Genomic DNA, 288,358 nt, shown 5'->3' on the forward strand with positions numbered 1-288,358 from the left:
TTATGACAAGAATTCATTCAGAGATGATTTATACACTAGTAACTCATTCTTACACACATCCTGAAAATGGAGACCACATTTTACAAAGAGATAAACTAAATCATATCGAATTACTGAGGAGTTAAGAGGCCAAAAATAGGACTAGAGATGGGTGGCTTAAATCTCATTGACAAGTACTGAGATTTCCTTTCCAATATGCAGTCCTGAATTCTCAGCCCTCCACAGACTTTCAGATGGATGACGCCCCACCAAACATTTGCAGTCCTGGCCTCTTGTTTGAGCTTGAGTCCTGACCTTTCACTTTCTGTTGAGTATCTCTAATTTCTGGAAACAACCTCCATATCAGATCCCCCTTTGGACTTCCTCATTTATTTCGCTGCTTGAGTCTCTCTTGACGGCCTAAAATCTTGGACTCATACCAGACTCCTCCTTCTGGTCTATTCACTGTGCCCTTCTTAATCTAATCAGCAAATTCTTGCTAGATCATTTCTTTTCAGCCCCCCCCTTGCCTTATTTCTAATGCAGACCTTTATCTCTCTCATACCTATCCCATCACGCCAGCCTCCTAACGCCATGGCTCCAGCCAGTCTTGGGCTCTTTCGTGCCAGATTCATCTTTGAGCTTTGCACATCCTTTTCTTTGCACAAGCATGCCCTGCCCTGGTGGGCCGTTCTGGGGTCATGTCTGTGCTCATCTCTACGCCATCCCCTTTCTTTAATGATCATTTTCCTCATGTGTACTTCTTTGATGGGACCCCCCCCAGACAGCCCCCATTCTCTATAAAAACTCCCTTACTTTACTGAGAACTCAGAGAGTTCTTCCTCTGACACAAAGCAAATGTATAGGACACCGTGTTGTTCTTTACATTTTATGATTGGTCCCACCTCCCGCAAAGTTTGCAAGCATGTTTTTGCACCTTGCTTTTTTCATTTAATGTGTCCTGGACATCCTTTTTTTTTTTTTTTTTAATCAGAACACATGTGTTTATCTAATGCTCTTTATTTTTAGGTAGGCTCCATGCCCATGCGTGGGGCTTGAACTCACGACCCTTGAGACTGAGAGTCCATGCTTTACCTCCTGAGTCAGCCCTTTAAATGCCTGCTGAGTGTGGGTGTTCGATAACTCATTTAATCAGTCCCCTACTCATGGACACTGGTGGCTTCTTCAGTTTTGTTATCATCAAACATGCTGCAATGAACATCCTTGCTTATCTTGAGCTTTCAGATCTGTAGGCAAAATTGCAGCACTGGGATTGCTGGATTAAAAGCATATATATTTTAAATTCGGGTTGATATAACTAATTATCTTTTGAAATAATTTACACCCTCTATACTTCCGTTTTTGGTATCACCAATTTTCCTGCCACCCAGGATTTGGACATTGACAATGGGGGTTTTGCTTAATGCCAGTTCATCCCCCCAGACTATTAGTACCAGGGAGAATGTAGAGCCAGGAGGAAAGGGAAATGAAGTCCAGAGAACAGACCCTTCAGTGGCTAGCGTAGAGTTCCTTCGGCGGGGGAAATCAGCCATCCAGGACAGCAGACCGCGCCATCTTTCTTTGCCAATGATCAACTAGAGCTAAATGAAATCCAAATGTATCCATTTATAAAATAGGGATGATCTTTATACCTATTTTATCCTTGTGGATGTGAACATCAATAAGAGAAAATTTCATTGTCTTAACCATTAGAAATTCTCCAGAAAGGTGGTACTGAGTAAGTGCGTGAACTCAGGACAGCAGAGTTCAAACCCGATCAAGACACAAAAGCTGTAGAACAGTGACTTGCTTGTCATCTTAACTGCTTTTGTGTGACCAAATGTTTCCTGTGCCAACCAGTGGGAGAGAAGAAGTGAGCTTGTCTTTTAGTTGCTTTAGAGTTTTGTTTATCTATTTAGCATCCCTTTTTGAAGTCCCAGGATTTATGGAACAATAAATGCCATTTACCGCTATGTGCTATTTTGGAATCCCCATAGGTTTTAGGAGTTTGGGTAAAAATATTTATCTGAAAGCTTATCAAATTTGAAATTGTACCAAGAAGTATTTTGCAGTAATTCATCCCAGTGAAACAGATTAAATTGTGGCAACGGCAAAGTTACTGTTTTTTTTTTTTAATAGTAGGATACAGACATTTTCATATAATATATGTTTCCTAATAGGTGGGTGGAGAGCCTGGAAGAAAGGCTGAAAAGAGAATGGTTTGGTTGGGGTGCTGAACGATGGGTTTTTTTGTTTTGTTTTGTTTTGATTTTATTTATTTATTTATTTGAAGGAGAGAGAGTAAGTAAGAGAGAGAGAGAGAGAGCACGAAGGGGGGAAGGGGCAGAGGGAGAGGGAGAGGGACAAGCAGGGCGGGGGGACCATGGCAGGGGGACCATGACCTGAGCCCAAGGTAGCCACTTAACCAACAGAGCCACGCAGGCGCCCCTGAGTGAGGTTATTAGTTTACTCTAATACAAATTTTGGCCATGCAAGTGAGCCAATTTAGAGCATCCAAAACAAAGCACCTTCACCTTCTCACCTTAATAGTATGAGAGATTAGTTTTAGACAGGTCTCATTCTTTTCCACAGCATTCAGAAGTCCAATCTTAAAATTACCCAGCAGGACGTCACATGTCACATCTCACTGGGAACTAGAGAAGCTTGCCTGGTGTGATCACGTCTTGATGAATGGAGTGGGGCAGAACAAGGCACCAAGAGGTGGGGGCTGCTCTTTGCTAAGGGCAGGCTTAGTGTGAAAGAGGAAGACCTGGAAGGACAAAAGAAGTGAATTCATTGGGTGACTCCCTTGCCCGTCTCCTGCTCCCTCTGGTTTGTTCCTCCCGAGGACTGAACTCCCCAGAGTTTCTGGTGGTTTGAGGTTTCTGCTCCAGAGCAGACTACTCCAAGTGCAAATACGTCCAAGATTTTCCCCCAAGAAGGCAAGTCCAGTCCCTGCTGTGACGCTGTTCCAAGCCTGGCCCTCCGTCTTACTCTTCAGGACTCTCTCCTCCACCTTTGAGATTGACCGCTGATGCCCCGATGGCCTGGGGAGCCAAACCCTCCGCATCCCCCCGGGCAGCAGCGACCCAAAACCCCGCTGCGCTGGAATCCCAAGGCACTTGACTCCCTTACGGTCTGTGAATCCAGGAGGAGAGACGACTTTGTTCCACACCTTCTGAAAGCCCCTGTCCAACGCTGTGTCCCGCACAAGGTGGGGAAGTCGTCATGCATTGGCGGGCAGGATTAAGCGAATTCACACCATGAGATGAATGACTGAGCTCCGGGGCCTTCTGCGGGGCATTTTACTTTAAAAGAAGCTGTTAGTAACCCGGAAGAATATGAACGGGGGACGGTGTAGACCAGGCTGGAGAGGAGCTTTGGGACTGGGTGGCTCCCTCCCAGCCCGAGGGGCTGGGGGCACTGAAGGCCCTGTGCCCAGGCCCTGCCAGTCCTACTGCTCAGGGCACTGTCCTACCCGGAGCCCAGGGTCCGGCCCCTCCTCAGCGCCCACCAGGAAGCAGTAGGGGATGAATAAAGAAATGCTTGTGAACTAAGGGAAGATCCACATTCCATTTAAGACGCGATCCAGGGCCTAGGAAAGCCTGGCCTCCGGGCCGCAGTGGGGTCCCTCCAGCGTGGTCGCCCACACCTTCTTGGCCACAGCAGGGTTCGGGGTGGGGGACTTCCCGCGGCGGGGGCTGGGCGGAGGGGACTGGTTTCAGGATTAGTGCACGTCCAGCTGTCCTAACCCCCTACGACGGAGGCCAGCGGCAGAGGGTCCCCCGGTGGCTGGCCTGGGCCCCTCGGGTGGAGCGGCCGGACCGGTGGGAGGCTCGAGTGCCTTCTAGTCCGTGGCCCGCCCGGCGGGCGGAGTTGGGGGGGGGGCGGTGAACAGTCGCTTCCCAGGGTCAGGCCGGAGTTTCCCCCGCAGGCCACTGGGGCAGGCGGGTCTCTGCGCTCTGGGACCGCCGGACCCGCCTTCGCTTTCCGCCGCGAGTCCCGTGGCCTCTGGGCTGAGGTCACGGAGGGCCAGGCGCCCTGCAGAGGCCCCGGAGGCGACACCGCCCCGGACACGCCACGGACACTCTAAGCGCTTTCGGTGCTTTTCACACTTTCCCACCGCTCGGGACCGCCCTCGGGTTCCCAAGTAGCCCAGGGCGCGGCGTGGGGGAGCCTTTGTGCCCTCGCTGTTTGCTGGGACTTTTTCTTCCTAAGAGAGCCTCCCCCACCCCTTTCCTCTCGAAAGTCTTGTGGTTTCCCTAGAAGTCGGCAAGAAGTTGAGAAGGTTGCGGAGCGCTCTCTAGCTCCTTCCCGTCCCGAAACTCTAAAGACCCGAGCCGTTCGGCCGCTGGGAGATGTTTGGGGTCAAGGGGAGGGAGCGAACGGTGCATTCCTTCGCCCTCCTCCCTCCCACCGGGTCCCTCAGCTCCCCTCCTCCGCCCCCGCCCCGGGCTCGGCCCTGCGCCGGGGCTCTCGCAGTCGGCCCCGGGAGCTGCAGGGTTAAGCCCTGGAATGTGGCGGCGAGGAATGTGCATGCAGATGAGCCCAGCGAGGGGAGGGGCGGACGGAGGCGGGCCCGGGGCGGGGCGCATGCTAATCGCACGCAAATGAGGAGGCCCGTCGCCGCCGCGGCAGCCGCTCCGCCGAGCTTCCCGGATCCGAGCCCAGACGGCGGCGGCTCGGGCAGCCTGGGCGCCGCGACCCTCGGCGGCCACAGGGGGACGGGGAGGAGGAGGAGGAAGAGGCGGAGGCAGCGGCTGCAGCCGCGAGGCGGAGGAGGAGGAGGAGGGTTCGCTCGCCAACTCCGACGCAGACATGGTGGACTGATCCCCGGCGGGGCCGAGAGCAGGGCTTCCTGAGGCGCCCCCCGCGCGTGGCCCCGCCGCGCCCCGCGCCCCGCAGCCCCTCGCCGGCGCCCGCGTCGGGTGCGGCGGCCGAGCCGGGCAGTAACGTTCCCGCCGCGTCCCGCGCCCGGTCCCTATGGAGGCGCCGCTCGCCGGCGAGGCCGCCGACCATGCCTAGGAGGGCCGGGAGCGGGCAGCTGCCGCTACCCCGGGGCTGGGAGGAGGCCAGGGACTACGACGGCAAGGTCTTCTACATCGACCACAACACCAGGAGGACCAGCTGGATCGACCCCCGGGACAGGTGGGCGGCCGGGCCGCGGGTGGGCGCGGGGACCCGCCTCAGAAGCGCGGCGGCGGCTGTTGTCCCGGAGATCCGGCCGATCGGCGGCGCCCGCGGCGCTGGGGGCGTGGGGCGTGGGGCGTCGCCGGCCCCGGACTGCCGGGAGGGGTCTCGGGAAGGAGGTTGGGGACCATCAGCCGGTGAGGAGCCCCGGAGGGGCTCGCTTGGAGCCGCCCCTTCCAGGGCCTCTTTGCCCGCTCCCTTCCCGACTCCCCCCGGGACCTTTAGACACTCCCGGCCGGGAGGGAAGGGTGGAATTTGGCGCCCCGGGCTGGCACTTCGTGTCCTGTTAACGGACCCCGAGGAGCCACCTGAGCCCTGCCGCGAGCTCGCCTCTGCCTAAAGTGGGCCAAACTGGAGCTGGAGGGTAGCTCCGGCCTTTGGGAGGCGGGGACGGGCCGGGAGCCTCCGGGAGAAGGCCTAAGTGCAAGGTGGGGAACCAGCCGACCAAGCCACCTGTGGCATCTCTCTGGCCGTCCTTGGCGGCCAGCCTTGACTGCAAGTTCTTGACGGGCCGATGGTCAGGCGGGAGGTCCTGGGCGTGGAGGGGGGTTCCAGGCACCCTTCCTCGCCGGGCCCTGGCTGTGGGTGTTACTAGCTTTGCCCCTCAGAGTTTAGAAACGCTTTTTGGGGGGGGAGGTAGGGTTTGGTTTACTGCTTCACCTGAAAACGAACTGCGTCTTAGATCTTGAAAAGGCAAATTCTCTTTTGAAAAGTGCAGTGAACATCGAAACGGACTTGAGCTTAGCATGATGTCTTGTAGTTTTCAACACACACTTTTTAGTCCTGCTTGGAGGTAAAGTGGAGAAGCATAACCAAATCATCGTCCAAGGAGTTGAGGAGCTGAAATTTTGCCTAATGTTCACAAATGTTGGAACTCTATCCCATCTGTCTTGTTACCCTTAAAAGGAAAATTTCTGAAAGTTGGACCTATTAGAAGAATAATAGGAGATATTCCTAATTGTAAATTTGTAAATTGGCCATTAAGGAGGCGTCCCTAATTGTAAATTAGGGGTTTATAACCTTTTAGGTGTTTCTATTACCCCTTTTCTTAATTTGAAGTTGAAATAGTTTTGTACTTTATGTTCTTAGTTAACTTTTATCTTAAGGATATTGTTTTTTGAAAGCTAGTAAAGAGTAATTATAAGAAAGTCATAAATGGCATTATAAATTTATGGAACAATCCTTATTAAATTATCCATGAAGGTATCAGTTTAGGTTTCCCTTCTGAAATGAGAAAAGGCACCTGTGCTGAGGTTCTCTCTTGCCACAGCCTGGCTGCCTGTTGCTGGCCTGATGAAAGTTATGACAAGCATCACACCTTCACAGTTTCTCCAGACATACTAGTTGTTGTCATAAACTTCACGCTCCAGGTCAGTTACTTGACTTATGCCCTTGCACTTGAAACTGTTTAACAGACAGTAAATGTCGGTGATGATGGTGTGCACCCAGCAGTGACTTCTAAGGCACCTGTATAAATATTTGACTTTTACAGTTATGTGGTAATTCTGCTTTCTCATACTAGGAGTTTCAGGTTCTTGAAATTGCAGTGAATTCTTGAAATTTTTAGGCATTTCAGATTCCCTTCATTTTGCATGTTCAGTTATATCGTCTCATTTATATTTACCAACAAAGATTATAAAGAACATGTAATGCCTTCGTAAAGCAAATAGAAAGTGAGGTAAGATATGACTTGGCTTATCCATATCACTACTTCTTAAACAAGTTAAGCATGCCTTTTATTTTAAACTGTTAATGGATTAACAATTATTATGAACTCTTGTTTTCAGGAAACTGGGTAACCAATTCATTTGATGTGGATAAACAGTTTTGACTAAGATGACTTGTTATTATTCCAGTTTTCTTTGAAGCAGTTAGATCTTTAAGTATTTGGAAATAGAAATTTGGTTATAAACATTTCTGGATCTCACTATGAGTTCTAAAAAATTCTGTGAGATCAGGGTCATTGCTGACATACTTAGTTTAAGTTTGATTCTGTTTTCTTTTAGGGAATTGAAGTGACTGTAAGTCTTGCTAAACTGTGTGAGAGGATATTTGGAACAACTATGCACTCTAGTCAGTTTTGTTAGACACTTACCAAACATATGGAAAAAGAGATGTTACACAGGCCAATTGGAGTGTGCCTATTCTTCTACAGGATCAAATTACAAATCCTGGAAGAAAAGTGTCTTGATAAACTGTGGGTGTGCGGTACCTTTGAACTTTTAAAGTCAATTAATTAAAATGGTCACGAAGGCTTACCCAGTTGTATTCATGTTAAGAAAAATTCTGACAGTCTATCAGAATTGGTGAAGTATTTCTGATTGTATAGATATATATGCAGATTTAGTGGTGGGGGGAGTGGAAGGCTGGAGGCTTTTACAAGAACATAATCTTGTTCAATAAGCAGTGGTTTTAGAATACTGAAGTATTAAAATACTTGTAAGCTTTTGGAGGTAGATGACCTAATGCAAACTTTGCTGGGACATGATTAAAGCTTTTATTGCCTCACCACTTATTAACTGAGTAAGCTTAGCTGAGTTTGTGAGTCCCTCTAAACCTTCGTTTTCAACTCTGAGATGAAGATAATACCACGTATTTTATAGGGATGGTTAGGGGTCCATAATGACGGCCCAGCCAAATAGTACTAGCGGTGGTGTTGTCATTCCACTGCAGGAACGGATTGGTAGTTCAGGTTGCCCCTGGACATAGTGGATGTACTGGCACCTATTTATTCTGTGTTTACTGTATGGCGGTCACTGGGCTAAGCTTCTTAGCCGTGATCTCATTCTGTTCTCCCGTTAGTCCTATGAGGTGGTGCTATTATTATCTTCCAGTTACAGATGAGGAAATAGAGTCACAGAGACATTGCCATTGCTGTTAAAAGTGGCCAAGATTTGAAGTCAGACAGTTTGACTCTGGAGCCTGTGCCCTGTGTCATTCCTTTAGACCGCTGGAACACCTGGACATGCTCAGGGGTTTTTGGGTGGAGTAGAACCTCTTTGCCTAAGTGTTGATTTTTCAGGCTGATTAACCAGTCTTTATTGGTCTTCAAAGGTTCCTGTTAACTTTTTGTGATTCTTAGATCCCTGAGTTAGCCACATGTAGGGTCGGGTTCATGAATGCCTTGGGAGTAGGGTTGGCCGCCCACCAGGTTGACCCCATTGAACAACAGTGCAGGGCCAGGTAGAACTTGGAAATTCAGTGTGCTCTTGGGCACATTAGAAGTTCTGTTTGGGGAAGAGTTAAGGGCTCTGTCTCGTTCCTGAATAGATTACAGTTTTACTATAGTGGGCTTGACTCTGCCTTCCTCCCCTACCCCCCTCCCCACCAATCCTGAGGAAATCTCCCTGTCCATGATTCCTTGCCTCCTACTCCCACGCCCTCGCAGTGGGTCAGCTGTTATTTTGGGGGTCTACTCTTTCCCTCACCTCTTATTTTGCCCACCACGGACAGCCTTTGAGCACACCAGTTGGCGTTTATGGTGGCCCATAGATCATGGCCAAATGGTGTGGTGTGTAAAAAACACGCCCTACATTCAACATAGGAGAAAAGGGTGGGATGGATTCATTGCCTCTGAGAGGGATAGCGGGCGAAGGTGGGCAGGCCTCAGAGACTGGGTGAGTGGTTGTACAAACTCTCAGTAGAATTCTGCTCATTTTCTGCCCTTGGACTGAACGTTATCCTGAGATACAATAATTTTGTCTAGTTGAACGTAAAAGATGTACCACCACACAGAAACTTGCTGATGGACATAAGCTTTGGTTTCTGGCTAGCATCAGATACTGAGTGACCTGTGTGCTTTCTAACTGGAGGGCAGAAGTTCTGGAGGTGGGGTGGGGCGGGAAGGGGAGCGCGACAGGAGGAAGACGATGTCAGCTGGGTATCCTTGATGGCTGAGCTAACTCTGGGCTCTTTACGCCCAGTTTACGGCACGTGATTCAGATCTGAGGAACTCTGTATTGTCTTGCTTTCAAAGTCGAAGCAAGTAATTTTGCTAAAGCTACTGCTAAAGTGTAAATTCCTCAAGAGACCTAATTGCTTATTACTGCTTTTCTGTGTCCTTTGTAGATGGTAGGTGTTAAATGAATGTTGGTTAGGTCAATTAATGAAGAAAGTTGTTAAATTAATGAAAGAACGCTAGTTGAGCTACTCTCTCCCAGTTCCTTATTGTTAACGCTTTAGAAAAAATTACCCATATCCACTACCAACCAGGGACAATCGATTTTCCAGTTAGATTAGAAATAATGAGAGAATTAAGCTGCTACATTTTGACTAATAGTATAAATATGGGAATTATAAGAGCAAAGAAAACAAAATCAGCCCTTATAGTCGTAATCACAACTGCCATTGTCATAGACTGCCGGAAATCATTCCTCTCCAGCCGGCTGAGTTTGGGTGCCAAATGGTTACTGTGAATTATTTGAGTGATTATGGTTTTGAAGTGTGGAGAGGTTGTTAAAGAAAGGTTTTGTTTTGTTTTGTTTTGTTTTTAATCACTCTGGGAAGCACTAATTTAAACTCAATTGTGCTGTCTCCCAAAAATTCCCAAAGAAGTATTTCATGTTTTCAACACAGTTTGCTGTAGTGCTTGCAGGAGGGAGCAGCAGTTGCTTAGTATATGACTAAGATTTCTCCCGTGACTTTAATAGTCTGTAGTTAGCAGTGTAATTTTTTTGGAAGACTTAGGGCAGCACTTGTTTTTTTAGGAAAGACTATTATTTATAATTTTCTTTTTTTTAAGCTGCAAATCACTGAACTGCAAGTTAACCTAGTCAACCCTTAAGGCTTGTGGCCTTCCAGTGTTTAAGTCTCCTGTAGGGAAGCCCAGGTGCGCTGGGAAGTGTGGAAGCTGCCCTGCAGCCCGACAAGATCTGCCCTGCCCACTTGTGGGACTTGGAGATACTGCCTTGTGAATGGCATGTGCTTGCTTTTCTTGCGTAAATGTCAGTAGGAGAAAGACGCCGCCACGCAAGCGGGGCGTGGCCGGCTTCATTGTGCTGATGGGGGAGTTCTTGGAGTGAGCCTAATACAACGTCAGATCCTTGAGATAGGGCCTGAGTCTGTGTAGGCTCTGGCCCTATGAACTTGATTAGAATTGGTTGACCTGATTTCTTGGTAGAATTGTGGACTAATTTCTTCATTTATGAAGCTCTTTGTTACTGGAAAAACGGTCACGGAAGTATGGGGAATAGGAATGGGGTTTTTTAAAGACAACAGTGTGTATGTAAGTTATGGATTAAAAATGATTTACCAGATATATAGGCCCACTCTGTTCAGTGGCTTTTTTTCCAGTTTTTTTTTTTTTTATTGAGATTAAAAAAAAAATCACAAAGAATTCACCATTTTAAAGTACCATTCAGTGGTTTTTAGTATACTCACAATGTCGTGCAACCATAACCATTATGTAATGCCTGAACATTTTTATCACCTCAAAAAGAAACGCTCTGTCCACTAGGAGCTCACCTTCCATTCTTTCCCCACCCCTGCTGCCTTTGGCAACCACTAATCTACTTTCTGTCTTCATGGTTGTCCCTCTTCTGGACATTTCGTGTAAATGGAATCATGCAATCTGTTTCCTTTGTGTCTGGCTTCTTTCATTTAGCACAATGTTTTCAAGTATCATCCATGTTGTAGCAGGTGACAGAACTTCATTCCTTTTTATGACTTTGAATAATATTCCATTGTATGGATATACCATATGCACTTTGTTTCCCCATTCATCGGTTGATGGGCATTTGGGTTGCTTCCTCCTTTTGGCTGTTACGAATAACGCTGCTGTGAGTGTTCATGTATCATTTTTGTATGAATATATGTTTTCAGTTCTCTTGGGTAGATCCCTAGAAGTGGAACTGCTCCGTCACATGGGAATTCTATGTTTCACTTCTTGAGGCTCTGCCAAGCCATTTTCCATTCCCACCAGCAGTGTCCGAGGGTTCTAGTTTCTCCACATCCTCACCGGCACTTGTTGTTTTCGGTTTGTTTTGTTTTGTTTTAAGCATTTCTCCTGGGCACGAGGTGGTATCTGACTGCGGTTTGGATTTGCCTTTCCCTCTGCCTAGTGTTTTGCTAGCCTTACCGTGACCCAAGCTTCCCGCCTTTATTCTAGCCTTGGAGGCCTTCCCGCTCCCCGCACCTTTTTGTGTCCTCTCGCTTATTACCAGACCAGGGAAAAGTTAGCTAAGAGACGTCAGTTCTGTTCAGTCTCCCGTCGCTCTTCCCTTTCTCCCCAATCTCACCGCTTTGAATCAGTGTAACACCAAAGTTGAGGTTATAGGCTTTTCCCCAGTTTTTACTGCGCCAGCCAGCGAAATGCCCTGGGCTCTGGGAGGCGTGAGGACAAACAGGATTCCACCCCAGCTCAGCTTGCTTACATCTCAGTTTGCATAATCACCTTTAAAAAGTGAAAGAAAATGTGGGGTATCGTCCATTACCTTTTCTTTAGCTATCCCTTTAATTCAGCCTAAGGGTGAGGAGTGGTGAGAGGAATTAGAGGCAGAAGACAGTGCCAAAAAACATATTAACTTTTGTCTTCATCCCAAATACGATATACTTTAAGAGGCCTAGATGTAAATCATGGAAATAATGAATTATAATGTATGTGTATATGTATATAACCAGCTTATTAAACATGATTTGATGTTTAAAAGCTTTTAGTTTAGCGATATATGGTAAGGATCAAGTTCATTTTTATTAATTAAAAAAAAAAAAAACACCAGTTGGAGGAAAGCGGGTAAAGACTGCCTTGGCCAGGGCGCCTGGGTGGCTCAGTTGGTTAAGCGACTGCCTTCGGCTCAGGTCATGATCCTGGAGTTCCGGGATCGAGTCCCGCATCGGGCTCCCTGCTCGGCGGGGAGTCTGCTTCTCCCTCTGACCCTCTTCCCTCTCGTGCTCTCTATCTCTCATTCTCTCGCTCTCTCAAATAAATAAATAAAATCTTAAAAAAAAAAAAAAAGACTGCCTTGGCCAGGTGATAAAGGTGAATAGGGACAGTGATAACTCATGGGGACGTCCCCTTGATGTGATGTGATGACAGTGACACTTTGCGGTCTTCCTCCCCCAAAACTATCATAACCCCAGGCTAATCATGAGAAGAACACCCACCAAATCTCGGCAGAGGGACATCCTACAAAATATCTGACCTGTACTCTTTAAAAAAACTATCGTGATTCTCAGAAACAAGGGAAGTCTGAGAAACAGTCCCAGCCAAGAGGAGCCCAGGGAGACATGAGGACTAAATGGAATATGGTATCCTGGAGAGGAGCCTGGAACAGAAGAAGGACATTAGGTACAAGCTAAGGAAATCTGGAAGAAGTATGGATTCTAGTCAATCGTAATATATCGTTCCTGGTTCATTAATTTTGATCAACATAACATCCTGATAGGGGAAACTGAGTGTGGGATGTACGGAAACTCTGTACTAAGTACATTTTTTCTGTAAATCTAAAACCGTTCCCCCCCAAAATAGTTGATTTTAAAAAGATTACCAAAAAAACACACAAAACAGTTGGAAGTGTTTTTCTTTAGTCAAAACGTGACTGCGCTATATAATTATGGTTTTTTTTTTTTTTTTTTTTGGTATAGTTGAAAAGCAAGGGTGGGCAAACTAGGGCCCAGGGGCCAAATCCCAGCCTGCAGCCTTGTTTTTGTATAACCCTCCAGCTAAGAATGGCTTTTACATCATTAAAGGGTTGTAAACAAACAAAAACAAAGAAGAATATGTGACACAGATTGTATGTGGCCCACAAAAGCTTAAAATATTTACTCAGGCCCTTTACAGAAAAATTTTGCCAACCTCTGATAAAAAGTGAGATGATAGTCTTTAAAAATATTTTATATTGGGGCGCCTGGGTGGCTCAGTCCGTTAAGCGTCTGCCTTCGGCTCAGGTCATGATCCCAGGGTCCTGGGATCGAGCCCCGCATCGGGCTCCCTGCTCAGTGGGGAGTCTGCTTCTCCCTCTCCCACTGCCCCTGCTTGTGTTGCCTCTCTGTCTCTCGCTGTGTCTCTCTCTGTCAAATAAAATCTTAAAAAATATATTTTATGTAAACCTTTAGAAGAAACATTGAGCATACATGATAAAATGGTATGTTTATCAGTCATCATTGATCATTTTTTTCACAAAGAACTGGGCTCTAGGCATCATGTAGTATCATGGATCAGACACGGATGCTGAGTTTGAGGAGGTGCCTTGCTGATCTTACCACTTTTCTTTTAATGCAGCATGTCACATAAAGTTTTCCAAACCCATTCTTCTCTGAAGTAGCTGGAATTGTACGTAGGGACCTGAAAAAAACAGGCAAAACTGAAGTTCTGGAGATATCCTAGTTGTTTACAGTTTACTATTGGAGGTACAAATACAGTAATCGGTTTTGATGGTTGGAAACACTGATTTTCCTGTGACAGATCGATGGTGTTTATAAAATCACAAAGTTGGTGATGATGAGCAGGTAGAAAATGAGGCCATGTATTATCTTTATAAAGTAAGTGCCTGTCACAGTCAAGATGCTGTGAAAGGCTGAGATTGTATTACTCTGTGACTAATTTTTCCAGTATTGTTAACCCTGATGCCAGTAACGAAATCATAGTTGTGAGGGCCTGGGTGGCTCAGTTGGTTCAGGTCATGGCCTTGGGGCCCTGGGTTGGAGGCCTGTGTCAGGCTCCCCGCTCAGCAGGGAGTCTGCTTGAGGTTCTCTCTCTCCCTCTGCCCCCCCCCCCCCCCGGTGTTCGCTCTCTCTCAAAATAAATGGATAACACTTTATTTTTTATTTTTTTAAAGAATTATTTTTTATTTTTTTATTTTTTTAAAAGATTTTATTTGTTTATTTGACAGAGAGAGGCACAGCGAGAGAGGGAACACAGGCAGGGGCAGCGGGAGAGGGAGAAGCAGACTCCCCACTGAGCAGGGAGCCCGATGCGGGGCTCGATCCCAGGACCCTGGGATCATGACCTGAGACGCTTAACGCCTGAACCACCCAGGCTCCCCTGGATAAAACTTTAAAAAAACAAAAAGAAAAAGGAAAGAACTCATGGTTCCGAGAGGCCAGTGGTGAGCAGCACTGAAAATGGGGCCCCTGGAAAGTGGGGCATGGTAGGGTAACAGAGCTCAGCTTTGGGGACCGTGCTTTCACTCCTGTGACACTGGAGGAGTCGAGGTGGTCCCGACAGAGAATTGGACCAGAGGTGTACATTTAACGTACTTTGGTCTCCATGGCGGCGGCGGAAGGGAATGGAAAGAAATGTGGACATTATCTTGATTATCAAAATAGCGACTGACTTTTCGCTAAAGAGTGTCGCTGCTATTTCTGTAAAAAGGAGTGTGTCGGGATCGGGCAGGCAGAGAAGCTTTCCTTTGGTTCGACTGTTGCTGCTCCTGCCCGAGCTGCTTTTCCAGCGTGGCCGCGGCGATCGTGATCACTGGCTCTGACCGTGACCATGAGTGCCGACAGCAGTAGTAAACATTGACGGACAGCGATCTGTGCTCTGCGCTCCTGATTAAGATTCTGTCTTTGTGCTAGACTGTGGAATGTGTTGTGTACTTTACTGACATTGCTCCATTTTATGAGAAGGTAACTTTATTAAGTGGCACTGATAGTCAAGTTTAAAGCATGGGAGACACGACTTTTACTGCAAAAGACAGCAAGAGCACGCAGCGCAAAACTTTATTCTGCAATTTTCCTAAGTGGTACGGTTTTTCATAGAGATAACATTGAAATGCCAATCTTTTTTTTTTTTTCCCTTTGAAATTGTGACAGTGAATGAATGTGTGGAATCCGTATTGTACGTGATATCCCTGGGTTGCCAGTTTTGTCCACTTATAGGTCTAGGTGTGTTCATTTCTGACTGGTCCTTTCCCTTTCTGCCAATTGTCAGGGTGTTTGAACTTGTTAGAGGTTTACTTTCTCCCCTCATTGCCTCCCTTTCCCCCTTTCTGCTAAGTGGCGCAGCTCGTGGCATTTCTCTTAGGACCATATAACTATAAACTGGTATTTAACTTAGGACCGTGTAACTATAAACTGGTATTAATGCCTTGGTTTGCTGTTGCAGATCCAAAGGCTGTAGGGCTGACTTGATTGTCTAATACCCCTTTCAGCTTTCCCCCGGAAGGTCTGCCTTTAGATGTATATAGATGCATTCTTGAGAGATTTCCTAATGTCTCATATGTAGGAGCATCTGTGTGTCTGCATCGCTAATGTTCTCATAAAATTGATTTCAAGTCAGTTGAGGATGGAGACCTGCTTTGCATGTGCACCATTCCTTTGTGCGATCTGCTCTATTAGAGTGCCTGTTCCCCTGGGGCACTTAAGAACACTGCAGAGCCCCATACCCATATAAATGAAATGTCAGTATCTGAAGGACCTTTGCCTTCTTCCAGCAGCCTCCATAATCTGTCCCCAACCTACTCTTACTGACTTGACCCCCTTGTCACTCACTCATTCATCTGTTCAACCCTTCATCAAAGATTTGCTGAAAACACTGTATGCCTAACATATAACTTGGGGACATGGCATTGAATGGAATAGGCAAGGTCCCTACTTCTTTGGATTTTTATATTCCCGTTTAGGGATGACAAATTATAAAGGCAGTAGTGAATGTGTTTTGATGAAAATAAACAAGGTGATGTAATAAGTGGTGTCAGTGGGAGCTAGTTTGGGTGCAGTGGTAAGGAAAGGCCTTTCTGAGGAGCTGACTTTTAAGTGAGACATCAGGATAAGAAAGAGCTATCCAGGGCGCCTGGGTGGCTCAGTCGGTTAAGCATCTGCCTTCGGCTCGGGTCATGGTCCCAGGGTCCTGGGTTCGAGCCCCGTATCGGGCTCTTTGCTCAGCGGGGAGTCTACTTCTCCCTCTCGCTCTGCCTGTTGCTCCCCCTGCTTGTGCTCTCTCTCTCTCTCTCTCAAATAAATAAAATCTTTAAAAAAAAATTAAAGATACATATAAAAAAAAGGAAGAGCCATCCATGTGAAGATCTGGGATGGTCCAGGCAGAGGAAAAGGCTAGGCGGAAGCGCTATCCCGCTCTGTCTCGTGTGATAGCTGCTAGGAATATGTGGCTATTTAAATTAATCAAAATTAAATAAAGTTAAAAATCTCCTTTCTCGGTCTCATTAGCCACAAGTTAAGTGCTCATGAGCCACATGTGCAGTATAGAACATTTCTGTCAGTGCAGAAAGTCCTCCTGAACCCCACTGTCCTAAAGTGCTAAGGAGGTTGGTAATGTTCAAGGAGCTGAAAGGCAGCCTGTGTGACCCCAGTGTAGAGACCCAGTGGGACAAGGGTCTTCTTGTGAGGCAGAGACATGGAAAGGGTCTGACCAGGTATGCCTTGTAGTCCATCAACATTTTTAGGGCATTTGGGAGCCACTGGACGAGTTTTAAGTTGAATGGAGGAATGGAGGTGTATATGTGCATGTGCGTGTTTGTTCCTGCTGTCTTTCCATAAAGGGAACATTTCTTTGTAAGGCCTTATCCATTTTTCACAAGCCATCACTACTCTGTGGAGGAGTGGTAGAAGCCATTGCAATGAAATAATCTAGGTGAGAAACCATTAGATCCTGAACTAGAATGATGGCTTTGGCAATGGAGAGCAGTGAATGGATTGGGATGTTTTTTAGGTAAAAGGGAAAGAACTTGCCTGTGCTTTGGCTGTGTGAGGCATGAGGAAACGAGAGGAACGAAGGATTTGCTGATATACAGATGGGGAAAGACCAAGGGAGGAGTATGGTTGGTTGGTATGCAGTTGGATCAGTAATCTAGAGTTGAGGTCTGAGATGCCTATTACAACATACACATGGAGATATCCAACAGGTGGCCAGAAATAGAGTCTGGAGTTTGGAAGACAGCTCAGAGCTTGGGATAGTAAATTTGGGTATATCTAGGTAGTCTGTTTAAATGGTGGGATGGGATAAGATCCCTGGAGAGAAGGAAAAGAAGAGGTCCCAGGATGAAGTACAGGCCTGAAGCCCAATACACTTATTTTTTTGGTTTGTGAAACCTCGTTCCAGCGAAGATGGTTTACTTATTCTCGTTGGACCAGCCCTTATACTTGATGGCGACGAAGATGACAGTGATGATGGTAGAACTACCATCTGTGGAGCCCCGCTCATAGGTCACCTCAGGCCCCACGAGGGCACGCGCACTGTCTGTCTTGTCCACTGTTGTATTTCAGTGCCTAATTCTGTGGGAGCTCCTAATGAGTATTTACTGAATCAATGAAACCTTTGATAAGGTACCATGATTGCCCCCATTTTAGGAAACTGAGGCTTAACGGATTAGGTGACTTGTCTTAGGCACAAAGCTGTGAAGCAGTGGTGGCAGAACTTGACCATGTCATTCCGACTTCAGAGCTGTGCACGTAACTACCTACCGCCTCTGACAACTGCTAGCAAGAGGCCTGGGCCTCCTCTTGGGGTTGGAACCCCTAGCCAGTACATAGCGAAGCTTCCGCACGTGGAGCTTCCCCTCACAACTTAGCCACATGTAGTCTGCCATTGCCTTAATCCTTAATCCCGTACGTGTACTGTGTTTGCACTCTTCAAATTGAACTATTACTTTTTCAGAATTTATTTTTTATTTTCCCGGACAAGTTGGTAGGCTCTGTTTGGTTAAGTCATGCACACTGTTCCTTATTCATGCCCCCCAGAGGACACCCAACACAGTGTCTTGCGCGTGTTTGGTACTCAAGTAAAGCTGAGTTGATTCTATCACTTCTGCCTTATTCCAGCGCTTTAAGTTCTTTCAGAGGCTGAGAGCCGATATGCTATAAATCCGCTTTATCCTTGTCTTCTGGTTCTGAAAACCCTTTGACCTTGTACCACAGTCTTCTCCCAACTGTCACCTTCCCAAATGTGCCCTACACACCTGCACCCCTCCAGGTGAACTAATTAAGAATGGAGAATTTGCAAAGCATAACGCTGAGTCCCAGCTCTTCCAGATTCTTTCCTAGAGCTCTCTCTTTTTCATGGATTTAAACCCTGATGGGCGATCCATTGTCTGAAAATACTGTGGTTTTACCACAAGTGTGTAAATTACAGACCTTGATTGGAATTATTTTTTACTTTGACTCTTGGAGTTGAGTGTAAGTCTTGGGGGAACAATAATCTCTTTCTGTAAATTGCCATGTTATATTTTGCTTTACACTGCTTAGATTTGGATTCAAGCGCTAACCTTCGTAAATGGGAAGTGATAGAAACTAAGCGGGAGTGTGGTGTGTTTTTGTTTGATTTACTTATGCCATGAAATTTACCTGGAAGCATACAAGCTGTCACTAAAAGGGTGGTTGTAGAGGAACCACGTAACGTGAATATTCTTTGTCCCTGTCACAAGTTGTTGCACTTTTGTTTGTCTTTGTGAGAGCTAACCAATGTATTGTGTATCTGCTTCTGTCTGGAAATCTAGTATTCTTACATTTCTACTTTTGACTTGGTTTGAGATCCAAGTTTGTGAATTTTAATTAAATGCTTAGATTATGCATGTGAAAAATCTTTTGTTCCTGTGTTGCTATGAGCAACAGTGGTTAAAGTTAACCTTCCCTTTTTCAAAGAAATAGTGGACAGATAAATATATGAATTTTGTCAGGTCAAAAACAGGTCGTCATTTAGTGTTACGAATGGTCTGCTTATAAAATAAATTGTTACTATGACCATGATTATCACAGAGAAGGGAAGAATGCAGTAGAAGTGAATAATCATCTGACACATTGACAAAACATTCCTAAAATACTATTCAAATGAGGAAAGACTTTACGGGGCTGCAGCCGAGTAGCCAAGCGTTGAGTCCTTTTAGTCGGAGGCCATCTGACTGCGTTTACTGTTGTGGCTGAAAAGAGGCTGTATGTGTAGTGGTTTGCAGAGAAAAACCATGACTTATATGACTCTCCCAACTTCCTTCCTTCCTTCCTTCCTTCCTTTCTTTTTCTTTCTTTCCTTCCCTTTCTTTTTCTCTCTCCTTCCTTCCTTCCTTCCTTCCTTCCTTCCTTCCTTCCTTCCTTCCTTCCTTCCTTCCTTCTTTCCTTCCTTCCTTCCCTTTCTTTTTCTTTTTTTAATCTTGCCTCTCGTCTCCCCACACCACACTTTATCTCATTCTTAAAGACTTCTTTTGTCCTGATAGTATTTGTTTCATTGCTCGCCATCCCACTTGAGTCTAAACTTCACTGACTCCTGGTGATTGCTTAGACTTGCTATTTGGTTCTGTTGTGTGATTTTTGATTATACTCCTTTGTGCTGTTTAAACTAGCAGTGTTTACCTAAATTAGTGGTGGGAGCAAAGGACTCAGGTTGGCCCATTTGAATGAAAATCGAGAGCGTTGCCCTGGCCCCGTGGAGAGCCTGCCGGATGGATTTCCCTGAACTCTCGCTCCAGAAGGGCCGCTAGGAATTTGGGCGGACCGGGAAGCCAGCTCTCTGGTTAGAGGCAGGAGGGCTGCGAATGGCCGGCTTAGGGATTTATAGTGATAATGGAATTAATTCTCCCTCCGAGAACCTAGGACGCAGGGAAGAGACGCCCTTTGTCCTCCCCCTCCTTTCTTGCCTCTGCCCCAGTCTGCTCCTGAGAATGAACCCCGGAGCTCCAATCCTTTACACGGTTTGCAGGAGGAAAACAGAACTTTCTCCTTCAGGATTTCAGCACCTCCTGCGGAGCTCTCCACCTTTAGCAGAGGGTGTCCGGCCCCTCATGCTAGCATCTCTGTAGCTGTGCGCTTTGTAGGTTGGAAAACAGTGGTTTTTGTTTTTTTTTTTTTAAAACAAAGTCTTGTTTTTTAATTCTGAAAATTTAAAGTGGATTTTTATTTTTTATTTTTGGTTAAGCTACCAGTTTTTAAAGCACAGAGAGAGTGTTAGAATGCTAATTCTGTAGTATATTCTGGGATAAGAGTCGGAATTGAAAATGAACATGTAAGTATTTGAGAAGGATGTTCATTTAACCCATGCTTCTTGTATGCGAAATTCATTTCCTTTCCACTGTTGTCAGTTCTTGTTCCAAGGTCTGCCTTTAACTCCTGGATTCTTCATTCTGATATTCATCCACAGTGATAATTATATAGTTCTTAAACAATCTGTCCAAAGAACTTGAATTTGTTTGTTGGTGGGTTTTTGAAGAAAGTCACAGTGGAAATGAGAATCATCCAAACATCTGGCTTCATCAAGATATTGGAGGTGATGTCCTATCTGCGGAGATGAAGAGTTCCCTTTGCAAGTATAGAAAGGCTTTAAGGTTAACTCTAAGTTAATTAATAATTTCAGGACTAAAAGAAAACAGGTAAGCTGGTTTTCCCTTTCTGGCCTTAAAGAGGAAAATGAAGAATCAGTTGGAAAACCAGTTATTTTAGAATTTTCAAGGTTACAAGGTCAGCTGTCTGAAAAGATGTGTGTGTGTGTGTGTGTGTGTGTGTGTGTACATTTTACCGAAAAATACCTTATTCATGTTGAATAATCATGGTACATAGAAATGAAATACTGTGAATTGATAAAGATGTAAGGGCGCTGAGATGCAAAAATCCCTACTGCGGTCCCATTTGAGTTAAAGCATGCACACGCTCCTGTACATGTCTACATTCTGATACTCGCCAACTGGAATAGTTTTGAGCAAAGAACCTTTATTGGCAGTTACTTCTGGGGAACCAGACTGTGGTTGGGGAAAAGACTTGTATTTTCTGTAATTACTTCTGGGTCACTTATTATTATGTACATAACTTACTACTTATTGAAATAAAACTCCTCTTTACAGATAAGAAAAAGTTCAAATATTTTATATTTATAACTAAAGAGTATTTGTTTAAATGATAATATCTGTAAATTTCCATTCATATTTAATATTGTCTAATTTTTACTTTGAATTTTGGAGGAAATTCTCTTAAGTTCCTCTGGTATAAGATGGATGGAATAAATAAAACACATTTATTAATTTATTAGTGTCATTTATTAATGTCATTAAAACTAACATTGTGGAGGAAAACAATTTAATTGTTGATATGTATAATTTTTGCTGATCATTTCCCAAATATAGAGGTAGAAAAATGTCTATGATCTGTTGGTTGTCGATGGAGAGAACATTTTTAATATCTGTATATTTTAGTTTTGCCAGGTAGTTAGTTTATTATACTGTTATCTCATTTAGTTAGAAAATTAAGTTTAAAAAAGTTCCATCATTGGGGCGCCTGGGTGGCTCTGTCGGTTAAGTGTCTGCCTTTGGCTCCAGGTCATGATCCTGGAGTCCCAGGATCCAGCCCAGCGTGCTGGGCTCCCTGCTTAGCCCAGAGTCCGCTTCTCCCTTTGTGCCTCCCCCGCGGCTTGTATTCTCTCTCTCTCTCTCAAATAAATAAATAAAAATCTTTAAAAAAATTAAAAATAAAAAAAGTTCCAACATTTTATGCAGTGAACATCACCTAAACATGAGGTATCTTTCTTCTGTTTCAGTGAGGGCTATTCAAAGGCAGTTGGCAAACTATGGCTTGGAGGCCAGATTCTGCCCGCGTCTATTTTTTTTAATGGTCTGTGACCTAATTGAGGGTTTTACGTTTTTTAAATGTTTGAAAAAAAATCCAAAGAAGAATATTTTATGATGTGAAAATTATATAAAATTAAAACATTTGTGTCTGTAATTTAGTTTATTTAATTCAGCCACACTCATCCGTGGGCATACTGACTACTTTCAGACTATAAAGACCGAGTTGAGTAGGGAGACGGAGACTCTGTGCTCCCAAAGGCTACAACATTTATTATCTGTCCTTTTTTACAAAAAGTTTGCTTAGCCCTCAAATACGATAATAATAAGAGAAAGTAGGGATGCATTTCTTTGTGGAAAACTGTAGATTACATTGAGTCTTCTTGATAATTTTTTTTAAAAGATTTTATTTATTTATTTGAGAGAGAGAGAATGAGAGAGAGCACGAGAGGGAAGAGGGTCAGGGGAGAAGCAGACTCCCTGCCGAGCAGGGAGCCCGATGCGCACTCGATCCCGGGACTCCAGGATCATGACCTGAGCCGAAGGCAGTCGCTTAACCAACTGAGCCACTCAGGCGCCCCTTCTTGATGAATCTTTTAACCTAATAATTTGGCCTGACTGATGCATGTGTACTGGATCTGTGTGTGTGTGTGTGTGTGTGTGTGTGTGTGTGTGTGTGTAAACCAACTCACCTCCTTTTCTTCTCTTTTCCTTACTTGACTTAAATTTCATTTTGCTCTGTTTTATTTTTGTAAGCCACCATCAATTGAGCTCTTAGAATTAGTAATCATAATACTATCTCAATTATTTATTGAGGGCCTTTGATGTGCTAAAAGTATGGTAGGTGTGCTAAATATATTCTCATTTAATTATCATAGCTTTTAAAAAAAATTGTGGTCAGAAACACATAATATAAATTTACCATCCTAACCATTTTTTAGTGTTTAGTACACAAGAATTAACAGCATTTACATTGTTGTTGTGTCACAGATCTCGAACTTTTTCATCTTGCAAAACTGAAATTATATCCATTGAATAGCTCCCCTGTTCCCCTCCCCCACAGCTGACAACCGCCACTCTTCTGTCAGTTTCAATGACTTGGACTTGGATACCTCATCAAAGTGGAATCATGGAGTCCTTATCTTTTTTTGACTGGCAGTTCACTTAGCATAATGTCCTCAAGGTTCATTCATTCATGCTGTTGCATGTGACAGGATTTCTTTCTTTTTTAAGGCTGAATAATATTCTGTTATGTGTATATACCGTTTTTATCCATTCGTCTGTTGATGGACATTTAAGTTGCTTCCATTTCTTAGCTCTTATGAATACTGTTGCTATGAACATAGCTGTGCATATATCTCTTTGAGACCCTGTTCTTAATTTTTTTGGATATATACCCAGAAATGGGACTGCTGGATCCTATGGTAATTCTATTTTTAATTTTTCGAAGAACTTCCATAGTGTTTTGCATAGAGGCTACACCATTGTACATTCTCACCAGTAGTACAGAAGGATTGTAATTTATTTACATCCTTACCAACACTTGTTATTTTCTGTTTTTTTGTTTTAATTTTTTTATAGTGGCCATGCTCATGGGTGTGAGGGGGGTACCTTATTGTGGTTTTGGTGTGCGTGTCCCTGATGATTACTGATGGTGAACATCTTTTCATATGCTTATAGGCCAGCTGTATGTCTTCTTTGGAGAAGTGTCTGTTCAAGTCTTTTGCCCATTTTAAAATTGGGTCGTTTCTTTGTGTTGTTTTTGTGTTGCATAAGTTCTTTATATATTCCAGATATTAATCCTTTATCACATATATGGTTTGTAAATATTTTCTTCCAATTCATAGATTGTCTTTTCACTCTGTTGATTGTTTCCTTTGTTGTGCAGAGTTTTTAAGTTTGTTGTAATCATATGTGTCTATTTTTGTTGTTGTCTGTGCTTTTGGTGTCATAACCAAAAAATCATTGTCAAATCTGATAGGAATCTTTTCCCCTATCTTTTCTTATAGGAGTTTTAGTGTCAGGTCTTATATTTATGTCTTGAATCCATTTTGAGTTAATCTTTGTATATGGGATAAGGTAAGGGTCCAGCTTCATTCTTATGCATGTGGATGTCCAGTTTTCCCATCATTTATTAAAGAGACTACCGTTTTCCCATTGCGCAGCCTTGGGACCCTTATTGAAGAGCCTTTGACCATAAACACAAAGGTTTATTTCTGGACTTTCTTTTCTGTTCCTTTGGTCTAGATGTCTGTCTTTATGTCATAGCAATTTTAGCAGGATAGCTAATATTCTCCCTATAGATAAGAAAACGGGTTTTGTTTTTTTTTAAGATTTCATTTATTTGAGAGAAAGAGAGCACAGAGGAAGAGGGAGAGGGACAAGCAGACTCCCTGATGAGCATGGAGCCCTATGTGGGGCTTGCTCTCAGGACCCCGAGATCATGACCTGAGCTGAAGGCAGACACCTAACTGACTGAGCCACCCAGGTGCCCTGAGAAAACTGAGGTTTAACTAGAAGGTAGGGAGCCAGAATTTAACCACAGGCTTTCAATTTATACAGTGTGCTAACCTAGTTTGTCACTTTTCAGAAATCAGACTGTCATTAGTACTTATCCAAAACAAGAAATATCTGAAGATGGAATGTGTTTCACTTTTATGAATGACTGTGTGTATGGAAGTATATATGCATGTTTCCTGTGTCTCCTGCTAAATTATAAACTCATTGAAAGTTGGAATGAAAATTTTTTGGTATGTTTCCCAGCACTGCATATTATCACCTGATGGGTAACTGGAGGTTCGTATATACCTATAGGAGTGTGACCTAAATTATAAAATAATGATCTTACATTTGTAGTGTTTACTATGAGCCAGGGGCTCTTCTAGGCTCTCCACATGTCTTATTTTATTTAATTCTTACTAAAACACCTTGAGGTAGATATGTTCACATTCTGTAGCGTTAGCCTCCTAACTTCATTTCCTTGTTTATTCAATTATATGAAAAATTCTACCACCTGACCTATCTTTGCTCTCTTTCCTGGGCTCTGCAACTCCACTGTTACTGTGATCTTCCATCTTTAGGGGCTAAATGAAGTCCTCCCGTCCTGGTAAGACACGGAAGACGCCCCATTATTTTAGCAAGTCAGGATCAGTTAGCAATTTTTTCCCGTTATTTTTAAAATTTTCTCAGTTTTTGATTAGGTAATTATGTATTACAAAATTCAAGAACAAAACGATAGTAAAAAGTAAACCTCCTTCCCATGCCTCTTGGTGCCCCATTTCTCTCCCCAAAGGGAGAGATATCTGTCATCAGTCTCTTGTATATTGTTCCAGAGATATTCTTTACATAAGCAAGACTGTATATGCACATGTGTGGTTCTACATATATCTTAGCTTTGTATTTCACAATTGTAATACCATTTTACACCTTGATTGCTTTCCTCTTAGTATGTATTAAAGATTGTTCCATTCTGTTGCATATAACCTGCCTCTTAATACTCGATTCTGGGAGCGTACTGAATCTTTCTGAACCATTTCTTTATTGATGGTCATTTAAGTTCCTCCCCGTTTTGTTTTCCTGTTGCAGCGGTTCTTCGCTGATGCTCACTGTACAAGTTTCTTTAGTACAAGTGAATTCCTAGAAGTGGAAAGGCTGGGTCATTGATGCGCGTTTACAGTTTTGATAAGCTGCTCTAGCTTGCTGTCCATGGAGGTTGTACCTGTCTCTACTTCCGGCAACTTTCAAATTAGTGCCTTTTCCCCACACCTTTGCCAAACACTGTGTTTCAAAACATTTGACATTTTTTACTAATAAGAGAGATGCAAATTAAAACGACAGTGAAATAGCATTGTCCACCTATTATGAGTGAGATCAAACATTTTTTCACTTACTTAAAAGCCATTTATTTTTCTACTTCTGTGAACCAAGTCTTCGTATTTTTTTTTTAAAGATTTTATTTTTAAGTAACCTCTACACCCAACGTGGGGCTCGAACTTACAACCTCGAGATTAAGAGTCTCATGCTCCACCAACCGAGCCAGCCAGGTGCCCCAAGTCTTCATATACTTTCTTTTTTGTTTTTGTTTTTTTTGTCGGATCATTATTATTTTTATTACCGACTGTAAACTTTATATTAGGCAAAGTATAAAATCAGTGGGGCAGAAATGGATTATTTAAGAAATGGTACTGGCTCAGTAGGCCATCTGTATTAAAAAATACAATTTGGATTCCTGGGCTTTCCCATACACAAAGATTTGTACATTGATTAAGGTGGAAAATCAGCGTGGAAAAACAGATTTTAAGCTACTAGAAAATTATAGGTAGGTAGGTATCTGTGTGACGCAGTAGTGTGGACTGAGAAGTCCAGACTGTTTAGGAGAAGGTTCATACGTTTGACAACAGAAAAAATTTGACATGGCAAAAGGCACAAATAAAGTTAAAGACAAAAGAAGTGGGAGGCAGTGTTGCATATAACCATAAAAAGTTAGTAGCTTGATCGCATAAAGATCTGTTATTCAGTAAGTACATGAGAACCCAGAAGAAAGTAACAGCCAGTTCTCAGACAAAGGAAACAGGCTCATCAGTGAGTGTATGGACAGGTCTTGATTGCACTAGTAAGCAGAAAGGGAGACGCAGAGTAAAATTCCAATGAAATACCATCTCATTTTCATCAGATTCACTAAAATTAATAAGCCTGATAACATCAAGTGTGGAGAGGATGTGGGGTATGGGAGCTTCTATCACTGCGGAAAGAAACGTGGGCCAATAATATCCTAAGGAGAGCAGTTGGCAACGTATGTTAGTTTAAACATTTGTATTCCTGTGAGTCCAGGGTTCCATGTGTATGCCCTAGAGCAGCTCTTGCACATATGTACAAGCAAGTTCATTGTAGCATAATCTGAAAAAGCTGAAAATTGGCAACAGTCCAAATGTCCATCAATAGGGGATTGTAATAAACAACTTTTATGGTTTAGTTGTATAATCGAGTGCTATACAGCAGTTAAAATAAATGAGCTAGAATCTTCTTACATATATCAACATAGATAAATCTTGATGACAGTGTTTAGAGAAACAAAGCGAGTTTCAGGAGTGTGTATATATATAATATATCACTCATGTAAATTTTTTTAAAAACCCACAAAACTGGAGTATATAGACTTTGTGGATACATATGTAGGTGGTCAAGATTTAAAAACAGGAATGATCCACCCTGACATCAGGTTAGTAATTGCCTCTGAGGAGGGAAGGGTGTGTGTGGGGGGGGGTCTGTCCTCAAAGATACCAATATTCTTTATATTTTTAAATCTGAAGGCAAGAATGGCAGCCTACCATTCCTTAAATCTTGGTATTGTGCACAGGATCTTCATTTGTCTCTGTATTTTTTGATATACTTTAAATACACATTTTGAATTTTTCCACATGCCTTTTCACTATGTAGAGATAGTTTGTGCTTTAAGCTAATAATATAATGAATTTTATTAATAATTTAATGAATTTTATTAATTTGAATTTTGGTATGAAACCCCCTGAATCATTGAAAAAGTGTATTGCTGGATTCTGTTTTCTAATAGTTTATTTAGGATTTTTACATTAATATTCATGAGAGTTGTCTCATTTTTTTCTTCCTCTCTTTTGATGCTCCCTTTATTAGATTTTGGTTTCAGTGTTACGCTGACTTCCTAAAAAGAATTTGGAGCAGTTCGAGTATGATCAGAATTGTGTGTTCCTTGTAGTTTGGTAGAGTTCATGTTTATAACTTACTGTATGTATTTGATATCATACTTAGCCTGAAGGGTTAGTTCTTGGATAACTGTTTTGGTATCTATATGGCTGACTGGGTTTTTGTCCCTGTCTTCAGGGATCAGTTTGGTATTTCTATTTTCCTGGAAAATCACCAGTGTTTCAAATTTATTGGACAAGATAATCCTTTAATGTTCTTTTCTTTTCTACTACATCTCTGGTGGTTTTCCTGTTCTCATTCATTACTTAGTGTATTTGTGCTTTCTCTTTCTTTCTTTCTTTCTTTTTTTTCCCCTAGTTCGAGCCAGCTAATTGCTCAGTTATTTGGCTATTTCTTCTTAAAGTAACCAGCTGTTCAATTTATTCTTATTATAACTACTCTTTTTTTAATTCAGTACTTTTTGCTTTTTTCTTTATTCATTCCTTCCTTTTGCTTTTTCATTTTTTTTGTAACTTCTTGAGATTGCTTACTTTATTTTCCTTATTACTTCTTAGTATTAGCAGTGAAAGCTATGAATATTCCTTGGATTTCATGTGGCTCAGGACATACTGCCCCAAAATATGGCACACTCCTTAATCTATCATAGTCCTCAACCATTATCCACTCTTCTATCAAACCTAGCATGAAAATACACAGGTCTGATTGCTTCTTTTTTTTTAAAATTTTATTCATTTATTTGAGAGAATGAGAGAGAGAGAGAGCATGAGAGGGGGTTGGGTCAGAGGGAGATGCAGACTCCCTGCCGAGCAGGGAGCCCGATGTAGAACTCGATCCCAGGACTCCAGGATCATGACCTGAGCCGGAGGCAGTCGCTTAACCAACTGAGCCACCCAGGCGCCCGGTCTGATTGCTTCTCTGGGTCTTCCATTTCCTTATGAAGGCTTCCATGTCACGTAAAACTTATTAAATAAATTTAAATGCTTTTCTTCTGTTAATCTTTGTCAGTTTAATTTTTAGACCCAGCCAGGGATCTTAAAGAGAGTCGAGGAACACTTTTTCCTGCTTTAGTTGTATCAGAGCTTCTGATATGTTACGATTTCATCATTATTTTGTACTTCTTCTTCAATATTCAGGTTTGAATTCCTCTTTATTCAGAATTTAGAATCTCTGGTAATTCAGACTTTCTCCAGAAAAGTGTAGAAATGACTAACACACTAAATTTTTCTGACATATTGTGTAGCCAAAGAAATCATCCCCAGTGCAGGAAATGTCCCCAGTGCGGCGCCCCGGCCACGGTGTTTGGAGATGACATGGGGCTATTAGGGCTGCATTTAAGGTGTGTGGGGCACTGGGGAGGGGGCAAGGCTGGTCTAGAATTACAGTCTTTCCTTTCAATTGCCTTCATTCCCCTGATAGCTCAGGGCTGGAAGCTCTTACATAAAACAAGGTATTTTCCTTGGAACGGGATGCTTAATTTTGCCAGTTCTCTTTTCAAGTGACTCACATTTCAAGGGCACCATGGGATCTGCATCATGGGATCTGCCTTTGGATGTTGAATTGAGATTATGTGACGGATAGTTTTAGCTATATATGGGTGTGCCCTGACAACTGTTCTGTTGTGGTATTGTAGCCATCATATTATTTTCATAATTAGAAAATATTTTAAATAAATGTGTTGTTGTAAAAATGAATGCTGAAAAAAATAGAAAATGCTAATATTAGTGAAAAATGTGATGACTCCTTCCCTTCAGTCAAATACACATTTGATCAAATAAGCATTTGATTGAAGGGAGTTGTCTGTGTGTTCAGCTGTAAAAGAAAATTAAAATTAAAGGTGTTCATGTTGGTTTTGCATCATATGATATTGTCTACTTCCCCACTCCCTCCTCCCCCACATCACGTAGGGCCTTTGGACAACTCTTCATACTCAACTTACTACGCTTTTTCAGGAATTTGTTAAATATCAGAGTAGAAGATTCTGTACACTTCTTGTTTGAATTTACTCCGGTCTATAGGTGTGTTCAGTGTTCCAGCAGAATTCATGCTCATTCTCAAGTTCTTCCCTCCAAATTAGAGGAGAGGAGTAACCTCCCACGTTCCCAGCTGTACCGAATCGGAAGGCCTTTAAGATGGTGTAATGAATGCTTACCGTTGGTGAGATGAGATGTGCTGTCACTGTTCACTTCCAGGGCTGGACCAGGGTGGGGCCAGCACCTCACAAGATGAGGCCTTGGACGCAGGACTCCCTCTTGCTCTTGTGCATGTTTGGAGTTGGCAACTGCATGGTGCGACCCTGAGAGGCAGCGCCCCCTCAGATTTTGTGCACTGGGACCTTGGCTTGCCTCACCCTAGTCCCAGCCCTAACCAGTTCCTCCGCCTGTCCATGTTTCCTCCTTCTCCAGAGAACGTCTCTGTGAGCTTGTTTGTCCTCAGGGTAACTGAGAAGCCACCCACTTGTCCATCCCGTTGTCCAGATAACTTTTGCTCACTGCTGACCAGAACTGGGTGAGAACCAGTAATTGTTACTGATTGGTTGAGAGATGATGCCGGTGCTGCTCGTCAGGGTTATGTACTCTGTAGTGAAGATCTGTTCCTGGTTGCTTATTTCTAAATTTAGTCCTCCATGATCCCATTAGGACAGAGAAGGCTGGTAGATGCGGTGACCGTCGTTCTCCAGCAGGATCAAGGTGCTCCTCAACATATGACTTGGTGGTAGACATGTGATGTTCTTTCTGCCCACTCTTGTCATTTTCGAGGCAACTAAAACCAGGGGTTTCTTGGGAGTAGCAGAGGAGCTATTGTCGATGAAATGGAAGCAGTTTCGTTAGAACTTTCCAGGATTTATATACTACTGTATTTTCAGGTCAAAGGATAAATTAGCTATTACATCAGACCTGGTTGAGTGAATATGAAGAATAATTTGGAAAGTCTCTAAGGCCTGTGAATGCTCACATTAGTTTATTTTTATTTACGTGGGAGAATGGGGAAAGAATTTTAAAAAGGGAGCAGTATGCTGTGCGCAAACTCTCTTATTATTTACTACCCCCTGAGACTAGTTGCATTTTGAACTAGGTGCCGGGATGAACATATGTGGTCAGTTTATCAGTTCTGTACTGCTGTGTCACAAGCGATCTCGAAAAACTTAGTGGCTTAGTGGGTGCTTCCTTGAGTGGTACGAGTAGTTAGTGACTCCCGTGCTCGCTTCACGTTGTTGGACTTCCTTCGGAGTGTGATCCACATTTCTCCAGTCTGAGTGGAGTTTTCGCTGTCCAGTCAACACTTCCATGTTTTAGGCTCTCTACTCTCCCCACGTGGAATTCTTTTGCTCCTCTTGGTTGTGACCCATGTCCTGTGGATTCATTAGGAGGTACCTTAAGTTTTCAGTCTCTTTAAATACCTCTCTTAATTCTTCATTCTATCTCAGATACTTAGTGTATGCCAGCTGTGGAAATGACACCCCTTTCATTGAGGACCGGGTCAAGAATGGGCACGTGGCCCCTTCCGGCCGGTGAGGGGGTCAGGGGACGTCCGCTAGAAGAGCCCGGGGAAAAGCTAGAAGAGAAGACAGTTTGTCTCGTTCTTTTCAATGTTGTTTGGCCTGGAACTATGGCGTCCATCTTGCTGCCAGCGCAGGGCGGAGCAAGACAGGCAGAGGCGAAGTCCTTGACATTGTTGGCCACTGAAGCAGTCAACTCTGGAGTCTCCACTATCCTGGCGTCAGGTGGAATACAAGATTTTTGTATTTGAACCAACTTCAGACCCAAAGCTTTCAATTGCAACAGAGAACTTGTAACCGTGCCCATGGCCCTCTGCATAGTATTGCAGTTCTAGAATGTAGGATTTGGCATCTGATGGGCTCTTAACTTTGCTTTGGTGCCCACATAATTATATCATTTAGTCCTTCTAGTATAATCATTTCATCGATTAGGGAAACTGAGGTTCAGAGTTAACTACGCTTGTGAGTAGAACCTGAAATAAAATCAGATTTATTTGACCCAGCTTCTCAGAACCTCATTATTTAATGTGAAAAATGGGGCTACTCTATAATGCCGACCTCCTAGGGTTGTTGGGAGATTAAATGAGATAATTTAGAGCACTTCAACACCGGTTTCAGAGACATCATCAATAAATAGCTGCTACTGTTCTATTATTCCTGTTGCTGTTATTATTTCCTACTCTGTGCTCACCACTTTACTATGGTGTCTGGCATGTTTTAGGCCCTTTGTAAGTATTTGCTGACTCATGAATGTTTCAATGGATAATTTCTCTGATTCTGTTAATTATAGTGCTTAGGCATATAGTCCCTCATCACACATGCTATTTTACTGCTTCACTAGGGTTTCTGGTCTCCCCAGGGACATTGACATTCATGTTCCTTAACAGTAGGGAGCAAATCTCACCCTTTTCAGGTCTCTTTACTACCTGGTTCAGTGGTAGGCATTTGAAGTTTATTAAAAATTAAATATTTGCCATATTAAGAAGTGTTTTTCAAAAACTTTGGGACAGTTGGCCACTTTCATTGACTCTCAACATTTTCATAGGAAGTGAAAGTTTTGTAAAGTATCCCCTTCTTACCCCTTCTTTTTGGGCCAGATTAATAGATTGAAGATAATTTATTTTATGGATCACTTCTGAAATTCCTCTTTGCCTTATATAGCACTTTATATCCGAGGAACTAAAAAAGAAATTCTTTATAAATATTTCCTTTACTGGTCAGATTCTCGGTGAGACTGAAATGAAAATATAATGATTTTCATTTATAATATATATATATATAATTCATAATTTTCATTTATAATATATATATATATAATTCATAATATAATGAAAAGAATTATAGTGCCTCCATCTCATGAGTTTGTTAATAACTTTTTTTTTTTTTGCTTCCTGAGAGACAACTGAATCTGAATTTGAGTCTGAATTTCCGACTTCTAGCTTATTCTTATGCCCTCCATTATACCTTCTCTCAGGAACTATAAGTCTGTAGTCCTTCTTAGGACAGCACATGAAAACAATGGACATTCCATTCTGGCTGCCCTCTGCATAAGAAGGTCATGGCACAGGTACAGTGAGACCTTGTAGGGGTAGTTTACGATAAATGTGGTCGGAACAGCCCAGTAAACTCCCATTTCTCTGTTTTAATCTATTGCTTTACTATTGTAATAATCTTCTCTCCCCTCCCCAATACAGTGAGTGCTATACCATACAACTTTGCTGTATTACCCATAAAGACGGAAGGGTTGTCATTCTCTGTCTGCTTAAGTAAGTTAACGAATGCTTTTGGAGCCTGGCTTTCTCTTTTTTAGGTTTTTATGAAGAATGGATAAGCACATTTTGGTGAGAATGAAATCTGATTTGCTCATAAAGATGGAGGGTTGTCATATACAATCGCCTTTTATTTCTAAGTATATTGAAGACTTAGTGCAACACCGTCAAGGTGGTGTTCAAGGAGATCACGGGTCTTTTTGGTCTTAGGGTCCATGGCTAAAAAAGACCCTAGAGCCTTTGAAATACCTTGATATTTCTTTTCTTTCTTTTAATTGCTCATCTTCTTGAAATAATTCTTCCACAATCAACATTCAACAAATATTTATTGGGCATACGCTCAGTAAATGATGTGACTGGGGCCCGACTGCTTAAAAAAAAAAAACCCCAACAAACCCCGATTTCATTTTCCTGCCCATCGCTTTACTGTAATCTGACTTTTCAAAAGTACACAGTGGCCTTCTTAAATCCAGTGGCATACCAGTCAGGGGAGTTGATTCAGGAAGACAGAAGCTATTCTGTTTTCCAAGGTGTAGATGGCTTACTCCCCAGCGAGCTGCTCCTAGGGAGGTGCGGAGAGGCTGGTGTGGAAGGTGGAGGCCTTAGCGAGGACACGGCTCCTAAGCCACGCGGGAGTGCGCTCTTCTCCTTGCAGCACCCCCGGGGGGCCGTCCAGGCGGAGGGGCACCGAGACAGGATTTGTGGCCCCCGCCACACTGTGGAGCAGGCGAGGTGACAGCCCCAGGCCCAGCACCAGAGGCCCTCCCCAGTCTTCCTTCTCCTTGGTCCTCCTTCCGTGTGTGACCCTGTGGCTCCTTTCACCGGCTTGGAGCCTGTCTGCCTTGCCTTACATCAGAGTTTCTCTCTTGGACTTTGTCTCCTTCCCCTTCATTTGTGGCCGTTCTCCCAGCCCACCTGTGTCTTAAAGCTTTGGTCACACCTAGGAAGAGCTTTGTCCTGGTGTCTTTGTTCTTCACCGTGTTTTCTCCTTTTGGGACTCTGGCTGCCGTCATGTCAGTGGTCATTCCTTTGTGTTGGCATGCCTCCCCATTGGAAATATGTTCCCTGGACAGCCAAGTCCCCTGTTGGAAATATGTTCCATAGACAGCCAAGCCCCAGCCATTCATTCTCTGCAGCTTCCTCCCTTACTAAATATATTAGGTAGACAATGAAAGGTCTCTTGCAGTTTCAACTCAAAAGACATTATATTGTTAACCGGATGTTATGGATTTGTCCCCTTTCCTAAAAAAAATTGCACGTAGTGACATAATTGTTTTTTGTAAACCAAACGGGATAATATTAGACATAGTTTATAGTTTAAGCTTTTCACTTAATATCTTAGATACCTTTCGCTATTAGTTCATGTAGCTTTAATGCACGCTTTTAATTAATAGCATTGGATAAAAGTTTCTTAGAGTATTTACTTGTAGTATTTGTGTTTCTGTCAATAGGCACTGGGATTCTTTCTAGTTTTTTGCTCTAGTAAATGATACCCCAGTGACTGTCCTTATATGTACAACTTTGTGTGCTTTTACATTTAAATCTTTTATTTTGAAATTATTTTAATCTTACAGAAAAATGGCAAAAATGGTACAGAGAACTCTGGCTTACTCTTTATCCAGGCTCACCAAGTATTTTGAACATTTTTGCTGCATTTGCTTTATCATTTTCTCTTTTGTTCTCTTTCGAAAATTTATCTATAACTTTGTTTGCTGAACCACGTGAGAGTTGCATACCGTCTGTCCCCTCACCCCACGTCACTTCAGCGTGCATGTTCGAGAACAAAGTTGTCTTCTTCTCCAGCCACAACGCGGTTTCTAGACACGCAGAACTGACGTGGCACTTTAATCTGCTGTCCACGTGGCACTTGGTCGGTTGCCCCCGTGATGTCCTTTCCTTCCTCCCGTGGAGGGTTCCGAGCTAAGTATTGCACTTAGTTGTCACGTCTTCTTTCGTTTCCTTTAATTTGGAACATGGATCATCAGTCTTTTATGACCGTGACATTTCTGAAGAGTACAGATCAGCTGTTTTGTAACGTGTTCCTCGGTGTGGGCTTGTCGGATGCTATGCCGTGAGTGAACCCTTGGCTCTGCGTTCCGGGCAGAGGGTCCCACCTGCGCTGTGTCATGTTGTACCCTTTTCCTGTGGCAGCAGGGATACATTGGGTCCTCTTCTGCCTTGATTGTGCTGTGTTTGATCACTCAGTCAAGGTGCCGTCTTGTTTCTCCACGTGTTTCGTCACTCGTGTCTTCTGAATCTCATGTGAGTTCCTCTCGTCGCCGGCTCACCTGGAACCATCCAGACAGAGAGGTTATGAGCAACGATCTGCTCCTTTTTACCTTGCGGCTAACAAGCAGTCTGTGGGGAGACACTTGGAGAACATAAAAAAGTCCTGTTCCCTAGCAGATTTCCCTGTAGATTTCCCATCCACGATGCCCGCACTTTTGCCTGCTCTCATCTTTGCTCTGTAGATTGTAGAATATGATTTTCTGTCTTTCCCGTTCTCCTTACTTTTATTCCTCATCATGGGGTAAGGACGAGCCTGCCGCTGTCCCCTGTTTTTATATATCTGTTTATTATCATTGTGGCTGATAAGCTCTTACTGTCCTCTGGGTACTTAAGTTCTGACCCCTTCAGTGTGCAAGATTTCTTTGCAGAGTAAATTTCTAGACGTGAAATTGCCGTCTGTGTACATGTACACTTTCCATAGATATTTTCAGTTTTGCCCTCACAAAGTGCATTCATGCCCACCAACAGTGTTTGTGAATGCTTCTTTCCTCACAGCTCTGCTGATTCTGGGGTCTGCAGTCTTCCTGTCTTTCCTGATCTGACAGGGGTGGGGTGGGTGGAGAGCCACATTGTTTTAATGCACGTTTCTTAAACTGTTAGATTGGATTCTTTTAACAGCTTCCTTGGAAAATGTTTTTCCCATATTTAAATTGGGTTGTTTCTTTTCTTATGATCTGTAAAAGCTCTTATTTAAATAATGAGAGCAGTTAGTCATTTGCTAATGTACTATATATACATTTTTTTCCATATAGATTTTATGGAGTTTTATGGTGTTTAATGTTTTGAATTTTTATTTAATGAAATTTCCCAGTCTTTTCTCTTACACTTCTGGGTTTTGTCAAATGCCTAGCAAGGCCTTCTCTGTGTGAGGATTGTGAAAATATCCTTGTTTTTTTCTAGTCTTTTTAATTTTTTTAAAGATCTTATTTATTTATTAGAGAAAGTACAAGCAGGGGGGAAGAGGCAGAGGGAGAGGGAGAAGCAGGCTCCCTACTTAGCAGGGGGTCTGATGTGGGGCTCAATACCAGGACTCTGTAGGATCATGACCGGAGCCGAAGGCAGATGCTTAACCTGATAGAGCCACCCAGGCGCCCCTCTAGTCTTTTTAAAAAGAAATTATTTTATACATTTAATCTTCAAGTCATCAGGAATATATTTTCCCATTATTATTTCACATGTTCAAGGTCAAACTCCTTCCCTTTCCTTTGCAAATCAATTGTACCTTCCAGTGATGTTTGTACCATTCTAATTAACACCACGCAGGCGCAGGGTCTCCTTTGACTCTTCTCTCATCAAAAGCCTCTTTCCTTGGCTCTTGGCAAAAGACATCCCCCTTGTTCTTAACCTTAATCTTTGACTCCCCCTACTCTGTTTTTTTGATTGGTCTTCTTTTAAGTCTTTAAATATGAGTGTTTTTCAAAATTCTGTGTTAAGTAGGGGCCGTGTACCTTGCTACCAGTGTGTCATGTGAGCCAGCCACAATGCTTGGCACATAGAGAAGTTGAGTTTCTTGAATGACTAGGTATCAGTGGGTGAATGTACTTCTGTTCTTGTTCTCCAACTATTTTCACCATACTTCCACGATGACATTCAGACACTACCTCCAAAATAAAATGTCCCAAAATAGTCTCATGCAGTAAACATAGGATATTTAAACAAGATATTTTGTAACATTCTCATGAAGAGCCTGGTGAAAAATATGGACTAACTTTTTGTTGGGCATATTAGTAATTGAGTGACCATCCCCAAAAGGTGTCTGTGAGGGAGGGAGGGATCGATGGAGCCTGGAGGAGGTTTCTTTGGGCTTGTTCTAGGATTTTCTGATTAGGAGATAGGATCAAGTGGGGGAAGATCAAGTACAAGGCAGATTACAATGCGTTGTGCATTTGGATGAAGTAAGGAACTGAATGAAATCTAATGCAATAATGTAAGGCCTTGTAAAAGGTTCTAAAAACCTATCGTGTAAGTACAGTATTGCCTGGTGGAAACGTAAGGGGAAATGACTTAGAAGTTTTAATTGATAATTTGGGTTTAACATAAGTAAAGAGTGTGATCTTATTCCTGAAAATGTTAAGGTGCCCCTATCTGATCAGGGGAGTAAGGTCTGATTTTTCCTGTGAGAAATTATATTTAGAATATTATATCTGGTTTAGGAATGCCAGTTCCCTGGAGCTCATTCAGAGCTAAGGGCATAAGGGATTGTGACTGGGAATTATATCATGGGAGGAATGGTTGGTGAGAAGGCGAATGCTTAGCCCCAAGAAGAGAATACTTCAGGGAGTTTCTCATAACTGGGTGATCATATGATTTACTCTCCAAAGCAGGACTTTTTGAGAGTGAAAGAGGTCAGTATTAGTAATTATGCTGGGATGATGGGCATGGGCAAGTGGAAACATATGGTCGCCTACTTATAATCTTCAAATATTTGAAGGTCTCTTATGTGAAAGAAAGATTAGACCTCATCTGTGGGAGAGAGTGGGCCAGTGCACACAACTACCAGAAGATAGGCGTCTTTCTCCTTATAATGAGCCACAGTCTAGTTCTGATTCTTTGTTGGGGAATGGAACGGACTGCTTTACAAGGTGGTATGTTTCTCATCACTGCAGACGCCAAGAATTTGTATAGCTGCCCTTTCTAAGTCTTGATAATACACAGCTGAGATGAATCCGTTTGTACCAACCCATCAAATATTTGTGTACCTGTTCCTTCCAGGTACTTTGCAAATGTCCATTTTCTCGTTACGTTTGGCTTAACCATTTGTATACTCATGACCCTGCGCCGTTCCCTGGAGAAGGTTCAGATCCCCATCTCCGAGGGCTGTTATGGTAGACCTCACTCTGCGGTCCGGGGATCTCTTCTCCTGCAGCGGAATCTGGCCATTCCCTAGTAGGGCGTCACCCCTCCTGCCCATTCCCCAGAATGTGGGGGGGGGGCTCTCATGCCTTTTGTCTCTGGCCCTCCCCACTTTCAGCTCTTCTGTCACTTGGGTGGGGGCAGGTGTCCATAAGTCCTGCTGTCACATCTGCTGCTGCTATCTTATTCAATTTGTGCATCTCTATTCCTAAATACCTTTCTGTTACATGGCTTATCTCTGTGAGTCTTGGTTTTTATGCTAAATAAAAGATGTATCTTCTCTCCCTCGGGCCAGGGCCATCTCTTAAACTTTAAGGTGCACAAACTTTGGAACTGTTCCTTTCTTCCTGTGGGTGCCATGGTCATTCCTTGGGTTCCGGACGGCACTTAGTCTGTGCTTGATTCTTTGCTACCTTGTGTAGCCCTTCACAACAACTCCAAGGGGCAGATGCCACTGTTTCCGTTTCATTTTCTTTTCTTTTTTCTTTTTTTTCAGGTTTTATTTAAGTCATGTCTATACCCCACATGGGGCTTGAACTCACGACCCCAAGATCAAGAGTCGCATGCTCTTCTGACTGAGCCAGCCAGGTGCCCCGACTGTTTCCATTGTATATGTGAGGTTTAGAAATGTTCATCTCTGCTGGAGGTGACTGAGCCACTAGGCGTGCAAGCTGGATCCAAGCCCAGGTCTCTTCCTCTGTCCATGTATTTATTTATTTATTCGAGCAACATGTGAGTGCCCGCATCATGCCAGCCTTCTTCTTCCCCAGATTCACAGCAAGTCTCCTTCCCTTCTCCCCACAACCACACACTGGAGGGCACTCTTCTGTACCTTCAGGCTGCCAGATTTCCTCCTGCTTGGTCAGTAAGACAGACCCAGCCACTGTCCCCATGTTGGTTGGCGTTTAGTTGAGTAAACAGATACAGAATAGGAGTTTTCTTTTAAATGTCATGATATTAAGAAGAGAAGTACAGAGTGTAGTGGCAGTGTGCTGGGTGGCCCTTGACTTACTCTGGGAGTCAGGGAAGCTTCCCAGGGTACCTGAGGAAGTGACATTTACATGGAAACCTGAAGGGTAATAGGAGTTAGCATGGAAGGGGTGGGATGAGACTGTTCAGGGGGACAGAGGAAAGTGCATGTGCAGAGTCTCTGGGCAGGGAGAAACTTGATGCCTTGGAGGTTCAGAAAGAATCCGTGTGTGTGTGTGTGTGTGTGTGTACACATGTGCATGAGAGGGAGAGAGAGAAGGTGGCTTGATAGCAGACTGGGGGGTTAGGCAGGGGTTTGATCAAGGTCTTGGTAGTTTATGCTGAGAGCAAGGTATTTTTTTCTTTTAATTGCATGTGTTTTTTGAATAGGTAAAACAGTCACATAAAGGGGATTTTCAAAGGGTAGCAAAGGGTATGGCAGTGTCGCCTCCTGCCCACCTCCAGTTCTCTTCCCTGGAGACACCTGTAGTTTCACTTCCTGTGTGTCCTTCCAGAGATGTCCTGTGCATGTACAGGCAAATACACAAGTGATTTATTTTTCCTCACCCTTTTTTTATACAAACAGCAAAATATTATATAGACTGTTCTACACATGTTACGATTTTAGATCTTGTTCCCTGGCAGTAAAGAAGGAGATACTTTGTTGGATTGCAGCCCTCCTAGGAGCTTCCGGGTGTAATCTGAAACCGGCCTCCGTTCGCGGAAGGCAAGGAGAGACCCAAGAAAGTGGCAGGTTGGTAGGTGGCAATTTTCATAAGCAAAGGGAACTTCTATATAAGGCTTTACTTGGGCAGCAGCAAGATGAATGGATCCCTGCACCCGCCCGCCAAACCTTACAGGTTTATATAGAGGCCTTACTTGGGTTCAGTCATGTATATGGTGCAGGTGTTCTCAACACCGCATCACTATCGCAAGGCTCTGTCCTGGGCGCAGCCTCTGGGAGCAAGAAAGGCAAGTGGAACCTGCTTTCTAAGGACAGCAGAGGCAGTGGGGACCCTCTGATGGCCCAGGTCCAATTCATGGGTCACTTGGCAGTTATGTCTTTTTGATGACCTCTCTCCACATAGTAGCATTCTTTTGTATGTTTGCATGGTATTCCGTTGCAAATATGTACTCTGATATATCTAACCAGTCTATGAGAAGTAGAAAACAGATTGATGGGGAGGGGCGGTATTGCAGAGGTGGGAAATAACTAGTAAGCCGTTAGTATTTCAGGCAGGAGGTGATGTTGCCTTGAATTCAAAGAGTGGGGGTGGAGCTTACGTGATCAGTTGATCTACAACAAAGGAGGCAAGAATATACAATGGGAACAAAACAATCCTTCTAATAAATAGTTCTGAGAAAACTGGACAGCTCCATGCAAAAGAATGAAACTGGGCCGCTCTTTTACAGGTAGACAAAAAAGAAGTCAGAGATGAGAAGTACAGCATAAGGAATATACTCAATAATACTATAATAACATGGTATAGTAACAGATGGCAACTATACTTATTGTGGTGAGCACTGAGTAATATATAGAATTGTTGAATCACTATGTTGTACCCCTGAAACCAATTAGAATGTTGTATGTCAACTCTACAACAATAACTTTGATAAAATGTGAAGAGAAATAGTGGTGGTGGAGATAAGAGCTCAAGTGTCTGTATATTGGAGAGATTTAGTGTTAAGCAGCAAGAGGATCTGTTGATTGATGGCATATTAGGGGTGAAACACAGGGATGTCTTCCACCCTTTCAAGTTTGAGCAGTTGGGTGGACAGTGATGTTATTTTACAAGTTGCTTGACAGGAAACTTTGTAAAGACAAGGTTGAGTTTAATTGTACACTTGTTGAATTTAAGGAATTTGTGAGATGTGCAGATGGAGATGCGAAGTTATCATTTGACTATTGGAGTCTAGAGCTCAGAGGAGAGGATTAGTCCTAGGATATAAATTGGGGAGCTATTATTGTATAGTGATGCACAGCTACAATAGTGGTAATTCACATTTTGGGAATGCTTGAGATCACCCTGATCAGTGACCTGGTCAGAATGTTGATGTGGTGGAAAGGGCTTAAAAAAGGCGTGTCCTTTTAGACTTTGAGATAATGATACACAGTTGATCCTGGAACAACATGAATTTGAACTGCATGGGTCCGCTTACAGGTAGATTTTTTATAGTATGGTACTGTCAATGTGTTTCTCTTATGATTTTCTTAACATTTTTTCTCTAGCTTATTTTATTGTAAGAATACAGTATATAATCTTTATATATAATCTCTGTTTATGTATATATATGTATATATAACATACTAAATATGTGTTAATCGACTTTATGTTATCAGTAAGGCTTCTGGTCAACAGTAGGCTATTAGTAGTTAAGTTTCTGGGAGTCAAGTTATGCACAGATTTTCGATTGCATGAGGCTCAGTGCCTCTAACCCCCATGTTGTTCCAGGGTCAGCTGTACCCAATTCTGTAAGGTTGTTATTAAAGTCTCCTGAATGAGTTTGTAGAGATGATTACAGTTTGTTGTTTGATAACAATTAGCACATGAGTTAGAGTTTGTTGAGGAATTTAACTTTTCGTGTGCTGCCAAGAAGTTGGCTCTTACACAACTTCACAAAGCGTATTTATTTCAAATGCATAACAGTTGGAATTCTGCAGGTTTTTTTCTAGCCACTCATTTATTCATGTAACGTGTTGAGTTCCTACCTTGTTCTGGAAGGATGTTCATATTTAGCGTTCTCTGGAGGTAGTCATTGTTTCCATTTGCTTCTTTTGCTTTGTAATCATTAATTTCAGTTACCTGAGTGTCATTATCTTCAACTGAGTTCTCTGAGTTATTTTAACAAAGTGTAGCGATGCATGTTTCCAGCAATGGTATTTCTTTTTTTTTTTTTAAAGATTTTATTGATTTATTTGAGAGAGAGAGAATGAGAGACAGAGAGCACGAGAGGGAAGAGGGTCAGAGGGAGAAGCAGACTCCCCGCTGAGCAGGGAGCCCGATGCGGGACTTGATCCCGGGACTCCAGGATCATGACCCGAGCTGAAGGCAGTCGCTCAACCGACTGAGCCACCCAGGTGCCCCCAGCAATGGTATTTCTTACCCATATTTTCAAGTAACAAAACTTCAGACCTATATGAATTGTGGTTAAAATATAAACTGTCCCATATATGTGCTTATTGCTAGATAGGGAGGTAAATACAATAGTCCTCTCAGACTTTTCCTATATAGTCACAAGTGTCTTAGTCCTGAGTTCTTTTTCCAAGAAAGAGTAGAAATGGGAGGTGGAGGAAGTGGCTTGTGAGGAATTTAGCTCCTTTAAGGTGGCTACCTTAGTTAAAGAAATTTCAGAGCCATTGGCCTAGTATGATGGCTGTCAACTCTGACTTAAGCAGTAACTTTAAAAAAAAAAAAACAAAAATGAAATTATACATGCTTTGTCCTTACCCTAGAAAGAAGCCATACCAAACCAAAAAAAATTTAGAAATTGAAACCATTATGAAAAGCAAAAAACATTATATAACTATGTAGGAACTATGAGTATTCTGGTAGTTAAAGTATAATAGTTTTGTAAGGAAAACAGGGTGGTAGATGCAAAGCCTAACATTTGATAGATATATTCCCTCTTTTGAGCATCCTAACTTTCTAAAAAACCGTTTTAACCACTTGAAACTGAATTCTTTCTCACAACTCAGTAATAAGAAAACCAACAACCTAATAAGGGTCAGGCAAAAGATTTGGGCAGACTCTGGACGAAACAAGTTATACTGATGAAAAAAAAAATGCGTGAAAGATGCTCAGTCTCATTTGTCATTAAACTGCAAATTAAAACCAAGTGAGATACCACTGCACACCTACTGGAATGGCTAAAGCAAGCAAACAGCAAGCAGTTGCTAACCCCCCAGCGCTGGTGACGATGTGTGACTGCTGGGACTCTCCGCCATTGCTTGTGCGGATGAGCATGGACGCCCTGTGGGGAGCAATGTAACCTACCTTTACCACTCAATCCCACATTCCCACTCCTAGGTTTTTATTCAAGAGAAATGAAAGCATGTGTCCATTGATGACTGAGTGGAGAAACAAACTGGCACTTCTGTACCAAGATTCTACTCAATGGCAAAAAGTAACAAGCTATTAATACAGGAAACAGCATGGATGAATCTCAAATGCATTATGCTAAATCAGTGTCTGTCAACCTTTTAAAAATTACTACACCTCCTCTAGCCTTTTTAGATTTTTTCCCCCTAACTGCCCATTTCCTTCATGAAATTTTAATGCCACAGATACATTGTCTATTGTGCTGGGGCCCTTTGGAGAACCTAGACCAGTGTAATATCTTAAGGTTTTTGCACCTGCCGAGAACCAGTTTTTACCTCTTGGGGGACAGTATTGCCCTCACTACCCCGTTGAGAATTCATGGGCTAAGTGAAGGAAGCAAATTCATGGATTTATATGCCATTCTAGAAAAGGAAAAACTATCAAATCACAGGAAAGGTCTGTGGTTACCAGGGTAAGAGGGTCACAGGAGGAGTATGAGGGGACTTTGGGAGGTGATGGAAATGTTCTGTTCCTTGATCCTGGTGATGGTTGTACTGTAGTATGCATCTGTCAGAATTACTAGATTGTACCCCAAAAGGGTGAATGTTACGGTATTTACAACCTTAATAAGCCTGCCTTTCCCAAACATAGCATCCTGGGTTAAACCTGGAAGGGTTTTTGGGAAGTAAGAAGATTGGAAGCATCAGAGGCCAATTATTTTGGAATCTGCCATCACGAAGTGTGGCCTGTATGCTGAGAGATTCACAATCATAAATAACCCATAAAACTTTCTGGAAACACACAGAATGTGCGCGCGCGCGCACACACACACACACACACACACACACACACACACACACACACACACACACACACACACACACTGGGAAATCCAGGGGGCAGTGAAAGAATAGTGTAAGTGGAGGTTGTCTAGGGAGTCATTGAGGGATTGATGACCCAGCCTCCTGAGGACAGGGGCTAATCTAGATAAATCAAAGTCCTAGTTTTTCCTTGAGAATTGCTAAAACCAAGTTGAGATTTAATTTGCAAAGAGAGAACAGAAGAAAAGCTGCCTTCTATTTCTTAATTGGAAGCTGGCTTATTGTTTGTCAGTCTGACTTTGGGTAAAAGTTCCCCAGTTTCTGTGGCATCCAATGGGGGAAAAGCTTTTTACACTACATTTGCTTTTTTTAATATACTTTTTTTTTTTTTTTTAAGTAATCTCTCTGTCCAACGTGGGGTTTGAACTTATGACTCTGAGATTAAGAGTCACATACTCTACCGACTAAGCCAGTGAGGCGCCCCTACGTTTGCTTTTTTTATAGTTAAATCTGAGACTTTTTTCCCTTACTGCAGTCCCCAACTGAGGTATATGTTATTATCTGGTATCAAGAGGAGCCTGGAGAAGCAGGGGTGGTGGAAATACAGGTTTTGCTTTTGGAATGCCTTTAACAAAGGTATTTGAATTTGCATGTGTTACCAAGAAATGGAGTTTCCTCTTCCTTTAAAGTTCTTATGTATAATCATGGTATGCATCTGATTCTGAGCCAAAATGTCATATTTTTAAATGCTCTAGTAACAAATGAGCTTTTTTTTCTTCTTTTTCTTTTGAAAGCCCTTACTGAACTGTCACATACTTTGGGAAGTTTCCCAGATGGTGGTGTAAGGAAAATTCTGCTTCTTGTGATCTTCCTGCTGCAGTAGTAGGTATAGGGGTTGTAGTGAAGGTTGTTAATGACCGCAGATACTAAGGACATCACCTTATGGGCTGAAGAAGATATTACTGACTTCATTGATCCCAGAGAGACAGGCATCTTGTCAATACGGGTCAGTTGATATTCACAGCATGCCTTCTGGGGTTGGAATGACTTTTTCTAGGAACATGAAGAATACAAATGAAACTGAAGAAACGCAATCTTCTACTTAAATCACACTTCCACCTGGCCTCGTGGATCATTGGTCCCTAACCTGTCGTCTACCGCCATTACAGCAGGTCTTCTGTTAGATGTATCAGTGTTGATGTTGACCTTGATTTGGCTGAAGTAGTGTCTCTCAGGTCTTTTTACTATAAAGTTACCTTTTCTTTTCCCCTGGCCCTTGCTGGCCTTTTGGGAACGAAATCACTATGTGCAGCCCCCACTTAGGGAGCAGGGAGTTATGCTCTACCTCCTTGAACGTGCAGTAGGTACATAAATTAAAGCAGTACTTTTATAAGCTGGCGGTAGAAAATTTGAAACCAGAATTAAAACGGTATCATCACAAAACCTAATGTACACAAAATTATCATCTTTAAAGTGCTTAAAATGCCAGTGGAAATCAAGGGATGCCTAAGTGAATGGGGAGACATATTCTTGAATTGGAATATGAAAGAGTAAGGATGTCAGTTCTTCTCAAATTGATTAAACTCGATTCCAGTATAACTCTCTACAGGATTTTTTTTTTTCTTTCTGGATATATATAAGCTGATTCTAAAATTTATATGAAGAGGTAAAAGAGCTAGAAAAAATAATTTTGCGAAAGAGGAGTGAGTTTAGAGTAATCACACTATCCAATTATAAGACTTACTGTGAAATTTTAGTAACTTTATTAATCAGTGTTCCCCAAAGGCACAACTGATAGGAGATAAGTTTAAGGAATTGGCCCGCACAGTTGTAGAAGCTGATAAGTCCAAAATAGGGTAGGCCAGTGGGCTGGAGACCTATGGAAGAATTGATGTGGTAGCTTGAATCTGAGGGGGTGGTTTGCAGACAGAATTCCCTCTTCCTCTGGGATCAGTGTTTTGTTTTGTTTTTTCTTGTAAGGCCTTAACATTTAATGTTAATTTCTTCCAGAAAGTACCTTCATAGCGACATCTTGACTCAGGTTTGACCAAATATCTGGGAACTGTCGCCTAGTCAAGTTGATGCATAAAATTAACCACCAGTAATTAAGACAGTGTGGTATTTGTGAAGGGTAGACATGCAGATCAGACATAATAGAGAATCCAGAGATAAACTTACACAAATGTGAGCAATTGATTTTTGAAAATGGCTCAGATGCAGTTTAATGAAGAAAGGATACTTTTTTCAACAAATGGCATTAAAACAATTGAACATCAGGGTGCCTGGGTGGCTCAGTTTAGTGTCCAACTCTTGGTTTCTGCTCAGGTCATGTGATCTCAGGGTTGTGAGATGGAGCTCTGCACTGGGTGTGGAGCCTGCTTAAGATTCTCTCCCTCTCCCTCCCCCCCCCCCCGCCCCGTGCTTGCTCTCTCTCTCTCTCAGAAAAAGAAAAAAGATAAAAAGAAAACAAACAAAACCAATTGAACATCTGTGCAACAAAAGAAACCTCTGTGTAAACTTAACATTCTATACAGAAATAAATTCAAAATGGATCCTAGATGTAAATTTAAAATATAAAATTATAAAAATTTTAGAGAAGACATCAGAGGAAATTTTCATGACCTTCTATTAGGCAAAGAATTCTTAGACATGACACCAAATGCATTATTCACAGAAAAGAATGATCACTTAGACTTTATAAAATTTTTTTTTAAGATTTTATTTATTTGACAGAGAGAGAGACAGAGCATGAGTGAGAGGAGAGGGAGAGGGAGAAACAGGGTCCCCTCTGAGCAGAGAGCCTGATGTGGGACTGGATCCCACGAGCCTGAGCTCATGACCTGAGCTGAAGGCAGACACTTAACCGACTAAGCCACCCAGGCGCCCCTAGACTTCATCGAAATTAAACACTTTTGTGAAAGATGTTGTTAAGAAAATGAAAAACCAAGCTTCAGGAGCACTTGGCTGGGTCATTTGGTGGAGCATGTGACTCTTGATCTCAGGGTTGTAGGCTCATGCCCCATGTTGGGTGTTGAGATTACTTAAAAATAAAGTCTTTGAAAGAAAAAAAACCCCAACCTACAGATTGGGAGAAAATATTTGCAAATCACATATCTCACTATATTCTGTATAAATTATTCTCAAAATTCAACAGTTGGAAGCATAAAATCCAGTTAAAAAATGCACAAAAGAGGGCCATAGATGAGAACCCATTGAGGTAATAACATCCTCAATGCAGAAAACCAGAGCTTTTCCTCTATGGTCAGGAACAAGACAGGGATGTCCACTCTTAGCATTGTTATTTAACACAGCGCTGGAGTCCTAGCCACAGCGGTCAGACGAGAAGAAATAAAAGGCATGGCGCCAGGGTGGCTCAGTCAGTTAAGCGTTGATCTCAGCTCAGGTCTTGATCTCAGGGTTGTGAGTTGAAGCCCGGTGTTGGGCTCCACACTGGGCATGGAGCCTACTTAAAAAAGCAAAACAAAACGAAACGAAACAAAAGAAATAAAAGGCATCCAAACTGGCAAGGAACAAGTAGAACTTACACTGTTTGCAGATGACATGGCTATACAGAAAACCCAAAGGACTCCACCAAAAAACTGCTGGAACTGATAAACAACTTCAGTGAAGTCGCAGGATACAAAGTCAGTGTACAGAAATCCATTACATTTCTATTTGCCAATAGTGAAGCAGCAGAAAGAGAAATTAAGGACTCAATCCCATTTACAATGACACCAAAACCAGCAAGATACCTAGGAATAAACCTAACCTAAGAAGTGAAAGACCTGTACTCTGAAAACTATAAAACACTGATGAACGAAATTGAAAATGACACAGAGAAATGGAAAGACATTCCATGGTCATGAATTGGAAGAACAAATATTGTTAAAATGTCTATACTACCCAAAGCAATCTATCAAAATACCAACAGCATTTTTCACAGAACTAGAACAAGCAATCCTAAAATTTATATGGAACCACAAAAGACCCCGAATAGCCAATGCAACCTTGAAATAGAAAAATAAAGCTGGAGGTGTCACAATTCTGGACTTCAAGTTATATTACAAGGCTGTAGTAATCAAAACAGTATCCAAAAACTAATGATGTACTGTATGGTGATTAATATAACATAATAATAAAAAAATAAAAAATAATAAAATTTATTTTAAAAAAGAAAAAAAACAGTATGGTACTGGCATAAAAAATAGACACATAGATGAATGGAACAAAATAGAAAACCCAGATATGAACCTGCAACTATATGGTGAATTAATCTTCGACAAAGCAAGAAAGACTATCCAGTGGGAAAAAGACAGTCTCTTTCACAAATGGTGCTGGGAAAACTAGAGAGCAACATGCAAAAGAATGAAACTGGACCACTTTCCTACACCATACACAAAAATAAATTCACAGTGGATGAAAGCCCTAAGTGTGAGACCTGAAACCATGAAAATCCTAGAGGAGAACACAGGCAGCAATTTCTTTGTCATTGGCCATAGCAGCTTCTTTCTAGATATGTCTCTTGAGGCAAGGGAAATAAAAGCAAAAATAAACTGTTGGGACTTGATCAAAATAAAAAGCTTCTGAACAGCGAAGGAAAGAATCAACAAAACTAAAAGACAACTATGGAATGGGAGAAGATATTTGCAAATGACATATCAGATAAAGGGTTAGTATCCAAAGTATATAAAGAACTGATCAAACTTAACACCCCCCAAAATAAGTAAAACTTAACATGCAAAAAGAAATAATCCAGTTAAAAATGGGCAGAACACATGAATAGACATTTTTCCAAAGAAGACATACAGATGGCCAACGGACACATGAAAAGATACTCGACATCACTGATCACCTGGGAAATGCAAATCAAAACCACAGTGAGCTGTCACCTCACATCTGTCACAATGGCTAAGAGCAACAACAAGAAACAACAGGTGTTGGCGAGAATGTGGGGACGGGGGACCCTCTTGCACTGTTGGTGGGAATGCAAACTGGTGCAGCCACTGTGGAAAACAGTATGGAGGTGCCTCAAAAAGTTGAAAACAATCTCAGCTCAGGTCTTGATCTCAGGGTCGTGAGTTCAAGCCCCGCACTGGGCTCCTCTCTGGGTGTGGAGCCTACTTAAAAAAAAAAAAGAAAAAGTTAAAAATAGAACTACCTTACTACCTAGCAATTGCGCTACTAGGTGTTTACCCAAAGGATACAAAAATACTAATTCAAAGGGATACATGCACCTTGCTGTTTATAGCGGCATTATCCACAGTATCCAAATTATGGAAAGAGCCCAAGAGTCCATTGACTGGTGAATGGATAAAGGTGTGTGTGTGTGTGTGTGTGTGTGTGTGTGTGTCTGTGTGTGTGTGTGTCTGTGTGTTTGTGTGTGTGTATTAAATGGACTATTAACTCGGCCATAAAAAAAGAATGAAATCTTGCCATTTGTAGTGACATGGATGGAGCTAGAGAGTATAATGCTAAGCGAAATAAGGCAGAGAAAGACAAGTACCATATTTCACTCATACGTGGAATTTAGGAAACAAAACAGATGAGCAAAGGGGAAAAAAAAAGAGGCAAACCAAGTAACAGACTCTTAACTCTAGAGAACAAACTGATGGTGACCAGAGGGGTTGTCGGGGGGAAATGGGTGAAATATGTAGTGGGAATTGAGGAGTGCACTTGTGATGAGCTCCGGGTTTTGTATGCAAGTTTCGAATTACTATATTGAACTCCTGAAACTAATATTACACTGTGTGTTAACTAACTGGAATTTACATAAAAACTTTTAAAAAATGCTCAAAAGATTTGAATAGATGTACCACTAAAGAGGATATACAGATGGTAAATAAGCAAAGGAAAAGATGTGCCGCATCATTAGCTTGTAGGGAAATGCAGATCCAAACCGCAAGGAGATACCACTGCCTGCCTATTAAAAAGGCTAAAATGAAGAAATGGTGAGAACAGCAAGTGCTGATGAGGGTGTGGAGGAACCAGGGCTCTCATGGTCGCTGATGGAATGGGAAAACGGTACAGCTGTGCTGTGGCAAAAAAGTTGTCCGCTTTGTTACGAAGTTACATACAGACTTAACATCTGACCCAACACTCCCAATTCTCGGTATGTTTTCTAGAGAAGTAAAAACTTATATTCACCCCAGAACCGATACATGAGTGTGTATGGCCACTCTGGTCATAATGGCCCCACCTGGAAACATCTCAAACATCCTTCAGTGGGTGCGTGAATAAACAGATGGTGACACATACATACTGTTGAACACTGCTCAGCAGTAAAAACGAAGGCAACAGGCATCTTACTGAGTGCAAGACTTCTGTCTCACAAGGTTGTGGACTGTAGGATTCCATTTATATGATACTCTCAGAAAGATAAATTCACAGTGATGGAGAACAAAGCAGGGTTTACCAGGGTTTGCAGGGTGGGGAAGCGGACCCGTACCTACAAAGAGGTCGAACGAGGGAGGTTTTTGGTTGTGATGGAATTGTTCTGCATTCTGATCATGGTGGTGGCAACTCTAGTTAATACATTTGTTAAAATTCGCTGACTGTATGCTCTCCAAAATATCAGTTTTATTGTCTGTCAGTGAAAAGATAGCTCATAATAAAAAGAACACATTAAGATCAGCACACAGTTAAAATTGTGTATGTATCGATGTTGGTGACTGTTACTCAGGTGCAATTATTGCTCTGTAGCCTCACATTGTGTAGATGCAGCCAATGGGCATTTCGGTCTGTAATACCAGTTTTTCTCTCTTCTAGGAACAGCGCTGCTCTAGGCATTTTGTACATGAGTCTTCAGGCACACGTGCAAGGGGAGATTCCCCGGAGTACTGATGGAGGAGTGGATTTCTTGGGTCGTACAGTTGCACGTGCCAGCTTTTCAAAAGAAAAATTTCTTTGTAAAGCAGTTTACACTCTCTTAGCAGTCAGTGAGGTTTCCCAGTTGTATACATTCTTGGCCACACTTGAATTTGTCTGACATCTAAAGTTTTTTCATTTGGGTGGGTTTGAACTGAGATCTCATTGTGGTTGAACATAATTTATGTTTAGAGACCATTTGTTTCCCTTAGAAATTTCTGGGTGGGTTGTTGTTGTTGTTGTTGCTCACCTTCCTATTGGTTTGTGAGTTTTTTTATTGATTCTTAAGAGTTCCTTGTATATTTTAGAAACAAATCCTTGTGAGTTATACGTGTTGCAAGTATCTTCTAGTTTGTGGCTTATTTTAGTCTCCTTATGGCGTTTCTAATACAGTCAGATCTAGCCATCTTCTCCTTAATGATTGTGCCTTTGTTTCTTGTTCAAGAAACCTGTATCTTGTATCCTGAAGTCATAAAGTATTCTACTATATCATCTTTGCAAAGCATTAGGGGTTTGCCTTTCGCATATGGGTCTTCAAATCCCTAGGACTTGGTTTTTGAGTATGGGGTGTGGGGTGAGGCCAGTTTCACTTTTCCCCCTATGGGTCAACTTATCACCACAGCATCTGCATCCAGACATCTCACTTTTCCCACCGAGGAGTGATACCTCTTGCCTGTCAGCTTCCATACATGGTGTCGGTCTATGTGTGGGTCTAGTTTTGTGCAACTGTTCAGTTCCTTTCGGCTGTTTATTCAGTTCTTTTGCCATTACCACACTGTCTTAAATACAGTTTTATAACAAATTTCCGTATTTGGTAAGGAAGGTCTCCTCGATTATTTACATGAAGACAGTGATTACATTGCAAATAAGGACACTTTTGTTCTTCCTTGCTTTATCCTTAATCCCTTTTTCCCTTTTTCCTGCCTTACAGTACCAGCTTGGACTTGCAGTACACTGTTGAATTGAAGTAGTAATAATGGGCATCTTTGTTTTGCTCTAAATCCTACAGGAAATGCTTTCAATGTAAACAGCTATTTTGGAGACACCTTTATCAGGTTAAGGAAGTTCCCTTCTATTCCTATCCAGCTAAGAATGTTGTTTTTTTTTTTAATGATGTCGAATTTTATCAAAAGGTTTTCTGTTCTTTTTGAGATAATCAAGTGATTTTTTTTCTGTGAATGGCACAAATTTCATTAAATGCCCTAGTTGATACTTTAATGTTAAGCCAACCTTGCATTCCTGGGATAAAACCAAGGTTATGAATTATTATTCAGTTCAGTTTGCTAATACTTTTTTTTTCAAATTTAAAATGCTGTTATGTAAGATGCATTCCTATTTCAGGGATGTTACATATTTTTTTAATGGCTAGTGATGATTATAGATTGTAAAATGTATTATGGTTTCAGCGATGTATATTTGAAAAGTTATATCTTTTTTTTTAAAGATTTTATTTATTTATTTGACAGAGAGAGACAGAGCGGGAACACAAGCAGGGTGAATGGGAGAGGGAGAAGCAGGCTTCCCGCGGAGCAGGGAGCCCGATGTGGGGCTCGATCCCAGGACCCTGGGATCATGACCTGAGCCAAAGGCAGACGCTTAACGACTGAGCCACCCAGGCGCCCTTGAAAAGTTATATCTTAATGTCAATTAAATGTTCTATTGTTTTGTGTTTTATATTTGTGTTCATAAGTGAACTTGACCTACAGTTGTCCTTCCTCATTCTTTTCTTATCAAATTTAGGTATTAAGGCTGTGCACATGGTAAAATGAATTGAGTAATATGCTTACTTTTTCTATCTTGAGTAATTGATGTAATAATGTCTTTATTTTATTCCTGACTTCTTGGTTGAACAAGCCTACAAAATCATAAAGGTGTAGCATTTTAACTGCTGATATAATTTCTTTAATGCTTATGAAACGATTCAGGTTTTCTGTTTTTTTTTTTTATTATTTTGAAGTTTATTTATTGAAGTAATGTCTGCACTTAATGTGGGCTTGAACTCATGACCCTGAAATCAAGAGTCACATGCTCTTCTGACTGAGCCAGCCAGCCGCCCCTCTGTTTATTTTTGATTCAGTTCTTTTGAGTTTGCTTTTTAGGAATTTGTTCATTTCATCCATATGTCCAAATTCGTTAGCATAAATAATTCATTATAAATTCATAGTATGTGTTTGTTTCATCCATGTGGCATCCATCCATAGTTGTGTCCTCTTCATTTGTTCTTTTGTCTGTTTGTATTTCATTCCTTTTTTTCTTTATCTGCCTCTGTTAGAGGTTGGTCAATTTCATTATTCTTTTCTTTTTTTTATTTTTAAAGATTTTATTTATTTATTTGAGAGAGAGAGAACGAGAGATAGAGAGCATGAGAGGGAAGAGGGTCAGAGGGAGAAGCCGACTCCACGCTGAGCAGGGAGCCCGACGCGGGACTCGATCCCGGGACTCCAGGATCATGACCTGAGCCGAAGGCAGTTGCTTAACCAACTGAGCCACCCAGGCGCCCCTCGTTATTCTTTTCAAAGAAAAGGGTTTTGATCCCAGCATTGTTCATTCTCTTTATCGCTTGCTCCCTATGGCTTTCTACACCAGTTATTTCCATACTTCTGCTTTGGGTTGATTTTACTGACTTTTTAATATTTCTTAAAAGGGATGTTTAGCATATTAAATTTTGGTCTTTTCCCCTTAAAAATTGCACTTGCTAGATAATAAACCTAACTGTATGGTGCTTTACTTGAATCTTGTATATTTTTACATGCAGGGTTTTCTTTATTATTGCCTTACGAATTTTGTAATTTTTAACTGCTTTTTTCCTTTACCCATAACCACTTAGAAGTATCATTCTGAATTTTCAAACAACTAAGATTTGTTATTGATTTTTATTTCTGATATAATTGAATTGGGGCCAGAGGATGTGGACATACAGTGCCAGTCTTTGACTGTTGAAACTCGGTTTATGGCTTGTTAAATTATCATTTGGGTGAACATTACAGGTAAGCTTGGAAATAATGTGTATCCTACAGGCAGTTTTTGCAGTGATTCTCTCACACACAAGGTTTGAGACCACTGCTTCAGAGGGACTGTGTTCAGGTGCTGCCAACGGAGAAAGACAAAGGCTGATTTGCTTTACTGTTATTAGTGGGACGATACTGATTCACATGGGGTCATAAATACGAACTATTAACCTAGAACTTTTCGATGCTTTCAAGAATATATTGAGATGACCACTATTTTTAGTGTGCCTACAGAAACACTTTTCTTTAAAAGGCAGAATTACAGTTTTACTATTAGATAAAATGACTGAGGAGCCCTTAATAGGAAAAGCACTGGAAAGAAAAAATAAATTGCTTTCTTGATTTGTGTCCACTTTTGCTTTTTGTTTTTTGGTTTTTTTTACTAATGTTATAGTATGAGCTTAGTAATAAAAGCAACAAGTTTTATAGTTTTCATTGTAGACCAGCAACAACCTAGTGCCCAGAGTCAGACTGCCTGATTTCCGGTCTTGTCCTGCTGTACTCGGCAGCTGTGACCTTTCTGTGCCTCAGTCTCCTGAACTGAGGATGCTGGTTGTACACCCTGGAAAGTGTTCTTTTGGGAGTAAACCTTGTTAATTGTGCTCCTGATCGTAGTCGACGCTATATAACATTTTCTCTACTACACACTGCTCTCAGCCTTTACCATAAGTTAATTACATCCTCACAACAGCCCTATGAGGGTTTTTCAGTTTAGGGAGCCTTAGAGAAAGGCATCGCGATAGCAGTGAAACCTTTCCACAGCTGCTGACTTGTGTTCCTGAAGTTGGGAAATCCTAACCCCGAGAGCTCTGTGAGGATGGCAGAGGTTTGCGGGGAACCAGATGGGGACCATTTAACAGAGGAAGAGGAGTGGGTGTCTGAGGGACTTCAAGGCCGTTAAAGATCATTTGAGGCACACCTGGGTGGCTCCGTCAGTTAAGCGACTGCCTTCAGCTCAGGTCATGATCTCAGGGCCCGGGGATCGGATCCCGCATCGGGCTCCCTGCTCAGCAGGGAGTCTCCTTCTCCCTTTGCTGCTCCCCCTGCTTGTGCACTCTCTCTCTCTCAGTCTCTCTGACAAATAAATAGTATCTTAAAAGAAAAAGGATCATTTGATTTCCATCCTTTAAATATTAGCTTGGACTGCTGTAACAAAATATCATAGACTAGGTGGCTTATATAACAGACATTTATTTTCTTACAGTTCTGGAGGCTGGGAGTCCAAGATCGAGGTGACGGCCAATTCGGTTTCTGGTGAGGGCTCTCTTCCTGGCTGCAGATGGCCACTTTCTCATGGTGTCCTCCCACGGCCTTTCTCTGTGGGTGCGCACGGAGACAGATCTCTCCCTCTTTCTTGTAAGACCACAAGCCCTATCAGATTAGGGCCTCATCCTTATGACCTCAATTTAACCTTAATCAACTACTAAAGATCCCCTCTCCAAATACAGCCGCATTGAGGGGTAGGGCTTTCACATATGAGTTTTGGGGGAACACAGTTTACTCTGTAGCATCCCACCGCCACCCCAAGGAACAAATATAGCGTCTTCTAAGACTAAATATGTTTCTATTGCCTTCTAGTACGTGTCAGGTTGTTGTTGTTGTTGTTGAAGTCATCACCAGAGTGATTAGGTTCATATTTATATCACCAAGGGGCTATTCCAGAGTGTTTGGCATTTCTGTAGGCAGAGAAGTGGTGTTATTTTGCTAAAATAAGGCAGACTGGGCCCTCAGAGTTTGTCTTTCTGTGTACTGGGAGGTATGTGCAACTAGGCAGATGTACAAATCTGGTATCTCATGTCTCATATTCTACATTTTTGAATAAATAGATATAATCTAGTAGCCATTCATTTAACAAAGGTGTAATTATCCTGCTGTAGGCCAGGTACTGTAGCTAGGTTTTGATAATATAGCAAAAAGCGTAATAGAACAAGGTCCTGCCTTTACTTTACGGAGTATATAGTATAGTAGGAGGGACACATGCTTAAGAAGTAAACAAAGAGGTAACATAACAAATGTCTGTGTACTGTGAAGGAAACATACAGAAAGGTGAGGTGACTGAGATTAGCAGTCTTGGAGAAAATTTGAGAAAAGTGATAGGAAAGAAAGAATGTGAGCCAAGGAATGATCTCAGAGACAAACATTTTGGACAGAGGGGCTGAAATACAAAATACAAAGGCCCACTAGTTAGAATATTCTTGGCAAATAGTGTAAGGGTGATACCCACGGGTTCTGGGTCCCACTGCCTGGAAATGCTCAGTAAATGTTAAATATTGCTGTTTCTGTAGTCATTATGGTCCAGATATAACTGCAATAAACAAAACTTTTTTTTTTGCCCATATGTACTCTTGTTGGAAGCTAAATTGTTACAGGGGTCAGCTTCCCCCCCGTCTCTTCTCTGAAAATCAAGGTAACTTATTTTTTCCGAGTCACTCCTTAGTTTATGCACACTAATAGAGTAATCCTGTGTTTCTTTAAGCTTTCCACCGAAGTATTCTTGACTGCAAAGGAGATTGAACCCAAAGGGTGTGTGTGCATGATTGTGTACGTGTGTGTGTGTGTGTGTGTGTGTGTGTGTGTGTTCTGACCTTTCAGTAAAGGGAACATTTTTTTGTAATCTCTTGTTTTCTTCTAGAGATTTATGCCAGTTTTATGTTCGTCTAAATATATTTGTGCCTATTTTAATATTTAAATAATGTCTTAAATGTCATGTCTGTTTTGTGGCTTTGAATACCCTTGCCCCCAGGTACATTGCCTGGCCTGCACCAGTATGAAAGGCCCTGGAATAGAGCCATGTGGTGTATATTCTGGCCTAGGTTCAGCAGGAGGCTAATGTTACCCGAGGGTATTAGGGTGTGGGCTGGGTGGTTTTACTGCTCGGTATCCTGTAAAGCGAAACACAAGAATGTTCAACTTCCTTCCATAAATTATATATAAAGTAGAAACCAAAGAAAATGCAGGGGTTTTTTTTCCCCCCAGAATGAGCAATAGAAAGCAAAGCATAAGAAAGTCCAATCTACTGTCAGGAATGAACTGTGAAGGTCATCCTGTCACTATCAGAATTGAATCACCAGGTAGAAGGTGTAGCAACAGACCTTTTCCCCAAATCACTTTTATTTGATTTTGGAATTCATAATGTGATCCTCACTTTGACAGGTAAATTTTCTTTTGAAATTATGTTTTATTGAATTAATACTAAAATTAACTGGGCCGCCCTTGAATACTGATTAATAGTGGGTGTAGGTGACTCAGGCATGGGGCAGGTGCTGCTATACCCTTCCCATGAATCCTGGACCTGGCTCTCTGCTGCCCAGAATCCTTCTCAACACCACGCTTCAGGAAGTCATTACTAATTAATTAGAGTTGCCCTAGAGATGAAACTCATTTGCTAACTCTGTTAAGTGTACGTGAACTTCTTTGGACAATTGGGAACCAGCTATAAGATAGTGGACTCTGGTTATCATTTTTTTAGTTGTATATACTTTTAATAATATAAAACCATTTTTAGGCAAGAATTATGTTAGGTTCTAGTGCTAGAATACTAAATGAAATATATTGAAAGTTTTCAATAAAATTGAAAATGGTACATATTTTGAGTTGTCATGATTTTGAATGGGGTGGATGTTCTTAGCATGAACTCTCTTTTTTTTTTTAAAGATTTATTTATTTATTTTAGAGAGCGAGTGAGCAGGGGGAGGGGCAGAGAGAGAGAGAATCCTGAAGCAGATCCCCCCTGCCCCCGCTTTACTGAGCACAGAGCACAATATGGGGCTTGATCCCAAGACCCTGAGATCATGACCTGAGCCCAAACCAAGAGTTGGATGCTTAACACATTGAGCCAGCCAGGTGCCCCAGCATGACCTCTTTCTTAACATGAAGGCTGAACTACTAGTGAATATGAAATTAAGATATCTGATGCAGAGACATAAAGAAGGAAATCCTAATAAACTGTTCTCAAGCATCTTCTCCCAGGTACCTGTATTTCAGAAGCCTGAGTAAATGGGAATGGTTGATGGGCACATCATCAGAAATTCTGAATAATTTGTTTCCCTAGTTTGAGTTGTGTAATATGTGAAAGTAACAAAGTTAAGTTTCTATAGGTTTCTATTAAATAGTTAGTCAATTCATTTATTCCTTTAGGTTTTAGGTATTTCATTAGTCTGAATCAGGGACCTTTTCCCCTGATGCGCATGTTGTATGTATTGAAGTGGTTGCAGAGATAATAATGTGAGGTATCAGTCTGAGGAGACGTGACCATTTTGACTTGAATAAGTAATAATTGTTTCCTGTGAAACTTTTGTATTTCATTTAGTCTCCTATTTTCGCATTTCATTTGCAAATTGGAAAAAAATTTATAAATTTTGGGAGGACTTTATTAGGAGATTCGTACTGAAATGTACTTGGGCAAAGAAAACTGCCTGGCATTAATTTCATAATTTTGGAGCATTGCTAAATCATTCTTTGAAGGTTAAAATTAATATTTGAAAGTAATAATTAAGGCCGTGGCTGCCAGGACTAATTGAAATTTTTGTAGAGAGAAAATGTATGATTCCAGATGTCATTACTTATTCATGATATGTCTTACTAATAAGAGATTATTCTGGTTTCAGTTGTTTTCATACTGTTTATAACAGAACAAGGTTTGTTTAATGATGTTCATTGTACATGAAATGCTATTCATTGCATTTACATATTGCATTATAGTTAGAAGAGAATGACAGACAAACATTATTATTTTTGAATTGGAAAAAGTTATTACCTCACTAACATCTGGGGCATTCTTAAAGCCACTGTGCTTTTCTTGTATATCTAAGTACTGGTTGGATTTGGTTTATTTAGCTGATGAAATCAGACCAAAAAAATCCCAATCCAAGGAAGTATGGCCATAGGCAAGACAGTGTGCTCATAGAATTTTTTGTCTTCTTTAGAGTTTGGACTCCTTCAATGGAGAGAAGGTTTAATGAATTTAGCCCCATAGTTGAGAAGCAGAACTCTGGTGGTTGAGTATGGTTCTAATCCTGGTGCTGCTACCTAGGATTACTAACTATCCCTATGGCAGGATTCTCTGCCTGTACCCTCATAGGCTTGTTTCAGGGATTAAATATGTGTTGTTAATAAAACATTTAGGATCACCATTGCCTCATAGTCCATGAATATAAATGACTTAAATAAACAAAAAAATTCTAGGCAATATTTATTTATTTATTTTTATTTTTTTAAAAATTGATTTATTTATTTGGGAGAGAAAGAGAGAGCAAGCATGGTGGGGAGGAGCAGAGAGAGAGAGGGAGAGAGAAACTCAAGCAGACTCTGCACTGAGCGTGGAGCCCTACTCGGGGCAATTGCACGACACTGAGATCACGAGCTGAACTGAAACCAAGAATCGGAGGCTCAACTGAGCCACCCAGGTGCCCCCAGCTATATTTATTTTTAAGCTTTTCTGAAAACACACCTGGCAAACATTTTTTCTTTTATTGTTGTTGAATAGATGATAGAGCAGCAATATTAAAGAAAAATTTAAAAGTAATTATCCATATAAAGATGTGCTGTATATCCGATGGAATATTACTCAGCCATCAAAAAATGAAATCCTGCCATTTGCAACAACGTGGATGGAACTAGAGGGTATTATGAGAAGCAAAATAAGTCAATCAGAGAAAGACAGTTGTTACATGATTTCATTCATATGTGGAATTTAAGAAACAAAACAGAGGAGCATAGGGGAAGGGAGGGAAAAATAAAACAAGACAGAATTCAGAGAGGGAGACAAACCATAAGAGACTCTTAATCAGCCTGAGTGGCTCAGTCGTTAAGCGTCTGCCTTTGGCTCAGGTCATGATCCCAGGGTCCTGGGATCGAGTCCCACGTTGGGCTCCTTGCTCAGCAGGGAACCTGCTTCTCCCTCGGCCTGCTGCTCCCCCCTGGTTGTGCTCTCTCTCTCTCCCTGACAAATAAATAAAATCTTCAAAAACAAAGAGAGAGAGAGAGAGAGAGAGAGAGAGACTCATTCATAGAGAACAAACTGAGGGTTGCTGGAGGGGAGGGAGTGAGAGAACGGGGTAACTGGGTGATGGGCATTAAGGGGGGCACGTGACGGAAGGAGCACCGGGTGTTATATAAGACCTCTACCTCTGAAACTGATAATACATTATATGTTAATTAATTGAATTTAAATAAACTTTAAAAATCAGTAAAAAGTAATTATCTATATAACCAATTTTTTAAAATGTTTGCATATTACCTTCTAATTATTATTTCTTTGTATGCATATTTTATATTATTGAAATTATAATATATATAATAATCAATGTAGGCAACTGAATTTGATTGGCCCATCCTGGTCACGTGCTTGCTTGGGAGTGGGTTGGGCATAGCGGCTGCAAACATAGCCGCATGGGAGGGGGCATGGGGTGCTAAGCAGCTGAAGAAACAGAAGTGCACTGTCATGAACAGTGGTCTTTCTTGTCCAGAAGTGTATGTTTACTAAACAGGTAGAACTACGGTGGCAGGATTCCATCTCCTTCGGGGATTTGAGCGGAGATAATGATGTGTCAGCAAGAGTGGTGGACCGAAGGGCCAAGGGAAAGGCAGTCTTGCCACTGGTCTGAGCTGAACGACCTTGGACAAGCTTGATGTTCTTTTTTCCGCTCCTAAATTTATCCTGCTTTAAGCTATAGAACTGCTTTTTGATATTTTTGTTTTGACAGAATGCTTATTTAAGATGGGTTGTCAGGATATTGTGAGTTTTGCTGTTCTCCCCCCTCATCCCATATAGTTTTTAACAGTGTGAACAGAACAAGTAAGAAGTATGTTTCTCAAACTTGCCCTGTTTGCTTAAAGAAATGATCTCTACAAGGAAGGAATGCATGTGTCCCATTTTTTAAAAAGTGAAAAAATGTTTAACTTTTTTAGCAATCAAAAATACATGAGGGGGCACCTGGGTGGCTCAGTCGTTAAGCATCTGCCTTTGGCTCAGGTCATGATCCCAGGGTCCTGGGATCGAGCCCGGCATCGGGCTCCCTGCTCGGCAGGAAGCCTGCTTCTCCCTCTCCCACTCCCTCTGCTTGTGTTCCCTCTCTCGCTGTGTGTCTCGCTGTCAAATAAATAAATAAAATCTTTAAAAAAAATACACGAGGAATAAAACCAATTTTCCCTTTTTGAAATTGACAAAGCCTTAAAAACATCATTACACTCAGTGCTGGACATTTAATGCAGGGGAATATAAGCACATAGCAGTAGTGGGACTGTAAATTGGTAGATTATTTCTGGAACAAGTCGTGTGGAAAAAGTTTTCTGATCTGAACTTAATTAAAAATATAACCTCAGATTTGTAAAAGGCAATTACCTGCCACATTATAATGTGTGTGTGTGTGTGTGTGTGTGTGTGTGTGTGTGTGTGGCCTTGGATTGTCATGCGCACCTTCATCTCTTACCACTGTTGAGTGCGTATCTCTGACTTCACCATCAGGGATACACACAGTTCCTCAGGTTTTGAAGTTTTGGTTTGAGGACTTTAAGGACTTGTTATGATACACATGGGGTAAACTCCTTAGTTGGGTATTTCATTGATGGCAGGAAGGTCTTGGTACCAGCTGTGGTTTGTGTCTACTCCAGACTTGGCCAAGGCAGAAGTTGAAGTGCTTATCTTTTAGAGGCCCCTGGAACAATTCACTGCCAGGATGATTGTCTCTATCTTCCGTTCCCTGTCTGTCTGGGATCTCGCATGGACTGGGTTCTGATGGAACTGGGGAGTGTATGAGGGTAGAGGGCTAGTCTCTTGTACCTCTAACAAACTGGGCCATAATTTCATTCTAATTGTCAGCACTGGGTATTGGTAGAACTGGACTTTGAGAGAACACTATTCCAGAGAATGAAAGGGAGCAGGCTATGGATTACCAGGACCTCGAAAGCAGACATGATGGAGTGTCTTCCCTAACTGGCTAAACGCTCTCAGCCCAGGCCAGCAACTACTAGTTTGAACACCTCTGTCAAGTGTCCACCATACTTCTTTGCAGGACTGTTGGCTCTCATTGTCTTGGTTTGAAACAGACTGGTTAAAAGATATCAAGTGTAATGAGCTGCCTCCAGAACGCTGGTAATCTGCCCACTTCTGGGTTTTGGATGAGTACTTTGTGTAGTTGGGGCAGGGACATGTGGATGTAAGTGTGGACTCAGTCATGGCTAATTTTGTCAGACCTTCTTCAGTTGACTTGGCAATTCCAAGAAAAGCCTTAAAGGTGAGATACAGGAAATCCAGAGTCCTTGGGTGTTCTTCCATGCCCCAAGTACCATGGATTTGGCGGAATGACGCACTGTCTGGACAGACTGGGGAAGACTCGCTTTGGATCTGAGTGTGCATAGGCTGCTGCTTATGATGGCATTGTACAGCCTGGGTGGATACCAGGCCCTTCCAGGTGTCTGTCTGTGTAGCAGGGTGGTGCTGGGAGTAGTAATGTGACAGTTAATACATTGTCAGCAGGACAGGACTACGGGGACGGGTAGCAACCAGCTGTGGTCTGGGAAGTGAGCCAGTGAAGTCAAACGTTGGATCTACGCAGCTGGGCAGTTGAAGGAGCTGGAGTGACAAACAGGGAAGGAGAGGTAAGCAAGGATCAGGAAATGGAATAAGGAATCACAAGAGGATGCTGCATGTAACAGCTCACATTTCTAGATCTGTAGCTCTCAAACTTTTAACGTTCTTAAGAAACACCTGGAAAGCCTATTAAAACATAGCTTCCTGGGCTTGTCCCAGAGATTCCGATTTGTTAAGTTGAGCTGCACTTCCAACAGACTCCCTGTTAATACTAGTGCTGCTGGTCCTCAGACCACACGGGAAGAACCACTCTTCTCCATCTACCGGGTATCTCAGGCAAGCTTTTCTTATCCCTCCAATCTCAGTGTTTCTGAAGAGAAGAGAAAGAAAAAGGAACTTTTGAGTTCTTATTCTGTCCCAGAGGCTTAGTTATATGTATAGCGTCACTTAATTTTCACAAACATGAAGTTGTATAATCTCTATTTTCTGTGAGACTGTGGAGGCTCAGAGAGACCAAGTAATTTACCCAGAGCCGCACAGCTGGTCTGTGTTATGACTGGTTTCCTGAGTTAATGCCAAAGCCTATCATATCATTTTCCTTAAAGTAACTGCACAACAGGTTAGAATTTGGGGCAGTGGAGGGAGCCTTCACATCTGTGATAAGGAACACTCAGATTACTCTGATGTTAGAGACTCTCCATTCACCAAGACCTAAAATATGGCACTTGTACCAAGTGGATTTCAGAGACTTGTAATTGGTAAGATCTCCTCAACTTTTTGCTTAAACATGTAAAAGGATGATATTAAAAAATAATGAAATTTTAAAAGTTTAGGGTCAGGCTGGAAATGGTACAGAAATTTCTGGCATGCTTTGCTTAGGATTTCAGTTAAATCTTATTCTGAGAGATTTGGGGCAATGTCAAAACAAAGCGTTGTCCAAATTGTTTCTTTTAAGTTCTGTTTTCTGAAACTTTGTAAAGACGAACATAGAAGCATACCAAGGCAAGTATAAGAACAATAAGGTGAAGCATATTTTTTCAGTGGTGAAATATGTATTTGCACGTGCTAATGAGTCATTCTGTTTCATTGTTCAGTATGAATGGGAACAGCCTTTATAGAATGAATATTTAGAATGATTGTACTGACTAATCCTTTTGAGTAGTTCAAAAAAATAAAAGTAGGTTATAAGAAATTTTAGAACTCTGTGAAACTATAGCTCTGCAGTTAGTTGATCTTACTAAAACCTCCTGTAAACTCTGGTTTACCTCGCAGAGTACAAAAGATACGTGGAGTATGTGAGACTGTGGCTGTCCACAGTGCTTGAGGTGTGCACATTGCCCCCGTCAGGTAAAAATACCTGTCCGGGCAAAACTGTGTGTTGCTGTTGTTGTTTTAATATAAAGTTCTACTGAAGAATATTGTTAAAGACAAACCTACTGCAAGGATTCATTTGGGGTAGAGGCCAGAGAAAAGGACTATGTTACTGACGTTCTAAGCACCTCAGCACATACTTAGTCTGCCTAGTGGCTAATCTGGAATTAACTTTAGAATCTCACTCTTCAGGGCACCTGGGTGGCTCAGTCAGTTAAGCGTCTGCCTTCAGCTCAGGTCATGATCCCCGGGTTCTGGGATCGAGCCCCGCATTGGGCTCCCTGCTCTGCAGGGAGTCTGCTTCTCCCTCTCCCCCTGCCCCTCCTCCTGCTCATGCTGTCTCTCTCTCAAATAAATAAATGAAATCTTAAAAAAAAAAAGAGAACCTCACTCTTCTATTTTTAAACATTTTTTTTGTTAAAAAAGTACACATACACACCCCACATAAAACATATTCTTTTTTTTAATAATTTTTTATTGTTATGTTAATCACCATACATTACATCATTAGTTTTTGATGTAGTGTTCCATGATTCATTGTTTGTGCATAACACCCAGTGCTCCATGCAGAACGGGCCCTCTTTAATACCCATCACCAGGCTAACCCATCCCCCCACCCCCCTCCTCTCTAGAACCCTCAGTTTGTTTTTCAGAGTCCATCGTCTCTAATGGTTCGTCTCCCCCTCCGATTTACTCCCCTTCATCCTTTCCCTTCTGCTATCTTCTTCTTCTTTTTTTTTCTTAACATATATTGCATTATTTGTTTCAGAAGTACAGATCCGTGATTCATCAGTCTTGCACAATTCACAGCGCTCACCATAGCACATACCCTCCCCAATGTCTATCACCCAGCCACCCAATCCCTCCCACCCCCCACCACTCCAGCAACCCTCAGTTTGTTTCCTGAGATTAAGAATTCTTCATATCAGTGAGGTCGTATGATACATGTCTTTCTCTGATTGACTTATTTCACTCAAAACAAACATATTCTTAATGAATTGTTACCCGGGACACTAGAACTTTGCCAGCCACCCCAGAAGCCTTCTATAGCCCTTTCCATAAAATCCTTTATCGTGATGAAGCTACAAACACCATGGACTGATTATTTTTTGAAAAAATACCGTCTTAGTATTTTTTAATCCACAGCTTTTCTCTTCATCCTTTCTTTTCTGATAGCATCCTCACTGTACAATTCCATATTTCTTGTAAATTGGTAGAGATTTGTTCAAATTCAGGATATATACGTGTGTGTGTATATATATATTTATGCCCCCCCATACATACATATGGATATTTTGGTGGTGGAAAGCATACAGCATTTGAGATGTTTCTCAGTGAGATTGAGAAAGGGATCAGTATTTGAGCCATTGATGCTCAGTGTCTAGATCTGTGAGTTGGGTGTTGTAAAAAATGATGCTCTCATTCAGTCATTCTCATGTATTTGTTAGCTGGACTGTTTCTATAAAGAAGAATTTCCCTTCCCCTGCTCCTTGGTTATGTAGTAGTACAGAGATCATGGCTGGCTTCTGGGGTGCTGGGACCTATTATTAGTGGTAGGATTCTCCGGGTCATCTGGTGAGAGCCATTTGATAGACACATGTCTTGGTTCTTGGGTTGGACAAGGAGCCAGTGGTCCTGGCCTGCAAGTTGTTAGTTACTGGTGAATCCTTTCTTCGGAAGACTGGACTCTTTTCTTTAAGCTACCATGTGGGTGTTTGTTTTATCTGTTCCTGTTTGTTGGCAGATCTAAAGCCTTATTTTGCTGTATGAAACCATTAAATATAATCTGGTCCTATCTCTTGCCTCCAGCGGGTTAGGTGCAGAGATCTCCCATCTTACACAGAGTTTAAAGTCATCACAGAGGCCAAAGTTGTCAATTAAAAAAAAAAAAGGTTTCTAAAACAATAATCTCAAAAATTAAATCTTTAAGTAAATATTTGTATATAAGCCATCCATATAAACTGGAATCTAGAATCGGGATATATTAATGCCGTTACTTTCCGCAACGTTTCACAAATGACAATGGGGATGGAGATACATTGTTTCTCTCTCTTGGACTCTGGAAAGTATCAGTATAGTTTAGACTTACTGATAATACAGAGATGAAAGTTATCTGTTCTTGTTTCTCTTCTAAGAAAGAAAAGGATTTAACATGTATTTCCTTTAGGTCTGCTGTTTTGTGTATATTATATATTTTTTATCTTCAAAATAAGGTTAGACTGTTGGTGTTATTTACAAAGCTCAGAGAGGTTAAGTACCTTGCCTGAGGTCACAGGGATGGAGAATGGACTGGCTGGGATCCAAGCCCTGCTTCAAAGCCTGGGTGGAGCCCTCTGTGCTTCACCACCTCTCAGGAAAAGGAATATGAAGACTGAGTAGATACCAGATACTTTTTCGTGGTAACCCAGCTAAAATGTTCTGTTTCTGTGTGTTTATTTCCTTTTGGTTTTAAGAGACACTGTAATTCTATTTATAACTAAGATAATTAAACATTTAAAATGTGTGTGCCTACTTAAAAATGATTATTGTTATTAAAGGAAAATATCCATCCTATATTAATGTTATTTTGATTAAACTTATAACTGAAAAGTCAGTTTTTAGGAATTATTATTGCCCTACAAGTAATCATGATTAATGGGCTCGCTATGTTAATGGCGACTTATGGTAGCTTTTAAACGCAAAATAATAAATTGTAAAAATCCAAATAATCATTTAATACTGTTTAAATTAGACTGCATTGTAAGTATTAACCATAAAGTATGCAATTAAAATATTATACTTTGTGGTTAATTCTTAGACCACATTCGTTTGATCTTTTTTGCTGCATTTATATCTGTGTAACAGTTGAAAGCCTGGGCTTTGGAGATCCGTCTGTTTGAATCTGGCTCTGCCCCTCCCTGGTTGTGTGATTTGGAGCAAGTTACTTAGCCTCTCTTGGGCTTCAGGTTCTTCCTCTATAAAGTTATAGGAGGACCTAACTCAAAGGTTTGTCAGTGACAATTCTGTGATTAGAAAGAAACCTGCTCAAAATGTGTTAACTGTGACTGTGATTACCTTGAATTGGGAAGACTGGCTCACGTGCCATTCCTGAAGATTTTGGTCCCCAGGGAGTATCTTTTTTTTTTTTTTTTTAAATGAAACAGTTTACATGGTCAGCTGCTTTTGCTACATTCTCACCATCCTGGCTAAATACTGGTTCTTATAAGCATATATTGAGCCTGTGAATTGGGCTGGGAGCTGCTGATAGAGCGATAAGGCAGTGGGCTGGCAAAGAGCTCAGTCCACTGAGGGGAGAGAATGAATGATTTTCACACGTGGAAACATGTTACAGGGAATAAAGGGAGTAGTTCTCTCAGTTTAGGATGAATTTTATCCTTGGAGACGCTTGGAGGGTTGTAGATGTCATCTTTTCAACTACTTTTTCTCTTTTTATTTTAGAGGAAAATAAAAGAAGAAACACATTTTTAAATTTTTCTCATTTGAGCTGGGCTCTTGGTTTTGTGGAACTGGACTGCAATGACAAGAATTTCTTTTTTAGGGGCGCCTGGGTGGCTCAGTCACTTAAGCATCCAACTCTTGATCTCAGCTCAGGTCTTGATCTCAGGGTTGTGAGTTCAAGTCCCATGTTGGGCTCCACACTGTGTGTGTAGCCTACTTAAAATAAATAAATAAATTGAAGACGTTCTTTCTTTTTTTTTAAAAAAAAATAACTTTTATAATTTAGACGTGATTGACCTGTATCATGATGTTAGTTTCAGGTGTACAATGTAATGATTCAGTATTTGTGTGTATTCAATATGTGTGTGTATTGCAAAATGATCACCATAAGAGGTCAAGTTAACATCCATCACCGTAGAGCTGCCCCCTAGAGACTATTTTGAAATGTTCTTGAAGCCCTTGTCCTGAATGAAGAGGAAAGAGAGGTCACGTACAACCTTTGAGTTTTCCCCAGTGCTGGATTTCTGGACTCACCAGCAGGATCTCCATTTCTGTAACAAATGGATACATCTTCAGCAGGGATGTATCCTTTGTTACTGCTGTACTCTGAAAATGTAGCAGTGTTTCATTAATTTCGATTTATCTAATTAAACAATTCTTTATAATTTGAACTGGATGAGATGGGGCTCACCCTTCTGAGTGTGGTCACAGTATTTGTTGACTCACCATCACTCCTTCCCCAGCTGCGATATGTTATACTGCCAATGGCACCGTGCCCCCCCAGTGCTGCCTTCCTACACTCTGGCCCCTTCTCTCAGACCATAAACACCAGTTCTCCCTGGGCCATTTTTGGGTTTTATGCTCCTTTGAGAACTGTCCTCCCTTCAATACCTCTGTGCTCTCACAGGTGCTCTAGCCCATGGTACTATAGAATCAGCATGTGCCAAAGGTACTTGCAAAGCTGGAGCAATTAAAGAATGAAATATGGGGGAATGGCGGGCAGGAATTAGGTAATTAAAAAAGTCAGAACTCTGTAGGGCTTCTTTATTCTCCCCCACCCCCCTTCATGGAGTTCCTCTGGGAGTCCCTCCCAGATGGGCTTTGAGGATCATCCGGGCGAATGTTAGGGGTCAGCAAAGACACGGTGGCTCGTCTTGGCTGAAGGGAGATTGGAGAACAGGCTGGAGAAGAAGCTGAAGACTAGAGAGTAGGAGACCCTGGATATTTGGGGTAAGATATTTGAACCTGATTGTTTATCAATGTCTTTTGCAGAGTTTAGGTCAAAGAGTGATGGCATGGAAGGTGTATTTTAGAATGCAGAATCTGGGGATGAGTGTAGCTAGAGAGATTGAAAGGGAGAGTGATTGGCAGGAGGGAGACTAGTTGAGATAATATTATAATGAGCGAGGGATGATACGGGCGCCTGGGTCTCGTGTCGGTATTGGAATGGAGTTATGTAGGAGTTACGCCATTGTGCTTTCTTCCGTCGGCAGTCTGTTGGATCGTATGCACTTGCAAGTGATAACATGTACTTCTAAAAAATGTCGTATAATACAAACTTTTTGCTTGGTTCTTCTCTGTATGAGTGCTTGCTGCTAATACAGCACCTACTTACAGGCATTGTCGTAAGAACACCCAAGGAAAGGCTGAAGTAATTTATCCCTCTGCCACCTGGCAAGGTTGGTGATTTAAATCAGAACTTTCCAACCTGTATTGTGGAGCCTGATTACTTTACAAGGTTGTTTATTTATTTATTTATTTTTAATTTCTGAATTCAGATTTTAAGAGGATGTGCTAGTGTTATTTGTGAATTTCCAATTCTCCTTTGTTCTTTGTTCTTTAATTATACTCCTGTCTACACTGCCATGGATGGCCTTTTTGTTCCCAGTGGATGGGATGAATTAAGAACTTGGCCAGAAAGTACATATTGGAAGGCTGGGCAAAATTTCTCTTTTTCTAACTTCTTCTTTCGAAATCATTTCATACTTACTGAATAGTTGCAAAAAGAGTACAAAGAATCCCGGTGCGCCCTTCACTGAGATTCTTCAAATGTTAACATTTTACTATGTTCGCTTTATCATTCCCTCCCCTCCTCCCTGCCCTACTCACTCCCTTAGACATACTAAGTTTTGTTCTTTTTTTTTTTAAACTTTTTATTTATTTATTCATGAGAGACAGAGACAGAGAAAGAGAGAGAGGCAGAGGGAGAAGCAGGCTCCCAAGGAGCAGGGAGCCCGATGCGGGACTCGATCCCAGGACCCTGGGACCATGACCCGAGCCGAAGGCAGACGCTTAACCATCTGAGCCACCCAGTTTTGTTCTGAACCATTTGAGACTAAGTTGCAGACATGATACCCTCCGCCCTCAACACTTCAGTTGGCATTTCCTAAAAACAAGGGCATTCTCCTACATAGTCACAGCACAATGATCTGTTTCATGTACTTTATTCAAATTGTGCCGAATTGCCCCACTTACAGTGTCCTTTATAGGACATGCCCCCCTCCGAGTCCACTCTACAGTTCAGGCTCACCTGTTCCATTTAGTTGTAGTGTCTCTTTAATTCTCCCTTAATCCGGAATAGTTTCTCAGTATTTGTCTTTCCTGAATTTAACATTTTTGAAGAGTACAGGTCATTTGTTTGGTATGATGAATGTCCCTCAATTTGCGTTTGTCCGACATTTAATCATGATTAGATTCAGATTACGCATTTTTGCTACAAATATTCCGGAAGTGATTTTGTGTCCTTCTCCAGTGCCTCATGTCAGAGGGTACGTGCTGTCTGTCTGTCCCGTTGCCGGTGAGGTTAACTTCGGGCTCTCGTGTGAGGGGGGTGCCTGCCAGGGTTCTGACAGTGTTGTCCAGTGTGGTTGCTTTAGTGGATGGCTGGAGGGAGATGGGGAGGATTTATGTGGCCCCCCAAGTGGTGGAAAAGTTATTTTCTCTTGCAGCCTTCTAAATTTCCCTTTCTCCCTTTTTTTAAACGTTACCATGCACTTCCCGAAGAGTAACTCTTTTTTGCCTTATTTTCTGCCAAATAGTTGCCTCCTCGTGTCTGGGATGTACTTTTAAGTTCTCCTCTTTCTTGCAGTTGTCTCTCTAACCCCTCAGTTTAGGGTGGACTTTCTCTCAGAGGCAGTGGCGTTAGATCAGTCTGGAAGACCCCAGCCACCACTCCCTTCTTTCTTCCGCTCCATTCTTTCTGGAATCTCCCTGTTCCTCTGACCACTTACAGCAGGGATATGAGGGATACAGTCAGTTCTGCTGTAATTCAACGTACGCATTCCTAAAAATTCATGCTGTGCCAAGTCGCCCAATAAAAACCACAGGGCTTGTGGGGAAAATGGGTTTGGGGGCATGTGTTTGTTTGCTAGGGCTGCCGTAACGAAGTACCACAGGCTGGACGACTGGAACAACAGAAATGTATCTTCTCGCACTCCTGGAGGCCAGCAGTCAGAGATAAGGTCAGCGGGGTTGGTTTCTTCTGACACGTCTCTTGGTCTTTCCTGTGTGTGTCTCTGTGCTAATGTCCTCTTTTGATAAGGACACCAGTCATGCTGGATTAGGGCCCACCTGGATGACTTCCTTTTACCTTAGTGACCTTTTCAAAGGGACTGTCTCCAAATACAGTCAGATTCTGAGGTCCTGGGGGTTAAGACTTAAACGTACAAACTTTGGGCAGAGGGGACACCCAATTTAGCCCATAACAGGGCACGGCTCTCAAAAAACGTCAAATGGCACGTTTAAAAAAAAAAAAAAAGATAGGAACCTAAGTTTTACCCATGTTAAGTCATTAGAAATATAAAAAATGCTCCAGTAACTATGGTGCTTTAGAGAAAGCCTTGAAGTTTGCTTGTGGGAGTGGCCATGGAAAGGATTGTAGTTTGTGAGTTATTTTATGGGCTGGAAAGCCGTAACTCCAGACATGGACCGCTGCAGCTCATAACTCCTATGGTGAACCAAGGTAGCCGGTAGATTTTTGAGGGTATGTGTGTGTTCCATATTCACTCCTACCAGTTTGGTTCAGCCGGGTGCAGTTTTCTGCATTTACGTCCTGTTTCTTGTAGGTAAAGATGCTCATAGGCAAACTTAAAATTCTCATTATGTTCTTTTCTTTTTAATACTCATTATGTTCTAATTGGTCCCTAATATATCAATTACAGTTGAACACCAGATTTTGCATTTTCAAGAAAGTGGTACAGCAAAACTCACAGTGGCTCACTGGGATATGGTATTTATTTTTTTACTTAAAGGTAGTTTGAAATTACTCGAGCCCTCTGGTTATCCTACGGGACCTGTAGTTCTATTTGTTCCTGCCTATTCGAATTGTCTTTTTGTATTTTGGAGGATTGTTGGGAGATTTGGCAATACACAGCTGCTCTCATTGCTGCTGCTCAGGTCCTTCCGTGCAGAATTCCTCTTCTTAAAATACTTCAGTCACAATGAGTCAATTAATGTACTTTATAGTGAATTTTTTTTTTTTTAAATATTTTCCCTTCTTTTTCTCTCTTTTGTTTCCATATGCCTTCTATGACCTGTTTGGTCAGAGCTTAAGGTTCTTTTTACTTTTCCCTAAGTTTCATTGTTTCAATCACATCTTTAAATCTTTAGCCTCATTGGCCTGAGGAATTGTTAAGCAGGGATTGGAATGAAATTAGGCAGTCTTCACTCTGAATGATTCTGTTGTGCACGTACATAAGTTATCATGGTTCACCTGTCAGCCACCCCAGTACATTGGCTGTGCCTGCATACCGTACCGGCTTTGCTCAGTCCACAGATCGTGACATAAATAACAGATGTGCACCATGATCAGTGACAAAGCACAGTACCTTTTTCAACCCTCAGCGGGCAAGTCGCTGTGTGTCTTTTATTCTGTTCACAGACAGACAGCAAAGTGTGTAGCCATATTGCGTTGTACAAGGATGAATAATTGAAAAGGGGACCTGGCCAACAAAAGTGAAAGTGCAGCAAAGAAATGAAAAGTGATAATGTTAGAAGTGAAATTGGAAGTATCCAAAGATTTGAAAACATCGACAGCAAAGCCAAGAGGGGCTGAGATCGAGGCTTGTGCGAGCTATGGGAAAAAGTGATGAAAAAGTCCTGTGCATAAGCACAAAGAATAAGATGTTGGCAGCCAATCCAAACCTAGAAACAGTGTGGCAGTTTGTTAAGGTATAGAAAAGAGTCTCCCTTCATATCTTAAGTTATACAACCCGAAGAAGGCAAGCCGTGTTCAAGCTACTCTTGATAATTTTTTTCTTTGATTTTTTTACAAAGAAATATACACTTTAATTCCCAGTTTCTGATGTTTTAAATTGCAGTATACTAAGTAAACATTTGTGTTACTATTTTTTCGTTTTTTTACATTAATAGAGAGCCTTTAATATATTGAATGAGATTTTCAAAGGTCATGGAACCGTTGTAGCTTTTTCCCGTTGATTAGGAAGATCACTCTGCATCATTTCGGCTGACGCCTTCATTTTTATGGCACAGCACTCCCGGTAATGTGAGGACAGCTTGTACTCAAGATGGAAGTTCTTTGCCTTCCTTTGCCTTCAGCAGCCATTGTCAGCAATTTTATTGTCTGTAGGTAGCCGTGTTGTTAGAGTCTGTATAGTGTTTCCGGTTAACATGCCATCACTGCCCCTGGTCTGAGATTGTCCCCTCTTCCCTGCCCTGGTTCTGGTCCGCAGCGTTGGCAGAGTTGTCTTCTGTGGGACTTCTAGGTTGTCTGACTCATGAGGATGGACTCTGCTCCTGTGTCAACTCTTCCTCTCGCTGCCCAGCCCCCTGCCCCACACAGGCTCCCTGTCCACCTTCCCCAGTAGCGTTGCTGTTTTCCCCTTGTCTAGGCAATGTAGTTCAGTGGTCATCTCTGCTTTGTACAGCATGTGCTTGGAGTCCCAGCCACAATCCCAAGGTCTCATCAGGGCCTTTGCCTTTTCAAACGTATTCGTCTCATCTGTGCTCCAAGAGACCTCATTATTCCCTGATGCGTTTAAGCATTCAATTTTTGTTCTTCTCTGTAGCCCCTTGGTGAGAGGACATGACTTCAAGGAAGAGCAACCCTCTTCACTTCCAGCAGTGAAAAGCCATAGGATAGCCCGGTGATTTGCCTCAGGCATAAAAGAGGTTAGAGGTGAAGCTTTTAAGACTGTTTCCCCAGTGAGCTGTAAAGGACAGCCACTCTGGATTGTAAAGAAAAGTGGTAACAAGCAGACCCCTCCATATGGCCACAGAGACATTAGAAAATAGTTTCTTGGGAAATGTGCAGAGGGTTACCCTGCCGGTCGGTGGAGCCCCAACTCCCGTCCACACCCGCATTCTTGCCGGCCCTGGTCTGCAGCTGGAAGAGAGGTCCAGAGTCCACCGATGAGAGGGTAATAAGAACAGAATGACAAGCCTTCTTGCAGTGGAAAAGCTTGGCAGATGGTAGAGAGGACGCAGACACCTTTATATGGGTAAACTGTGAGGGTAAGACTTCTGCCATCTGCTTTTGGACCTAACCAAGTAAGTAACCTGTGCACTAGCCAGCTGGCTCACAAAAAGGAGCTCTTGGAGCCTAACTCCAGTCTAAACAAGGATGTGTTTTAGATGCTTTCAATTTTGTGAAGAGACGTTGGGTATTTCCTAGGTCATAATGCCAAAGTGATTAGTGATCGAGCTATTGGGTGCCTTATAATTTTATAACAGAGTTATACATAGAATTGAATCATAAAATAGGGTGGCAAGGTTAGAGGGAGTGGTTTGCTTTAATGTTGCAGGTTGTATTAATTTTAGATAAAATGAAATTAGTGTTCCTATGGACAATTGAGCCAAGTTACTCTGAATTACTCTATTCAGCTGGGACTGACTCAATTTAACAAAATGATACTTTTAGAGTTTTTGAGGGTAATGAGAAAATGGAACAGAAATTAAAATTCTCTTTTGCAGTTTGGACAAAATAATTTCTCTGAGCAGCAATTAAGAAGGTCCATATAAGAAATTCACTTTCTGCTCTGCATTTCATTAGTAACGTTTCATAATCTTAAATTGCCTGTTACTTAGAAAATGTTAGGACTTAATGCAGTTCAGTGTTCTCTGCGTTATGTGATTTGACCTTTTTTAACAGGGTCAGAAAGAAGTGGGAACAGAAAAAAGACTGGGACTTGGTCTTTCAGAGATAGAGAAACTTAGAACTTAGAGATGCTTGCTTTTTTAAAAATCGGGAATATTTTGGGAAACTCTGAAGCCAGTCTCTACTGTGGGAGAGAAGTTTTGTGTGGCTTTGGAGCAGGCAGAAAAGTAAGTCCTTTCTTGTGGGTACAGGTCCTGGAATGGATCGGTGTAGGCCAGCTTGACCCACCTATCATGAAAATGTCCCCGAGCAGAGCCAGACCTCTGGCTGTTCTTCGACATTCATTGGCTTCTGGGGACGCAGATAGATTGTTCAAAAGCCAGACAAATTATGGCTGGCAGTGTGCCAGGTCTGTGTGATAGCGCCTCCAGTGTGGCGACATCCGCATTCTCATTACCTTAAGGATTTTTTTCTTGACCAATGGTATCCTGTCAAAAAGGCACACTTTGGACATTTAATAAACCAGAAGTGGGTGCTGTTACAGAGGGTACTGATAGCTAATAAATGTTAGACTCGTTTAAACACTGTCCTGACAATCTTTACCTCTAGTATACCATAAACAGACGTTCCGGAGCCTGTGCATCTCACATTCCATTTGTTGCAGAGTCTTACTTGCACTGGGTAAACGCCCGTGGGAACTCAAACCAAGGTTGGGCAAAGCTGATAGGAGGTGGGTGAGGGAGCAAGGGTTAGAGAGGTGGACGGTGGGGGAAGGGCCTCTCTGGACTTGGAGAGTCGCAGCCACATGCATGTCAAACGTTGGAAGGGCCTCTTGATTAGGGTTTGGTATGTGGAGAATGGAAAGCCGAGTTGGTAAGCTTTCTTCTTTTCCTCCTAAATTCCACCCTGATAACAAGAGAAAAGCATATTTGACCTACATGGCATTGAACTATTTGAGCATTAGGGGTCAGGTGCTGGGCTAGAGGAGCTGTTGAAGCCAGGCGAAATACAACTTTAGTAGAGATGTGGTGTCTAAACAAACTAAGGAATAAGTACACTTTTCCTATTAGTAACTCAGGTTTAAGTTTTGAAGAACACAGCAAGCCTTTCAAAGGCAGTTGAAGGGATGGGTGTGGAAGGGGGTGTGGGGGAAGGAAATCTCAGCAGAATGCTTTTAGATATTTCCTGTTATATAAATGCTACATGCTTCTCATGCCTTCAGACTCATAGCAAATGGGAATGAAGCCCATTGAGGCTTAAGTTTAATTACTCTAGCAAAGAAAGAATGTAGAACCTGTATAGGTAATGAAGGAGCTCTAAAAACTGGCACAAAATATGAGTTCTAATTTTTCATCCAAATCCTATATGTGGCATTTAAATATGGTGCAATGAAATATACTTGCACACAAAATAAATGTGTTTGAGTTTTTAGAAGTGCTTTTGTTTAATCCATGAGACGTTCTGTTTTAGTAAAAGACTCCATCGCCAGGTAGACATTCCACATGATGAAGTGCCTCGTTTATTGTGTCCCCAAAATCACCTGCTGCGTTTATGCAGCAATATTGCAATGTGCGCTTGCGCGGAACACAGCACCACACTGATACTGTGACCCTCCACCACTTTCTCCTTCTGAACCCTTTATTTCCCTCATCTGTGGTTTCTCTCCTTTTCCCCCACGCTGACTGACATAGCCAGGTCTATCTGTGTCTGGAAGCAGATAATTAAAGCTTTTCCCCCTTTGTTTTCAGAAAATTAATAGAACTACATAAGACATTGGGGGCATTTGTCTGGTGTAGCCTGTGGCACTCAGGGATGAGAGTAGCTCTCGACTTGTAATACTTTCTGTTATGTACATGCCGGATCTGTCAAGTTCATTGCCGTGTGCCCGGGTGAACCAAGATAGTCCTATGGTCAGAATGTCTGGATTTAAGACGCCGCTCCATCGCTTAGCAGCTCTTTCCAACAGTGCCCTCCGTTTCTCTGAACCATACAGGGTTTTATGAGATGAGAACTCATCATATCTGTCTCATGGGACTTGTAGTATTAAGGAGAGGGGTACATGGACAAAGTGGGCCTGACACGGTGTGTGTCTTAGGTTCGGCAGGGCCATGGAAATTCTTCCTTTCCATACAAGTAAGTAAGGCTACCGTTCAACCTCAAGTCACTTACTCATCGATTTAAGATTAATTCAGCCAGTATTCGTTGAGAGTGTACTCTGTATGCTATATCCAGAGGATACAAAGATCAGTGAGTACAGATCTGGACCCGAAGGTGTCTAGAATGTGTAACTAGAAAGTAATCAATATCCTAAGAAAGGAATAGATAAAATACTTGGGGATTCAGGGCAGTCAGAAGCCTTTTGGATGATAAATAACCTCTCAGCTCTCTATCCTGAGACCTAAGGCTCTGCCAAGGGAGAACAGGGCTCTTCATGAAACATCTCACAGATTGGAAACACAGAATTCTGTAGATCTTGTTATCGGGGCTTAGACATGTTGTTACCGAGGCACCAAGTAGTGGGTGATGGGGTTTTTGTCCCAACATATATGGCCTCATGTGAATTTGGCAGATGTATCAGGGAAGTTTCATACTAGGACAAGCCATCGTAGTGTGTGAACATGGTCCATCTCTGAGGGAGATAGCTCTTTGGCGTGGCCAGGGAGTGTGGTTCTTTTCTGTGTGAACTGTGGTGTTGATTTTAAAGGTATGTAACCAACTTGAAAGAACCTAATGTAATATACCAGAGTTAGACATACCTAGGAGCTCATTCATTCATCAACTATTTGCTGAACACTTGCTGTGTATGCTAGGCATTACGGGGAGTATCATGCTGAATCATTTCATGACTCAGACTGTTTAGGGGGGAGATAAAGCTTGTTACACATGTAGCTCAGATATGTGGCAGAAATGATCATTGAAAAGAGATACAAATTTAAATTGCAGTGATGTTTTAGGGAAGGGAGAGATTATTTCCAGTAGATGTGCACTTGAGTTGGGCTTTGTGTAGAGTGATCCCATGACTCAGTCAGCTTGGGTGAGCCCCAGCTTACTCCTGGTGTCGTGGTGTCCCATTCAACTAACATCCCCTTTCACTGTCAAATCGTCCCAGTTTAGGTGATAAGTTATATGGTCCCTCCAGCTTTGAGGATTAGGTAAAACTTGACTTTATGGAGATAGATAGAGAACAGTGTAGGTAAGGACGGTACCATGAACAAAAAAACACGGCGATGGCAAGGCTTTGATGTACTTAGGAAAAACGTGTTCAGAAAGTTTGTAGTTTTGGGAACGGGAAAGGGAATCATTGGAGATAAAAATTGGGAAGGACAGTTGAGGTCAGATTTTGGGGTATTCTGAATGCCAAACCACGTACATACCTGGGATTTTATATAGTTGGCAATGCAAATCAGTGAACAATTTTTTTTTTTTTAAGATTTATAAAGATCTTTGTATTTCCTTCCAGATATCGTAAAGGGCTCTTTCGGGGACACAGGGGCCCCTGCCAATTAAGGATCATTTAGATTTCTATCTAAGTCAGTGGGAAAATAAGATATGAATTCCTACAATCTACAGTGAAGTATTGCAGAATCTAAAAAATCATTAAGCTTTAGAGCATGCATTGACTTTGAACCAAATGCTGTAGTTTTATAGATGAAGAAAACTAATAATCAAAGAGATTGTTAACTGTTTAAGCTCTCCCAGCAAACTGTTGGGCAGAGATTGATCCTAGGTGCCCTGATTTCTTGTGTAGTGGGAATCTCACTTCACCAGAGAGCTATAGTTTTGGGACTCTACGATGACTTCTGGCCCAGTGACGCCGGTGGCTCTGTGTCTTGGTTTAGTTGTGATAAGGTTAAAGACGTCTACTCTACTTCAAGGATGTTGAAGCCTACTTTTTAAAATGTTTAGTGCCTAGAAATTCTTTGAAGGAAGCAAACATTAAGAAGGGAGATTGTTAAACCAGTTGTTCACTCCCTGTCTGGACCTGGGTGTCAGAGTGCATGCTAACTATGGTAGAAATCATTAAGGACAAAAATTAAAAGCAAAGACAGTAGATACCATTTTCACACACTGAAATAGGATTTTAAATTATGGCTTGTGTCTGGGGCACCGGGGTGGCTCAGTCAGTTAAATGTCCGACTCTTGGTTTTGGCTCAGGTCATGATCTCAGAGTCATGAGATCGAGCCCTGAGATGGGCTCCCCACTCAGGGCGGAGTCTGCTTGAGATTCTCTCTCTCCCTCCCCCTCTTCCCCTCCCCCTGCTCACTCTCTCTAAAATAAATAAATATTAAAAAAAATAAATTATGGCTTGTGTAGAAGTGCAGGAATTTCTAAAAAAAAAGTCTTAAATTATGAAATGTCATCTTTTTGTAAAGTCTAGATCTTTGTACTTTTTAAAAACATTTGGAAATATTAAAATTAGCAAAATTGATCAAATAAGTACAAGCTTACAAATCATTGGCATGTGGGAACTTTACTTTGCTCGAATTATACATAATCATTGTTGATACTCATTGAAATTAAATGTGTTACTCTAAAGCTATTAAAGCCTGAGAAAAGACTGAAAGCATGTTTTGTATATTTTTTACACTTTATAGAAAGCTAACTTAATTTTTTTTATTATTGTATTTTTGAATGTCCATCAGAGAAATCCTGAGAAAATACAATTTTGGAATGACCATGGTATACCCAAACTGTGGGGTGAATATTTTCATACATAAAAACCCAGTTGCTTATATCACATAGTATTTATGACAAAAAAGTAATTTTGGAGATTCAAGACCTGGTGTAAAGAAAGGAAATGTTAAGTGAAGTGCTACAACTTTCTTTCATAAGTCACTCGTTGTACCATCAAATAAACACATCATGTAAAATTACATTTTCATCCCAGGAACATGTTGGAACCTGATTCTAACTTACTTAATATGAACAATCAGGTAGATATTTTACCTAAGTGGAGAAGTTGTTGTAAAATCAGTAGTTTCTCGTGCACCCTAATTTGAGCTTCAGCATACTACAAAATGATGCCTTTATTGTCTTTGGGAACTAGGTTTTCAAGTCACTTAGAGAACAGTAGATTTGCTGGACAAAATGAACATAAAGCCACAGCAAAAATAATAATGGTGAGAGGTTTATTCCAGATGCATATTCCAGATGCTTATTATAAACCTAAAAAGACAAAAACATTAGATTAGCAGTTGCTATGCCCTTGGCCAGGGAATGATTTCCACTCTAGAAAATAGTGGGTCTTCTTTGATCTATCATCTGTCTTCAAACATCAGATTCAGGAGGCAGACATGGAGTCACAAGGGGGGGACGAGCTCACCAGGCCAGCCTGAGGGTATAGGAATAAAACATTCAGAAACCTTCCGTGAGCGTGATCTTCAGATATCTGACAACAGCTGCGGGGCTTCCATGGGCAAACTTTTCAGCTCTGAGGTCCTGGAGTTGTTGTCATTTGGAAGAATGTGTGGGTGGGGGGAGAAGGTGGGGGAGGAAAGCATGTTCACCAGGTCGGGGACTTGTGGGGTGCTGCAAAGGACCGTGTACAGAGCTCCGAGCGAGTCCTGCTGGGGTAGCACTGGAGCCTCGGACGTTGAAATGCACTTTCTGGACATAGTTTTTCATTTATACTGACTTTTTATATTATTTTTTGAGAGCGCGGTAGAAATAATAGGGCAGAGAAACGGTCATCGTATTATGACATCTAAGAAGAGGAATTGCTTCAAACCAATTTGTTTTTCTGCTTTGTAAAATGAGGAGAGTAGGTAGCTGATGAGATCTTAGCATGACAACCACCATTTCAGATGCATCTGCTCTATTCAACTGTCTCATTTCTTCTTTGTACCATTCACATGGTACTTAGCACAGATTGCCTTATGTTAGATTATTTCTGCATGTGCTTTATCTTGTTAGATTTTGGAGCCTCTTTGAGAGCAGAGTCAAGGGTTCAAAAATGAAAATAAAGGCATTAATGTTGTGGTTTAACACTTTGTGGAATACTTTTCAGATATATTATTTGGTGTCTCTTAACAGTGTACTGAATGTAACAGGGGCTTCTAATTAAAAGCTAGAAGAACAGATAGATTATGTGTATTTTCTATTTTATTTAAGATTCACTAAAACTTGGTTTATGCTACAAGACAACATTGGCAAGATTTTCAAATGTTTATGTTACGTGCTTTAGAGTACCAAAAAAATCTGCTTTACATAAGCGCCGAGCAAATGTAATGTTAACAATTTATATGAGATTTATTTAGGGGTAAATTTAAAATCGGTAAATAGAGACAGTAGAAAAAGGTTTCAGACTTGAAATTAAAGTTGGAAACTTATGGGAGATTTTGCAACTTTGTTTCAATGAAAGTTACATCTGTAAGTGATTAATAAACACAAAATACATTCCCAAGACAAAGCGGTGGTCTCCTGACCCACTTTCTCTTATTCTCTCTCCCCAGAGTCAACCATACCTACATATTCAATGGTTTCTTTTGGTATTTACCTCTGTGTTTTTAAATAACATGTTTGTATGTCTTAATTTTTCAACTGTAGATTTTGAGAATCGACTTCCTGCTCCGGATGAGGATTCTCCTCTCTTACGGGTGCCCTCCCCTCCCCTCCCCTCCCGCTCCCCCCCACACACACACTTCCTTTCCCCTCATCATCATCTCGGGGTATTCTGTCACCTTGTGAAGAAGTCAGTATTCAGTGTTTACATTTTTATGACTATGTAAATATTGTTTCTGGATGACCAATCTAGTGTACTATAATTGAATTTCCTCTGTTTTTTCTGTAGTTAATAATTATCTCTTGTTTTTCATTGGTTTAATTTTCTATGTCCCTGTCACCCATGTGCTGCCAGAATTATAAATCTCCTTTCAGTGGATTTGAACACAACAGGTGTTCTTTTGGTTTCAGACCTCCTGCTCCTTCTCTTCTTGGTCTCCACTTCAGACTGGTTATTCATTATAACTGCATTCAGTACTTTAATTTTTGGATCCCAGTCTTCTAGTTTTCTTTGTTTCTCCTGTCATTTTGATAGAGTTGCATTAGAAAGGGGACAGAGGAAAAGAATTTGTTGGAAAGAATTCTGAGATGAAAAGTTTTCATCTCAGAAAAGGCCACATTATTCTACTCTCATACCTGATTGATATTTTAGCTGGGGATATAATTCCGGGCTGGAAATAATTTGCACTCAAAAATATGATGATATTGATTGCTCTATGACTTGTAGCTTTCAGTCTTGTGTTTGAGAAGTTTGATGACTTTCTGATTCTTTTTTTTCAGTTTTACTGAGAAATAATTGGCGTACATCATTGTATAAGCTTAAGGTATACAGCATGATGGTTTGATTTACATATATTGTGAAATAATTATAAAAGGTTCAACTAACATCCATTATCTGATATAGATATGATTAAAAGAAAAGAAAAAAATTTCCCCTTCGATGAGAGTTCTTAGTATTTACTCTCTTAACAACTTTCCCATATATCATACAGAAGTGCTAGTTACAGTCACCATATGGTACATTCCATCCCTAGTTCTTATTTATCTTATCACTGAGAGTTTGTACCTTTTGACTCCCTCCCTCCAGTTCACCGTCCCCATGCCTTTGGCGTTTGGCAGCCACAGGTCTCTGATCTAAAGAATTTGTTTCGTAAAATTCCACATGTAAGTGAAATACGGTATTTGTTCTTCTCTGTCTGACTTATTTCACTTAGTATAATATCTTCAAGGTCATCCACGTTGTTGCAGATGGTTGGGTTTCCTCAATTTTTAAAGCCGAATAGTATTCCATTGTATGTATGTACCATAGCTTCTTTATCCATTCACCTATGGATGGTCACTTAGGTTGTTTCAATGTCTTGGCTATTGTGAAGAATGCTCCTATGAACATGGGTGTGCAGATATCTTTTGGAGTTAGTGTTTTCATTTCCTTTGTATATGTTACCACAAGTGAAATTGCTGGGTCATATGGTAGCTCTAGTTTTAATTTTTTGAGGTTCCTCCATAATGGCTGTACCAATTTATATTCCTATCAACAGCGCACGGGGGTTTCTCTTTCTCCACATCCTCACTACTGTTCGTTATTGCTTGTCTTTTTGATGATGGCCATTCTAACAGATGTGAGGTAATATCTCATTGTGGTCTTAATTTGCATTTCTCCAGTGATATCGAGTGATATTGAGTATTTTTCTAATGTATCTGTTGGCCTTTCATATATCTTCTTTGGAAAAAATGTTTATCCAGTTTCTCTGCCCATTTTTTAATTGGGCTACTTGTGGTTTGTTTTTGCTATTGAGATGTATGAATTCTCCATATATTTTGGATACTGACTCCTTATCAGGTATTTTTTTCTCATTCTGTAGGTTGTCTTTTTACTCTGTTGATTGTTTCTTTTGCTGTGCAGAACCTTCCTACTTGGATGAAATCCTACTTGTTTATTTTTTATTTTGTTGCTTATTTTAGGTGTCATATCCAAAAATTCACCACCAAGACCCATATCAAGGAGCTTTATTCTTATATTTTCTTCTAGGAGTTTCATGGTTTCAGGGCTAACAGTTAAGTCTTTAATACATTTCAAGTTAATTTCTGTGTGTGGTTTAAGACCGGGGTCCAGTTTCATTCTGTACATGGGAATATCCAATTATTTAAGCACCATTTATAGAAGAGACTGTATTTTCTCCATTGAGTATTTTGGCTTCTCTGTCAAATATTAGTTGGCCTTATATGCTTGGATTTATTTCTGGGCTCTCAATTCTGTTCCACTGGTTTATTTGTTTTTATGGCACTATCGTAGTGTTTTGATGCTAGAGCTTGAAATCGGGGAGTGTGATGCCTCCTGCTTTTCCTCTTTTCTCAGGATTTCTTTGGCTCTTTGGGGTCTCTTGTGGTTCCATATAAATTTTAGGAGTATTTTTTCTATTTGTATAATAAAATGCCATTGGAGTCTTGACAGGGACTGCATCGAATCTATAGATGGCTTTGGTAGTATGGACATTTTAACTATTGATTCTTCCAGTTCTATCAACATGGGATACCTTTCTATTTATTTGTGCCTTCTTTGATTTCTTTCATCGGTGTCTTATAATTTTTACAGTAAAGTTCTTTCACCTCCTTGGTTAAATGTATTCCTAAGTATTTTAATATTTTTGATGCTAGTATAAATGGGATCCATTTTTTAAATTTCTTTTTCAGAAATTTTGTTGTTAGTGGATAGCCTTTCTGATTCTTGATTTGGTTTGGGGGGGGGGGTGTGTGTGTGTTTGGTGACCTGGTTCCTCTCTGAAGCTTTTAGACTCTTCTCGTTGCCTCCACACTCTAAAATTTTATAATGTTGTGCTTTGATTTAGGTTTTTTTAACCATTGTTCTGAGCAGGCCATATACAATCTGGAAACCAATGTCATTTCGTTCAGAGAAATTTCCTTGCACTACATCTTTGTTAATATCTTCCCCTTCACATGTACCTTGTTTTCTCTCTCTGAAACTCCAGCTTGTCAGATACGAGACTTTCTGGACTGGTCCTCCAATTTTCCTGTCTTTTCCCTTCTATTTGTCTTATTGTCTGGGACATTTTCTTCACTTGATCTAACACTTCAATAGATGGGTTCATTTCTGTTCTCATCTTGTTTATTTCCAAGAGTTTAAAAATTCTTTCTCCAAATATTTCCTTTTTGATGTTCTGTTCTAACTCTTTGAAGGTGCTAATTGAAACTTCTCTGAACAAAATTGAAATTTTCTCCTATTCATTACATTGCCTGTTTCATTGTTTCAGTGTGTTTGTTTTGGTGCTTTTATTTTACAGGCCTAGTATTCTTAACTTCTATGTTAGACATAACTAATTCCCATCATTCTGCTTCTTAATTCCCTCCAGGCACATGAGAGGATTAACTTCCCTGCTTTTATGTGACTTGTTTTGGCTAGTGGACTATGAACAGAAGTGATGTGCATGTCTTCCCTGCCCACAAGATACATGTAACCTTGGGATGGAGGTGCTGCAGTCACCCGACATGTGTTCTGGAATGCTGAGCCATGCTGTAGAGGCCAGCTACCTGGGGGAGTCATCCAGACTTACTTTGAACTTGGCTTCAGCGGGAAATGGGTGATTGTTGTGCTTCACCCTGAGACTGGCTTTGTTTTTTGTTGCAGCATGACCTGGCTTGTCCTGACTGATACAGCCCTCAGTCATATTTAAGAATGAGTCATAAAAAGCTCTTTGGAGGCTCCATATTTATGGGTGGGGCTTCATTGTGTAGTGATCTAGCTCAGCCTCTTTGTTATGGTACTCCCAGACGTTAATGTCAACAGATCTCGTCTCCTGTTCTTGTTAGTTTTCCTGGGAAAATCCCCACCACCCCCTGCCTGGTTATTATAAGCCCAGCTACCAAGATTTGCAAGCTGAGTGGGGAATGGGGCTTGGGAGGTCCCCTGGACAGTGTGTAGACCGTCCCTTAATCCTCCTGTTGTCAACGATGTCTTCTTTCAGCTTTCCCAGCTGCCCGGAAGCCCACGGTCCCTCTCTGTGGGTCTGTGTGGAGAAGAACCGTCAGTTTCTGACGAGGGTGGGACACAAGCAAGCTGAAGCTCTGACTGCTACTTAACAGACTTCCAGCTCGTCCTCCCTGGCCACAGCCTAATGTCTGAGGCCTTGATGCCGGAATCCCAGAGCCATGTTAGGGGTTTGCAGTATGAATTGATCAGCTTCTGAGCTCGCTTTCTTGCTGATTATTTAGGTTTCCTATTTCTCACGTCTGCTAAGTCAGTTGCTACTCTGCCATTTGCTTTCCACTGCCTCAAATTTTGTTGCACTACTTGTCCATTGATCCACCCTTTGTCTTTTTGTGTGTATGCCTTTTTTTCATCCCCTGTCTGCTATGTCCTAGAGGGTGTGTAGGTAAACACATGTATTGAGTCTGTTGTGTTTACTGGAATTTCATTGGTGGGCGATTTCCCCCCAACATTTTATTATAAAATATTTCAAACATACAAAAGAGTGAAAATGGTAGAGTGAACACATGTATATTTTCTGCTTAAATCTAACAAATAACTTATTGCCATATTTGTTTTATCTTCCCTTCCTCTCTCTTTACATATATGTACATATTATATTTATATCTATATTTACCTTTTTTGCTGAAACATTGGAAGGTAAGTTAAGATATTATGACCCTTCACTACTAAGTAGTTTAGTATACATCTTCCCAGAATGGGAATATTCTCTTACACACCATAATACCAATTATCACAACTAATGGAAATTAAAAGGTTCTATAATATCACCTGACATCTAGTATATTTAAATTACCTTAGTTGTTCCAAGAATTCTTTTATAACCTTTTTTTTTTTCCTCCTTAAAATTTGGGACCTAATTGAGATAAATATGCTACAATTGGTTGTTATTTCTCTTTTGGACTAAAAGCCAATTCTTCAAACTTTTTGCATTTTGCATTTTTTCTTTTAATTAATCTTAAACAGTACCAGCACCTGTAGAACTGGATAAATTAACTAAAGATAGGCCCTGATAAGCAGATGTTAGGGAAAGTATCTGGGAATAGGCTGAATTTCATTTTATAAAGCAATTTTAATGGCTTGTTTTTCTAAATCAGAGGTGACTAATCTAGAAATTTACCACACAGTGTGCTTTGCACATTCAATTCATTAATGTTGTAGATAAAGAAGCAATATTTATCTTTGCAGTGATGAAGAACTATATTTAGAGTTCTGCCCAGCCCACCCCACTTCATCATGTACACTTTGCCAACATTCAGCCTCGTGACTTCTGTGTGTTTCAAACTGAATTTGAGTCGAAGCTCAAAGGGCATGCATTTTTGTTTATGACTGAGGGCTGATCTCTGAAGTTAGTATGGTTATCAGACATTCCTGGCATTCCATATGTCTAATTTTTAGTGCTTTGAGGACCTGGTGCTACGCCAGAGGAAAGTAGAGGGCGAGAGCCCAAGGAAAGAGCACCAGAGAAACTCTTCAAGTAAGTTATAAAAATTCAATCATGTGTTTAACTAGCAAACCAAATGCCAGGTATGGAATTGATTTGTAGCATGTTAGTGCCATTCCTTAGGCTGCTTAAGAATATTTCTTAGTTTTCTGATACTTGATTATTGAAATTCCAACCCTGGAGCTTTCCAAAATTCTGTGATTCTTTTGGTTTATGTGTTAGTTGCACTCGGGGCCAAGATGAGGTGCTTTTCAATGCCGAAGTCTCATATCCTGAGAGCGATTCAGTGTTTGGTGGATGGGGTCATCGTCACAGATGCAGTGATTGGCAGAAAGAACATTTATTGAACACGTGTTGAATGAACACCAGACATTGCCCTAGGCACCAAGGACTGCAGTGGTGGACAAGGCAGGTCGTGGGGAGGTAGGAAGAAAGACCGTATCAATAAACAAGACAAATGAGACATGATAGCAACTTTGAGGAAATCAACTGAGTCATACCATGGGTAGTGATTATTTTAGATAGACTTGTGTATTAGTCAGCTCTGCCGAGTTAACAAGCAGCCTGCAAATCTCAGCGACTTTTATACAAATGTCTGCTTCTTGTTCATATTATATCAGGTCAACTAAACAATAAAATAAGAAGTAAAATAGTCAGCTAAACTATAAATCCAAGGGATGGGGATTACACATGATCTATTGGTCACTAAAAACATGTGTTTTTAAAAAATTCAAATTTGTCTCAGTCCAATATACACATGTCACAAAAGAGTTGAATTGGATCCTGATGTCAATGACTTAAAATTAAAACCTTTAAATTTAACATTAAAACAGTTTGATACAAAGAAATTGAAGAAATAAATTGTAGGACCTTTGGTCAGAAGCTTTAAATGTTTGTTATACTCCTTCGATGTACACTGAGAAAGGCCAAATAATAGAAAGATGTTTCCTCTTCATAATGAAGACATTATACATAAAACATGTGAATGGATGGTTCCTCCTCTTAATGGAGACATTATATATAAGATATGTGAATAGATACTGTATAGAAACTGACTAGCCAATGTAACCCCCCAAATTTCCAAGTAACATATATGGGTGCAGGCATAGATCTTTTGCAGGTGTATAAACAGTTGTCTTTGAAACATTAAGCACACTTTGCAGGTACACAGAGGATGATTGACTCCTGGACCTCAAAACTTTCTTTGGAAGCAGTCAGACATGGTTTCACTTGTGGGAATCTGGTCGGATGTCCCCAGAGTCTTTCCATTCTTGAAGACCTGTACTTAACCTGAGAATCCCTTCTCTACTCGGGGCTCCTGGAAGACCCCTGACAGTCCAGTGCTAACTACTCCATTTGGGTCAGTCCTAATGAGACGTCTTAATGCCAGGCCAGGCTCTGCTAATAGCATCAGCATAGCATCAGAAATTTGTTCAGTGCAATCTGTCAGGAATGCAGTGCTCACATGGCCAAACCAACATACTTTCCTGGAGCCTTTATCCAGGCAGGCTTGCCAGGGATCCACGGAAACAACACAGGCTTCACATGATGAACGGTATGACATTCATTTGCTTTATCTCTAAATATAACGATATCTGTAGACGTAGACCATAAAAAAGTAAAACCAGAGGATAGAAGTGAAGCCCCAGATACTTCCCCACGAGTCACCAAGGCTTACTTCTTAAAATTCTCCAGCCTTGAAACTTAGCAGCCCGCTGTGTGGTAGCTAGAACCCAGCCCAGGGTGGCTGAGCACTCCGTTCCGTGGCCCCCAGCTGCAAGGCTGCAGACCCGGAAACTGCACCACGTCAGGCACCTGGCCTGGAGTCACCGTCCCCTCGGGAGCTGCCATCCTGTGTGCGCATGTGTAGCTCTGAGGCCACCTTGGTGCACCTGTACCTGAGCAGAATACTTGTCAGTATCTGCCCTAGGGCTCATTCAGGAATACCCGGTACAGTGTTGTTTTTAGATATAGTTCAACTGTCCATCGGTGCTGGGCTGTACTGGAAAGGCTAAATAAACTGTGGTCTAAACCTGCCATAAGAAATGAGATAGCAACACGAAAGGTCCCAAGTTATATCACTGGATGAATAAGGCAAACTGCAGAATGACACACACGGTGTATTATTTATGTTAACACTGCAGACAGTTTTCTGGCTATATGCAGAGACAGGTCTGGAAGGGTACACACTGCACTGGTAATCGTGGGGACTCCCGAGGAGAGGGTGTGGGGACGGGATGAACGCTGGCCGTCAGAGGGAGGTGGAGGTGGAGAAACCGAGCTGTATGGGTTGAGGTGGAGTCTGGAGGTTGAGCCTGAAGGATTTATGATGGATTGAGTAGGGGGGTTGGGGCGTGAGGGAGAGGGAGACATGAAGGGTTGTGACTCGAGCATCTGGGTTGAGGACCACGGCATTTTCCAAGATGTGTAATCTGGGGAAGGACCATGGTTGGGGGAAGCGGGGGAATGGGGGTCAAGGTTTATGTTTCGTGTGAGTTTAACATTCATTGTGGCTATGAAACCACCCTCCCCCCCAAACAGAATTATCAGGCACATGTTGGCTGGATCTCCACACAGAGGTGTGGCTTAGCAATCATTCACTCATTGTTTTCTCTAACATCTGTTGAGCACCAAAGGCCATGCTATGGGCTTAGAGAAAAACCAGGAAGGACTTAGTGAACAGAATAGACAAGTCAACTGAAAAAATGTGAAGAGTGTGAAAAATGACCAATTTGAAGGGGAAAAATATTTCCCAAACCAAAGCTCCTACGATGCTATTAAATAGTGTAGTTTAGGAAGCAGGATGGCTTGCCTGGGGAGACAGCGCATTCTGAAGGATCTTTTAAGGAAGTTGAATCTCAAAGGACAACCCTAAGGTGAAACTGAGCAGGGAGAGGTTGGTGGAAAAGTGGAGGGAAGGAGGGTGTCCAGGCAGAGGGAGCTGCACAGATAAAAAGCTTGTTTCTGCTGCCTGGTTTTTCCTTTACTTCGCACGGACTCATTTAAGTTTTCAGCAATTGGTAGAGTAGGCATCTGAAGAGCAGATGTCCTGCTTCTGGGCAGTGAAGTCGTGTAGGATTGCCACCCTTTGCCCGCTGACAAACATGATTTTCTGGTGTTAATGAGGTCAATAAGCTGATCCCTTGTTGGTAAGAGCTGGTTTTTCTTTCCTCTCTGCTGTTCAGTGTTGTAGACCACTATGCCAATAACTTGTGCCAACCATGTCACAAAACTTGGCCCCTCACACTGAGCTTGAAGTCGGATCATTGTTTCTCCCTCAAAAGCTGTTTGTTTGCAGATGCTTATAGCAGCCTTATTCATCCTAGCGGAAACAATCCCAAGGTCTATAAAGCGGTGAATGGATAAACAAAATGTGATATGTCTGTACAATAGGACGCTATTTTGCAATAAAAGGAACAAACTCTTGACACACACAACAGTATGGATGTACCTCAAAAAAACATTACGCTAAATAAAAAGCCAGACATCAGAAACCACAAGTTGTACGACTCCATTGATCTGACATTCCAGAAAAGGCAAATGTATAGAGACAGAACGTAAATGAGTGGTTGCCTGGGGCAGGCGGTAGGGATGGGGGTCGGGGGTGATTGCACCTAGGCACAAGGGATCTTTTCGGGTTGGCAGGAATGTGCTAAACTTAGATTGCGTGGTGGTTTTAACTCTATACATTTACTAAAAATTTCTGATTTGCACACTTAAACCATGGGCAAGTGTTATGGTATGTTAAACAGCAACAGCTAGTCTTGGGGTTGTAAAATGCCAGCGTGAGCCGCTCCTGCTTCCCGTGGTCAGGCTGGTAGGAGAGCGACCCTAGTGACAGGGCATTCAGTGTCGTGGAGAAGAGGTTGCACCTGCGTGGACTCTGCCAGGTGGGGTTCCTGGCCACGAGGATTCCTTCCCTTTTAACCAATATGGGGTCCCTGGGACATAAGCTCGAGAACTGGGTGCTCTAGTCCATGGAGAGTTTCGTATAGTGTCGTCAGGAGGATTCCTTGGGGTTCAACGGAACTCCTTCACTGGTGTTAAGTCAGTCATTTTCTAGATGGTACAACAAGCAGATATACTCAGAGTTCATTGGTTTTCGAAGCACACATTTCGCTCTCGCTGGGGAACACTTTCATGCCGCGCTTATATCCAGAGGACAGCCGGTCAGTCACTGGTTATCTCTGGGAGAACTGCTGGGGGACCGGAACCATGCTTCCCACATCCTCTGTGTCCCAGGGCAGGACAGAGGCATTCAGTAAGATTTGGTGACCTGATGAATGCATGAATGAAATGTTCCTTTACTGTAAGTTTTATTATTACTTGCTATGGACAGGAGCGAAAAGATGAGAGAGAAGTGGGGCTCCCCCCCTTCCGTTGTCTCAGCCCTTCTTTCTGTTCTCTGCTTTTTGTCCCGTTAAATGTGGGCACATCCCAAGGCCTTGCCTGGCTCACTCATAAAATCCATTATCTGATGTCCCGGTGGAAATTTTAATCTATATTTTCCCTGCGTGGCCCTCAGGCACCTCACACGCAGCATCCTTTAAAGTTAATTAATCCCCGATAATTTTGCTTACCCGTGTTGCTACAACCATACTCAAACCACAGAACTGTAGACTTTCTCAGTTACCTCTCTCTTGTTTAGGGAGAACACCCCCCAGCTTTTCAGTATCCGGCTTCTACTTTCAGGGACCCGGACCTGGAGCCCCACATTCACAGGACTCTTTTCTCTTCCCTGGCGGCCTCAGATGCTGTTATTTTCCTCATGGCAGTGCTCCTGTCCGCTGCCACGGTGCTTTCCTTTCTCCCTGGCCATCGCCGTTGCTTACCACCTGTTGGTAAAATGGAAAATTGAGCTGTTTCAGCCCCTCTCCAATCCAATGGCTCTCCCCCTGCAGCAGGCCGGGAGGCGTGCGGAGGGCGTGGCCCCTCCTTCAGGCTCTGATTTGTGGCTTGAGGGGAGGAAGTTGATAACTGGCATTTCTAGTAAGTTACCAGGTGATGCTGGCGCTGCTGGTTTAGTCTGTTCAGTGCACTGCTGTTAGGTTCACCTTCCTCAATTAAAATTTGTCCCAATTATGCTACTCTTTGCTGGAGTCTTCCACTGGCCTAGGACCATTTCTCAGGAGGGTGTAATAGAACAGGGACATCACAGTAAGTAAATTTGAGTCATTATTGCTTTTCTGTTGTAAGGAGAAAGTCAGTCTGGTGCTGGTATGTCTTTAACACGTTTCTAATACTTATTAATTGCCTTTTAAACAGAGCAAGCTGTAAGCTTAACGCCTCTGTTGGTAATTCTCTGAAATGTATTGCATGGTCTTGTTTTCATTGTATATATTTTTCAATGGCAAGTGTTAAAGGACGGCAGTTTGGAACACTGGATGTAGGAATGGAACCCAGAAGACATAAAGAATTCTTACGTGTCTTCTAGGGGGTTTCATACTTTAGCTTCTTCATCTGTCACATGTGATTCTTTTGACTTATCTGGAATTAATTCGGTTGGAAGGAAGATAAGGATCTGGCTTTTTCCCCCAGACTGTCAATCTAGTTTTCCCAAGACTTTTCTTCTTCTTTTCTTATTACTTTTTAGAGAGGGGGAAGGGGCAGGGAAAGAGGGCGACAGAGAATCTCAAGCAGACTCTGAGCCTTTGTCTGGGCTCAGTCTCACAACCCTGAGGTCATGACCTGAGCCAAAATCAAGAGTCGGGACACTTACCCGACTGAGCCACCCAGGTGCCCTCCCCCCAAGTACTTTTAAATAATCAGTCTTTTACTTATCCTAAATAGTTCATGGACCAGTAATATCCTCGGAAAAAAATGTTTGCAACTTGACAAAGGATTAATGCCAACATGTCTTGCAGGTTGCTACAAATCAATATGGAGGGCAGACAGCACACTTTTTAAAAAGGACAAAAGGAAGCAAATAAACATACAGAAAAGTTACAGACCTTATGTAGTAATTGTTAGATTCCTGCCCCCGCCCCAGACCGTATCAGGGGTGGTAGAATGTGGGTAATGGGCGCTCACTACCATTGTGGATGAGAGTTCAAATTGGTAATGCCCAGGTGGAGGGGAGTATGTATCGGGATTAAAAAATTTAAATGCTAATATGTCTTTAAGATCTCTCTAATGTATATTAACGTTTTTAAATTTTAAAAGTATGTATATTCTTTGACTCACTGCCAGGAATTCATTCTAAAAAGTGTACTTGCACAGCTGAAAATATCTATGAGCATGTACATGGAAGCATTAATTTCTCTTGAAGGAAGTTGAAACTAATGTCTGTTAATTGGTGATTAGTCAAATAATGGGCTGTAATCTGTTCCATATATGTAGGTATTAAAAGATTGAGGCAAATGTATAGTTATGCTCATTGAAAAATTTCTAACTTGTATTGCAAATTAAATAAAGTCATAGAAAATGCACATAGCATGAGCCTGTTCATATGTTTTGTAATAGCATGTGAATTTATAGATGGACTGAAAAGATACCAATGTATGGGAATATATATCTTTCTATAGGAAAATGAAGGCAGGGCTTTACTAATAGTTTATTCTATTTTATATATTTTTCATGATGAGAAAGTATTACTTGGGTTTTTTTAAGGCAAAGCTCAAAACTATAGTGTATAGTTCATTTAGTTTATTACCAGTCTTGTAAAAATGTGCATAATATTATTTGTGCTTTAGCATATGGGTATATATGTTTTTTTAAGAAAAGCATAGCCTGGAATGAAACACACTGTTGACTGGGGTTATCCCTATGTAATACGGGTATAGGGATTAAAAAACCTCTTCCTAGTTCCTTAGATTTTGATAAAAGTAATACAGGATCGTTTTAATCATTGAGTTAACCTCTTTAAGAAAGAGGTTGAATACAGCAAGGTTCTAGCCATCCAGAGGCGTGTGCTTACTGTAAGTCAGTTCTTTGTTGTTCTGGCTGGAGCATGTTCTCCTGAGTGAATCCTCCAGCACCTTCCAGTTCTGGTCCCTGACTAGCTCTTATCTGTAATGGCATCCACACTGGTTGTGCTGTTTGAACTGTAGGTAGGAGGATGGGGCGGTCTTGGTGGGTTGGTTTGTTTGGATAGTAATCTGTTCAGCTCTCTTCCTCTCACCCACATTCTTTACTGGCGTATCTACTTAAATTCTCAAACTCTTTTCCAAAACCAAATAATCCAAAGGGCAAACATTTCTTGGCACTTAGGAGAGAAAAGAGGTTCAGGTTGAAGTGTTTGCTGACCACTCTGTTTTCTTCTGTAGGGGACAATACTTTTAAAAGATGGCTGAATTATTGTAACACCTGCAATAAATTCTTTTACCTCTCTGTAACTAAGAATCTGTTTTCTGTTCAGCTATTCATTTATGATATATAATATAATTATAATAAGCCAAAATGAGTTACAGGACCAGATATTTTGGTACAATATTGAGAGATTTTTCTCCTTTCTTGTCCCATAGTCTTATTATCAGCTATTCATTAATATATTTATCAACGATCACCTAAATATTAACCTTCATATTATTCTTTTAATAAATGCACTTACTGTTACATTTATGTAAATTGAAAAATTAAAAAAAAAACAATAACAGTCCTTCCATAATTGTTTTCATTCCTGTCTTTCTAATCTGCATCCATTCAGTTTCAACATGGATTCTAAACTGATGAGGTAGGTATTGTGCTGGGGACGCAGAGAACAGAATGGGGCCCTGCTTTGGAGAAGCTCGTAGGCCGGTGGGGAAGACAGAGGCTAGTAAGATGCCTTAGGTGGCCACTGAGTCTTTGGAGGGGTGGTCCTGTGGGACAGGATTCAGGGAATACTGCGTAAGACTAGCATTCCTAGGTTAAAGGGAATCAACTTTTTAATGGTTTTCTAACACTGCCAAGTTGTTTCTTAAAAGGATTGTCTCAAGTTACAAAATTACCAGCAACAAACAAAAGTAACTGATTCTTCACATCCTCACCAGAACTGAGTTTCATTAGGAAGACAAACCAAACCAAAACAAAAACCCTAACAGGCTTAAAATTAAGCCTCATTATTGTTTTATTTGGCATTTCTTTTTTATTAGTGAAATTGCACATTTTCACATATTTTTATTATTTAACTTCCTCTTGTGAAGAGATCTTACTCACTTGGAGTCTTGCATTGTTATGACTTGTTGCTATTTTTAAAAAATAGTTTATTGAGGTGAAATTCACATACCACAGAATGAACCACTTTAAAGGGGCATTTACTACATCTACACTGTTGTGCAAGCACCGTCTCTGTCTGGTTCTGAAACATTTCTCTCCTTCCAGATGCTCACCCAGCAGTTTCTCCCCATTGGCCCCTCTCCCTAGCTTCTGGCAACCACTCCTCTACTCTCTATCTTCATGGATTTGTTTATCCTGGATATTTCGTATGCGTGGAATCATATCCTATGTGACCGTTGGGGTCTGGCTTTACTTAGCCTAATGTTCTGGAGGTCCTCTGCGTTGTAGCACGTGTAGGCACTTCCTTCCTTTCCATGGCTGGGAAATACTGCATTGCACGTATATACCACATGCAGTCTATCCGTTGGTGGACGTTTGAGGTGTCTCACTTTCTGGCTACTGTAGACAGTGCTGCTGTGAACATGAATGGGCATGCAGTGGCGTGGGTACCTGTTTTCAGTTCTTTGGGGCATCTACCCAGGAGCAGAAATGCGAGGTCATGTGGTAATTCTGTGTTTAACCTCTGAGGAACTGCCCAGCTGTTTTCTACAGAGGCTGCACCATGTTACCTTCCCACCAACAACGTGCCGGGGGGGGGTTCCCTTTCCTCCACGTCCGTGTCAACACTTGTTACTTTCTGTTTTGGGGGTGTTGTTCTAATTATAGCCATCTGGTGTGTATGAACCGGTACCCCATTGCTTTTTACTTGCATTTTCCTGTTGACTAATGATGTTGAGTACTTATTACTCTTCTGTATGTAGGTGAAAATATGAAAAAAAGAAAACCTTGCTTTTCAAGAACTTATTTTAAAAATTTTTAAGTGTTCTTTGAGGAAAAAAAGTGTTTACTTAAAATTAAATGAAGCGACTCTAATCTGAGAATTATGAAGCCATTAGTTTTGTTTAAACATCTCATTAAACATAGTTTTCATCATATAGGTATTCCTGAAGCAGAGGCTTCTGCCTCCAGTTTCATTTTTAAATTGAGCTTGTTTTCCTTTCTCCATCACCTGGGTGGATTAGGGCTGTGATTAGTGGTTTAACTAGTGATTCTCAAAGTATGGTCCAGGGGCCAGAGTATGAGCATCACTTGGCAACTTGTTAGAAACGCAGGTTCCCCACCTCGATCTACTGAGGCAGAAAGTGTGGGGATGGGCCCAGCGATCTGTTTTATAATAAGCCTTTCAGATGAGTTGGATGTACACGTAGGTTCAGGAGCTACTGCTCGGAATCAACATTTCCAGGCTGATCTTACATTAAAGAGCTCCTGTGGGAAATGTGATCCATAATTTTGGCCTTATAGGCACCAACTGTTTTTTTAGTTAAAGTAGGCAGACAATAAAAACAAATAAGTCGAATCATTTTATAACCTCCTGTTTCAGAATTGCATGTATAAATATAGTATTACTTAGAAATTGCAGTTCAGTCTACAGATCCTATCAAAAAGATTAAGTATTTTTAAAAAGCTGCTTTTGATCATCGGTCAGATCTTTAAAAGAACGTAGGAGTTGTGTGTCCCTGATCCATATCTTTTGCTCTCTCTGTGATTGTACTTGACCTCCTAGTCCTTTGGAGCCTCTGTTGTGAAGGTGGACAATGTGAAGGCCTGTGTGGGGGCACGTAGCCTTTGCCGCCTTAATAGGAGCTCCTCAGGCCATATAGACGGCCACAGTGTATCCCTCTGCCCAGCGGTGCTGCTTCAGCATACAGACCCCTCCCCTCTCCCTCCAGAACTTTTGAAAGGGGCCCCTTTCTTGCCGCTTCTGCCAGAAACTGGTGGAGAGTCAAATCCGTATCAGTAGCTGAACGCACGCTTTCGAGAACAATGACAGCCACACACTGCATAATCAGCCAGTGGCTGGAAACCACAAATGTTGACTAGAAAGAGGTATGTGTTACCCAGTCATGTGCTTATTGGATTAGAGTTTAAGTTTTTTTTTTTTCCTGCATAGGCTATTCAAATGGCAATAACACTTATATGTGCTTTGCAGAGTTTTATGAGGATTGAACGCACACATTTATATGTATTAAAGCATGTGTGGTACATGGTAAACAGTGAATGTTTTGTATTTTTAGTATAATTACTACATGTAAAGGTTGACTTCTTTCTACATAGAATAGTGTAAGTGTTGACATTTTTGCAAATAATACAGTTGAGTCCCCAAATTGACAGCCTAAGCGTTGTGCTCTTTCAAAGGCGAGTCACCCACAAATACTGCCTTTCAGTCATATATTCATGAAGTAGCTATAGAATAGGTTAGGTGGCATAAGGGAGATCGGTCTGTCAGAATCTCCCTTATGCCACCTAACCTATTCCATAGCTCCTAAAGCCCTCTAGATTTTAAGATCTCTACGTTAGAATGAATAAATGGTTAGGAAATGAACATTAAAGAGGAGCCAGAAGATTTGAGGAAAGGTTTTCTTTAGGGTGGAAAGGTTGAGTATATTGGTAGGCCGAGGGAGAGAAAAACGAACTATACGAGAGGAGATTCATACTTGATTCTAATTGTTGGGGTGTGATTGCAGAGCAGGGAGAATCAGGCGGGATTACGGACAGGAGATTGGCAGGCTTTTGAGTAGAGAAGGGATATGAGCAGTGGTGAGGGGAGCCAGGCCTTTGGGTTCTAGGAGAGCAGGTTTGGGAAACAAGACCGTTGTGTCCAAATTTGAAAGCCCATCATGTGGAAGAAAGATTACGCTGGTTCTCTTTGGCACCTAGGGACAAAACTAGCACCAGTGGGTAAAAGAGGGAGACCAGACCTCGGGCCACCACAGCGAAGAACTGTCTGAGAGCCCAAACAGGTACAAAGATGACGTGAACTCAGTCTGGAGAAACGGGCTTGTTTGGGCCCCCCAGTTACGCTCCTCAGCAGCTGCGAAACATTGGGTGAGCCGTTTAAATCACGGCGCCCCAGGCTCCTCCTTGGCCCGGTGTACTGGGCTCAGGGCCGTCCCTGTCTGGCAGTTCTCCTGTCTAATATGGCTTGTTTTGAAGAATTTAAGCTAATTTCCTCAAAGATACGAAGGTAACTTCATCACCCTTCTCTGAAGTGGTCTGTCTTAGGAGCCGTTTTCTTCTTGCTGCCACCGTTCACCCTTTTCTATGATTCCGCCTCTTTCTGTCCCTTTGCTACTTCCCCTGACTAGTATAGCGACAGAAACAGATAGACGTGTTGAGGAGCCTAATTAACATCATTATAAGTTAATATTCTGTCAGGCCTCTGTAGCAGTTCAGCGCTGTTTGTGTGGGCAGATCCCGTAGTAGTCCTAGACAGCTCTCAACATGAACTCTGCTTTGACCGAGCCCAACAATGAGAGCCACAGACACCACAAAGCAAAAACAACTGGGAAGACCTTCCGCAGTCACGCGAAACTATACATTTGGGGGACTTGAACTGTGGCGAGAGTTTTATTAACCCGAGAATGGCTTTCTCTGTCAAGTGCCGTTTCTTTCGGTGCAATTAGTACAAACTCAGTGCTTTGGGATTTGTGCTTGTGCACACGCAGCATTCACCATCACGTAATCGTGAAGAGTAAATCTGTGTGTGTGTGGCAGATGTCTCATGTCATAGGACAGGTATCCGTGATTGACAGTAAGCCCTAAATGGCGGATCATGTGGAAGGATGATACAGTGCCCACAAAGAGAGGAAATGCCGTGCAAAGTTCAAATTTTGTATGTGAGCACTGGCAAAGCGCTGAAGTAAATTGGCATTTTCTTCCCATTAGTCATGGTGCAAAAGAAGGCGGTTTTTAAAGCAAAGAGTAATCTCTGGAATTTAGCATAAAGACTCTTGTTAGTTTCAGGCTTTTTGCATGATGTTGCTCCTTTGTGGGGAACCAACAAAAAGCAAACTCCATCCATTTTTACTTCCTGAACATCAAAGGAAGATGGAATGTTGCAGAGATTCCTTGTGCAAAACAAGAGGAAGAAATTTAGAAACTAATCAACGTTTCTGCTTACTGTATTTGTTCTAAGCCATGTTGTTTCTAATTTTGGAATGCATCTGTTAACTTCTTTTTGTTTTGTGTTACTTCTTAGAATGTCATAGTAATATGTTCCCATTATCAGGATAGCAGCAGAATTGACTGCTTAATTCTGTTTGGTATCTGAGAATGTTATTCTATTTATACCTTGTAGTTTGGATAAGAATTAAATTCTAACATTTTGAAATTTATACATACGTGTTTTAATGGTTTTACTTATTGATAGAGTGTGGAGAAAAGATAGGTACTTATCCAGGTACAGAAAATAAAGCATCTAATTGATTTTTGAAGTAACACTGCAAAGAAATTTTTACATTAAAATTTCCAGGAATGGAAACTTTTGAATTTTTTAACTGGGTTCATAATTACCTGTATACTTATAGATGTAATTCTAGTCTCAGAACAGTGACAGTTAATAAAATGCTTATTATCTGTTGAGCAATTAATAGGAAAAACTGGATAATTTCCAAGTGTAGTCAAAAAAACCATAATTTATAATCATAACCCATGTTCTGAAGCTTTTGTGACTTCTCATTCTTAGTGATAAATATATTCATGTCATACTCAGGCTGAAGCATGTTGATTTGATACCAAGATAACACTTGTGTAATACCACTCTTTTGTCATTTAAACTTACATATCCGTGTCTTATTCATTTCTTTAGGATGCATGTGCATTTTAGACAGCACTGATAAAAGAGGGAAAGAGAACAGAATAATATGCAAGGTAACCTGGCACAGGGGCTTTGTCTAATAATCAGCTTTATCAACAGAGTCAGAGGTCAGTCTTACAGACAATGTATGAAGGCAAGACCACTTCCTGTGGTTTGGGGTTTGTTTGATGTCGTATCTAATTCCTTTATCAATTTTCCTGGGCAGTTTACGATATACGATGGAATTTAAGCACAACTAAGAGCACGGTTTTTTGACTTGGATTGGGTTCAAATTGACTCCAGGTTTGCAAAGTAAATCTGATGAGTTGCCGTATTATTGGGTGCATTACCTAACATGGCTGGAGCTCATTTCACTCATCTAATATATACTGAAGCTTCCCATTCATCGACCATTATGTTGTTTAATCCTCATTTAAACTTCACGATCCGCCCTCCCCCCTTTAAAAAAACAATTTGGAAACAGGGGTTTTTAAGGTTAGTAACCTGCCCTAGGTTCTCCAGCAGGTAAGTGGCAGACAAGGAATTGAACCCAGCAGATCTCTGATGCCAAATTTCAGGCTCTTACCTTCTGAGCCAGTGGTTCCCAAATTATAGAAATAATTACCTGGAGAGCTTGATGAAACATGCATTGGTGGGCCCTCGAGTTTCTGATTCTGTAGGACTCTGCCTAAGGGCCCAAGAATTTATTTCTAACCAGTGCCCAGATGTTGATGTTGCTGGCCGTGAATACCGTACGTTGAGAACTACTGCCTGACTCCGTTCGTGTGAAGAACAAATTAGAGAATTCATGTGTTGCACTTGTATTGATAATTTCTGACATCTGGTGACTATTTACCATGTCCTTGACACTGTTCTAAGTTATTTCCTTTTTAATCTCACATTAATCCTAAGAGGCAGTTAAATTGCAGGGAGAGGATAGGGGGGTGTGATCACCACTTAAAAGAGAAGGAGCCTGGGGTAGATGGAGGCTCCCAGTAAGGTGGTCTTCCTAGTGTCTCAGGGGCAGAGCTGCTTGGTCTCCTTATTACTTCCATCAGCTGAACTGGTTTCAAAGGCCAGTGTCCCCAGAAGCAGATTTCGGGCTCTGGGAACATTGAGAGTAAAGGAGACACTCCCTTCTTTTCATCCACTGGTATTTTATGTCCTTGGAGGGGGCTGTTGTAGGCGAGGCCTGGGAAGAAAGGGTTTCCGTCCTTTACGTATTGATCTCCCAGCATTCTGAAGGGTAGGTGACACAGTTTGTCATTCTGATGGATGATGAGATTCTGGAAGTGAGCTGTATTTCAGTTGAACTATGACATTGTTGATATTCATTAGCATGGATAAATGGGATTCCAGGTGATTCTGTATGTAGGAACTGTGTCGATGGTGGTGCCCGTGTGCTAAATCAGAAGGTATGTCCACTGATGTTGGCCACCCGACAATAGGACATTCACCAACCTGTACTGTTAGCCTACCTGGGCTGCTCTAACAGCCAAGGAAAATCTCAAAATCAAAAATGAAGAAAGTGAGAGAGAAAAATCAACCCAACATTAAGTTTGAAACCCATAGTCTGCTTAGGAAACTGTGGTTTCCCTCATTCATTTTAAAGCTTAACAGAAAACTATAAAATAATCATGAAAGAAATTGAGGAAGACACAAAGAAATGGAAAAACGTTCCATGCTCATGGATTGGAAGAACAAATATTGTGAAGATGTCAATGCTCCCTAGAGCAAGCTACACATTTAATGCAGTCCCCATCAAAATACCATCCACTTTCTTCAAAGAAATGGAACAAATAATCCTAAAATTTATATAGAACCAGAAAAGACCCCGAATAGCCAGAGGAATGTTGAAAAAGAAAAGCAAAGCTGGCGGCATCACAGTTCCAGACTTCCAGCTCTATTACAAAGCTGTCATCATCAAGACAGTATGGCACTGGCACAAAAACAGACACATCGATCAACGGAACAGAATCGAGAGCCCAGAAATGGACCCTCAACTCTGTGGTCAACTCATCTTCGACAAAGCAGGAAAGAATGTCCAATGGAAAAAAGACAGTCTCTTCAACAAAATGTGTTGGGAAAATTGGACAGCCACATGCAGGATTCATTTCTCTGTCTCTGCCCCCATAAGGCCAATGTACATACATGCCCCCGATTCCAAAACGGGCATTTCTGGTAATTCCAAAACGGACATTTCCTTACACCTCACACAAAAATAGACTCAAAATGGTTGAAAGACCTAAATGTGAGACAGGAGTCCATCAAAACCCTAAAGAAGAACACAGGCAGCAACCTCTTCGACCTCAGCCGCAGCAACTTCTTCCTAGAAACATCTCCAAAGGCAAGGGAAGCAAGGGCAAAAATGAACTATTGGAACTTCATCAGGATAAAAAGCTTTTGCACAGCAAAAAAAAAAAAAAAAACAAAAAACAGTCAACAAAACCAAAAGACCACCGACAGAATGGGAGAAGATATTTGCAAATGACATATCAGATAAAGGGCTAGTATCCAAAATCTATAAAAACTTATCAAACTCAACACCCAAAGAACAAATGATCCAATCAAGAAATGGGCATGAACAGACATTTTTCCAAAGAAGACATCCAGACGGCCAACAGACACATGAAAAAGTGCTCCACATCGCTCAGCATCAGGGAAATCCAAATCAAAACCTCAATGAGATACCATCTCACACCAGTCAGAATGGCTAAAATTAACAAGTCAGGAAACGACAGATGTTGGCGGGGATGCGGAGAAAGGGGAACCCTCCTACACTGTTGGTGGGAATGCAAGCTGGTGCAGCCCCTCTGGAAAACAGTGTGGAGGTTCCTCAAACAGTTAAAAATAGGGCTACCATACGACCCAGCAATTGCACTACTGGGTATTTACCCCAAAGACACAAATGTAGGGATCCGAAGGGGTATGTGCACCCCAATGTTTATAGCAGCAATGTCCACAATAGCCAAACTGTGGAAAGAGCCAAGATGTCCGTCGACAGATGAATGGATAAAGAAGGTGTGGTACACACACACACACACACACACACACACACAGGAATATTATGCAGCCATCAAAAGGAATGAAATGTTGCCATTTGCAATGACGTGGTTGGAACTGGAGGGTATTATGCTGAGTGAAATAAGTCAATCAGAGAAAGACATGTATCATATGACCTCACTGATATGAGGAATTCTTAATCTCAGGAAACAAACTGAGGGTCGCTGGAGTGGTGGGGTGTGAGAGGGATGGGGTGGCTGGGTGATAGACATTGGGGAGGGTATGTGCTATGGCGAGCGCTGTGAATTGTACAAGACTGTTGAGTCGCAGACCCGTACCTCTGAAACAAACAATACATTATATGTTTAAAAAAAAAGAAGAAGATAGCAGGAAGGGAAAAATGAAGGGGGGAGGGAATTGGAGGGGGAGACGAACCATGAGAGACTATGGACTCTGAGAAACAAACTGGGGGTTCTAGAGGGGAGCGGTGGGGGGATGGGTTAACCTGGTGATGGGTATTAAAGAGGGCACGTACTGCATGGAGCACTGGGTGTTATACGCAAACAATGAATCATGGACCACTACATCAAAAACTAATGATGTAATGTATGGTGATTAACATAACATAGTAAAATAAAAAAACAGAAAGCATAACAGCTTCAAAAGGTGACATCACATTGATACCTAAGTATTTTGTGTGTTTGGTTCCATTAAAAATTGTGTTGAGTGACTGGTATGTGTAAGATACTTAAAAAATAAAATATACTTGTCCCTCCTGTCATGGTGGACCCCACATTCAAGTAAGTGTTCAGTTAATTTATACAAGAGCATCTAAATGTAGAATTAGTGTAGCCTGATAACGTATCTTGTCTTAGAGTTACTGGTGTGATGATTTCCATGATGCCAGGATTTGAATCCCGGGACAAATTCTTCTTTGTCATGGGAGAGCCATTTAGCTGGAGAGCTGGAGCAGGGTCCCAGGCCTCCTTACTCTCAGCTTGGACTTCTCCCTGATTTGAAATGGCCTTACTTATTTATTGTATGGATTTATCTCCCAGTCTTAAGCTGTGAACTTTGCAAAGGGTATTATGACTTATTGTTACTTTTTTGGATATTCATCTCTGTATTTTATCCTTTTTTTTTTTTCTGTTAAGATTTCAAACACAGCACTGCAAACTCTAGACACAATTGAGAACAAAACAGAAATGCCACCTAGACACGTCTTCATTGTGGTTAGGGTACCGAATTTTGACCTATGTGGTTTGATGGAAAGAATCACCGTGCATTTATTCTGGTCTGTTGCAGGTTAACGAAGCCCTTGTCATTTGCTGATTGTGTTGGGGATGAGCTGCCATGGGGCTGGGAAGCAGGGTTTGACCCACAGATTGGCGTCTACTACATCGATCATGTCAACAGTAAGTTTTTCTTTTTTGTAAAAGTAACCCCCCCCCCAAATCTGGAATCATACAAAAGGGTAAACACTACATAGTAAATTTTTTTATTCTAAACCCCACTTTCTCAGTGACTAATATTACCAGAAATGCCCGTTTTGGAATCGGGGGCATGTATGTACATTGGCCTTATGGGGGCAGAGACAGAGAAATGAATCTGTCTGTCTGTGTGTTTGTCTGCGTGGTAGGGGGTGAGTGTTCTCGAGCGCAGGTGTGGGGGCCAGTGGGGACCATGAGCCATCCCATGACCACTGCCCTTCAGAGTGGGGTTCCTCTTTTTCTTGTCCTTGCCACAGAGTTAGGCATGCTGGGCGTGCGTACAGCCAGGTCCATTGGCTTTGTGTGTGCTTTGGTGGGAAGGGGGGGCGACTGACATTAGCACCTCTAGAAGATGCAGCTCTCCCGTGGAAAAGACCTAAACCCTTGTTTTGTTTTTGTTTCCTGATTTCTTTGTGGTTGCAAGGGGAGCACCTCTCATTTTAACAGCTTTCTAATCTGTCAGATCACTGGCATGGTAAGGCTAGGGCAGAGGATTGCTGTGACCATTAACAACTTTTTAAAACACATACTCGAAGTATTGTTTATATGTCTGTGTGTGTGTGTGTGTGTGTGAGTGTGTGTATATTTACTCCCTACCCACCCCTTTTAAAAATTTATTCAGATGGATGCATGTAATACTCACTGATACTCATTTTGCTTATTTCACTTAAAAGTGAGGATTTTGAGGGGCACCTGGATGGCTCAGTTGGTGAAGTGTCTGCCTCCGGCTCAGGTCATAATCTCGGGATCCTGGGATCGAGCCCCGTGTCGGGCTCCCTGCTCAGGAGGGAGTCTGCTTCTCCCTCTCCTCCCACCTTGTGCTTTCTCTCAGTATCTCTGTTTCTCTCTCTCAAATAAATAAATAAAATCTTAAAAAAAATAAGGATTTTGAGTAATAGATAATGATTTATACTCTATCCTATTTCTCATAGGTCTATTATATTAAAAATTTACATAATACAGTACTCTTTAGGGGCACCTGGGTCAGTTCAGTGTCTGCCTTTGGCTCAGGTCATGATCTCAGGGTCCTAGGATTGGGTCTCACATCGGGCTCCCTGCTCAGCGGAGAGTCTCTTTCTCCCTCTGCCGCTCCCCCTGCTCATGCTCTTGTTCTCTCACGCTCGCTTTCTCTCTCTCGAATAAATAAATACAACCTTTAAAAAATATATATAGTGCTCTTTAATATCTGTAAGAATAATATCGTTATAAAAAAGTATCTTATTTGATGCTTGGTTATTAGTGATGGCTTGCAGCTGCCCTCGTGTAGGTATATGATAAGTTTTTGAGAGACACAAAAAGCCCATATTAGTAACAGTAATCTCTTAGAAACCTAAGAACGTTCAATATATAAAATCTGCTCACAGTACTTACATCAAATTTGAGAAAATATCCCCCCACTGATTCTCTGTCAGGGTCTTTTTTTTAATCTGAGCAAATCCTCGCCTCCCAGGATGATTGGGAAGGGTTCCAGAACTGATGGAGCTGCCCCACTCATGCCTGACATCTGCAGAGGCTGAAGGCGTGCGGTGCTTGCTGAGGTGGGGGAGAAGGCTTTGTGCCCCCTGCGATCTGCTGGGAGCCTCCAGTCCCAGTGTGGTTGGGACACAGGACTGGCTTCCAGCAGTTCACACTGTGAGGAGGGGCTCTGCCTGGGAGACCACTGAGAGTGGACAGTAAAATGCTCCCCCGCAACCCTGCGGCAGCCGGCGAGCCGGACAAGAGCGCAGTTAGGATGTCCGGCATGGGGGGTGTTTGTTACCATGCGGTGGGCATGCAGGCATCATGGTGAGTCTCTGCACGCTGGAGGGCTGTAAAGTTGTCCTGTTCTCACACGTAGATGGGATGGAGGGATCGAAGGAGCAAGGACTTGGAAGAATTAAGTCAGTCTTTCGGCGAACACAGATAGCTCGTAATCTGTTGGAGGAGAACATCCGGCGCATAGAGTTTGGGAACCAGCGTTTATGCACACATTAGTTCAGCGTAACTGCAAGAGTTTCTGTAAGCTTTACTGGCCTGTAAAATATGATTAGAAGAAATGTGATTTTTGTGTAGAGACATCTCTCCCTGACAGCTTATACAGATCCCATGAAGAATTCATCATTGTGGGTTTTAAAGTTAGCTTTCATTTTTATATTTTTTAGTAAACCTTTCTTGATTGTATTGTTATTCGTGGGTTTTATTGCTTATCAGTGATTGACATCCAAATATTTTAATGTTATAATGGAAGTGACTACTTTTGGTAAAATTCCGTTCATTTTGAACAGTTGAAACTCCTGATGTCATTGCAAATAAATAATTCAGTGGACTATCCGGAGTGTATAACTAAGTCGCACTTTCATACAAGTTTAGGTTTTTTTTTTCCTTAAATAATATTTGTGGAAGCAGAAACAAACCTCCCTCTCCTGGTTCAACAGAACCAGGCTCTCATGGCACCGAAATAAGAAGCTTAATTCCCTCACCTTCCCTCTGGCTACCTGTAGAGTCTAAGGTTCCTAAAGCCACCTTTCAGGCTTTCCCTCCTATCTCAGTGGAAAAGGGATTCTCCTGGACCCCCACCCCCGAGAGCCCTCTGAATAGCTTTTATTTTTTAAAGATTTTATGTATTTATTTGAAAGAGAGAGAGATGGTGAGAGAGACTATGAGTGGGGAGGAGAGGGAAAAGCAGACTCCCCACGAGCAGGGAGCCCGATGCGGGACTTGATCCCAGGACCCCGGGATCATGACCGGAACCGAAGGCAGATGCTCAACTGACTGAGCCACCCAGGCGCCCCTCTTAATAACTTTTATGTCCCATCCTTCTCTTCCGTTTCTTTACCCATCATTTTCTGGTTTTAAAAATTTCTCCCAGCATTTCTTTATCTAGTGGTTCTTTTGTCTTCATATTTAAACACTGGAAACTCTCAAAATGAAACCAAACCAAAACTACCAAAAGAAACAAATAACAGCTCTCTTTCCCCAACCCCATTTGTATTCAAAAACTGTCTTTCAGCCCGAATCCCTCCCCAGCTGTAGCCCTCTTCCTGCCCCCGCCCCCCGAAGCTTGCTTGAACTGCACTGTGGACACTGGTCTCCGTCTTGTCACAGAGACTGGGCTCACCTGAGACCCCACAAATGGTCACATCCAGACAACATCTCTTCCTTCATCCGACAAGAGTCTCTGGCCACCGTGGGTTATTTAAATTCTTTATTTGTCTGTTTTCCTCACTAAATTATGAGCTTCTTGTGGACAGTGACTGCAGCTTCATTTCTTTATCCTTGGGTACCTGGTATTATGATGAACTCTTAAACATTAGAAGGACGGAAGGGCTTTATTGTTTAACTCGCACACTGAAAGCTTTCTGTTTGTTTTTGAAGAAAGTAAAGTTCAAGGATAAATTACGCTTCAGAGCGTACCCTTCTGACTATTTAAAAGCTTAATTATTAGAATACAGGTTTTTAAGTCTACCATTTTGCTTTATGCAATAATGGTATCCCAGTGGCCTGATGGATCTACTGTGCCCTAAAGTGCCCAAATTACCCACAGCAAGTAGTTTTCCCACTAAAAAGGATCTGGTCCATTATCTCATTAATCTTAAAGACATTCCTGGGAAGTAGTTTAGGGAACAAATGGTATTATCTTCTCATAACAGCTGGTCCACACATATGTTGTGTCTTGACATTGTATAGTTTCAGCATTATTTTCTATTTACAAAAAAAAAAAAATGAAATAAAGCCTGTTTGGCTGTTTAATACTATTTCTGTGTAACACTATTAAATATCTAGATGTAAAAGATTTGACCTTGACAATGAGTATCTTTGGCCTTAAGTGTTTTATGATATAGAATTCTTTAGTGAGTTTGTGTGGAGTAGGGGTATAGATATTGGTGGCGGATATTTGTAACTAAAAGGTAATTATGAAGTGCTGTTTATAAGGTTTTGATATTATCACCATAAGTAGAAATAAATCACTTTTTGGGTAGCTTTAGAGTTGTACCTTAATTGTTTTGTCTTTCTTTTGGTAATGGAGGTCTCATTTACACATTTACATTAAAAAAAAACACACAGCTTTTACTTGTGCATTTCAGTGAATTGTGGCAAATGTATAAATCTTTTGTAACTGCCTCTCCAGTCAAGATGCAGAATAATCTCATCATCCCGGTAAGTTCTTTCCTGTCCCCTTCCAGTCACCCCTTCCCCACTGCTGCAGATTGTTCTTATTTCTGTCACAGTGCCTTAGTTTTGCCTGTTCTAGAACTTCGTATAAACCGAGTACATTCGATTCTGTGGATGGAATCTTTCACTCAACGAATTTTTAAAGGAAAAGACTGCTGATACAAATATCGTGGATGAATACTCATAGTACCTTGATCTTGGTGAAGAACCCATATCCAGATCATGTAAAGAACTCCTGAAAACCAACATTAAGGAGACAAAGAACCCAATTTAAAAAGGGCCAGCCACCTTAGATACTTCCTCAACTCTCTTCTCTGTCATCTGGCTCCCGTAGAGCCTTTTTTCCTGGTATTCTAGCAAGTACGATGTGGCTTCAACCTTGCCGCACGCTGTCGAATGCTCCTCAGGACTGCCTGGGTCTCCGGACGGAGCGGAGAGCAAAGGAGCCTGCGGTGGGCTTCCGCCACACCACCAAACCCCAGCCACCGCTGCCTGCCATGGGGCTGCAGCCCATTCCTGGGCTTCTCTGGGACGGTCGTGGGCACCCCCTCAGTCCCCCATCCACAAGACAGAGTGGGTTTTGTCTTGGAGCTTTTTTTGTCTGCCCCCATTTCAGTACCCGCGGATATGGGAAACACGAGAGATAAGGGGGATGCACAAAAGAGCAACAGAATAGGACTTCGTGCTGTGCCCTTGTTCTGGGAGTCCCAGCTTCCTCCCACAGCCCCCCTTGCTCTTACTTACGGTGTAGCGTCTTCCTTTGATTGTTTTATGTACACTGTCCTTGCTGCTGGTGGTGGTGGTTTCGTTTCGCTTTGCCGTCCTTGGTTTTTAGTTGTAATCAGCGGGAGAGACTGGATAGCACTCGCTTACTCCATATCACTCGCACCGAACTCCTCTGTATTAGTTTTGATGCATCCCATGTTGTGCTTAAACTTGATGAAAATTCCCCAAGTGTGTGTAGTATTTTATGTGGAGCTGTTTCCTTTAGAAGAAGGGAAATAAATTTGGGGCCCTCCTATTTCATCTCTGTCATATTTCACCCTTTGTATTTTCCTGGGAAGATAAACTATTAAGTTATTTTATAAGGAAAATTTTTAGATACTTCAAATGTCCGAGTAACACCTGTGATGGTGGTGGTGATACAAATTTTTAGTGAGTGTAACTAACAGTTGTTAGCAGCACGAATCTGTGCAATGGTCTGCATGTTTCAGAGTTGTCACTTTGGGGGTCTAGTCCCAATTACAATTGTCCCTTCCTTCCATCTAGATGGAGGGTGACGAAGATGACGGTGCCTTTCTTCCTGCACCTGGAACCTTCCTGCAGACCACTCCTTCTGTCTCCTCTCACTTGCTGTATCGAGTGTCCCCGTATCTGGTCATCCTCGAAGATGGGACCTCACCCTCATGCCCCACCATGCCATCCTTATCTGCAGCATCATTCTTCTTTGCCGTTACCATATGGACAACTCTTCTGCCTCTATTTTTGGCTCTTGATTGTCCTAGTATTTTGTCAGACATTTCATTTGTAGGACACTGCTACCTATTTTGCCCCCAAGACTTCAAAACAAACAAGTACCTAATGGGATTCTTCTGTTTCCCCTTTGACTTTATTTATTATCTTTTGATACATGATGGTCCTCATGATTACTACCTTGAAAAATTTAGAATCATTTTGTCAGTTCTCACAGATATTTTATCTATAATGTAATATCGAATTTGCTCCGTTAGCCACTTGTCCACTGGCATTTTCCTAATTCAGACCCTCATTATGCCTTTTGTTTCTTTCTCTTTTTTAAAAAAAACTTTTTTATAAAAGTAATGCAAGTGTATAGGGAAAAAGTAGAAAATACAGATAAGTAAAAGGAAGAAAAAATATCCATATTCACACAACCCAAAGAGAACTAAGTATTCTAAATCTCTTAGTGTGTATCCTTCCAGACTTCTTCATATTGATACACACACACACACACACACACACACACACACACACACACACATGCAGTTTTAAATATTTTTCTCTATAAAATTTTTTATATCTCAAGTGGGATTATATTATATGTATGGTTTTATAAACTTTTTTCGCTTAATATATAATCTTTTATTAAAAAATTTTCTGCACAATCATATTGACTCTTTTGGAGACTTAGTCGAGTTCTGTAGGGACAGTAGAACCTCACCTTTCTGTCAGATAATATTCCTCAAATACAGCTAAGATCCTTTCCTGGCCTTGCCTAGAACCTTTGTGGCACACCATCGCTTACAAAATGAGTTTCATATTTATTAACCTGGTATTCAAGAAACCGCAGTCTAGTCCCTCTTGGGGTAGTAGTGGGAAAGAAATGAGACAGCATAGCCGAGTGTGGGAAGAACCGCTGTTGGGCTGGCAGAACAAGTGAGAACAAGTAGAAGTACCCTCTCCATTCCGAAGGGTGTAGCCGTGGCTGCTAGAGACAGTGCTTTGAGCTGATACCCAAAGAAGGACCTAGTTAGCCAGGCCTGGAGAAAAAGGGGCTGGGGTTGGGCTTGGGGGTTGGGAAGATACCTTCTCAGAAGAAGAGAGATCACAAGTTAAAGCCAAAGGTCTAGAGAGGCCACAGAAAGCAGGGCTTGATGGAAGGAAGAAATTCGGTGCTGCTGAAGCCTGGTGTGTGTGTTTGTGGGGGCCTTGGGGGTGGCTGGGAAAGTAAACGGCTGTGTCCTGAGGGGCCATTGTCTGGAACCTTTCAGAGAGCCTTGTTCCATCACTGCCTGTTGCATGGAACCTTCCTTTTTCAGTCAGAGAAAACCCCGTGTCTAAAATGCCATGGCTCTTAGCCTTCCTCCTCTCACAGCTTTTATCACTTTTTACTGGACAAATTCATTGTGCGTGTGTTTTTTTTTTAATTCGTGTGTCACAATTTCTTCTATATTTTGTAAGTTCCTTGGAAGGAGGGCCTCACATCGTTTCACCTATATTGCATGTAGCAGATGGTCAGTACTTGTCTGCGGAAGTAACAACAGATAATAAGCTCAGCAGGTGGTTTCTAAGAAGAAAGAGAAGGACAGTTATTCCTACTTGTGTCACCTGTTCTTCCAGAGCACAGCAGAAAGAACAGAAATAGGCATGACAGACAGGGATCATACTCTTTCCAAGAATCTAATGTCATCTGCCATGATAAGCTCTTGTAACTCACAACCTGTTCTCTGTCTATAAAGCTCCACATCTGAAACTGATGGAGTGCGAATCCCCTTCAGGTACGGGACGTTGCCACAGACATCATGCGAATTATATTGCTTTCTAACACAATGATTTCCCAAGGTCACCAGGTCTTAATACAAAAATACCACATTTTTATAATATTTTTTTAGTATTTACATTTAATAAATATTCTTTACAAATCCAGTCAGCAAATATAGCCGAAGGAGGTGAAGCACAATCCTGCTTTATGAAGCCTTCTTCTGAGGTGCCTGTGGGAACCCTCTTTTGTAGCTCACATTTGCATTGTACAGCATTTCGGAAATGTAAACGTTCCCACTGAAGCTCTTGTAGCATACAGTATTTAAACCAGCCTACCAGAGTGTTTCTGCTGATCTATCCAAATAAATGCGGATCGGTTTTTGTTTTGTTTTGTTTTGTTTTCCAAGATTTTTTTTTTTTAAGATTTTATTTATTTATTTGATAGAGACACCGTGAGAGAGGGAACACAGGCAGGGGGAGTGGCAGAGGGAGAAGCAGGCTTCCCGCGGAGCGGGGAGCCCGATGCAGGGCTCGATCCCAGGACCCTAGGATCATGACCTGAGCCGAAGGCAGACGCTAAACGACTGAGCCACCCAGGCGCCCCTGTTTTTTAAGATATTAAGAAATTTTATTTATTTATTTGAGAGAGAGAGCATGAGCAAGGAGGAGAGGCAGAGAGAGAGAAGCAGACTCCCCACTGAGCCGGGAGCCTGACACGGGGCTTGATCCCAGGACCCTGGGCTGCTTAACTGACTGAGCCACCCAGGCGCTCCAGTGCTGATCGTTTATTATTATTATTATTATTATTATTATTATACTTTATTCATTTCATTGTCAGTCTGTGTTACTTTCAGTGTTTTGTGGCAATTTAACTGTTGAACAGGTATCTTGTGGAAAGTATGTCAGTTCCCCAATATGTAGGGAAAAGATGATTGGATGACACTTCTGAAGGTATTGAGAGAAAACTAGGAGTACATACCTTACTCTGTTATAACTTACAGATTTTTCACATTTTTCATATGCATTTTGCGTTTGTAGTATCCCTTTGGTTGTCTAGTTTATTAGTTCTGTATCTCACTGTAACATATTATCTCAAAACTTAGTGGCTCAAAATACATTTATTACCTCATGGTTCGTGTGTGTCATGAATCCAAGCAAGGCTCAGTGAAATCTTCTAGCTCACGGTCTCACAGGCTGGCTGTCCTCAAGGTGGTAGCCAGGCACAACTGGAGAAGGATCCACTTTCACGCTCACTCAGGTGGTCGTTGGCAGGATTCAGTTCCCTGTTGGCTGTGGGCCAGAGGCCCCCCCATTCTTTGCCACATGGGCCTCTCCAGAGGCCAGCTTACAGCATGGCAGTTGGCTTCATTATAGCAAGAATGTCAAGAAGCGCCAGGGAGGGAGGGCATGCACGAGGTGGCAGCCATAGCCTTTGGTAATCTAGCCCCAGGTCCTACCCATCATGTCCTCTCTCACGTACTCATTCGAAGCAGATCATAGGTCTAGCCCGTATTCGTGGGGCAAGAATATGAGGAGGTGAGGATTATTGCAGGTCAGCCACATTTGGGAAAACTTTTTTAAGACCATAAATTTCCATTTGGTAGAGGATGAGTTCTGTACGTTGAGTCAGCTTGCAGTTATATGTTGGAAACGAATATAAATATTACATGTTTGTATAGCTAGAGACCTGAGTTATAATGAATATCTTAAACTGAGAAGTTTCGGCTCTTATTGGCTGTTAGCTGCCCATTCTCCTTATTCTCCAGATGGGGAGGCTGCCCCACTGTGCTGATGTCCATCAAGGCTGGAGGGGCTGTCCGATCAGGATTGTTCCCTCCTGCATCTCTTTAGGCATTGACTCCAAGCATATTTTTTTCTCATAATTACATGAGATATGCCTCTTTTGTGTGTTGAAATACATCTTTAAAAATGAGCGTTCAAAATACTACGGTAGAGGAAGCTCACCTTTTGTTCCCAGTGGCTGTGAAGTGAGGGTTCCTGGCCTGAGGCAGTGGTTCCAGTGTGTCTGGCTGACCCAGGCCATTTTTGTTAATCACTCAGGACCTCTCTAAGCCCTGAGGGGACCCAGGCTTCCCAGCCCGAGCCACCTCAGTTTAGTGTTATCCCTTACCCTTAGAGACCAGGGTAGTTAGACATTTTCGGAATCAGCCTGGCCCCTAAAGATTCTTGTGTCCACATCAGATCACCTCATATCATTGTCTGGGTTTTGACTTAAAACCCTACAACAAAGGTTGCAGCCTTTGGGGCCAGCCAGAAACATGGACATTAAGACTGAGATTCACATGCAAAAACATTTTAAACATAGTGTATGTCCCTGGACATTCCAGCAAATTTATAAATTAATTTTCCTGTCCTCATTTAACCAGGAGCAGGTTCTCATATTCATGCAGTGGCCAACCCATATGACCCAACTGTTTTGATAGTAAGTGATTTGATTTATAGAGGTGACGGAACGGTAGCACGGAGCCGTCAGCACCCATCAAAGGAAGTTGTATTACTCCCAGTTCCTAAGGGAAGGGGTGCACCACCCTCGCTGGACCACAGTGGGAAGCTGCTAGGTCTGTCGGGAGGCAGGAGTGAAGGAGAGATTGCAGGCCAGAGCCTCTGTTGGAGGAATGGGCGAGGCCGGGTAGGCAAGTTTGAGCAAGCTCAGGATTGGATAGTTTGAATAATTTCATGGAGAAGGCAGCTTGGGAGCCATTGCAGAGGAGGGCTCATTGCAGTCTCCTGTGCAACATTTAAACCTACCATTGCGTGGGTTCTTCCCACAGAAACTCTCATTGGGCTGGGATTTTTTTTTTTTTTTTTTTTCCTCAAGAGCTCTCTGGGCAGAACCAAGAACTGTGCCTTAGAGTATTCTCCAACCAGGACTAAGGTTTGGTTCGTTTTTTTTAGTTTTTGGTTTGTTTTTAATGTTCAAGTCCACTATGGACTGACTGATATTTTTGTAAAATTCAATAAAAATGAATTATTTGAGAAATGGGAAAAAGGGATAAAATGCGAGCCCAAATATTAGTAGAGTCAACAATATACAATAACTGTATGAAATTGCTATGAACATTTCAAAGTGTTATCTCGTGATTTCTGTACTGGTTGTGGTGGACATGTAACAGAGTTTGGGACTCGTGTGGTCGACCAGCAGAGACTTTGAGTAGTGCTGATGTCGAGGGCAACAGGGCAAGAGTATCCTGTATTAAGTAAGGGGAAACATGTGCCATGGGATGTGAATTGGGTTCAGATCACACAGGACCTTGAATGCTGGCATAAATCATTTGGTTTTTATTCTCTAGGTATTGGGGAGGCAGAGAATTCTTGAGACGAATGGCCGGATCCCGGCTAAGGAAGCTTACTTTGGCAACTTTGTGTACGATGGCTTCACAGTGAGGATAAATTGTTAAAAAGGATCTGAAAGGGGGTGGATGATGTGGCAGAGCCACTGGGTAAAATCAAGCAACAACTGTATCAGATTTCTGGAGAGGTCACTTCATAAATACTAATGAACTGCTTAGAGGAGATAAGAATTAAAGCTAGGCACTTTTTTTTTCAAAGCTTAAATCATCCAAAAAAAAAAAAATCCTTAAATCCTAAAGAATAACCCACCTAATGTATTTTCAGAAACCACACAGATTGAAGATCCGCGAAAACAGTGGAGGGGGGAGCAGGAGAAGATGCTCAAGGACTATCTCTCAGTGGCTCAGGATGCTCTCAGGACGCAGAAGGAGCTGTACCACGTGAAAGAGCAAAGACTCGCTTTGGCCCTCGATGAATACGTACGATTAAATGATGCCTACAAGGAGAAGTCAAGTTCTCACACAAGCTGTAAGTAGAGCGTGACTGCTCAGACTCTGGAAATGGGGACCGAAGTGTAGCTAAGGGAAGGCCACTTGGGTTTCAGTGGAGTTTCATTTTGAGTCCTGCTCCTTTCTAGGCAGAAAGAGCCCCCAGAAGCCACGAGAGGGGGTGAGGGCACCCCACAGACTTCTCGGCAAAAGCCCTCGACTCCATTCCAGACAGAAGTCCCCACCCCCCTCATTTGTGGAGGATGAATCCCTTCTGGTTTTTGCTCCTTCCTCTGCCTGATTGCCTTTTATTTATTGATGAGTTAATTTTTACCTGTTCAGATCAAGGCAAATAATTTGGCCCCCTTTGCTACTCTTGTGCAATATTCTCGCGGGAGGTGGGTGGTGGGACTGTTGGCTGGAATGAAGTTTCTGTTGATCACCCTCTCATGTCTCAGAAACTGATCATCTGGAGCTGGTCTGTCTAAAGAAGCAGTTTGGATGGGCTCAGAAGTTCTCTAAGTTTCTGGGTAACGCACAGCTCTGACAAGCGCTATGTGCTGTCAGGTCCTCGAAGAGTTTATACGTAGGCATGAAATCCAGAGAACAGTAAGCTCCATGGTCTTTATGACATTCCTCTTTCTTGAGTTTTTATAAAAAAAATGATAAAGGTTTGAAGATTACTTTTTATATTTAGGTGTCTGATGAATGACAGTAAAGGAATTCTAAAGTAAGTATCCACAGAAGCATGTAAATCTTGCTTTTAGAGTTTGTAAATTCCAAGCCGAGAGCAAGTTATACAACTTGTAAAAGTTACTTTTTTTTTTTTCTCTCTCTCCGAAAAGTATTCTCAGGATCTTCATCCAGTACTAAATATGATCCCGATATTTTAAAAGCGGAGATCTCCACTACACGATTAAGGGTAAGATTTTTTTTTTTTAAATTGTGGTTCTCTGTTTAACATATGTATAGAATCTGAAGGTGATGGGAGGGGCTTCATTGACCACCTGTCCTCTCCATTTGGTGTAGGAACCTCCTCCACTTTTGCCCCTGGAGGGTGGCCGGCCTACCTTTGTGACCACATGTTCAGTGATTGAGAATGTCCTCGTTATAGAGGCACGTGTCCCACTACTCGGCAGTTCTGTTATCTGCAGTAGGTTAAGTGTATTATATATACCTCGTAATATTAATATGACATTTACAAAATACTTAGTATATTTAGTATATTAAATCAACGTTCGAGTCGCGGGAACTTAACCTTATCATGCTAAAATGTGTCTTCCAGGGTTTGGTGTAGCGCCCACAAATCGTGTTCCCAAGTCATTCCTTCTCGAGTGTAAAACTTTACTAGTTCTTCACACTTCCTCATGGATTGTTTCCTGATCTTTACCCTAAATCTTTTTGACCACACCGCTGCTAAGACCAGAGCTGCTTTATCCTTGATTCTTGGAGTCTTAAAGACTGTTCGTCAAGTAAATACATTCACGCAGCCAGTATCTCAGTCATGAAACAGATTCTTACCATGACTCCAGACTTACCCTGCATCATCACTGCCCTTCTCCCTGAAGGTAATACTGGCCTCAGCAACACTGTAGGTGAATTTCTTACTTGCTTCCTTTGAATTTTGGTAAAATTCAATACATGCTGCCGTATGTATTCTTTCATGGCTTCTTTTGAACAACACTTCGAGATTCGTCCACATTAGCCTTTACTGCAGCAAGTATTCCACTTTGTGTACGTACCGTAAATTCTTTATCTCTTCTACTGTTGATGTACATTAGAGTTTATTCCAATTTCTAGTCATTAAAAAATATGTCTTAATATACATTTCTATGATACATATCTTTTGGTGCACATAGGCACACATTTTTGTTTGTTACGAAACCAGGAGTGGAATTGCCGCATTGGAAAATAGACAAGCTTCAATGTTAGCAGGGGCCGACAGAGGGCTTTGGGTCTCTGACTTGCTGATATCTGACCTTTAAGCCGACATGACTTTCTACACATGGCTTTTGCCTTCACCCCACAGGTTTTGAATTTTGTATTTTTACTCTCAGTTCAAAATATTTTCTCTCTATGGTTTCTCATATGAGGGTATTAATTTTTAAACAGTTGGGGATTTTCTTATCTTTTTATTTATTTATTTATTTATTTATTTTTACTGATTCCGGCTTAATTCCCTACTGTGTATTTCTCAGTTCTAAAATTTCTATTGGATTGTTTTTTATTTCTACTTACTTGCCCAAATTCTGCACATGGATATGTAATTTTTTTTTAAAGATTTTATTTATTTGAGAGAGAGAGAATGAGAGATAGAGAGCATGAGAGGGTAAAGGGTCAGAGGGAGAAGCAGACTCCCTGCTGAGCAGGGAGCCCGATGCGGGACTCGATCCCGGGACTCCAGGATCATGACCTGAGCCGAAGGCAGTCGCTTAACCAACTGAGCCACCCAGGCGCCCTGGATATGTAATTTTTTTGAACAAAATAATCACAGTTACTTTTAAATTCCATGTCTTTATTAATGCCGTGTGTAGATTTCCTATATGTTGAATTCTTCGATTTGGTCTGTTTTTTTTCTCATGACTTTTGGTCACTATTTGGTCAAGCTTCTTAGAGCTGATTACTTTTTTATTAAGAGCCATATGTTATGTATGGAGAAGTATAAGGATAATTTGAGGTTTGGGATGATCTTGTCATCCTTCAGAGAGGATTTAGTGTTGCTTCTTAATGGGCAGTTAGGCCAGGGGCAGGTAATTGTAATTCAGTCATGGTCCAAGGTATCTGCAGTCTGGGCTTCATTCCTTTTCAAAGAGTGGGTCTCTTTCCACTTCACCCTTTCTCTTACGGCAGAGCTCTTCAAAATCCCACCTGAACTTTGGGGATATTTTATGGGGATATTCCATTCCTGCTCATTGGAAGCCAAACTCCAGATGTCTCCCCTGAACCTCTCAGCTCTGTGCGACCACCAGTAGCTAGCTCTCTGTACCTCCGGCTTCAGTCACTGTGTTCTCCCAACTTGTCAGCTTCTCTGTTCTACATTCAAATGCCTCCAAAGGAAAAACAACACCAAGTCTGGATACTGACTGTGGGCTTTCCTTACCTTTTGGGTTTTTAGCACAAGTTCTTGCTGCCATAGTAGTTCTCCAGTGTCTTCCTATAGATGTTTTGTTTTCTTTCTCACAACTTCTCTTTTTGTTCTCAGAGGGAGAGCATGAGAAAAGTCTGTACTTTTGGAAGCTAAACCTCTCTTCAGTTTGGATTTCTTGGTTTAATGTGTGAAAACATTAATAGAAGAGTTCTGTGTCCTACTGGAAATATCCATCCAGTGCATCACTGACCCTTTACTCTGTTGGTCTGTCCATGTTTCTCTGTACACTTCTTGAGAATGTTGTGGGATGGCTTGTCAGCTGCCTTGTTATTGTACCTCAGTCTATACATTTCTGTGATTTAAAAAAAGGAAATGAAAGTATTTTGTTAAAGCTTACTCTGAGTAAACTTTAATACTCACTGGAACTATGCACATCTCAGGAAATTATTACATATTACAATTGCCCTTTGAAATTTTAACAGTTTTTCACAGTTCTTATCTTTGTAAAACACGTTGTAAATGGAATAACCACAATAGGAATGGTCTTCTATTTTTCCTTTTAGGAAAGATGAAAACTAAAGAAGAGTTTTTTGTGTTTTTTTTTTTAATTCAAATTAGTTAACATACAGTGAAAACTAAAGAGATTTCTTTTTTTTTTAAGATTTTATTTATTTATTTGACAGAGAGAGACACAGCGAGAGAGGAAACACAAGCAGGGGGAGTGGCAGAGGGAAAGCAGGCTTCCTGCGGAGCAGGGAGCCCGATGTGGGGCCCTATCCCAGGACCTGAGCTGAAGGCAGACGCTTAACGACTGAGCCACCCAGGCGCCCCTAAAGAAGAGATTTCAAAACAAAAGCATATAGGGTATCTCCTGCAGATAACCATTTAGAAGGAAATGAAGCCCCATCACAATCGGGAGATCCCAGGAGATCACAAGTGCTCACATTCCCCAGACCTGTCTCCTAATGCAGCAGAATCTCTTAAATAAAGCTTATTTTATACCAGGTTTGATGTACTCTTACTATCAGAAGCCTGTATTTTATATATATATATATATATATATTTTTTTTTTTTTTTTTTTTTTTTTTCCCATCACTGTGAGACCACCAGAAAGTGCTTCTCTCCAGAGGAGTTTATAAGACAGTCATAGCTAAAGCTGTAATGGAAGATAAGAAGTGACACTGTCTTCATCTCTTTCATTAGTGAAGAGGTGCTTATTTAACACTTTCTGTCAAGGTAAATGCCTTTTTAAAAATGTTCCCCTAGCAAATTGGCCCTTGTGGCCTATGTTGCCGTTGTCGTGGTTTGAACACTGGCACAGCTGGTGCCTTCGCTCTGCTGTTTGTGCACATTTTGGCCACTTTGAGAGCACCCCAGCCATTCAGAAGTGGATGGGTAACTTGGCAGAGTCTCATAGATTTTGATAATCTGGCCTTTCTTGGCTAGCGTACCCTGTCGAAATCCCTGTGTTGGCTAGTCCTTTTTCACAAATTAATGCCACAGAAATAATAACTCACGAATGAACTAATAACTCTTCATTACTTTGGTGTCTCAAGTACCTACCTGCATTGTCAGTCACTAACAATTTTTTAGGCATAGCCAAACACTAACTTCCTCTTCATTATTTTGATGTAACAGTATTAGTAGAATGTCCTTCATTTGTTTTATGGAATTAGAGCTAGTTGGTCAAATATTGAGGAACTAGGTATTTAGGAACATCTGTCTAAAACATCTGTTTTATAGTGTGGTCATAAGTATTGGTGATAATTGGGTTTTCTTTTCCCTCTCAGTCAAATGGGATAATTGGGTCTTCTTTTCCCTGTAGGCAGCTTATTTCTTATTTTTGAAATAGTGAAATGAGTAAGTTAATGCTCTTTATTAATATACTCATAACTTTTAGAGGTGGTATTTAATTGTGTGAGAAAATATTTCTTAGGAAGAGGAATGTAAAAACTTTTTACTGCAAAATTTACTATTTCTACAGTGAAGTCCATTATTTCTATGTAAACTGGGAAAAGAACTATTTCATTTATTCATGATAGATACTTAGACCATAGACCTTCTTGGGGTAGGGAATGGAATGTCTCATACAAACTGAAACTTAAATTCAGCTGATATTTAAAAAAATTCATACTCCATACAAACATTCATGATAAAAATTCTCAACAAAGTGGGTTTAGAGGAAACATACCTCAACACAATAAAGGCCATATATGGAAAACCCACAGCTAACATCATACTCAATGGTGAAAAACTGAGAGCTTTCCCCTAAGGTCAGGAACAAGACAAGGATGTCCACTCTCACCACTTTTATTCAACATAGCAATCATGCAGTAAAAAGAAATAAAAGTCATCCAAACTGGTAAGGAAGAAGTCAAACTTTCAGCATTTCCAGGTCACATAATACTACATATAGAAAACCCTAAAGACTCCACCAAGAAACTGCTCGAACTCATAAGTGAATCCAGTAAGCTCTCAGGATACAAAATCAGTATACAGAAATCTATTGCATTTTTGTACACTAATAATAAAGCAGCAGAAAGAGAAATTAAGGAATCAATCCCATTTACAATTGCACCAAAAATAATTAAAATACCTAGGAATAAACTTAACCAAAGAGGTGAAAGACCTGTATTCTGAAAACTATAAAACACTGATGAAATAAATTGAAGATGACACAAAGAAATGGAAAGACATTCCATGCTCATGGATTGGAAGAACAAGTACTACTAAAATGGCTATACTACCCAAAGCAATCTACACATTTAATTCAATCCCTATCAAAATACCAACAGCATTTTTCACAGAACTAGAACAAACAATCCTAAAATTTGTATGGAACCACAAGAGACCCTGAATAGCCAAAGCAATCATGAAAAAGAAAAATGAAACTGGAAGCCTCACAATTCCAGACTTCAAGTTATATTACAAAGCTGTAGTAATCAAAACAGTATGGTACTGGGCGCCTGGGTGGCTCAGTCGTTAAGCGTCTGCCTTCGGCTCAGGTCATGATCCCAGGGTCCTGGGATCGAGTCCCACATCGGACTCCCTGCTCAGCGGGAAGCCTGCTTCTCCCTCTCCCACACTCCCTGCTTGTGTTCCCTCTCTCACTGTCTCTCTCTCTCTCTGTTAAAAAATAAATAAAAAATCTTTAAAAAAAAAAAAACAGTATGGTACTGGCACAAAAATAGACACATGAATCAATGGGACAGAATAAAAAGCCCAGAAATAAACCCACAATTATGTGATCAATTAATCTACAACAAAAGAGGCAAGGCTATGCAATGGGAAAAAGACAGTCTCTTCAACAAGTGATATCGGGAAAACTGGACCACTTTCTTACAGCATACACAAAAATAAACTCAAAAGGATTTAAATATGAATGTAAGACTTGAAACCATAAAAATCCTAGAAGAAAACATAGGCAGTAACCTCTTTGACATCAGCCATAGTAACTTTTTTTTAGATACGTCTCCTGGGGCAAGGGAAACAAAAGCAAAAATAAACATTGGGACTTCATCAAGATAAAAAGCTTCTGCACAGCAAAGGAAACAGCCAACAAAACTAAAAACCTGCTGAATGGAAGAAGATATTTGCAAATGACATATCTGATAAAGGGTTAGTATCCAAAATATATAAAGAACTTATACAACTCAGGGTACCTAGGTAGCTTGGTTGAGCATCCCGCTCTTGATTTTGACTCAGGTCGTGATTTCGGGGTCATGAGATCAAGCCCCACGTCTGACTCCATGCTCAGTGGGGAGTCTACTTCTTTCCCTCTCCTTCTCCCTCTGCCTCTCTCCCCACTCACATGCGTGCACTCTCTCAAAGAAATCTTTAAAAAAATAAAAGAACTTACACAACTCAACACTAAACAACCAAACAATCCAATTAAAAAATGGGCAGAAGACATGAACATAACAGTTCTCCAAAGAAGACCTACAGATGGCCAACAGACATATGAAAAGAGGCTCAACACCACTGATTGTCAGGGGATTGCAAATCAAAACTACAATGAGCACCTCCCCACCTGTCAGTATGGCTAAAATCAAAAACTCAAGAAACAAGTGTTGGCGAGGATGTGGAGAAAAAGGAACCCTCATGCACTGTTGGTGGGAATGCAAACTGGTGCAGCCACTGGGAAAGACGGTATGGAGGTTCCTCAAAAAATTAAAAATAGGTTCTGTGCCTGCTGGTGGTGGCCACGTCACTGTCTGGCAGAGGTGGGAGTAGGCATCTGCAACCTTTGGGCTGGGATGAACTGCAATCTCGGCGGAGGCCGGAATGCTGAGCCAGAGCCAAGGGCAGTCCAGTGGTAGCACTTGGACTGACCTTCGCTGCTGCAGGATTTGCAGGCTGTTATGTTTAACTGCAAGCCATGAAACACAGGGAGCCTCAAGTAAAACAAGTTTTTCAAAGTCTACCCAAATCTGCTTCCAGTGGTGGCTATGACAGAGGGGTGGTTGGATCCAAAATGGCAAAATGAGGGGCAGTATTAGTACTAGGCGTAAGACCTACTGCGAGTAAGGGAAAAAATAAGGAAATGCTCATCAATGAATTATGCTTTTAAATCACCCAGACAAGGGAGGATCTCCTTACATAGCAGCCAAAATCAGTGAAACTAAAGACTTACCAGAAGGTCAAGCTAAAAAATGAAGAAAATATGTGATGAATTTGAGGTTGTTGTTTATGTATATGTGTGCCAGCTTTTTATAATAAGATGCCTCAAAGCTACAAATAAATATATAAAGATCTACCCGACAGTCCAGGAATTACACTACTGGGTATATATCCAACGAATATGAGAATAATAATTTGAAGAGATATATGTACCCCTATTTTACTGCAGCACTATTTACAGTAGCTAATATATGGAAGCAGCCCAAGTGTCCATCAATAGATGAATGGATAAAGAAGATGTATGTGTGTATATATGTGTGTGCACATATATATCCATGTATCCACATGTATCCATGTGTACACAATGGAATATTATTTAGCCATTAAAACGAACAAAATCTTGCCATCTGACCAACATGGAAGGATCTAGAGAACATTATGTTAAGCAGAATGAGCCATTCAGACAAAGACAAATACCATAGTGTTTCACTCATAGGTAGAGTTTAAGAAAAAACAGAGAAAAAATAGGAGACAAATAATAAAACAAAATCTTAACTACAGAGAACAAACTGATGGTTACTGGAGGGGTGGTCAGTGGGGGGGAGGGGTGAAATAGGTGAAGGGGGATTAAGAATCTACTTATCTTGATGAACACTGAGTAATATATGGAACTGTTGAATCACTATATGTACACCTGAAAGTAATATAACACCATATGTTAACTACAGTGGAATTCAAAATAATAATAAAATAAAATTTAAGCATAAAAATTTTTTTAAAAATTTATACTCCAAATTACATATAGGTGAGATTTGGTGGAGAAAATAGTTGGTGAATTTTAAATTATTGCTATTGTTTATTAAAGTGATGTAAAGTGTTGGAAGTGTAAAAGAAAATCCTTAGAAATACAAATGCATTTGAGAAATTTATTTTCACAGCACTATAGTATATGCTGTGATCCAACTTTTAATTTTGTAAAAAAAAAGAAAAAGAAAAGAAAAAGAAATAATAAGGCCCCTTTGGTTAAATTATTTGTACTCTACTCCAAACACATGGCTGATTGGTGAGCATTGCTATTAATAACAACGTACTCTCTTTGTTCTCAAATATATTTACTCGCACATTGTTAATATGAATTCACTTTGAATTATTTTTAGCAATGGTGATGGACTTGGGAAAGTCAACTATAATCTTACTATTTGCAATCTTGTGCATAGATTTAAAAGAATGGCAGTTCAATTAAGGTTTAGTTTGTCACTGTGAATAGAGTTAACTCATGTGCACATCAAATTATGACACTTTAACCAATGATGTAACTAACACAAAAATCCTAGCAATGTGCTTCAAATGAAAAGAAAATATGCCTTCTGAGAATGTAAATTGCTGCCAATAAGGCTTGTCTCGACATGAGAGTTGTTTTTATACTCACACCACACTTAAAACTTAGCTTATATCCTAAGTTTTTCCATCTGTGACTTGCCCGATTTTAGCATGCTGAAGGAGATAGAGCAGTACTAACCCACAGCACCAAACTGTATATTAGATAAGGCTATTATTCCTTTAGGATGTTCAGAAATGAATTTGTATTGTAGTACACCAGTCTTCCTGAATCTTGAGTGAAATGAAGAATGGTGTGACTTGACTCCTACTGGCTTTAAAAAAAAGAGAGAGAGAGAGCAAGAGTGAAAGAGAAAAGGAGAGAGAAGTACTCTATGTAGTGCAAGAACTGGGGTTGTCTCCACCATGATGTACTAGTAGCTTGAAATAATTAAAATTTACAGTACAGAAGTGCTTTTTTTCCAAAACCGTATTCAGACCTTGAGTAAAATGACTCTGTAACACTTAATCACATTTTTGGTTTCATAATATTTTCTTTCTTTCTCTTTAATGATTTTGGTCTCCTTTTCTAGCTTTGAAGGGGACCATCCTGCAAGCTAAATAATATGTACTTGAAAAGAAGTCCTTCATTGACACTGTATTGTTGGGAAGGAGATGTTTAGTTTCTCCTCGCCTAGATGAACTACCGTATCAGTTTCTCTGGCCATGATTTTCAGTCTTCTCCAACTTCATTCATAAACATTCTTATATCCACAATGCTGGTGGCAATTTATAAAATTAAATGCAATTAACTTCTTTTATGGGAAAATATACAGTCTAAAGCAGAGAGGAAAATAATAATTCATAAATGATAAATTTCAAATGATTCTGTAAAGCCTGCAAAACTCATTCTCTCATTTTTGAAAGGCCATAGGAGTTAAGCTTTTGGAGTTATATGTGATAAATGAATACATTCAAACCAATACTTACATTCTCATACTTTTCCTTGATACATACACAACAAATACATTGACCTAATATGTTCACATTAAATTTTGAAAGAATCAGTCTCATGAGGCCATAACAATGAAGTAGTGAAAAAAAAATAGCTATATTATATGCATTTTTTAATCTTCAGCATTTTTATGTGCACATTAATTTCCAGAGGTGAGGGTGGTAGACATAGGATTATCAGCTTCTACTTTGTCAAAGAACCAGAATCTGAGAGAGCTCCTTCGAGATATAGAAAAATAGAACTGTATGATTTGAGATTAGCCAATTGGATCCCAGATTTAGATCTTGTGCCTTTATAGAGGAAAAGGAAGATTGATGAAATAAGTCCAACAGGGAGATATTTTGCCTAAAATACAGGCTGTTGGAATCACACAAATATCTTTTAAAAGCTTGAAATGGCTTGTTGCAGTCCAGGAAGGATTAGCTGCTATAGGAATTGTCTTCCAACAGCAGACAATTAAAGAACTGGACAAAATCTATAAAACAACTTCCTTCAGACATTGGATAACAGGCAGTTGAGCACTGTAATCTCTTACCAAAGGGAAACAGAAGAGGTGAGCCCTGAGATCACACCATCTCCAGTGCAGGAGAAGGACTCAAACATAGTCTATTTGTGTGTCTGAGCTGAAGACTCAGAAGAATAAAGTTCAGTGAAGTGGAAGTGTCTGGAATTTTGCGGGATCCTGGGGAGGAGGGTGCTACAGAGAGCGAAGGGGCAAGAGAAAGCTCTGGAGATTTCTAATGCAATCTTCTCAAATCTTTGGCTGAGTAAACATGGTCTAAAATATGACAAGGATGGGGAAAGAAAGCAGTAGGACTAGGAATAGTTTCCATCTACGAGCCAGAATGGAGAGACCTCATAAGTTATGGAGTAGTAGAGAGACCTCAGTAGTGGGGCCCTGTTAGTCTAAGGCTAAAAGGCGCTTCTGGAACTGCCGTTAGCAAAATTACAAGCAAACCTTGAATGGATCACATTTATTTATTTATTTATTTATTTATTTATTTTAAAGATTTTATTTATTTATTTGACAGAGAGAGAGACAGCGAGAGAGGGAACACAAGCAGGGGGAGTGGGAGAGGGAGAAGCAGGCTTCCCGCTGAGCAGGGAGCCTGATGCGGGGCTCAATCCCAGGACCCTGAGGTCATGACCTGAGCTGAAGGCAGTCGTTTAACCAACTGAGCCACCCAGGAACCCCTGGGTCACATTTATTTAAACCAGTTTAACTGTGATAGAAGAAGGTCCATCACTCTTTAAAAGAATGCATCAAGATTCAGCACCAACGATGTAAAATTCACAATGGCCAACATCTAGTCAAAAATTTCCATGCGTGTTTGGGAATGAGAGTAGGGAGCAGAAGCAGAAGGAAGGGATCCCCAAGGGGCATGAGGAAGCTTTCAGGGGAATGATGAATATATTTTTTATCTTGATTATGTTGGTGGTTTTGTGGGTATATGCATACGTCAGTACTTACCAAAGTATACAGTTTAAGCATACTCACTTTAATATGCCAGTTATGCATCAATAAAGCTATTAAAAATTGCCAAGCATTCAAAGAAGCAAGAAAATACAACTTGTAACAAAAAGTCATGGCTATTACTTAATTAGCAGGCAAACATATTAAAAGGTATTACACACATGCTCAGTAATGCAGAAGAAAACATGATAAGAGAAAATAAAGATATAAAAAAGATCAAAATGGAAGTTTTATGGATTATATATATAATATCAGAAACGAAAAATACACTGGTTGAGAACAACCTATATGCTGAGTAAAAAGATCAGTGAATTTAAGACATAGGAATAGAAACTATCCAAAATGAATTACACAGATGAAAAAAGTCTGAGAAAAATTTAACAGCACATCAGTGTCCTCTAGCACAGTATTAAATGATCTGATGTATATGTTAGAGTCCCCACAGAAGAGCAAGGAGGAGGAAATCACAAAAAGTGCTTGAAGAAATTAAAAGTCTATAGGTACAGGAAGGTACTCCAAAGGAGAATAAAAACAGAAATCACACCAAGGTATATCATAATTAAAATGCTGAAAATCAGTGATAAAAAAACAATCTTAAAAGCAGCCATAGAAATTAGACAGTTACGTACAGTGGAACAAAGATAATTACAACAGATTTCTCATCAGAAGCTATGCAACTGACAAGGCAGTGGAGTGATATCTTAAGAGTACTGAACAAAAAAATGTCAACATAGATGGCTATACCTAATGAAAATATCTTTCAAAACTGAAGGCAAAAACAACTCACTTCAAAAATGGGCAAGGCACTTTAACAGACATTTCTCCAAAGAAGATGTGCAAATTTGCCATAAGCATATGAAGAGATGACAAACATCACTAGTCATTAGGGAAATGCAAATCAAAGCCACAATGAGATATCACCTGACACCCATTAGGAAGTTTTTGTTTTTATTTTTGTTTTTAAAGGGCAAAATAACAAGTATTGGTGGAGAAATTGGTACTCTTATGCATTGCTGGTAGGGATAGAAAATGGTACAACCACTGTGGAAAACAGTCTCTGCCATAGATTTTTCTTTTCAGTTTTTGGGAACATTATTAAAAACATGAAAACCATTCTTAACTCATGAGCCATAAAAAATTGGGCCGCAGGGTGTGTTTGACCCACAAGCTGTCATTTACTGATCTTTGCCCCGAGAAACCACTGAGAAAATATAGAGATATTAGAGGTATTGCTAAATAATGGAGATAAAATGGAATCATAAAAAAATATATAGCTAATCCAAAAGGAGGCAGGAATAAAGGTAGAAAGGATAAAAGAATATATGTGACAATTAAAAAACAAATATAAAGGTAATAAATTTAAACCCAGCTATACCAATAATTACACTAAATGTAAATGGTGTACATGCTCCAGTTAAAAGGCAGAAATTATCAGAAGGGTTGAAATAAGACTCAACTTTATGATGGCTGCAACAGAGCTATTTTAAATGTGAAGACCCAGACTGCTTATAAATTAAAGGAATGAAAAATATCTACCATGAAAATACAAATGCAAAGAAAGTTGCAGTTGTCATATTATTATCAAAGTAAACTTTAGAACAAGGATATTTTTACCAGGGGTTTTATACTAATAAATAACTCAGTTCCGCAAAGGACATAAAGATGTATGTACATAACCCTAAAGATGTACACACATAGAAACAGAGCTTCCTGATACCTGAAGTAAAGACCAATGAGGCTGAAAGGAGAATGACAAAGTCACAGTTATAGTTGGATATATCAGTACTCCTTTCTCAGTAATTAATGGAATATATAGACAGAAAATCAGCACAGTTGTTGAAGTTTTGAACAGTACCATCAAACCAACCTGATCTAATTAACATTTGTAGAACACACTATCTAAAAACAGCAGAACGATATTATTTTCAAATGTAGGCACATCCCCCAAGGAGAACTTACTCAGAGCAATGAACAGAAGCCTCAGTACATTCAAGGGGACTGAAATTAAACGGAGCATGATTATAGTGGAATTAAACAAGACCTCAAAAACAGACCTATCTGGAAAAACTTTAAGTACTTGGAAATTTCTAGCATATTTCTTAATAATTCATTGGTCAAAGAAGAAAGCAGACAAAGTATATTTTTTTAATATTTTGAACTAAATGAAAATGGAAATACATAAAAATTTATGGGATGTAGCTAAAACAATGCTCAGAGGGAGGTCATTGGGAATTGGAACTCTCACACATTACTACAGAATGCAAAGTAGTACAGCCACTTTGGAAAACAGCTTAGCGGTTTCTTATAAAATTAAATATACACTTAAACTTTTACCCAGCAATCCCACTTGTAGGTATGTATCCAAAGAAATGAAAGCATATATATACCCACACAAAGATATGAGCGTAGATACTCACAGGATCTTTATTCTTACTAGCCCAAGCCTGGAAATCACCTAAATGCCTATCAGTGAATGAATGGATAAACAAGTTGTGGTTTATCCATAAAATGCAGTTTATGGTTTATCCCTGAAAACAAGCTTCTGATACTCACAAAATGGATGAATTTCAAAAACAATATGACAAGTGAAAGAAGCTAGACTTGAAAGTCTACTGATTGTATGCCTCCAGTTGGCGCTTGAGCACCATGGGCTTGAACTACCCAGGTCCACTTATACATTGATTTTTTTTTTTATAAATATAGTACAGTACTGTAAATATATTTTCTCTTCCTTATGATTCCCAAGTAACCTTTTCTCTAGCTTACTTTACTGTAAAAATAGTTATATAATACTTATATACAACATATGGCTAATTGACTGTTCTTGTTATTTGTGAGGCTTCCAGTCAACAGTAGGCTATTTTGTGGGGGAGTCAAAAGTTAAATGCAGATTTGCTACTGCACAGGGGCTCGGTTCCTCTAACCCTTGCGTTGTTCAAGGAAATTCTTGAAAAGGAACAACCGAGAGAGGTGGTGAAGAAGTTAGGTGGGAGAGAGTTCATGTGAAGGTCTTGATATCAGAGGAGTTGTGGGATCTTCACTAGAGGGAGAAGAGGTGAAAGTACTGATCTAGGCAATGGAGTGAAGACGGGGCACGTGAGCCTTGTAGACCACCATAAAAACCGGGGACGTTAATCTGAAAGAGGCAGCCACTTGACGAAGTTCTAATGATTTGTATTTATTTTCTGCTAGTTTAATTGATATATAATGATACCAGCGGTTTCAGTTTTATCTTTGTTAAGAGGTGATTTATTGTGTGTGTGTGTGTGTGTGTGTGTGCATGTGCATATGTGATGCTCTACCTCTTCTTTTACCATTTGCTGGTTTATTTATTTATTATCCAGCAGCTTTATTGAGAAATAATTCACATACCATACATTTTACCTATATGTAAAATGTACAGTCACTGGGTTTCAGTATGCTCACAGTTGTATACCCACGGTCGCAATCTTAATTGTAGAACATTTTTGTCTCCCCCAAAAGGAACCCTGTACTTACTAGTAGTTCCTACCTAGTCCCCACACAAGCCCCAAGCAACAACTGATTTCCTTTCTGTCTCTAGATTTACCCGTTCTGGACGGTTCATATAAATGGAATCCTGTAATATGTGGTCTTTGTGATTGGCTTCTTACACTTAGCACAATGTTTTCCAGGCTCATCCATGTGGTAGCAGGTGTCAGGACTTAATTCCTTTTTATTGCCGAACGATATTCCATTGTACAGACATACCACATTTCATCTCTTCACTCATTAGTTGGTGTTTATTTGGATTGTTTCCACTTTGGGACCACTATGAATAATATGAACATTCCTGCACAAGTGTTTATGTGGACATATGTTTTCATTTTTCTTGGGTAGGTGGAATTGTTGGGTCATATGGCAACTTATTGGCTTATTTTAATTACTTGTGGAGATCTAACATTGGACCTTCTGTATTTTTATTTATTATGTATATCTCCAGGTGTAGTATATTTCATAAATATTTCTTACAATTTTTTCCAGTGGCTTTTGCTTTATTTTCTTCTTACTGTTGTTAAAGTTTGAGTTTTTTAAAAATATATATACATTGTATTCAATCATCTTGTTTCTGATGACAGAATCCATTTATTTAGTCATCACGAATGGTTCCAACAGCATGCGGGGTTCTGTTTTCCTCTATTCTTCAGTAAAGTCAAAAAATGTTTTATTATTGATCCCTTTTCTATCTGGAGCTGATTTCTCATTTTCTTTGAAGGTGACTTTTGAGGTGAGGCAGGGTGGTGAAGGATTTTCAGGGAATTGGAAGTGGTGGTGAAGAGAAAGATCCCTAGAAGGAGCAAGCTGACAGTTGCCCTTTGTTGGCTTGCCGAAGGAGCGCTCGGCAAGATGGTAGAGAAAGTGGTGAAAGGGGAAGGTAGTCATTAGTAAAATGCCATTTTGCTCATTATAGCTTTAATGTTGCAGGGTTCACTTTTTAGGGCAAACTTCTGAAACCTGCCTGTCTTGTGATCCTTCCAAGGTCCACAGATTTCTGGAATTTACTTTTCTCTTACTGTCATCTTCTTTCTCCTTCTTTTAAAATAAAACTTATTACGCCAGGATTGTCAGAAATCGGGAGAAGCTCCGTGATTTCCAGTCATACTCATCACATTTAATCACAGCATCTTCCTGGTTTTCAGAAATAACTTTAAAATCAATTTAAAATGTCACTTGCTTTGGTGTACTCAGTATAGAAAGCGCGAAACGTGCGAAAGCCATGGATCTCTTCCTTCCAGTTTGATACTCTGGGTTGTGAGATTTGATTGCTTAGAAGTAAGTCTATAAAATTAGATGTTTGGCTATGGCAGAAAGTTGAGTATGTAAGAGACAGAAAGCGTGGTCTCCAGAGCTTGTGGGACTCTTCATGTTTTCAGTTTGGGTGGGCTATAAGAATAATGAAGTTTCTAAGGTAAAATAAGGGCCATAGATTTTATTTGGGTCATTTTCCAAAATTCTAGTTTGTCTTTGATCTTACATGTTTGTACTATCATGCCACTAATAACTAAAACATTTATGATTATAGTTTTAAAAACCTTCTCCTGGGCTCTGGATTATTCCCCACTGCTTGGTAGCAGTGTAAGCTTCAGCACATTACTTACTTATTCTTTTTTGGTTTGAGATTCCTCACCTATATAATAAGAAGTAAAACTATCTGTAGAATAGCCGTGAGGATTGAAAATAGGCATTTATATTTAGCACAATGCCGGGAATACATAAAGTCCTCGTGAATTTTAGCTGTCATTATTGCTTCCTGGTAGAGTCTATATTGTGCTAAATTTGCAAGTCAGCATTAGCATAATCCTTTAGCTATGATCTAAGGACATTGATTTTTATTTTCTGTGTCCTACATTTGATGAGGGTGGGATGGGGAATGGAAGAGGAGAAACAGTGATCCTCTAATAGTTAATGATGTCACGTGGTTCTCCGAGAAGAAAGGTTGTTGAACTAGTTCAGACCATATCCTTGAAACCGAATACAATTGGAAATGATGTTTGATTGGAAATAATACCTGTTTTCACTTGTCATTATGATAGAAATCAGACGTTTTCATAGTTAACAACGTAAAATGCAACATTGATACTTGGAGCTAAAGATCATTCAGGTAATCCACTACGAAGACTCCCCAAGATGGAAACAGTAGCTTACAGCGAGCGTTAGGTAAAATAAATAATGTGGAATGAAAGCAAGCACAGGGTAGCTTCCTCCATCTTTGTCACTCAGTGGACAATAAAATCTCACTCCCATCACTTAAACAGACAAGAATCTGGAAGTTCCAAAGTTAATTTTAGATTTTAAATGATAAGTTTTGAAAAAAAATTAAATTGGTGTGTCCAAATGATTTTTATGTAGAATGCTGTTTTATGTCAGTGGGATGTGCTCGTTGTTTTAATTTGGTGGTTCTGAGTGAGTTCAGTATCGCCATTGTTTCTATCCACTGTGTTTTCAGAGGTAAAGACAGGCTTCAGGCCAGCTGTTTGAGTTGCTGTTGATTTTTGGATTAACTGTGGTTGTTGTTCTGAAATAAATATGTTACAGTCTTTGGTAAACAGCTCTTTAGAGGTGCTGTCAGAAGTAGAAGTACGGGTGGAATGAACTATTGATTACTGATGGCTCTTTTGACCTGATAATAATCAAATGCTACAACTGAAATGTCTTTATGATCCACTGCAAACAATCTCACTCTCTTCGTGAATATTAAAGTACTTCCACAATCCAGCTCAGATGGCTTCTTCTCCGTGAGGCCAGGCGGAAGTGCTCCTGTCCGCCTTTGGATTCCAGTAACATCGCTTGTACTTGTCTTTGTACTTAGAAAGTGGGCCTTGCACCATCGTTATTTGGGTTTACTTTTCCCTCATCAAATATAAGTGCCTTGGGGCACAAACTTAAATGTTCAGATAAACTCAACAGATATTTATCAACAGATAAATGATTGAATATCCATAGTACCCAAAGTGTTGTGCCTTAGGTGTGCAAACATGAATATCACACAGCTCTCGTCCTTGTCACTTTTTTTTAAATGATTTTTTTTTATTTGAGAGAGAGAGAGAGAGCACAAGCAGGGGGAAGGGCAGAGGGAGAAGCAGGCTCTCCGCTGAGCAAGGAGCCCGATATGGGACTCGATCCCAGGACCCTGGGATCATGACCTGAGCCGAAGGCAGACGCTCAACCAACTGAGCCACCCAGGCGTCCCTGTCCTTGTCACTTTATTCTACGTAGTGCCTACTCTCCCTCTTGATTTTTTTTTCTCATTTTCCAAGATGCCCTGTTTTCCCTCCGACTTCTCTTGCTGCTACTTTGCAGCGTGTTTTGCCCCTTCCTCTAGATTTCTGAATGATGAAGGTGCCTAAGGCGTGTTCCTAGACTCTCTTCTGTTTTCAGTACACACTCTATCTAGGTGATCTCATTTATTCTCATGCATTTAAAGTACTGTCTTGATGTCAGTGACTCTCAATTTTATATCTCTGGCCCAGACACTTTTGAACATCAAGCCTCCAGATTCCAATGGCCTTTGAAGTTTCCTGAGTATCAGAAAATTAAACGTCTCAAAGAACACCCTTGATCTTACTCCCAAATCTGGTCCCACCCTCCAGGGAGGCACCTTCGTGCCCCCACCTGGCAAGCCAAAATCCTGGCAGTAATCTTTGACACATCTTCTCCCTCACCCTGCGCCTTGAGCCCATCACCAAGTCCTGTTGATTCTGCCTCCCAAATACATTCTTCCTCTGGGCTCCAATCTGTATACACTGCCCCCAGGCCAACCCACGGTGCAGGTGGAATGGCCCCTTTTGGCCCCTCTGGTCCAATCACCAGAGTCATGACGGTGTCTTTTAAAAATCATAAAGCAGATCATGCTTTAAAATTCCTCCCCAGTTCTCCTTGTTCTTAAGATTTAGAAATCTTCCATGTGGCTTCAAAACTCTTAAGGCCTTCTCTTCCAGTTGGATCTCATGGTGCACGCCACCTCTGTAATCCAGCGAATGGTAGCGTTCTCTAAATCCCAGAGATTTTTTTTAAAGACTTTATTTATTAAAGAGAGAGAGAGGGTGTGCACGAGTGGGTGGCAGAGGCAGAGGGAGAAGCAGACTCCCCGCCGAGAAGGGAGCCCGCTGCGGGACTCGATCCCGGGACCCTGGGATCATGACCTGAGCCGAAGGCAGATGCTTAACCAACCAGGCTCCCTAAATCCCAGAGATTTGACGAGTTTCCTCCTCTCGTGGTTTAGGGTTTGTGCACAAGCTCTGCCTTTTGAGGACCCCCGTTACCAGATGAAGCCCCACTGATCAGCTCTGCTTAAACATCATTTCCATAGACAGGCTTTACCCAGCTTCGCACACTAAATCAGGTCCTGTTCCCCTTTTTCATCCTGAAGTATCCCGAACCTTTCCTTTACATTCCCCATGGTAATTGGTAAGATTTATTTCATTGGATGATTATTGAGCTCAACATCTGGCTCCCCCATTGTTCGGGAGGACCCGTGAGGGCAAAGATCTTGTCTAACTTTATTCACACTTGAGACCCAGGACCTGACAGACACATAGTGGAAAGTCAATAAATATTTGTGGAATGGATAGACTAAATAGGAAATAAACGTTCAAAAGCACCTTGAAATACTGTCTAACAGAATGTGCGTCAAACTTAAGGCTGTAATATGGAAGTAAATTTCTGACACCCACGTGAAGACCTTTAGTTTGTGACTAAACCAGACTTCTGCTGGTGTTTTGACCTATCACATTTTAGCATTGTCATCACCAAGACTGTATTTGGCAACAGGAAAAAAAAACATTTTTTTAATCAGATTGACACCGGATGTTTATTGATCACACAATGCTTGCCCTTGTCATATTTATTCCTCATAGTGCCCGGTAGTCTTCTAGAAGTTTGGGGTGCAGCTGGTGTGATGGCAGCTTACTTTCCCATGGGGGGGGCAGACAGTAAACAAATACACAGAATGTTTCAGCTCTTGAGAAGTACCATGCCCTAAGTAAAACTAATGGCATGGGTTGGGATGGTTGGGGAACTCCTATCCCAAAAGGTGACGTGTAAGCGGAGACCTGAGTGACAGGAGTCCGCTCTGGAAGATCTGAGGGAAAGCCTTCCAGCCAGGGGGAACAGCATGTTGCAGAAGCAGAGCGGGTATTGCCCGATACATTCGAGAAACAGAGAGGTGGCTGGCCGTCCCGGAGCGTAGCAAAGTAGGGAGGAGGAGCACGCGCAGAACAGAAACAGAAACCGGGATTTCAAGGTCTGACTCCCCCCTTCCTGGCTGTTTGTCACAAAATGGAGATAGTCAGGACAGCAGCTCGCAGGAATGTTGCTAAATATGATGATGAGGGTAAATATAGGGGATAATGAACGTCACTGATAATTTAAACATAATTAACCTGCCTTCCACAGAATTTATGTCAGGGGGAAGCCAGCAGAGTATATGTTAAACTAATGGTTATGTCTGTGTGTTTAATAGTTTACTGATGGACGATCTCTTAAAATAGTGTTGCCAATTATTTACAAACATTCTTATTTACATTGCTCACAAAAGGTTAAAAAGCTGAAGAGAGAGCTCTCACAGATGAAGCAAGAATTGCTGTATAAAGAACAAGGCTTTGAAACGTTGCAACAGTGAGTATAAAATACTGAAATTGGGACTAATTCAAAGCCCCCTTACTCATACAAAGAAAATAGAAGTACAGATTGCCTAAGAGATTTCTCAAAGAAACATAAAGTAAAAATGGCTCAGAGCTCTGCACCAAAAACCAAACAATCAACCAACAAACGAAAAACTTGGGAAAATCTATCTCCTTTGAAAAGGGCTAAAGCTTTATGAACCATTGGCGAGTCAGAGAAACCATTGAGAACCTTCACTTTGTCTGGGCACCTGCCAGCCTGCTCTAAGATTGAGGTTCGTGCTAAGGGAATAGTCGCAAGAGCGCCTCCACGTGCGGCTCTCACGTCTGGACGACGTGAGCCTTTCCTGCCCGGAGCCCTGGGTTGGAGATGTCTCTCTGCCCCTTTGTCAGCCCCAGGCCCCACCTAACTGGGGCTGAGCTCAGGGAGCGAGTCAGGTGGTCAGCAGAGAAGCTTGAGTGGGTTCCTCATTTCCTGCCTTTCTTCTGTCCTTTCCATTCTGTAGTCAAGTCTGATGGGCTACTGGCCTGACTCTAGACTGGACCAGGCCAAGGGAGATGTAGACGGCAGAGGGTAGCGGATTCTGGAATCTCCTGCTCCGTTCCCAGTCCCCGGAAGCCACCGTTCTCCCAGCTGACAAGGTCCTGCCCGGCTAAACCCTGACAGGCACACCGGGCTTTCCAGCCCTAACGATCCCTACCACCCGGTCTCTGGTGTGAGGCAAGAAGCTGATGGTTTTCACAGCCACATGACCACAGAGAGGATTGAAGGCATTATCCCTCAAAAGGCATTCAACTGCTTTTTTTTTTTTTTTTTTTACTTCCCTCCTCTGTGTGCGGGGCTCTGTGCCAACCGTGGTGCGGTGTTTATAGAGAGTCCCTGATGGCCTGCACGTTCTTCGCCCCCCTCCACCCCCCCCGACCCTGGTCTCCCTCTGTAGCAATCCAAGGCAGCAAGGCACTACCCCTTTTAAAGATGCTGTGTGTTTGTTGGCCAGACAAAACACAAGCTGGTTGTTCTGTGTGTTCGCATGATGAGTTACGGCTCAGGATACCAGTCATGACTCCTGACCATCAGTCATACGGCTGATTTCAGATATGGGTCTTAGGGCTCAGGCTTTTGGCCACTCACCTCAAGTAAGCGTCACCCTTGCATTCTTTCAGATGCTCCCCTCCTAGTGGTTCTCAAACCTGGCTGCATATCACGGTCATCTGAGGGGCTTTTTAAAAAAATACCTGTTTCTGGTCTCCATCTAGGTATATTTTGCGCAATCCCTAGGTAGTTCTCGAGTATGGCTGTGTTCTAAGAACCTCAGCCGGCTGCAGAGCCCCCCCGAAGAACTGAGCAGACCGAGAATGACATAAATGTGATACTTGGTAAATGCATATCAACATAAAGGAGGGCTTTGTGGTGGGAGTGAAGAGAAAACAAGCTCTGAAGAGCCCTACAAAATGGTTAGCTATACATTAAACATTTTTAAGGCACATGAAATTGTAACTCATGTCACCACCCGGGATTAAAGGTTAGCCAAACTTGCTGTTTTTGTTTTATTGATACAACAATGCTGTATTGTTTTAAAGCAGTTTGCTTGCAAGCAATTTTTATAGGAATCCAAGGCATGTTTAAGAATCTGTCAATAACATTCCACAAGAAAACAATAGACATTTGTTGTAGAAATTCAGGCATTCTCTTGCAATGATTCTAATCCCTTGAACCAAGAGCAGAAAGATATGATATCTAACATCAGAGACCTCTCTTGCTGATCCTAACTCTAGACAAAATAAAGCTGTTTTCATTCAAATGTTAACCACCATACTACTAGAACGTTGAATAATGATTGAACCCAGAGACCATACTTTGCAAAAAACCACATTCCTGATACTATAAAGGGACTTTTCCTTGGGGTTTTGACGGAAAATACATTTCAGGAAAAGATTTAAATAGAATCCCACGGCAGGCTTTTGTAACTTTTCATTTATTCCCAACAGAATGGACTATTTTTGCCAAATCTGGAGCTATAATGTAATTTGAACTCAGGCTTTCGTTTTACTGAGTACACGAGTTTATGCTGGATGAATGAATATAGTTTTATTCTCTGCATTATTCATTTCAGTCTGCGGTCCCAGAGTTGACTTGGGCCTAGGCCGTAGCATAGCTTATGTGTAGACACATACCACCAGGAAGATATTCCTACTTTGCCACCTTCGGCATTCACTCAAAAGTGGAAAATGAGAAGTGAAACACTCGGCCAGCTAAAAATGTACACCTAGCCTATGAAAATCTGGCTCCGGGGGCACATATTCTCCAGGGAAGGCTTGCAAATGGGAATCTCTTCTCTTTCGGAAGAGACCAAGATATAGGAGAAATTAATAATATGGTACTCAGAATCCCCACCCCCCCCAAAAAAAAAACCAAACTTTAAAAAAAAAATTTTTTTAGGGAAGAATATAAAATTGTATTCCTCAAATTAAGAACAAAAAACACAGTACTTTGTTTTAAAAATCAGCAATTAATGCTAATATTTTTTTGATTTTGTTTGACTTTATCTTATGGTCAGTTGGGGTCAAAAAAAGAGAGAAAAGGTGGGAGATGAAGAGTTGAGGAGAAAAGGAGAAACGTGGAGATAAAGGGAAAAGCAACAGGTAGAGGAAAACAGAGGTGCTCAGAGAAGGCAGAAGGGAGTTGGAGAGAAAGATCAGAAGGGCTCCCCGGCGGGGGTGGAGTGGGGGTGGGCCCTGAGTTGACCTGGCTTGCCCTTGTCATGTTGAGCACCCAGCAGAGCAGTAGGCAGCCAGGACATTTTTATCTAGTTTTAAAGCTCTCTGAAATGTAAATGAGCAGTCTTGACGTAGTCCTGCCTTTATTTTTTTTTTAATTTTTTATTGTTATGTTAATCACCATACATTACATCATTAGTTCTTGATGTAGTGTTCCACGATTCATTGTTTGTGCAGAACACCCAGTGCTCCACGCAGAACGTGCCCTCTTTAATACCCATCACCAGGCTAACCCGTCCCCCCGCCCCCCTCCCCTCTAGAACCCTCAGTTTGTTTCTCAGAGTCCATCGTCTCTCATGGTTCGTCTCCCCCTCCGACTTACTCCCCTTCATTTATTTTTAAGTGTTAAAGTTGATTTCTGAAAACAGCTTACCTACTTTTTTTGTTTTCTAATGTTAAAGTTGATGTCTGACTTAAAAACTTAACTGTTAGATTCTGAAGGTTTTACACAAATAGGAAGAAATCACTTGGGCTTTAGAAATTCATTTTGACACAGTTTGAGAGTCCTGTGTTAATAGCTGTCTCATGAAATCTCACAGATTTTTTTTTTAAATTAAAATAGGCCTTTGGTCTCAACTAGGTTGGTAGATATAATACCGAAGGGAGCCAACAATTTCAGTGATAAATCCCTTCCCAAATAAATGGAATTAACCAATATTCAAAGTACCGCCTGAGCTTTTTATCTATTTGATAAGGGTAATAGTCGTAAGTGCCCTGAGCCTGAATCTGTCATTTTGAGGATTGTCCCCCTACTAACAAAGTGTTTATACAAGTTAGGGGCTAAAGTTGCGTAAACCTTCCCGTTTTGCTTTTTCACTTAGAGGAAGTGTGATCTCTAGGGTCCCTTCCCGCCCTAAACACTGTGTGCGTGCACTCGCACCTGCTTAATTCAGTGACTTCTTTAGTTGTACTTTTATTATCGAATAACCTTATGATGAAATTCCTTTTATTTTCTTAGGTTAAGACTTTGTTCAGCAACAATAAAATATTTACTAAAAGAGTACTTGGGGAAATATGTTATCTGCCAACTGTACTTGCTTGAGTAAACTTTGTTTGGAAGAGTGAATAGGATGGCATTGTTGGTGGGTTCTCTTTTGGTTTTGTTTTCAGATTATACCCCTCACATTGAAATAAATATAAATCATTAAATGTTTTAAACCAAATGAGCTCAGAGCCAGTTCTCTGTGGTTTCAAAGGTGCCATTTCTCTGTGGATAAGACTACTAAGACTTTGTCGAAGAATGAGAGTCGATGGCCGATGGGGCAGAGGCATAGTTGTATGTCCTTCCAGGGAACCCCAAGTTGTATTCAGAATGAATCCTGGGCAGCATCGATGGTTGGAGAGAATCAGGAGAGTGAGAGTGAGGACACTGTTAAACCATTTTTTTAAAAAAAAAGAGTGCAGTAACTTGGTTGGGCCCTTCATGCGCAAAGAGTTAGGTTACTTGAAATCCTCTGACGTAGGGTGACCAAGCGAACTGTAAGGACATTTGGTGAGCAGATCTGGGGGGTGCGATAAATGAGCTCCTTGAAGAGCTTTTTATTCAACGTTAGTTGACGGATGAGTACATCTACCCTTCTGCCGTATTCCTAGATTTGATCTTGTCAGCAAGGCAAGCAGTTTTATGTCGAATCCTGTCATAAAAACAGAACAAGTACCTTTCATATATTTGAAAAGAAACAAGAAACTAACCACACACGATCCAGATATTGTAAGATCCTCACTAGTATAAATACTAATCACTCGCATTTCAGAAAGGCCTGTCAGCCCGTAGGCGCTGTGCTTGGTTTGGCACAGACATTACGGCATATGTAAAATTAGGCAACGGTGAGGAATCCCGAACTTCCTGTAGTTGTCCAGTTTATTGGCACTTCTGTCCTGCTAAATCCTTTCCCTGGGGCCTTAACCTTTCTCAGGGTGGAGGTCAGGCTTAGCATGAGGAAGTTTGAATTTGGCCCATGGTGGGGTCACCCAAACCAACTGAAGACAAAATGACTGAGCCTGAAAATGATGAGGAGTGTACGGGGCATGAGGTGGGCGATGGGAGAGTGTGAGCTAGAAGTGGTTGGAAGAGAAAGCAGGAGGAACGGTCCGCTTGAAAGGATGATACTGGTACGTATCAGAAGGCAAGTAACAGAATCATCACCCAACTCCAACAATCCGAAAACCAGTTCCTATACTGTTGGCTTAACTTGTACTCTTGTCAACAGTCTTTGACTTTTTTTCTCTTTTCCTTTTTTTTTTTTTCTTTTAACAGAATAGATAAAAAAATGTCTGGAGGCCAGAGTGGCTATGAACTTAGTGAAGCCAAAGCCATTCTAACTGAACTGAAATCGATCAGAAAGGCTATTAGCTCAGGAGAAAAAGAAAAGCAAGATCTGATGCAGGTATGTTGCAAAACATTTTGTTAAGTCAGACAAAATGTTGGGCTGGGGCCCCAGAAACTCGCCTTGAGGCAGAAGTTCTCCGTCAGTGTCTGGATGGCCCTTTCTCCCACTGCCTCATTCAGACTTTGTTCTAGGCACTGAGGCCATGGGCTGCGTTGGAGGTAAACAGGTGGGTTCCGAGGTTCTGCTATGCTTATTTGAAGGCAGGCCTTGGATGGCCTTTGAGACAGGAGGTGGTGGATCCTGGAGCCCATCTGAGATGAGCATTTTGGTGCACCTACAACTCACTAAAACTTCGTGTGGAACCCAGATAAACAGGGTTGTCTAAACCGCGATCCTCAGCCCAGGATGCAGAAAGGGCACGTCACGTGTCATCAGTGAGCAGAGGATATTCCTTGAGGAGTGCGGGGAGGGTATATGAGGAGCTTAGAAGAGCTTTTCCCCACCCCACGTGACTCTGAGGTGCTATCTAGAGTTGGGGAGTGTTGACCCAGCTGCAGGACACCCATCTAGTCATCCTAAGAAAGTTGCTAATGGCAGAAGATCCCCTTGTTACCCCTGACTGGTTCTCAGCCCAGGGGGCTTAGCTCCCAGGGATCCAGCCTTGTGTGTAAAACAAACAACCATTCAGTGATCAGTATCCTGCTTTTTAAATATCTATATTCAGTAGGTTTAGTGGGATTGAGTTTTCTTTTTTTTTCTGAAGAGTGTATCTCTTCCTCCTCCTCCTTTCCCTCCATCCCATAATTATCCCAAGACCTGAGAATTCTTTGTATTTCAGATATTTGGAACCCTGAGTAAGGATTTAGTCTGTGTCTTGAGGAAAATGTTAGAACCAGTGGCTATGTTTGCATTCTTAGTAGAAACCCCACCTTTAAATACTATATTCAACTACTTCATGTCAGTTTTCAAAATGTCAATTGAATATAGGTACATATTCTTAAACACTTACAATTTTGCATTTAGGGAATTTTGAAATAACTTGCAAGAAGCGATCAAATAGAGAAGATTATAGTATTAATAGGAAATCCTTACAGGCATTGACTGTGTGCTGGGCGATCTTCTCCCTGCCTTGCATGAAAGTAGTTCATTTAATTCTGACAACAACCCAAGAGATGGGCACATACTATTCTCACTTACAGACAGGAAATTGCCATACACAAAAATTAAGTAACTTCCTCAAAGTCACACAGCTCAGAAGTGGTAGGACTTTGGTTCATACCTAGGTAGTCTTGCTCCAGAATATGGCATTTTAAAAATATCCGTGGAACACAGAAAACTTTATTTGGATGTATTTTTATTTTGTTCCACCATGATCCTGATGATTAAATCAGTAATTTAAATCAGTAATTCCTCAAATGCACACCATAGATCCTTTGGAAAAAGTTAGTAGAACTTGAGCAAATTTACATTGGAACTTTATAATTCAGCAATTTTAGGTTATCTTTGATTGTTCCCGTAAAGAAGAAATTTGGATTTATGCACAGACCAGATTAAGTTAAAAGATTAGATTCCTTTTCAATTACTAAAGCATAGAAAACAATTGATTAGTAGATAGGGCAATCAACAATAGAGCTGAGAAGGACATTAGGTGGGCAGTTTCTGTGACTTTCAGACCTCTTTGACCACACAGTAAGAGATAGATTCTAATGACAACCCAGTCATACGCAAATGTCTTCATGTTTGGACACATACACACCGTATTTCTTAATACTTATTTCTTAATACTCTTAATACTAGTAACGTGGTCTGAATTAACAGTAGAGCTGAGAAGGACATTAGGTGGGCAGTTTCTGTGACTTTCAGACCTCTTTGACCCACAGTAAGAGATACATTCTAATGACAACCCAGTCATACACAAATGTCTTCATGTTTGGACACATACACACCGTATTTCTTAATACTTATTTCTTAATACTCTTAATACTAGTAACGTGGTCTGAATTAATTTTCTAGTCTCTTCTTTTTCGTCAAAAAACATGCTAGTCGTCACCTACTACTAGATTGATGAGGTGCATGGTCGGCACAGACAGATTTGAAAAATACTAGTCTTTTCTCTGTACTGATGAAAAAATAGAAAAGACTTGCCCAAAGTCACTAAAAGGTTTCTTTGTTCTTTTCTGTAGTCTATTATTTGATGTGACCGCATGAGTTTTATTCCTCTTGTACATGTATTTTGCATAAATATTCCTTTGAAAGAAAATAAAGAAGGTTAGGTAAAAGGCACAAATCAGATCTCTGAGATTTCTAATTTGGGGGGACATTTCTCATTTTTTATCCTAAGAATCATAAATGTCAGGATTAAATCCTGGCTTTTCTTAAAGTTAGTAATCACGAGTTTCTTACCGTTTTTATTAGTGTTTTATGAGGGGGGAGGGTTGGTAGCAGTGTAGCTAAGATCTTTCTCCTTTTTAATACTTTCACTTGCTCACATCCTCTCTTTAAAGTAAGCTCAGCTCGGGACACCTGGGTGGCTCAGTCGGTTAAGCGTCTGCCTTCAGCTCCGGTTATGATCCAGGGTCCTGGGATTGAGCCTCCATGTCGGGCTGTCTGCTCAGCAGGGAGCCTGCTTCTCCCTCTGCTTGTGCTCTCTCTCTCTCTGTCAAATAAATAAATAAAATCTTTAAAAATGAATAAAATAAAGTAAGCTCAGTGTATTAAGTGTGGGCGCCGACAGCAGGCCCATTCACTTTACAAGACCAGACATTATCCCTCTGGCAGTGCCACGCAGTCGGCGTAAGGACAGGCTTGGGATCAGCCGCCAGGACCGCAACTCCTGGCCCTCAGTCTCCTCATCTCTGACGTTGGTGGGAGCAGATAATCCCTTTGGTTCCGTCCCGATGTAGAGTGGCATAATTATAGAAGTCGGCTAAGTAGGAAGTTTGCTTGCTAGATCTACAATGAGATTGCATTGGTAGGCATTCCATGTTTCCATAATTTCTGCCGCATGAAGTGAGTAGTTGAAATGAGTCTTTTTAAAATAGAGCTCTTTTCAATGACATTTTAAAAACAAGAAATGCACGTATTCCATATAAAGATGCCATTATACACAGCGTGAATAATTCCCATGCTGTCTTGGGGAAGGTAAGATAACCCGTTTATTATGATTTCACATACTTCCAAAGTCACACGTTGTGTATGTACAAAATCATTCTAATCTTATTTTTTCAGTAATTTAAAATGATAAGTACCTGTTAAAGTCGTTTTTCTATGACGATCGTGTCTTTCAGTTTGAGTTTACCTGCTGGGGAAGTTTTTCGTCTTAACGTGTTAAGCTCTATGTAGGACTTCGTGTTTCCTCAACAGAGTCTTGCTAAGCTGCAGGAGCGGTTCCATTTGGATCAGAGCATTGGCACATCCGAGCCAGACTTGAGATCCAGTCCTGTGAACTCCCGTTTATCCCTGTCCAGACAGACCCTTGACGCTGGGTCACAGACAAGCATTTCTGGAGATGTAAGTATCCACGTGGCAGGGCTGGCCCCAGTGCTGTCCTCGGCGAGCCTGATCTACAGTACGAATGGCAAGTGGGACAGGAGCGAGCAAGGTGGTTTGCCCTGCAGCTGTGTGGACTCAATATTTCCTACTTCTAGATTGGTTTTAAAAAATCAGAGCCTTATCTCTTCTGTCTGGGTGCCACACATATCAGGATCTGTCCATATGGACGGCTTTGTTCAAACTTTCTCAGACCGTATTTATTTGGAGACGTTATTGAAAGGTTAGAGATGCATGAGAATTTAAGTTTTTCCTATTACATTTAAGGTCTTCGAAATTCAGACCTTTTCAATTAAACATTGAGGCTAATGAGAAACAAAAAAATATGCCTTAAAAATTTTTTTTTGTAGCTCAAAGATTGTTTATATTAAAACATTTAATTTGTGGCTTATGCCCAGCGTTTGACAATATTTAGTGTGGTTTGACTACTGTTAATTGTTTTGCATTCTCTTCTTTGGGACGCCGTTTAGCAGATACTCTTCTAGTCCAGTCCCAGGCACTTTCGTACTCCCTATTGCTTCTTTGAATTCTGTGCTATGAAAATAAAACAGGTAGAGAGCGACAGTAGGACTCACCTGTTTGAAAAATTGGTTTATGAAGTTACTTAGTCTATGTCCTTTGCATTTAGAAGCTAAGTGATGGAAATTGGGGTTCATGGAGACAAGGAAGTCAGTTTCAGTTCATAAATTTTATTGACCTGTACACCCTTCGTAAACTCTAAGATACCAGAAACATTGACCTAATTCTTTTTATCTTGAATTTAATGTGTGGAGAAAATGATGTTAAAGTCTTTGAAAAACAGACAAGCTTGAATTAAAAAGAAATGTTTTGCCCCTACTGAGACTAGAAAGTTAAGTGCCTTTTTAAACTGGTGTTCCCAATTTCAAGACCTTCTTCTTTAGTTTTCCAATGACTTGTGCTTCTTAGAAACAAAAGCAGTTTACCTTCATTCATTAGCAGAGTTAGTTGACTTCTTTCCCTTTTGTTTTTTACCAGATCGGAGTGAGAAGTAGATCAAATTTAGCTGAAAAGGTCAGGCTGAGCCTACAGTATGAAGAAGCCAAAAGAAGGTAATAGCGGGGAGCTGTTCCATGTTCAGTGGTCAGTGGGCTCAAATGGTATTTTCTTTCCCAGAATTAATCTTTACTCCTATAGTGACATCTGCTGGGTGCTCCCCAACATCTTCTTACCAAGGTTACTCTTGAAGGTTTTTAGATGTAAAGATTGCAGACCCCCCCCCCCCCCCAGCTCGGCTTCTCCCCCCTGCCCACAGCTGAAGGACAGGGAGAATTAATGACAAGTGTGGGCGTGAAATTGCCCCCTTCCCTTCTGGAAGAAAGAAGCTTTGAGCTTGTCCAGTACTTACTTCACAAGTAGAAGTGGGAAGATCGGTCTCTAAAGAAGAATCATGATGCAGTGGCTCGGGTACAGGACTTAGAGGCCGAGGACCTCTGAGGTAAATAAGTGTAATTCCTTTGCTTTGCGGGGAGGACTTCCCGCCAAGGTCCTTGAAGATGCCGAGATATCTCTTCTGGTAACTGACTTTAGGGCAAAGGAGGAAAGATTCTTATTTCCCTCGTTTATCCTCTAGACCCTTAGAACCCTGTGCTTTATTTTCCTCACCTTGTGACTCTGTTGGGGAAGGCTCAGGAGACTTCTCCCTCCTCATCCAGTAGACAGGCTCAACTAGTTTTCATAATATGGACACCTTGCTCATTTTGAGGGAGAGGGTCATACTGATCTATTTGATTTCATTATTTTCCTTTTTAGAGTTTAAAAATGCTTTTGATTTATTATTTAGGAAGACATTGGGGGAAAAAAACCGCAGTACCACCCTGGAGGCGACAGAGAAATTTATCATGTTCCTCCTCGAGAACATGGAAAACTCAGCTGAGAACCTGCTAGAATGTCATAGTTTGCTATCATAAGAGATAGAAAATAAAGTATATCCATTGTTACTGGTGATGAGGATTAGTTAAAAGTAGTTAGCCAAAGTTCTTGGAGGTTATCTGGCTTTAACATAACAATTATTTGATTTGCCTAAATACCATATTTGCCTCTTTGTAGCCTCTGTTACTAATATTACTTAGTTCTTTGATGACTGGAAAACAAAAAACAACCCATAAACTTTGTTCTACAAATTACTAACCGTGTGTGCTTGAGCAGGTCAGTTTCTCTGGACAACTTTCCACTCAGCTAATTTCAATACCTATAAGTTTTCCTGGGTAGAGTATACATTTCTTGAGGTTATAAAACATTTTATATACTTTATTGGCTGCTTCTCGGAGCCCAGGCAAACGCCTTACCCACCATAAGGATTGAGGACTGCTTTGTGATTTTGTGGCCCTCTGGCTGTGAGCATACCAACCCAATAGCGGCCACAGCTCCTGGGTTCTACTGTAAACAAAGCCCAGGATCTATGTCTGGCTTTCTGAAGGAGAATGGCCATAACTCAGAATTAATTCTGGAGAACCAGGCCTCGTGCCCCTGGGTTCTTTGGGGGCTCAGCTTGGCTTCCCTTGGATCAGCTTGAGCTTTCGCTTTACTCTGGCTGCTCACAGCTTATTCCATCTTTCTAGAAAGTGTACCTGGAAACCTTCATCATATCTTCTTCCCCAGATTTGGTGTACCCTTTCCAAATAAAATCCAAGACCCACCTGACGCCTGATCCCACAAGTAATAGGTGCCTTTCTTTCCTTCATTATGTTGTTGCTCCCAGTTCAGTTGTTAATTCAGTCGCATCAAAACTTAAGATATTGGTTCTTTCCCATTTGGTTGCTTCGCTGTCCTGTTCTCATTTGGGGTTTTATTTTAAAGTTACTAGCAATGCTGATGAGAAGGTAAATCTCGAGGGTTTGCGCATCTGTTGAAAATGTTCTCTTCTTCAATTCTAAGAGGCGGGTTGTATTTCCCTGAAACCTGTTTTCTCCTCCAGCCTTTGCTTTATGTGCTTAATGAAGCTAATAATATCATGCTTAGTTAGCATTTTGATGATTAATTTTCTCGCACACTGAGACAGTTGTGTATGGTTTTGTGGTTTTGGCTGAGGAATAGCTGATGTTACATCTATCATGAGTGCAGACACTGGGTAGAAATCAGAAGCACATTGTATGCACGGTGCCGGTGAAGGAGGGCAATTTTTTTTTTTTTTTAACTCAAACAAGAAACTGTGGCCCAAGAATGTGGTTATACTTCCATCTTTGTTCCAATAACATTATTTTGTTTACCTTTTTTCTTCCCTCCTACAACTTCTTCCATTAAAAAGGAAAATAAAATGCCCTCTTTCTATCTTTCATATTCTGGTATGGGCTATACCAGTATCCACAGGGATCGTCCAGCTTTTTTTTTCCTTTTATAGGTGTACCGATCCCCTGTGCCAACACCAGTTGTGTTCATAATTTGCCTTGATGTGGTGCTGATGGTCAAAACAGCCATGTGCCATTTGCCTTGCGAACCATCCCGATAGTGCCCACAGTGCCCCGGAGCAAGTCGTTTGATTTGGGGGGCGGGGGTCAGAACGTTCTCATTCCGTCAGAAGTTAACTTGACCATTCAGCGGGAAGCTCGCGACATGGTGGGCTCTGAGGTCAGGCAGAGTGATGCAGCCGGTGACGTTCCTCTCTGCGGGTCTTTCCTGCTCCTCCTCCCATCTTCCCCTCCCTGCCCCCTGCACTCCAGTACCTGCAGTCACTGTGCTGGCTGCCCGTCCGTGCTGGGGAAGGCGCTCCTGGATGGCTCCTGTGCACGGAGGGCACCCGGGTCCATGCAGTCACATCTACAGGGCTGGCTCAGCGAGCGCTCAAGAAACCGTGTACACACTGACTGCACAGCACACAGCTATAGCTGCAGGAGGATTCTGGCGGAGGAGGCCCGGGAGGGCAGGGCTGCTCCCTTTTCCTTGGCCACGTGGAACGTGCTGGATTGACTTTGTTGTAATACTGCTTGGCTGAGCCACTGCTCTCTCTTTTCCCCCACCCTTCCCTGACTGGCTCTCATCCCAGTTGCTGCCCATGAGACACTGGGGACTACCATTTTCCTGGGGGACAGCATCTTTACCCAGAGGAACAAAATCTATAGTAATGTCCTGTCAGACAGCATTTACCTTCATTTTTTTTTTTAAATGGAAGCCCTCCGGGGGCGCCTGGGCGGCTCAGTTGGTTAAGCGTCTGCCTTCGGCTCAGGTCATGATCCCGGAGTCCTGGGATCGAGCCCCGCATCGGGCTCCCTGCTCAGCAGGGAGTCTGCTTCTCCCTCTCCTGCTCCCCCTGCTTGTGCACTCTCTCTCTCTCTCTCTCTCAATAAATAAATAAATAAAATCTTTATTAAAAAAACTAAAACTGAAAATAAATAAAACGGAAGCTCTCCAGGTATCCCTCCTGTCACCCTCCCCAGGCAGTCACACATCGGGGCGGCTGCCCGCGGCTCCCAGAGCTCTCTGCTTTTTAAGCTTCAGTGTACTTTGACCTTCACCCTTTTTTCAGATAGGCGGTGTGCTTGCTGGTGTTGGAAAGGTGAGGAAGAGGCAGCGGACGAGAGCCGGGTGTCAAGTCGGGCCCAGGGTCTGGAGGGCGGGGCTGTTGCTCTTCCCCTGCCTCCGGGGAGGGGAGGGTCACCCCTGAGTAAGGTCAGGACAGCAAGCACCCAGCCCCCCAACTTAGCCTGGTTCATGTTCTCCCTTTCTTGAGAGTTCTCAGTGTGTGCATCCCTCTCTTACCACTTTATTTTTAGTATGGCCAACTTAAAAATTGAACTGTCGAAACTGGACAGCGAGACGTGGCCTGGGGCTCTGGATATCGAGAAGGAGAAGCTGATGCTGATCCACGAGAAGGAAGAGCTTCTGAAAGAGCTTCAGTTCGTCACCCCGCAGAAACGCACTCGAGACGAACTGGAGCGCCTGGAAGGCGAGAGGCGGCGGCTGGAGGACGAGCTGCTGTCCGCGAGGGGTCCGCCGAGCCGAGCCCTGGCCGAGAGGTTCGTTTTCCTCCCTGGGGACAAGGACGCGTCCGGCCGTGCGCGGGAGTCTGAGCTGTGCCTGGAGGCCAGGTCCCCCAGGTCTTTGGAAATCTCCGTCGCATCTGTTGCCGGTGGACGGAGAGCCGGCACAAAGGGACCTTCTTTCCGTAGAGCAATATATGCACACCCTCCTCATAGCCTGCGGTGTCAGTTCTTCTGTTCGTTAGGAAGGCGAAAATGCCCGTGACAGATGTTGAGTAAGTAAGGAATGTGGACATGAAACCAGGAATGCAGTCCATCGCTGACTGAGTCTGGTAACAATGGCTATAAACTACTGCACTCTGATAAGAAAGATTATCTGGACTGTTACAGCGCCGGCAGCTTCCTACTTGGGGGTTTATGACTCACAAGAATGCAAAAGTTTATTGTTTTTCATTTCACAAGGAAAAGACAACTTGCTCCCTTTGATATCTTAACAGGTCACAAAATGTTCACTGGGATTTTGTCTGTCAGTCGAGCCCCTCCTGCGAAGCAGGTGAAAATGTATAGGGAAACACCTGACACGGTTTTCTGATCTTTCCGGGGGAAGGTGCGAATGGGTCATTTAATCCAAGAAAATCCAGTTCTGTAAGCAGATCAGCCGCAGGGTCAAGCAGGGGAACGTCTGGGTGGCAGTTGGCCAAGGAGACGTGTGTGAGGGAGCCTTCGGGTCCCGGCCTCGCTGGCAGGTATGGTCCCACCCCTGTCCCAGCCACAAGCCACAGCCCGTGCAGCCCTCTGGGACCCCTGCACACCCGTCCTGTAGGCCAGCAGTCCAGGTGCAGTGCCTGTCCCAGGATGACAGGAAGGAAGGTCACATCCGTATAATGTCAAGTGACTGGAAGTAAGTTTAAAACACCCAGCCATAATCTAATTGCCTTTCTTTTTTTTTTTTTTTTTTAACTTCTTGGCTTCTTGCCTTCTAATTCCTTGTCCTCCATGAACGTGTAAGGCTGTGTGTCTACATACTATCGGAGCATTTGAAGTGTGGTGCGGGGAATGGTGGGAGGGAAAGCCTCGGACGTTGCTGGTTCGGTGTTAGCATGCGGACTTGCCTACCCTGAGTTTAGTCATCTGGGGAGAGTTGACTTTTGTGAGTTTGAAACTGGTGATCAAGGGAAGGCAGAGCTACAGCTCGGCGGCCGTACAGAGCAGGCGCAGGAGTCAGGAGGAAAAGCCTCTACAGCCTACGTTCCTTTACCATCTGAAAGCATTCTCATCGCCCACCTGCCCCGGCTGCCCTGACCTCTTGGTCCAGTGGTGCCGACTGAAGGCTCACCCTCAAGGCGGGTGTGAGCATGGCTGGCGGGGCGGTGGGGGGGCTGGGGGTGGGGACACGACCCACCCAACAGAGACCAGAAGGATCCAAAAGTAAGGGAGAGAGGGGCAGACTTTCGTTGTTTTCCTGAATTACCTTGATGTCGTGTCTGTGTTTATAGGTGTTAAATTTGAGGATAAAAGGTTGCTAATCACCAGTAAACATGACGAAATGAGTAGCTTTTGTGTGGCCCACGTATAAAGCAGCAAGGGCACCTGCGCCTTGTGTCACACTTACTGTTACCTAATCATATGTGTGGAACGCACTGAGTGCGTCTCAGCTGTTCTCTGTAGTGTGTGAATCTGGGAAGGGCCTAGAAACAGCCTTTAGATTTGTTCTGGGAGAGAGAAAACAGATGTGTGTTTGTTTAATCAGCTTTTACAGGCATGATGTCTTGTGTGTTTTTTTTTTTTTAAGGGCTAGAGCTTCAAAAATGACTGATGAAGTAACGTTAAAAATACAGTTTGTTCTGGCTTTTGTACTTTGGTTTGTGCATAATACATATAATAACTGTCCAAATTCCGGCAGAAACAGTAGGTTTGAACTCATCAGGAAGAGGAGCTATAAAATACTTATATAAAATAATTACATCTTCAGTGAGATCCAGCCATGGGGTTTGTCTCAGATGGGGAGTAAACAGTTTGAATGTCCCTCTAACTTACGATACCTGCATGCCCCGGTCTCCCACAACTGGACGTTAGCAGGAAGGGATGTGTATATAATTGTGTTTTATATCTGTCGTATGTTGGTGGCCAGAAGCCAAATCCCTGTCATTATGTTGTTGTATAAGGTTGAGGGGACTAATACTTTCTTGCTTGAGCAACTTAGTTTTCTCACTGCTCTCCTTGGATGCAAACCCAGCATCTCACGTGTCTGAAAGAGCAGAGCCGCCTGCCGAAGGGAGCGCCGAGTCCTTTATTTTCCAAGTAGACACAGATGGTGTGGCTCTGGGTTTTGTTGTTCTTCTCAGTGGCTTTACCTTGCCCCCCTGTACTCTCTTACCTTTTCTTGATCTTCATTATTTCTTCTCACCTAGTGTATGTACTGGGTATGTAGTGTCTGTTTATTGTTACTGTTAAACTGAAACAAGGTGCCTTAGAAAGCAAGAGAATATCTCTAAACACGGTGCTTCCTCAGCCCTAAAGCAGGTGGTGTTGGGAGATACTTCTGGGAAATAAGATTCACTGTGTAAAACTTTGTTTCATCATAAAACAAATTATGCTTCACCAGTTCTAAATCCTTCAGTTTCCTCTTGGCACCCACCCAACTGCCATAGAAACCACTTCTGCATTCTCCCAAATTGTCCCGTTTTCCATTTACATGGCAGGTTTCTCATTATTTCAGGGGTGGCCTCAGGCAAGATTCTGAATCAGTGCTGAAAGTTGGTCTCAGAAGGAGCTAAGCTCACCTGAATTTCAGCCGGTGAGCATGACCCCAGAGTCCCCCGGCCGTGTGTGGCCAGCACCGCCCCGCACCAGGCCAAGCGCTCAAATGCAGTGACAGAGCTCCCACCGTGGGTCATAAAGCCCTCCAGGAAGAGGGAGATGCTCACTGTGGGGGACCATCAGCAAAGACAGTTGGCTCTCAAATGAAAAATGTCATTTTGTGTGGGACTTTTCACACATCTTCCATGTTCTCTCCATACAGCTACTGAAATTCCAAAACCTCTGTGCTTTTCTGTAGCTGATAAGATCTTAACATTGCTCCATATTTTCTCACAGATCCTGAGAGTTTTGTCTTACTTCTTACCTAGATGTCTTAATTTTCCTTAATTATATGTGAATGTTTCTGTCTCTGATTCTGAAAAAAATTTAAAGCCAATAAGTGGGGGTATGAGTGTCATTTATTTTTTAACGGAAAAGGAACTTCTTACTTCTATAGATGACATGACATTTTCCCTACATGGAAAGTTCTGGGTGGTCTTCATCAGTAGAGACTGGGCAGGTGCTTCTCTCAGGGCACAAGGGCAGAGAAAGGACAGTGTGAAGGCACTGCCCTTGTCTTGCAAAGAGCAGATGAATGGATAGTGTGGGTCAGTCGGACCAGCAGGAGAGGAATCTTCTAGGCGCCGGCTGGAGAAGATCCTTTCTCACTGTGGAGAAGGGCTTGGAGGACAGAGATGCACCCTCTTGAAGGGGCTGATACCTGAGCAATTTCTTCTACTCCCTGGTCCAGAGGAAGTTGGGGAGGATGCTTCCTACAAAGGACACCTGGAATCTGAGGAAGACTTCTGCCTTCCGTGATTACATCAGAGATAGGAGTGGCGTGCTTGATCCAAGAAGGCCACCCCACTGGAAGGGCTCCTGAGTGCCTTGATTATTCTTCTCCCAGTGAAGGGGTTACCTAGATACACCGGCCACCAGCCACAAGGGAGCGCTGGGAGGGGCGCCGGGCTCTTCAGGCAGCCTGGGCGGAAGAGGGAGAAGGAGCTAGTGATTGCCTTCCGGGAGCTTAGGATCTGACTGGGGAGCATGCCAACAAGAACACGAAGCCGGGTCTCAGCAGTTCGAAGCCATAAGAGGGCCTTAGCAATCTGCTGGAGGAGGCCCGAATGAGGACCATCGCTTGTGACTGAGATGGGGAAAGCTTTGGATTTTAAATTTCAGCATGAAACACACTAATGTCATACTGAAGCCTCCTTACCACACCAGAAAAGCCTTCATTTGTGCAGTATTTAGTTTTAAAACTTCCTTCAAAAATGTTTCTCCTGTTTCAGAAGACATGGATTTTGGTAGATTTGGGGGCTTTCTCCAGACCTTTGCCTTCTAATTCAGTTCATCTAAATTGTATTAATTTTTTCCATGTTGAGTTTTTGTTTATATTTAAGAGATTAAAAAAAAAAAATAGGGACTGTACTCCTTTTCAAAGTACACCTTTGAAAGCTGGGAAGTAAGAATTTATCACACTTTGAAGTACTAAACAAAATGACAAGAATTGCTTTTTTTATTTTAACATATAATGAAATTGTGTTGGTGACACATCAAAGGATAGATAGGTATAAATAAAATATGGGCATGTTTCCTTACCACCTAAAACATCCATTTCAAAGAGGTTAGAAATTAGGGAAATTTTATTTTTCTCCAAAGAAAAATAACTAATTTTTGTATCCCCACCTTGTAAGGCATGCTGAGACTTTGAACAAGGAAGGTGTGTTTTGATGTGTGCAGAGCACTTTCACATACATCACTCCATTTGATCCCTTTAAACAGCCTTAGCAGACAGACACAGTAGGATTTTAATAGCCCATTTGCAGATGAGAACGCTGGGACCCCTTGACTAAGTGACTTGTTTAAGGACACATGGTTGGTAGCCGCAAATCCACCAGAAACCACGGTGGTTTTCTGGGTCCCCTTCTGCGGTCCTTGACCACTCTGGACGGGCTCCTTCCAGGGATGTCTAAAGACCTTCAGGTGACATAGACGTTACGCTTGATATATTTTCAGATAACTCACTCACGTACACAGCTCCCCGATACTCAAAATTTCTTTACAAACTTGGTCGCTTGAATGTGGGTGAAATTTCACGATAATCGTTGCGGGCAATGAGATGTGCTGTATAGTAGGAAGGGAAATCACTTTTGTATCTTTTCCTTGTTGAAACCGTTAAGCCCAAATGAGCTCACAGTGGCAATATGGACTAATTTGTTTCTTAATCGCTGAAATCCTCATCAAAGTAAGATTGGAATTTTTGTCACTGAATGTCAGTTGGGAGCAGTCCTCGTCAATTCCAGCACTTCGGACGGTCTTTCACAGTTCTTTGTTACTCCTGTCAAGTGTTCTAGTAACTTAAGCCCAAATCCCAGGCCCATAGAAGGATTCTGCAATCTGGATTAGTGATTTGTGGTTTTCCTCCTCACTATGTTTCCCTGCCTCACGAGAGCACAAGGGTTTTTTTGTTTGTTTGTTTGTTTGTTTGTTTTACCCATTTAAGAAAATTTTAGAATACCAGTTTTTTAAAAATTATCAGTAATGTTGATTGAGGATAGATCTTCCTCTTCACTTGGCGTGGCTGTGGACAGTTCCGCCCACTTTGCTTCTTGCTGGTGGTTCTGTTTTCTCTCCCGTCCATTCACTTGGGTTTCCCCCTCGTGGTACATAATGTTTATATAGTAAGAATCTTTTCCTTCCGTTTCTGTGCTTTATTATAATTACATAGAAATAAATTCGTTTCTGTTTTCTTTTTTCTAGATTGAAATTGGAAGAGCGAAGGAAAGAGCTCCTACAGAAACTTGAAGAAACTACTAAATTAACTACTTATTTGCATTCACAACTTAAAAGGTAAGCCTGCTTGGTTCTTGAGGGAAAAGTTTTTCTTGACTACGTTCAGGCGTGTTTTGGTTCATCCTGGATTACTTTTCTCTCTATTTTCACCTGCTTAAAAGTAAATAAAATAGTTATGCTGGTTACAGTTAAAACTTGGATGATCAAATTTAAAGTCACAAGGTTTTTTTTTCATGAACCCCAGGGTCATAGGCGGAAGATATTGTGGGAAGAAGATATACTTTATATATTTTAGCTATGAATCCATACTTAGGATATGACACATTTCTACCGATCACCCTTTCTTTTAAAAAGGGAGGAGGAGGAAAGATTTGCCTTAAAATAGTTAGCTACGTGTTCACTCCTTCAGTACGCACACCCTGAGGGAGACAGGGGCCTGTGTGAAACCTCTTTGTCTTTATTAGCTTGCCTTTGTTCTCTCTCAAAATTAAAAGCTTTATTCTTTAACCAGAATAACTACACTGATACTCTGTACTGTGTATGCTGTTTTTCCCCCTTCCGTATTATTAAACTGCATACTTGCTACTGGATATCTGTGCAGGTAGATTTATCAATGGGTACTCATCACTTTCTTTGTTTTGGTTTTTGCAAAAGGGACTCGATCTTTAGTCCGAATAGAATTGCTATGTGGAGAGCCAGGGTGGAAGTGTCCATGAGTCAACATGGCAGTAGGTGGTATACTAATAGCAGGTTCCTTTTTCCGCGGTCATTATGTTATTTGGTGCCACTGGGTTCCTTCCCTCCGGGGTCCGGAGGGGGTGGCGGGCATCGTGCTTGGGTTTTCTGTGTCATCCCGGTTTTCACAGCGAGTGCTCCTCTCCCCTCAGCCTCTCGGCCAGCACCCTGTCCATGTCGTCCGGGAGCAGCCTGGGCTCCCTGGCCTCCAGCCGGGGGTCTCTGAACACTTCCAGCAGAGGCTCGCTCAGCTCCCTCAGTTCCGGAGAGCTCTGTTACACCAGTCAGAGCGACCAGGTGGACACGGATTATCAGTGCAAACTGGACCTCCTTCTGCAGGAGAAAGGCGGCTACATTCCTTCTGGACCCATCACCACCATCCACGAAAATGAAGTGGTCAAGTCCCCCAGGCAGCCCGGCCAGAGCGGTCCCTGCGGGGCGGCGGCTGCAGCCCCAGGCCACACCCCGCCACGGACTGAGGCCCCCAAGTCCGTGGCATCCCTGTCCTCCCGGTCCTCCCTCTCCTCCCCGTCTCCCCCCGGCTCCCCCTTGGCTCTGGAAGGCGCGTTCCCCACGTCTGCTCACGATGCCCCTCTCCATCGGTTCACTGCTGACTTTGAAGACTGTGAATTGAGTAGCCATTTTGCAGACATCAGCCTCGGCGAGAGTCAGATCTTGCTGGATTCTCATTCAGGAGGCGTGTGCCAGTCCCTGTCAGAGGATAAAGACCTCCGCGAATGTGCCCGGGAGCCGTTGTATGAAGGAACTACAGGTGAGCGGACACCTCTGCTTCTACCTGCTCCCTCTTAATGATCTCAAGAAGAATGGGGGGAGGGCTGTTCTCTCCACAGGAACGGTTGTGCTGCCTACCCCCCCTTCTCTCTGCGCTGCTTATTCAGTTCGGCTTCCTTGGAGGAGGAGTTTTTATTGATATACCTGGAAACTAGACCTTTTTTTCTTTATCAAATAAAAGTCGCCTTCCCTGCTCACTAGCTTTAATCATGAAGTGCCTGTCCTCTCGTCCAGAAACCCTCTGGAGGGTGGCAGCCGACTGGGGACATGTCTCATGAACATCCTTCATACTTCCAAATAGATTCGGGCTCTGGAAGAGCAAGGCAAAAGAAGAGGGTTTCTTCTAAAAGTTGGCCTAAAACAGATTAAAACCAAGGCCTTTAGCATACCAGCTAATTAGTACCAGGGTTCAGTGTTTAGATTGCTCAGGGAATTCTATATAAATACGATTTTTGTTTCTCGCCAGACACTCCCTTTCTGCCCAGAGTGAATTCGGAGAAAGCCGGGTCCGATGTAGTGGTAGCACCCCGCCATCTTCTGGCCGCATTACTAGCTGCACCCGGGGAAGTGTGCCCACGACCAGGCTCTCACTGCTGCCGTCGTGCGCCCAGACACAAACAGAGGGCGGATTTCATTTTTGTTGTTGTTTTTTTTTAAATATCTGTATCCCTTCCGCCTTTACAAGGCGGAAGCTTTCGCCATATTAGAAGTAGTTGTATAAAGAGCACAAGATGGTACCCTTGCTGGCAGAGGACCGTAGTTGTGGTCTGAGGACGATGGTCCGTTTCGGAGCCAGCCTGAAACGAAATGTGAAATAAAAGCCCCAGGGCCGGTCCCCAGGAGCCCCGCTCAAATCTACGCACGTCACCGTGTGTCCACCACACAGAAGAGGCCAGGCCTCTTCACAGGTCTTTTCCTGCCGCTTTAAGAAGCCTCCTTATTTTGTGTCTCTGGTCCGGAAAATTCGGAGTCTTAACTGATTGGCCAGTTTCGATGTTTAGAGAGAGAGAGACAAATCCGTCCCGTGTGTATGGTTTCCCATCCTGAAGACCGACACCCCGCCCGCCAGCAGCCTGGAGAGCCAGGAGACATTAGTGCGGTCTGTTTGGCACCGCCCGGAAGGGGCCACACGGCTCCAAGTGACGTGTCATCGAAATCATCCACGGCAGAGAAAATGAGCAGAGGGGTGGTGTTTACTTAGTGGCTCCAGGTGAGCAGAAGCCAGTGGTCAGGCCTCCCTTCCGCCCCCAGGAAGGAGTGCAGTGTGTGGAGCAGAGCGATGCTCTCTGCTCCTGGAGCCAGCCAAGCCTGCGCCCTCACCTTGGTTTTAGCGAGCACGAGCACATTACCCCGGCTCTCAGCCTTGGTATTTCTCACTTGCAGAATGGGAACGACCAAGTCTCTACCTCGCAGGGTACTGGGAGGATTGATGCCGGAACATGGCGAAAGCCTCTAACTGTGCTTGGTGCTCTGCTCTCGGTTCATGTCGTTGGTACTACTGTATGCGGATAATCCATACAGACGGTGCTAAGCCTGGTTCCTACCACGGGCCACTGAAATTTATGAAAGTACGAAAGAAGAAGCAAGAGAAGAAACTGGAGTGTTTTCTCTGCCATGCTTCTGTGCTTTGGACTTGAAGGATCTTGAACATGTCAAAGCTGTTTTCATTCTTCGTGTATTGCGAGTGTTCTCTAGCAGCCCCTTGTCAATGCTCAGTCAGTTTGGAGGGGCCGGTCGGTGAGGCCAGCGGCCGGATGAGGGGGAGACCCACGTGAGAATCGCCCAGGGTCCGACCCCACCTGGGTCCGCGGGCTTCCTTGCCTGGCTCTCGCCTTGCTCTTGCCACTGGGTCTGCTGCTGTGCCTGGGAAGTCTGCCCAGAGCCCGGTGTCGCCAAAGCTTCCAGGATAGAGCTTTTACCTTTCAAATGCATCTTGTATTAGACAGCTGCTATTAAAAACTCACCCTAAAGGAATGATACCTGAGAGCTTTATTTGGAAAGAGTATTGAGTGCCATGTGGGAAAACAACTAAAAGCATATATTTAACCGTAAAGACTAAACCTCCTCAGGTCAGAATACCAGCACTCGGTCCATTCGGGGGTGTCTGACCTCCGCGTGGGGGGCGGGTGGCCCGGGGTCGTGTCGCCGCTCGTCTCCCTCAGCATTCTGGAATCTTCCGCAGGCAAAGTTGGCTTCCTTTATGCACATCCCGCTCTCCGGCGCCAGTCCCTGCTGGAGGACAGAGACCGCGCTGGAATGACTACGAAGTCCTTCCAGTCAGTCTCTGTCATTGTCAAAGTCAATTTCAGCCGCCGTGGATATTCCTGGGGGTAATCAATAAATCATGTCATCACCTTCACCCCTCACAAAGGGGGCTGGGCGGAGAGAGGCACTGCATCATCAAGGAAAAAGCATTCCCACTGCCAGAAATGAAAGGGAAAATGCAGCAATCAATCCTGTAATCTGAAGCCTTAAAACTTAAACATCTTAACAAGATGTAAAGTCACGACTCAGAAGGGGGGCGAAATGCATACCAATCCTGGTCCCCGCTCACTCACTGGAGGATAAAAGAACTCCACAGGCTCGCAGCTTATTACCTAGGAACGCAGCTTTAAATGAATGCTTCTTGCTCACCACAGGATGCAGTGTATGAATATGAGTTCGAGATAAAAGTTAAGTGGTCGTTGGTGCTAAAGATTCAGTAGCACACAAAGTTTTTTTTTTTTCCTAATGGTATTAGCTGGTGAGGAATTCTGTAAGTCAAAGACTTTTTTTTCCTTTAACTTCTGTTAGCGTGGTAGCACAGGAGATGTTCTAAGAATATGGTGTGTGCAGAGAAGGGGAGAGCAAAGGAGGTGGAAAACTTTCTTGCCATTGGGTAGTAGATGCTCTCTATTATACAGATGTCTTTAATAGTTGAGGGATGCAGCTTGCTCCTTGCCGCCGAGCAGATGGTAACTGCAGTGAATCCCTGACAGAGAAGCAAGGGACCGATGGGAATGTGTGTCATTTATCCCTTCCCTTCACGTATTTCAGGACGGAGAGAAACCGTATTTCTCAAATGATGACCAAAATAGCTGGCATCCCAGGGACCTCTGTCACGTCTTGGTGCCTTCAATCGGCCACATCTGTCGACTCCAATAGTAACATCCTCGATGCTCAGATGCAGATACTTTGGGATTTCTCATAACCAAACCACGTGTGTATTTTTATACTTAACTTTTCCTAATAATAATCCTAATTAGTACGCTCACTCTCCCCTCCCTAGATATGGAAAAGTCATTACCAAAAAGAAGAGTAATCCACCTGCTCGGGGAGAAGACGGCCTGCGTGTCAGCTGCTGTGTCCGATGAGTCTGTGGCTGGAGACAGCGGGGTCTACGAAGCTTTCGTGAAACAGTAAGGACTCGGCAGGAGCACTTTTCAGTTACACCGTCTCTCCTCCTATAGCCATGTGTGTGGGTTCCAGCCTCCTATAGCCGTGTGTGTGGGTTCCAGCCTGTGAGCATACTGCAGCCCTGAGTCCACTCTTTGCAGTAGAAGGGCGGTAGGCTAATGCCTGAAAATCTCAGTATACCGAAAACATCCCACGCTTGGAGGCTTAAAACTCAATGAGAATGTTGGAGTTGCCACTACCCGTTTGGCACATGAATCTTCTCGTGTATATTTCTGAAAGCCTGGAATGTGTCTCGGGGTGTGGCGTACCCCAGGGAGGCTCAGGAAAGTCAGGCATCAGGAAGTCTGTCCCTTAATGGCTCAGAGGCAGACTCCTCTTGAAAAGATGAAGAAATACATAAAAGAGTGAGTTTTCACTGGGGTCAGATCCCCCTGGGGGCTGGAGGAGTGCTGTTAATTCAGGTTTTCATTCAGAATCAATAAGTGGCAAAGAGTAACCATAACAATCAGGACCCTGTTCGGAAACAGTTCACCTACACCCCCTGTCGCCCTTTCCCTAGGCCTAGTGAAGTTGAAGATGTTCCCTACAGCGAAGGGGATGTCACCATCGTGGAGACAGCCCAGGTGCAGGTCGGCCTCAGGTAAGGGAGCGCACATGGAGGGGCAGTTTTAGAATTCGGTGCAGGGACAAATGGCCTGTGCCCTTTCCCTGTTTCATCAGCTTCTCTTTTGACAGATACGATGCAAAAAGGTCAAGTTTCATGGTGATTTTAGCACAACTTCGAAATCTTCATGCCTTCTTGATACCTCATACTTCAAAAGTGTAAGTAAAAGTAGCAAAGGACAGATTGAAGTACTGAACATTGTTCACATATGATAGCTTTTACATTGGGATTGAGCAGTTCATCCAGATGGACGTGGAAAAGACGCAGCAGGGGCGATCAAGCCTCAATCCACAGTGGGTCAAACGAAAAGAAGGAGAATGTGCAAAAAGCTACTAGATCTTGATCCTCATCCAGCCAATTCATTGTTAGGCTTAGGAACCAAGACTCTTTTAATCTCTCTTTTCAGCCAGAAATTCTGTGTTATGCTATGTTGCAGCCCGATTCTTTTAATTGAATTAAGATGTTTGGTGTTGCCTAATTATGCCTGCTGTTGGTTTAAAGTAATTTTCTGATCTTTTACGTGAAAATGTAGTGATTACATTTCATTTATCAATACAACTTTGCCAAACACCGTATCATGCTACACGTAAGAATATCATTCCACAGCGTCAAGCATTCACTTCCCCGTGACCATGAATTTCTTAGAGTTACTTCACTTTAAGTGATGTCATAATGCTATGTGGCCTCTTGCCTGGGACTCTCCTGACAGGTATCTCTAGCGATCTTCACCACCATTCACACGCTGGAGTCAGACTTTTGGGGGCTCTCTTAAAGGCCTATGGCTGGAGACCACCAGAAAGAAGCCAGATTTCATCTTAACGCCTCTGACTTAAAATCCAGGATCTCTGTGTGTAGCCCTGCACTTAATAATATGTTCAGTCTGCCAGTGTAAGGGTTTGGAAATAAGAAAGAGCCGTTGAGGGGTGGCCCCCAAGACGCTGTACCCAGCCAGGTGGATGTTTGCCTTAGTGATAGAAGAATATTCCTCAATGAGAGGGGCATTTAATAAAGTGAATGTAAGAGTTCTGGATGTTTTCCCTGTGGGTTTACTTTTTAGTTCCTATCCGAATACTCTGAAGAATTGGATCTAATAGAAACTGGATCTAAATAAAAATAGAGCTAGATGGAAATCGTTCAGTAGACAGCAGAAGAAGAGAGCCAGTGGATGTCTGGGTATTGACGGTCATCAGAGCTGGAGGGGAATGGGATTCCAGGAGGGGAACAGGCTGCAAGATCTCCTGAAATCAAGGTGGGGGGGGGGTGCGTCCACAGTAAACAGGGAGACCAGGAGGAGGGAAGGCTTACTGCGGAGTGTCTGTGTCACCCCAGAGAGCCTGCTTCCTGGAACTGAGAATCGGAAGGCCAGTCAGTAGTAGTACGCAGGGAAGACGGCCCTGACAATATTATCTGTGACTTCTCCCTCCCAGTGAGTAGGCTGAGGTATTGGAGCGTTGGCAGCCTTTTTATTTCAGGACGGCATATCTGGGAGAAGACCGCTCCACCAGGGAGCGCACCTGTGAACAGGGAGAGCCATCCCACTAGTCCAGGAGAAAACCCCAGAAGTCCCTGAGAACACGCATCTTCTTTAATCTTGTGCTGTGAGGGCTTGGCACATGTGCCGCTGCCAAGCAATCTTGGTGCCTCTCACTTTCCTCCTGGGAAGCCACAAAGTGCCCCTGAGGTAGGGTGACAGCCAGCACAGTTGAGGACCGATGTCAGTGAGTGCAGTGGGCTCTTCTGCCCCCAGCTCGTGGGCAGTTACTCATCTGACTGGTCTGCACCTTCCTGAGATGTCTAGCGCCACGTTCTTAAGCCCCTACATAAAAGCCTTGGTCTACATAATGACACTGCCAAAAATGAAGTATCTTAAAATCGATCTTTTTTCCCCCCCTTAACTTCAAATTTTACTTTCTGGTTATTAGTGACACCAAGCAGAGCTTATGCTCCAGCTGGTTGGCTCCTGACTCAGTGTGGAGAGACCCCACCTACAGCAGAATGAAAGGAAAAGCGCCCCTACCTTCTTTCCCCCGTGCCTTTGGCTCTTAACCATGTAAAACTGTTCTGCACGTGGAAACGTTTTGGGGCCGCAGAAGTGGTTAGGCCACTGGTACAGAGGAAAACTGGGGTCTGGAGAGGCAGAGAATTGCTTCCTCCATTGCAGCTCTGCAGTGTACTTCCCCTCCTGGCTTTCAAACACACATTTCTTCTGCCGAATCTCCAGCCTTAACAGCAGCGGCCCGAGGCTCCCTAGTCCCCTAAGGCTGAATCTTCATAATCAGTTTGTATATTCTGATAATTCCATAATTATACATATTGCATCATCAATTTTACAGTCTGATATAAAATACAGAAATAATAGGACATCCCTCAGTCCTGCCTGTGAATTTACAGTTTTCGCAATAGGAGAAAGGCATCTTTTAGAATTGGAATTAGACCAGGCGGGAATTAGTGGGGGAGGGATTTAATGGGCGTTTTCTTTCCGGGATTTAAAAGAAAATACTTCATGCCGTTTCTAAGAATTGTGAATCCTCATGTAACGTGTGCTTTAGGAAAAAATCGCCTGAAAGTAGTATTAGAAGTTACTGGTTTTCTGTAAGTCTTCCTCTGAAATTTACAAAGCAATAAGCCTCTTGAAACGGTTTGTCCTTTCTGAAACTTCTGTGCTGCTGGACAATAACATTTGTCAGTTTGCTTCACAATATGCTCCTCAGCCGTTCTTCTTCACTAGTAGGGTAATGTATTTCACTCCTGGGAAATGATCACGAGCACCCCTTGTTTAATACTGGGGGGTGAGTATTCTTGGGGACAAAGTTGGCTTAGCATGATCCCGTCTTCCCAGACTCAGAAAACTTTACTTTGGAATTGGCTGTCCCCAGGCAGGAGGGACGTTAAATTCATCTGCCCCACGGATTTTTTTTCCTCCCCTTCTCTTCCCGGGTCCTCTCGTTGCTGCAGCCCCGTGGGGAGCGGCAGGCCCGGGGGCACGGTCAGCATGGGTGGGCGAAGAGAGAGCCTCTGGGCCGCTGAGCACGGATGGGCCCATTCTGACAGCAAAGCTTTCAGTTGATGATGAACCCCATGTTCCCCTGTGTTTCTCTCTTTCGCAGATGATTTCAGACGACAGCTGCGAATCTGGTATAATTGAAGTACCTGTAAAATCCATTTCACGCTTGTTCTTTGCAGATACTTTAGGGTTGCTCTGCTTCCCTCCTCGATGGATGTCAGCTGTCTGTTTCGAACAAGAGTCCATCCAGCCACAGAATCCATCTTATTCAATGATATGTTCCGAGTGGCCATTTCCCAAACAGCCTTACAGCAGAAGACACTGAGAGTAGATCTTTGCTCTGTTAGTAAACACCGAAGTGAAGAATGCCTGGTAGGTCATTTCACAGTTCCCTTTACCGCCGGAGACCCATGATTGGGGTGTGCTGAGAAGAACTCTCTCGTTGCTGTTTCGCCAGCCCTGGGACCACCACAGATCTGCCCAGCGCCTCGGGCACAGCCAGTGGTGGTTTCGTTTTTTTTATCAGAAGCAGTGATTTCTGGTTTTCATTTTCTTATTCAGGACCTTTCAAATCTGCTTATTAGTTGTGATTTTCTGTAAAATCTATCTCCCGTTCTGCCCTTTGACCTCTGTCATGATGATCGCTCTGGAGCGTGCTTGTTATTCCCAACGGGAGTCTTTGTGCTGGGTGCTTGGTGTACATTATCTCATTTAATCCTCATGACGGTCTCAGGGGAGAAGGTATGAGTACCCCTATTTTTAGATAAAGAACTGCGAAGAGAGGTAATGTGTCCAGGGTCACGAAGCTAGTGAACGATGGAGCCTGATACCAAAAAGACATCCCACACGTAATTCACTGTTATAAGTTTAAATTAGGCAGGAGACTGAGTATCCAGTCCCTTTATTATATTCCCCCCAGCCATGGTATTATAGCTTCTAGGAAGACTTAAATGTTGCTGTTTAGAGGAATACGATGTTTAAATGCTCACGCGAGAGACTTCATGTCTAATTAATGGTGAGTTTAACACACCATTGTACATAATAACCAGAAAACCATTATACACCAGAAAAGTTACACAAGGTGTTCCAATGCAGACACTGAGGGGGTGCCCATGTGTCCAAACAACAGCGCAGGTTTCATGTTGAACTTTTCTCCGCGGTACAATAGGAAACACAAAAACAAGCTTCATGATGAACAAAGTTTACAAGGATGATAGATTTCTGGTTGATATTTCCTTTTCTTTATATGAAAAAAATATTTGATAATATTACCTGGCAATAAAAAAAAAAGCCAAGATAGTGACTCAGTAGGTGGTCAGATTACTACAATAGATATGTGTGTCAGAAGCTCCTTAAAGTTAGTAAATACCTTAATTAATAGCCTTTAAAAAAAGTGGTACTGTTTAACTAGATCCTGGCTCATATGTGTCATTTGCTGGAATATAAAAACTTTCTTTGACATTCATCTAATCCAAAGAAAAATTTTGCTATCTGGTCTCTCATTTAAGAACCACAGTAAGGTTTTTGTTTTTGAATTTTATACTGGATAATGGGTTTTTGTTAGTAATAATCAAATGACTCTTACAGCATATTATAAGAGGCATTATGATTTATGCTTAATCGTTTATTTTTTTAATTTATTTTTTGACTTTTCATTAAAAAATAATTCTACTTACAAAAAGTTGCATGCTCAGTCATTAGGTTTTAGCAAAATAGTATCTCACAAAATAATCCTAGGGTTGGCTTCTAGATTGGGGTTATTTCTTACTTAGTCACACCTTCAGGTTTAAAAAAAAAAACCTACCAATGCTTTATATGAGTATTGCATTTGTTTAACCCTACAACAGGCTTGCCGCATAATCTTAATTATATGAGAAGAGGCAAATGTGAATTTAAACATTTTATTTTCTCTTCTTTTCTCCCCCTCTCCCCCCCACCTTCATTTCACACAGGCTGGAACTCAGATCAGTCTGGCTGATTTACCATTTTCCAACGAGATTTTCACTCTGTGGTATAACCTGCTTCCTTCCAAGCAAATGTCTTGTAAAAAGAATGATGAAGAAAATGAGGACTCTGTATTTCAACCAAATCAGCCATTAATAGATTCTATAGACTTGGTGAGTCCAAATTGGGGTAAAAAGGCTAAAGGACTTTAGCCGTAGGACTAAAGGAAATAATGCGAAATGTGGAATGCTGTGGTAACCGGTGTGTTCCTGCTCGCCTGCACTACCCATCCTTCCCCAGCTTACCCCTTCCTCCCAGCTTCCTAACAACGACAAAACCAGAATGAAAGATAATTTCCAGCTTCCTTTCAAGTATAGTTTATAAAAGAATCACTCATTTCTGCTCACACTTCCTTCCATCAGAATAAACTGATGCATAGTCTTAGCTGGGTTAGGTGACCACGGAAAACCTTTTGCTTTAAATTTATACTTTGATATGTCGTGTTCACATCTTTGATTCCACTGTCAGGTTATACATTTGGAACTCAGATCATTTGCAGACGTTAAATTACTAAGGCTAAAGAACGTCTTAGTTTCTATTTGTTACAGCAGTAAAGTGATAAATATCTTCTATTAAGCTTGTTATAAATCAGCAGTTGTACTGTTGTAACCAACAATCATCCACATTCGACACTTCAGAAAATTTACAGGGGGCATTCTGGGAAGCCATTCATCACTGACTTGGCATCTGTGAATATTGTTACCAAGTTCAAGTTCATTTTCGGTTATTTATGAGGAAAGAGTTTACCAAGCAGAAGTCACATAATTACTGATCATCTCCTGTGTGCAAGGCACGACAGTGGATGTCGTGGTAGGTGGAGAAAGGAAAGCAAGCGTGCTGGTGGAGCTGGTATCACACGCCCCACTTTGTGGTCGACACTGAGTAAGGCACACAGGATGATGAAATAGGACTTGGACCTTGGAGTGTGCTGATGTGATGGTCACACTGTGGGTAAATTTTTTTAACAGCTCCATGCAGTGTAATTCACATACCATACGGTTCCTCCATTGAAAACGTACAGTTCACCCGTCTGAAGCTCACAGTTCAGTGGTTTTTAGTATATTCACGGAGCTGGGCCGCCATCACCACAATGTAGTATTCGAACACTGTCGTCATCCCAGAAAGAAGCCCCGTACCCATTCGCAGTAGCTCCCTGTTCTCCCTAAGGCCTTTCCCTCGAGGCAGCCACTCATGTTTCTGTCTCTATAAATTTGCTGACTATGGGCATTTCATATAAATGGGATAATACTTCTTTTACTTAGCATCATGTTTTCAGGGTGCATCCATATTCTAGCATGTATTAGTACCCCATTCCCTTATATTTCCAAATAATACTCCATTATATGGATATACCACCTTTTATTTTTCTGTTCATCAGCAGATGGGCATTTAGGCTGTCTCTGCTTTTTGACTATTATTAATACCACTGCTGTGAACATTTGTATAAGAGTTTGTTTGGACGTACATTTTCATTAATCTTGGGTGTACATATCTAGGTGTATGACCTGCTGGGTCATATAGTAGCTCTTGTGTTTTAACATTTAGAGGAAATGACAAGCTGTCTTCCACAGTGGGTGCACCATTTTACATCCTCACCAGCAATGTACGAGGGCTCCTGTCATCCCAGCTCTTGCCCCGTTATTAATCTGTCTTTCTGATTTTAGCCATGCTGTGTGGTGTGAGGTGCTATCTCATTGTGGTTTTGATTTATATTCCCCTAATGACTAAGGATATTGAGCACATTTTCATGGAGTTACTGGTCATTAGAATATTTTTAAAAAATTTTTTGAGAACTATCTATTTGGATCCTTTGTGTTTTAGGTGGGTTCCTCATCTTTTTTAATTTTACTTGATTATTATCTCTTTATTATTATTTTATTATTGAGTTATAAGAGTTCCTCATGTATTCTTGATACAAGTCCCTTATCCAATAAATGACTTGCAGACATTTTCTCTCATTCTATGGGTTTCTTTTCACTTTCTTGATGGTTTTGTTTGCAGTAGAAAATACTAAATTTTGAGAAAAGTCCAGATGTGTTTTTTTCTTACATTGCTTGTGCTGTTGATGTCATATCTAAGAAGACTTTGCCCAACCGAACATCATAAAGATTTACTCCTGTGTTTTCTTCTGAGAGTTTTAAAGTTTAGTGTTACTTTTAGGTCTCCGATCCATTTGAGTTATTCTTTATGTGTGATGTGAGGAGTAGGTCCAATTTCATTTTCTTGTAGGTGGGTATGCAATTGTTCCCAATACCATTTAATTGAAAACACTAGTCTTTCCCCACTGAATTAGCTTGGCATCCTTGCTGAAAGTCACTTTACCGTAAGTGTGATCGTTTATATTTCTGGACCCTAAATTCTGTTCTATTAATCTGTATGTCTGTATTTGTGCCAACATCACACTACTGTGATGACTGTAGCTTTGTAGTTATTTTGAAATAAGAACATGTGAGTCATCCATCTTTGTTTTTCTTTTTTAAGATGGTTTGGGCTATTTGGGGTCCCTTGCATTTCCATATGAATTTTAGTATTTAGTTTGTCAGTTTCTGCAAAAAAAAAAAAGGCAGCTAGGATTTTTATGTAGATGGCATTGAGTCTGTAGATCAATTTGGAGGGTATTGTCATCTTAACAGTTTTAAGTCTTCTGATTATGAATACGGGATATCTTCCCATTTATTTGGGTCTTCATTAACTTCTTTCAAAAAATGTTTTGCCGTCTTCAGAGCCCAAAATCACACTTCTTTTGTTAATTTTACTCTTTTTGATGCTGTTGTAAATAACTATTTTCTGAATTTCATTTTCAGATTATTTATTGCACAATTGATTTTTGACTACTTGTCTTGTATCCAGCAGCCTTACTGAACAGGTTTAAGTCGAATAGTTTTCTTCATGGATTCCCTAGGATTTCCTATATGTAACATCATATCTTCTGCAAAGAGTTGGTTTTACTTCTTTCTTCTTTCCAGTTGCTTTTTCTTTCTTTTTCTCGCCCCTTCACCCTGGCTAGAACTTCCATTATGATATCGCAGGAAGTGGTGAGAGCAGACATCCTTGTCATGGATGTGATCTTAGGGGGAAATTTTCAGTTTTTCACCATTATGTATGATTTCTGCTAATGGTTTGTTGTAGTTGCCCTTCATCAAGTTGAGGGGAATCCTTTTCCTAGTTTGTTGAGTGTTTTATCATAAAGGCTGTGGATTTAACCAATGCTTTTCTGAATCTGTTGAGATGACATGTGGTTTTATCCTTTATTCTGTTCATACGGTTTATTGAACCGTCACATTCCTAGGATAAATCCCACTTGGTCATGGTGTATAATCCTTTTTATGTTATTAGATTCAGTTTTCTTGTATTTTGTTGAGAACTTTTTTTTGTCTGTATTCATAGTTTTCTCCTGATGTCTTTGTCTAGTTTCAACAGCAGAGTAATTTTGGCCTAAGGGAATGAGGTAGGAAGTATTCCCTCATCATCTGTCTTTTGGAAGAGTTTGAGAATTGGTATGAATTCTTCTTTAAATGTTTGGTAGAAGTCGGCAGTGAAGCCCTCTGGGTTTGGACTTTGTGGAAAGGCTTTTGTTTACTAATTCAATCTCTTACTTGTTATAAGTCTACTTAGAATTTTGTTATAATGTCACTTTGAGTAGTTTGTGTCTTTCTGGAATGTGTGCATCTTATCTAGGTTGTCTGACTTGTGGGCAAACAGTTGTTTGTGGTAACCCTTATAATTCATTTTATGTCTGTAGAGTTGATAGTGATAGTCCCTCTTTGGCCCCTGATTTCAGTCATTTGAGCTTTTTCTCTCTTTTTCTTGGTCAGTTTGGCTAAAGGTTTTTACTTTTTTGAATCTTTTCAAAGAATCACCTTTTGGTTTCATTGATCTTCTCTGATATTTCTCTGTTTGCTATTTCATGAATTTCTACTCTGTCATTATTATTATTATTGTTGTTGTTGTTATTATTATTATTATTATTATTATTATTATAGAGGGGCAGGGAGGAGAGGGAAAGAGAGAATCTTAAGCAGTCTCCAGGCCCAGGATGGAGCCCGACGCAGGGACTCGATCTGACAACCCTGAGTTTTTTTTGTTTTTTTTAAGAGAGAGAGAGAGTAGTCTTTATTATTTCCTCCCTTCTGATTACTTTAGGTTTACTCTTTCTCCGTTTTCTTAAGGTACAAGGTTAGGTTATAGATTTGAGATCTTTCTTCTGCTTTGACACAGGCACTGCTAGCTATAAATTTCATTCCTCTCTAAGTATTTTCTGATTTTCCTTGTGACTTCTTTGACTCATTGGTTATTTAGGAATGTGTTAATTTCCACATCTTTGTTACTTCCTATGGTTTCCTTGTGTTATTGATTTCTGATTTCCTTACAGTGCCGTCAGAGCACATACTTTGTATGATTTCAGTCCTTCTAAGTTTACTGAGGCTTGTTTTACGGCCTAACATATGCTACCATTCCCGGAGAATGTTCCATGTGCCCTTGAGAAGAATGTGTGCTCTGCTCTTATTGGGTGAGTATTCTACAGGTGTTTCTTAGGTTCACTGTGTTGTTACACATATATATACATTTTTATTACACTTCTTGTCTTACTCTAATCTCACTTTTTTTTTTAAAGATTTATTTATTTATTTGAGAGAGCGAGAATGAGAGAGAGAGAGTACATGAGAGGGGGGAGGGTCAGAGGGAGAAGCAGCCTCCTTGCTGAGCAGGGAGCCCGATGTGGGACTCGATCCCGGGACTCCGGGATCATGACCTGAGCCGAAGGCAGTCGCTTAACCAACTGAGCCACCCAGGCGCCCCTCTAATCTCACTTTAACTTGTTTCTTTCGTGGAGAGGAGTGATGGAGAGATTTATAACGAAGTGTACAAAGGTAGTGTGTATTTTCCAATGAATTTTCACAAAGTCAACACACCTGTGTAGCTACCACCCAGATCAGGGTATAGTGCATTACCAGCACCCCAGAATCCTCCTTTGTGCCCCATCTAGTCACTACCACTCTCCGCTAAAGGTAATCTCTATTCTGACTTCTGTCTTTGAACTTTATATAATGGAATCATTCAGTATATGTTCCTTTATGTCTGGCATCTCATTTTCAGCATTATGTTTGTGCAAGTCATCTGTGTTTTGTGTAATTGTACTTCAGCCATGCTCAGTGTTGTGTGATAGTTCATTGTATAATTATATCACGCTTTCTTTATCCATTCTGCTATTGATGGACCTTTGAGTTTCTAACTTGAGGGCTATGATGAGTAGTGCTGCTATTAGCATCTCGTACATGTCTTTATTTATCGTCTTTATTTTAGCCATTGTGATAGATATATAGTACTCTCCTGTTTTTTGCATTTCCCTGATTATGTTTAATGGCCAGTTGGATGTCATCTTTTGTGAAGTGTCTGTTCGAGATTTTGCCCGTTTTTCTATCAGATTCTTTTTTTTTTCATAGGTTGGTAGCAGTTCTTAATTTTAGATTTGAGTGTTTTGTCCAATATGTTTTTTGCAAATAGCTCTTCCTATTCTGTGGCTTGCCCATTCATCTTCTTAACGTTGCCTTTTGGTGAATGGAAGTACTCGGGTTTAACATAGTCTTATTTATCAATTTTTCCCTGTATGCTTAGTGCTTTCCTTTGCGATTTAAGAACTGTTTGCCTACCGCAGGATCATGAAGATGGTTTACTGTATTATCTTAAAAGCTTTATTGCCTTACCTTTCACATTTAGATCTAAGTTCATCTGAAATTATCTTATGTATAAGGTGTGAGGTAGGGGTCAAGATTCCTTTTTATCCATGTGATAGCTGATTGACCCAGCACCATTTGTTGAAAAACTTTTCTTTCCCGACTGCATCACAATGTCATCTTTCTCATAAGGTGCTTGGGAGTCTGGTCATGGATAATTCTGTTCTATTCTATGGGCTTAGTTGTCCACCTCTGCAGAAAATACTATACTTTTTTCACAGTGAGGGCTTTAAATAAATTCGTCATTTAGAGTGATTTTTAAGGCTATTTATAGATAATTGCTATCAGATTAAAGGAATTTCTTGCTCTTTCTAGGTTGCTAAGACTTTTTATTATGCATGGACATTGAATTTTATCAAACATTTTTACTGCTTACTTACCTCTTAAATTGATTACACGATTGTTCTCTTTTATTTTCTTAATGTGGTGGATTATACATTGATTGACTTTTGAATGTTAAGCCACCCCTGGATTCCTAGAATAGGACAGACTTCATTGTGGTATATTTTACATGTGTTTTTATATGCGTTGCTGGATTTGATTTCTTGATTTTGTGTTTGGGCTATTTTTCATTTATGTTCATGAGAGAGATTAGTCTTTAGTTTTCTTTTTTTGTAATGTCATTTTTTGATATCAAGGTTTTACAGGCTTCATAAGTTAGAAAGCATTCTTTTTTTTACTCTCTGCAGAAGGCTTTGTAAGAGGGGTGTCATATCTTCCTTAAATATTTGGAAGAATTCCCAAGAAAATTCACCAGCCTAGCCTGTAATTTTCTTTGTGAGAAGCAGCCTTTCTCAACTAAGGTTCTGCAAAAGTAGTAAGCACTATAAAAAAATGTTTTCAATGACTACTTTCTTATTTCTCCCAAGGATGACACATAACTTATACCATTCTAGATGTTACATTTTATTTTGTTTTAATATAATGGATGCTAGGGGCTAGGGGATTGTTTTTTAATTACAGGTTCAATTTCTTTATTAAGTATAGAACTATTCCAGCTTTCTGTACTTGTATTCATTTTAGTAAAAGTAGTGTTTTCTATAGGATTTTTCTGTTTTATCTATATTACCAAAAGTTTGGCAAAGTTATTCATGATACCTTCTTATTTTCATTATATGCAAGGACTTTGCTGTGTTCTGTGTTCTGTTTCTCACATGGGTAACTTTTACCATTTCTGTTTTTTTTCACTCTTGCTAGGGATTCGTCAAGTTTTTTTATTTTATTCAAAGAAACAACTTTTGGCCTCGTTGATTTTTTTTTTCTAATTTATATGTGTGTTTTCTATTTTGTTAATTCTGCTCTTTTCTTTATTATTTCCTTGCTTCTACTTTCTTTAGGTTTAATTTGCTGTACTTTTTTTACTTCTTGAGATAGATCATTATTTAACAACGTTCTTTTCCAATATATGCATTTAGGGCTAAAAAATTCTTTTTGAGCACAGCTTTGGCTGCTTTTCACAAGTTTGATAATATGAGATTATTAAAATATCATTGAATTTAAAATAGTTTATAATTTCCATTGTCATTTCTTTTTTGATCTGTGAGGTTTTTTTAGAAGTGTATTTACTTAATTCCCAAACAATGAGGTTTTTCTAGTTTTCTTTTTATTATCGATTTCTAGCTGTATTTCACTGTTTTCAGAGAACAGAGTACATACTAGTCAATCATACAGAATATTGAGACTTGCTTTATGGCTTAGCACGTGGTCAGTTTTGGTAAAAGTTTTGTGTGTTGTTGAAAAGTTGTTATTAAAAGTTTTGTGTGTTGCAGGTCAAGTTTGTTGATTTTGCCCTTCAAATCTTCCACATTTACTGATTTTTCTCTTATTTTACCAGTTGTTGAGAGGTATATTAAAATCCTCCCACGTAGGATTATAGACATCTGTTTCTCCTTTTAGTTTGTTAGTTTTTGCTTTCTGAATTTTGTGTCTGTATTTTTGGGTAAATATAAATTTAGCATTGTGTTGTATCTTTCTGTTCAACTGGCCCTTTTATTATTATAAAATATCCCTCTTTATCTGTTCTAATACCCCTTATTTTATACTCTGTTTGTCTGATATTCATAAAGCTATCTCAGCCCTTCTTTTGGTTAGTGTTTTCATGGTTTTATCTTTTTCCATTCTTTTACTTCCAATACTTCTGAATTCTTAAAGTGTTGCACTTGTAAGCAGTATATAGTTGGTTTTGGTTTATTATCCAGTCTTAAAAGCTTTACTTTTTAATGGAAATATTTAGTTCATTTACATTTAATGCTAATTAGTAATATATTTGGGTTTGACCCTATGGTCTTACTGTTTGTTTTCTTGCAGTACTGTCTTTGCTCCTTGTTTTCCTTCTTTTGGATTAGTCAAGTATTTTTTTAAATTTCATTTTCCCTCCTATTAGATCATGAGTAATACAGTCTTTATTTTTTGCACATCCCTAGTGACTACAGCATGGATCCTTGCGCTATTAGAAGCTACCTTAAATTAATGCTTTTACTTTTTCCCAGGCAGTCTAAGAATTTAAAAGACTTTAACTCCATTTATTCCCTTTCTGCCTTCTGTGAAATTATTGGTCATGTATTTTAGGTACGCATGTTTTAAATTCCATAAGGTATTATTTTTTATTGACAGTCAATATTCATTTAGACTACCCCACATCTTTACCCCTCCTGGTATATTTCATTTCTTTCTGCATTAGTGTGCTTCCATTTGGGTCATTTTCCTTCTGCTTGAAGAATTCCCTCTGGTATTTCTTCTAGTGCAGATCCGTCAGTGTCTTTATTTCCACTTGTGAAGGACTTTTTTTCTGCATATTCAGAGTTCTAGGTGGGCAGTTAATTCTCTGAACACACTGAATATACCATTTTGTTGTCATTTGGTTTCCACTGATTCTGTTGAGCTGCTGGAGAATAGTTGATCCTTCAAAAGTAATGCATCTTTTTTTTCACTGTTTATAAGATTTTTCTCTCTTTCTTTGCTTTTCAGCAGTTTCACTCTGATGTGCTAATGCGGCATTCTTTCTGTATACACTAGTGAAATTCTCCATCATTTCATCAGTTTTATTGAACATATTAATTGTAAAATCTTAAATTCCTTCTCTGAATAACTGCAGTATGTGGATCACCTATAGATCTGCCTCTTTCATCTTATTTGTTACTGTTCTTGCCCTTCGATCAGTCATTGGGTCCTGTTTCCAGTGGATTCCATATTATGTATGAAGAATGATAGAGGCTCTGGCTGATACCTTCCTCCAGAGAGGATTTAATATTCTTCCAGAAGGCAGGTTACAGATCACCTGGATCACTTGGAGGACCTGAGTTCCAATTTTCCTCTCCCTAGGACCATAAAGAAACTGAAGCATCTGCTTCCTGTTTTAGCCTCCTCACAGCTGGATTTTCTTCAGTTTCTCACCTCTTGCTTTCACACATGCCACTTAGGAACAGCAAATAGCACACCAAGAGTATTGTACAGAATACCGGACTCACTACAGATCCTTTCTCTGGCCCCTCGCGCGCTGCCTGCCATGGTGGTTCCGCTTGGTTTTCATCTTTGCATCCTACTGATATTGCCAGTGTCCTGCACAGCCATAGTTTTAGCCTCTACGCCCCACCGCTAGAGCTGACACCATCCCCAAGGGAGAAGAGTGACAGTGATGTCGCTTCACCTTCTTGTACTTTCTTCTCCCTGGGATCTTGGCCTCTATTCCTGATTGCCAGTGTTGCTCTTTCCTTGCTTTAAAACAGCTGGAGTTTGGTTTGTTTATTGCTTTTTGTCTTATTTTATCCAGTTTTCATATTTGTTCTCAGCAGGAGGATTGGGTCCCGTACCACCTTCTTTTTCACAACCGGAAGCTTACATCCCCATCTGATGAGTTTTTAAATCATGTCTCACAGTAGATGATGTTCGGTGCCATATATGCTTTCTATTCCCCAGGATGCAGTGTCAGCCTTACTTGCAAGAACATCAGCCGAGCTGTTGGCTGTGGAACAGGAATTAGCACAAGAAGAAGAAGAAGAAGAAGAAGAAGAAGAAGAAGAAGAGGAAGAAGAACCCGGGCAGGAAGAAGAGCAAAGAGGTCCAGATGGAGATTGGTAAAAACAGTTGTTTCCTTTTGCTCTCTGGGAACTCAAAGAGGATGTGTTTAGTTTCTTACAAGAAATTTTCAGGGGAACCTTCATAGGTTTGTTTCTTATTACCCTGGAATTTTGGAGAACAGTGCCATGCCAGGGAGCTGCCATTAAAGGAAAGACCTTCTTTGGTCATCAGAGAGTCGAAGAAGGCAACAGGGAAATGGCGGGCAGCATCAGCGTGAACACAGGAAGGAGGCTCTTTGTTCCTGCTTCCTTCAGTGCTGACACTCTTTCCGGAGCTGTTTGAAATTTTAAGTCTAAAAATACCTGTTTTGAAAGATGCGGTGGTGTATTGTCCATTCATACATAAATTTAAAACTTACTTTCTTTTTCTTTAAACTACCAGAAGTACCATTGTACCATTTAGGTTCAGGCAAGTCAGGGCACATGTTCTAGAAAACAGCTTCTGAGTCGTCACTCTCTATTTGTTACCACTTCCATCTTCTTTTCCTGCTCCCTCCTCATTCTCCACACCCCCACCCTTAAAAAAGAAAAAAAGGTTACTATAGCTTTTGTCTAGATTCACATACAGAAAAGAACTGTATTTCCTGGTTTGCAGTTTTCTCTAAAAACAAATCTTAGTGAATGCGTCGTTTTTAAAGTATATATGTAAAATTATTTGGATTGATTTTAATGTATATGTAGTTGCTTATACTGATACGCTTGAACTGCTGTTAACACATATGTATAGTGTGTGTGTGTGTGTGTGTGTAAAACTTGTTACAAGCTAACAGTGACAAGATATGTCGTAAATAACAAACTCTTAGACCTTTGGAAGGAAGGCTTACTACAGTGATGCACAAAGGCACAGATGTACTTTGTTCTTATCAGAAGCCCTTTACAATGGTTAGGAATCAGAGTACTACAAAAATAATAAATACAAGAGTGATTATAAGGTTCATCATGGTATTTTAAATACCAAGCCTTCTTTGTGTATGTAAAATACAATTCATTTCATATATGTTTCAGAAAATGTAGCATAAAGGAATTTATAGCTCGCAGAATTCATTGCTCGCTCCCCTGTGCTCACTGCATGACTAGGCGTTTAATTACTGGCGTGTGCCAATTTGTCAGAAAGTCACCAATCACAATTATAGCTCAACTTTGAGTTATCAGTGAAAGAAGTGTTTCCGTTCTAAGGACATGAAACTCAACAAAGCATGAGGTATTCTAAGTCATGCTGGTACTATTATGTTCCTGTCCATGCAGGTTACACAGACTATAAATTGTATGTACATTCTGGAAGCCTGCTTATCATGCCACCTCAGCCCATGCCATGGCTTTTGTTAAAGACAAGATCATATGGCATTGGGATTCTTGTGATGTCAGTAGTAAAACTCCCTTTTCCCAGGGTTTTACCCCTGCTAGCCTGTAAGCACAGTTGACCATGGACATATTTTTTTTTTAAGATTTTACTTTTAAGTACTCTCTACACCCACGTGGGGCTCGAACTTAAAACCCCAAGATCAAGAGTCGCGTGCTCTTCTGACTGAGCCAGCCAGGCACCTGGATAATGGAGATTTTCGGTGCTTATGTCTTTATTCGCTTTTAGAATAAAGTCACTCCATCCTGTTGTGAGATTTATTTTACAATAAATAAACATTGTAGTGAGTGTCAGTTTTTTAAATGGCAGGGTTAAATTTTATATGTGATTTTTTTTTTTAAGATTTTATTTATTTATTTGACAGAGAGAGACACACCGAGAGAGGGAACACAAGCAGGGGGAGTGGGAGAGGGAGAAGCAGGCTTCCCGCCGGGCAGGGAGCCCGATGTGGGGCTCGATCCCAGGACCCTGGGATCATGACCTGAGCCGAAGGCAGACGCTTAATGACTGAGCCACCCAGGCGCCCCTTTATATGTGATTTTCAGACTATTTCTATTTTAATATCTAGGAATTAGGTGAAATTTCATTCATTTAACTTTCTAGTGCCGAAGTATGGTGATGTTGCTGCGTGTCGCTCGAGTCAGGTGGTGGTTGTGTCTTTCACGCGCGTGTGAGCTGCAGTCCGCGCCCCAGCCGCGGCTCCAGTCACCGTGCGTGAGCCGCGTTCACTGTGCCGCCCGGGGCGCACACCTGCTCACCTACCTGGGGCCTGTTTCCTTCTGTCTTGTCGCACCGCAGGTTGACCATGCTGCGAGAGGCCTCTGATGAAATTGCGTCTGAAGAAGAGGCCCACGTGAAGTTGCCAGAGGGCAGTAGCTGTCCAGGAGACTTGTGCTCGTGCCCGAGCGCACCCGAGGCGGAGGAGGACGCGGGCAGGAGAGGCGAGCGTGGCTGTGATGACCGCGGGCGCCAGCCACCTGCCGGACCGTGCACCCTGGTGAGGACCCGCGGCCGCGCGCCCTGACGCCCCTGTCCGATGGCACCGCGCAGGCGGAGTCTGTCCCGGCTGAGATCCCGTGTTAGGATTTTGTGCAAAGCTCGTCCTGAGAGGCGTTTGTGGAAATGGGCTCTAAGAGGCAGTGGAAATGCTGTAAAATTTTTAAATGGGCCCCAAATATTCGTTCTTCGCTTACATTTTATGTAAGAAGATGAATAGTGCTATTTAGATCTCCATAAATGTCCTCTGAATATGTATTAAAAGCATTTCCAGAATGACTACCAAATTCCAGGATAACTACTTGATTGTGTTAAGTTTTGTAAATGTAAGTTTATTTCCATCTCAAACCTGAAGTAAACATTTGAAGTTCCTCTTGGTTCCGGTGGGGTTCTGGTTGGAATCTGCTCTGGAACGTGGCAGGTGGCTCGGGTTCCCGGCGGGTGCCAGCCAAGTTATGCAGCAGTAACTTTGCTAGTTGAGGGAGAGACGTGTGGGTGGAGAGTGCATTGGGATGTTGGTAATGGAGGCTAGGAAATTCCAGTTCTTTATTCCTGGGGGAAATAGTATTGTACCCTGACCAAAGACTTTTCTTGAATAAACCAGCGCAAGGCAGGTTGGAATCCTTTTATACACCTAAGATCAACAATAACCATCTGCATGTGCCTGGAGAGTTTGTATTTTGAGAAACTTCTGTTTTTACTTTTATTTTTTGTTACATTTCCAAAGAGAAGCTAAAAATCCAAACTCAGCTTCAGAGCCTTGCTATTTTCAAATACATATAATTGCATATTCTATATGAAACTCTAACTTTGTAGTACATTTTCATTTTCTTGTATGTAATTGCTTCTATCATTATTCCGGAAAAAAAAGAAAGAAAAACCTAATTGGAATGCTGAGCAGTGTTTAATGATGAAGTATTCCTAGATAAGAGTTGCTACAGAACCACACTTACCCTCTGTAAGTCTCAGCCTTCCTCATGTGGGTCTGATGTGTTAGAGACGGCACCTCCATTTACGGGCGACCCCGTCCTCCCCACGGCAGGTCACTTCCTAACTCAGTGGAGGGCCCGCTCCCCGGGTTCCCATCTGGAGTAAACACCAAGCCTTTCTCGCCCCAGTGGCCCCAGTGGCCCCAGTGCTGGGTGAGGCTCTGTTGTGAGATAGATACTTCTTTTGTACTTAGAAGATAAGGAGCAGACAGGTATCCAGGCCCGTCCGCTCCTGACAAATTTTGACTTCCGTTCCAGGTCGATAAAGAGACAAACACGGAGGAGGCAGGTGATGCCGGGGTGGCGGTTCGCCCCAAAGACCGCAGCTGCCTGAGCGCCCGGCAGCGGCCCTTCGTGCGGAGCAGCGTGATCGTACGCTCGCAGACCTTCTCCCCGGGGGAGCGTAACCAGTACATCTGCCGGGTAAGGGGGCCGGGGCCCTGCCCTCCCGCCGGCGAGTGGCCCCCCGCGGACGAGAGACTGGGCACCGGCAGTCTTCAGACTCCAACTGCAGACACACGGGGCTAAAACCGCTATGAAACATACACGAAATAGCACACTCCTATGGGCCTTCTCAGTTTGGGTTGTTGTTTTTTTTTCCTTTTCCTAAATTTAATGTCTCATGAACTCTAAGCCATTTATTTGGCAAACGTGAAATTAAGGACCTGGCTGCTGAGTATATTTGTACTTCAGTCTTTATTTAGAAACTTAAAATTCGTTGTATTTCTGCAGTACATCCTATATGCTTCAAATCACGTTAATCCCACAGAACCAGAATTGTGACTTGGGTTTTAGAACAAAAATCATCTTTTAATAATGCCTCTAGACACGGAATCAGATTCACAGTTCTGTAGAGAATATGGTGGGATTTGCATCAGTTTGCCAAGTTCTATTTCCGGAAGTATTTATGACTTACAGTAATATAGATTAATAATTATAAAATGGTTTAGGAAAATACTTTCAAAATTCTAAATTTATTCATTCAGTTCAACAAATACTTTTATGAAGCACCCGCTGCTAAGCATGTTTCTAGACAGTTGGTTGGAATTCCTCTGTGAACAGAAGAGCCCCAGAGCCTGGCCCTTGCAGAGCTCACATCCTTGTGAGTCAAGCCAAACAGTGAACGTGATGAACAAATTAGGAAGTGTCTTGGGTGGGGACCGAGTCTCTGGAAAACAGTAGAGCAAGTTAAGGGGGATTGGGCATGGTGAAAACAAGGGTCTCATTCAGGTTTAAGTAGGGTTCAAAGTAAGCATCGTTGAGAAGGTGCTGTTTCAGCCGAGACCTGAAGCAGGTGAAGGCGTGAGGATGGGCTGTCTGAGCCAAGGGCATTCTAGGTTGTTCTAAACTGTGACTGAACTCTGATCTGGTTATAACCCTCTAGGTTATACAGACCTTTTTAAAAATGAATATTGCTAATTAGGTAAAAATACAAAGGATAATTTTATTTCCAAGTATGTATAATTATCTTAATGCAGGAGTTCTGATAACTACCACCAAAAGGCGATTGTTGAAATTATATGAGAAAACTTAGTTGTTTAAGAAAAGCATAGAAGAGAAAAACTTGTTTGAGAAGGATTTTCTTAAAGAAACAACTTCCTCACCACCTGCTTTTACCTGATAAACTTCTCAGTTGTAAACCACTCGCGCTCTGTTATGCAGTGATTTTCTTTTTTTTTTTTTTTATCCTTTGTTGCCAGTTGAATCGAAGTGACAGTGACAGTTCAACCTTGGCTAAAAAATCACTGTTTGTGAGAAACTCCACTGAACGGCGCAGTTTGAGGGTCAAAAGGGTATGTATTCCCCCCAGCAACATGTCCCTGTCTCAGTCCAGTCCAGAATCACAAATTGTGAACTGCTGAGCATCATTGCTCTGTGCTCTTGGGCCGCTGAATGTGATTCCAGAGAGACACAGACGTGTTAGTTATGGAGACGGAGGGAGGGTGTGCTTGAGAGCAGCCGTGCAGTGCTGGTTTGGATCCTGTGATAATGAAGCCAGGAAATTCACTTTGCAGTATCGATGGAAAAGGGGCTTGCTGAGTGGGTTGATGGTGCTGTGTCCCCACACCGTCTCTGGCTCTCGAGCAAGAGTGTAACACCCAGGACTTTTTTGGACGGGCAGATATTCTGCTAAAGGAGTACACAGTATTAGCAACTTGCTTAAAAAACAGACATTTTTGGGAAAGCGCCAGTTTTCCTGGAAACCATAGGTCTCTGAGCCCTAAAGGATAAGTCTGAGAGAATATTTAAATAAATTAAAAGGTTGGACTGTTCAAGTAGTTCAACAATTCCTGCTTACTCCAGCTGAAATGCTAATGAAAATTATTTGCTTACTAATGATTTGTGTAGCAATCATGGACTTAAGCTATTATACTTTTGCTGAGATGTGTTGTTTAAATAAGCACGAAGCCCTGCGTGTGCTGAGCTCTGTGGGTGAGGGGAGCACCGCCTGCAGGAGGCTTCAGTCTAAAGGAGGCATTCAAGGAGCGCACAGGACTGTTGAATGTGCGGTGGGTGAAAGAAAGGAAGGAAGTTGGGCGCCTGCGTGGCTTAGGCGGTTGAGCCTCCGACTCTTGATTTGGGCTCAGCTCATGATCTCAGGGTTGTGGGATCCAGCCGGTATCGGGCTCGTGCTGAGGGAGGAGTTTGCTTGTCTCTCTCTCTCTCTCTCTCTCTCATCTCTAAAATGGATAAATAAAATCTTAAAAAAAAAAAAAAAAAAAGAAGGAAGGAGCTCATCTGGTTGGGAGTATCTAAAAGACTGTGTGCCGGGGGTCCATGGCCTTGACACCTGGATAAAATTTCAAAAGAAGGTGGTAGCGGGGTGGGAGGTTGGGAGGGGTACCATTACAGTCCTCCCCGGCATAGTGACATCCCGCGGGCAGCACGGAGACAGCTACGGCGGCCATACTCACACCACAGAAATCGGCGAGCCCTGCGCCCCGTGCTCCTCTCTCCACCCCTGCCCCCACCCAGAGCCACTTATTAAACGTCGGCCAGCACACCGCTGCACATGGGAGTCCTTAGAAAGGTTCCATCTACATAACCACGAGGAAGGATTTCTGATTCTGAAAAACCATACAGCCAAAGAGAGTGTGTGTCTCAGGGATTCTGCTGTGTAATAGGTTTGTTAGAGCAGAGGCTGAATAGAGGGAACCTCCTAAGAACGTGAGAGAACATTACAGCAGTATGTGCTGGGTGAGGAAGAGGAGTGGTACGAGCTCTTCAGCCCTGGGCGAGGGCTCTGGCACAGGAAGGGGACGCAGGCTGCCCCACCCCCATCTGTCATGAGCACCACCGCCATTCCAGATCTTCAAGCCCGAGCGAGTACTTCTCAAATTCGAGTCCCTCCCCTCGCATCAAATAGTGCCAGTTTTTATTACTAACCTCTTATTTTCCATTCCCACTGCCAGCAATCTGGGCACAAAATACCCTCCTTGTTCCCCTCCACTGTTGCAGTCTTACCCAGCCTCATTGGACTTCCTTTCCTCAGGCAAGCATGACCGGCCCCGAGCCACCTCTCCCTTCCCTGACTTCCTGTGGCACAGCTCACTGCTGGAAGTCTTCAAGGTTAACAAGTGGGGCTTCTCTTCCTGGGGTTTGGCCCACCACCCCCCGCCCCCACCCCAGCAGACATTTAGTCACACATACGCTATAATTATTTCTTGCGAAATAGATAAGACTGGCTCTGGGAAGAGCACCAGTGATTCACGGTAAAAGTGGATATTAGACCATGGGAAATCGAGGAAGGAACTGGGATTTCAGCATATTGATGAGAGTAGGGGCTCAGAATCAGAATGACCAGCTACATTCTGGCCGGCACCTACAGAAATGATGGCTAAAGGAGTGTGCTCTGGGGGTGCGGTCACTGGTCCTGAAATGGACGAAGGGTCAGTTTCTTGTATGTCTGTTTCACAGAGGGCAGAAGCTCTGTGTAGTAAATTGGCCAGGCCAGGAGAGGCTGTACTAGGGTAACAAGTTAAAAAATCTCTGTGGTTTAAAACAATAAAGTTTATTTCTCGCTCAGCTACGTGTTCGTTGCAGGTTGGCTAGATGCTCTGCTCATTTTGTCTTCGCTCAGGACCCACACTGACGGGGCCTCTGCCTCTGAATCTTTGCTGTCCCACTAGCAGGGGACAGAAATCCACACATCTCACCCTGGCTTGGAAAGGCTTCTGCCCGGAGGTGGTGCCTACACAGCACTGCCACATCGGCCAAAGCAGGTCACCTGGCCGGTGGTGCCTCACTTCAAAGGAGCCAGGAAATGCTGGCTGTCATGTGCCAGGAAGGACAAAGAGCAGAATAATGAGTACCCACATAATAAGGGTGTTTTGTTGTGTTGTTTTCTAACCCTGCAGACGGTTTGCCAGCCAGTCCTGAGAAGAACAGCACAAGAACGCCCAGTGCGCACATCTCTAGACCTAGAACTGGACCTTCAGGCATCTCTAACCCGGCAGAGCCGCCTCAATGATGAGCTGCAGGCCCTCAGGGGCTTGAGGCAAAAGCTGGAGGAGCTGAAAGCTCAGGGAGAGACTGACCTTCCGCTGGGTGTGCTGGAAGATGAGAGGTTCCAGAAGCTCCTGAAACAAGCTGAGAAACAGGTACAGATCTCAGTGTCCCCACTGTCCCTCAGGGGCGGGCGAAGAGTGCATCCTAAAGCCTGCCCTGTGGAAGGTCCCCAACTTACACCTGGGTTTGACCAAGTCCTCAGGTCCTTTTCCTGGAACTCAGAACACTTTTTTCCCATTGTCATAGGCCTTTTTTTAACCTAGGCTACTGCTAAGAGAGTGGTTACTGCCACCCACCAGGGTACAGATAGGAGGTCCCCCCACCACATCACCCCCACCCCACTGGCCACCTGCCTGCCGGCAAGGAGCACAGCCGCCAGGGAGAGTGGTGGTCTGTTTCTGCTCAGCAGTCGTCTCCGTCTCTACACGAGACTTGGCAAATAAATACAATATAACTTTCAATATAAATGACAAATTTCATTTGAATTTTCTGAGTAGCTGTTTAAGATTCATGAACCACCTCAGTTGTAAATGCATTGTTCATTTTAATGCTTCTAAATTTTCACATTCTTTCTTTCCTTCAAAAAAGATCACACTCCACATACTGGCATTATTTCCTGCCTTTCACCATACAGGTTACTATACAAAATAAGGTAAAATCACTGATTAAAAACTAGGGTATTTGGGGCGCGCCTGGGTGGCTCAGCTGGTTAAGCATCTGCCTTCAACTCAGGTCATGATCTTGGGGTCCTGGGATTGAGTCCCACAATAGGGTCCCTGCTCAGTCGGGAGTCTGCTTCTCTCTTTCCTTCTGCCTCACTCAAAATAAAATAATATTTTTAAAAAATCTTAAAAAAAAACTAGGGTATATTTCTATTGTTCTGCCACCTACTTACAACCAAAATTTTCTGGAACCTGCATATTTATCAGTTGGTTTATTCTCTGAAGTTTAGAATTCATATTTGGGTATAGGAGAGTATCCAAATCCATATGTAATGTACAAATAGAATTTTCCACATAGTTGAAATATTACAAATGCCAAAACATTATTCTTTCAAGCGTTTTGGATGGAAATCTGAAATAGATTATAAACTTTCTTAAACTAATAGAAAATCTTGTCCATCATATAAACTTCCCTTTCTGGCCTGGAGTTATTGTTTGGTCACTAGTGTGTGGTACTACAGCGAAACTTGAGTCGTTTAATTGACTAGCACTACTAATCCTGGATGGAACTCAGAAACTTAATGAATGAATTTTAGGGATCAGACTGATCCCAATAATTTTTAGAGAAAGTTTAAGCAACAAAACGTATCACATATCTGTATCATGTCCCACCTGATAGAGAGAAACCTTGGCATACAGTAGAACATCAGTAAGTATCTCTGTTCAGTGGAGAGTTGAACTGTAGGCCTTATGTTTGGTCCTGTAGAGACTACCAGGATAATTAGACACTGTCGTGCCCTCTCAGAGCTTATGGATTGGCAAAGGAGATGAGCCAGATACACCAGGTCCTCAAGAGAAATCACTTTCTAGTGAGATCAGCAAACGTTTCGTGGAGGAAGTAGCAAAGTGGTGTTGAGGGCAGGCAGCGGGATTTCGTCCACAGTGGGTCGAAGGGCCAGCAGGTGCAGGAACCTGCAGTAGTCAATGTCCAGGGTAGCTCTCGACAGGGAAGGGTCCATAGATATGAGCCCCCAGGACAGCAGTGCCACAGAGTGGCCATCTCTGACAATGGAAAATCGCATCAAAAACTGAAATCACCAACCCTTACATTTGTCACCTTGATAATAACCATTGCTTTTATTCTCTTGAGTCTTTGAATTCATCATCAACAATCATTTCAAACTCTTGGTTGACATTGATGAACTCTAATATCATGGAGAAACATCACAATCTTTTGACCCCTATGGGTCCAAGGCTTTCAAAGCTGCAGTAGAGTTTTACAACTACAGATTGATTGATTGGTTGATTGATTTTTTGAAGATTTTATTTGTTCATTTGAGACACAGAGATACAGAGAGAGAGAGCATGAGCGGGGGCGAGGCAGAGGGAGAGGGAGAAGCAGGCTCCCCACTCAGCAGGGAGCCCGATGCGGGGCTCGATCCCAGGACCCTGCGATCGTGACCTGAGCCGGAGGCAGACGCTTAACCATCTGAGCCATCCAGGCGCCCCTACAAGTACAGATTTAAACAGAACACTGCGCCTTTGGGCTTTTTGGTGTTTGTTTGTTTTTGATTTGTCATGATCTGAAATTCCAGATCCTTGGATATCAGTAATTATAAAATCTTTTGGGACTCTTTTTTTTTTTTTTTTTTACCTTATATAATACTGCTAAATTCGTCTGTGAACTGCTTTGATGGCTATCTAATTTCCAGTGTGTAGAGAGAGGCTCAGTAAAGCAAAAAGTTCGTTATTTGGAAAAAAACTAAAATAAACAAAAATAGACAAAGCTCTGGCAAGATCAATGAAGAGAAGATGCACATACAGAAAATTTTAAAACTAAAGAGGGATAGAATTACGGTAACTGAAATGTAAAAGATAAGTGAATAATATCAAAGACACAGGCCCATAATTTGGACAAGTATCTTGGAAAATGGAACATATTAGAATGGATGAAGGGAGAGAAACAATTGAAAATCCTATACCTCTTAAAGACATGAAAGCGGTGATTAAAAATCTATCCACAATGAAAACGTAGGTCTAGATGTTCTGTAGGCAAGTTCCACCAAACTTTCAAAGATTATCTCAATTTTACATAAACTCTTCCAGACACCAGAAAAAGAGAGAACACCTGACAACTCGTTCTCTGTAACCAACTTCCCTAATACCAAAACTAGACAAAGATATTACCAAAAGGAAAAATCACAGGCCAGTTCCATCCATAAGTATAGATGCAAAAATCCTAAATAAAATATAAGTAAATATAATCCAACAATGTATGTAAAAGATACTACATTGTGACTATGTTGAATTGTGCAAGCATTCTTTATCACTAGAAAAATCATTAGTACAATGAGTCCCCTCAACAGATTAAGGAGGAGAACGCTTTGATCAGCTCAACAAATGCAGGAAAAATATTGATTAACGTCCATATTCATTCATGTTTAAAACTCTTGGTAAGTTAAGAAGAGATGATATCTTTAACTTGGTAGAGAATAACCAAAAGCAAATGCGGTCCTACATAGACGAACATTGGAATTGTTCTTTAAAATCACACACGGGCATTCAATGCTCTTCTGCTCAACATTGTATTAGAACTTCTAACCGATGTAAGGCAAGAAAAAAGTAGAAGCAGAGAGACGGGAAGGGAGGAGATAAAGCTGTCATCCCTGGCAGATACCATATTGCGTACATTAAAAATCCTCAAGTTCCTACAAAGAATAAGAGTTTAACACGATGTGCAAATAGAAGAATCATTTACAAAAGTCCATTGCACTGCTATTATATGCCAACCAGAAACAACCGGAAAATTTAATTTTGAAGATATTTTTTACCACAGTATCAAAGAATATCAAGTATCAAGGAATAAATTCAACAAAAATTTGTATTATGTTACCGGGAAAACTTTAAATAACCTTATGAGGAGAGTAAAAAAAAAAAAAACCTAAATTCATGGGGAAGTATATGCTACATTCGTATAGAGCAGAGGTCAGCAAACTTTTCCCAGGACGGGCCCAAGAAGAAATTTTTTGGCCAGAGGGTTCTCATTCACTGACCTCTCAACTCTCCCATGTAACACAAGAGCCACCATAGAAGGGACATACATAAATATTTGGCTGGGCTGTGTCCTCAGAAAACTTTACCAAAATAGATGCAGGCCATAGTTTGCCACCCTGACCCAGAGGAAGAATTACTATTGTGGAAATAGTCGATTCTCCTTAAAGTGTCCCGCAGATTCGATGTCATTCCAAGCTGAATGCCTACACGGATCTTCCTGGAAATTGGTGCAATTAACGGAAGAAGAAGAACAGCCAAGACCCTTCTGGAGAAGAAAAACAAAGAGCGGGACTTGCCCTGCAAGAAAGCAGGGCTCGTTAAGCTGGTAAAGTTGGTAGATAGTAAGGATGCAGTGGGAGAATCAAGAGACCAACCAGTGGTGTGAAATCAGGGCCAGAGACAGATGCACATGCGTGTAGAGCCTTGCCGGGTGGGGAGGTAGCAGGTCAGCCTGTGGCAGGACGACGGACTATTGAGTCAGTGAAGCTGGGGAAAAGGTCAGGAAAAGAGGTGTTGGATGCCTACCTTACCTACAAAAATCAACTTCAAATAGATTAAAGACTTAAATATCAAAAATCAAAGTCAAAAACTCATAGTGAGAAATGTGGGGTGCATCTTTTTGTGTTTTGATTTTTGTATCTCTTGACACCTGTGTCCTGCATACTTGGCGATAAGGTCGATTGGGGCAGAATTGATGAGAGTCTTGAATGCTGTGATGGGGAGCTACCAAAGGTTTTTGAAGAGGAGGCTTCTTTGGGAAACTTGTGGTAGAGATGGGTGTACGACATCAGCTGGTTCACTTGCCACAAAATAAAACGGGGGGAGCTTGGGCAGGATCCAAGCTGTCTGATCCTGATTGAAAGAAACAGGGTTGAGGCATCCTTTCTGAGATCAAAGTATCATAAATGCACCATTTCCTAGGTGGATTGGTTTTAGTCTTTCATTGTATAGAACTCTGAGACCTTTGCTGGTGTTACTAGATGACTCAAGGTTTGCAGGTTTTTAGGGTGACTCTTGTTTTCCTTCTTCATTAAAGAAATCCTTAGTGCAAGTAGATGAAAACGGAGAGGTATAGAACCCCGCAACCCAGGAGATCTTCAGGGCTCACTTAGATGCATTGTCAAGTCTCTGAAAACCTGCGCTCAAGTAAAAGTTGACGTTTGAGGCACGTGTGTTCATTTTAAGGATCTGTCCTTTAATGAGCCAGTCAAGAATGTGTATCTGTTCTCAGCCGCAGAAAATTCTGGGAGGGCGGTCCTGGGGAACTTGAGCAGAACTGTTCCCTGTAAAGGAGAAACACCTCTTTAACGCAAGTCTTTGCTCTCCTGGGTGCCTTTGGCCTAGCAGGCAAACTCCCATGTAAATGCCCTAGGGGAGCGAGAAGGCCACCCTCTTGCTGCTTCTGTGTTACGGTGCATTATGGTGGATATTCCATCCTACCTTGCCAGAAATCTCCTCTGCCTCATTAAAGCCTGCTGAACTTGCTTGCCGGCCATGATTTTTATCCTGTTTTGAGTTTTGCTCGCCCCTTACCCACCACTAGAATACACAGTTGCCTCTTGACTTGCTGGTGGTTAGATAAATGCAGCATAGAGAGAGTGATGAGAAACGGTTGGTGGCCCCAGGATAGCTTGACCACCTGAGGTTAGGCACGGCCCTGGGACCAAGGCACTGCCCTCAAGGTTAGGCACGGCCGTGGTGTGGGCATCTGGGTCCACACTGTGCCTTGGTTGGTCCTGGGACCAAGTATCCCTGAAATCCCGGGGTCCAGGGATATTATCAGGTCAAACCTAGGGGCTTAGGGAAGACACTGCTTCGTGCCTGAGCCTCAACAATTCTGACAGATGATTCTGATCCCAGCATATCATGTAACGGTCACGGTCACGGTCACCATCTAGGGAAGTAATGGCAGTGATATGGAGTGGCCTGTTAACACTTTGCAGGCTGCGGCGATCCCTGGCTGCCCTGTTTTCGTACTTATCATATGAGCCCATCCGACTGTTCTTACTGGCGGAAATAATCGTGGGAGTATCAGGTAGGTTTTCCAGGCATAATACAAAGTTGAACTAAATTCCTTTGTAAGTGACCTCTTTGAAAACTGTTAACAGCTGTGTCATTCAGGTAGCTGTGTGTCGTGAGTGGTATTTTCCCCTCTCATCTCCTAATTATTAGCAGTTTGTCCCCATTTCAAGTCACCATCTGAAAAGTGGGTGCCGGCTGTCATACCGACAGGTGCTCTCATTTCCCGGGCCTACCCCAGAACCAGTGTCTCCTTGAGAGTGCTGCTGCAGGTGTGCGAGGATTTTCGTGCTTAAAACCTCAGCACAACCCAACACGCTTCTGCACAAAGCCACGTGCAGTTGGCCTCGCCGGCCGAGTTAACTCGCATGCCACGCTGGATGCATTTTGCTCATGGAGCAGGCCTCCTCCCACCACCATAGCAACACTCATTCAGCTAAGGCAGGAGCGGGGCACTTGGCCTTGCAGCTCCCCAGAAACACTTCAGAGATCCTGGGCGTTTGCTGTTTGTAGCACGACTGCGAAGATCCGAGATCTCTGGAGTGTTGCCCAACGCGGGACATAGGCAGGTCTTGTTCCGGTTTTGGAAAGTGTCTTAGGAAAAGTGACACTTGAGAATTCTTTTCTGTAAAATAGTGGTCTCTTTTTGTATTAATTTGCAGTTGTTTAGTCATTAAATTGTACCTACTTATGCATGATTCTGGCCCCATAATGAACTACTGATGATTATAATCATCCTTACAGAAGTGGCATTGATGATTATGCTTAGAAATTTAATTATATCTTAATAGAGGTTTTCTGATCTGTATATCTGATGAACCGTCACTTAGTTGGTTTCATAATCAGTTTGCACAGCAAGATACTGAGGGAAAAGAGCTGAAGGAGGGTTCGCTTGCGATTGTGCGGCGCGTGGGCTAAACACGCCTGTCCCACTGTGTCACTGAGGGGGCGCAGCCTCGAGCAGAGCAGAGGCGAGGTAGGGGAGGAAGGACATGGCCCCTGGGTGCTGCTTGCTCGCCGTAGGGCCGGCCCCCGGGAGCCCTGCACACTGCATCTCACAGGCTTCCTCTGGCAGAAGGAGGAAAGAATCGCTCTAGTGGGGGCACGTGTGGGTGCCAGGCCATCCCGCGGCACATGTGGCTTCAGTGGGAGAGTCTCCGGCAGGGGCAGGAGGCTCAGAGAAGGGACACGAGGGGAGACTCTGGGGGTGCCTCCATGAAGTCCCCCAGACCCCACAGGGAGCTGATGACCACAAGGGCAGCAGGAAAGGAGAGGGTCTGGGCTCACATGTCAGGGGTGTCTGATTCAGAGTGAGAATCTCGTTTTCCAGTTCTCATCAAGAAAATTCCAGCATTGATGGAGTACTTGGAATAAACATGGAGATGTGTCTAAATAATTAAGGGCCATTAAGAGCTGAGGTGGTTGTCTTCATGATTTTATTCAAGTTTCCATACCATTGCAATCAGTTTCCTAGATCGTTAGCGTGAACGTCAGATGGGGATGCCATTAATAGCTCAGTACAAACTCCTTTGTTAGAGTTGATGCACATATAAACAAAATGCTATATTTGTGTGCGAGATACAGGGCTGAGCTCTTTACCCAGCCTGCTGATATCTGGTGAAAAAGTCTTTGGTAAACGTTGGAGGTCTCAGTTGAGGGTGTAAGTGTGAAGGAAGAGAGTGACTGTACCAGCAAAGGCCCGGGAGCACGGCGGGATGGGAGCTACATCCTCTTTACCAGGTCTGCTTTCTCACTGCTGTTCTCCTTCCTTCCTGTCACAGCTCCTTCCTCGTCTAACAAACTAAAGACAAATCAGCCTTAAAAAAGTGCCTATGTGGGGCTTCTATTTTTTCCGTGCTCAAATAGGATTTTACGTATTTAATCTACAAAATAAGAGGATTGGGTCAGATGACCCCCGAGATCCCTTGCAGTTGCAAAATCTGTGATCTGTTTGAGATCAGATCTAACATGCTTTCAGTATAAGTGAAGGTGCGGAGAGATGTGTGGAACTGGAAGGCTGCGGGGCCCAGGAGCCAAACCGTTAGGACACAGGCCGTGCTTCGAGAATTCTGCAGTCCAAGGTGAGATGGGGTTCCTTGAGGCTTTTCCATCTAAAGGCGTCCGCGGCTGGGTCTTCCACAGGCCACTAGAGCAGTGCTCCTACGAACTGTAGGAGCTGCGCTAAGCCCGCCCACCCCTGCGTGTTTTCTTCCTTCTGCCCGAGGACGGCTGTTGTCTCAAGCGACAGGGAGGATGGAGCGCTCAAAGCCAAGTGCATGCATACCATCGTAAAACCATTTGATTCCCGAGGACAGCTGGTTTTTTCTCTTCACGCTTACCAACTCTATACAGAGACGACTTGAGTTGCATACTTGGCTTTCTCACCACTAAAGTTTGGAACGGCCTCGTCTGCGAAAATACAGACGATTTCGGTGGTGTACCTTTCATTATGGCCACAAGCGTTGGTAACCACTATGGACTTCTCTCTCCTGCTTGCTCCTCATTTCCACATCCACTTCTTTGTTCACATGCACGCACACACGCTGCCCTTTGGTTCCCACCATTTCCCTGAAGTAGTGGGGATTTGTGGGATTTTCAGCAGCCCGGTCATAAAATGCCTGACGGTGAGCAAAGAGCCTGCCAATTGCCATAAAAAAATACAGCTCCCAGAAAAGCAGTTACTTGAAGGCAGCAGCAGGTCCTGGATTTGCCTCCCTTGTCAGGAAGGCTGTCAGGTCTCAGGGTCACGCTCCATAACCTTCCTCCTTTGTGGTGGAAGGTCTGTTTTGTAGTTCAGAATAAAAACTGAATCAGTCAGTGGCTTCGTGTATCGTACAACCCCTCAGGAAGCAGAGCGAGAAACGTAGGACCGTAAATTCGGACTGGATCGTGGTCCTTTATTCCATTAGGCTTCTCAGCGTGGCTGTAAGTAAATCACTGGACCTTTCTGCAGGTCAGGCGCCCATGGCATAAACTAAAGGTTAATCATACTCTTCTGGAGTCTGGGGCATAAAAAGTGGCTTCCAAGCCTGTGAACCAGGCAGCTTATCATGACTTGTTGGGTGAGGAGAGGGGAGGGGTGCTGAGGAAGGGTTGGTCTTTTTCCAAAGGAGCCTCATGTTGCTTACAAAGCAGAAATTCCTTTTTCTTCCTCAGAGTGTTTCCCTGTCAAAACGCCAAAGTTCTGTGATGCTAGCCTTTTTTTAAAGCTTAAAATAATACAGATGTTAACATTTCTTAAAGTTAGAATCTGCTAAGAAAACCATGTGTCAAAGATACTAATACCTCATTCAACAAAATAATTCTTACTGATTACAGTGAGGTATTCAGCATGGGGATTTAACTGCCCGAAAGTTGGCTGCTCTTATTAACAGCTGACAAAAATTTCATGATGTATTTGGTCACCCAGATTTTGAGAGAGAGATACAGATGCGTAGGTACAGACACATAGACAAAGGTAGTTTTCAGGGAAGTATGCGCTTCTTCAGCAGGGAGAGGAAGATGTTTCGTGGCGGTCAGTCTCATTTTGCCCCGAAGAAACAGACTTCAGAGTGATTTTGCAGTGCCCACAAACATGCTGGAAAGGCAGTGGCCTCAGCCTTATTTAGAGGGACCATCTTACCGGTGTTCTTCCGCAGCGGGTTAAGACAAGACCCCCGCAGTTCCATTCCTGTGGAAGGTGACCGAAGGCGGGACAGGGCCCGGGGAGCCTGTTGTAATTCTCGTCTGATGAAATACATCCCGGAGAAACTGGCCCATATTTTCTTACCCAAGTATACCCAGTACGTACCTTCTCTCTCTGGCCTTTTCCGACCTGTCCGTTGTTTAAGTCAATAAGCGGATGGCTATGTTAAGATTGATTTATTCATGTTGCATGTTGCCAAGAATTAGGATAGCACCAATACTTTTGTCTACGTATCAGCTTAGCAATCTGATAGACCGCATCATGGGAGAAGTCATTTGTTTCTGTTTACGAAGTCAGTGGTTCCTTCTCCGGGACCTGATGAAAAAGCATCCGTTTGCTAAAGATAAGACTTCACAAAGTAACTAAAAGATCCCGTTTGGCCCCTTTGAATTCGAATGACATCAATTTGGAATCTTCGAGTGACAGCTAAACTATCTCACCAATTGCAAAATAATCAAGAGAGAATTATTACTTAGCAAATAAAGGCTGCCTTTCTAGACAGAATCTTTCAAAACAGGCAGAGGAAAGTGGGGCAGTAAAAAATATCTGGAAAAGGATCCTTTGTGGTGAAAAAAGTCAGAAGTTAACTGCAGGGGATTATGATTAGCAAAGTACTAGGAGTGCCCTTTTGCACGATATTTAGCTTTCCATAAAGTGGTGTGAGTATGCTTGGTGCTTCGTAAGTACTTGCTGGATAAGTAAATTTTTAAAAATCTCATCTTTCCGAAAAGGGCCACAGCATTTTTACCTTCAGATTTACAGGGAGTAAGTACACTTGTGCTTTGAGAATATTTTAAAATTTAAAAAGATTTTCTTTAGCTAAAAAATTACCATATGCTTATTGTTCAAAGCCAAATAATACAGAAGTGTAGAAAGCAAAAAGCAGCGATGCCTTGTTGAAGTCCCATTCCCCTTGGCATTTGTCCTTCCGGTTCCTTCTTATGCCGTGTGTGTGTGTTAGTGTTATTTGGAAGGGTTACACAAAAATAGGGTCATGAAGACAAATTGTCGCAAAACTTGATTTTCTCCCCCCACCTGATTCTATGTTCTTCTGTGAAAAAGAGCTTTCCATTTTAGTAAATGTTGCTGTAGTTCATTATTTTTAAGTCATTCACCTGTAGATACATCGTAATTATTTGTTTATTCTAATGACAATTTCCCAAATTTTCAGTTATTGGACAATGTGGAAATGAGCATTCCTGTACATTTTGGGACACCCTTCTGGATTCAGTAGTGTTTCCAAAGCATAAATGCGTAGTAGTAGAGCTGCTGGTCCTGTCAGTTTGGCTGCCAACCAGCCACAGGCAAAGGTCTCGTCTCTGTCAAGTCTTATAAGGCTAAAACTTTGTTCTTTCCTTTCCTGGCCTTGACAGAGTCTGAAGCAGTGGGTGCATATGGGAAGACAAGATCTTATAATCCCCCTTTTGCCAGCACCAGCCTTCTCTCCTTCCAAAGTTTATAACAGAAAGACTTGGCTTTTTCAAGTCCAAAAGGATCTCAGTGATGGGATTGTCCAGTCAATTTAGATTGTAGGCTGCAGGCCACCACCCTTAGCAAGGCTGTTTTTTCTTCCTTCTCTTTGTGCCAGTGCTGACTTCTGGCCTGAGTTGATCTCTGTCTTTGTAAGATTTTGCCTTAAGCTGCCAACAAACACCGACATTCTAAATTTTCCCAACCATTTCCTTTACAGCCCCAGCTGCCACCACCATGACCAGCGGCCCCCACTAAGCAGCACTACGTTTCGTATTGTGTTGTTGGAGCACAGCCGTTGGGAGCCCATGGGGAGAGAGGCTGACCAGGGTTGGGGTGGGGTGCCTCCCACATGAACTGAGTCTTCCTGGCCCCTAACTCCCTTCCCCCAACACCCAGACCCCCCCCCCCCACTTTGGGGGGCCACATGTGACTCCAGATGCTTCCTCCTGGGCAGTTGTAGCACAGTTCTCCCACCTCCGGAGGCTCAGGCATTGGGACATACACCCTGCTGTCCCTCGGACTCCCAGTCCCTTTAATGTTCACAGCCTGGTAGGTGAGAATGGTGTCACTTTGATGAGACATGTTTATTTGCCGTTCGTGTTTATTCCGAGAGACACCTGCTCAGACCCAGTGCCCTTTTCTTTCGGTTATGTCCTATTTTTCTCCTTGAAAGACCCTTTTCTACACCTGTCTGTTTTTTGAGTTACAAATGGGTTTGTTGACGCTATCATTTGTCTTTTGAACACCTTTCAAGTGAGAGAAGTGCAGGTGTTTGCTCGAATCTGAATCTAAATCCATCAGTCTTTATTTTCTGGCCTTCTGGAGAGCTTTTGTGGTAGTCAGGCATCACTGGAAAAAAAACCAAGGCTCTTCTAAATCTTTTGAGGGTTACTGAAGCACATTAATCTTAAAAGTCATCATCTAAAAGCCTGTTTTTCCCACAGACTGACACTCGTTCCTTCAGCCTGTGTCCGCTGCACCCCCACTTTGTGCAGGCGTGTGGAGGCACTGGGGAGTCTGGCACCGAGGAGGGCAGACAAGGCCCCACCCTCAAGCCACGTCCGAAAGGGAGGCAGGGTAAGGGTGCCTTGAAAAGAAATCTCTAGTTCCTGTGCTGCCCACAGGTCTCATTGTGAAAATGGCTGGTACTTGGTAAATGTGCCAGAGAGAGCCTGAGACACAGATTTGAGTAAACCAAGTCACGTTGCATCTTGTCAAGGATAAAAGGAACAGTGGTTTCTGTTGGAGTAAGAGCAGCGACGTGGTCACCTCCAGCACGAGGGAGCTTCCTAGAGCGTGCTTGACTGGCTCAGTTTCCCCAACACCCTGGGGAGGATTAGGAGGGAAGCTACCCTGTTTCACCACCAAAAATTCTGTTTAGAATTCCTTTTCTTAAAGCAGCTTCCCAAACAAATGCCAAAAAGCCAATTCACATAGTTACAAGATCTCACTCTTTCCCCAAACTCAAAGTAACTTAAATTAGATTTCTATTTCTGTCAGGTGAGGATAACTACTGTTTTTAAGTCTGTATTGACAAGACTGCTTCTAGATGACATTTCCCTTCATTAAGTATGTTATGTAACGTGATGTCTCCAGCCATTTGACTTACTGTAATTCATTTTATAATACAACATCACAAGCAGCTTCTGCAAGTAGAGGCAGTTTTCAAAAACAAACCACTGGCTTAAAAATCCTTATTGTGCACTTGGACCTCTATAAATTATGTTAAACAGTGCCAAAAAAAACCCAAACCAAACCAAACCAAAACAAAAACAAAAAACCCCAGATACAGTCCCTGCCCTTCTGAAGCGTATGGACCCATGTAAACAGCTCAGACCCCAAGGCGAACCGTGAGCCAAAACCCTAAATTAACAACCAGACAGCCTCTTTGCTTTACATGCAGGTGGGAGTCAATGCCTTTGTGGAGGTCAGCTTCTACATATGGATAAGTCACATAATTTCCAAATATGAAGGGACGAGGAGTAACAAGTAGCACATTTATACCTAAGCCTTATTTCCTATTTCACAGTTCACTTATGTAGCTAAGGAATTGTCCTTTTAGATGATGTGTTCTTAAGCTCTAAGTCAAATTAAACAAAACTGTGATTATTTTCTCCCTGATAGTGGGGTGATAGAAATGCAGAATTCTACATAGATATAGATGTACCTATAGATGCATGCAGATATACTCATGTTGTGGATAGTTTTCCAAAAAAAGCACGATATGCCTGCTCTTATCTCCTGTAAATCTAATGTAACCAAATGTACATTTATCTAGATGCTTAAATTGCTAACTCCCACTTCAATGAACATTGCAGCATGGAAATAACTTAAATATGTGATTCCAGAAGGCTAATTAAATAATTATGCTATAGCTATTAAAGGATCTTATCAAACTATTAAAAAGTTACGGACTTCCATTTCCTGGATTGGCCTATAAGGAAATCACTACTTTGCCCTAACAACAAGGAAAGAAAATGAAGAAACTGAAAAATCAACAACTCTTCTTAGATCTGTCAGGAAAATGAGGTCATGGGTGAAAACATTGCCCCCAGAATTGGAGAGAGAGGCAGCACAGAAAATGACAACTCACCAGAGCAGAAACTCTGAGGGAACCAGTACCAGGGTAAGAGAACCTAGACTACAATTGATGAATCCTGGAGGCTCCATGTAGACAAGCCTAAGAGTTAAAAACTCCAGGGGACCGGCCATGGGAAGCCCCCACACTTCTGTGGGTTCCCATCTAGGAGCTCTACTAGATCCTCTTAGTGAATATCAGAAAAGAAAATCTGTGCTTCCACCAGAGAGAGGAAAATGTTGAAATACAACAGAGCATTCTGATAACAAGAGCTGCCCTCAGGAGCAACTGTTTTACTAGAGTCTAACTTAGAAAAGTTTTATGAGAGCCTAACCAACTTGGGGAAAGATAAATACCCACTCCAGCCACCCTGTCTCACCTAAGGGATGCAGCGGGACTGAGAAGCCCTTGTTACGTTCTCCGTTGGGGGCACAGGCTCCCCAAAAGACTGGACTTAATCATAAGACTATAAAAGACTTCCTGTCCCCCACACCTCCTCTTCATTACTAAAGACCTACTTACAGAGTTCCAGTCACCTGGTACATTATGTCTGTTTGGCCTTCAACATAAAATCACCAGGCATACTGAAAGAAGAGACAGAAAAAACATCAGAACCAGACTTAGACATGGAAGGGATGTTGGAATTAGGAGACCAGGAATTTAAAACAGCTATGATTAATGCACCAAGGGCTCTAATGGGAAAAGTAGACAACATGCAAGAATAAATGATCAATATAAGCTGAAAGAAAAAGGAAATTCTAAGAAAGAATTAAAAAAAATACTAGACATCGAAAACACTAAAAGAAATGAAGAATACTTTCGATGGGCTTGTAAGCAGACTAGATACGGATGAAGAAAGAATCTCTAAACTTGAGGAAATGTCAGTAGAAACTTTCAAAACTGAAACTCAAAGAGAAAAAAGACTGAGGGCGGTAAAAAGGAACAGAATATCTGAGAACTGTGGGACAACTACAAAAGGTTTAACTTACACATAATGGGAACACCAGCACAAGAAAGAGAAAAACAGAAGAAGTACTTAAAGCATAATGATCGAGAAGTTGTCCAAATTAGTGTCAGACATGAAACTACAGATCCAGGAAGCCCAGAGAACACACAGGATAAATGCAGAACAAACAAACCAAAAAACCCTATACCTAGGCATATCACATTCAAAGCAGAAAATCAAAGATACAGGAAAAATCTTGAAAGAGGCCAGAGTAACTTCTACAGGAGCAGAGTTAAGAACTACATCTGACTTCTCCAAAGCCATGCAAGCAAAGAGAGTGGAGTGAAGTATTTAAGGTGCCAAGAGGAAAAACAAACCACCAACTGAGAATTCTATACCCTACAAAATTATCCTTCAGAACTGAAAGAGAAGTACTTTCTCAGACAAATGAAAGTTGAGAAAAATTGTTGTCAGTAGACCTGCCTAGCAAGAAATGTTAACGGAAGCTCTTCAGAGAGTAGGAAAATAGTGTAGGCCAGAAACTAGGATATACATAAAGAAAGGAAGAGCACTGAAGAAGGAATTAGTGACAGTAAAGTTAAAACTTTTATTTTTCTTATTCTTAATTAATCTAACATAATAGTTCAGAACAATAATAGCAACACTGTATTTGACATATATATGCTTGTGTGTAAGTGAAATGAATGACAGCAATGATACAAGGGACAACAGGGAGATAATAGGAATATTTTATTTTTATATGGTACTTGCACTACCCGTAAAGTACTGTGGTGTTTTGCATATTGCAAAATATTGGACAACCACTTAAAAATGTTTTAAAAAGTATAATTGACATGCTAAGAAAGGAGAGAAAATGGTCATACAGGATGCTCAATTAAAACCACAAAAGGCAGCAAAAGAGTAGAAGGCAAAAACAAACAAGAGCAATGACAAGAAAACAATAATAAATATGGTAGGTATCATTCCAGCTATATCAATAATCATTTTATTTTTTTAAGACTCTATTTTTAAGTAATCTCTGCACCCAACGTGAAGCTCCAGTTCACAACCCCAAGATGAAGAGTCCCATGCTCTACTGACTGAGCCAGTCAGGTGCCCCTCGATAATCACTTTAAACATTAATGATCTGAATTTGCCAATGCAAAGAGATTGTCAGAGTTGAATAAATGGCAAGACCTGACCATATGTTGTCTACAAGAAACCCATTTTACGTATAAAACACATGTAGACTAAAAGTTAAGGGATAGAGAAAAATATACCATGTTAACACTAATCAAAACAAAGTGGGAGTAGCTATATTAATCTGAGACAGAGCAGACAGCTGAGCATAAAAGTTCAGTATAAAGAAGGACATTCCATAATGATAAAGGAGTCAGTTCTCCAAGAAGAGGTAACAATCCTTAATGTGTATGCATCTAACAACACAGCATCAAAATATGTGAGGCAAAAACTGATATATTTGCAAGGAGAAATAGGTAGATCCACTCTTAGTTGGAGGCTTCAACACCCCTTTGTCAGAAATGAACAGATCCCAAAGGCAGAAAATCAGCAAGGACGTAGTTGAATTCAACCACACTGTTAATTAACTAGATATAACTGACATCCATAGACTACTTCATCCAACAGGAGCAGAATTCACATTCTCCTCAAGGTCACATGGAACATTCACCAAGAGAGACCACGTTTTGTGCCACAAAATACAACTTAAAAATACAAAAGAATACAAATCATGTAGTATCTACTCTCAGACCACAATGGAATAAAACTAGAAATCAATGACAGAAAGATAGCTGGAAAATCCCAAAGTTCTTGGAGACCTTACCACACGTTTTTAAATAACACATGGGTCAGAAAAAGGAATCTCGAGAAAACACATTTTGAACCAAATGAAAATGAAAAGCCAACTTATCAAACTTTGTGGGATGCAGCAAAAACAGTGCTTGGAGGGAGATTTATAATAGTGAATGTATATACTGGAAAAGAAGTCAATCTAAGCTTCTGCCTTAGGAAACTTAGAAAACGAAGAGTAAATTAAATCCAAAGCAATCAGAAGAAAGGAAATAAAAATTAGAGTAGAAATCAATGACATTGAAAACAGGAAATCAATAACAAGGTTGCAGGATACAAGGTTAACACACAAAGTCAATTGCTTTTCTATATTCTATAGGAACAAGTGGAATTTGAAATTAAAAACACCATATAATTAGCACCCCCCCAAAATGAAATAGTTATGTATCTAACAAAATATGTATAAGATCTAAATGAGGAAAAATACAAAACCTGATGGATAAAATCAAAGAACTAAATAAATGAAGAGATAGTCCATGTTCATGGATAGGAAGACTTAATATTGTCAAGATGTTAGTTCTTCCCAGGCGCCTGAGTGGTTCGGTTGGTTAAGCATCCAGCTCTTGATCTCAGCTCAGGTCTTGATCTCAGGATCGTGAGTTCAAGCTCCCCACTGGGCATAGAACCTACTTAAAAAAAAAAAAAAATGTTCTTCCCAAATTGACCTATAGATTTAATGTAATCCCAGTCAAAACCCCAGCAAATTATTTTGTGGACATAGACAAACTGGTTCTGAAGTTTATACGGAGACACAAAAGACAGGTGATAGCCAACACAATATTGAAGGAGACAAAGTTGGAGGACTGACACTACCCAACATCAGGACTTACTGTTCAGCAACAGTAATCAGGACAGTGTGATATTGATGAAAGAATAGACAAGCAGATGAACGGAACATCATAGACAGCCCAGAAACAGACCCATGTAAATACAGAGAGAGTCAACTGACTTTTGACAGAGGAGTGAAAGCAGTACAATGAAACGAGGGTCTTTTCAACAAATGGAACAACTGGACATCCACATAAAAAAAAATTAATCTAGACACAGACTTTACACACTTAGCAAAAATTAACTAAAAATTGATTGTAGGCCTAAATACAAAACTGTAAAGGACTGTTGATAAGGACTGTTATCCAAAATATACAAAGAGCTCTTAAAACGCAACAATAAGACAATGAACAACTCAGCTGAAAAGTAGACCCAATACCTAAACAGACACCTCACCAAAAAGATATACAGATGGTAAGTAAGCATATGAAAAGGTGCTACACATCATATGTCATTAGGGAACTGCAAATTAAAGCAAGAGTGAGCGACCACTACACACCTGTTAGAATGGCCAAACTCTCAAACGCTGACTCTTCACTGACAGCATGAAATGCTGGCTGATATGCGGTACAGCAGGAGCTCTTGTTCATTGCTGGTGGGAATGCAAAATAGTTCAGTCACTTTGTACACAGTATGACATTTTTTTTTCAATTCTTTCTTCCCCCAGCTTTGAGATGTAATTGACATATAATATTGTATAAGTGTAAGATGCAGGTTAACATTTTCTTACAAAAGTAAATAAACATGCTGTTGGCAAATGATCCAGGAGTCACACTTGCTGGTATTTACCCAAAGGAACTGAAAAGTTATGGACATCAATGTTATGGCATCTTTCCTTATAATTGCCAAAACTTGGGAGCAGCCAAGATATCCGAGAGTGATGGTACTTGTACTTTGGTATGTATAAACAATTGAATATTATTCAGCTCTAAAAAGAAATGAGCAATCAAGCCATGGAAACACATGGAAGAATCATAAATGCATATTACTAAGTAAAAGAAGCTAACCTGGTATGTAAATTCTACTTCAGAAAACAGCTTTTAAAATGGTTTAGATAGAAAAAAAAGTTTGAAAAAATGAATAAGAGGTTGAAATGTTAGGAGATGTTTCTTGGTCACAGTGGTGTAAGTAGTTTTTCATTTCTTTTTTCGGGTTCTTGGGTTTCCCAGACGTAGTAAAATGATCACATATTACCTACCTAGTAAGATCTTTTAATACTTGTGACAATCAGTGACTGTGCTCCCTGCTGGTGAGAGGACGAACACACACACACACACACACACACACACACACACACACACACACACACACTGCGCATGCTCCTTCCCCCCCCCCAACCCCGCCTCCGGGCTCAGGGCCCAGGCTCTCAAGCCTTACAGCACATCTCCAGAGCTTTCTAATTAGTGTTCTGTGGGGTTTGGGGGTTTTATTTCCTTCGCCAGGCTGAACAGTCAAAAGAAGAGCAGAAGCAAGGTTTGAATGCGGAGAAACTGATGCGACAGGTCTCCAAGGACGTGTGCCGGCTCCGGGAGCAGAGCCGCAAGGTGCCTCGGCAGGTGCAGTCCTTCAGGTAATCTGCCCCGCCCGCGACACTTTGGGCTTGTCCCCGCGCCGTCTGAGTTATGGTGCAAGTCCGCGTTAGCCTACGAGACCCCAAATCCTCTCCTACCTTGTGAGCTTCGTTTGCTCCTTCCTGAGGTTACAGACTCCCCCGGCAGCGGCCCTGACCCGAGTCAAGCCCAGCTCCCAGGAACTTGGGGTGCCAGAAGCGGATGGCGCATCTCACTGAGAAAACACAGAAAGGGGCATAGGGCTTCTGGGCTTTTTGTTGTTCCTTGGGCCCCTCCTAGGCACCCGCGCCGTGCCGGTTCGGGGATACTCCCCGGGGGCCTGGGGCGTCTGGGGTGCCCTGCAGCTGCCACCAGCCTGGATGGGAGAGCAGGGTGCTCCGTCTGCCCCCAGCACTGGGGACACACACACACACACACACACACACACACCCTGCCTGCTTGTATGACCTGGAATCAGGGGCCCCGTGTTCCTTGGTCCTCTGATTTGTCAAGGGAAGTTCAAAATCAGGAGTCAAAGGTGGCCACTGATTCAGGGATGTGACAGCTCCGGCGGGAGCCGAAGAAACCCACTAGCGGCACGTGCTCCGTTGGGTTCTCCTTCTGGCCTTCAGTGACGTCTTGAGCTCGCCCCCTTCCCTGTAAGGATGCAAACCACAAAGAGAACTCTTGTGCCAGGGCCCATAGTTCTGGGCCTCTCCCTTTCTTCTCTCTCCTTTCCTTAGTTTAGAGCTTTTCCACCTCCGCACTTGCTTCTTGACCCCACACTTCCTCCACCATCTACATGGACTCTTAGTTTCTCAAAGGAAGGCTGGTGCTTTTCTTTTTTCTCTATTCTTTATCACTACCGGCATGCCCTGCGTAACAGAACACATCCTCAGTAAGTATGTGTGGATGGGGGTACTATGTATGATGTGAAGAATTTTGTACAAAAGTGAATATATTGCTCCTGTCTTTGGTAACTCTACAATCTTAAAACCTTATTATTATTTTTTTAATACTCTCCTAACCTCTGAAAGCTGTTCTGCCTGGTATTTCTCAGTGTCTCCCTTTCGGGTTGTTTCTCCTTATCCCTGCTTCGGGACTGGGGACAGATCTGCCTTTACTACAGCCACGTTCCTTCCTTCCCTGAGCATGGTATCGATTTTAAAGAAATTTTCCTGGTACCATGTACTTTTCTACAAGGTCCCTGAGAAGTTCCCTGGGACTTCGGACTTCTTGCATCCTCTCCTGCCTCATTTAGAAGCACTCATAACTGACCCGCTGGGGGTTTAAAAACTGTCTGACGCTGGAAATCCAGGAAGGGGGAGATTAACCAGAGGCCGGAGCTACCATGCTCCTTTATATGCTTTCTATCCTCCCGTAAAGGGGGAAGATGGTCTTGATTTCATGGAGTTCTGCCTGAGGAAAAGACCTCCTGCGCAGGCTTGCAGACACTACGCTGTTCTTGGGACTCTTTTTAAAGGGCACAGAGTATTTTCAACATCATAATCAAGCCGGTTTATTTCTCACCCCTGCCTCTAGGGAGAAGATTGCCTACTTCACCAGAGCGAAGATAAGCATCCCGTCCCTGCCAGCTGATGATGTGTGATTACACCCCCTAAAGAAATTATTCTGTCACCTGTTCACTTCTTGGGGAGGGTACAAGACTGAACTTTGGTTTGGCTTGGTTTGGTTTTGGGGAGGGGGGTTCTTTTTGTAACGTAACTGTCAAACTCTTAAAGAGCTTTTGTTTCACATCAGATTTTCAACGTGTTAATTTGTAAAGTACCTTGAATGTAATTCTTGAATGTTTAAAAAAAGAAAAAATCGGATAACCCAAATGGAATAATCTGGTACACAAATGCTGTCCAGTACATACGAATTGCCAGGAGGCTGTGTTTTGTACAAATGGAATCGGGGCAGCACCCGGTGTATGTCCTGTTGAACCAACTGTTGAGAAATAACTCGGTTCAGCAGACGGCGATCTTGGCTTTTCCTTCTTTGTCTCACGGGCAGACTGTGAGGATGGCAACAGGCCAACGTGGTATCTTTGTACCCCGGGGCGGCTCTTGGCGTTTGAAGGCAAATGTGAGTCCAGCCCCGAGTCCACCCGCAACAGATGCTGCGCTCACCCCGTGACCTGTGTTGGAGCACTTGCTTCCTTAAAACAAGTTCCTTTTTGTCCTTTTCTTTTAGTCTAAAAACCAGATGCTGAGTGAGAATCTCAGAACACGGAGGAGCAGTGCTCCCGGCTATAGCGGAGACCTTGTGATTTGTCACATTAAGGGGGTGGGGAGAGAGGAGAAAGCCAGGTACCCTAACCACACTCAAGTCAGCCCCTCAGCGAGCACGCCCGGAACTTGCGGACGGGTTCCGGGGAGGTTCTGTCCGAGGTCTGAGCGTGGTGCCCGGGACGAGCCTGGGGCCGCCGGCCGTCTGGGGACAGACAGCGCCAGCCTCGTGGAGGGAAACGCGTGCGCACTCCTTTGGGGAGACAGGAAATCTCGATTGGATCAAAGTGGCCACAAAAAAATTTTTTTAAAAACTTTATTAAACAGATTTCTCACATTCACTAGAAATTATTTTGCAGCTCCCACGTTTAGGGGCTTCCCCTCTGTGGTCTGTGGTAAGGAGGCCAAGAGAAGAGTGTGCCTGGGGAGATTATCAATTTGAAGTATGGGCCAAGGCATTTGTATCAGAAAACAATTCTAGACGAACTAAATGAAGAGAGAGGAACGGACTCAAGTGTCCTCCCCGTCCCCAGCCAGGCACGGCCTAAAAGAAAGAAATCTGCCGCGTAGCTCTGCCAGCATAAAGGTTTTTAAAATAAAGAGTATTTATGCAATTTAAATCCTACTTATCATTCAGTCACTTATAGTGGAAGAGGCGATTTTCGGTTAGCCATCTTCTGTAACGAAATCATTTTTTTTTTTTTTAGAAATGCAAAAATCACCTTCAAGGAATAGACCCCTTAAAAAAAAAAAAAGGTTAGGTTCTATTTCTAAGATAGAATCCCCAGCAAGAATTTTTAGTTTCTTGAAAGTAATTATCCCTATTTTGCAAAGTTCATTTTATCAGCATCAAAATTCAAATTAAGCAATTTCTGAGCCTGGAACTTTAATTATTTTTTCCTCAGTTGTCCCACCACTTATATCTAAATGTCTCTGAAGCTATAGCCGGATGTGACACGACTTCGAACAAAACCCAGCCTTGTGAATTGACTGCACACAGTCCTTCAGGGCCGCGCGGTTCATTCTATCAGATGACTAAGGAGAACTAGAAAGACAGTACCATTCATCCTTGTCAAGGTCAAATGTGAAAGACAGAGGTTTATTTAATGTAGAGCTAAGTGAAGGTCAGCTGTTTGCAGCTTCTTAGTTTGACCGTGAAAATGTTTATAGGATTATGTGTAGTTGTGCCGTACGATTTTATTTTCTTCATTTATTTATTTACGGTCTTATTTATGTTCTGTTTAATATATAGTTCGGTTCTGGCCATTTTAAATGTTTGACATAGAAGAGGTTATATTGGAATATCTACACCTTTATAAATCTTCATCAGATTCGCTGTTAACTTTTTGTAATACAAAAAGTTTCAGAGAAGTATAAAAGAATAAAATCTGTCTCAGGCTGGTAGTTAACAGTTGTGACCAAGACACTTTGGGTTTTATGTTACAAAATTTGCTCATTTCTAACATGAGAAACAAACTTATTTTAATATAATCCTTCTCCACACTTTAAAAATCAGCAATAGTGTTATGTATTTATAGGCAGCTTTTAACAATTCTGTCATATTTGTACTAACCCAAATGATTCACAGTGACAAAACATTTTAATAACTTGATCACAAAACCATATGAACAATACGAATTTTAATATTATAAATACTATTTTTTAAAGGTAGAATTTATTCTGCACAGGGTAAAAAGAATGTAATATTTAGTTCTCAAGTTTGAATTATCAGTATGTTATTATAATTTTGTATATCAGAATCTAAGTTACAGGTACAAAAAAAAATATTGCTAGCCAAATGAACAAAGTTTAGCTGAATCTCTGTAGCCGGCAAATCAAATTTAAAATCTTTTTTTTTTTTTTTGCTATTACTTTATCTATATTGTATTAAATATCAAAAGCTCAGGACTGAACTAAATATTTAATCAGGTTAAATTCTGAATATGTTTCTGTTTTAATTGTCTCGTCTGTAAAAGTATGCAAATACATCACATAGATTAACTTTGGTTTCTGCACTTTTCCTGTGTTTGTGGGTGGAAAAAAGGTCAGTGGGTTTGTTGTTTGTTTCTTTTTTTAAACAAAGATGCATATTGCCTCATACTTAATTTCAGTGTTGTTTACTGTTCAATTTCCCTGATTGGTGCCAACAAGAGTTTACTCGAGCAAATACCAAATCCATCATCAGAACTTCCCAGGCCAGCCATTTGCTGGGAATGGTTCTGGGTTGGGCAATATGTATTGCTGATAGAAAAGACGGCGTATTTTTATCATGCGAGTAAAAGAAGGGGTCTCCAAGGTGAGCCCATCCCGGCCTTGTGCTCTGGGGGTGGGGCAGGGGTCCCAGGAGCTTGACCTGCAGCGCCCCCCATGGCTGCTCCTCAGAGCCCCGAGGCAGCTGGGGCTGACAGTAGGCATCTGCCATCTACCACAGAGCACGGGGCACCCAAGCCAGAGCACACTTGGGGGGCCATATTTTACGTGAATCTCCCCAAACACCAGATTGCCACCCTCTGTTTCTACCCTGGTGAGGAAAGCATGAAGGAATGTGGCTGGCTTTTGGAAAAGCCTCCATAGAGGCACTGAGGTCTCCAATTACAAAGGAGATGATGTGTCCCACATCTCTCTCCTCTCAAGCTTTTCAAAGAACCAGCAATTTTTTAGTCTAATCTGATGATGTCCATTCCCAATAAATATGCAATAAGACTTTAGTTTCAATATAATAGGTGATCTTACACACTTGAAAGCAGTAAATGATTAGCAGGAACATTCCCAGTTGCCAAAATGATTCATCTCTATGAGTAACACCTTCAAAGATACGTAAGCCCTACCATAATGTTTTATTTACCAGCTCTGTGCAATCACTGGATCTATTTTAAAATTGAAAAAATTCATCCACAGTAATGAGTATGATTACTATTAAACCTTGAGTGGTTTTGGTCTCAGAATAGAAGATAAAAGTGTTTTTACTGTCTTAGAAGGATATTATAATTTAAGAAGCGAATAGCCACGGGGGGCGGGGATGCATTTTAGAAAATTAAAAACGCAGTGAATGGGTGGCTGTGTAGCAGGAAATCCTACCAAACGCAGAGAGGAGTGAGCGTCTCAAAGAGTGGACACCGCCGACGCTTTTCTGGCTTAGGTTTTCAGATGGCTTTGTGCATCTCCCGGTGCTGACGGTGATACCGCGTTTCTGCCGCTGCTTGGTGGCCCGAAGCTGGGGCAGCCTGGGTGGAGCAGGCTGCCCAGTTCAGCAGGCACCCTCCCACGAGGAGGAAAAACCCAGCAAACCAGCCCAGGAAGAGGGCTTCCCCAAACTCCCACCTGGGCACGATCTCTGGCACAGTCTCGTCCCAGAACTCCTGGACCGTCTTGCAGGCGACCCAGGACACCGGAGCCAGGGCTGAAAGGCCTGCTGACCAGAACAGAATCCCTCCCAGGATCAGCAGCCCCTTCTTGAGGCCCCGCCGCGTCTCTCCAGTCCTCAGGCAGTCCAGGCCGGACCCGGAGACCAGCAGGCCCAGGAGCCCCAGCCCGTTGGACAGGAACATGAGAATCCTGGAGATCCTGAGTTCGGCGGGCAAAGCCAGGAAGGAGTCGAAGGCCTTGCACTGCCTCCCCACTTCCTCTTGGATGACACAGGCCTGCCAGAGTCCCATGGTCCAGTTCTCCAAGTCGTTTAAGTCCAGATTGAGGTTTTTCCACTGTGGCAGGTAGTTTGTAAGACAGGATAACACCCATCCCAGCAAAGATAGTGAGATCCCAGCGAATTGTGCCACAGCCCGAAATACTAAAGCCATCCCCGAGCCCCACAGAGCCTGAACCAAACCAACTCCTGCCTTTTGGCTGGTGTGCAGAGAAGTGTGACACCTTATGCTCTCACCTCAGAGCTCGGAAATATTTCTTCATTGTGTGTAAAGGATTCTTGCCAGAGTGCCTATTGTTTGAGTCTGTGTTAACTGGCTTTCAGGAAAGGACAGGGAAATAAGTCTGCCAACCGGCAACGCCGAGGTGTGGCCAAGCGCCATGCTCGCGTCCTCGCGGCTGACCGTGGTCGCGGTTTGTCTCTGAAATCACACCAGGCAGTACTCATCCTCCTGTCACTGTTAACGTATAGATGGCTTTCAGGCTGTTCCCAACCTTTCTAACAACTCAAAAGAATTAAGAAGTCTAAATGCAACCTGCTTAGTCGGCAGTTTGGGTTCAGCTCCAAGGCTTTCTATCTTACTAATTGCACCTGTCACATTGCCATGTGTTACCACTCTCGGATTTCAGTACGTACATCTCAGTAATACTGAATGTGGTCCCTTTTTAAAAGGTTCAGGAAAAATATTTCTTACCCAAACAAATGGATCTTAATTCGGAAATCTCTCTAGACCTTCAGTCGGGTCTGTTTTTTTTTTTTAAGACCCTTGAGCTACCTATACGACATAACACGTGAAACCATACAGAGCCCTAAATCTCAAGTCTACTTACCTCCCTGCCTTTCTGTCAAATTCATGCACCTGTGCATGCACACTGTTTGTTTTCTTTGCTTAAATATGCTCTCTATGTTGTGGGAAAGTTAAGCAATAGGACTTTGTAGGTCGGAATGAACATCTCTGTCGGTTCACCACTAAAGTAAATAGCCCCATGCTGATCATTTTTAATGGAACAAAGGAAAGTTTGTATTAGGGCAAGTGGGAACTGTCAATGTCTGGACATCAAGCACAAAACATTTTTGGAATTGTTCATCTCTTTTTGATTTGAAACTTTTGAAGGAAGAGACAAGAGAGGTCGAGACCGGCCAGTATTTTGAGTGTGAGAGTCCCATAAAGTACTGAAAACCGTCAGCCTCATCCAGTTCTGTCACACAGCATGCCTGTTAATGTCCTAGACACAAACTGTCTCTGTTCAAAGAAGACCAAAGTCATTGTTGTGGAAATAACACTTCTGGATAGGCTGAACATGTGCTGTGGCTAATGTAGAATGTTTAAAGGATTTCAGGTTGGGTTTTCCTTTAGGAAGTAGAAACTAATTATTATTTCCAGCTACCAATAAAAACAAAAAAGTTTCTAACATAAAGTTAACACATTAAAACTTAACACTGATTACAATGGACAACCACCACCACATTTTGATTTAAATAACCAGATCGATGAAATTATTTTTGCCCATACCTATGTAATGCTTACCACGATAATTTTCTTTTAGATATAAGACTTGCCTCTTTCTTACCTCTCCAGATTTGGGGGGGCAGGGGAGATCTAGAATAGAAAAGTAGGTATTTAATGAGAACGTGTGAGCAGCACGGATTTAGTCACATAACAAAGACCCCTTTCTAGCGCAGAGCCCACATCACAGTTGATGTGGAAAGATGCGTCTCTCTGGTCCCGTCCGAGTCTTACGTTCTCAGGTCTGTGGTTCCATTTTCCAGGTATGGCCCCCGAGTTAGCATTTCTGCCGCTGCTTGGTGGCCCGAAGCTGGGGCAGCCTGGGTGGAGCAGGCTGCCCAGTTCAGCAGGCACCCTCCCACGAGGAGGAAAAGCCCAGCAAACCAGCCCAGGAAGAGGGCTTCCCCAAACTCCCACCTGGGCACGATCTCTGGCACAGTCTCGTCCCAGAACTCCTGGACCGTCTTGTAGGCGACCCAGGACACCGGAGCCAGGGCTGAAAGGCCTGCTGACCAGAACAGAATCCCTCCCAGGATCAGCAGCCCCTTCTTGAGGCCCCGCCGCGTCTCTCCAGTCCTCAGGCAGTCCAGGCCGGACCCGGAGACCAGCAGGCCCAGGAGCCCCAGCCCGTTGGACAGGAACATGAGAATCCTGGAGATCCTGAGTTCGGCGGGCAAAGCCAGGAAGGAGTCGAAGGCCTTGCACTGCCTCCCCACTTCCTCTTGGATGACACAGGCCTGCCAGAGTCCCATGGTCCAGTTCTCCATTTCGTTTAAGTCCAGATTGAGGTTTTTCCACTGTGGCAAATAAGTTGTGATCATGGACAAAACCCATCCCAGCAAAGATAGTAAAAGTCCAACAAATTGCATTGCTACTCTAAAGACGAAAGCCATTCTAACAGATCTTACTACGTGGGCCACTGTCGTCTGTGGTTGACAGGAGTGTGACGATCTTGGTCCTATGTTGCCTGGAATATAAGCTTTGGCCATTAACTCTTTGGAAACTCTGAAATGCGTTTTTGTTCTTCTCGAATATAATGTTTCATGTAAAGGACGAAGGACCCTGTTAAAACTATGAGTTAGGCTCTCTGATAAGGATTTGATCTGTTACGTTCCCATTTGCTTGGTAAAATTATATCCCCAATGCTTGATGATTATAAGTCTAAGGATGAACAAAGAGGGCTCTATGACCCCTCACCCTAAAATACAACAGAAATCTTTGTGCTTCAATATGGATTAATTAGATTTTAAGTGGTGATAAAAGGCCAGCCCTTTCGGCAACAGGACTTCATTGTAGTAGCTGAGTCTGAGATTTCAGGGATGCAAAACAAGACCTTGTAAAGAAAGGTAGACTGTTTCCCTATAATCTTTATTCTTCTCGGACTTCCTTAACCTACACAAGAGCCCGGGCCCAGTTCTTGAGTGTCACAGGCACTCAGTGGGGACTTGGCAGAAAAGTTGCCTCAGATTCCTTTGAAAGGTGGAGGCTGGTTCACTGGGTTCATTCAAATGAAAAAGACCCAAGACAGATGCCCAGAGGTGCTAGGTGAGGAGGGGAGAATCCCAGGCAGCTCTGGATTTCATTCTAAGATTTTTCTCCATCCTCCTTGAGGACCCGGGGTAACGCATGATTTCTTAGCATCTGCGAGGCATTTTTTTGTTCACAGCTGAGCTGTCTTTGCTGTCAGTGAAGCCGCACAGACAAAGCAACGCCAGGCCGGAAGACTCCTGGCAGGTCCAAGACAAAGGTTTGGGTGTGGAGACAAGAGCCACAAGAGGGCTGACCTTTGAGGCGTCATCTTGTTTGTTCTTTTGATTTAGGCCACACCCTGACAGCATACTTCTGCAGACGTGACCCCTCAGAGAATGCAGGGCCTCTTGGCTAGGATAAGAAGCCACATGCTGCAGAGTCCCAGAGCGGTGCCAGGCCCCACACACCCGACCCCACTCGGCACAGGGCCCCGGGCCTCCTGCGCGTGCAGCCGGAAGGCGGCATCTGATGGGCTGGTGTGGGACAGGACATGCAGGAGCCGGTGGCCTGGAAGATTCTAAGCTGCTGAGAGAGAACGACTGCCCATCACCTCCCATGGTTGAGTCTAATCCAGGATCAGAGAAGAGCTTTTATAATGTTGCCCGACAGGAGATGGGAGAAAAACAGAACCCCGATCCTGATGTAGCCCCGTAAGCCTCAGAGTCATGAGGTGAATGGTGCTCTCTTCAGCATTTTCCAGCATCCTATGTTAAAAAAAGAAGAGGAGTTCTTAACTTTACAAATTTTCAGAATCCCTTAGGTATATTGCTGTCCTCAGTGCGCTAAGGTAAGAGATGGTTCCAGTTGGCACAAAGACAGAAGAGTCCAGAAAGGGCTAGTGATTTGTCCAGGGCCTCACCACCATGCGCTGGGATAACGGTGAGCTACAGCTTTCCTTCTGGGAGGCAGCGGGGATGCAGAAAGCTCTCAAGAGCAATCCTTAACAGTCACAGATGATTCTTGACATCACGATGAACCTTTTTTTTTTTTTTTAATGGAATAGAATAGGCTTCCGTGTGAGGCAGTGATCTCTCCTTCCCAAAGGTGTTTCAGAATAATTCTCGGGGCACCTGGGTGGCTCAGTGGGTTGGGTGTCTGCCTTCGGCTCAGGTCACGATCCAGGGGTCCTGGGATCAAGCCCCACGTCGGGGTCCCTGCTCAGTGGGGCGCCTGCTCCTCCCTCTGCCTCTGCCCTTCTTGCCTGCTCATGCACGTTGTCTCTCAAATAAATAAAATCTTTTTTTAATTGTTAAAAATAAACTAAAAAAAGCGTAATGCTCGGGGGCACCTGGCTGCCTCAGTCGGAAGAGCATGCCACTCTTGATCTCAGTGTTGTGAGTCAAGCCCCACATTGGGTGTAGAGTAAAAAAATAAACATTTTTTCTAAAAGGCTAATTCTCACTTGTCAGGGCTACCGTAGGGGAGGTTTCTGCCACAGTGGGGGGCAGGCCTGGATAACCTCTAAGGGCTCCCTCAACTCATTCGTTCTTTCAGCATTTAGAAAAATATTTTTGAGCACCTCCTCCTGGCCAGACTGTTGCGTGCTAAAGACACAATCAAGACCAGGACGGATGCACGTCCTGCCCCTGCCTCTGCCCTCGTGGTTCACAGTCCAGTAGGAAGAGGCCACCAGGAAACAAGATAATTCAGAGAACTGCAAGGAGCGGGGGTGTGAATGTTCGGGGCAAAGGAGAGCCCAGTGCAGCATCCCTGGGACCGGAAAGTGCAAGGCCCCACCCCCAGGAGCTCCCACCTCCATGGGCCAGTGCCAGTGGTGGGGCGGGGGTGGGGGAGGGACACTAGCTTCTCAGCCCGTGTTGCTCCCAGGGTGGGGGTGGGGGTCGGGGTGAAATTCAGAAAACAAATACTACCACCACACTGTTCAGTGTACGGAGGACTACATGATCGCTGTCTCCGGAACGTTCATCGAAAAGCTAAAACCTCAGTTTACCGAAAGCCACACATCAGGGGAAAGCTCCCAGAAACAGAAGCTCCATCTCGCCTCCATCTCTCGGTAGAGGAGTAGCAAGGTTCTGGAAGGACGTTGGGACGGGAGGAACTTTGGCGGCCATTTTTGGAAAACAAATCTGTCACAAAAACGTCAATCAGATTGACCGCTTCGTGCCGCTGTGGAGCAAATCTACATTGCAGGGGATGCATGGCAAGCATTGCATGGAGAAGCTGACCTTTCTTTCTGTCCTCGGGTTTATGTTTTTATGCTCTCGATGAAGTCTGTGGACATAACCAAACCGTCTGCGCTGTGCACACTCGATGGGCTCTACCCAAGCTGCCGCCCCTGCCCGGCCGCACCACACACCCCTCTGTTGGCTGACCCTGCCCTTCCTACTGCCCGGGGCTGCCGACAGACAAAGGAGTCCCCGCTAGGGTTCACCAGTTCAGCCTCAGGTGTGCAGATCCCTTCTCTGCCAGGTACCACGTGAGAGCCAGACGTGCAAAGGTCTGTTCTCCAGCGAGACCAGCCCAAAGGGGAAGACTAACAGAGACGGTGCCAAGTAAGGCAAGGATGGCTGCTTCAGGGGAGGGAGGCAAGCTCGGGTGCTTGGGGTTGCTCCTGAAAGATGGTGGGTGGGGCACGGCAGGAGAGTGAGGGAGCCCCTAGAAGGTGAGGCTGGGACCTGGGGCACAGTTATGCAAGCTAAATCATTCGGAGTTATAGATCATGAAGAGCCTTGGAAGGATTCTAAGCAAGGGTATGATGTGATCATTTTTACAGTTTAGAGACCTAGCTGGGCCTTGGGTGGTGAGTTTCTCTGTATCATCTAAGACACAGAAGCCGCAAGGACAAGCCCACCTGAGGCCAAACCACAGCAGCAGGTGACCCGTGGCAGGGGGCAAGCCTGCTGCAGGGGAAGGTGTGCAAGAAGAGAGATTGAAGAGAGGCAAGGACGGGGGGAGGGCAGGGCATGTTCGCTTTTGAGAACATTAGAGTCTAAAGTCTGTGGAGACACACAAATCCTGTGATCTCAAAATTACCCTAAAAAAAAAAAAAAAAAAAACCCTTAGCTCTGGAAAGACTGCCCATCTCCCAGCAGGCCCAGCGTGCCGACCCCCACCCCCCGAGCAGTGGGGGGAGCACAAGAGGAAGTAGTCGGCTTCATTTGGCATCTTGGAGGAAAAATATCCTAAGACCCTAAGAACCAGCATTTGTGAGACAGGAGGGCACCAACAGACTACAAACCCCCTGGGCACCCCACCCCCAGCAAGCACTCCGGCATGTGATAAAGAGGAGAATCAGGACTTCTTCTAACAGGTGCTTAGCTTCCCTGTCACTTTGACCTAAGAGTAAAGACAAAGGGGTTCCTCCCGCCAAACGCAATTTTTTTGATCAAAAGAAACCTATAATTTATTTCGTTTTTTTTTAAATATTCCCTGTCCTGCTGTATAGAGATTCTCACTATTAATACGATGAGCTCACCAATAAAGACAAGACACCCCGTGGTCTTCCTAGCAACCAAAGCACACTGCCTTGCGCTCAACAAATATTTGTTTAATAAATGAATGAGGTCGGTCCTTCTAAATGATAATGAAGGTAAACACAGAATCCCGGCAGGGTGACCGATGCCCATCCCAGATGCCCATCCCAGATGCCCATCCCACGGCCAGTTACCTTTTGTAATGCTGATGACACAGCCCGTCCTGGTTTATCTGAGCATGACCAGTGATAGAAAATGTTGCCCACACATCATGAGTTAGCAAACAAGAGTGTCCTATTCCGGAAGGGTGTCAAGAAGGACGTATTCTAGGTTTGGGAAAATGACAGAAGGGCTGGAGGTGCACCCAAATGTTTACTGGGTCCTAAAGATGGAGACTTTTCCTTTCCTTCATTTTCATTATTTTTGTTTTTCTAAATGTTCTACAACCCGTGCAGGATTCTCAAAAGAAGACAAATAAATGTTATATATATATATATTTTTTTAAATTAATTTATTTATTTGACAGAGAGAGAGCACAAGCAGGGGGAGAACAGAGGGATTTTATTGATTTATTTGTGAGAGAGAGAGAGGGAGAGCACAAGCAGAGGGAGAAGCAGACCCCCCGCCGAGCAGGGAGCCCGATGTGGGGCTCGATCCCAGAACCCCGGGATCATGACCTGAGCCAAAGGCAGACGCTTAACCGACTGAGCCACCCAGGTGCCCTGAAAAATAAATGTTATAAAAGGGGGGGAAGCCTCTGCCGGACTAAGCTTTTTTCCTTTTGTCAGAGGGTAAGGATAGGTAACTATTATCAAGTGCCTTCTACTTCCCAGGCACCGTTCTGAAGACTTGAACATACGTTAGCTCATTTCATCCCCTCAAGCACTGAATGCGGGAGGCACCTAGCAGCAGACCCATTTTATAGATGACGGGACTGAAGCACACAGAGGCAAGTACCTTGTCCATGGTCACGAGGTCATTTACAGAGCTTTGGATGCAGGCGCCTAAATTTTTTTCCCAGAGCACAGAGGTAGGCTGGGGCTGGATCCCCGAGTCTACACTACCAAGCAATGTTGATCCAAGAAGGCCATGGGATTCAGAGCCACCTGAGGGGCTTATTCCAGCTTGATTTTTGGGTCCTGCCCCCAGGGGTGTGCGCGTAAACATTTAGCAGCAGCTCTTGGGTTGTGGGAACCCTGGTTTATAGGCTTTGCCAATTTGCATGGCGTCAGTACTCTTGCTGCAACCAATCCCAGGCTACCAATGTGAAGTCACAGAAGGTGGAGTTGGGAAGAGATACACTGCAGCTACCACTACATGGTATTGCTACCAAATAGATCCAACGGACATAAATAACCTCAAGAGCATAGGTAAGAACTGAATTAAAATCATCAGGCAATGATAATCCCGAGTATTAATAAATACTTTTGTTTTTAATACAATTTAATTGTAAGTTTCTATAATTCGATTTTGAAGACGGCTGTGTTTAACAACCCACTCCCAAAATGCCTGAAAAATTAACCCTCGGCTCGCTGGAGCCAGCACGAGACAGCTCCAGCACATCCCAGACGTGAATCACAGATCACATCACAGCTCAGAATCTCTCGAGGGAGCTGGGGTTGCAGGATTCTGCGCGCTAACCATCTCCTGCAGGAACCTTCAAACATTCTGATGCTTACCATTTGAGAACCAAGACCCTGGGCTTTGCCACCAGGAGCTCGTGCCTGAGACCCCTCAGAATCATTGGCTGAGCCCACAACCCCCACTGAAACTCAGCCTCAGGGCCTCAGACAAGGTGGAAAGGCCATCAGTCTGGTTTAGACTTGGCCAACCCCCTTCCTTCACCACCTACCTCTTGAGTTTTGCTGTTCTGCTTGAAGTGACGTCCCCCTTACGCTTCTCTGGTCCAATCTCCTCCCAAACAGCACCAGCTCTGAGGCTCTCAGGTCCCCAGACATTTAAAACATTGACGGTTTAAAAAAAAAAAAAAATTGTGTTAAAATTCACAGTACTTATCAATTACTTGATTGGTTTGATTTATAATTGCCAGGCAATCTATTAGTTGAGTGCCCCTGAAACTTTCACCAAACAATTTTGGGAAGAGAGAAAAAGGAAAAAGTTCCAGTCCTTGCCCATTGGAATAAAAAAGGGGGGGGGGGGGCGGAGAAGGACATCAAAAACTTTCTCATCGCCAGGGGGTGTGGGGGTGGAGCGTTTCTGAAAGCCCGGGTAGCTGATGTTTCTGTCTTCCGAAGCCCCAGCCGAGATGTTGTTGCAAGCCTGGCGAGGACTCATGCTTCCAGAATCCTGTGAGCTCTCCCTTCTGGAGAGTGAAGGCCGATAGGAGCGCAAGACACATTAAAGGGTCATAGGAATAGCCAGTATTTCCTGAGCACTCATGGCTCGCCAGGCATTAGGATCAGGACTTTATCTGCCTCATCTTCCTTATCCTTACAAGAACTCGGCGATGTAGGCACCTTCCTACCTCCATTTAACAGATAAGGAATCGGAGGCTTCACTAAGCCAATTAGCCTCCCAGACAGAGAGCGGAAAGGGAAGCCCAAACCCATCTAACACCAAAGCTCATCTAACCCTTACTCATTTTAATACTGTAAAAAGCAATCTCTGCCCGGTGTCCCGACCGCCTCCCCATCTCGTCCAGAAGCTTTGCCTGTTCCCAGCAGTCACAGATAACCGTGCCTCCTCCTCGGACCAGGGACCCACGGCACCCCACCGACTGCCTGAGACGGGAAGGTAGAAACCGCTACAGCAAAGGGGCTTCACCGGGAGGAACGTGGGACCCGACCGGGCCCGAGACACGTCTCCACCCGCTACACAAAGAGAAATGGAAAGCCCCCTATCTCGGGATTAACTGGGCTCTTTTTCTTTGCAAGTCCTCTCCAAGCATTCGTCTAGACTCACCGCCCTCCCGGCTAAATTCCAGTTAACAGGTGGGACGACCTTGACCTCGACTCTTGAGGAGGTGAGTGTCTGGGGACTCCCGACACCGCAGCAGCTTCATTTCACAGGGGGGCTGAGGCCTGAAGCACCCACCCACATGCTTAGGACCAGGGGCAAGTGGGAGACCTGGCCTCCGCTCTCCTAGGCTGCCGGGTTCCGGCAGGAGTCCAATCCCCAGCTGTGCCCCAGTCCTCGGAGCACTTGTCCTTTCTCTGGGAGACCAAAGTCCTTGCAAACGTGAACCGAGCTCCTGCCATGCGTAGAAACTGGGCAGGGTGGGGCGGGAGGGCGAGACCCCAGGTGGATGGTGACAGGAGCAAACTCAAGGCCAAGGCCATGGTGGGACCATCCCAGCCCCTCTTCCCACATCCTGACGAGCAGCCTGAGGGTGGATGAGGTGCACAGGGAATGAGGGGAGGGGACATTAGAAACACCAGCCGGGGTCACCGTCATTCAGTTATTCAACAAATATTTATTGAGCAGCTACTATGGGTGAGGCGCTGTGCTTGGCCCTGATTAAGAAAGGCACAGTCTTGGGGGCACCTGGGTGGCTCAGTCGGTTAAGTATCCGACTCTTGATAGGTAAGCTCTTGATCTCAGGGTCATGAGTTCAAACCCCCAGTTGGCTTCTGCGCTGGGCGTGGAGCCGACTATAAAGAGAGAGAGAGGGAGAGAAATGCACAGTCTTGGGGGCACCTGGGTGGCTTAGTTGTTTAAGTATCTGACTCTTGATCTCAGGGTCATGAGTTCAAGGTTCTGTGTTGGGCTCTGCACTGGGCGTGGAGCCTACTTAAAAAAAAAAAACAGAGAGAGAGAGAGAGAGAGAAACACACAGTCTTGCCCTTCTAGGAATGATTTGAAGCGAGACACTGATGATGAGCTAGAGAGATAGAGACCAGTTAGAAGCTTCTTCAGTAGTAAACGCAACACCATGAGGGTCTAATCTAGGGCAAGAGCAGTGAAAATGAACATGCAAGAAGAGATAGTCAAGGTCGCTGTAGTCACTAACCCCTGTGATCTGTAACGTGGAGAGGAAGAGCTCTCAATGTTAATATATGGACCGTGACACTCTTAACCAAGACGGGAGCTCGCGGGCAGCAGTTGGCCCCGGTGGCAGGGTGGGTTCAGGCAGAGCTGAGTCGATGTGCTTGCGGTACGTCCCTACGGCTTTCTGGGTCTCGTGCCCAGGGGAGAAGCTGGGGCTGCAGATGGAGTTTCAAGAGAGACCAGTGAAGAATAGTCAAAGCCCTGGGCTGGGATGAGCTTCCTCACAGAAAGGGCGAAAGGCAAGAAAAGCCGAGGTTCGCTAAGCGGGAGGGCCTCCAGGGTGGACACGGTACGTGGCACTCTTGAAGCCTTTGGTAGATTAGTAGGATCACTGGGATTGCCATCAGTCCGGGCAGTGCCTGCAGGATCCACTTACATCCTTTCTGATTCTGTGGCTGACTCTCGGAAAGCCTGGGTGTAGACTCCCGCTGACAAGTTCCTGGACTCGCTCGTGGAGGTTGGAGGCCCCACGGGATCAGCGTTCCCCTCCCTTAGGGAGCTCTGGACTCTGTGACCAAATGATTTTGAAGGAAACATCAGCCGAAGGACCCGCACCAGCCTTAGCCCGGAGTCACAGAATGAGGAATTTCTGGGAACAAAAGGTAAAATCTGAATTTGCATCGCTGCCTGGGTCCAGTTTGCCTGAGGTCATTACGGGGAGCACCACTGACAGAGAATAAGGGAGCTGTCAATTCTGTTCCCTCTCTTTATATTTTTTTATTTATTTTAAGATTTTATTTATTTATTTGACAGAGCTCACAAGCAAGGAGGAGGGGGAGAGGGAGAAGCAGGCTTCCCGCGGAGCAGGGAGCCCGAGGCGGGGCTCGATCCCAGGACCCTGGGATCATGACCTGAGCCGAAGGCAGACGCTTAATGACTGAGCCACCCAGGAGCCCCTGTTCCCTCTCTTTAAACAAAAAGCAGGCTCTAGAAAACTGAAGAGTTCTCAGTCATGTGTTGAACAGGTGTTTACTGACCCAGTCTGGCAGGGCCATGACACTCAGACCTCACCAGGAAGGGGCTAGAAATCACCACCACAAGGTGGGCGTCCCCTTAGGCGGGGGGAGGAGGAAGGCTTTTCTCGGGGCAGGTGGGTCTTGGGGCACGGCGGGGGGCAGGAAGAGTTCTGCTTCCATCAGGCCTGAACCCCCAATCTCAAAGAGAGTGGAGCAGAGCTGACGAGCTCGGGTCACTTGCTTACAGACCTTTCCAGAGCAGTGAGCCTACCTGGGGACCCATCTTAGCAGCCGACTGGGTCCCTAAGCCTTGACAGCGGCCTGGAGCGCCGGCGGATGGGTAGGTCCAGCTGAGGGCCAAGCCCGCACCCCCAGCCCGCCGCTCGCCGCTGAGCCTGGCCTGGCCAGAGGGTCCGTAGGAGGGGAGCGCATCCCTAGGTCTCCCCACAGAAGTGCGCCTGCCACTGCCAGCTACACGTGGCTTTCCCAACACAAGGCTCTTTGTTCTCGCTACAGGTTGTTCCATTCCGGTGTCCCGAAAACAGGATGCTTGCTGAGGGAGTCTGAAGGAGGTGTCCCTTGTCAATCTCCTTGCAAAGGAAAGCCTTGTATTCCAGGGATATATTTTGTCATGGCCTCTTCCTTCATAAATTCCTGTTTCTTGCAACCGATGAAAAGCATAAAGTGGAACAGAAATTGGCTGCATGAAGGCTTCGGCGAAGCCGGAGCTGAAAGTAACCCTTTTCCTCCCTTCCTCAAACCTCCCCATCTCCCTCTGCCGGCTGTTTGTGTCAGGAGCCGGGCACCACTGTGAGACATGACAAAGGGGGCTGGCAGCAAGGGCCCCATTCCCGTGGAAACCAGCGAAATCCTGCATTTCCCTATAAAGCCCCCCAGCGCCTTCCTGGAGGTGGGCTTGCAGGTTTTCTGGGCCAGCGCCTGCGGCAGCCTCCTGCGCCTGGCAAAGCAATAAAGCTGTTGTTCCTCTCTACCCCAAATTCCATCTTCGAGTCATATTTTGGCTCTGAAGCACAGAGGTCGGTTTCAACGACATGGTCTCTCCATATACCTGTTCACCGCTTGGAGGCTGCTAGCAAAAGGGGCTGGCTTGCCTGTCTACACGGGAGAAGTGGCAGCCACTGTGCCTAGCCGTGGAGCCTTCCAGAAGGCTGCCCCTCCCCCAAGGAAGCACTGTCAATACAAATCACCTCTGAAAATCCCCTACACCTAATACTCGTAAGAATGGTCTTACTTCAGAACATTTACATGGATTCCCACCCACCCCCACGCAGAGAGTGAGACTTTTCCATGAAGCTAAGGTTTATTGGAAGGAAATGGAAGAGGGACACCTGGGGGGCTCAGTCGTTAAGCGTCTGCCTTCAGCTCCGGTCATGATCCCAGGGTCCTGGGATCGAGTCCAACATCGGGCTCCCTGCTCAGCAGGGAGCCTGCTTCTCCCTCCCCCTCTGGGCGCTCTCTCTCTCTCTCTCTCTCTCTCTCTCTCTCTCTTTCAAACAAATAAAATCTTTAAAAAAATAAAAATTAAGAGAATAAAACTGGTGCCTCTGCCACTGGAAAAAGCTTGGCAGACAGGCTTGGCTCAGCTCTCCTGCCCGTGAAACACGCTCTTTCTCCTTAGACTCAAGGGAATGGACGTCTCGTGGGGGAGCCCCTCTCTCACGCGGAGCCATTTGTGGCAGTTCCGTGCGACCGTCTCACTGGTCTGCAGATGAAGAGGATCAGATACCCGGGTCACCAACTGTGGTTCCTGTGGCCACTGACCCACCTGCCCGAACTGTGGCTGAGGCTGGGTGGCTGGATCCAGAGTCTGTGTCTCTTGCCAAGGTTCCCTAGGATGCTGCTTTGGGACAAGGTTATAGAGATTACCAGCACAAAGATAACTGAAAGGAAAACCTTAGTTCGAAAAGGAGGAAAATGGATTAAAGAGATCGCAAATGTGAAATACTTTGCATCAGCCCCAAATCTTTACATTTATCCATCCTTTGGCCCATCCATGAGTCCATTCGTTCCTTCCAGCACCAGGTGTCCCCACCTTGAGTGCCTATCACAAGCACATCAGGCACATGAGGCACAGGGAGTCAGAGATGGAGAAGAGCGGTCCTCTCTGTGAAGCAGCCCATGGACCATTCAGAGACGTGGACAAGCAGAGAGGATGAGAGGCCACGTGATGCTGTGGAGGGAGGGGCGGAGGGAAAGGACACCGAACACTTGCTGAGAGTCCCGTATGCACAGTCAGGGAGGCTTCCCGGAGTGGGTGATGCTTCAGGGCCATGCGAATGGGAGCCTACAGGGCAGAGAGGAACAGGCTGCCAGGCAGAAGGAACAGAATGTGTGAGGCCCACTGATCCGTGGTCCCAGCAGACTCCCAGGCTGGGGAGGCCGGGGGCAGCCACCAGGGGAAGGCTGGGCTCAGGGCTTCATTGCGCAATTACCCGAGGCCTATGAATTCCTTTCAGAATAATATGGAGGGGGGTGGTTGTTTTGGGGGGGGTTAAAAGATTTTATTCTTAAGTAATCTCTACACCCGACGTGGGGCTTGAACTCACAACCCTGAGATCAAGAGTCACATGCTCCACCAACTGAGCCAGTCAGGTGCCCCCAGAATAATTTTTTTTTTAAGATTTTATTTATTTATTTGACAGAGAGAGAGAGAGAGAGAGAGAGAGAGCATGAGCAGGGAGAGAAGCAGAGGGAGGGGGAGAAGCAGGCTCCCCGCGGAGCAGGGAGCCTGATGTGGGGCTCGATCCCAGGACCCTGGGATCATGACCTGAGCCGAAGGCAGATGCTTAACTGCCTGAGCCACCCAGGCGCCCCTCCAGAATAGTGCATAAAATAGAAAAGAATGCAATAAAAAGATGAAATACATAAGTTGACAAAGGAAGCTAATTACATTGGAATCCACTTATCAAAATACTTTTCTAAATGGTAATAGATGTGCTTCTTTATTAACTCATGAAGTAACAAGATCTAGCAGAGGGGTTACGGGGACCAGAGTTTCCAGACAGCAACAAGTGTTAACAATTTCAGCATATCTGTAACACTGCAATATAATATGAAAACGTGGTTTCCCTCGGTGTCAAACCACCTGTGCTACTAAACCTCTGTGTGGTATGTTGCTCACGTTCATCGTTAAAGGAAATGGTACATTTGGGTTAGAAGTCTGTAGAAAATGTCGTTTTTTTCCCCCATTTTCAAGAGCCCCGTTGTTGGAGTTCGTGGACCCCAAGTGTACAAACATGGGGTCCAGCTCAACTCACCCCTCCCGCCCCGCCTCCCCCGGCCCCTCTCGAGACACGTTTGCTCACTATCCTCTCTCCTTACTAGAACGCGAGCTCCTGCGGGACAGGGGTTTTTCTGTTCACCACTGGGTCTCCGGGGTCTGTCAGAGGCAAGTCTCTGTGTATAGCAGGTGCCCTGTAAATATTTGTTGAATGAATGAGTCATGTCACACTAAGAATTTTAGACTTTGGAAAGGGATTTGGGGGTGGGGTTGGAGTGGCAGGATGAGCTTTCTCTGCACCACTACCGTGTCTGGCCCAGATGAGGGGCCGAGGTGGATGAAGAGTGAGTCTGGTGCTTTCGAAGTTTGTGTGGGGACCTGCCATCCTTATCAGCCCCTCATTGCTCCAGTATTTCCAGAGAACGAACCAGATGACAAGCATCACAGCAGTGGGTCTGCCTCACACACAGATGCGTGGCTGTGGTCCTCTTGAGTCTGGAGTATGACCCACAAGCAACACTTCACATCTAAGAAATTACTGGTTCTTTCCACCCCATGAGAACATGCCCCTCGCGAAGGACCACGAAGGACTGCCTCCACCTGTCCCCAGAAGAGGAGAAGAGGAAGCACAAGAGGAAGCGCCTGGTGCAGAGCCCTACCTCCTCTGTGGACGTGAAGTGCTCAGGATGCGACACACTCACCACCGCGTTTAGCACACACGGTAGTTTGGTGTGTTGGCTCCTTTGCCAGGCTGTTGGGGGAAAAGCGAGGCTTATAGAAGGATGCTCCTCCAGACAGAAGCAGCACTTCATGCACCCTGAATCAAAATGAGTGGGAAACTATCCCAATTAACAGATTTTGGATTAAAAAAAATAATAATAATATATAAAGGAAATTACTTGTTAACTAATCAGATACATATGTATTGTGGGCAATGCACGCGCTGAGCAGCTGAATATGGTCCCTCCTTACAAAACGATATGTAATCTTAGAGGGGAGACAACATATCACCTAATAACTCATATAGAAGTTAAAGATGGGGAGTCCCTTAGGCCAGGAGCAGATTACAGGAGATGCCTCCAAGGGGATCAGGGCCAGCTATGGAAAAGGAAGTGATGGGTCGATTTGGGAAGGTAACCCTAAGAAAGTGATCTTTGAGCTTAGCCCAGGAAGTTGGGCAGGATTTAAATAATATTAATTTTAAATGGTTTATTCCTTGCCAATAGAGAGTGATTCCAGATTGGAATTCTTTGTCTTCAACCTCGATATTTCCTTATTAAAGGTCCAGCTCACACTATCAGGTATTGTGAATAGTAGACCTTCCTTATCTGAATTTTATCCCATGTGCCTTCAGCATTTGGTGAATGCACTCATGACCTCTTATATAATTTGGAATTTATTTTTGTAAGGGTGGCAGTGTGAAGCTTTCAAACAGTTCTAGAACCCTTATAATAAGCAAAAGATAAATGCATTTTACTTCGCCTGCAGAATTCATGCAACTCCTACTTGCATTTTTAACAACGCTGAAGAAAACCATGGCCCTGGGGGGGCGGAGCGAGATGGCGGAGGAGCTGGAGACCTGGATTTCATCTGGTCTCAGGAATTCAGCTGAATAGGGATCAAACCATTCTGAACACCTACGAACTCAACAGGAGATCGAAGAGGAGAGTAGCAACAACTCTCTGAACAGAGAAGCGACCACTTACTGGAAGGTAGGACGTGCGGAGAAGTGAATCCGAGGCGATATTCGGGAGGACAGACGGCGGGGGAGGGGGCCTCCGTCGGCCGCTTCTGGCAAGTGCTAGAGCCGCGGAGCACAAAATCGGACCTTTTAGAAGTCGGCTCCGCTGAGGGATGTCGCTCCAGTGGCTAAGCGGGGGGTGGGACCCTCGTGGGACAGTGTGGTCTCAGGACCCTCGGGGTCACAGAAAGACCAGGGGTGCCTGAGTGCGGCAGAGCTCCCAGGGATCGGAGCGGGGAAGCCGGCTGCAGAGACGGAGCCGAGGCGCGGGCTCTCAGCTCGGGGTGGCCATAAACTGTGATCCGCGGCCCAGTCGGGCCACTGCTCCTCCAGCAGGGACCCAACAAGCGGCAGAGCCGGGGAGACTCCCCTCCCTCCCCCGGGAGGAGCGACGCGGGAGCGCACCGCAGGGATCTGCTGGGTTTGGAGACTCCACACGGGGTGGGGTGCCAGAGATAGAAACGCTCGGTCACAGGCCGGGTGAGCGCGGAGTGCGGCCGGAGACCAGGGAGACGGGAGTGATTGACTGCTTTTCTCTGGGGGCGCACTGAGGAGCGGGGCCCCGAGTTCTCGGCTCTCTGGGTGGAGATTGGGAGGCCACCATTTTCTCCCTGGTCCTCCAAAGCTGTACCGAGAGCTTGCAGGGAACAAAAGCTCCTGAGAGCAAACCCGAGCAGCTTGCTTAGCCCAGACCGACAAGGGCGGGGCAATTCCGCCTCCGGCAAAGACATTTGGGAACCACGGCAACAGGCCTCTCCCCCAGAAGATTGGCAAGAACAGCCAGCCAAGACCAAGGTTACAGATCAAGGAGAACGGGAGAACTCCAGCGCTGGGGGAATACTGCACATAGAATTCATGGCTTTTTTACCATGATTCATTAGTTTTTCAAAGTTAATTTTTTAACTGTTCTTTTTTTAATTTTTCTTGTTCCCTTTTCAACCAAGATCTTATCAACCCCTTTTTTAAAAAAACATTTTTTATTTTTCATTTTTAGAGTCATATTTTATCCATCATAGTAGTTACCCTTATTTTTGGTATATATATATAAGTTGTTCTCTCTTTAAAATTTTGAGATACAGTTTCTTCTAACAGATCAAAATATACCCTAATCACTAGTGTATGGCTTTGTTCTACTCTCCTGCCTGATCACATTCTCTCCCTTTTTTTTTCTTTTTTTTTTAAATCTTCTTTCTTTTTTCAAACAACTTATCAATTCCTTTTATAAAATTTTTTATAATTTTCATCTTAATAGTCATCTTCCATCCCTTCATTGTATCAACCCTTATTTTGTACATATATAAGTCTTTCTTCCTTTAAAATTATAGGAGGCACTTTTTTCTAACAGACCAAAATACACCCAAAATCTAGTGTGTGGCACTGATCTATGCACTAGCCTGATCATATTTGATCATATTCTGGTTTTTTTTGTATTGTTCTGTTTTTGTTTTTATCTTTTCTTTTTTTTTCTTTCTTTTCTCATTCTTTTTTCTTTCTTTCCCTTTCTTTTCCCCTGGTTTCTGGTCTTTTCTGATTTGTAGAGAATATATTTGCTGGGGACGTTGTTAACCTGTTAGCATGTTGTTCTCTCATTCATCTATTCTCCTCTGGACAAAATGACAAGACGAAAAAAATCACCTCAGCAAAAAGAACAAGAGGTAGTACCGTCAGCCAGGGACCTACTCAGTACAGACATTAGTACGATGTCAGACCTAGAGTTCAGAATCATGACGTCAAAGATACTAGCTGGGCTTGAAAAAAACGTGGAAGTTATTAGAGAAACCCTTTCTGGAGAAATAAAAGAACTAAAATCTAACCAAATCGAAATCAAAAAGGCTATTAATGAGGTGCAATCAAAAATGGGAGCACTAACTGCTAGGATAAATGAGGCAGAAGAGAGAATCAGTGATATAGAAGACCAAATGATGGAAAATAAAGAGGCTGAGAAAAAGAGAGAGAAACAACTACAGGATCACGAGGGCAGAATTCGAGAGATAAGCGATACAATAAGATGAAACAACATTAGAATAATTGGGATCCCAGAAGAAGAAGAAAGAGAGGGGCAGAAGGTATATTGGAACAAATAATCGCAGAGAACTTCCCTAGTGTGAGGAAGGAAACAGGCATCAAAATCCAGGAGGCACAGAGAATGCCTCTCAAAATCAATAAAAATAGGTCAACACCCCGACATCTAATAGTAAAACTTACAAGTCTCAGAGACAAAGAGAAAATCCTGAAAGCAGCTCGGGAGAAGAGATATGTAACCTACAATGGTAGAAACATTAGATTGGCAACAGACCTATCCACAGAGACCTGGCAGGCCAGAAAGGACTGGCATGATATCTTCAGAGCACTAAATGAGAAAAATATGCAGCCAAGAATACTATATCCAGCTAGGCTCTCATTGAAAATTGAAGGAGAGATAAAAAGCTTCCAGGACAAACAAAAACTAAAGGAATTTGCAAACACGAAACCAGCCCTCCAAGAAATATTGAAAGGGGTCCTCTAAGCAAAGAGAGAGCCTAAAAGCAGCATAGATCATAAAGGAACACAGACAATATACAGTAACAGTCACCTTACAGGCAATATAATGGCACTAAATTCATACCTTTCAATAATTACCCTGAATGTAAATGGGCTCAATGCCCCAATCAAAAGACACAGGCTATCAGATTGGATTAAAAAACAAGACCCATCCATATGCTGTCTGCAGGAGACTCATTTTAGACCCAAAGACACTCCCAGATTGAAAGTGAGGGCGTGGAAAACCATTTACCATGCTAATGGACACCAAAAGAAAGCTGGGGTGGCAATCCTTATATCAGACAAATTAGATTTTAAAACAAAGACTGTAATAAGAGATGAAGAAGGACACTATATCTTACTTAAAGGGTCTATCCAACAAGAAGATCTAACAATTATAAATATCTATGCCCCTAACATGGGAGTGGCCACTTATATAAGGCAATTAATAACAAAAGCAAAGAAACACATTGACCACAATACAATAATAGTGGGGGACTTTAACACACCCCTGACTGAAATGGACAGATCATCTAAGCAAAAGATCAACAAGGAAATAAAGGCTTTAAATGACACACTGGACCAAATGGACTTCACGGACATATTCAGAACATTCCATCCCAAAGCAACTGAATACACATTCTTCTCTAGTGTCCATGGAACATTCTCCAGAATTGATCACATCCTAGGTCACAAATCAGGTCTCAACTGGTACCAAAAGATTGGGATTATTCCCTGCATATTTTCAGACCACAATGCTTTGAAACTAGAACTCAATCACAAGAGGAAAGTCAGAAAGAACTCAAATACATGGAGGCTAAAGAGCATCCTACTAAAGAATGAATGGGTCAACCAGGAAATTAAAGAAGAATTAAAAAAAATTCATGGAAACCAATGAAAATGAAAACACAACTGTTAAAAATCTTTGGGATACAGCAAAGGCAGTCCTGAGAGGAAAGTATATAGCAATAAAAGCCTTTCTCAGGAAGCAAGAAAGGTCTCAAATACACAACCTAACCCTACACCTAAAGGAGCTGGAGAAAGAACAGCAAATAAAGCCTAAACCCAGCAGGAGAAGAGAAATAATAAAGATCAGAGCAGAAATCAATGAAATAGAAACCAAAAGAACAGTAGAACAGATCAACGAAACTAGGAGCTGGTTCTTTGAAAGAATTAACAAGATTGAAAAACCCCTGGCCAGACTGATCAAAAAGAGAAGAGAAATGACCCAAATCAACAAAATCATGAATGAAAGAGGAGAGATCACAACCAAGACCAAAGACATACAAACAATTATAAGAACATATTATGAGCAACTCTATGCCAGCAAATTAGATAACCTGGAAGAAATGGGTGCATTCCTAGAGATGTATCAACTACCAAAATTGAACCAGGAAGAAATAGAAAACCTGAACAGACCTATAACCACTAAGGAAATTGAATCAGTCATCAAAAATCTCCCAACAAACAAAAGCCCAGGGCCAGACGGCTTCCCAGGGGAATTCTATCAGACATTTAAAGAAGAATTAATACCTATTCTCCTGAAATTGTTCCAAAAAATAGAAATGGAAGGAAAACTTCCAAACTCATTTTATGAGGCCACCATTACCTTGATCCCAAAACCAGACAAAGACCCCATCAAAAAGGAGAATTACAGACCAATATCCTTGATGAACATGGATGCAAAAATTCTCACCAAAATACTAGCCAACAGGATCCAACAGTACATTAAAAGGATTATTCACCATGACCAAGTGGGATTTATCCCTGGGCTGCAAGGTTGGTTCAACATCCGCAAATCAATGGAACGTGATACAATACATTAACAAAAGAAAGAACAAGAATCATATGATCCTCTCAATAGATGCAGAAAAAGCATTTGACAAAGTACAGCATCCTTTCTTGATCAAAACTCTTCAGAGTATAGGGATAGAGGGTACATACCTCAATATCATAAAAACCATCTATGAAAAACCTACAGCGAATATCATTCTCAATGGGGGAAAGCTGAGAGCTTTCCCCCTAAGGTCAGGAACGCGGCAGGGATGTCCATTATCACCACTGCTATTCAACATAGTATTAGAAGTCCTAGCCACAGCAATCAGACAACAAAAAGAAATCAAAGGCATCCAAATCGGCAAGGAGGAAGTCAAACTCTCACTCTTTGCAGATGATATGATACTGTATGTGGAAAACCCAAAAGACTCCACCCCAAAACTGCTAGAACTCATACAGAAATTCAGTAAATTGGCAGGATATAAAATCAATGCACAGAAATCAGTGGCATTCCTATACCCCAACAACAGGACAGAAGAGAGACAAATCAAGGAGTCGATCCCATTTACAATTGCACCCAAAACCATAAGATACCTAGGAATAAATTTAACCAAAGAGGCAAAAGATCTGTACTCAGAAAACTATAAAATACTCATGAAAGAAATTGAAGAAGACACAAAGAAATGGAAAAACGTTCCATGCTCATGGATTGGAAGAACAAACATTGTGAAGATGTCAATGCTCCCTAGAGCAATCTACACATTCAAAGCAATCCCCATCAAAATACCATCCACTTTTTTCACAGAAATGGAACAAATAATCCTAACATTTGTATGGAACCAGAAGAGACCCCGAATAGCCAGAGGAATATTGAAAAAGAAAAGCAAAGCTGGTGGCATCACAATTCTGGACTTCCAGCTCTATTACAAAGCCGTCATCATCAAGACAGTATGGTACTGGCACAAAAACAGACACATAGATCAATGGAACAGAATCGAGAGCCCAGAAATGGACCCTGAACTCTGTGGTCAACTCATCTTTGACAAAGCAGGAAATAATGTCCAATGGCAAAAGGACAGTCTCTCCAACAAATGGTGTTGGGAAAATTGGACAGCCACGTGCAGAAGAATGAAACTGGACCATTTCCTTACACCACACACAAAAATAGACTCCAGATGGTTGAAAGACCTAAACGTGAGACAGGAGTCCATCAAAATCCTAAAGGAGAACACAGGTAGCAACCTCTTCAACCTCAGCCACAGCAACTTCTTCCTAGAAACATTGCCAAGGGCAAGGGAAGCCAGGGCAAAAATGAACTCTTGGGACTTCATCAAGATTAAAAGCTTTTGCACAGCAAAAGAAACAGTCCACAAAACCAAAGGACAACCGACAGAATGGGAGAAGATATTTGCCAATGACATATCAGATAAAAGGCTAGTATCCAAAATCTATAAAGTACTTATCACACTCAACACTCAAAGAACAAATGATCCAATCAAGAAATGGGCAGAAGACATGAGAACAGACATTTTTCCAAAGAAGACATCCAAATGGCCAACAGACATGAAAAAATGCTCCACATCGCTCGGCATCAGGGAAATCCAAATCAAAACCTCAATGAGATACCACCTCACACCAGTCAGAATGGCGAAAATTAAGTCAGGAAACGACAGATGTTGGCGGGGATGCGGAGAAAGGGGAACCCTCCTACACTGTTGGTGGGAATGCAAGCTGGTGCAGCCTCTCTGGAAAACAGTATGGAGGTTCCTCAAACAGTTGAAAATAGAGCTACCATACGATCCAGCAATTGCACTACTGGGTATTTACCCCAAAGATACAAATGTAGGGATCCGAAGGGGTACGTGCACCCCGATATTTATAGCAGCAATGTCCACAATAGCCAAACTGTGGAAAGAGCCAAGATGTCCATCGACAGATGAATGGATAAAGAAGAAGTGATATATATACACAATGGAATATTATGCAGCCATCAAAAGGAATGAGATCTTGCCATTTGCAACGACGTGGATGGAACTGGAGGGTGTTATGCTGAGGGAAATAAGTCAATCAGAGAAAGACATGTATCATATGACCTCACTGATATGAGGAATTCTTAATCTCAGGAAACAAACTGAGGGTCGCTGGAGTGGTGGGGGGTGGGAGGGATGGGGTGGCTGGGTGATAGACATCGGGGAGGGTATGTGCTATGGTGAGCGCTGTGAATTGTACGAGACTGATGAATCACGGATCTGTATTTCTGAAACAAATAATGCAATATATGTTAAGAAAAAAAAAAGAAGAAGCTAGCAGGAGGGGAAGAATGAAGGGGAGTAAGTCGGAGGGGGAGACGAACCATGAGAGACGATGGACTCTGAAAAACAAACTGAGGGTTCTAGAGGGGAGGGGGTTGGGGGGATGGGTTAGCCTGGTGATGGGTATTAAAGAGGGCACATTCTGCGTGGAGCACTGGGTGTTATGCACAAACAATGAATCATGGAACACTACATCAAAAACTAATGATGTAATGTATGATGATTAACATAACAATAAAAAATTATTAAAAAAAAGGAATGAGATCTTGCCATTTGCAACGCCGTGGATGGAACTGGAGGGTGTTATGCTGAGGGAAATAAGTCAATCAGAGAAAGACATGTATCATATGACCTCACTGATATGAGGAATTCTTAATCTCAGGAAACAAACTGAGGGTTGCTGGAGTGGTGGGGGGTGGGAGGGAGGGGGTGGCTGGGTGATAGACATTGGGGAGGGTATGTGCTATGGTGAGCGCTGTGAATTGTGCAAGACTGTTGAATCACAGATCTGTACCTGTGAAACAAATAATGCAACATATGTTAAGAAAAAAGAAAAAGAAGAAGATAGCAGGAGGGGAAGAATGAAGGGGAGTAAGTCGGAGGGGGAGACGAACCATGAGAGACTATGGACTCTGAGAAACAAACTGAGGGTTCTAGAGGGGAGGGGGTGGGAGGATGGGTTAGCCTGGTGATGGGTATTAAAGAGGGCACATTCTGCATAGAGCACTGCGAGTTATGCACAAACAATGAATCATGGAACACTACATCAAAAACTAATGATGTAATGTATGGTGATCAACATAACAATAAAAAATTAAAAAAAAAACAAAAACCATGGTCCTAGGGGGGAAAAAAACCCTCTTGGCAAATGCTAAGACCTGCCATGGAAAAACAAAAATGCATCAAGAAATTAAAAGTAGGAGTAGATCTTTTACACCCAGGGATTTAGTTTCATGCTGAAGAGATACTACAAAATATGAGCTACAGCGGTTATATGTCATTAATTTGAAGCTAGCCCCAAAACTAGAATGGACTTTGGATCTATATTTCTGCCATGTTTCCAAAACCTGAGGAATTTATAGGGAAATAATTTTTAGTTCTCTCAGAATTTGTTCATGAACCTCAATTTGAGAACATATGGACTTAAGAAACATAAAGTCTTTTTCTAAAAATATCAAATGTAAATTATCTTGGTGAGTTTCGTCTTCAATAAGTTTTAAAAACGTATCAATAAAACAAAACAACAAAATTAAAATCTTGCAGATGGGGCGCCTGGGTGGCTCAGTCGGTTAAGCATCTACCTTCAGCTCAGTTCATGATCCTGGGGTTCTGGGATCAAGTCCCGCATTGGGCTCCCTGCTCGGCGGGGGACCTGCTTCTCCCTCTGCCCTCCCCCACCCCCGCTTGTGCCTTCTCCCCCTCTCCCTTGCAAAAATAAATAAAATCTTTTTTAAAAAATAAAATCTTGCAAATGTGTAAGCATCTATGATTCCCAGTTTGAGAAACTTTCTATTTTAGAAAATTATAATTAAAACAAATAGGATCTCTAATTGCCTGAGAAATAGTAGTTCATATTGTCTTCAATTATGTGATATACCAAAAAAATTAAACTTTAACTGTAAATGGCTACAACTTATGGTAGAGACAGAATAGTAGAATCAAGAGAGTTGAGTTTTACTTAGTAAATTTTATAATTTATAAAGTTATATTTTATAATTTATAATTTATATCCCACCTAACCTACTACTTCTCTAAAGAATCTGAATTTGGCCAAGACAATTAAAAACTGTGCAAAACAGCATTGTTGCAAAAAAGTTTTAATTTTGTCTCTTTCCCACAGAGTATGTGGAACTTTAAAATTTGGGAGATTACATTAAAAGATTGGTTTTTTAATATCATTTTTAATATCAAAGTCATAGTAAGGAATCTCTTCGCTTAAGTGAGCACTAATGTGCATTCTGTCCAAGCTGCCAAATGAAAAGTTAATTGTTATTTACCGCCATTGTAAAAAGTTAGATGGTCATTTTTCCGTTCAGATGGTCATCAGTCCGTTCTGTGGGTATGACTAGTGGTCTCTGTTTCTCTGTCTGCCTTCCCTGCTGACCGGATGCTTGAGGAAGGCTTAGAAGGCAATGGCCATATTGGATTCCTTTCTGGAAACTTTTTCTACTCCTAGTGCATTTGGTTCTTCTGAGACCATTTTGCCAGGACCACTCGACGCAAGGCTTTGACCTCACAGCTCCTGCTTGGCCAACACACCTGTTGCTCTCCTCTCCGCTGCATACATTCTTGACAGCACTGGTTGGCACTCCCTCAGTGTTGCCTTCCTTGTTCTTAGACCTAGATTCAGCACATGTCTCAGCTCTAATCCCTTGTTACTTGTTTGTTCGGTTTTGTATTCCTTGCAGTTACCTCAGATTAGAATGTCTGCTCCCTCCCACCCCAGACAAGGACGGCTGCCTCGTGCCCAGGGATTCTAGAACTTTCCATTTGCTCATTAATAATGTCTGTGATCAGGAGAGGACTCGGACCTCGAATGGATGGGGTACGTGCGTGAGGTTTGGTAGGGTCTAAAAGAAAAAAAGGAAAGCTGCTTTCTCGAAATAAGGTTGTGCTTGATGGATTCTTGTTAATTTTTTATTTTCTGGTCTCATTTCATGAAAGTTGTGAGAACAAAGATGATAGCCTGGAAAACATTTGGAGGAAGTGATCCTGATTTTACTGAAGTTGGAAGAGAACTGTGGAATTAGTTGCCACCAGACCCCAGCCCTTTCACCAAAGAGGTAGCTTCTTTCTCTATTCAATACCGTTTGCCAAATAACCAAACAGTATTTGGCAGCAAGCAGGTAAATTTATTCAGTGGCCAGAGAACGGAGAAGGGGAGCTCATGCTCTCAAGGCACCTTCTCTCCAGAAGTTTTCGTGGTCAGGGTTTAAAGAGGTGAGGGTAATTAAGGGACTGGTATGCAAGCTGATGCAGGAGGTTGGGGCGGGGCGGGGGGGCGGTGCTTCTGAGAATGAGACTGCCACCTCTTTTCTTCCCTTAAATGGGCACAGTCAGATCGGCCACCGCACGGGTAGGTGTGTTTTTTGTTATTACAATTAGAGTTAATGATCCCAAGGTGGAGGGTTAGCACTGCATCTGAACTGGATCGAGCTGGAGGAAAACTGGGTTATGAGGGCTACTTTGGAGCTTGTTAGCAAGGTGACAGCCCCTCCCCTTGCTCCTGCCCCAGGAGTCAGGCAGGCTCACTTGTCTCGAATGTGTCACAGATTTCTGGGCAGCCCTGGATTGCTGACCCTGTGTCCACTGTAAGTCCCAGGGCTAATGAATTCATCCTCTCATTCATTCGTTCACCCATTCTTTCACCAAATTGAACCATGCACCGGATACTGCACTGGTCCCGGGGAAACGTGGTGTGGCTGCCACAGTCTCGTAGGACCCGTGGGAGGAGGAAGAAAGGGCAGGATGCTGTGGGAACACAGACAGCAGCTCCTAACCCAGAACGGCCGGTCAGGAACGGGCTTCTTGGAAAAGACAATAACCCCATTAGAGGGATGAGCGAGAGCGAGAGCAGTGAGCGGGGAAGGCATCCTGCCCAAGGGACCAGCAGGTGTGCAGGCTGGGAGGCAAGAAACTCCACAGGGTATCAGTGGCTCTCCAGTTGGGATCATCGCGGGCTGAGCCCGAGAATCTCCACAGTCCAGAACATGCCCAGAACTGAAGCAGCCACGCGTGCCGTGGGGGTTAAATCCTACCTCCATCTGCAGGGAGCTCCGGGCGCAGAAACATGGGGCAGCTCTAGGTCCGGTCACCGTTGGCTGCAGGGGAGAGAGTTGACTGCAGTAGGCTCTCAGCCTCTGCAAACAGGGTGGAATTTTCTCTTTTTGCAAGTGGGAAGAAGGAGGGACAGAGCCACACTCCCAGTCCCCCGGTGGCTTCCTAGAGTGCCCCTCCAGGACCAAAGGATCTCCAATTCCATCCATATTTCCATACAACCCAAACCTGTCAGACGGACCCCAACCACCTTCTGGAAATGTGGGTAAGGGGGATCTCTTAAGGGAGAGTTTGCAGGTCTACACTAACATAAAGAAGTTTTGGAGCCTCTACACTCAGGGCCAGAATATGCGGAGCCTGCATTCTTGGAGCGCCAACTGTATGCCTCACACGTGTGGTACAAGGTTCTTTACAAGTCGCTTGTGTTAAAGGGGACCCACAACGGGACGCTGGTGGGGTGCTTCTTCGTTGGCCTGCATGTTCTCCTCCGGCTGTGGCTCAGGGCAGGCTTTCCTGCTGGGATCCCTACAGAGACCTTTGGAAGTCTGGCCCCATGCCAAGCTGATGGATTTCCAACCTCCAGCAATGATACAAATGTCACTTAAAACAATCTCCCATTAAGCAGGCACAATCTTTTTTTTTTTTTTTAATTAGAATAAAGCACAATGCTGGCAGGACTTTAAGGAAATGAGCACATGCATACCCGGCTGGTGGCTCTTTACAGTGCTTCTTCTCTTCCTTGAGAAAAATTGGACAATATGTAACAAGAGCCATGGAACTCTTTGACCCAGTAATTCCCCTTTTGGGAATATGCTACAAGAAAATAATGCCTAAGGAAAAAACCCTAATATGTGCAAATATATACACAGCAGTTGCTATTTAATATGGTGTAAAACTGGAAACGGGCCAGACACACAGAAAAGGGGAAATGACTGAGCAAATCATACAGTGATCTGAAATACTCGGTGGCCATTAACAACCAGCACATGGACCATGTCAGTGTATTCAGGTCTGAATATTTCAGCAACGATAGAAGGTGAAAGCGCCATGCACATGCTGAGTGTAAATATATTCTTTAAAGCATGTCAGTATTCTACAGACCTTACAAGATAACTTAAAAGGAAATAAATTTAATGTAAACAATCATTGGGTTCTTTCTCTGTGTAGTTATTTAAGTTCATCATTTAAAAAACACATTTTTATTTTATTATTATTTTTTAAAGATTTTATTTATTTATTTGAGAGAGCAAGCACAAACAGGGGGAGCGGCAGAGGGAGAGAGAAAGGGAGAAACAGGTTCCCCTCTGAGCAAGGAGCCTGATGCGGGACTCGATCCCAGGACCCCAGGATCATGACCTGAGCTGAAAGCAGACCCTTAACCAACTGAGCCACCCAGGTGCCCCTAAAAAAACACATTTTCAAAAGACAGATGTGTGCGCGCCTCTCTAGAAGGAAAACAGCCCAAACCTGGGAGCACGGAGCGCTACAGCCGTGGCTGTGACCGCGCTGTGAGATCATCAGGCTGCAGTTGACCATGTCTCGTCGTCTCAGATTTGCTCGTCGTGCTTGCAGACCTACCTGGGGCAGAATTCACACAGCATTTTTCTCAGAGGACTGCAGGACAGCCTAGTGCCAGGGAAGCCATGGATCTCATTTCTGCTCCAGAGAGCGCTAGCAGGATTAACAAGGGGAGGCAGAGAATTTCCAGTTTGCTTTAGAATGCCAAGATGTCCTCCTGTCCTCTAGAACAATCGGTCTGGCTGGGCTGGCATTTGCTGCGCCAGAATGTAAAGAAGTTACACACAAGGAAGGGAATGACCAACAAGCCAATATGTAGGATATTTAGGGTCTAATAACTAAGAAGCATATGGGCTCCGGTCCTGGTGCAAACTGGGGTTTTCAGGAAACAGTCACCATCAATTCTCTTTTTTTCATTGTATTACCATTAAATTCCAATCCAAAGACCACTTTTGTGGTAACAGCTTTATTAAGATATAATTCATACACCCTACAATTCCCCCATTTAAAATATACAATTCAGTGGTTTCTAATATATTTGGAGGTGTGAAGTTATTACCGCGATCTACCTTAAAACATCTTTATCACCCCAAAAAGAAACCTCATGCTCTTTAGCCATCGCTCCCTAGCCCCCCTCCCACTGGTCACCCCGAGAAGTAGACAACCACTAATACACTTTTTGTCTCTATAAATTGCCTATCCTGAATATTTCCTATAATATGGATTCATACAACATGTGGTCATTCATATCTGGTTTCTTTCACTTAGCATAATGTTTTCAAGGTTCATCCATGTTCTAGCATGCAACAATACCTCATTTCCTTTTTATGGCCAAATAATATTTTATTGTGTGAACAGATCACATTTTATCTGTCCATTTGCCAGTCGATGAGCATTTGGGTATTTCTGTCTTTTGGCTATTATTAATAATGCTGCCATGAACATTCATGTACAAGGTTTTATATGGACACAGGTTTTTATTTCTCTTGGGTATATACCCAGAAGTGGAATTTCTGGGTCATCTGGTAACTCTATGTTTATCCTTTTGAGGAACCACTAGACTGTTTTCCAAAGTGGCCGCACCATTTTACATTCCATCAGCAGTGTGTGAGGGTTCTAACTCCTCCATATCCTCACTAAGACTTGCTATCATCTGTCTTTTGTATTCTAGCCATTCTAGAGAGCGTTAAGTGGTAGCCCACTGTGATTTTGATTTGCCTTTCCCTGATGATGAATGATGTTGAGTATCTTTTCGTGTGCTTATTAGCCATTAATAAATCTTCTTTGGAGAAATGTCTGTTCATTTCTGATCTTTTGCCCATTTTTAAGTCAGGTTGTCTTTTTATTATTGAGTTGAAAGAGTTCTTTATATATTCTAGATACAAGTCTTTTATCAAATATATGATTTGCAAATATTTTCTCCCATTCATTGAGTTGTCTTTTCTTGATGGTGTTCTTCAAAGCACAGAATTTTAAATTTGATGAAATCCACTTTATCTGTTTCTTGGTTGCTTGTGTGCCAGACTCTTGCAGAGGTTGGTCCAACAGAGACATTCCTTCTGTCCTGAACTTTCTGAGGAAATTTAATTTAATTTAAAATTTCTGGACCCTTACCATATTACACAACCCAGTTCTGCATTCAGAAAGTTGCAAACTCTATGAATATACTCCAGCATGATTCACTAGAATTTCAATTTATGGTGCTCTGGTTTAGGGAACAGGACACGTTGAGTGATGGAGAATACATCTCTCCCGAGGAAGTCCCTGAGCGGACCTCCATCACTGCTTCTCTAAGTAACTTTCCAAAGGCTCCCCCAGTACCAGAAGATGTTGGAGTGCTCAAAATTTAAAACATGTACACTATTTGTTCCTGCTTCTGGAAATCGATTCTGAAGACATTCTTACACAGGATAGCTGCTCAAGCATGTCTACGGCAGAATTACTTTGTAAAAGGGAAAACATTAAGCCTCATCTAAATCTCCATCCGTAAAGGATCGGTTAAATAAATTTCTAGTGTGGGAATCTCTGAAGCAGTTTTAAAAAGAGACAGATCTTTAAGTCTTGGCTTGGAAAATATCCACAGGATACTGTTTCCCAAAAAAAGCAAGTAGAAATACTGTATGTAAAATATACACTTATTTATGTAAAAAAAATTGTTGGACATTGTTGAAGATTAATAGAAGGATGACTGCATTGTGTAAAGGAAATATGGCTTTCCTAGTCTCTGTTTCCATAATTGATCAAACCTTCCTCAGGTCCCCCCTCCCTCCAGTTGAGGGAGTAGAACTTAAATCATCTAGTTAACATTTCACTTTCCTCCAGTTTGAGTGGCTTCCCAATTTAAACAGTTTCTACCCAGTAAACATTGAGTCAAGTCAAAGGTCAAGTCCCAGGAGAGATGTTCCTCTCAGCACTTTCTTCCTGCCCACGTTGGCCCCTGGGAGCAGAGGACATGTTGCGTCCTCCTGACCTTGGGGGTGGAGCCCACCATGGAGGTCCCCTTCCTCATTCCTGCTGCAGGGTAGATGTTTCTGTCCTTGGGATGTACTGGGTGCTCTTCCCTGGAGTGAGGGCAGTCTGCACCCACCTCTAGACACCCCCTGGCTTCTGTCCTTGGCACCCCAAGGATGCCTGGGCTGCTTTCTAGGGATGATCAGGGCCTGGAAGCCCTCCCTTGCTTTCTCACTTCACCTTTGGCCAGGGCTCTGGATGCACTCCCAGGTCTGATTGGGACCCCAGAGAGTGTGTGGCTGGAGAGCCCCTCGCATCCCCCCATGGTGACCGGGTCCCCTGCCGTGAGGACCACGGGATCTCCTGGCTTTCTTCCACTCCTCTTGCAGAAGCCAGGAGCACTGCCTGGGCCTCCACTGCAAGCCCTCCTTCACAGGCCGTGCGCTGTTACCCTTATGATAGTCCATTGCCGCGGGGGCTGCTTTCTTCCCTGTTCTGCCTTCACCCCTCAGGCCTCCCCTCCTGCCTTTAAAGCAGGATCGGGAAGCCAAGCCTGCCTGCCTTCTCCCCTGCCACTTCCGTAAGCTTCAGGAGGGCCAGGCTGGTCATCCTGCTCACACAATCGCCAGGGTATCTCACACCGCCTGCACGGGGTAGACACTCAGCAAATATCACTTTAATAGATACATACAATGGGGCGCCTGGGTGGCTCAGTCGGTTCAGCGTCTGCCTTCGGCTCAGGTCATGATCCCGGGATCCTGGGATGGAGCCCCACATTGGGCTCCTTGCTTAGGGGGGAGTCTGCTCCTCCCTCTCCCTCTGCCCCTCCTCCTTGCTCGTGCTCTAGCTCTCTCAAATAAATAAATAAAATTTATAAAATAAATACATACATACATGCATACATACATAAAACTTCCAGCTCGGCAGACACTTCCTTTCTTTTTCACTTCCTCTCTGGTTCTGACTTTCTCCTTCTGGCCACAGGCAGCTCTCAGCTTCCCCAACCCTGGAGCCCTGGCGTGAACAGAGCACAGGGACAGAAACAGGAGGGAGGGAGCCCCCCCCACGAGACGTTATTCCTCCTTATTAGTGTGTGAATGTGATTCTATGTGTTTGCCTGTTTGTATGCTCAAAGAAAATGTTCAAAAGGACGCCCCCGAGAAGTCATTCTTGTGGTCTGGGGACTTGAGGGGGGGGGTAAGGTGGGGGACTTGTACTTTTCCTTTCTACCATTCACTCCTATTAGAAAGTGTTAAATGAGCAGGTTTTTGTCATTTTGAGAAACTTTGCCATTTTGCAGGCTGTTGCACTAGAGGAGGAAGCTACAGGAGGGCTCACTAGAAACAGTGCATCCTGTGCAGTTGGTTAGCAGTACGTATTTGGCTTTCTCTGGTTGGAGTCAGAAGCAGAGACAAAAATCCCAGAAATTGGCAGTCATTAATCAAATCCTAGCCGTTGGGGGCTGATGGCTGCAGGGGTTATTGTCTGGCTTCCTGGCCCGGGGCTAGAGACAGCGGTCTGATGGATAGAGAGCAGGCTGGCTTCCTGGGCTGGTTACTATAGATAATGGGTTGGCTTCCTGAGCTGGTGGCTGCAGACTGTGGCCCAGTGTTCTATTTTTACGTATGGTCTGGGTGTTGTCCATTCGTGTAGTCACCCTCTCAGGCCTGACCTAGAAAATTATAATATCTGTACGGCACACTGGGGTCAGAAAAGGCATCCGCTCAGCTAAGAGGCCTCATGTCCCACCTGTCACGCCCAGGGCTGCTGGGAGCGGACATCAGTGCATCTAACGGGGGCGCAGGACCCAGGGTGCCACAGTTCTACGTAGCCCCCCTAAGCGTCAGCTTAGAGACACATGGAGATCATAGTTCTCTCTTGCAGGGCTGTTGTAGGGTTCAGATGGAATAATGTATGCACAGCACCTGTTACAAATGAGGCATTCGATGATGGTTAGGTGTGGGGCTACTACCCCCTTCAGTTTAATTCATGCTCTAATTGATCTTCAGTGTGAAAAAGAACGGTCACATAGACTACTAGCAGCTCATACATTATGAATTAACTGGGTTAATCAGAACCTCACGGCTCTGAGCCTTAGAATTTGCAAACCAGGAGTCCACGGACTGAGACCAAGTGCTTGGTTCAACTTTCTCGGTATTTCTCTAAAATCAACACAACATTTAAAATCACAGCTGGGACACCTGGGTGGCTCATTCGGTTAAGCATCTGCCTTCAGCTCAGATCATGATGCCAGGGTCCTGGGATCGAGTTCTGCATAGGGCTCCTTGTTCAGCAGGGAGCCTGCCTCTCCCTCTGCCTGCCACTCTCCTTGCTTGTGCTCTCTCTCTCTCTCACTCTCTTTGACAAATAAATAAATAAAATAAAATCACAGAGAATCCACACTCTAGGGGCGCCTGGGTGGCTCAGTCAGTTAAGCGTCTGCCTTTGGCTCAGGTCATGATCCCAGGGTCTTGGGATGGAGCCCCGCATCAAGCTCTCCACTTAGCGGCGAGTCTGCTTCTCCCTCTCCATCTGTGATCTCTCTTGTTTTCGCTGTCTCTCAAATAAATAAATAAAGTCTTTAAAAAATAAACTTAAAATAAAATTGCAAAGAATCCACACTAACAAATTTTTTTCTGGCTCCTGTTGGAGATCTAGAAGGCTTTATGATGACAGTGGGCCACCCTGCCCCATGGCTGCCATCCGTTGTGCATCCATATGTGTGGACAACTTCTCACACCTTCCACCGCTGCCCCTTGTCTGATCCAAACCCTTCCAACCCTGTCTACTGTGCTCTTTATTTCAACCAGGAAATCTCTCATACTTAATCATTTTACTTAAGTCTTGTAAATGAATGCCTTCTTATTCCTGCTTTATATTGCCAATAGCTTCATTTTCTATTAAAACAAATAGAAATAATAAGTATTTTACAGCCATCTGTTCCAATAGTTCTGCTTTGGATGGTTGTCCCATGTTTTGGTCTTTCTTTTATGATATTTTGCTCCTGGAGAGCCTAAGCTCATGTGCTGCTGGTATGGCAGTCACTCCACAGGTCATGCCCATTAGGGTTGAAGGTCAGGTCCTAGCCTGGTTGCCTCTTAGGAAGCAAGGAAGGCGAAGGGATGAGCCCCAGGGCAGAGAGTCATAAGCCCCACAGACCCCTGGTTAGACATATTTATTTGTAGGTGTAAAGAGTATTCCTACACATTTAAAATGGAAGTAAAGTATATCTATTTTTTATTTTTATTTTTTAAGATTTTATTTATTTATTTGACAAAGAGAGCAAGAGAGCATAAGCCGGAGGAACAGCAGAGGGAGAGGGAGAAGCAGACTCCCCACTGAGCAGGGAGCTTGATGCGGGGCTCAATCCCAGGACCCTGGAATCATGACCTGAGCCGAAGGCAGACACTCAACCGACTGAGCCACCCAGGTGCCCCAAGTGTAACTGTATTGATTTTTCTTAACACCTGGCCCATTTTACTCCTTCGTGCGCCCTGTCTGACCCCTACGAGCATCTGAGTTTGTCACGTCCCTGTCAAAGATCATGTGGGCTTGACTCAGAGGATGGTTAAAAGGGATGCGTACGAGCTGACAGCCACTGCTGATTTGTGCAGATCCCTGGTTAAGGGGAGATAAGGGAGGAGTAACTTGCTGAGTAGAGCAGAAGCCCTCCTATCAGACAAGATCAGCGTTGGTAATTAGTCATTTATTGGAAACAGTCTCGAAGTGGAGAATCATGAGAAATGATACGCATTCACCTTCATCAGGTCATTTCACTTTCAAAGACATAAATATACATTCATCCACTCACCTTCTGATGTCAGGCCAGGCTGTTCAGGAAAGTGTGTCTGCCAACCAGAGCATCTCTTTGACTTTTGTGCAGAAACCACATTTGAACATGGTATCCACCAAGTCTGCTCCTGGTTTCCCTAAAGTGGAGTGAAAATTTACAGCACTTGAGCATTTCAGGTGCAGAAGACATCGTCTCATGGCTTTTCCCTAATCTTTTAGAATTGTTTCACCAACACCTACTACAAGAGCAAACCGGAGATATTCACCTTTATCAACTGTTTCAAACTAGTTTTCATATAAACCAACTTTATTACCACTCATATCTAATCAGTTTATGTGAGATCTAGCTAAATCAAAACCAAAGAAAAATGGCCTAAGCAGGTGTAAAAAGAAACGCCACTAACTCAAGCACACAACTCAAGTGGTGAGAGCAAAGTCCCAGAGAGCAGCCTACAGTCCGACCGCCAGCTACCTGGGGTGGTCCATCTGCAGGCTTCCTGGTGGCCAGAGTGTCAGTTCATGTGGCCTGTGGGCAGTGGGGAGAGCTTCGGGCTGACGGTCTTCCTTTAGTGGCACATGCCGTGGGAAAAGCCTTGTCCTAAGAGTCTCTGACCTCTACTTTGGTTCGTCCCCTAACCATGTGATTGGAAAGAAAACTTTGCACTTGCCCGGCCCCTCCCACCTGCCGGGCCAATCCATGGGGGCTGCTGGAGAATCACACGACTTCCCGCCCTAATTCACTGAGCAACAGAAGCAGTCAGAAGAGAAGTCCACGCACCGTGACCATCATACCTGCCCATCATGTGCTTCTCACCCGTCCGCTGTAAATATGCAGTATCTGCACTTTGCCTGTCCCTCAGGGAGGATGTGGGGGCTTTCACTGGCCTTTCTGAGCCGGCCCCTGCCCATGACCATGAATCCCATGGTCCCTCGCAATTGTCCCCCTCTGTCTCTAGCATCATCAGATTCCCCTCATCACTGGGTCTTGCTCATCAGTATGCTATAATTTCACCCACCAAACAAGAAAACCAAACATTGCTTTCCCCAATTTCTCTCCTCCCTTTCCCTCTGGAACAATGCCCATCAGGCTTTGGTCCCCACTCATCTCCCGAAATGGATCATGTCCTGCCCTCAGCTGCCCCAGCAGCAGCAAACTGTGACACCCCTTCCTCAAATCACTTCTTCACTTAGGATCCAGACCAGCTCGTTCCTTTGGCAGCTCCTTCTCAGTCTCTGATATGAGGTAAACTGTATTCCCCAGAAAAGATATGTTGAAGGCCTAATCTCTGGCCCCTCAGAATGTGATGTAATTTGGAAACAGGGTCATTGCAGATGTAACTGGTCAGGGAAGATGAGGTCATTGGGGGTACAGTAAGCGCCTAAGCCAGCATGGCCGTTGTCCTTATAGGAGGACGACCATGTGAAGACACGGAGAGAAGACACAGGGAGAAGGCCAAGCGAAGATGGAGAAAGACATCAAAGTGACACATCTACAAGACAAAGGACACCAGATTGCCAGCCCTCACCAGAAGCCAGGAGCCCTCAGAAGGAACAACACTCCATGTCAGACTGCTAGCTTCCAGAACTATGAGACCACACATTTTTGTTTTGTTGAGCCACCCACTTTGCCGCACTTTGTTACCGCAGCACTTAGAAACTAATGCAGTCTCCCTTCGGTGCTCCGTGTTTCCTAACACTGGAAGTTTCCAGGACTCAATTCTTGGACCTCTTCCTTTCTCTACATCTGGTGATCACAACTACTCATCTCCCCTCATTAGTACCTGTATTCCGACTACTCCCAATGCTACACCTCCATCTCGGTTCTCTCCCCTCAACTCCCGTGCCTCTTTGGTGGCGTCGGTGGCCTCTCGATCTCCTAACCCTCTCCTCCCACAATCCTCTGTGTTTCTCAGACACCGCCCTCCAGTTTCATAGGCCGGAAGTTCTGCTTCCAGGTCTCGTAGCCCACATCCCGCCTGGCCGCAAATCCTGACAGCTCTAACTTCAAATGCATCCGGAACCATCCACTTCTCATCACCGGCATTGCTTCCACTTCATGTCCTTCCCGAATTATGCACACGCCTCCCACTCCTCCCTGCCTCCCAGCAGGCAGACTTATACAAACAAACAAACAAACAAACAAAACCCTTAAGACAAATTCTAATAGTGGGGGTTCCTCCAAAATATCTGACTAGTACTCCTCAAAACTGTCCAGATCATCAAAAACAAAGAACGTCTGAGAAATGGCTACAGCAAGAGGACGCTGAAGAGACATGGCAACTAAACGTATTGTGGTATCCTGGATAAGATAAAAATGTGCAAGTCTAAACACACCTGCATTAACAATAAGGCATCAGTTTTTACTTATTAGTGGCAACAAATGTATCATACTAACGGAAGACGTTAGTTGTAGGGGAGACTGTGTGGGATATACGGGAATTCTCTAGACTATGTTCTCAATTTTTCTGTAGATCTAAAACTGCTCTAAAAAAATAAAATCTGCTGAAAAAGACTTTAAGCCATTTGGGGTCAAAACTCTTTATCTGTTTTCCTTTCTTTATGAGACCCTATGGTGACACTCAACTTCCTCTCAGGCCTTGACCCCTAAGACTTACCCGCCTTCTTCTTATGGCCACCTCAGGGCCTTTGCACTTGCAATTCCCTCTGCCTGGGATTGCCCAAAGATATTCTGATAAGTTTTGAAGAAACACCAAAAGGAGTAGGAGACCAGGTCTTGATGAGAGGTTGTCTGAAGAGCAGAATATCTAGTGAGACACTGAGTGAAGGGCAGGACTATGCCCGGAGCACTTAGGGACCCCCACTCCACCCCAGAGGTATACTCAGCATTGGAAACTTCAGCCAGGAGGCAGACTCAGTGTGAGGAAAAGCTCTTAGGCTGCCATGGTCTAAGGCCAGGTAAGGTCAGAGCCTTGAGACACCTGTGGCCACGGTGACCCCAGGCCCCAGCTTTGGCCATGGAAGCAAATGCAATTAAACCCATTCTCTCAAAGCCAAGATGTGGCCTTTTTTCTTTGTTGTGATGGGATAGAAGCCAGGGGTTGAAGATCCCACAGAGAACAGTAAAATGGCTTTTGGGCTTGAAAAATAAAGCATGAGGGGTGCCTGGGTGGCTCAGTCGGTTAAGCGACTGCCTTCGGCTCAGGTCATGATCCCAGGGTCCTGGGATCGAGCCCCGCATTGGGCTCCCTGCTCCGCCCGCGGGAGGCCCGCTTCTCCCTCTCCCCCTCCCCCTGCTTGTGTTCCCTCTCTCACTGTCTCTCTCTCTGTCAAATAAATAAAATCTTAAAAAAAAAAAAAAGAAAAAGAAAGCATGAATACCCCTTTCCTTTTGCGTTATCAGGAGAGGTGCGTGGGTCACACTTGACCACACTTGGGGCTTTATTATAGCTATACTATAATATAATATGTTATATTATAATAATATAATAATAAGTCATTCTTTCATGCAGATCCTAACACTGGCTGTCAGTCAGTCTTTCCTTCTCTCTCTCTCCCTCCCCTTCTCTGGTTGTTATTTGCTTTTTCATAGTACAAAGTTATACAGGATCATCTTTTTTTAATGTAGAAACTATAAATGGATGAATAAATGAAAACAAAGAAAAATCATCTGTAATCTTACCACAGACCAAGAGCCATTCTGAACGCTTCTAGGTGTCCTCTCCCAATTACTTTTTTATGCTTAGATACAAGCGTACATGGTTTTCTTTAAAAAAAAAGGGACAAGAACATTGTTTTTTTGTGCCTGTCAGACCCATCCTTGCATGTCTGCATGAGTATCTCTCCATGGTTGCGCCAGATACCATCTGCCTGCCTGTGGTGGGTTGAACCGTCCCCCTCCCACAAGATATGTCAGCCCGGAACCTGTGAATGTGAGCTCATTTGGAAAAGGGTCTTTGCATACGTGATTCAATTGATGGTTCCGGTAGGGGTTTGTCCTGGATTAGCTGGCTGGGCCCCAAATGCAGGGACAAATGGTCTCGGAGGACGGGAGACTCGAAGGAGAAACAGAGAGGGGAAGGCCATGTGAACCATACATTTTGAATGCCAAGCCTACAAGCCAAGGAACACGTTGCTGGGGGCCAGCAGAAGCCAGGAGAGGGGCTTGGAACAGGTTCTCCCTGGGAGCCTCCAGAAGGAACCAACCCCCCATGTGGACAATCTGATGTTAGACTTCTGGCCTCCACGACGGTGAGAGAATAAATGTCTGCCTTTCAAGCCACCAAGTCTGTGGCAACGTGGTACGGCGGCCACAGGAAACCACGCTGCCCTGCACACTCGCTGTCCACTCTTCCTGCCCCTTCCCATCTGTGTCCACCCTGTGGGGATGTCATCCACGGGGCCCATTACCTTTGCTCTTGTTTTTATCTCAGTCACCAGGGGCCTGGGCTGGAAAGCAAAGAGAAAGGACAGTCTTTATTCTCCTGGCCTCCACTCTGCAAGTCCCTTGGGCTGGCCTTGTTCTTGACCAGTGCTCATTGTTCCCCTCGGGGCTCCCCACATGTTCTGGTCACCCCTCCTTCCACGTCCCTCTGGGGGTTGGCACCCCTCCGCTTGCCCCGAGTTCCCGCACCGTCCCCGTGGTGCCCGTCTAGCTGGTGTGGTTTTGCCATAAAAAAATGTATGTATGATTCATGAGTTAATTGAACGACTCCTTTATAGTTATGGATTTCCGTCGTTCTAGCTTTTTGCTTTTATAAAAAAAAAGTCTCAGTGAGCATCTTCGTAGTCCAATCATTTGACACAGACATGATTCTATAAGATCAATTTCTAGACCTTTATTTGAACAAATACTTTTAAATTCTTAACAATTCATTTAATATTATTACCTAATATTAGTTATAATTAACTAGTATTTAATATTAATTCTTCATTCATGATTTAATTCTAAAGCTTTTGACACTTGGCACGGAATTGCTCTCCAGCAACGTTGTATCAACTTACACTCCCATCAGGAGCAGAGGAGAATACCTGTTTCCCAGCTCCAGCTCTAATCAACCTTGTTGGATAAATAATGAAACCCCAAGATCGAGTTGTCCCGGGTCCGCTACTAAATGCAAAGCTGCGCATTGCGAACGTGAGGACAAAAGAAATTAGCTTTCAGAGCGGTGACTAGAGCTTCCTGGAGTGGAAAAGCATCTTAAATAAGAGAAAAACAGGGCTGCCTCTGCTACAGGGTTATCAGGAGCTTGTCTGGAATAGTCTGTAACGAATGGTTTAGGTCAATGAGAGGGTGATTCCAATTAAGGAATTTTAGTAGAGAGGGGAAGGCAGCTGCCGGCTTCAGAAAGTGAATGACCATTATTGTCTGAGATTAAAGCAGCAAAGCCTTCAAATAGAGCATGCATTGTTTGGAAGAACTGATTAAGAACACGCCTGCAAATGGGCGTCCGTTATACGGAGGGTTGTTCTAACTATAGAGTTTGTGATTTACTCCATGACACTGACCTTATCTTGAGTGAGTTATGATATTTTCTGGGTCTCAGCCATGAGATCTCTCGCTGAGCTGACCTCATTGTGATGAAATAATCAGAGTTCAGGTTCATCATTGCCATCTATCCGGGCAGACCCAGGAAAAATAATAACCAAGCAACTGGGTAATGCTCGGATATAATTTCATTAAGAGGCCTTCGCGGTGAGATTGTGGGAAGGCAGCCCCAGTGAACTGAGAGTCCATAACCCATTCTGAAATCTCAGAGCCATTCTCTGCTCTTTAAAGACCAATTCTGCCAAAAATCAAAATCTACCTGTTGTGAGCTCACTTCGTGTTTCAGGCAGCATCACAAGCTGATCTGGACCAAGAGAGGCTGGGTGAATTCAGAAAAGGGCTACGATGGAGGGGGTCTGTCTCCGAGCCACCATGGGACCTGGGAGGTTGTTTAAAATCCCAATGCAGCAATCTGTTCATCCACAAAGTCCAAGTCCTGCACTCAGAGAAAGTAACTTGTACTTGAGACCAACAAGAAATCAAGCCATGGGGAAAAGATGTTGAAAATAAAACCCACCACCCTAAAGACCATCCCCACCCTCAGATGCGAGTCTACCTTGAGTGAACATGACCCATGGCTCTTCTTGTCTCATGTCTGACCTTCCCCTTTTCAATACCCTAGTCTGTGTATCTTCCTGGACCAACTTTCCCCCCTTCCCTCTCACCTTCCACAAGCAAACAAATGTTCACCAAGGTCATACTAAGCCCCAAGCTCTGTTCCGGGGCTGAAGCACTAGAACAGTCCAAGGGACATGGTCGGCAACGCTGTCCCGCTGCCGTTTCCCTGAGGTAATGTCCAATAGCCACTCCCCCGGGGAAACCAGAGGAAAACCCTGCGGGAGCCAGGTGCCACCTCAGCCACTCCCTGGACTGGTTCCTGCCTTCATCTTCATCACCTCTCACTTCATCCCACCCAGATCTGAGTGATGGACCATCAAAGCCCCGAAGGGGGCAATGAAAGAGCCACTCATGTTTTGTGGCTGGGACACCAGCACACGTGGGAGGGATCTGTGACAATTTCAGTCTGAAGAATGTCTGGACTGGAGAGAGAGGGCACTTTTTTCTAAAATATTAATGTTTGAGTAGCGGTAATAAGAGCAAGTGGGGCTGATCATTTGTAGCTCAAGACAATGAAATAGTTTATGCCTACCCCTGCAGTCAGCAATTATTTACCCCAAAAGGAACAAATTGGCAAGAAGTTAAAGGAGGAAGAAGTTGTCAAAGAGAAAGATCAGCTTCTCCCGCCCCCATGCCCCCATGCCCCCATTTCACCTGCCTCCCTTATATCGGCGTCAGGCTCCTGAGAGCAAGGGGCTAGGCTCTGGTGTGTGTGACAGCAGAACTCTAGCTTCTCCTGACCTCCTCCACTTTCAAGAAATAACAACAAGGTATCTCCCCACCAGTATATTTATTCGTCCACTTATTCACTGAGCCCAGCGTGGTATTTAAAAACAGGAGCTCAGGAGCCTAACTGCCTGGGTTCAAATCTGACCCCAACGCTGACCAGCTGTATGAATGACCTTGCAGTGTTACTCAGACTTTCTGTGCTTTAGTTGTCTGTCTGTAGAATGAAGGTATTATGAGTCCCCACCCCATAAGGCTTGGGCTGGGAGTGGGGGGGGGGGGAACCAAGAGAGATAAGGCGCGTAAAGGACTTAAGAATAGTGCCTGATACACGGTACGTGATGCCTCTTACTGGTTAAGAAATGTTCATCAAGCACCTGCTATGGTCCAGCACCAGGGAATCCGCCCTTTCTCTCGCCTACTGGAAGACGGATAAGAAACTGACACGAGGTAACCAGGACAGCCATCAGAACCGGGGGCGGGCGGGGGGGTGCGTGGCGCAAATCAGTCAGGGGTGGAGGGAGAAGCTCAAGGAAGACTTCCAAGGCAGCATGACCTGTCCACTGCATTCCTAATGACAAATAAGATTTTACTAGGGGAAGGGGCGCCTGGGTGGCTCAGTCATTAAGCGTCTGCCCTCGCCTCAGGTCATGATCCCAGGGTCCTGGGATCGAGTCCCACATCGGGCTCCCTGCTCAATGGGGAGCCTGCTTCTCCCTCTGCCCCTCCCCCTGCTCATGCTCTCTCTCTCTCTCTCTCTCTCTCAAATAAATAAAATCTTTAAAAAAATTTGACCAATTTTTTTTTTTTTAAACTAGAGGAAGCAGGTGTGGATAGGAGAGGGGACAGTCCTCCAGAGAGCAAGAGACATTTGCTGGTGGTTCTGTATGGTGACAGCAGATCCTGGAAGACTCCTGGGGGCAGAGAGGATGCCCCTAAACCATGCAGGGTCTTTTCTGGCATCCAAAGGAATTTAAACTTCATCCAAAAAGCCAAGGGGAAGCTCTGAAGGATTTTAAACCAGCCGACCCCGGGAAGGGTTCACGAATCAGCATCCCACCATCTGCCTCATCTTTATAGTGTATCCAAAAGAACACTTTTTTTTTCTTTTGTCATCGCAAAGATATTTGTAATAATGCTTCTCTGGGTCTTGAATTGTGGCCGAGTTTTCCTGAAGCAGTAGTTATGATTTCATGTAGGCCACTGGCCAGATAATAAATGCTTGCTCCCGCGAGATGTTTTCCCCATTTCTTTTCTCATTTTGTGCAATCATTTCCGAAAAGGGCCCGCCGATTGTATTTCTTCATCCGAGGTCCCTGATGTGGATGGACACACGGCGGGGCCTTTCGCAGCGTTTAGGGCAAACCACTTGGCTGAGCTGTCAAGTCAGTGCGAGCGTAAGCAGCAGATTTATTTGAGGAAATGTATTTATGGTACTAAATGGCTGTTCTAAATGGGGCCATTATCTGGCCTTTTCACTGTTGCTATAAATGTCCCTCCAGAACGCGGATACCCACAATAAGTTCGTCAAGCTTCCCGGACATGAGTTTGATACAATATTTAGGCTGGTTCCAGTCAACGCACACACGTTCTTGGGTAATGCCAGTCGTGTTTCTTGAACGCATAGGCGCAAACTCCCTGCTGGATGCTCTATTAAATGTTTTCAGGGCAATCTGAGACAGAAAGAGGGGAAAGAGCAGAGATTTGTTGAATAGTTAATGGCACCTTGGGGTGGCAATGCGGCCCTAAATTATTCATAGCTTGGAATAAGCTGAGGAGAAATTACAACTATACATCCTGGGGCCACTTCGAAGAGTACTCTCTTTCTCCCAGACCTGGGGGTGCCTTCTCCCTAGAGTTCAGAGTGAGAAAGCCCAGCTGAGGGGGGGGGTCTTCCAAGGGGGCATCTGCAGGGAACAAGAGGCTGAAGCCTCTCTGAAGGCCGTGGGTAGCCGTCAAAACCCCCATCAAAACGGAAACTCTTTTTTTCCATGATTCCAGGCCACTTTGCCAAGACACTTTTGAGACACAGCTGCTTTGGGATTTCATACGAGATGTCTGTGCCAAACCCCCAAAATACCTTTTTCCATATGTTCTTGTTTTGCTTCCCCACCTCGAAAGCTTGTACAACAGACATGGGAACAGATTCTTAAAGAATGCTCCAGTTTTTATTTACTTAAAAAACTAATTGTGTGTGGAAAGGGATGAGCCCGTGTATACAGAAAAACAGAAATGGAGCAAATATCCATGTAGCTAGGTGCCCCTGACATCTGATATCTATCTATATTCAAATGAGAAGAGGAAATTACTATTTAAAAAGGTTAAAATTAACCGAACTGTTTCACATTCTAAGAATGCCTGGGCGGCTCAGTCGGTTAAGCGTCCGCCTTCGGCTCAGGTCATGGTCCCAGGGTCCTGGGATCGAGCCCCGCTTTGGGCTCCTTGCTCGGCGGGGAGTCTGCTTCTCCCTCCGCTTGTGCTCTCCCTCTCTCTCTCACAAATAAATCAATAAAATCTTTCCGAAATAAATAGATGTTTCACGTTCTGGGAAGAAAAGCACAACTCATTGTAGGTGGCATATGGGCTTAAGAAAACATGTAGATGGGCTTTTGGGTCAGGAGGCATAGCCCCCAGGGCAGTCTGTCTGGGTTGGGATTGGCAGTCTGTCTGGGCTGGGATTGGCAGGGGAGGGCGGAGAGCAAGAGAGAATGAAATCGTTCTGCTCAGTAAAGTAAGGGGCATGTCGGCAGGGCCCTCTGGCAGTTCTAGAGGAAAAAGGCTTTGTGGGCTTGGAAGATGGAGAGAAGAGCCGATGTGGAAGAGAAGGGTCTAGAAGAGAGGAGGCAGCCGGAGGACACACAACAAGGGGCACAGACAGGATCAGAGAGATAGCCAGGGAGAAGGACCCCGTGGCAGAAGGCCGAAGGGACAGGGATGTTTGACCATTAGTTGCAAGTCAGTACCTATTCTGAGAGTGCTGGGGGGCGCTGGGGGGCCCCCCACAGTCAACCAGATTCTGGTGCTGTTGGTGCTCTGGGAACTGAGAGAGAGCCGTGTGTAGGGTGGACAAAAGCAGTGCGGGCAGGAGGGGCACCCAGATTCAGTAAAAACCACGTGTTTTTACAGCAAGAGATGACGGTGGGACTATAAACTCGTAGCCCTGCCTCCAAATCTGGGGGAGTCATCAGAAATTTTGTCAAGGCCAAGAACATCCTATAGCCAGAGCATGGCGTAGGCTCTTTTGAGTGAGTGTTCGGGTATCTTTTAAAAAAAGCCATTACAGGTGCGCCTGGGTGGCTCAGTTGGTTAAGCGACTGCCTTCGGCTCAGGTCATGATCCTGGAGTCCCGGGATCGAGTCCCGCATCGGGCTCCCTGCTCAGCAGGAAGTCTGCTTCTCCCTCTGACCCTCCCCCCTCTCATGTACTCTCTCTCTCTCATTCTCTCTCTCTCAAATAAATAAATAAATCTTTAAAAAATAAAATAAAATAAAAATAAAAATAAAAAAAGCCATTACAGAAGGCTGGGGGACTTGGGGGCCTCCAGGCAGGCGATGCGGGGTGGCAATGATGCATTATTATGCGCCTGGATCAAAAAGAAAAGAACCTTTGCGATTCATCATTTCCACATTTGCTGTTGAGTCTTCATCGGGCACCAAGTCGACTTACGGCCTGTGATGCGTTTTTATTTCTTGGGCTTTTTTAAATTGCTTTTCAGGGTCCTTTTGTTTGCTTCAAAGGAGAGAGCCTCTAGCAGACACAATTCCTTCTTTTTAATTCCTTCAATTAATGAGGTGCTAGTTTCTTGTGTTCTCTAATTGAAGCCATTTTTCCTCCTTTCATGAGAGCAACACATAATCGCCCCATCTATGGAGAAAGGCCAAATGGGAACGAACAATTACATTGTTTTCAAAATGGAAGTGGTTTTATTGGCTTTTCACACTATAAAAGGGATTTTTTAAAGAAAACTTTTTCTAAGTCAGACAATACAGAAATCTAAAGAGGAAAACAAAAATACCTGATTTCCTACCACCCTGCTTTTTTATCTTACAAAAAATCCACAATGGATGGTGTACAGTTGTGTAATTGGCTTTGTTTTTCCATGGCTCTATGTTGTGAATATCTTTCCATGTCAATAAATATGGAACATTATTTTTCCCTTTATCTCTATTTTTAAAAAATATTTTTATTTATTGGAGCATCATTTTAAATGGTTGCATAGTATTCTGTTGAAAAGATTAATTTATTTAGCCAGTCTCCCATTTTTAGACATTTTAGAAGCCGTGAAGAGATAAATGGACTTTTAGCAACATTTTTGCACACTTGGCTGTTTCCTGGGGATGCATCTTAGAAATGGGAAGTTTTCATGATGCATTAATACACGTATTGGGTGCCTACTAACACACATCTCTCCTGACACTCGGAACAGAGCAAGAATCAAGACAGACACTGTCCCTCCTTCAGAGTTGTTACTCTGGTAGAGAACTTAGGTATTTATTAAACAAGGAATGCGAAGAAAGTGTGATGAGTGTTTTCATGAGGAAAGCACAGAGTATTTTGGTTCAAAGGACGTGCGCTTTTAAAAAAGGCTCTTGCTGCACCTTAGTTAACTGCTCCCTCAGAAACCTTGGGTTAATGGACTCCCCCTCTAGCAAGCTTGCGAGCTGTGTCCTGGCTTCCAGAGGCAACCCTTGTGAACGCACATCCTTCTTAATCTTTGCCAATCCAAAGGCCAAACTGCTTCTCATTGTCGTGTTCACATCATCGTGTATTCTTAGGTTTCTGGTTACTTTTCTATTATCTCTCTCTCCGTGCATAAGAAGACGCTTAGAATGCTACCTTCGTGTGTGTGCACGGTTTCGAAACACTAATTGCTCAATTTTGCGAAGGTCTGCTTAAATTTCATACCTCCAGCAAACCGTCCGCAAGTTGAAGTTGGTCCCTTGTATTGTCCTTGGCCCAAACATCCCTGCCTTCGCTGTGCTCTGCGGCACGCCACCTTCTGCTTCTTTCCGACTGTGTGCTCATGTGGGGGCTGCCCTCAGCCCTACTTTCCCTGAATAACACCCATCACTGCTCCAGGGAGCTCAGAGAAGGGCTTCTCAGGGCATACTTGTTCCTGACTCTTTCTGCACAAAATGCATCCACGCAGAAGGCTTTGGGTGGACAGAAGTAGGGAATGAAAAGGGCAAAGGATTTCAATAACGGTCCCATCTAGAAGAGCCTAAGGACATTGGTAAATCCCACAACAGGCTTATTTAACCATTTGCTGGGCCACGGGCCCATCAGTCATTTCAGTTCCGTGTAAATCAGTCTGAGAAATAAAAAGCCATTCACTATTCGCTCAACAAATAGTAATAATACTAGTTACTAAGCTCCTCACGTGTGCAAGGCCTCCATGCCGGAGGGGGAAATGTGCCTCTAATCAGTATATGAAGATGGTAAGTTATTGCGTATTTCTGTCGTTCTCACTTCAGCAGATCTGCCGCCCTGGTAAGTCATCTTCCAGTCTGGTGGGGTTGGCAAATCCTCGTACCGATCTTCAGGGTGACTCCCTCCCATGGAAAACCAGCCCCGAGTGACAGAGCACTCGGGGAGTGGGGCCTCCCTCGGTCTCCAGGGGGAGACCAGCTCTTGGGTGCCCTGCAGCAAGAGGCCCACCCATCACAAGCGGATCAGAAATCTGTCTTTGGGGAATCGGATTCTGTCTACTACTGACGTTTTCTGTGGCTATATTCTTTTGGCTTTCCTTGGTCAGAAGCTTGTCTCTTTCGTACTAAGAGACACCAGGAAAAGAAACTTCGGTATGTGCTCAGGCTAGGTTTTTCTTTACGGGGTGGGGTCGGGGATGGAGGGGCTCACCTGATGCATCAGCAAGGGCAAGGGCAACAGAGCCACGTGGCTGCAGGGGGATTTCGGCTTTCTGCGCACAAGGATATTCTCCCACTTCTTTTCTTCTTCCTCCTCCTCGATAGCCCTTCTCCTCCTCTCTAACCCCCAGCTCCGTGGGAAGCTAAGAAGTGGCCACACCTCTTGAGGCCTCACCTAGAAGCTCCGCAGAAGAGCAAGCTTCCCCTAAACCCCCCCCCCCCGCCAGGGGAGGGGGGCTGCCACCAAAGGGAACCATCTCTGCGAGTCTACTAGCGGACCTCTGACTCGGGAGTTTTGTTTTGTTTTGTTTTGTTTGGGCCTTAGCTCTTCCAGAATGTTGACACTTCAATGGGAGAATGATATCATCCTTTGATTTCATGATAGGACAGCTTTGTTGTCTCAGTGCATGAAATCCTCAGTGGATCGGGCCCAGTGAGAAAACAGAGAAGCAATTCTAAGCAGACCCAGGACCTGGAACGCTGAGCCCCATCCCAAGGGCGGTGTCTCAGGCGTTTGAATTAATTTCACTATAGATCCTGTATTATTTTATTTTCCTCGTGTTTTTGTAAGTGAATTTCTCACAGACGATTGGGTTATTTGGGAAAGATTTGGGTCTTGGTCTGCTTAGGAACCACAGCCTGCCTGAGCCCGGAGCAAATCAATGCAAAGATAAAGCTCCACCTGGGCAAGTGGTTGCGAAAAGTTCTGCCCCGGGAGCCCCGAGGCGGGGACACGCCAAACCACAGCTCCTGGTGTTTGCGGATGGTGTTGCAAACTGATGGTGGGGATTCGGAAAGAGAGCCAATCATGGGCATGCGATCGTAGCTTGATAATCCTCATTCTTTGTTTATTGACTTTTATTTTTAGTCTTTAAAAACTGCTCCCACGTTAACCTCCCCCTCCCAGGCACAAGGACCCTAGCAACAGGGTGACACAAGCAGCAAGCGGACCAGAGAGCCGGCTCCAGAAATGGTTTAAAGCCAATCTCACGGCCACTTTCCCTCAGATCAAATCCAGAGTGGAGATCCAGAGTCTTTGCTCTCTGTCACCAAAGGTCAGAGTGTGCATCAGACGCGGGAGGCCTGCACCATCGGTGGAACTGAAACTTGGGTCTGTAGTAGGGCAAAAAGGAGACTACAACCTCCCCTTGAAAGTTTGCCCATGGATTTTTGAGCGTTTGGAGTTGGGATCCTCACCCAGGGTACCAGAGAGTAAAGAAGGGGCGGAACAGGAATCAGAGGGTCTAGTTCATGTCTGGGACTTACTGGCTCTGCAGCTTTGAGCAAGTCTGGTTCACGGAGACTCAATTTCCCCTCCAGGAGAAAAAGGGGAAAGAGGGGTGGGGGGACTCGTTGTTTATGCAACCCATTTTTATTGGGTCCCTCTGTGGCTAGAAAGGGTTGTAAGCACTGTGGATATAGTTGTGAACAATAGAGATAAAGGCCCGCCTTTCTTTGCCACGTTGGTGATTCTGAGAAGTGACCAGCTGATAATAAGCCTGTGACAGCCATGGTAGAACCGGAGAGATTCCCGATGCCCGGGGTCCCCAAACCGATCAGGGGTTCGGGCAAGTCTTCCAGCTGAACCTAAAGCCTGAATCGGGGCTTGGGGGTGCTGGCCAGGTGTTGGCAGGGAAAGCGCTCCACACACAGAGGAGAGGACTGCGGGGGGTCCAGGTCCCGACTCCACAGTCCCGCTGGGTGGAGGGTGGACCAGCCATCCCTGCCTCATCTGGGCTCCTCCCGACACCCAGGCCCCAGGCCGGCAGGGCGCTTACCTGCAGGCGGGAACCTCAGTACCCTTGCCCTTGCCTGCAGTGGGTCCTAGGTTGGCCACACTGGCTGGGGTGGGGTGGGGGAAGCCGGGGGGGAGTGGGGCCAGCCCCAGCGGTAGATGCGGGCGGGCGGGGAGGACAGAGCCAAGGGAGGGGAGCTGCGGGGGGGTGCCCCTGTGGGCTGGGCAGTTAGTGGTGACCTGACAGCAGAAAACCCTAAAGTTCTGTGGTTCTGTTAGCTGGTTTTGGGGGTCTGTTATTTGACATAAGTGATTTGGTTTCTCTGTTAGGCCCGTAAGATATTTTTAGACAGTTTAGAAAAGTTTGCAAGATCTAAAAACATACCCTCAAACCTGGGTAGGGAACCGCCTGGGTAGCCTTGAGCCTTATTTCAGAGCTCCAGGACCCTCAGCTCTGTCACCCCTATTCGTTCAGGACCCCTTCCTTTCCTCTTTAACCTGGCAGGCGCTCTGCCTTGCATTTTCCCACCTCCCTTTCGCTTCCCTTCCTTTCTTTGAACTCACCTGCCAGCCTCCTACCCTGGTCACATCCAGCCCTCCACCAACCCTGTGGCATCCACAAAGCTGAAACCCATGCGAGAAACAGTGATACTGCTCCTCTCACTTTAAAGCCCAAGCGTTGGCCAGGGGTCCTGCTTCCTGTCCCCTCCTACATTCTGATGGCTGTTTTGCAAACAGTTCCCCTTCTAGACCCCCCCAAACCCCTTCTGTGGATCTGGTGGAGACAATCAGAAGAGAAGTCCCATAAAAGCCACATCCACCCCCTTCCATAAACTTGGTCCTTTCGTTGTTATTCTGGGTGAGCTGTTGGGGCACCTACTTGAGGGACCCCGCATTAGTACCCTAAATCCACCCTTCTCATATTCAAGGACATCCTGCTGCCAATGAGCCCGCTTCTATCCTGCATCACCAGATCTTCTTTTTTTATTGGACCATTCCACCATTCCCAGCAGCATACAAACATTATTCACATCTTTTTTTTTTTAAAGATTTTTTTTAAGTAGTCTCTACACCCAGTGTGGGACTCGAACTCACAACCCCGAGATCAAGAGTCGCATGCTCCACTGACTGAGCCAGCCAGGCGCCCCAAACATTATTCACATCTTAGAAAAAAAAAAAGCCATGTGTCCTTCTGAGCCCCACATCCATTCTCCACTCCCTCCCACTTACAGTAAAACTTCTCAGAGCAGTTCTCTCTGAAACCTGTCTCCAAATTCAATCTGTAATCAAATTGTGTTGGTTCTACCTTCAGAATATATCCATAATAGGGCATCTCACTACCTACCACTTCTGTGGCTGAGCCTCGGGTCCAAGCCGCCATCCATCCCCTGCCTGGATGATTGCAGTGACCTGCTGATGGGTTTCCCTGCCTCCACCCTTGCTCGCTTTCCTCTGAGAAAGCCGCTCCTCTGCTCCCATGGCTTCCTAGGGACATTCCAACGGGGCTTCCCATTAACAGGGTAAGAGCCAAATGAAAGGCCTTACAGGACCCCCACAGTCCCCACGCCTCCAACAGACCCCCCCCCCCCGCATCCCAACACCTGTCCCATCCCCACAGCCAAGCCCCAACCACACGGTCCACTTACTTTACTATAAGGCTCCTTCCGCCAAGACCATGTCTTACTCCCTCACGTTCTTCAGAGCTCTGCTCAAACGTTCCCTCCTCGGGGCAGCCTTCTCTACCCACCCTATTTAAAACTGCTTCCGGGGCGCCTGGGTGGCTCAGTCGTTAAGCGTCTGCCTTCGGCTCAGGTCATGGTCCCGGAGTCCTGGGATCGAGCCCCGCATCGGGCGGGGAGCCTGCTTCTCCCTCTCCCACTCCCCCTGCTTGTGTTCCCTCTCTCGCTGTGTCTCTCTCTGTCAAATAAATAAATAAAATCTTTAAAAAATATATATGATAAAAAAAACTGCTTCCATGCACACATTTCCGAATCCTCTTCCCTGCTTAATTTTTTCTCCATCGCATTTATCACTATACGACATGCTAACGTATATTCTATTTTATTGTACTGTATTCCTCCCTGCCTAGAATGCAAGCACTGTGAGAGCAGAAATTTTTTATTTGTTTTTGCACAATTCTATCTCCCATAGGGGAGAGCACAATTGCTCCATGACTGGTCTTATTATTCTCATTATTATATTAGGTGTTCCCAGAAGGACATGCCGAAGAAGTAGCATTAACTCTAGTTAACCCACTTCACAAACATGACGATATGTTAAACACGTAACAATAGGCATACAGCCTCAACTCCAAGGGTGGATCTCTGATGAACCACAACTCCTTGTGTCCATGCCTTTGTGGACCCGCAGCCCCTTGAATCTGATCTGAGCTTCTTAATGAAGTGGGAGGGCGAGGTTCTTGTCTCACGGAGTCGAAGAACGAACCTCACGGACAAAGGAGAGTAAGCAAAGCTATGTTTTATTAAGGAAGGGTACCGAAAAAGCTCTCAGGAGTGAGAGGGCTCCCAACCAGGTTGCCAACGAGGGCTTTTAGGGTTGGTCTTTTATTGAAAACTGACCAGGGAATTTAAGTTTTTCTAAGGTCTCTAAGGATAGCACCACGGAGTAAGGACTGGTGATAACATCTTTAGTGGTTTACTTCTTCTTTAGGGTCTGGTCATCCTTTGTTGGTCACAAGGTGACTGTCATCAAAAGACCCCACCTCTGATGCCCAGGGCAGGGTGGTCTCTGGTTTGTTCCCTTATCTCTGGTTTCCTTATGCCTCAGCCTTTCTGGGATTTCCGTGAGCCTGATCATGTAGCCCCCACGTAAGCCTAGTCACATAGCCCTCTACCTGTCTCTCCCTAGCCAGCCTTGTCTGTCCCTTGCTCACTGAGTGACTTCTAAGGCTACATCAGAAAAAGCCTTGCATTATGTGCTGGACTCAGTTGAACGGCATGCTCTCGGGGAAGCCGCTGCCAGAAAGAAGTTCCACCACCTTAGGGACCCTGGGAGTTTCAGTCAGTGAGGCGTCCAGCTCTTGATTTTGGTTCAGGCTGTGATCTCAGGGTCGTGAGATCGAGCCCCCTGTTGGGCCCTGAGCTCAGTGCAGAGTCTGCTTGAGATTCTCTCTCTCCCTCCCCTTCTGCTCCAACCACTCACTCTTTCTCCAGATAAATAAATAAATAAAAGCGTTAAACATTAAAAAAGAAATAAGGAAGTTCTACCACCTTAAGATCACTCTGCTGTGATGAAGCCCAAGCTAGACAGATGGACAGGCTTTGGGGAGAGAGAAGCACCCAGCCAGCCCCGGGCTGTTCCCACCCCACTAGCCTCAGCACACAACACGTGGCTAAAGAAGCTTCCTTGGAGGCTCAGGCAAGTGCCTTCAGGTGACTCCAGCCCGGCCGATATCTGATTGCAACTACAGGAGAGACCCCAAGCCACTAAGTTTTGGGGTGGTTGGTTACACAGGAATAGATACCCAGAACAGAGGACACTCTCGAAGGCAGCCCTTCCTGGTGCCTGTTGCGCAGTCAGATTCGCCAAGGCTGCCCAGCATAGGTGTGCTCTGCTTAGGAAAACTCCAACATGAGGAATTGTATTTAAAAGAAATAAATTAAGGCCTTATAAAAGCATTGTCTTATTACAAGTGCGGCTTCCAAAGCACTTGTAAGCATTCATTAAGAGGGTAATCGCTACTTATCAGAAGCCTATGAACAGAAAAACAGAAAGAGAAATGTTGGAAATAACTACCTTTTAAAGATAATTAGGTGTCAAGATAAAGCATCCTGAAATTTATAGTGTCAGTAAATGAGAAAATTATACAAGGACCAAAATTGAATTCACACACAACCTTTCAGGAACCAACCCAGATGTTAGATACCATGAAGTAGACTTGTATTTCAAGTTCATCTCACGACTATAGACATCCAGGTCACTTCAGTCCCCAGTCTGTGTTAGCCCCTATTACCCAGCCTAGGAATATAACCAGGGAAGAACAGAACTGAATCCAGACTTTTCCAGATTGGTGGTCTACACAACCACACTCCACCAGACAGCTGCCAAATTTCCATTTCCTCTACCGCTTCTGAGGAGGAGCTTTTACTGTTTACTTGAGGTTTAATGATTCAATAGTTCAATAAGAAGATCCATTAACCCACGAAACTGTCAGAAGGTGTTGGGAGTGGAATAAAGTTATACGCTTTTAGATGTTATGGAAGATAATTGTACAGTAGTAAACTAATGTATGTAGACCAAACTATGTAGCCAACTTAGCATTGTCAGCAGAATCAGGATACTATGTAGTAAGGCAGTTGAAGAAGAACCAATATTCTGTTCTAGACCAGAGAAAGGACTCCCTACCGCACAGGGGGGCCTTGTGGGTGTGTGGGCAGGAGAGTACCCAGACCCCTCCAAGGAGCATGCACTGGGAATAAATCAGCCGGTGTTAGTATTCTGGTAAGGAGGTGGGCTGCCAGGTTGGCCTATCCTGGCGCTGGGAAAGAATAAGATAAAGGATTCTTTGATGTTTTTATTTCAGCCTTTTGCTCAATAATTCAATGAGAAGATCCATTAACCCATGAAACCATCAAAATGTGTCAGGAGCAGAAAAAAGTCACATGCTTGTTAGATAGTATTGAAGATTGAGGGGATATTTACCCTTTATGTTAATTGGCATTTTCCCATAATCAAAGGGACGGGGCGTGGGGGGGGGGGGGGCGGGTGTCGAACAAGCCTTCCAAAAAGTCAGGGCATGAATGAGAAGGAGATAAATGTCAGTAAGATCTATGAGGAGTGGGATTTTTCTTCCTTACTAAATTGTTGTTTACACTCCCTTTAAAAAATTAATATCCCCCGGTGAATGTCTCTGGGAGATAAAGAAAAGGCTCTTTCTGACAAAGACTTCCACTACTTTGAAACTGCCGGCCATGCTTAGATTTTCGAGAACTGAAATGTAAGATCGTCTAGGTAAATGGATTGGTTCAGTAGGAAGAAAACTAAGCGCTCAGCTCAAGCCTCAACTCTAAGCAGGATGTGTGGGAAAAGAGATCCCTGGCTCCTTGGGAAGGTTGAGCAGGAGAGGAAGGGAAAGTCTATTGGTTACGGATGCTTCGGGGATTTTCAGAAATGTGAGACACTTGAGTAAAAACATTTCAGAAATAAGATAGATACAACAAAACAACTGTTGGAGGACAAATGATGGAACTGTGGCCCCTGCGGAGAGAGAGCTAAAAAACCCACAGAGAAAGAATTGGAAAGAAAAATACAGTCCCAGCCAATGAGGGGAACAGTGTGATGGGAACATGCAGGCTTTCAGCTGCTCTTCTGTTAAGCAGTGATTTCAATACGATGAGAAAAATGAAACAGAATCCATACAAAATAAAAATCAGTTAGCCAACCCCAACAGAATGAGATCTCATAGTGCATTTCAATTTTTTGTTCTGATTTTGGTTTTGGATGAATGTTTTTAGTACAAGACCAGAAAAATGTTTTCATGAATAAAATACTTCTGATGGGACACCTGGGTGGCTCAGTCAGTTGGGTGTCTGCCTTTGGCTCAGGTTGTGATCTCGGGGTCCTGGGATTGAGTCCTGTGTGGTGGTGCTCTCTGCTCAGCCCAGAGTCTGCGTCTCCCTCTGCCCCGCCCCCCACTTGTGTGCGCATGCTCTCTTGTGCCCGTGTGCTCAATTTCTCTCAAATGAATAAATAAAATCTTTTAAAAAAATTTAAAAATGTTTCTGATGGTTTCCCGCCACCACCAATGATGAGAGAGAGAAGCCACCACCAATATCAGAAAACACTTTGGGGCAAATCTGAAAATTGCACAGCTGTGGCCAACTGAGGGCTCCCTGACTTTTGTAGGTGCTGGTGGGGCTGCTGGTGAGAATCGTGTGTGTGTGTGTGTGTGTGTGTGTGTGTGTGTGTGTGTGTGTTAGGATATGCACAGTGTGCTGAGGGTTCTGACACTCGCTAAGGCTCTGACCACCAATCATTCCAATGTGTGTCGGGAGTTGGGTGGTGTTTCCATAAGTCAACTCAATTCTCAGCAGCTGGGCGTCTTAGATTTCAACTCAATTCTAACATTATTTACCTGGAAATAGCTTCAGATCCCGCAGGTGGAGGGCTTAGTCCTACACGACGGCCTCGTCCCTCTTTAGATGCCAACCACAGGTCCAGGCTGTCACGTTGCCGCCGGGGCGCAGGGGTGCAAGAGCACCTGGCTCCGGGAGTTCAGACAGACCAGGTGCGGCCACCCGCTGCTGCCAAAATCAGAGAAACAAGTAGTGGTAAAACAAGAAACGGATTTATTTCCGTGAGGCCAACAGTGGCAAGACAGCTGACTAAAACCTTAAAGACTGTCTCCCAAAGGCTGAAAACACTTCCAGGCTTATGGAAGGAAAATGTGAGGCATAGGTCAGTGGGTACTTGCAGGTGGGCAGGGAAGGGCAGGTTGCTCAGTGTCTTGGGGTCAGACAGGCAGGGTCTTGCCGGTTTGGGGCAGTCCTGATTGTTCAAGGGAGTAGTTTTGTTCCCATCAGAGGATGCTTTGCCCGCAGGGTCCTTTGCCTGAGTTAAGAGATAAACTGGAAAGAAACTTAATTAGAAAGTTTGAGGTTGGGAGGCACAGCATAATAGACTCAACTCTAGCAAAAAAACTGAGGGTTGCTGGAGCGGAGGTGGGTGGGGGGTGGGGTGATGGGCATTAAGGGGGCACGTGATGAAATGAGCACTGGGTGTTATATAAGACTGATGAATCATTGAACTCTACCTCTGAAACTAATAATACACTACGTTAATTGAATTTAAATTAAAAAAAATTTTTAAGGAATAACTGAGGTCTTCTTTCACCTGTGCCTCTGATCAACTGGCTACAGGTTGGGGGGGTCCAATGACCCCCTCCTTAGGTTCAATTAATTAGCTAGAGCTGCTCACAGACTCAGAGAAACATCTTACTTCCCACATTGCCAGTTTATTATAAAAGGATATAGTTCAGGAACAGCCTTTTATATTATAAAAGCTGGTATCTCAGGCACTCAGTTCCATTTCCTCTCTGAGGACACCACTCTCCCCAAATCTCCCCGTGTTCACAAACCTGTAAGCTCTGAACCCTGTCCTTTTGGGGTTTTAGGGAGGCTTCATTACAAAGGTCTGACTGATTAAATAGTACAACCTCCGGCGCCCCCCCCTTCTGGGAGGTCAGGGGGGTGGGACTAAGAGTTCCAGCGCTCCAATCACATCGTTGGCACTGCGGCTTGGGAGGTTGGGGGGGTGGGACTAAGAGTTCCAACCCTCCAATCACATCGTTGGTTCTCCGCTTGTGAGGTCGGGGGGGTGGGACTAAGAGTTCCAACCCTCCAGTCACATCGCTGGTTCTCCTGGCCACCAGCCCCCATCCTTAGGTGGGGTCCAAAAGTCACCTCATTATTATAGCAAAAGACACTTTTATCGCTCTAATCACTTAGGAAATTCCAAAGGTTTTAAGGGCTCTGTGTCAGAAACAGGAACAAAGACCAAATCTATGTGTCTTATTTTAAGTCACAATATCACAGGTGTCCATGGGCATCGCTTGGTACTGTAACCTAATCCCCAGCCACCTTCTCCTGCCAATAATGCAGTTGGCCCCGTGGGAGGAGTGAGGTCCTCCTGCATGGCCAGGCTTTCCCTCCCCGCGCATGCTCCAGGAGTGACGGTCATCAACACAGGCGCCCTGTCCGGAAAAGCTGAGGAGGAGGACCAAAAGGGGAGGAGCCCAGAGGGGCCCCTTTATGAACAAAACAAGCCCCTGGAGATAGAGGCAGAGGTCAAACAAACATAAAGATTTTGTAGGCTTTGTGACCTGAAAGGGAAATAAGATTTGAGCTTAAAAACTTTCAGGGCACTCATGTCTTAAAATTGACTTTTAATTACATAAAAATTAAGATGAGTTTGCAAAATAAGTCGAGGGATGTATAGGTGGATAGTTATGTGACGGAAAAGCTATAGTACAAGGTTAATTAATGATAGAGCCAGGGCAGTGGGTATATGTGTGTTTATTACAAAGTCTTTCCCACTTCTCTGTTTGAAAATGTTTATGATGAAATGTTGGGGGCACACTTGACCAGGTGAGCATGATCTTAACGGGAACCTGGAAGTCAGAGGCAACACATGGCGCCCCCCATGGAGCTGTGCTACAGCAGCATCTCATTTTTCCATGCACCCCGTTCCACATTTACTCATTTCCTTGGGGCAAATTCTCAAGGGCCCTCGGAATATACTCAACGTGCCACTGAGAAGAAAGAAACAGTAGAATTAACCAGCATGACATTTCACAAGACAGACTTTCACAGTAAAACATCTTTTTTTAACTCTTGCTCGTAAACTTCTTCCCAGAAAAACCTTCCCTTCCTTTTATGTATAGGTTGTTATTATTATTATTATTATTTTATTTTTAGAGAAGGCTTTTGCCTAGCACAGTTTCATACACAGCAGACGTTGGGAATTTTTGTGGAAGTGTTTGTTTCTTAGATGTCCGTCCCCACCTGGGATGATCAGTGACCCACCACCCAGAAGGACCAAGACACTGAACAGCCACGGTGGTTTTGTCTGAGACATAAGAGACCCCATGTGTGAAATGTGTCCTCTCTATAGCATGGAGAGGAAAATGCCTCGTTTACAGAGTTGTGATAAAGGGTCAGATGAGATCATGAATGGAACAGAGCCCAAGCATTGTGGGCACTAATTGCTTCCCAATGTTGACCAGAGTCAATCAATAATCCACACTGAACCTCCCTCTCAGAGTAGGGATTTCAGGGAGCATCCGGGAGAGGCACATTCATATGATTGGAGACTGGGAAGTTAGCTCAGGAGAGAGAGAGAATGGAGTGCCTATGCAGAATGGGGAGCCTGACCTGGCAGAGAAAAAGAGATGGCATAGGGTTTGCAGTATGTCAGGCTAAGAGCAACTGAAAGGACATTTGCTTCCGGTAGAGACTGAGGAACCTCCTAGTGGACCAACTCTCCCACAGATGACAGCTATCAGCTATAAATTCTGAACAAAATACAATAAACAAACAAACAAAGAACAACAACAAAAAACACCAATACTTGAAGGCCCTGGAAAGTGACCAAAAAGAGCTTCTGGAAGGAAAAAATGGCACTGGGTGAGTTCCTTGTTTCCATGTCTTCAAGCACAGTCAACAACCTACAGAGTGTCTATAACTTAGGGTAACCAACCAGCCCAGTTTTTCCAGAGCTGTTCCAGGCTTAGCACTGGAAATCCCACGTTCTGGGAAAACTCTCAGTTCTGGGCCAACCAGGATGGTTGGTTACCCTACTAAAACTCCAACAGAAAATCCACAGTTTTTCTGCCCTGAAGAGACAGTGGACAGACTTTGGGACAAACACAGCCAATGGAGAGTGGCAGAGGAATTCAAGAATGGAGAGTGCCCCGGATAGGGAGACTCATGTCTGTGTCTGACTCTGGCCAAATCTCTTGCTGATTTTTTATCCATGCGTGTCAGGAGCAGACTGAAAGCAGTCCGGCCAAAGATGGCAGAACTGAACTGAGATGTCAGCTGTTCCCCCAAAAAACAGGTTGCAATCAGAATTTAAACAAGTTAATTGCCTGGCTATACAACAATAAAACTGGGGCATCTGGGCGGCTCAGTCAGTTAAGCATCTGCCTTCGGCTCAGGTCATGATCCTGGGTTCCTGGGATTGAGCCCTGCTCAACAGGGAGCCTGCTTCTCCCTCTCCCTCTGCCCCTCCCCCTGCTTGTGTTCTCTCTCTCTTTCTTGCTCACTCTGTATCTCTCAAATAAATAAAATCATTTAAAATAAATAAATTAATAAAACTGACACTATTCAGAGGTACGTAACAGAATCCAGAGTCTTCACAATACAACATGCACAATGTCCAAGATACAGTCCAATATTATTCAACATATCAAAAATACAAGAACATCTGACCCGTTTTCAAGATAAAAAAAATCCACCTTGAGATAACCAAGATATTGAAATTGGCACATAAGGATTTTAAAGTAGATATAACAACTATGCTCACAGACTAAAGGAGAATACATTCGCAAAGAATGGAAAGATAGAAAGTTTCAGAAGAGAAACAGAAACTGAATTAGTCAGAATCTCCTGAGAAGCAGAACTGATAAGATGTGTATGTAAACATATACATATACATATACATATACATATACATATACATATACATATACATATACATATACAAACACAGAGAGAGAGATTTATTGTAAGGAATTGGCTAATGAGATTATGGAAGTTAGCAAGTCCCAAATCAGCAGGGTGAACATGCAGGCTGGAGACCCAGGGATGAACTGATGTTACAGGATAAAGTCCACAGTCAGTCTGCCATAGATCTAAGAAGAGACCAACATTGCAGATGATGTCTGAACGCTATCTGTGGCAGAATTCCCTCTTGCTAAGGGGAGGTCAACCTTTTGTTCTCTTCAGGCCTTCAGTTAATTGGATGAGATCCACCCACATTATCCAGGGCAATCTGCTTTACTCAAAGTGCATTGATTCAAATGTAAATCTCATCACAATACACTCTCACAGAAACATCAAGAATAATGTTTGACCAAATATATGGGCACTGTGACCCAGTCAAGTTAACACAAAAAAATACCATGACAGGAATTAAGCAGAAATTCTAAAAAAATTATGATATCTGAAACAAAAGAAGAAGGAAAATGTACCACAGGAAACAAAAGTGTAATATTCGAAAGAAACAAACAAATGAAAATCCATTGGATGGACTTAATAGCAGAATGCAGATGACAGAGGAACATGTCCAGCAACCAGTAGAAGTTAATCAGCAGTTCTTTCTTCAGTGTAACCATTCCACATTTACTCATTGCCTTGGGGCAAATTCTCAAGAAAAGAAAAGAGAAAAAAAGAAAAGGGAGAAAAATGATTGAAAAAAATGAACAGAACCTCAGATACCTATGGAACAATATCAAAAGGTTACACATATATGTAATTAGAGTCCCACAAGAAGAGAACGAAAATGGGGCCAAGCACAATTTGAAGAAATAATGACTGAAAATTGGTGAAAAGCATGAATTTCCAGATTCAAGAAAATCAACAAAACCCAAGCAGAGCAAATATGGAGAAAGCCACATGTATGGATAACATCGTCAAATGCTGAAAATCAAAAGTAAAGAGAAAACCTTGAAAGCCAACTGAGAAAAATGACACAGGGGGAAACAATTGTTCGAGTTATCACTGACTGTTCATCAGAAACAATGAGAGGTCAGAAGACAGTGGAACAACATGTTTAAAGTGCCGGAAAAAACCAGAATTCTGTATCTGATGAAAATGTCACTTAAGAATGAAAGCAAAATGTGCATGCTCTCTCTCAAATAAATAAATAAATAAATAAATAAAATGAAAGCAAAACAAAGACATCTTCGGATAAAAGAAGACTAAGGGAAATCATTGCCAGGGACATGTACTATAAGAAATTCTTTTTTTTTTTAAAGAGTTTATTTATTTATTTGAGAGAGACAGAGGACAAGCAGGGCAAGCGGGAGAGGGAGAAGCAGGCTTCCTGCTGAGCAGGGAGCCCGATGCAGGGCTCGATCCCAGGACCCTGGGATCATGACCTGAGCTGAAGGCAGATGCTTAACCAACTGAGCCACCCAGGCGCCCCACTATAAGAAATTCTAATGTAAGTTCCTCAGGCAACAGAAAATTTTATCACGTGGGAATTCAGGAAGGAATGAAAAAATGGTTACTATCTGGTTAAATATAAAAAATTACTTTCCATTTTAATTTATCTGAAATACATGACATTTGTTTTTAAGATTTTATTTACTTATTTGACAGAGAGAGAGAGAGGTAACACAAGCAGGGGGAGTGGGAGAGGGAGAAGCAGGCTTCCCGCAGAGCAGGGAGCCCGATGCGGGGCTCGATCCCAGGACCCCGGGATCATGACCTGAGCCGAAGGCAGACGCTTAACGACTGAGCCACCCAGGCGCCCCAACAGAAGAAATTTTAGTTCTCTTTCTGATCTTCATGCCTTTTATTTCTTTCTCTTGCCTTATTGTAAGAACTAAGACCATGAATAGAATAGAAATGGAGAGGCTGGACATCATTTGTTCCTGATCTTAGAAGGAAAATATTGAATACTTCACCATTAAGTGTGATGTTAGCTCCAGGGTTTTTTGTAAATATTCTTTATCAGGTGGAGAGATTTCCCTTCTCTCCTATTTGGTTGATAGTTTTTTTTTTCCTTTTTGTTTCTTTGTTTTCTCACAAATGAGTATGGAATTTTCTCCAAATACTTTTTCTGCATCTATTGAAATAATTACGTGGTGTCTCTCTTCTATTCCATAAATATGATAAACTACACAGATTGATTTTTTTTAAGATTTATTTATTTTAGAGAGAGAGAGCTTGAGCGGGGAGACACAGAGGGAGAGAAAGAATCATAAGCAGGCCCCACACCCAGCACAGAGCCCCACAGCAGGCTCCATCTCATAATCCTGAAATCATGACCTGGACGGAAATCAAGAGGCAGATGCTTAACTTTAACTGACTGACCCACCCAGGCTCCCCTACACAGGTTGATTTTTATGAATCTTAGACCAACTTTGCACTCCTGGGGTAAATGTATTTGGTCATGATATTTATCATTTTTATATATTGCTGAATTTGGTTAGCTAATATTTTGTTAAGGACTCTTATGTCTATAATCAAGAGGGATATTGGCCTCTAATTTTCTTTCTTTTCTTTTTTTGTAATGTTCGGCCAAGTTTTGGTATTAGGGGGGCGCCTGGGTGGCTCAGTCGTTAAGCGTCTGCCTTTGGCTCAGGTCGTGTTCCCAGGGTCCTGGGATCGAGCCCCGCATCGGGCTCCCTGCTCGGCGGGAAGCCTGCTTCTCCCTCTGCCTGCCACTCCTCCTGCTTGTGTTCCCTCTCTCGCTGTGTCTCTCTCTGTCAGATAAATAAATAAAATCTTTAAAAAAAGTTTTGATATTAGGGCTCTGCTAGTCTCATAAAATGAGATAGAAGTGTTTCCCCCTACTCTGTTTTCAAAAAAAAATTATTTTTTTCTTAAATATTTGATAGAATTCACTAGTGAAATAATATAAGCCTGGAATTTTCTTCCTGAGGTTTTTGATAACGATTTAAATTTCTTTAATAGATATCAGGTTATTTAAGTTTCCTGTTTCATCCTGTATCAGTTTTTGTAAGTTATTCAGAGAGTTTGTCCAACTTCATTTAAATTGGTAGTAATTTGTTAGCTTACAGTTGTTCATAATAGTCTCTATTATTCCTTCAATATTAGTGGGATCCATAGTGATATCCGCTTTAGTTCCTGATGTTGGTGATTTGAATTTATCCACGTTGTAACATGTATCAGTTTTTCATCTGTTTTTATTGCTGAATAATACTTCCTTGTATAGACATACCACATTTTATTTATGCATTCATCAGTTGATGGACATTTTAGTTAACATTTTTTGGCTCTCGTGAATAATGACTCCACAAACATTTGCCTACAATTTCTTGTGTGGATCAGCTTTTAAATCCGTGTACTGCTTTGATCCCAAGAGACCCTCCTAATCGCCACCTGCTTTCAGTTACTCATTGCTATGTAATTAAGTCAGGAGATTCTCTTAGTTCCAGTCCCTGAAAGGTAAGCAGATCATGTAGCCTGAGCTGGATTAAGCGAAGGGTGAAATCTTGAGACACCCAAACACCTGGACACTCGGGCAGCCGGACTTGGACTCACTGAGCTGAGGATGCAAAAAAGAAACAACAGGGGCAGAATTTTATGACTTGGTTGAAAACCCTTGCTTAAGAATGCTTGTGCATAAGTTAAAAAATAAACTTGAAAACTATTAATAAAAAAAAGAATTCTTGTGCAATTTGTAGTTTGTCAATTGACATTAATGAATGCACACATAGTTAAGCACTATCATTTGCCTTTGAGATTAGCTTCATTCCTATACACCCTCCTTTATCCCTGAAAATCCTTAGGAAAAGCTTGTTATATTCTGGAGGAAGCTTCACCCTTTAGAATCTCTTTCCTGCTCCGCAATTTGTACATAACTCCAAAAGACAAATGATAATAATTTATTTGTCTTTCCCATTTTTAGCATTTACTTTACCAGAACCACATCTTCTGAAATCCGTAAAGGTTCCTCATGTTAAATGAGAATTTGGCAAATCCTTCATTTTTTTTTTTAATTTTCATTTTAAAGGGCTTGTGGGTGAAATTATTGAAAGAACCTTATATCTGATAATAGTCTAGGTCTTGAATTGACTTAATAAGTAAAGAAAGGAAGGAGCAGATGGAGGTTAACTATGTGTGAATTTATAGAAGTTTCGGTGTCTGGGGTCCATGTAAATAATATATTACCTCACTGTAAATATTAACTCTGCTAGAGTCTAGGTCTTTAAACAGAAATTACCAGGAACTCCAGGGAATGAAGAGATGCTCTGCTCTTAATGATCCTTTTAACACCAGCTCCAGGTACTTAGGACCCTGCAGGGAATTCCTAGAATGAGTAGTCTCTAATACGGTGGTTTCCAGTGTTGGATACTTTGTAAAGGAAAAAAGAAAAAGAATCTTCTCCGTATAAAATAAAAACTAAAACCCTCTAGAAATTCATCCTTTAAGAACAATTACAGAAATTGTTATTGGCCTGCAGACTTCAAGCTTTTAAACATTCAGTAGGTAATTTTTTGAAGATTTTATTTATTTATTTGACAGAGAGAGAGAGAGTGCACGAGCAAGGGGAGCAGCAGAGAAAGAGGGAGAAGCAGGCTTCCCGCTGAGCAGGGGGCCCGATGCGGGGCTCGATCCCAGGACCCTGGGATCTTGACCTGAGCCGAAGGCAGACATTCAACGACGGAGCCCCCAGGCGCCCCTCAGTAGGTAACTCCCTAAGGAAGAAAAGTGAAAACTTTGATCAAGATTATTAGTAGAGGCAAGGCTTAGTTTTAGGGCCACACGTTCCACACATGTCCTTCCGGTGTCAACGGGGACTCAGCCTGACTTGCTTGTCTCTACTGGCCTCTCCAAAACAACCACAGCAGAAGCTCCCACGCTCCCCACCTCTGGCCCTCTATCCTCACCCCGGCTCCTCCACTCATTCTTCAGCTTAACCATTTTCCACATCGGTCCAGTGGTAAGTTCTCCGAGCTCCCAGCTTCTTCCTTCCATCCCTCTCAAAACGGCTGGGCTCTGTGGGAATTCCCTGTCTGCCTCTTTTCCTCATCACTAGCATGAATCCACCTGGGCAGTCGCTGACTTTTCCCATCTCCGTGGTGACCTGTGACTTCTCACCAGCTGGCCCCACACAACTTCCGTGCCTAGTTGTATGGGCTTTGGAGCTGATACTTACTACCTGTATGACTTCTGCCACTTGCTAAACCTCTCTGAGCCTCGATGCTTATGGCCTAGATTGGGGGGATGGTTGCACACACGTATGCTTATCTCAAAACTCATCAAGTTGCATACATGAAATATGTATAGCTTTTTGTGTCAATCATAGCTCAAAAAAATATTTTAAAAAATAAATATTGTTGGGGTGCCTGGGTAGTGTCTGACTTCGGCTCAGGTCATGATCCCAGGGACCTGGGACTGAGTGCCACAGGTCCTCGGGCTCCGCACTCAGCAGGAGTTTGTTTGTCCCTCTGCCCCTCACCCCTGCTCATGCTCTCTTTCTCTGTCTCTCTCAAATAAAGTCTTTAAAAAGATATTAAGAAATAAATAACGATTTCTGCCATGCTTTCTTCTAAAAAAAATATTAAAGCTTCTATGAACATTTGGTTAGAAAAGAAGCCAAAAATAAATAAATACATAAATACATAAATAAAAGAAAAGGAAAGAAAAGGGAAGACAAGACATGGCGAGTAGATGCTGCTTAGTTCTTCTCGGCCTGCCTCCTCATTCTGCCCCTCCTTACTTGGTGTTGGGACTTCTCGTTCTCGTCCCGTTCACCCCTATCCAGGGTTCCAAAAGTATAGTTCGGGGATGAAGTACTGGACATAGCCCTAAGTAAGTTCTGAGTTCTGAGCCCTAAGGAAGTACGAGAATCAGGGTGAACGGCTTGGCTGATTGTGGGAAGACACCGCGGGCCAGTTATCTGTTCGCAAAACACTTTGCTATGTTTAAATATATTTTATGAGTTTCAAAACAAAAAGAGTTCTACTCTTTTTCAAATAACAAATGTATAGTGTTTAGCCAATTATAGTTTATAATGGGAGAAATTGGCCACCTTTTCCTTCCTTCCTTCCTTCCTCGTTTGGAAACCTAACCACTACTTAAAATATTATTTTAAGATATAAGATGATTACCAAATACACGATAAAACCCAAGTTTTTCTAGGTCTCACCAATGTTTGGAAGAGGTCCTATGAAGAGTAATCATCCAATTCTCCAAGTCACAAGAATGTCACCTGGTAGGGGAGGGGGGTGGGGGGACGGGTTAGCCTGGGGATGGGTATGAAAGAGGGCACGTTCTGCGTGGAGCACTGGGTGTTATGCAGAAACAATGAATCAGGGAACACTACATCAAAAACTAATGATGTAACATATGGTGATTAACATAACAAAAAATTAAAAAAAAAAAAAAAGAATGTCGCCTGGTGGTGATTCTGCCTGAGAAGTCCTGGGCATGCTCAGGGAGACTCTCCTCTGTACTTCATGCTGCCAGTGTCCCCCCAGCTCTAGCACTTCATGCTGGGCCTGCCACTGTGCCTCTAGGCACATGCCTCCTCCCGCAGGTCCGCAGGGTATGGATAACTGTCCCTACAGGTGACGCCCTCGATGTCCTCAGTTCTCACGTTTCCCAAGCTATGGACCAGTAAGTGGTGCCATAGGGAAGGAGTCTCAAAGCACTATTGCTTCAGCTCCCATATTTTATAGAGTCTATTAAAACAGATCTTTCCATGTTTTTACTTATAGTCTTCTCTTTCTCTAGACATGGGTGTGTGTAGTAAGCCAGGCCAAGAACAGGAGAGAGGGACGGCTCCCCCGCCCCCACAGCATTCAGAACATCTTCATGCTCAGTTTCTTCCCTTTGGATGAGTCTCTTTCCAGGAAGCTCCCGGCTTTTGCAGAAGGAGTTTTGTGGGGTCACTACCCCAGTTTCCAGCAGTGACCCAGGCTGAGTTCCTTCCTGGAAAGCTCCTCAGCCTCCCAAAATACACGTCTGTTGGGCCCGTTCTGCCCATCGATTGAGGACACCAGAAGACTATTGCCCCCGGGGAGGGGGGCTTCAGCACATGGTCTTACAAGTAAGTCATTTTTTTTGGTAAGCCTATTTGTGAGCTTCAGTTTTTCAAAAAATTGACAACTGCCTGTCCAGTTATCCCTTAAGGTATAAATGTACCATCAAAAAGAAGGATTTGAAAGCTGGGCAATCGCTTAAAAGATAACCAGTGGCAACAGTCCTATATTCTAGCAGATTCACTGGGCAGATAATGCTATGGTTTCATTCATATTTTTGATGAGTCTAAGAAAAAAAGAATCAAGGTTCTTTGTTGGCAAAGATGGAGCCGTTGAACCGTAGTCTGAGACCATGGCTCAAAATGATTCAGTACTTCCAGCAACAGAATTAAAAGGTAAAGTCTAAAGGAAAGGGGACATTCGCTGATAAAGTATGTGCCAAATGCCAAAGAGAGCAGAGGAGTTGGCTTCTTGTTGATTTGTGGGGGTTTTTTGAGATTCTGGAAGTTTACCGGTCATATTTCATTCCTCAGAGAAACCATTCTTCCATTTCACCACAAAAGGCTCGCAGAAACCATTTTGTTGCAGCAAACCTTCTCTCTGGATCTTCCACTCCTACTCCGCGGCTGCAGAGGGAACGCTAAAAGGATTTCTAAGGCAGTACCTCCGAAAAAGAGATTCTTTGAACTTGGTGCCCTACAAAATGCCCACTTTCCCCCAGAGGCTGGGAAAATGCAAATTTGGGTTCTCGGGAGGCTAAAAGTGTCATTCGTTCAGTTCATCAGTCATCGATCGTTATTAATCCCCTACAATGAAGTGCAGGCTCGCCTGGGAGCACTAGCAAGTCAGCTGTGAGCAAACACAGTCCCTGCATTTAACCCAGGGGTGCGGGGTCACGCAGGGCAAGGGGGAAGTGGTGAGTTACAATATTGCGGTTCACTATGTCATGGGGCTTACTGGAGGTCATTTTCTTGGCTCTCTTCTTCGTTTGCTCTTCAACCCAATTCCTGTCCGGCCTGGCTTTGTTCCTGTTCCTTTGGCATTAGGCACACTCCAGGGGTCGGTGACACAGTAGAAAACCTGTTCTCTCCAGGGTCCCCATCCACACAGCAGCTCTTTACGATGAGCTTCTGAGAAGGACCTCTGTGGTCAGCACAGGGCTCTGGGAGCGTCTCCTTCCCATGTGTCCCCATGCTGCCTCGCCTTCTGTAGCTCTACTTCTGTAAGAAGTTGTGGCCGGGAGAGAAAGAAGAATCTCGAGGCCAACTGTGAGCCTCTGCTATGTGTTGGGCCCCTTTGCTGGGTGCTTCAAGCACATTAACCTTTATGCTCCCCCCAACCCAGGGAGGTCCGTATTAACACTCCCGATTTATAAATGAGCAAACGGAGAATCCGAGTTTGTGAAAAAGTTTCCCAAGGTCTCATAACTGTTAAGTTGCAGAGCCAAGACTCAAAACCAAGTCAAAAGGAAATAATGATAAAAACCTAAGTCTAGAGTGGTCTGTGATCTAGGTAAAAAAATACAAACTGAATGAAAAACATTATGCATTTTGCTTTTTCTACAAATAGGCGAGCAATCTTCCTATTATTTCACACACCTTAGAGGACACTCCCAGGAGGAGACCTTAAAAGAGGAGCCCCTGATTTAAGGGGTCAGTGAAGAGAGACTGTCGTCTAGGGTAGGTCCCCTCTTTCTACTCTGTAGTGACAAGCTTGCCTTGACATGACATTTCCTAAGAATTCATATGTTGCACGCATTTGCATATGAAGGTATGTGCCTAGGGCATCACCCAGAACATCAGTGTTGTCTTTGACTGCTGTGTGGATTGTCTTTGAAACTTTTTCCCCAAAGTGACCTCTAGCAAAGTCATTAAAATCAATGTACATATCCTGTCTTGGGTCCTTGTCACTCTAGCTCCAGGAAAGAAGATCGGCCAAAATTTACTGATCCAAATCCCGATCACCTGGGAAGGAAGAAGAAAATATAGCTTTCTTTGGTTATTTAACACTCCTGGCTAATTAAAAAGGTATTGCCATTTGGACCGGGGCGGGGGGGGGGGGGCAGGGGTGGAATTGAAGGGGAGGGGACTGGGTTTTAGGTGCCCCTTGTACTCAAAACACAATCTTCCACCCCCTCTACTTTTTCTTTAGAACAAAATGGATTTAATCTTGCAGGATATTTGAGGAAAGTCAGACCAGGCGGGTCTAAGCCATTTGCAAATGTTATTGCCTCTCGTCTCAAAGTTGAACAAAATGAGAGTATAATCTTCGAATGTGCAAATGAACCCAGGTCACCCTGCTTTTCAGCAGAAAGGCCACTTTGCACTGGCAAACCCGTGCCTGCTCATGACAATCAGAGTTTATTTTTTGTTTTAAAACTTGCAGTGGTATTAATTCTCTATAAAGCTTTAGTCCCGCCTTGGACTTTTCTCATGCTTCGTTATAGAAATCCCGGAGCAAGATGTTATGCCCCACACCCCGCGGTGATCATCCTGGGAAATAAAACCCTTACGACTTACCCATTGGCAAGGAGTAAGAATTCCCGGTCTGATTTACAAAGAATGATGGAAAGTTGGATCCTGGCTGTCCCTTACAGATTTGATCTTGCCTGCACTCAGCAAGATAGAGATCGCATTTTCAGGTGAAACTGGGGCTTCAGAGAGTGGGGGCCTGGGAAGGAGTATACCACACCAACTCCAACTTTACCCCAGCCCTCGGCTCTCTCCAAGTAACTCCCGGCTTCCCATGGCCCCTGCCTATACCTCCTCTCCTGGCCTCCTGGCCTCTCTGGATGCCTCATTTTTTTCACCTGGCCTGACCTGGCCTGGTTCCTGTCTCCTATTTTGGCATATGTATGAAGTTTTCCATATCTTAAAAGTCTAGCTCTTCTACCAATAGCCTGGCTCTCTGGCTAAAGCCCAAGAAAGTCTCTCACCCACCCACACAACTGCTCGGTGACCTGAATGCCCCGGAGTTTTAGGTGCCAGAGATGGAAGACCGGATTAATCAGTCTCTCCAAATGCAACAGAGGCAAAGAGCCAAGGGTATTTAGCCCTTTTTGCTTGTTTGCATCGAAATTAAAGTAGTCACCACTTTCATCAATAGTAATTAATATTTCCTGAGTGCTTATCAGTAGCATGGCATTATATTAAGTCCGCCCGGGGCTTTTCACAACATAGAGGATGTGAAATCTCCAGTCTCAATGAGCATATAATAATGAGCAAGACATGGCAATTAATTAGCAACTATTTATGGAGTGCCCATTTAGGCTCAGCATTTTGCTGGAAGCTTGTATACAAGAATTCCGTAATCTTGGGAGAGACCCTTGACGGGTTGGAGGCTGTCTCCCAAGAGCCCTGAGTCTGGCTTTTGGAGGATGCAGAGGAGGTTGGGGAGTTTGCTTTCTACCTCCAGCCCCAGGCACTACCACCTCCCTATGGTTTACCAACCAGGGGCTGTCCATCCCCCTCCCCAACCCACCCCCTTCCCCGGAGTGTTTGAAAATGGATGGGAGCATTTCTTTTTTTTTTTTTTAAGATTTTATTTATTTATTTGACAGAAAGAGACACAGCGAGAGAGGGAACCCAAGCAGGGGGAGTGGGAGAGGGAGAAGCAGGCTTCCCGCGGAGCAGGGAGCCCGATGCGGGGCTCGATCCCAGGACCCTGGGATCATGACCTGAGCCGAAGGCAGACGCTTACCGACTGAGCCACCCAGGCGCCCCAGGATGGGAGCATTTCTTATTTGCTTTGGGTTATTACAAATAACTAATACCTTACAGTATGCCAACAACTTCAGTCCTTCCAACCAAGAACTTTCCCACTCAAAATGCCAACGGAACCCCTCTTGTGCACTGATAGAACAAAAGCCACGAAAATACACAGAAGGCTAGGGAGTCCTCACCCTGTTTCCTTCCCACATTCTTTGGGAAGCCCTTGGCAGGGGAATGGCTTGGGGAGGGGGCAATGGCTAGATTATCCAAATGCTCCTGAAACCTGAGTGCCTTGGGCACTTGAGATTAAGCCTCAAATGTCTGTTCTGCTAACAAGTCCAAAGAAGCGTGCCTTTCTTGGTTGTGGCTACAGCACCCTTCTGGGGAAAAGTTAAAAGAGATTCTAAGTTCAGGAAATTATTTGGCCCCTGTTTTTAATTTAACAGCTATATCACAAGTGTCTTTCAGAATAATTTTTCTTGATAACTGCAACCAATTTAGGAAAGGGGAATGTGAAGCATAAAAGTAACGGTCTCACGACCTGCAGTGAAAGATTCATCAGACACCCGTTGCCCCCGCAAGCTCTGGGCCCTACCAAGATCCCCTAAGTTCCAGCCAAGCTGCCTGCAGACTTGCAGCAAGAGGCCAACAAGAGGCAGCCTGAAAGCATAGAAAGAAGTGGCTGACCAAGGGGCAGTAACCCAGGGACGGGCGTGGAAGTAAAGAATGACATGCCCCCGAAGTGGAATGTGCATGAATCTGCCTGAATCTTCCAGACATGATGGAGTGTACAGGGGAAGGTGTCCACGTTCAAATCCATTTGGAGCCATGCCCTTCAGGACCAGAAACATGACCTTGGAGAGTGACATCTGGCTCTGGGGAATGCTGAGGGCATCTTTGGGCGGATGAGCCGTCTTCATTCACTCATGAGAAGGGTTTCTTGGATGATTAAGGCACAATTTCAAAAAGAAACCAGAAAAGTCGGTGAAGAAGAGATTAGGAACGTTCATGTCGGTGTCTGAGCAGGGGAAACTAGTAATGGTGAATTCTAGTTATGCTGTGGTCTGCCGGGACGAGATAGGAAGGCTTGGAAAAATTTCCCATGACCTTGGAGCCTCCCAGGTAGGCTGGTGATATTGGCAGAAGGCCTTGGAGTCCAAGTTCTGCCATTTCCTCCTGTGTGACCCTAAACGAGTTACTTCACCTCTCTGAACCCTCATTTCCTCATCTCTAACTGAAGATATTACCCACTCTGGGTTTGTTGTGAAAATTAGGAATAATGTATTAAAAGGTCAATGCCCAGCACCTCATAGGTAGTCAACAGACAATAGGTTTTATTGTCAGTTGACCTTTTCCTAAGAACAGCCCATAAGAGCTTCTTCCTACCGAAACTAAGATTTAACTCCAAAGTGTTCCTACCAAATAGGCGTTTTTGATATATATTTCTTTCAAGGCAATTATAGAATTATTTGATTATAGAATATTTAATCTGATCATCAAAAACACTACTGTAAGATGCTTTGCCATAGTAACAATTTCAGTTAGAACTCATGGTTACAAGTGACAGCAAACTCCATTCAAACTGGCTTAAGATGAAAAGTGGATTCCCCTCTCCCCCCCCATTTAAACTGAAACATACAGGGGGTAGATCCATCTGGCTTTAGGTTTGCCCCAATCTGCAGCTCAAATAATATTGCCAAGGCTTGGTTTCTCTCTTTCCATCTTTTCATCTATAAAAGTAGAAATTCCCCTCAGGGTGGCAAGATGGCTCCTGCATCTCCAGACCTTCCATTCCAATCCTGACAGTTTCTGTATAAGCCTTGAGACATAATCTGCTTACACTGGAGTCACATGTTCATCCCCAAACACTGTGGCCAGGGGGATCCAGTGCTCTGACCTGGGTCACATGCGGCACCCTAGTCCGCAGGATGAAACCTACCTGAAGGGCACGAAGTGAGCAGGGGAAGGACTGCTCTCCAAAAGGAAATCAGGATGAATGGATGTTGGGCTAGAAAACGAATCCACTCCCAATTGCTGGACCACAGCCGGGTTTCCTGGGGTTGTTAGAATACAGTACTAACTGGGCCATGGATAGACATTAACCAGCCAGGTGAGCCATACGGGTGAGCTTGGTTTGGAATTTCTCAAAGTGTAGTCCATGGCCCACCGCAATCTAAATGAATGTCCTGGGATGCTTGCTAAGAATTTAGGTTCTTGGGTTCCACCCCGGACCTACTTCATCAGAACTGTGGAGCTGGGCCTTCAAATCAGCATTTTGTTTTGTTTTATTCTCTCCACCCAACATGGGGCTCAAACTCACAACCCGAGGATCAAGAGTTGCATACTCCACTGACTGAGCCAGCCAGGCATCCCCACAAATCAGTGTTTTAAAATAAGCTCTCAGAAGATGCTAATGAACAGAGAAGTTTGAGAACAACTGAAGTGTAAATCCTGGGCCATATCACTGTGAAGCGCCCAGGAGAAACATTGTTGGATCAGCCTTCTTATCGACCTCAGCAAACTTTGATACACCTCCTAGATGATATTGCCTTACTCATTTACATAAAGGAACCTCACACAGGTTTTTGCATTTCAACATTTTGATGAGTTATCCTTTGGCCAGGGTACCACACAGAACGGCTCTCTTTACTGATGGGAAACTGAGGCATCATGGCTGGTAAATTGGCAGAAATGACGTACTGTCTCTAAGGTGGCATCTTAATTTGCTCAGAGTCCCACATCCCCATCATTCCAGCTTTATTTTTCTCTCTAAATAGTGTTGAACTATACGAGAAGTCCAATAGACCAAGAGAATACCCCGACAGGATGTGGTTTCCCTGCGTATTTAACTCTGAGTTTATTTATTTTTCATTCAGGCTAAGAACTTCCATTTTGTTGACTGAACACCAGTTTTCTGAGTTCAGAGGACCTCCCCTTCTTGGGGATCTAAATAATGCCCGAAATCCAATGAAAATACCACCAAGCACATTTGCAGGACCCGCCTCTTCCCACAGGGAGACAAATAGAGCAGAGTAAACAATATGAAACCCAAAGCCTGCTTTAAATCCTTATCTAGAGAAATGTGGTCCCAATTGGATTTGATGGCTCTTAAATAAAAATGGGATCTGACTGAGCCATTGAAACTCCCATCTCAGTGTATATGCAGGATTCTAGCTGTTCTGCTTTTAACAGTCAACAGTGTTTTTATGGCCTTTTTAGAACATTCCTTTTGGCAAGTCTGCAGTAGCATTTCATAGGGAAAATTACTGCCAAACGCTGGATGAAGCAACTTTACTGCCACTTCTGTTTCCTGAGGGATCCTTCTAGACACACAGACCAACACAGCAGCAGTCGTGGTTAGTGGTAGTGATATTAGGGACTCATATCTTCAGCAAGTAGTCAGTATTATAACCTGGCTGTTTGCTACAGTGCTGTTTCCTCAACAGGAGCCTTCTCTTTTCTCTATTTGCTGATTCTTATTTCTCCCCAGGTACCTTACCTTTATCTAAATTAAATCTCTTCCCATTTACCTCACTTCCTCACTAAGATTGCCATAACACAGTTTCATCTTTTTTCCTGCTCTCTTCTTTCCTCCCTCCCTCCCTCTCTCCCTCCCTTCCTGCCTTCGTCCTTCCTCTCCGTCTCGTCTAGTTTAGTGGCGCCATATTGTTTTCCTCCTCGCATTAGTAAATTAATCAGAGTAAAAGTCTTGGCCAAAATGGATCACCGAGATGCTTTAGTTTACATGCTCCCCATTTGAGAGTGAACCATTAATAAGTGTTTGCCTGTGTCAACCGGACTATCAAACACCATTTTGCTTTTATCATGAGGAATAACAGCAATGGTCGTGGATCTGGCCACGTCAGAGTGGGATTAGTTGCATCGATCTTTTCCATTTTCGATGGATTTGGTTTTCCCTTTTATAATCCTGTATTGAAGAGTAAGCAAGTTTGTACTTTCTTTTCTCTTTCAATAGCTGTTGAGGGCGTCTGGGTGGCTCAGTCGGTTAAGTGTCTGCCTTCGGCTCAGGTCATGATCCCGGGGTCCTGGATCGAGCCCCGCATCAGGCTCCCTGCTCAGCGGGGAGTCTGCTTCTCCTTCTTCCCCTGCTTGTGTTCCCTCTCTATGTCTGTCTATGTCAAATTAATGAATAAAATCTTAAAAAAATAAAAATAAATAAAATAAAATAGGTATTGAGGGTGCCTGGGTGGCTCGGTCAGTTAAGCATCTACCTTCAGCTCAGGTCATGATCCCAGGGTCCTGGGATAGAGCCCCACATCAGGCTCCCTCTTCATCGGGGAACTTCCCTCTTCCTCTGCCCCTGCCCACCCCCCACCCCCCGCTCATGCTCTCTCTCTCAAATAAATAAAATCCTTTAAGAAAAAGAATATTATAAAATGTCAGTTAACCCTAAATTAATTTTTAGGTTGAATTCTATAGTTAGAACATATACTATCAACTGATACAATCTAAAAAGGATTAATGAAGGCAGACATGTATTAAAAGATATTTAAGTGTATATTTATATATTGAACATACCCACACTCACATAGGTACACAAACAATCATTTAAAGGTGTGATGCTTGCACAGGAATGGACAGACAAACCAGTAGAAGGAAGGGTGGATTATCCAATACATTGTGTTAAAAAAAACACTGAAGACCCATTTGGAAAGAAATTATGTATGGCCACTGTTTCCACCATAGGAGAAAACAAGATGCCGGTGAATTAAAGCAGTAAATGTAAAAAGAAAATCACAATAAGAAAACCAGAAAAACATAACCAAATATTTACATGACATATGGCCAAGAAAGGACTTTATAAACATTTTTATTTTTTTTTAAGATTTTATTTATTCATTTGAGACAGAGAGAGACAGAGACAGAGAGCATGAGCGGGGGGGGGGGGGGCAGGGGGGTGCGTCAAAGGCAGAGGGAGAAGCAGCCTACCCCCTGAGCAGGGAGCCAGATGCAAGACTCGATCTCGAGACCCTGAGGTCATGACCTGAGCTGAAGGCAGACCTTAACTGACTGAGCCACCCAGTCACCCCGGGACTTTATAAACATTTTTTTTATTTATTTTTATTTTTATTTTTATTTTCTTTTATTTGTTTTACAAACCCTTGTGTCGAGGGCTGACTTTCAATAGATCACAGCGAGGGAGCTGCTCTGCTAGTACGAAACCCCGACCCAGAAGCAGGTCGTCTACGAATGGTTTAGCACCAGGTTCCCCACGAACGTGCGTTGCGTGACGGGCGAGGGGGCAGCCCCCTTTCCGGCCGCGCCCCGGGTCCCGGGACGAGGGGCTCTCCGCACCTTTATAAACTTTTTTAATGGAAAAACTATGAAGAAGAAAAAATCAGTACATATGACTACATAAAAATGTAAAACTTAGGCACATATGAATTAAGACATACTATAATAAACTAGGAAATAACAGACAAGTAGTTAATATTCCTTCATTCAGTCGTTCAGCAAATATTTATTGTGACTTATTATGCGTAGGTGTTGTCTGTGTGCTGGATGTTCAGCAGTAGACAATACAGACAAAACCACCTCCCTCGTGGCAGACAATAGATCAGTAAGACAAGCAAGAAACCCCAGACAGAAAAAGGGACAAAGGATGCAAGCAGACAATTCACCTAAAAGAAAAACTGAACACCTAAGAAATCTATGATTGTGTTGTTCGTACCCAAGTCTGTCCTAAATTCTACGCGCAGGACCTGTGTCAACCATCTGGCACCACTCGCTCCCATGGCCGAGGGTCAGACTTATGCCAATAGCTGGCCTGTCCGCCCACATGCCTTCAGCCATGCTTTGCCATGCCTGACACCCATCCAGGGCTCCAGACTCTGGAGCCAGTGTCTGGTTTGGGATCCTGGCCCCTCCACTTAAGATGTCCTTGGGCAAGTTACTTAACCTCTCCATGCCTCAGTTTCCCTCATTTATTAAAGGTTTTTATTTATTTATTTGAGAGCGAGAGCAAGACTGGGGGGGGGGGCAGAGGGAGAAGGAGAAGCAGACTCCCCGTGAAGTGGAGAGCCGGACGCGAGGCTGGATCCCAGGACCACGGGATCATGACCTGAGCCGAAGGCAGACGTTTAACCAACTGAGCCACCCAGGCGTCTGGGTCTTCATTTTTTTATGTTCAGACGCACTGTGTGCACACCTTCCCGCTGTCTTTTCATGAACTAATTCTTGATGGTTCACCAAGTTCTAATAAAGCCTATTTTGCCTGTCTGTGGAACCAATGGGAAGCAGTGAAAAAGATTTGGCAGAAGTCCTCCTAAATAATGAATGAAAAAAAGAAACTTTGTGAGTGTTCCTTGCACTATCTTGTTGAAAACTACCCCTAACACTGACATGTTTCTTTTTCTGCCTTGTCCTCTTTAAACATCTCCCCTTGTAAATGCCACAATCCTCAGGTAGTATTTTAACACAACTCAGCCCTGCCTTGGAAGGGAGAGTAGATAGCAAACCTACTGTTCTCTAAGGTAAAAGGGGGATTTAAGGTTCATGTTCCAAATGGCTGGTATGAAATTTGAGGGTCTCTTAGATTCTTGGCTTGAGAGCAAAGCCATGAATAACTAAGACTTTTGAAATGTCTTTATTATACCTACTCCTTATAAAGCACCTTGGGAAGGACAAAGTATTACATAGAGAATGTTGACTTTAGTATAACTCTAGTTTTATCCCAGTTCACAAACCCAAGGCACATTTCAATATGACAATCAAAATATAGCTCATGGCTATACATACAGATTTTTCAAAAACATGGAATATGCCCCAATTTTTTATTCCAAATTTGGAAATTCCTTCTCCTAACTCCAACCCTCCAGAATTGCAAGCAGGAATATTATAATTCAATAAAAATTCATGTTCAAGGACATTAACACAGTTATAAAACATGGGAGAGATAATCTGCATATAGCATTGCCTACGTAAAATTAATAGGCATGTAGCTTTGAGAAGGACTTCCTGTTTCAGATTTCATTTTAATTGTAGCAGAGCCTGCTTTCACCTTTATTTTTCCTTAGCTCATGTCCTCTGTTATAGTCCACACTTAAAGGAAGCATTTACATAAGGACATTTTTGCCTAGCTAGAGAATTACTGGCTAAATGAAATATTCTTGTGATAACCTACAGGCCAGTTACATAAATGAATGAGCAGAATGTATTAGACAACAGGACCAGTGAAACCTATAAATTAGAGGTAAGCTGCCCTCTCTAACGGGGTCTGCCAAGTGTTACCATTCAGGATGAGGGGGGCCAGGGTCCCCAAATCTTCCAATTTTCCAACACAAATCAGAAATGCTGATTTTTAGGCGAAATCTGCAAATTTTTAAATTTTGAAAACTATGCAAAAATCAAAACAAAACACTGTATAGCCAAGCCAACAAACAAAACACATCTGGAGCGTCGAACTGTTTTGCAGGGTTTTGGAGGGTCCAGTTAGGGAACTCTGCAATTAGTCAGGTATTTGATTTTGTTTTGCTTTGGTGTTGGTCATTTCAATGCTCCCTGCATTTCATAGCAAATGGAGACTTCTCATCAAGCCCTGAATTTGAAGGTACAAATGTATTCAAGTCAACAACATGATAGCTCAAAGCAGATCTTATCCAGATGAGAACCATCACGGGAAATGGAATATACTGAGGAAGCGGACGATGTTCTGGCATTTTATGCATCAGGCTTGTTGCATGAAGCAGGCTAGCATGGTTCTTGAATGAGAGTTTTCCATGATTCCATACTCCAGACCCGTGAGACGGTGGGGTTTCAAAGGACAAGTTATAGGTAGCCTGTAAATAAATGTTTAAGTCTATTTTAGCACGCAGAGTTACGCGAACCACAGGTTGGATTTGTTCTGAGTAAACTGCTTCAGATTAAAGAAGCTGACCCTTCCTACTTCCTTCCTGTTTCTATTTCCACTTTCTGTGTCCTCACTTTCGTCCTCCAGATGAGTCTGTTCTCTCCTCCTGGTCTATCGTTCTATCTATGGTTCAGGCCATTTTTCTCAATCACCTAAGCTAATATAAATACTCGGTTCTGAAATGCATTATTCTATGTTCTTACTTTATTTACAACATTATCCTTAGGTGACTATTAAAATTAGTCTTAAGGAAACAACATCCGCCCCCCCCCCCCGTTTTCAAACCCACCAGTGCCTTCCCTCTGTCACAGAAACTCCACCCTCACCCACTTCTGCCCTTGTCTGTCTGAAGACAATGACAGCCATTGCCTGCAAGTGCAGGGGGTGGGGAGCATTGGGGATTGTTCTCAGGCTACGTGGGATTGGGGGCCTGACCCGGAAATGGGCTTCTGGCCTTCATCCACCATCTACTCTCCCTAAATTTGTTCCTCTTGCCATGTTGAAGAACTAAACTAGATCAGTCTTATACATAAGGAGTCATGCCCTTGAAATGAACAAACCAAATAGTTGGAGAACCCCTGTGGATTCAGCACCTCCAATGTGAATCCTTAAGAAATTTGCTTTTCTCACCAGCAGATGGCTAGGAATACGATGGGTGACTTGAGGGAGGTTTAAGATATAAGAGGTGAAAGAATTATTCTTTTTTTTAAAAAGATTTTATTTATTTATTTGACAGGGAGAGAGAGACAGCGAGAGAGGGAACACAAGCAGGGGGAGTGGGAGAGGGAGAAGCAGGCTTCCCGCCGAGCAGGGAGCCAGATGCGGGGCTCGATCCCAGGACCCTGGGATCATGACCTGAGCTGAAGGCAGACGCTTAACGACTGAGCCACCCAGGCGCCCCGTGAAAGAATTATTCTTTTAAAAAAAAGGAAGAAAGAAAGAAAACTATTCTGGAGGTTTAGAAACATGGTCTGGGAGTTAGTGATTGATTAATTGTAGACTCATTCAGAAGGAAAAAAGAAAAAAAAAAAGGAATCCCAGGTCAGGTACTGTGTTTGGTCTTGGACCTGCAGAGATATGTAAGTACTAGTAACATACCTTCTTAAAATAATGAGATAAATAAGAGGTGAGCTCTTCCTTCAAGGATCGCAGGGTCTAGAAAACAGAGCCGACAGGTAACTCGGTGATTACCACTTTGCTAGAGTACTACCATAGCATGTACAGGCTTTGGAGGAAGTGCAGCGAAGACTGAAACTCTAAGGTCTTAAAGAGCAGGTTTTAAAGAAAGTTTAGCTACAGGAGCAGGGTTGGGAGAGAAGAGCGCACCAGAAAGCCTAGGCTGGAGAAGGGCGCTGCGCGCATCATGGAGAAGGCAGGTACAATTTCCCTGATCTACTATAACCAGGGGGACTATTTCCCGCCCTGCCCTGTAGGCCAGTCGGCTAAACGGCTGCTGGGATGGTGAAGATGCTGGGAGCCAAGCAGCCAGACTAGGACGGCTCATGAAGATGAAGAATGTGAGCAGGGGAAGGAGGCAGGCCGGCAAAGGCAGAGAGGGGCACGTCGGCAGGTGCAAAGGCCCCGGAGGAAGCCGAACATGGGTTCTTCGAGGGGGCTGGAACGGCATGGCTGGTTGGCGGCAGTGTGAGCGAGCAGGGGATGAGGAATGAGGGTAATTAGGGAACACACACACACACACCCACCCCAGCCCGGGGCAGAGCCTTCCAGCAGGGGTGGCCTCCAGGAGGGTGCGCTTTACCATCGCGTCTAGGTGGGGAAGATGGAAAGGGGCAGGACCAGCCGCCTACTGTGAAGGTAAAGATGAAGGGCTGGCTGCAAAGTACAGCAGAAAACATGGGACAAACACTGGCCCAAGTGGGCCGGAACTGTCGGCGTCGGGAAGGAGGAAAGGCTGAGGACTACCGGCTTACCAACCCATCACTGGAGCTTCTGGCCCTCGCCGCTGACGCAGTGCACACCACCCGGCAAGGGAATGCCAGCCGCCAGGCCATGGGCAGGCAGGGGCTCTCTGCCGGGGCCTCGCCCCTCCCCAGATCCCCTGAGCCAGGGCGCAGGCCCGAGCCTCCCAGACGGGGTTTGACCTCGCCCCGCCCTGGCGGCTCGCGGGCTGGCACGGACCTGCCTGGCGGGGCCCTCCAGCGGCCATCCAGCAGCCTGCCCTTTGTTCCGTGGCTGGCTTCCACCCAGCCAAAGCCAGGGAATCGCGCTCCTTAATCCTCCATTTGTTAATTATTTAAACACTGTGTGTGTGTGTGTGTGTGTGTGTGTGTGTTTAATTTCCTTTATTAAAAAAGCACACCGTGCCTACTGGGATGACAAAGCTGAAAGAGGCTGCAAGGACACCCGAGAGATTTCATTCTGAGAATCAGCCAACAAGCTGGTGAAGAAGAAGTCGGCGATCGGGAGATTCTAGTGGCAACAGAGACTCCTAGCGATGAGAGTGAGCGCTGGATCCCCAGCACCTCCAGCCTCGGCTCGGGGCTCCGGGCATCCCTGCCCTTCCCGCAGGCCTGGCCTTCCCGGGTTCCCTCGCGCCAGGCAGAGCTTGAGGCCGCTTCTCAGCCCCTGGGGCAGTCCTGCCGGGCTGTCCTAGCGTTGGGCTGATGGACAGGGGGGGCCCCAGTTTTATGCCCGTCATCTTGAAGGTCCTTAAAAGATAGGCGTATCTAAGGTTTCCTACGTATATACCCTGTGCCAGACACAGTTCTAAACTCTGTATTACCTCAATTACTCCTTAATTCACACCTGGGGGGAGGGAGGGTTCGGTTGTTATCCCCATTTTACAGATGTTGAAATGGATGCACAGAGAGGTGAAGGAACTGGAGGAAGCTCACACAGCCGCAGACTCTAGGGGGCGCGCGCCTAGCCATGCCCCGCCCACTCCGCTCCTTTGCCCCGCCCTCGGGAGAAGGCCGAGCTCGCGGGCTGTGTGAGGTCCCCGGGGGCACGTCTTCCACCAGTGCTCCCAGATGGATCCGACTTTACATGGGAACAGTGGAATCAGAAAGTCGCGTGACAGGGGCGCCTGGGTGGCTCAGTCCGTTAAGCGTCTGCCTTTGGCTCAAGTCATGATTTCAGGGTCCTGGGATCTAGTCCCGAATCGGGCTCCCTGCTCAGTGGGGAGTTTGCTTCTCTCTCTCTCTCTCTCTCACGAATAAATAAATAAAATCTTAAAAAAAAAGAAGAAGAAGAAAGAAAGATGGTGACAAAAACATGAGTGCATGTTTTTGCTTAGAGAAATCAAGAAGAGAAAGCTGTTTCTAATCGTGATACAAAATCCAGGAACCATTTGGGGGTGGGGAGAATTGACAGGCCTGAATACATAAGAAATTTAAAAATCTATTTGGCTAAAAAGCAACATAAAACTGGAAACCTGGGAAAATACTCATGCTGCTTGTTAGGAATGAATGCCTACATTTACTAATATTCCAAAAATTCTTCATTGTAAAAGATGTAAGCAGGCACTTCCCAGGAAAAGAACTAAAAATGCATGATCAGCAAACGAAAAGATGTTCAACTTCATTTATCTTTGTTTAAAAGTAAATTTTTCACCTGTGGAGTTTGCAACCATGACTTCACAGAAATATCTCCATCTTCAATTCTACACCTCCGGCATCTGTCTAGTGTCCTTGCTTTCCATAGTTCTAACTGCTTTCTCCAGCAGTGCAAAACCTGG

The 288,358-nt window shown here is 43.2% G+C and overlaps 3 protein-coding genes and 2 pseudogenes across 3 annotated transcripts; 3 read left to right on the forward strand and 2 right to left on the reverse strand.

Moving 5' to 3' along the window:
• The first annotated feature begins 4,996 nt into the window (after nucleotides 1–4,996).
• On the forward strand, nucleotides 4,997–203,936 carry WWC2 (WW and C2 domain containing 2). Its single transcript, XM_028099772.2, has 23 exons — nucleotides 4,997–5,127; nucleotides 102,873–102,982; nucleotides 114,065–114,268; nucleotides 115,074–115,150; nucleotides 134,798–134,877; nucleotides 139,918–140,047; nucleotides 143,354–143,500; nucleotides 144,536–144,609; nucleotides 148,267–148,509; nucleotides 154,036–154,125; nucleotides 154,956–155,575; nucleotides 158,864–158,993; nucleotides 159,551–159,631; nucleotides 159,727–159,813; nucleotides 162,839–163,031; nucleotides 164,612–164,776; nucleotides 174,314–174,471; nucleotides 176,633–176,831; nucleotides 178,078–178,242; nucleotides 179,520–179,612; nucleotides 182,178–182,420; nucleotides 200,885–201,012; nucleotides 202,535–203,936. Exons 1-23 carry the CDS (start codon nucleotides 4,997–4,999, stop codon nucleotides 202,599–202,601), a joined length of 3,615 nt encoding a protein of 1,204 aa, XP_027955573.2. The 3' UTR covers nucleotides 202,602–203,936.
• On the forward strand, nucleotides 121,635–121,972 carry LOC114206141 (mitochondrial import inner membrane translocase subunit TIM14 pseudogene; annotated as a pseudogene).
• Nucleotides 202,766–207,020, reverse strand: LOC114206193 (claudin-22-like). Its single transcript, XM_028099859.2, has 2 exons — nucleotides 206,545–207,020; nucleotides 202,766–203,189 (listed from the first exon to the last, which is right to left on the reverse strand). Exons 1-2 carry the CDS (start codon nucleotides 207,018–207,020, stop codon nucleotides 202,766–202,768), a joined length of 900 nt encoding a protein of 299 aa, XP_027955660.2.
• Nucleotides 207,021–208,603: 1,583 nt separating this feature from the next.
• On the reverse strand, nucleotides 208,604–209,266 carry CLDN24 (claudin 24). The gene has a single exon (XM_028099860.2). It carries the CDS (start codon nucleotides 209,264–209,266, stop codon nucleotides 208,604–208,606), a length of 663 nt encoding a protein of 220 aa, XP_027955661.2.
• A 12,831-nt stretch (nucleotides 209,267–222,097) lies between these two features.
• LOC114206195 (small ribosomal subunit protein eS27 pseudogene) lies at nucleotides 222,098–222,373 on the forward strand (annotated as a pseudogene).
• The last annotated feature ends 65,985 nt before the right edge of the window (nucleotides 222,374–288,358 follow it).

The sequence above is a fragment of the Eumetopias jubatus genome, unplaced genomic scaffold (genome assembly GCF_037043125.1).
Source record: "Eumetopias jubatus isolate StellerSeaLion01/CBP00866 unplaced genomic scaffold, mEumJub1_p1.0 scaffold_2, whole genome shotgun sequence".
Lineage (NCBI taxonomy): Eukaryota > Metazoa > Chordata > Mammalia > Carnivora > Otariidae > Eumetopias > Eumetopias jubatus.

Bases quoted from the DNA above. Each gene is read 5' to 3' on its own strand.
- WWC2 (XM_028099772.2), top strand. From the start codon at position 4,997: ATGCCTAGGAGGGCCGGGAGCGGGCAGCTGCCGCTACCCCGGGGCTGG. The intron at 159,632-159,726 runs GTAAGGGAGCGC...CTCTTTTGACAG, and splicing joins CAGGTGCAGGTCGGCCTCAG to ATACGATGCAAAAAGGTCAA. The intron at 201,013-202,534 runs GTAATCTGCCCC...CCCTGCCTCTAG, and splicing joins CGGCAGGTGCAGTCCTTCAG to GGAGAAGATTGCCTACTTCA.
- LOC114206193 (XM_028099859.2), bottom strand. From the start codon at position 207,020: ATGGCTTTAGTATTTCGGGCTGTGGCACAATTCGCTGGGATCTCACTA. The intron at 203,190-206,544 runs GTGGGAGTTTGG...TCTGGTTTTTAG, and splicing joins GTGCCAGAGATCGTGCCCAG to ACTAAAAGAAAAGGACAAAA.
- CLDN24 (XM_028099860.2), bottom strand. From the start codon at position 209,266: ATGGCTTTCGTCTTTAGAGTAGCAATGCAATTTGTTGGACTTTTACTA.